The sequence below is a fragment of the Mirounga angustirostris genome, unplaced genomic scaffold, assembly GCF_029215605.1.
Source record: "Mirounga angustirostris isolate CCGP_5_RB_7025 unplaced genomic scaffold, mMirAng1.0.hap1 SCAF_4, whole genome shotgun sequence".
Taxonomy (NCBI): Eukaryota; Metazoa; Chordata; class Mammalia; order Carnivora; family Phocidae; genus Mirounga; species Mirounga angustirostris.
The window spans coordinates 89,899,674-90,188,031 of record NW_026991712.1 but is presented as its reverse complement, the minus strand read 5'-3'; the positions used below and the strand labels follow the sequence as shown (position 1 = coordinate 90,188,031).

Here is a 288,358-nt window from a genome sequence, read left to right as displayed (position 1 = left end):
GTGTGAAGTGTAGATTTTTATTCTATGTGGGTATATTCTTCCCAAACTTATGTAGATTTACTGACCACATAAGCCAGCATTATTTCTACTTAATGTTCAAAGTTATGAAAAATATAACTTTGTGTTTTACCAAATTAATTTATTATTCTGATAAAATGTGATTTCAACAACAATTATGTTTTGTAGTATGTCAACTTGAAGATAATTTCCAAGATGTTAGGTAACTTAGATAATTTCCTCAGACTGACATTAAGTTGAATTAATTAATGGCTACACATTGAATACCTACCATTTCTAAGTAAGATGAATTCTGAAACTTTAATTACTAAGCATAATTTTAACTTATATGATTTTGCTTTTTATATGCTACATGGAGACTATATATTCTTGAGTCTATTAATCAATGTGTTCATTTTTATTATTTTGAGAAGCTGTAGAACGTATGGCTATAGAAAGTTGTGTTGTATTGATGCACTCTGCAGGACTGCAATGAAGCTGGTGTGTAAGCCCAGTTGCCCACCCCCTAGTTTTCTCTGTGAATTTGAAGTTACCTTGGTCAAAAGTTAGAATGAATATATGTGATAAGATTCTATTTAGGAGCAATAGTTTCAGAGAAATACAACTGTGTACATACTTCTATTTGTCAAGGAAAGGACGAGAATTGTCCTAAAGGACTATTTGGTTTACCTCCGTTCTGCACTCTTGAAGCTTCTTGAGGGTCCCAAGGAGCTTTACTTATGGATTATAATTATTAGTATTTGCCATATTGAGGGGTGTCTGGGTGGCGCAGTCGGTTAAGTGACCAACTCTTGATTTCGGCTCAGGTCATAATCTCAGGATTTTGAGATCAAGCCCCAAGTTGGGCTCCTTGCTGGGTGCGGAGCTTGCTTAAGATTCTCTCTCTCCCTCTCCCTCTGTCCCTCCCCCTTTTGCACGCTTTCTCTCTCTCAAAAAAAAAAAAAAAACAATTTACCATAGTGAAAATTTAAACAGAAATTTTAAAATGCTTGCTTATCGATTCATTTAAAGATAGTGACAATGAGTAATATCTTAGCAATGTTATAAACTTAATTTTAACCTCATGAACCCCCTGCAATGATCCTAAAGTAAAGTATTAGTTTGTTCCCAAATATGAAAGAGCATATTGAAAGACAACATTTTAAATAAATATTATTTGTCTTGGTTTATAATACTTTAGTTTGGAAAGTAGGTAATATTTAACTTCTTAGAAAGTATGCTTAACTTCATTGTGCTTTGTTTCCTGCTTACTGTTAATTGGCTTAAGCTACAATATGTAAGGTTGCTCTTTTTTCTGTGTAATCTACCTAGAACAACAAAGATTCTATGTCTACCAGAATAATGTCCTTGATTTCTCACTTAGGAAAGAGATGAGGTTCTTTTTTTTTTTTCAATTTTTTTAAATTAACATATAATGTATTATTTGTTTCAGGAGTACTGGTCTGTGATTCATCAGTCTTACACAATTCACAGTGCTCACCATAACACATACCCTCCCCCATGTCCATCATCCAGCCACCCTGTCCCTCCCACCCCCCTCCACTCCAGCAACCCTCAGTTTGTTTCCTGAGATTAAGAGTCTCTTATGGTTTGTCTCCCTCTCTGGTTTTGTCTTATCTCATTTTTCCCTCCCTTCCCCTATGATCCTCTGTCTTGTTTCTCAAATTCCTCATATCAGTGAGATCATATGATACTTGTCTTTCTCTGATTGACTTATTTTGCTTAGCATAATACCCTCGAGTTCCATCCACGTCATTGCAAATGGCGGAATTTCAATTTTTTGATAGCTGCATAATATTCCTTTGTATATATATACCACATCTTCTTTATTCATTCATCTGTTGATGGACCTCTAGGTTCTTTACAATCATGTTATCTTATCTCTCTCTTTTAATGTTTTATTAGCACTTTGAAATGAGTAGCCAAGTATTGTTTCTATTGTAAATGTTCAAATCTCCTGATAACCTGATTCCTGGCCTTCCTAAAATCAAATTTTAAATTCAAAATAAAATTTTAAAATAATCTTTTCTGGATATCTTTTGTATCTAAAACTACCTTGGAGTTTTCCTAGAAATGCCCTAGAAAAGCACAAAGTTTGTCTTTTGACTTTATAAAAAAGAGAACTGTTAGAAATAATTGGATTTATTTGATATATTGTTATTGATGAGTTGCACTGGTCTAGAGTTGTCAAATCAGAAGAGATGCTTAGCCTTCCCTATACTACATTTGTACAAGTTAAATGTTATTAGTGTAAATATTTCTGTGAATAGTTGTTAGAAATTTGTCAGTGCACTTACTGTCTATGATATGTTGCTGTTGATCAGTCCTGGTGCTGCTTTGCCTGGTATCAGACAATGGCATGGTGTTCTTAGCTGTAATTTCAATTATTGGAGGTTGACATCAATTACTTATGGAGCCTAATAATATACCTGCTTAGGGCCTACTCTGGACTTGCTGAATCTTTTACCTAACAGTGATCTATTCTGTTTTTTTTGTTGTTGTTGCTTTAAAAAATTTTTTTATAGTACTTAGAATATGAAAGTGTGGGTAGAATTGGTTTGAAGATTTTAAATATAGACAGTGTTCAATTTTTGACACCTGCCAATTTCCATATTCATTACATGGGCAGATGCTAATATTGCACTGAATAGTTTTTCGTTCTCAAAATAGTATCTAACTTTAAGATGAAAAACCATGTATCTGAAACATAGTTATGAAAATACCATTTGTTTTTTAGTATCTTGCAAAAAGCCTATTCCTTTTAGGTATTGGGATAGTCTTGGTATATTCCTACTCTAGGCTTGCCGGATTCGTGTGCTCTTATGTCAATAACACTATGGGTTATACCTGAAGCTTTTTCTCCGTAAGGCTTATGTTCACCCACTTTTAAACCAGAATTATTTTTTGTTCTTTTTTGATATCTTGGGTGGGTCAAAACAAGAAGTAGCATAAACTACTCTTATCTAACTCTTCGAGGAGCCTGGAGGGTTGAGGACAGGTGGGGAAGAACTGAACTGGCCTGAGACACCAGCAGGGTTTTAGGCTGCCCTGTCTGAGCATCAGCCTCTCAAGGGCATCATCCCCGGTCTGCACAGACTCGGGCTCCATGTTCTGCCTCCTACGTCACTCTGACTTCCGCTTATTGCAAATAACTCAACCGGACATGCCCACGTATGATGTCTTGATCCCTGAATGTGCCTGCATCACAGGAAGTGATGCTGAGAGGCTGACCACCCCTGTCCCTCCTGTCCCTCCTCTCTGTCACCACATAGCAGATTTACTTGAGCATCGCCTAGAGTAGATCCCTGCCACCCTGAGCAAATGATGCTGCTCTGCTTCCCTCTGCTCGGTGGACCTGACTGTGGACTCTGTTGCTGAGACTGGGTCAGAGGAAGAAGCAGTGGGTGTGTTTCATGGGCAGCATAGTGTTCGAAAGCATGGCCTTCAGAGTTAGACATCGCTGTGCTTGAATCCTGGCTCTGCCAACTTATTATCAAGGGCAGATCGCTCACCGTCTCAGAGACTGTATCTGTAAGGTGGTATGTTTTTGAGGATTAAATGAGATATATGTAAATCAGCACTATGTTTGGCATTTGGTAAGTATCCAGTGAATGGTGGTTTTTATATAGGAAATCACCTACATTACCTTCTCTCGGGAGGAGGCAAAGCCTAGGTTTTGCTCAGCTATCTTTTCTAATAAATTCTCATAGAGAAACTTCATGGTTTTAATTACATTCTCAATAATTTCTTTTTGGGGGGCAACAATACTGTAGTTTTAAAGTAGATGTGATCAGTCAGGTATTTACTACTTATTAAGTATATACTATGGCATGATATTATATTCTAGAAACTTAAGAAGGCTTAAATTCTGGGTAAGACTACAGAGTCCAAGCTGCCCCCTGCAGATTCCTTTTTGCCCCAACTTTGTCCCTGAAGCTGCCTCTTCAGCGGCCTTCACGGGGGCCATCAGGCTGCAGGGCAGCCCTTGATGTTGTTCATAAACTTACTTCTACTTTTACGACTTGTTTCTATGTCTGGGCTGTTTCTTGGTTGCAGCATAGCCTGGAATGACAGTCCTCAAGTAGGACACATACTTGTTCCTTCATCATGGTGCATCTTCTTATATTTTATGTCCATTGTTAACTTTTGTAAGTTCCCAGTGATACTAGAGACTGACCCCTGACTCAGGGAGCTACATGATCCAGACAGAAACAGAAAAAGAGAATGTTGGAGGGGTGCTTGGGTGGCTCAGTCAGTTAGGTGTCTGACTCCTGGTTTTGGCTCAGGTCATGATCTCAGGGTCCTGGGATTGAGCCCCCCTCTGTAGTTGCACTCCACGCTCAGCAAGGAGTCTGCTTGAGGATTCTCTCTCTCTCCCTCTGCTCCTCCCCCACTCGCACACGCCCTCTCTTACCTTCTAAAATAAATAAATAAATCTAAAAAAAAAAAAAGAGAGAGAGAGAGAGAATGTTGGAGTTGGAAGGGATGGTTCATTCCAGGGTTGCCATCTGGCCTCCATGGGCAAAGGTCAGTGGGCCTGCTCTGTTCGGCTCATGCACAGCTTGAAAGAAATTCATGTGACTGCTAGTTTTCCAGTTCAAATTGCTTTATTCCAGGCCACTTCACTTACTCATATCTAACCAGATCCTGTAAGCATTTGAGTTTAACCGAGGACCCTCATTTTATAGATAAACTGAGGCTTGAAAGAGACATGTGCCCCAGGTCACAAAGACTTAAAATGGCAATGAAACTGAGAGACGGGCCATGTGCTCTCATAGTTGGAGGAAAAAGACTTCTTAAACAGTCTTAGCAAAACCAGGGGAGACTCCTGAAGCGGGGGGACACTTGGTTGGAAGTACGTGCAGACATCTGTTAGCAGATAAAGGGGTTCTAGGGTATTCCTGACAGAGGACCTGATATTTTTGAAGGGAGGGAGAATGGTTAATTCCCTGATCTCTCACTTTATTGGGGCCTTTGAAGTGTTAACAGATAATGGGGTGAAGCGGCTTGGTATTGGATTAAGAAGGTTGTTGGAACGATAAAGAGAATGAGTGATGGAGTGAGGCAGAGAGAAGGGAAATCAATAATTCTGATAGGGATGAGGTTGGGAGAGGAGACTGAGGTGAAGAACATGAAAGTGAGGGGGGTTTTGTAAATAAATGGGTTTAGATTTAGGGTTTTTCAAAGGTGACATGCTGTGGGACTAACTCAGTTCTATTGTTCTGCAGAAGCAGAGAAGTCACTGAACAGGCTTTCGGGCTGAATTTTGTCCATCCCTTTTGGGAAAGTTTTTCCATAACTTTAAGTCAGTTTTATTGAGGTATAATTTATATATTTTAAATTCACCCCTTTTAGGTGCACAGTATGATGGGGTGACAACTGTATACAGTTGTGTGACCACCACAACAACCGTGATCTAGAACATTTCCCTCACCCAAAGCATTCCCCTGTGGTCTTTTGCAGCCAACCCCCTTCCCCATGTGCAGCTGCTGGCCAGCCCTGCTCTGCCTTCTGTCACTATAGTTTTGCCTTTTCTAGAGTTTCAGATAAGTGGATTGTACCTTACAGCATGTAGTCCTTTGTGTCTGGCTTCTTTTACGTAGCATAATGATAATTTTTGAGATCTGTCCACGTTATGTGGATCCATAGTTGGTTTCCCTTTACCACCGAGCAATATTCCATTGTATGGATATGCCTCAATTTGTTTATCTATTCCCCAGTAGATGAGTCAATACCTTTGGGTTCTTCCCAGTTTTGTGCCATTATGAATTAAACTATCACAAAATAAAATGTAGTTAACAATTGCATATAGGTCTTCCTGTGGACATGTGTTCTCCTTACTCTTAGGTAAATAGCCAGGAAAGGACTGTTGGGTCATATGGTGAGTAGGTTTAACTTGATAAGCAACTGCCAAACTGTCTTCCAAAGTGACAGCACCCTTGTGCATTCCCACAGGTATACATATTTGAGGACTCTGGCCACTGTGCCTCCATAATACCAGCACTTGGTATTATGAGTCTTTTTCATTTCAGCCATTCTAGAGGATGTATTGTGGTATTACATTTGGTTTTGTTGCGTTGTTTTGGATTAAATTTTGAAGTTCAGTTTCTCAGTTTTTTTCTTTTAATGGTTTTTGCTTAGTGTCCTAAGATGTCTAACCCAAGATCACAAAAACTGCTGCCTATATTTGCCCTTAAAATAAATGGTTTCAGGCTTACTCTTCATGTCGTCCGATTACTCTCCTCTGCCTTTGAACACAAACACTTCCCATATTATAGTAAGTCTGACGGAAATGTGTATTAAGTTTTTAAATTCATGCTTGGTGTGTACCTCCTTCACTATCCTGGGTCTGCGTTGCCTCCTATGTGCCTGTTTGTGCAAAGCCAGGCAGACACACACACGGAATTTTCTGGAATCCAAGGTCTGTCCTCTGTAGTTGTCCTCCCATGCTGCAGCAGAGGGCCTTACTTTGTGTCTCGCAGTCAAGCCGCTCATTATGACAGCTCACATGGCTTCCACAGAGAACAATAGGCCAGGCCCCACTGCAAACCCTTTTACGTATTTTAACTAACTTAATCCTCAAATCCCTGAGGAAGAAAATGAAGGCTCAGAGACTTCAGGCTCCCTATAATACAGCCAGTTAGTGGCAGGGTCAGTGAGATCCGGAGTGGCTTAATTCCAAGCACTTTGTTTTCCCCACTGTCATAAACCCCACAGGCTGTGGCTGGAGTCTTCCATGATTGAGCACATCTTGGGACCCAAAGCCACCTGATTGTTGTCTTTCTCTAATCAGATGCGTCTCCAGTCTCAGTTCAGACACCTGATTCTAAAGTCCTCCAGTGGGGCCCCTGGACAGAGGGTCCCCAAGGATGGCCCTTAGCCCGCAGGCGGAGACCCGCACGTGGCAGCAGGGCCCCAGAGGAAGGCAGTGTGGTTTGTGCTCTGCACAAAGTGCACAGCGAAGGGGACAAGTAGGGGCTGAAGTCATCCAGCCTGCTTTTGTCCTGTGGGCCCACGGGGCTGTGTCTCCCCAGAGGAGGTTTTTTGGTTCCTACAAATGCAGTGTATCTGCTAGTAATGGCCCTGTCCTCTAGGTGAAGCCGGCTAACCCCTGCGCTAGTGACCGCAAGTGCCGTCACGTGCTGAGTTAGTCACACATCCCACCCTCCTGGCCCTCACGACTGGCCGAGGACTGAGCGCATAACCCATGTCAGGAGATTCTTGGCCAATGAGGCTTAGTCTGGAGGCTCCTGTTTGAGGGCTGTGGGTCTCCTTCTTCTCAAGGTGAGGACTGGAGCTGTGGCAGCCAGTCCTGCAACTAGATGGGGCTTGATAATGAGGTTCATTCCCACCAAAAAGGGTCTAAAAATGCACAGAGAAAACCCTATTCTGCTGACTTTGTTGAGCCCTTGGTCAAGTTATGCCTGAAGCCCACATCTCCTCATGGACCCTGGAGTAATATATACCAATAAATTCTCTGTTTTGCTTAGACAGTCTGGCTCTCAGTTGTGACCAAGAACCCACCGACTAGTCCACACATAGCGCACCCAGGCCCACCCCCCCGGACCCCTTCCTGGCTCTGTCTCCATCACAGCACCTGTCACCCTCTCATAAGACATTATTTACTTATTTAATTAATTGAGTTTCTCCCTCCACTCACCCCTGTTGAAGTGTATGCTCTATAACGGCAAGAGATTTTTCGGGTTTGTCTCTGGAATGGGTTCTTAGCACACAGCATGCATTCAATAAAATTCTGTTGAATGATATACCTACTCGCTGAATAATTAAAGATTGCTAAAATTCCATATGCACAACTTTAGGAGACCAGGGCAGTCCTAAAGTTAACCAAGGACCAGCCTTCTAATAAGACATGTGGCTGCCTGCCCTCGTTTGGGAATGTCGCAAAGCGCACACTGCGCTCACGCATGTGCAACTTGTTGGCATTCCGGCAATTTCAGGGAGGCTGCTTACTTAGTGCTAGTCACCACGAGTGTTTTAGGTTAGTGATGCTGTTCGGATGGAACTGTTTTCATATTTTAAATATTTTTAATGTATTTACAGAATGACTGTTAGATTTCACTTTGTTTTGTGTTATTTGTCACTGTTATTTGTCACTTTTTGGATGTTTATTTTGTTTCTCTTTACTTTGCTATCATGAGCTCCTTTTCCTCAGGAGAGGATGAAACAATTAGGGGATGTGGGTGGGCCATGGTGTCTTTTATCTCTCATATGTGCCAGAGTCAAGAGACATTGAGAACCTCTACCTTTTTGGGATATCGTGATCCATGTTTTCTTTACATTCTGTTAATTTTTACAGGAAATACCACAGAACCTGGCACTTAATCCAACGAGGTTCTTACATGGCTCCTATCAGTCTGGCATTCCAGATTTATCTTCCATCTCTGTTACAGAATCTGATACTTTTGTTTGTTTCTCTGATGGTGGCTTGCCCAGAACACTCGTAGGAATTGGTGGGTTGCTTTTTGCTGAAGCTATCAACTTTGAAAGAATGACCCTTTTCCATCTGCCTGTCATCTTGTCTGAGCTCCCACCATTAAGATATTTATCCTTTGGGTTAATAAGCTTTTTCATGCTTAGAAGGAGCAACACAGGGGCACCTGGGTGGCTCAGTCGGTTAAGTACCTGCCTTCAGCTCAGGTCATGATCCCAGGGTCCTGGGATCGAGCCCCACGTCCAGCTCCCTGCCCAGTGGGGAGTTTGCTTCTCCCTCTCCCTCTGCTCCTCCCCCTGCTCGTGTTCTCTCTCTCTCTCACAACTAAATAAATAAAATCTTAGAGAAGAAGCAGCAGCAACACATTATTTCTGATGTCTTCCTCTTTGGTTACCAAAAGGGTGACAAGGGTGTGGAGGAAGGGAGGAAGAAGTGGAAGAGTGGCATGACTTCCCTTCTCCTCATTGCACTCTTCTCTGAGCCAGCGTGGGACAGCTGATCTCAGCCTGCTGAGGTCACAGGGGAGCAGGGGAGCGTCCTCAGGTTCAGGTATAGGACTCTGTGTTGACCAGCTGGCAGAGCAACATGGGCGAAGCCAATGGCCATCCACCCAGCCTGAAGCACATGGCCTGGCCACACGTCCTCTCCTCTCTGGGGCTTCTAAGAAATGCAAATGTGATCACACCAAAGCCACATTTTCTGTAATTGTCAAGCCAATATTATTTCTTCTTACGTGGCCAAGTAGATTCCTGACCTAGGGAGTCACGAATCTGTACGAGGGAAAAAGTACCTCCTGAGTATTGGAGAAACCGCCTCATAAGGGATCTCAAACCTCACTAGGCAAAGAGACTTGAGCAAGGTGACAGGGCTGCTAGTGGCCAGGGAGAGAGAAACATCGGGCCCAAGGCCGCTCCAGGGCATTGGCCGTGACTCTTGTCACAGCGTGCATACACTTCAACAACCCCCACCCACTCACCCCCACACTGAGGTTGGCCTGGCACATCGCCTCCCTCTCTAGTCAGACCAGGGCTGCAGCTGAGGGGGAGCTAGTCTGAGGAAAGGCAGGGACAAGGAGGAAGGAGATGAAGAGGCACGTGGGTATGTTCTCTGAGTCTTATTTCGCTGTTTTATTCCCATCACTATCAAACTGGAACAGAGCAGTCTTCTATGCAGACAGCTATTTATTGAGAGATGGCCCTGGAATCTATGGCTCATGTCAGCCTAATAGGGACCCTACTGGTAAACATTCCCCGTGGTGAAAGGAAAACTAAGCAGGTGTCTGAGCAGGAGGATCTGGGCACTAGAGAAAGGGCAGGGGGGTGCAGAAGCTGAAGGGGGCTGGGGGCTCACTCCTGACGTTCCTCCTCCTGTCTCCAAACCTTTGATGAGACATTTCCATTTGGCTATTCACCAGTCCCCTCCCTCCTCCGAGACAGCCAGAAGTGAGGAAGAGGAAAGCAGAGGACCATGGAGACAGATCCCGGGGTGACCTTTAGAGCTAGAAGCCACTGCCCTACCAGTGTTGAGGACTTGGCTTCTAACAAACCTAAAAAAGTGAGTCCAATAAGGGCCTCATCAGCCTCAGTTGCTATGTTTACTCGAAGATGATGATCAGAGGCAGCCAGCGCGCACAGAGGGAAGGGGACAGGGGCCCGCGCGGTATGGGCTCAGCCTGGATGCTCGCTCTATGGCTGGTATTTGCACAGGAAGTGCTGGTGCTTGCTGCAGTCATTGCTCTTCCAGGTCAAAAAATCTGCAAGAAAATAAAGAGATGCTCAAATCTATCTGGTTCTGTACTGCACTTACCCGCACGACCTGGGTGTTTTGCTTGCAACCCTCGGGAAGGTACCACCATGGTTCATTTCACGGGTCACCTGGGCCAGGATGTGTGCCCTGGTGTTGGGTCAAATGCCGGTCTACATGTTGCTGTGAGGGATTATTATTATTATTTTTTAGCTGTGATAAGTATCTAAATTAGTCGACTCTGAGTAAAGCAGATTACCCTCCATAATGTGGGTTATCATCCAATCAGTGAAAAGATGGAGTTTGCCCAAGGAACAAGGAATTCTGCCTCCAAAATGCCCCCAACTCAGGACTGCGATATCAGAGTCACTGGCCCGCCCTGTGCACATCAGCTTTGCCAGCCCGACAATCGCATGAGCCAATTCCTTAAAAGAAATCTATCTCTCAAGACAAGTATCATATGATCTCACTGATATGAGGAATTCTTAATCTCAGGAAACAAACTGAGGATTGCTGGAGTGGTGGGGGGTGGGAGGGATGGGGTGGCTGGGTGATAGACATTGGGGAGGGTATGTGCTATGATGAGTGCTGTGAATTGTGTAAGACTGATGAATCACAAACCTGTACCTCTGAAACAAATAATACATTATATGTTAAAAAAAAAAAAGAAGGAAGATAGTAGGAAGGGAAAAATGAAGGGGGGGGAAATCAGAGGGGGAGACAAACCATGAGAGACGATGGACTCTGAGAAACAAACTGAGGGTTCTGGGGGGTGGTGGGAGGATGGGTTAGCCTGGTGATGGGTATTAAGGAGGGCACGTTCTGCATGGAGCACTGGGTGTTATACGCAAACAATGAACCATGGAACACTACATCAAAAACTAATGATGTAATGTATGGTGATTAACATAACATAATAAAATAAAATTTAAAAAAAAGAAATTTATCTCTCTACATACGCATCCTATAACTTCTGTCTCTCTGAAGAACCAGACACTAACACTGGTCCTAACTTTGTTACCAGAAAGAAAAATAATTTAAATGTTACACACAATCGCAGAAGCCCATGCCCACATCCCTTCTGAGTCCCTCAGAGCTTGATATGAATCCACAGAAAGTGGGGGTCCTTTGTGTTGGAAACAGGATGCTGTGAGGGTGATTTCTCCAAAGTTCACAGCTGAGGCACTAAGCAGAGCCTGTTTGAAGGTCAAAGAATTGGAAGCCGCCGAGCCAGTCATGGCCCACAGGCCATCCTTTTATAAGGAAGGACCCAGAGCAAGGAGGAGGTGGGTCTTGAAACTGAAATGTTTTTGAGGAGAGGTCCAACTATGGCCACACACAGAGTCACTTGTCACGGTGGGTGTGTGCAGCAGAGCACCGAGTCTGGATGTCTGCCTGGCTCTGACCCGTCCTGGTGCCTCCTCCCTTCCTCAACACCAGGGAGGTGTGTGGAGGGGACCACAGCCCTCCCCTCCAGGCTGCGAGAACCCTGAGCCCAACCCGCACTGGGATAAGCATTTCACCTGTACGTATCCACAGGATTCGTACTCTTGGTTTGCCCCTTTTTATGGAGGGGCAACTGAGGCACAGAGAAGTAGGAAATCTGCTCAAGGTCACACAGCTACATGGAGGGATGGAATCCTACCCCAGGCATTCAGAATGCAGAGCCCAGGGTCTTGTCCCCCAACTGCACTGAATATGAAATTTCTCTTTAAATTGTAGCACCCTAGTTATCATTATTGAATGTGTCAGAGTGGACCAGTAGAAATGTCAGAAAACTCTGGCAAGTGCGATTTGCCAGAGAGTCCCGAGAGAGTTCCACTGTGGTGCAGAAAGGGAGTCAGAAAGGGTGAGAGAAGAACCAACCGGACAGAACGTCCTGGGAAGGTCCTTCTAAATGGACATAGCAGAGGAACAAGTCCAGTCACACACAGGATGTGGGCATGTGGCTGTGTTTTGGTCCATTAATACTATACCTTTGGAGTCTTCAAGAAACAATTCAGTCCCCGAGTTGGTGGGGCTAAATCTGTTACACAAATATAAAATGACACTGATGGGGCCAAGGGAAGGCTCTGTAAAATTCTCACTAGTCCTTGTTTCCTTCCTTGTGCTTTTCTGGCTTGAGCACCTGTATTCTGGTAGCTCAGAGCTGGGCTGAGTGACCCCGAGGAAAGGAAGAGATTCTGAAAGACCCAGTATTCTCAGGAGGACGTCAGGTTTCCCGGTCCCACGCAAGTGGCTTTGTTCCAGGCACTTGCCCCTGTGAACGTGGACCGACGGGAAAGACTTGTGTCTGAGAACTTGGTCCAGTTGAAATCTCAGAATCAGGGGAAGGACTCCGGAGGATATCTGGTCCATAGCTTCCTCAAAGGTATTCTGGCCTCCATCCCTAGAGCTTCGGATGTTGTAGGTCCAAAATGAGGCCTGGAATTTGTATTTTAAAAGTGTTCCTCAGTCGATTCTCCATGTGCCTTGGAGCTTCTCTTCTAACACTTTTAGCAGCTCTAGTGTCCACTTTTGCTTGGTTAACTTTAGTGATAGGGTTCTCACTACTTCCTGGGGGTAGCCCATTAGATTTTTGGGTAGTGTTAATTGCTCAAAAATTTTTTCCTTCATTTAGGCAGAAATCCACACTTTGTTAGCTTCTACCTATTGGTCTCAGTTGTGTTCCTTCCATCTGGGCTGTTTTGAGCCTTTCCCAGCAGCGGTTATGATCTCTGCAAGTCTGCGAGAAGTCCTTCCTTCATCTGTGAGGAGACCCTCTTACTGTGAAGGGTCTAGACCATTCATACTTTGCTGCTGGTAAGTTTTCCTCCTCTTTTTTGTGCATATAAACTTTATTCCTCAGACGACAGCCACCCTGCCTCATGTCCCTGAGTCCTTAGTCCAGGCCTTTCCCAGACCCACTTCCTGCCTGGAAGGGTGTTCTGGTGACACCTTGGGGCCTTTTAAACCCACTGGTGTGGTCTTTGGCATCGAGTAGCCTCTTTATCTTTGATATTCTGTTTTCTTGTTTTACAACGGAAATCTTCCACATCACTTACCCACTGTGGTTCTCAAATTCAAGCGATTATGCCTCCTAAGGGATATTTAGCAACATCTGCAAACATTTTGGTGGAAACAACTTGTGGGGGGGGGGAGCGGTGGTTCTACTGACATCTAACGATTAGAGATCAAGGTATCCTAAACCTACGAAGAACAGGGCAACCCCCACAACGAAGAATTATCCAGCTCCAACTGTCTTTGGTACAAAGGTCGAAAACTCTACCTTATTACATAAAAAGCAAGGAATGAAAGAAGACAAGAGAAACAAGGAGACTCACATGATTGTGTGCAGCCTGCCGCTAAGGGTCTGGGCCCTGCACTTTGGGGACAAAACTCAGGGAAACAAACAAAAGGGAAGAATGCAGGCCAAGAGGAGGTCCCCAGGGTTCCCAGGGAACCCTAACTATCAAGAAGTCAGCAGGGGGTCCCACATATTTGCACCTGGTAGTCTGGGTTTCCCAAAATGTGGCATCTTTCCCCCTCATTGTATGAATATAATAGGATTTAAAAATAAGCATATTTAAGGGGAAAAGTGAGTGGATTTAAAGAACATACTAAGTAAATAACTGAACAGCTGGGTCATAGGTGTGGCCAAGATTGTAACATGGTCACAGCCGACTGAAGGTTGCTACACCAGGTCTGTGGCAAGGGCCTGTCCTGTAGGAAACGGAGTCACTGGTGCGGATGGGGCGACGGGGAGCGGACGTTCCATTTTTTGCTCTTACAGGGAAAGGGCAGGAGCTCTGATTTGGGAAGAGGCGAGGGGCGGTGCGTGAGAACTTACTGTCCTTGAAGCTCATCTCCACACAGTACTCGTCCCTACGCCTGGACGCGCCAGACCAGCTTCTGTAGCCAGAGAAGGCCCCATCGATCCACTGCCATTGTTGCCTCTGCAAGTAACCAGAGATGGAAGACGGTCCGCCTGCAGGCCTCACAGCCCCTTAGAAACTTGTAAAAATCGGGGCACCTGGGTGGCTCGGTTGGTTAAGCGACTGCCTTCGGCTCAGGTCATGATCCTGGAGTCCCGGGATCGAGTCCCACATCGGGCTCCCAGCTCAGCGGGGAGTCTGCTTCTCCCTCTGACCGTCCCCCGTCTCATGCTCTCTCTCTCTGTCTCATTCTCTCTCTCAAATAAATAAATAAAATCTTAAAAAAAAAAAAAGAAACTTGTAAAAATGTGCCATTGCAAAAACTGGGGAAGCCCAGAAACATGCACGGAATGAAACATAGAAAACTCACCCCATTTATTCACCGAGAGGAAAACATCACTAACAATTTGGCATATTTCCTTCTGCTGTAAACATTTTTCTCTACCACCATATTTTTATGTGCTAACATATGTGGTGATCTTTAAAATACTTCTTCAGCTACGCACCTTGCTTTCTAAACATTTTTAAATGGTAATGATGTACTAGAATATACCTTAATTCTGTTGATGATATTTACATTGTTTCCAACTTACTCTTATTATAAAGAATACTGCCATGAACAACTTTGTTCCTAGAGCTGTTTCTGCACTTAAACTTATTTTCTTAGGATAGAAACCCGGTAGTAGAATGAATGGGTCAAAGGGCATCAATATGTTGAGGATACTGATATGCATGGCCAAACTACCTCCCAAACACTTCAGTTGTAGGAATTTAAGTCCCCATCTACTGGACAACTTTTCTATATCCTTAAAAATGTTACGCATTAAGACAAAGCGAAAGCTTGATGATCTGATAAGTCAAATTATATTGCTATTTTAATTCGCATTTCTTCGATAACTAGAGACATTGAACAATTTTTGAAAGGATTTTATGAGCTATTAACTTTCTTCAGTTATGAATGTAGAAAATTAAATCACCAAAACAAATCTGGTATAAATAGATGTAAATATTTGTCTGGACTCTGACGGAGAGAATTCTGATTGATAGCAATGTGAATAGATAAAAATGTATAATTAATTGTATAAAATGCTGGCGACATCTATGGCAAAATTTTGTCAAGAAACAAAGGCTGGGGGTTCTCTTCTTGTGTTTCTTATGTCTGTTTGGGTTAATGATAGAAGACCCACAAAGAATCTGTAAACTGCAGGTCCCACATAGAGACCTCCACCACCAGCTCAAAGACCTCACGTGCCATTCTTTACAGTGAGGTGTTTGATGGAGACTGAAATGAGGGACTAGTGAAAAAAATTATGGATGAAATAAAAAGCACAATAGCATCTAGGAAAAGGCTTGGCTGAAAGTTCTCAACTTGAACTCAAGATCTAATGGGAATTTAATTAAGCCAGATCCCATAGCAGGTGTGTGTGTTTATATACACGTATATATATGTATGTTTATATATATATGTATGTATATACCTGTATATACTTACACAACTTTTTTTAAGGCTCTGAAAAGCCGGTCATTTGGTGTTCTAAGATTTGGGAGGACTTTACTTAGAAGTTCTATAAAATGATGCCATTGAAAGGCGCCTGGGTGGCTCAGTCGTTAAGCGTCCGCCTTCGGCTCAGGTCATGATCCCAGGGTCCTGGGATCGAGCCCCGCATTGGGCTCCCTGCCAGAGGGAAGCCTGCTTCTCCCTCTCCCACTCCCCCTGCTTGTGTTCCCTCTCTCGCTGTCTCTCTCTCTGTCAAATAAATAAATAAAATCTTTAAAAAAAATAAAAAACATGTCAAACTCTTTCTGGTGTATTCTGGGCAGTAGGGATAGAGAGGGCATTTCAGTATAAGAATTGGCAATGGGTGCACCTGGGTGGCTCGGTCGGTTGGGCATCTGCTTTTGGCTCAGGTCATGATCCCAGGACCCTCGGCTGGAGCCCCATGTCGGGTTCCCTGCTCAGTGGGAAGCCTGCTTCTCCCTCTCCCACTCCCCCTGCTTGTGTTCCCTCTCTCGCTGTCTCTCTCTCTGTCAAATAAATAAATAAAAATCTTAAAAAAAAAAATGATGCCATTGAAATAATTTCCTCCACTGAGAGCCAGAACTGAGACCCAGAGCTTGAGGCTTTGGCCTCTATGGATTGGAGGCAGTGACTGAAGGAGATCCACAGCCTGTGTCCCTGTCAGTAGGCCTGGAGGCCGTTTCCCAGACTAGGGGCTATCTATCCAGCTTTGCCCAGGGGGCATCGGTGGGCCACGTCGGAGGTTACCTTTTGTGGGTCATGCAGGCCGATCCACACGGGCTGGTTTCTTTGGTAGCCAGTTATGTGTTTTGCTATGATGGCGGCTTCTTTTACATTCTGGAGAGACGCTAGGTGGGCTCCGTTTCCGTAGGACTGGCACTCGAGCTGTGGGCAAGACGTCTTGCTAATCATCTCTTGAGTTTTATTTTTTTTAAATTTTTTTTAAAAAGATTTTATTTATTTATTTGCGAGAGAGAGAATGAGAGACAGAGAGCACGAGAGGGAGGAGGGTCAGAGGGAGAAGCAGACTCCCCGCCGAGCAGGGAGCCCGATGTGGGACTCGATCCAGGGACTCCAGGATCATGACCTGAGCCGAAGGCAGTCGCTTAACCGACTGAGCCACCCAGGCTTCCCTCATCTCTTGAGTTTTAAAAGCATAATCCTCACCCCAGAACCCTAGGGCTCCAAGCAACGTGGAGCGCACAGCCCCACCTCTCCCAGAAGTTGAGATCTACACCCTGTGACACTGCCTGTCTCCAGAGGAGAAAACGCAACTGCCCCAAGTGTGGGGTCTCGGAGGAAGAGGCGGCTCGAGGCAAGGTTGTGAGCTTTAGGGTCAGTGGACGTGCCTGCGGTCCTCCTGGTCTTGCCCCGAGTTACTGTATGTGACCTTGACAAGTCACATGACCTCTCGGAGGCTCACACTCCTTACCTGTAAAGTCGAAGAAATAATTACTCTGCTACACAAGGCTCACTACATCACTACATGATGCCATTGAAAGGCGCCTGGGTGGCTCAGTCGTTAAGCGTCTGCCTTTATATTATAAATGGCTATAATTATAATATATAAAAAATTATAATGGCTATAATTAAATATTCTAATTCTGCATTTCAACAAATCTAAGAAATCACTGATTATAAAACGTGCCCTTTGTCTCATGTCCCACTAGAAAGGAAAGAGAGAAAAAAAAATCAGTGCCACTTTATCTAAGGGAACACACGTGAACAGGATGAGTCTAGAGCAGATAGAATAAGGTGGGCTCTTCACGCAGCACCTCCAAAATGATGAGCACCTCACACACAGTATCCCGCTCAATCCTCACGCCAGTCTCAGGAAGTAGGACCCACCTTTAGTTTATGGTGGAGAAATGCACGATCGGAAAAGGGCGTTAGACTTAGTTGCCCAAGAATAGAGCCCAGGTCTGTGTAACTCCCAAGTTTGATGTCGGTTTTATTGTAAATTATTCTGGCCCTATACTGCACAAGAATAATATACTGTAAATTGTAAACGGTGCTCTGTACCTTATCTTTATTTGGTACCAAATAGGAACAGTGTGGACTGTCTACAAATCTGTGATGCTTCCTCCAAGGAGAGGGGAGACTCCTCAGATGCTGGTCGAGAATTGAAGATCCCGTGTTCGCGACCTTCTGATTCTAGATGAATGTGCCTGTCTGTTTGCTTTTCCTCAGCAGTGGCCATAAGATTTAATCTAGTTGGAGTTTTGAGTGTTTTCATCCCAGTTAAACTAGACCAGGGGCTGGGGTGCAAGCATGTATCTATCTACTGGTGCAACTTTCCAGACCCAAGTTTGTTTTACTCCTGTATGGTTTTTTTTCATCCCAAATTCTTGTTCTTCAAAGATGCTACTTTCATTCCTATGCAAGAGAATGCAGGTGGGATTTTTCTTATCGATTACTGAATGATAATCACATTTTGTTTCAGGTATCGGATGGAAGATGCGGCATAACCATTCCCTAACCAGAAATTTACTGTCCAATTAAACGAGACAACCTTTTATATACACACGTCTTAGAGCTAGATAGAGATATATATACTTATTTTATGCTCTTTGGGGGTTGTGTTACAGGATCTGCCTACATGATAAAACCTAGTTTAACACAACTTAGTTGAATAAAAACATGGCTTTGGCTGGGGTTGCTATTTTAGTGCTTCCCTCTGGCATCCTGCTCATGATGAGATGTGGTTAGAGTTGAATATTCATACAGGCCTCCCACTTGTCAACCACTTCACAACACCAGAATGCTTCCAGACCCCTAATTTCATTTGACTTTCAAACTTGTGAGGCATGGAAGCCAGATTACCAGTCAACATTTGGTGAGAGTACCAGTCACAAAGGACTCCTGGGACAGAAGAGGAAACAGGCTCCAAGTGGTTCCGTGAGATTTTCCTCCAAGTTCCCACGCCTGGTAGTGAGGGAACCGGGCCTGGAACCCAGACCTCTCTGCCTCTCGTGTGCGAGATCAGATCTACCCATCATCTTCATGGCCCCCTCCATACCAGGGCTCTCGAGAACTAAGACTGGCCCTCAACTCTGGCAACTAGTCAAGCAGTAGCAGGGGCCACGGTAAAGGTTTGCCGGGTCCTTTTCCAGCACCTTCTCTGCATTCGGTTCAGGAGTAACCGGTCAACTCTGCTAAGACTCTGGATCCATCCTCTGGACTGTTTTTGCCTTGAGAACCTCAACTGAGCACCCAGCCTCTGCCGTAGGCTCTTTGCAAGTTATTTTAATGAATCCTTCTGAGAAGCCTGTAGGGTAAAGTGCCATCCCCATTTTAAAGCAAGAAAACCAATCAAGTGAGGTATGACTTAACTCTGTAAGGCAGGGTCATGATTTAAACTCAGGTCTGTATGACTCCCAAGTCCCCCAGGTATCTTCCTCTTTGTGTTGGCAGAATTCAGGTTGGAATCTCTGGAGACAGGCAGTACAGGTGACCTTTCAAGATTTCTTCAAGTTTGCTTCTCAAGAATTGAGGAGACGTTCATTGCTCTCCACCAGCTTTCTTTCTTTCAGCAAACAGTGTCTGGGAAACCCCTTCTTCATTTAGTGTTTTCTCTCTCTCTCTTTCTTCCTCTCTCTCTCTCTCTCTGTAACCATCATCCACATCAGCCCAGGAAGCACTGCATTAGGGCTGATTTCCCTGGGTTTGTTCCACTAGTTACTCTGGGTATAATCTTGGGAGAGTCACTCATGCTCACACTGCATCGAAATCTTCTGTTTAAGTGTCACAATCTTGCACTAATCCTGCACTTTTTAAGGCCAGAGAAGACTTTATAGCTTCAATAGCTGTCACTTGATCACTGAGTTATTTATAAACAGAATTCTGAGGCCATTCTGGGCCCAAATCACACCACATTTCCCCATAAGGTGCCCCCAACCAGTCACGCCCATTAAAGAACCACAACCCAGAGAAACAGCTGCATGGGCTCCCCACACTCCTCGGAGGTGAAGTGGCTACTTGGGTGTCTTCTAGACAAAGCCTCAGTGAAACAAAACCAGCGCCTTTGTTGGGGGCTGTGGGCAGTGAGGCCTTCCATTTGTTTAGACTGCTTCACTTTCTGTCAGGCGGTTCTGAAGACCGTGCCCCAGGCCTGGCTGCACACTGCTCTTTCTGGCAAATGAATGAGTGCGACACACAACCGCCTTCTCCCCATTTCAGCAGCCAGGTGCCTCCTCAGAATGCCAAGGCAGGACCCTTACTTCTGAGTCACATGAGACCTGCAGCACCTGGTGGCCCCTGGCTTTAGAGACACCCGTCCAAGCATGGGGCCTGGTTTCTTACCTCAGCTTCAGACCAGCTCCTCAGCTTCCGGAAGTATCCGTAGCAACTGGACAGGTGGTAAAACCATCCAGGAGCACAGCTGGGTCTCACGAGGACGTCTGCACAGACACCAGAGGCAAGCACAAGTTAGGAGGGCAAAAACAATCACTTCCCACGTGGTCGGTTTCCAGAATGACCCGGAGACGGGGTGCCCTGAGGAAAGATCCTGCTAAGCTGCCAAGACTTTATACCGTTCATCTTTCTCCCAGCCTTCTCCAAAGGGAACTACGGCCTTTATAAGGGTAACTGTGCATTGGAGAAAAGGATACAATCAGAGCTTTTGAGGATCACTGGTGGGCGCTGGTTCTGAACTGACACGAATTCCATGAGACTCAAAAACGTCACTGTGGTCCATCTGAGGAGGGGCTTATGGAGCTCAGGTGACCACAGAGGTTTAGCTAGGAGGTTCACGGCAGGCCCGGTGGGACCCGCAGCCCACCCTGTGATTGTTTCCCCGGTTATCGAATGCACGATTGGAACAGACATACTGAGCAACCGACACAATCCCCACTTTGGTCGTGAGGTCGAACAGCCAGAATTGAAGGCAGCACAAGGTTTTAGGCATTACAAGGAAGGAGTGGTGGTTTCGGCCAGGGGGACACAGGACAGGTTAGCACTGAAGTTTGCCTTAAGGAGAGGGGATCGTTCGGGCGCAGTTGGTTAAGCGACTGCCTTCGGCTCAGGTCATGATCCTGGAGTCCCTGGATCGAGTCCCGCATCGGGCTCCCTGCTCGGCAGGGGGTCTGCTTCTCCCTCTGACCCTCTCCCCCTCATGCTCTCTCTCTCTCAAATAAATAAATAAAATCTTTAAAAAAATAAAAATAAAAATAAATTTTAAAAAAAAGGAGAGGGGATCTTTCAGGCAAGTGTGGTGGAAAGGAGAAGGAGAACCAAGGCCTGGAAGCCAAGGAAACTGTGACAGAGAGAGGCATGGGCTCTTCCTGCTAGTTGAGTAGTGAGGGGGCCGCATCTGAAGGTTCAAGAAGCAAGGAGCTGGCTGGAGATGCAGATGGCCTAGATGAAGGGAAGGCCAGGCTGGTACGTTTGGGCTTCGTGACCCCGTGGCCACGATCCAGTGCTAGATGGGAGTGCAGAGCTCCTCCTGCTCCTGGAGGATGTCCACAGACTGTGTCACATCGCGAGTGTTTCCTCTCTCGCTACTCAAATGACACCACTGTCCCTTGTCTGCCCCATTCTCCTGTTCTATTTCATCCCATGCCTGAAAATCTCTAGGGACTTCCTATGCTTTCAGATAAGCTCCCAACTCTGGCTAGCATGGAAGGGCTTCCGTGACCTGGCTCCACAGCCCTCTCCAGCTGGGTTTTCCTGCGCAGCAACCCCAGAAAGTCTCTACAGCTGGGAGGATGATCTGTGGAGGAGCAATGGAATGACCGGTGGGAGTGTCCTGGCTCTACTTCCTTCCGGGGGATAGAAACCAGAGAGCTTTGGTGAAGTCCCAGAGTAGGGTGACTGGTTTCTCACTCCCTGGGTTTAGCTGGGATGAATTTCAAGCCCCTGCAGGGAAGCCAGACCCAGAACAACAGGGAGCTAACTCTCTGGTTAGTTGGCTCCACAGGAGGGCTTGGGGGCTGCCTCCCATAGTCTTTCATACTCTAGCATGGGTCAGAGAAAGTGGCTGAATCCCCCAGGTCCCGACCAGCCTAAGGATTGAGAAAACTGGTGGCTGGCAGTCGGCATGGGGGGAGGGCGGAAAGCCTTTGAGTACAAGGACATATCAAAGGTAGGCTAAGGCGAGGACCACAGACTTGAGCCCAGGACACCAACATGATGCCCAAAGAACACTGCTTCTGTTCCTTTGCCCTCCCAATGCATCTCCCCTTGGCCAAAGTATTCCCCAGTGGGAGGAATGCCAGGTTATATACATGTTCAGGCATGGTTTCCCTCACGGGGCTCATGGGACTATGAGAGGCACCGTGGACTAGGAGCCCGAACATCACATAATCTTGCTATGTGATCTTGGGCAAGTCTAGACTTCCTTCGGGCCTCATCTTCCTTGTAAACAGAACAAAGGCATTACACCAAATGTGCCCACATTCCATTTCTTTCCATTTCAGATATTCTATGATACACATCCTTAGCTCATGCATACCGCTTTCTTCCTGGCTTTTTCCACTGGAAGATCTTAGGGTATCGATTCTCACTCTGTTGACATGTTACTTTGTACCCGATGCTGGGACTACACGGGTGTAGGAGCCATCTCTCCAACGAGGCTCTAAGTTCCTTGCAAACCAAAATTCCCAGTATGTTCGAGTGGGAAAACGATGCATGAACATTGGGTAGCTCTGTACTTGCTGACTGCTAGGTGTCATATGCTTCAAATACATTACCTCCACCCGTCACAAGGAACTTGTAAAACAATTGCCATAACCGACATTTAGTTGATCATTTAACTATGGTTCACAACCACACAAGGCGGAATGTGTTTGAGTCTACAGTCCTCGCGCTTTTTGCCACATAACATTGTCTTCTGTTTCTGTCTTTGACATCTGTTTTTTTTTTTCTTTTTAAAGATTTTATTTATTTGACAGAGAGAGACACAGCGAGAGAGGGAACACAAGCGGGGGGAGTGGGAGAGGGAGAAGCAGGCTCGCCGAGCAGGGAGCCCGATGTGGGGCCTGGGGTCACGACCTGAGCCGAAGGCAGATGCTTAACCCCTGAGCCACCCAGGCGCCCCTGTCTTTGACATCTATTGCCTGCAGCAGCTAAACATGGTGTGGGGCGAGTGGAAGGCTGGGGGTGTGCTGCGTGAACACTGGCTGTGGGCTCAGATCCAGCTGAGTGACTGATACTCACTACCCAGGACTTCAGTGCTGGCTACACAGCTCAGCACCAGGAGCAGCCGCAGGCTGTGGGGGGCCATCTTCCTCTTCCCCGGGGCTGCAGGAGTGCTTCGGAAACCTCTCCTATAAGGGTCTCAGAGACCTTGTGAGTTTTCCCTCAAAGTTCCTGGATTCGCCTGGGTCTGCAATCTGAGCACAGTGGGTGAGACAGACCCAGGAATTTAGATGCCAAATCACATATGGAGGGGAAAAAAAAAATGTTTTTCTTGCTAAACCCAGATTATACAACAAAGGCAATCTCAAGCTAACTGTAGAGATTAGGAATATTTAATTTATGTCACCTGCAAGGCCTCTGGTCCAGTGCCAGAGACCTAACCGGACTGGGCTTAAAGTCTGGAGGAAAGGCATTTGGTATATTGTGAAGAGCCTGCTCCTGCTATTCTCAAGAGGACCAGCAGAGGGAGCCTAAGGCAAACTTTCTCAGAGACGGGGCAGGAACCGTCAACTCCATTAAATCAAGTCAGTCCCAAGAGTGAACTTGTCTGTGTTAGAATCAAAAGTGCACATATGGTCCAATACCCATATTTTACAGGTGAGAGGACCTGAGGTCTATGGGTATGAAGTGGTTTATTCCTTGTCACACAGCTACAACTAGATACCCTCACTTTAGGGCAACCCTCTTTCCTTCACACTTAGGTGATAACCACATTTTTTTTTTTAAAGAAAATTATCTTTCCCCATCACGAGACAGTACATGAATTATTAAAATATCCGTGAAAAACTGGAAAATAGGAAATAAATTCTATCTCCTAGCTTTTAGTGAATAGCATATAGACATCTTTCTAGGTACATCTACGTGTCGGTTTGTGTATCATTTTTATATAAATCGAGTCATGTTACCTGGTTTCATTTCTCAGAAACTGATTGATTGTAATGAACCTTCTTCCCCTAGCATAACTATTATGCAGTTTCGATCCCCTCTTTAGTATAAATGCACATACTCAGGGCTGTGACTTCACAGAACACGCACGTTGTCACACTGATACCCTTGGCTCAAATGCCCTCTGCACGGGCTGTTCTGTACGTCCCAGAACACAGACAGCAATGCTGGTTCCCCCAAACTTCAAGGAACACCCAATCTGTCCATTTTTTTCTTGCTAATTTTGGCACAATAAAGAAAAGTCTCACTGGTTAGTATTTTTTTAATATTCATAATTAAATTACTTAAATTGGTAATTTTTAAAATTTTTCAAAATATATAAAAAGAAGTTGAACATCTTTTTATATAATGATTGATTGGGCTTTTTAATTTCTTTGGTACATTTTTAGTTTACAGCTTTGCACATTTTTTCTGTTTGATTGCCATCTTTTTTCTCAGGAATCTGTAGGGCCTTTCTTTGTGCATTTATTGCCTTTCATATATTACTAAACATAGTTCCCATTTTGTATTTCTTCTTGTTTATCTTTTGCCACACTGAAAACTTCAAAAATTGTCATATTTACCTTCTTTTTTATAACATTCAGAATTTATATCAGAAAAATGGGCCATTACCATCCACGTAAGATTAAAATATCTACCCATATTCTCTTTTATTTTCATCCATCTGGCATTTATTTTAGTGTAAGCATGCAACTGGGTCCAAGATTTTCTTCCAAACAATTATTAGGATGAGTAATTCATCGAATCCTCCCTTGAGCATACTTTATGATCCAAAAATCAGAATACATATTCTAACTATAAAATAATAGATCGCTTAAGTGGAATGATGGAACATAATATTCAACTTTCCTGGACAATCTGAAGGTTCGATCCATAAACAGGTCCATGTGAGCACTCTGACACAGTGTGAATAAAGAAGGAAACCAAATGGTGAAGATTGTGATGGATCCCCCCCAACCTTTTACATCATTGCATTAACCCTGCACTTCTCTGAGGCACCTCCCTTCCGAAGGTGACTGAGGTATGTTCAATGTCCTGCAACCCCCTTAAAACACAAACAGCAAGGACTTCTCTGTCCAACCAAATGTCTGGGGGAAGGGAGGTACAGCATCTTTTGGAATAATCTGTAAGTGGATCTTAACAAACTGACATTCACTGGATGCTCCCATGTCACCTAATCTAATCATAACTAGGCTTCCTTGTAGGTATCATTAACTTATTTTACACACAAAGACACAAACTTCATTGAGATTAAGGAACTTTCCCAAAGTTTCACGGCTGCTAGATTTCACAGCCATGATTTAACCCGATGCTGACACCAAAGGCAATGCTCTTTATAATAAGGGAAGAAAGAAATGCATAGTTCAAGTTAAAAAACACAGCAGCAAAAACCATGACTAACATCATTAGACCTAGAGCATGTCGTTTCTGGCCCAGTGAAAAGCTGGTAAAGGAAAACAGATATTCAAAGAAAGCCTTCTGCCTTCAACCGGATGATTACCTGGTTGGCCCTCAAGGCTTTGAGGACCCCTGCCTTCTTCGGTGTCCTGAGAGATCCCAGGCAGTTTCTTGAGTTCTTATATCTTCTTGCTTCCAGAATTATATGACCTTTGTTTTAATCATAACACAATAGTATTGCTTGAAGTAATAATCCATCCATAAAAGTCTTATCTGTAGTCAAAGTGAATATGTGAGAGAAGGCTTGAGAATAAATCAAATAGCCAGAAGAACCCCTCCCTGTTGGTAAATAGTCTTTCCTTTCCATCCCACCTTATCAAACCTGACAACGCCCTGTGATCTGTTAGAAGCCCATCTTCTCTCCCTGTATTTACTTTTTCTTCTGTCACTCTTTTTTTTAAGATTTTTTAAATTTATTTGACAGAGAGAGACACAGTGAGAGAGGGAACACAAGCAGGGGGAGTGGGAAAGGGAGAAGCAGGCTTCCTGCTGAGCAGAGAGCCCCATGCGGGGCTCGATCCCAGGACCCTGGGATCATGACCTGAGCCGAAGGCAAACACTTAATGACTGAGCCACGCAGGCGCCCCTAGTTAAGAGTTTCTTTCTTTATTTTTTAATTTAATTTAATTTATTTATTTGACAGAGAGAGACAAAGAGAGAGAGGGAACACAAGCAGGGGGAGTGGGAGAGGGAAAAGCAGGCTTCCCGCTGAGCAGGGAGCCCAATGTAGGGCTCAATCCCAGGACCCTGGGATCATGACCTGAGCCAAAGGCAGACACTTAACGAATGAGCCACCCAGGTGCCCCTTCTGTCAATCATTTTTTCTCTTTCTACTGTCAATTTCCTTTATTTCTCCTTCCTTTGTATAAAGATGCCCCACTTCAACTCTGGAGAATCAGGATGTGTCTATCTTTGCAGAAAGGATTTGCCACCAGGTCTGGACATAAGTTATGCACCCCCATGGTGTGCTTGAGGGGTCCATACAGACTTTCCTCTTTAAGGCACCAACCCCATTCCCTTCATCATGCACCCCATTCCTCAAATACCTGTTTCAGCTCCTTCTCCTGTTCTTCAGAAACAAGGCGCTGAAATCTTGTCCTAATGGGGGGCAATTATGTCAAAATAGTGTACACTGATACAATATTTTACCATGCAGTGTTCTCACTTGAGTCATTACATGAGCTCCTACCAGAATCCCTGGGAGTGATGTAGGACATATATCCCCATTTCACACTGAAGAAACCGGATGTTAACAGAGAGTAGAAAGCCTGCTCAGTCTGGATCATAATGCTGGTCAGTGGTGGAGCTGGACATTGACCTCAGGCCTTCTCTGTTTCCTGAATCACACATTCTAATTAAGAAAAGAATCTATTTCGAAAAGGCAACACGATTTCCTTCTCTGGTGTAGATAGCAAAATATTAAACTATGTTGAAGGTGTCAGAGATCATTCAACCTCAACAGACTAGAACATTAAGGCCGGGAAGGATAACATTATTTCTCAGGTCCTGTGCTTTTGCTCTACCGCTGAGGAACCTGGGGCCCAGAGAAGCACCAGGACTAATTCAGTACACAGCTAGTTCAGAGTGAAGCTGGTATCAGAAGCTAGACTTTCTTCCTCTCAGCTCAAGGTTCTTTTTTTTTTTTTTTTAAAGATTTAATTTATTTATTTGACAGAGAGAGACACAGCGAGAGAGAGCACAAGCAGGGGGAGTGGGAGAGGGAGAAGCAGGCTTCCCGCTGAGCAGGGAGCCCGATGCGGGGCTCAATCCCAGGACCCTGGGATCATGACCTGAGCCGAAGGCAGACGCTTAACAACTGAGCCACCCAGGTGCCCCTCAAGGTTCTTTTTACAAAGCTACTCGGGCTTTGTCATCCGCTTTTTTCTAGCCTGTATATACATCCATGGAGGACAAGAGAAAGTCATGTTTCCATGTTGTACAAAGTGTATTTTAGAGAACCTCTGCCATTCTGATGATGCTTTGGGGAAAGAACACAAGACCTGGCTTCTGGTGGATGTGGGTTCAGGTCCTAATTCTGTTACCTACTCGCTGTGTAACATTGGGTGTGCTCCTGAACCTCACTGTGCCTCAGTTTCCTAACTGTATGTGGCAGGATATTACCAGATGAATTTTGTTTTTTTACACTACCTGTTAAACACAGCTTTTTCCCCTTTAGGCGGCTGAATGGGAATCATCATTGTTTACTGACACAACAAAGAACAAAGTTATTAATTCCAAGCCTTTTGCGTTCAAAAGCTCTGGTCCAGATGTAAGAGAGAAAGTTTTGACAAAATATATGTCTAGGGAGATTTCCCAACCCGCAACCTTTACCCTGCTAGCTTCATGTCACTATATAAAGATTTTAAGGTCTTGAGATACAAGAGGGAAGAGAAGGAGATGAGACAAGAGGATTAGAAACTCATAGGACTTTAAGTGGTCTTACATGGAATCCTCCCATTAGTTAGCTCCAAACCAGGGCATTGATGGAACCCACATAAAACTTTGGAATATAAGAACACAGAGAACTCAAGTAATATCTGAACTGAAAAGCACCACTGAATACTGAGTAGAATTATTTGAAATTTTTCTACATGTAGACACATCATACATGAAAGTTAGAGAGAACCCAAAAACTGCAAATCAGCAATTACCTCCAAAGCTAGGTCAGAATAGTATCATACCAGAGTAATAAAAATGGAAGGAAAATTAAAATAAATAAATAAATAAATAAATAAATAAATAAATAAATAAATAAATAAAAATAAAGAAATAAAATAAAAATAAATAAAATGTGTGAAGGGAAACAACTTTCAACCTGGAATTCTATACCCAGCCAACCAGTCATTGAAGGGGGGGCATGCAATTAAGACAAGTGAAAATTGTAAAAACTTAGAAAGGTTACTGTCCGTAGTCTGTTCCTGAGATTACTGCTCAAGCATGTCTTTTGGAAAAAAAATAAAATAATCCCTGAAGAAGAGAATGTGGTACAATAAGGAGATAGGTGTTGATGTTAAATAAGAATTCTAATGTTTAGAATAAGATTCATAGTGACTTTTAGTTTTTCTTTTTAATACAAGCTGGGTCTAAAATACCAACAACAACAAGAGGAATTAAAGTTTGGAATGAAGTTAAAATTTCATTTCTAAGGTCTGATGCTAATTAAATTTACTTTATTAGAAAATTTTCATTTGAGGGGTGCCTGGGTGGTATAGTCAGTTAAGCTTCCAGCTCTTGGTTTCGGCTCAGGTCATGATCTCAGGGTCCTGAGATTGAGCCCTGTGTCCAGGCTACATGCTCAGTGCAGAAGTCTGCTTGAGATTCTCTCTCCCTCTCTCTCTCTGCCCGCCCCCCTCAAATAAATAAGTAAATCTTTAAAGAAAAAAAAAGAGAAAATTTTCATTTGAGTCTGTGTATTTCCAGAATACTATTTGTATAATGCAAACTTGATGTTGTTACATTTATGAGGAAATACTAAAATTGAGCCCCACCTCCATCCAAACTTTTAGGACAGCAGGAAAAATCTTCCCGTCTTAGCCCCTTCCGTGACTCTAGCCTCTCGCACTGGGCTCCATCCACTTATGTCTTAACTCCATCAACACCCCCTGTCAGTGCTTCCTGGAAACCATACAAGGTCATGTCTCCATGCCTTTTTCTGTGTCATTCCCCTTTTTTGCAATACTCTTCTCTTTATTTGTTTGGTCATGTTTATTTGTCTTTTAATTAATTAATTCAGTAAGTGTTGAATGTTATTAAGTACAAGGATGGGGGCGGAATCGGTGCAGTGGAGAAGACATCAAGAGGTAAGAAAAAGAACATTGATCTGGTCCCCTGCTCAGACCCCAGCTTGGTCTGGAAGCTTCTTGGTTTGAAGCTTCTCTTACTCTACTCTGGACAGCAGAGTTGCCTCTCTTGTGCTCACATACCTCACGCTTGTATTTAACTTGTGTTTTCTGCCTAAGCTACTTTGGGTCTGAGATCACACCAACTCATCTTCACAACCTTATGCTCAGGAAGTTTTAGTGCTAAACTGACCAGCAACCTAAGAAAGAGTAGCTGCTTCTAAACCTGCCCCTTTTCCTCTTAGGTGTTTCCTTCTAGAGGACAAGCAGGCTCACTCATGCCTTTCTTTTTCCCATAAATAAAAGCTTTTCTTTTCTTTCTTTTTTTTTTTTTTTGGAAGACATTCACCTCTTTCTCAGAAGGAAATGTTTTCTTTCCTCTTTTGGAAGAATTCATACTCCAAACCTGCTTGAAGCATTTTGCCTTCATCTATCTAGTGATTCTACTTTACTGCCTAAAAGACTCCTCTAAGGGGAAACATTCGTTGATATATCTCCATAGATAGATGGTACATTTCCGAAAAAGATGAAGATGGTTAAAAATGCTTAGATCGAACTGAATTTTCTGATGGAAAATAAAAATATGACCTCTTGACATGTGTTCACAAATATTCAGTAAGTTCTCATCAATTCATGGCCCACTAGTACAACTGCCCCGAAGATGGGACATGTTCTAATCTGTGCTATTAATGTGGCGGCCACTAACCACATATGGCCATCAAGCACTTGGATGGCTAGTGGGAATGAGGAGTTGAATTTTAAATTTTATATAATTTTTATCAACTACATTTAAATGTGAACACCTACATGCATTTAGTGGCTACCGTATTGGTTAAGTGAAACCAAGATGATGGGAGCGGATTTCTTATAGAAACAGATCGATGTGAAACAAAAGAGAAATTGTTCCTATTTTTGAGGAAGCTTAGAGACAGAGGGAAACTTTGTAGAAATAAGTCCCGAGAACTTGAAGGAATTGTGGGGAGTTTGTGGGAAAAACTGTACAGCTTAGATTTGAGTCAAATTCAATTTGATCTCCAAGCTGACACCTAGGTTATACTTCAGTAAAAAATCTTTGTCATATCTACCATTTTCTGACTCCAGTTTCCCTGATTGAAGTTTGGATGACAGTGATCCCTTTGCCTTCCTCTTCAAATGACCAGTGAACACCATTTTGAGTCAAAGAGTAGAGCTTCTCACTGCTTCTTCATCTGAAGTCAAGAATAAATCGTCTCCAGCTTTGGTATGACAGCAACTCACTTTGTACCCATTTTAACTAATGAATGGTTTCTATTTTACTGTTGAAGCCTATTGGGAGTTTTTTGAAAGGGTCAATTATTTTTTGACATCTAAACATCTCAATACGATTAGATTGGCATGAGAAAAGAATCTCAGCCAGGCAGGGGTAGTGGGGTGGGGAGCACCTAATGGAATGGTCAGCGTGAGAAAGAGAGCAAAGAAAAATGCTTTAGGAGAATGTGAAAAATGAAGTCTGGTAGAGGGATTTGGGAAAAACATGAAGTGATGCTATAACAAGAAGGTGAGTCTTGAAATTTTTTCCAATTCTAAATCTTAAGAAAACAGCATAAATTACTTATTATTTAAAAAAAAAAAAAAAAACTATGGACGAGTTCCTCCGTGCCCCCTTAGGGTGCAAATTTTTAGTCTTGGACTTAATCCTTTTATATTTGACAAAGATATTGACCATGAGCACTGCTGCAGGCAGGCCCTGCAACATCCCATGATAGTGGACCAGTCCTATCAACAGGAGAGAGGAAATGAGTCACTTGAGGAGGTGTTCATTAACTTTTATAGCTAGTCTGGAGAAACTCTTCCTTTAAGGATAGGTGAGTTAATGTCCACTCAGTCAGCCCTGACCTGGGGGACTGGCGGCATAGAGTAATCTCCCCATCTCCACATTTCCTAGGAAATCTATCTATGGAAAGCTCTACCAGCTAGAAAGCATCAGCTGATTTGCTCAAGAGGCACAATGGAAGTTATGCTGCAGAGATGTAAATTGAAAAATTGTATACACGACTAGCTCTCTTCTTCATCCTTCAGTGCTTTCAACCCAGGCTTCCTCTCCTCCAGGAACTCTGCTCTAAACCTGCCCCTTCTCTGTATTAACATTCCCCTTGTTATGTAGAAATTGTTTGTTTATGGGGCTGTTGCTCTCAATAGAGTGCCACTTCTCAAGCACAGGGATGTGACTTTCCATTTCTATCTGCATATCTGGCACTTAGAAGGTGCTCCAAATGTGTTTGCTGGACCAAATTCAGTATAACAGAATGCCCAGGACAGTGCTTGACACAAAGAAGACACGTAATGTATGTTATCTTCCATCTCCTATACTTTCTCCTAAAGATTTCCACTGACTTGATTGGGCTTATTATCTGAAAACATACATATTTTACAGATGCATATGTGGAGGTGTGAAAAGATTGTTATACCAGGCCCTACAATTCATTTGGGAGGTGTTGTCTTCAAAGACATTCCCTTGATGAGCAAATTGGGGTGGAAAGTAAGACCCTAAAAATATTGATTAGCAGGAAGGAAGCATAAGACATCTATCTAAATAGTTCTGCTTTTGAACAATAAATATGAAATTTGGTGGCAGGAGGCAAAAAAGAGAGGGGAGGGGAGGGCGAAAGAAGAGAGGGGTAGTGAGGCATTGTGGTATGCCCAAAAGACTTAAAAACAGGTTTGTTTAATATTAAACTGATCTTTAAAACTACTATATAAACTATTCTACATTTCATCAGAGATTTATAAATTCTGTCATATTCACAAAGACCTTATTAGACTAGGGGTTTGGTTTGCTTTTATTTTATTTTTTATCAGGATTTCACCATATAATATTAGTAGAAAATTACAGTATTATACATACACTGTAACCCCATTTTTGTAAAAGAACTAAGCTATCTAGGTATTTATGTGTGTATGTATTTATGTGCCTAGAAAAAGCAGGCAAACCGCATTTCTCTGTGATTACCCTGGAGAAGGAGTTGGGATGGGAAAAGGGAAGAGGGTGCACTTTTTATGTAATTCTGCATTGTTTCAAATGGTCAATAGCATGTGATTTGGGGTCATTCTCCTTTATCTTTTCATTTTGTTTTGGAATCCTGGCGGCTTCAAAACTTCCTCTTCCCTCCTTGTTTCCTTCCTTCCCCTTCTTCAAGTCATTTTATTTCCACTTTAATATCCACTTGTTTCTCATCTCATGGGTCTTGCCATATCACATCTTTAAGATGACTAGGTGAAAATGTGTTCCCCTTATTGCCAAATTCCTTGTTTAATTGTGTTTTTTTTTTGCATTCTAAGAAGATTTTTTTAATGATGACATTATTTTATTAGGTTTAATGCATACATCTTACATATTAAGCTTGAAGGATTTTGACAAATCTATACAGCTGTGTCACAATAACCCAAATCAGGATATAGAACATTTCCATCACCAGAAAATTCCCTCCTGCCCCTCCCACAGAGGTGACTTCCATCACCACAGATTAGTCTTGCCTTTTCCTTTTTTAACTTTATTCTGTTATGTCCGGATTGTTTCACTTGACATAGTGTTTTTGTGATTCTTCCACATTGTTGCCTGTGTTAATAATTTGCTCTTTCTAATGCCCAGTAGTATTCCATTGCATAAATATAGCGCAGGTCATTTTTTTTTTTTTTTAATGTGAACAAAGAAAGCTGCTTATTTTATTAGGAGAAAATGGAGACAAGGTTTACATCAGTGGGTCACTGAAGAAATGCAAAACAGTACTTAAAAGAAATTTTTAAGAAATCATTATGTAGGGGTGCCTGGGTGACTCAGTCTGTTAAGCATCTGCCTTCAGCTCTGGGCGCAGGTCATTTTTATTATGATTCCTCATTCTTGGTTGATGGACATCTTAGCTATTTTCAGCTTCTGACTAAAGCTGCTATGAACATTGTTAGCCTCTTGATGGATATATGTTTTCATTCCAGGAGTAGGAGTGGGATTGCTGGCTCATGCGATGGGTGTGTATTTAAGTTTGTTAGAAAGTGACAAACTTTGGGTAGATACGTAGGCTCAAGAATACTCTATTTTCTTACTAATAAAATCAAATATGAATTGTACATCTAGTATAAGAAAGTTTTGAATATTAAATGAGATACTGAATGCAAGGAGTTCTGCATAGTACACAGAGAAGACTTAATAAATATCAGATTATAAAAACATGGATTCTTTCGGGATGCCTGGATGGCTTAGTCTTTAAGTGTCTGCCTTTAGCTCAAGATCCCAGGATCCTGGGATTGAGTGCTTCTCCCTCTGCCTGCCGCTCCCGCTGCTTGTGCTCTCTCTATCTCTGGCAAATAAATAAATAATAAAATCTTTTAAAAAAAATTAAGAAAACATGGACACTTTCTGTGGGCATGCTGACAACACTGACTCCATCTCTGGCCCTCCATCTTGTTCTCCCCCTTGGTGCACAGAGGGCGCCTCTTCAGATAACTCCCCTGTGACCTTACCACCATGCCCCTTGCTTGATACAAGTTGTGGCTTGAGATCCAAATGGGGCACAGAGTGGGGGCAGAGAATGGCCTCATACTGCTTAGATTGCCTGCCCACCGGCTACTCCCTGTCAGTAAGTTACCCCAAATAAAACTGTATGAATAATATGGAGTGGCTTGCTTCATTTTTCTGCCTTAAAGTGACTTCTCAGTCTGGAGGATGCTTAACTGGCCCTCCTCTGCCTTTTAACACTTTCTAAGGTATATTCTTCGGGAGAAGGTGGTGTTCTAATGAACATGATCAAGGCTTAGTGTAGCTGACGTGACATGGATGGCACTTTTCTCCTTGTGGGATCTCCAAAGACTTGAAGTATATAATCCCCTCCAGTTCCTCCATGTTGATGCGAATGGTGGGTATTCATCCTTTCTAATGGCTGAGTAATATTCCATTGTATATATGGACCACATCTTCTTTATCCATCTATCTGTTGAAGGGCATCTCAGCTCCTTCCACAGTTTGGCTATTATGGACATTGCTGCTATGAACATTGGGGTGCATGTGGCTCTTCTTTTCACTACATCTGTATCTTTGGGGTAAATACCTAGCAGTGACTCCAGGAAACAGACTGAGGGTTTTAGAGGGGAGGTGTGGGGGGATGGGGTAGCCAGGTGATGGGTATTAAGAAGGGCACACGTTGTGATGAGCACTGGGTGTTATACGCAACTAATGAATACTACATCAAAAAATAATGATGTACTATATGGTGACTAAATGAATATTTAAAAAAAAGACTTGAAGTACAGTACTTCATTATCACAAAAATTTTCAAACATAAAGTTGAAAGACTCTTACAAAAGTAGTATACTTTTACCTGTATACTCATCACTTAGAATCTACCATTAGCATTTTACTATCCTTCCTTTATCACATATTTATATATTTACCCAAATCCTAGTGTACCCATCAATCTGTGTTGAGTTTTTTTTTATGCATTTCAAAGTAGATTGCAGACATCAGTATACTTTCCTCTAAATATTTCAGCATACTTATCATTTACTATGTTAAATATTTATTTACAGATTTTATTTTGAGGTAAAATTTACACACAAGGATATGCACAAATCTCTAGTATAGATTTTCAGTTTTGACAAGTGTTCACAAATGTGTAAACCAAACCCCTATGAAGATATAAAACATTTCCATCACCCTAGAAAGTTCCTGTGCCTCTTCCCAATCAATAGCTACCCCATCCACAGGCAAGTACTGTTCTGATTTTTTTCATCATAGATTAATTTTAAATTTCAGAACTTCTAACAGTGAAATTAAAGAGCATACACTCTTTTGTGCATCGCTACTTTTACTCAATAAAATGTTTTTGAGAGTCACCCATGTTGTGTTGTTTTAAGGATTTTATTTATTTATTTGGGAGAAAGAGAGAGCACACATGTGTGAGTGGGGAGGGGCAGAGGGGGAGGGAGAGGAAGAAAGAATCTGAAGCAGACTCCCCACTGAGTGTAGAGCCTTACTTGGGGCTCAATCCCACAACACTGAGATCATGACATGAGCCAAACCAAGAGTTGGACGCTTAACCGACTGAGCCACCCAGGCACCCCCATCTATGTTGTTTTGTGTGTCAGTGATTTGTTCCTATTTATTGTTCTTGTTAATATTCCATAGAATGAATATATTACAGTTTATCCATCCTATTGATAGGTACCTGAAAGTTTCCAGTCTTTGCTCTTATAATATCAAAGCTGCTGTAAACATTCTTGTATATTAAGTCATTTGTGGACATGTTTTATATTCTCTTGGGTAAATACCTTGGAATTCCTGCATCATAGAATAAGTAGTTGTTTAGTTTTATAAGAAATTGCCAGACTTTGGGGCACCTGGGTGGCTCAGTCAGTTAAGCGTCTGCCTTCGGCTCAGGTCATGATTCCAGGGTCCTAGGATCAGGACCCGTGTTGGGCTCCCTGCTCCATGGGAAGCCTGCTTCTCCCTCTCCCTCTGCTTGCCACTCCCCCTCCTTGTGCATTCTCTTTCTCTGTCAAATAAATAAACTCTTTTTTAAAAATTTGCCAGACTTTCCTCAAAGTGGTTAAATCATTTTACATTCTCATCAATTATGTATGAGAAGGGAGAAAGCTTTTGCTACTTCCAAAGGGTTTTTTCCTAACTGGAGACATGGCTGGTGACTTCAGGAGCATGAGTATGGGTTACAGGAACACCGCCACCACCATCACACTAAGCTGCAGGTAGTAGGTTAATTGTGTAAGGAATCCTAAGCATGAGTTCCTGTCAGACAACACCTAGTACTCAACTGATTAGGGCTTAGGAGGGCCCTGGGATTACTGGTAAGGAAGTGTCCCATGGTGAGCCATTACGCCTGTGCCCACCTGGCAAGTAAATACATTCTTTGTCCCTTCTTGGCAACCCCTAAAGATAAGGATGGTCAAACAAAATAATATCATATCTGGAGAAACCCAGATCTTAATAAAATTTAAAAGAGACAAATGCAGGGTCAATGCCAAGATGCAGCCAGTAGGCATCAAATGTGAATCTGTGGGTCAAGGTAAGGAAGGAGTCAAATACATAGTTATTTTTCCTGAGTAGAGATGGGCTCTTTGTTTGCATTTCTACCTGAGGTAGCCCATATGCTTCTTCATATCTCGTTGAATGACAATGTCCCTTATTCAACAATTCCCTAAACATTCTTTAGATAAGGATTTTATGAGCATCCTTCAAAGGGTTCAGCCTTAAAATTAACAAATTTTATGGTTTTATTGCAAAGTCTTGCCTTTGTTTCCTTTTTAAGATGATGTAATTTATAATATGCATGTTTGCTGTCTCCTCCCTTTATGTACGCATCAAATGAGCAAATAGCTGGCCATGACACAGATGGTCATAGAGTTGGTTCAATGTTTGTGAGGACAGTTACATAAAAGCCTCTTATCTGAAATAGCCCTAGGAATGCTTGGACACAGGAGACAGAAGGTGTTCAGCTGGAAACTTTAGGATATGTGCTTCCAAAAACAAAGTCATTGAAAAGGAACCAGAATTCAGAATGTCAGAGCCAGAGGAGAACATGGAGGTCGTTGATACCTCCTCCTCATCTTACAAGGGAGATAGTGGAATGAAACAGGAATAAGCCTGACTTCTGTGCTCACAGTTCATTGGAAATTGTTACAATTAAGATTTTGTGTATGATGGAGAAATACACTCCAGTCAGCTCAAATTCAAGTGGGTTTATTGAGAGGATAAAGAAGCATCTTGCAGAAACAAAGCATGCATAGGCCTTGTAGGCTCTGGCTGGGAAAATAAGAAACCCTTAATTAGTGGTCGACGCAGCCACAGACTCTGGGATCACGTGGTCTGTGGTTCCCTTTGGGCATCTATTCTACTCTCTTCCTTCTTCTCTCAGCCTGGCTTTCTTTGTGTATTCATCAGCACAAAACTGAACATCACTGCCTCAGCCCCAATGCTACCTGACCTTTTAGGTCAAATTTTAAAAGCACTATATGTTCTATGTTATAAAGAACATGTCGGTTGAAATCCCAATATTTTGACTCTCAGTTTAGTGATGATTTATGCTGAACTTTCTCTTCTGAGCATGACCACAGACAGTGAAAGAGCTTAGCCTCAGTGTTCTCATCGCCAAGACAGGAATAATAATGGTTTTACCCTGCAGAGTTTCTGTGGTGATTAAATCCAGTTAATACATGTAAAATGCCTAGAATATATGATACGGTGATACCTAATGTTATTAGCTGGTATTTTCCTTCTGCTTTCCCCCCCTTAACACCTCTACTACTGGCCATGCATCTCTGTCCTGCTTTGTCTTCTTCAGGATGCACACCCTGGGCTTTCTTGTTGACACGCTCCCAGTTATGTTTGGTCAATGGGAGGCACCAGAAGGAACCTGGAAGGTGAGAGGAGAGTGAGGTCAGCATTTCCCTCCCCACCCTCCCTACACTGATATGGGAATCGGGTAGTACTTGCATCCTTCCATTATTTCTGTGGCCCCTCTTCCACAGTCCTAATTCTCAGGAGCTCCATGTAGCTGTATTTCTCTCCTTGTTTCTTTGCCTCCCACAAAAAAAGGTCCAGAAGACATCTCTTCATCAAGACTTTAAGAACGTTGTGGTGTGTCCTCTGCAGGCTGCTGCTAATGTTGGGAGATGCTGCCATGGATTTGGCTTCCTGATGTTGGTGGGAATCATAGGATCTTGGAGAAGTAAAGGACAGGCAGTGGCACTTAACCATCTAGAGACATGATGGGAGTAATTACCTTGGGGGCAGGGACATGTGGTGGTGATTTATATCCTGGGGTCCCTGGGAGTGAAATAGGTGGGAAACCTACTATGAAATTGTTTGACTTACATAATAATTAAAGAAACTCTAGTTTAGGGCAACAGAGACCTGACTGAGTCACCATAGTGGGAATGTGTGATCTCTCATCCAGTCTTTAAGACCTGGAGCTCCTTAACTGAGAAAAGACTGAGTCTTTGAGGAAGAATGAACCCTGCAAAGCAGCCACAAGTGGATGCTATAAATCTTCCCCACGCCTTCCCTAGAGAAACTACAGCTATTTCCTGGGGTGATGGGGAGAGGGAAATACCCAGACCTCCTGGGCTTATTAGAACTTGGCTCCATGTAATGCTAGCCTATGGGGACCTGCAATGGCCATGAAAATAACCACTCCCATCTCCAGCTGCAGGAAGCATAACTGGTCAATAGCCCCAGCTAGTGTGTGCTGAGTCCAGGGCTCTCTGACCTCTCCCCACCCCACATTCTGTACCAGTCCGTGAAGAAGAAAACCTCACACCAGGCCCTCCAACAGGACGCTTATGATGAATCGTGAGGAGGTCGATGGTTTTCCTGTCCTGACTCTGACTTTTCTTTCTCCAGTCTGGTTTGTTTCTGCATATTAACTTGTTTATGTGAAAGAAGAAAAGAAATCCTTAGACTCACCTGTTTCCTTTATTGAATCCTTTAATGTCATCAAATATATCATTTTCTTTTTCTTGCTATCTCCTGGGTTTGCAGGATTAGTTGAAAAATTTCTCCCCAATACCAAAATTAGACATATACTTTAAAAAATTGAAATTTTTAATTTATAAATTAAAGCTTTCTGTTTAAGGTTTAAATCCATTTAGTAATTACATTTTTGAGTATGGAGAGGCAGAGGTCCAACATTATTTCCTTCCAAATGGACAGACACCTAATTTTGCCAGCATCAATTCTTTTTAAAAAAATCATCATTTTCCTACTGATTTGATATATCATTACCATATATTAATTTTTATAGACTGCAATCTATTTCTAAGTTCTCTATACTCTTCCACTTATCTCTCTATCATCAATCTATCTATATGTCAACACCACACTTAATCAACCTCATAACATATAGTTTAAGCATAAAAATGTACCTTTTAAGTGTGTAGTTTAATGTATTTTGACAAATGTATACACTGGTGTAACCACAATCTCAGTTGAGATCTAGATATTTCCATCATCCTGAAAGTTCTCTCATGCCTGTTAGCAGACAATTCTTCACTCAAGCAAACAGTGATCTGGTTTCTGTCATTGAAGATTAGTTTAATCTACTCTAACTTCATAGAAATGGACTCATATGCTGTACACTTTTTGTTATCTGTTCTTTTTCACTCAGCTGAAGAGTTTTGAGATTCTTCATTGTTATTGTTAGTATCAGTAGTTTCTTCCTTTTATTCCTCAGTAGTATTCCATTGCATGAATATATGACAATTTGTTTATCTGTTCACAGATACTGGACACTTTTGTGGAGGTGTAATAGATATAGAACATCCTATTAGTTTCAGGTACCACAGAATTATTCAATAATTGTATACACTGTGAAAGGATAGTAGCCAATATCATTCTTTTGCATGTGGCTGTCCAGGTTTCACCAACACCATTAATTGAAGAGACAGTCCATTCCCCACTGTGTATTCTTGGCTCTCTTGTCATAAATTAATTGACTGTATATGCATGGATTTATTTCTGGGCTCTCTATTCTGTTCTATTGATCTATGTGTTTGTTTTTATGCCAATACTGTACTGTTTTGATTATGATAGCTTTGTAATATGGTTTGAAGTCAGGGAGCATGATGTCTCAACCTTTGTTCTTTTTTTTTAAATTTTATTTTATTATGTTATGTTAGTCACCATACAGTACATCATTAGTTTGTGATGTAGTGTTCCATGATTCATTGTTTGCATATAACACCCAGTGCTCCATTCAATATGTGCCCTCTTTAATAACCATCACCAGCTTTCTGTTTAAGGTTTAAATCCATTTAGTAATTACATCCCCCCGCCCAGAACCCTCAGTTTGTTTCTCAGAGTCCATAGTCTCTCATGGTTCATCTCCCCCTCTGATTCCACCCCCCTTTATTTTTCCCTTCCTACTATCTTCTGTTTTTGTTTTTGATTGCTTCCATTTGGAGCTACTGTGAGTAAAGCAACTCACAACATTTTGTACACATCCTTTTGTTTGGTTTGTTTTTTTAAAAAAGATTTTTATTTGAGAGAGAGAGCATAAAAATGGGAGGGAGAGGGACAAGTAGACTCTGCACTGAGCGCAGAGATTGACACAGGGCTCAATCTCAGGACCCCGAGCTGAAATCAAGAGTTGGACAGTTAACTGACCAAGCCATCCAAGTGCCCCTACAGGTCCTTTTATAGATTCATGTCATTTTATGTCTTGAATAGCACCGATGGGTCACATGGTGAGCATATATCTACCCTTATAAGCAACTACCAAACTGCTTTCTAAATGGGTCTTCACATTTTGCACTCTCATCAACAATGACAGGAGCTCCAGTTTCTGCACATCCTCTCCAACACTTGGTGTTGTCAGTTGTTTTGATGGTAGCCACTTTAACTGATGCGAAGTGGTGTCTCACTGTGGTTTTCACTCTCATTTTCCTGATGACCAATGGTTTCCAGCATCTTTTTTTTTATTATGTTCAGTTAGCCAACATATAGTACATCATTAGTTTTCGATGTAGTGTTCAACAATTCATTAGTTGCTTATAACACCCAGTGCTCATCACCACACGTGCCCTCTTCAAGACCCATCACCCAGTTACCCCATCTCCCCACCCCCCTCCCTTCTGTAATCCTCAAGTTGTTTCCTGGAGTCCAGAGTCTCTCACGGTTTGTCTCCCTCTCTGATTTCTTCCCGGTTCAGTTTTCCCTTCCTTCCCCTATGGTCCTCCACGCTATTCCTTATGTTCCACATATGAGAGAAACTATATAATTGTCTTTCTCTGCTTGAATTATTTCACTTAGCATAATCCCCTCCAGTTCCATCCATGTTGATGTAAATGGTAGGTATTCATCTTTTCTGATGGCTGAGTAATATTCTATTGTATATATGAACCACATCTTCTTTTTTTTTTTAAAGATTTTATTTATTTATTTGACAGAGAGAGACACAGCGAGAGAGGGAACACAAGCAAGGGGAGTGGGGGAGGGAGAAGCAGGCCTCCCGCCGAGCAGGGAGCCCGATGTGGGACTCGATCCCAGGATCCTGGGATCATGACCTGAGCCAAAGGCAGACGCTTAATGACTGAGCCATCCAGATGCCCAAACCATATCTTCTTTATCCATTCATCTGTTGAAGGGCATCTTGGCTCCTTCCACAGTTTTCCAGCATCTTTTCATGTAATCACTGTGTTTATACATCTTCCTCCATATGGTATTTGTTGAAATAGTTGACCCATCTTTAATTGAGTCGTTTGTCTTCTTTATTGCTGAATTATTAGGGGATTTTATATGACTATGATACAACTTCTTTTTCAGACAAACATACTGTGAATATTATCTAAGGCTTGCCTTTTCATTTTCTTGATGCACTCTTTCAAACATCAGAAGTTAAAACTTCTGATGATGTTCAATTTACCAATTTTTTTTTAAATTTCAATGGCTTATTCCTTTTGTTTCCAATATAAGATATCATTGCTTAATTCAATCATAAAGATTTTCTCCTTAGTTTCCCTTTAGAAGTTTATAGTTTTAGCTTTCATAATTAATGAAGGGAAGAGGAGGTCACTTAAAAATTGGTATGGTTAGTATCCTCAGAGAGACTTGAGAAGCAATCACACCAATCCAACAGTGCCTGGCATGTGTTCATTCACTTATGCTTCACCACAAACTTTAGAGAATGGTGCTATTCATCTTTATCTCACAAGTGACAAAATGAGGCATGGAAGCCTTAAATAACTTCCCTACATCATACAACTAGCAAGTAGCAAGAACTGAATGGCATAACTGACACGACTGAACAATAAATGAGTGAGCTCAGGGGTCAAGCTGAGATCTTTGTCTAAGCAAAGGACAGATAACAGCTCCTGTTCTGAGGAGAAAAGAAATATAGAAGGAAGTCCCAGGAATTAAATAAGCAGTAATATGAGTTCTAAAGGAAAGAATGAAAACACTGGAGGAATACGGACAACATAACATAACAAATTACATAAACGTAGGAAAATTTCCCTGGCTTGTCTTCAGATACAAAGGATCTATCAAAACCTTCATGGAAAACTTGAAACACCCACACACAGGGATGCCAGGGTGGATAGTCAGTTCTGGTCGTTGAGCTCAAGCCCCTTGTCTGGCTCCACACTGAGTGTGGAGTCTGCTTAAGATACTCTCAAGAGGAGGCAAGATGGTGGAAGAGTAGGGACCTCATTTCATCTGGTTCCTTGAATTTAGCTAGATAACTATCAGATCATTCTGAACACTCATGAATTCAACCTGAGAGGTAAGCAAAGAATATCTGGAACTCTACAAGTAGAAAAGCAACCACTTTTTGCAAGGTAGGAGGTGCGAAGAAGTGAATCTGAGGGGATATATCAGAAGATAAATGGCAGGGGGAGGGAGCCTTTGGGAGCTGGCTACCAGAAAGTGATATAGCCCCTGAGGGCAAAATCTGAACCCTTAGAAATCTGCTCCAATGAGAGACATCCTTGCCTGAAAGGTGCTCACGTGGTGAAACAGGACAGAATTCTAAGTGGGACAGTGTGGTCTCAGGTTCTCCAGAGTCACAGAAATAACGGGGGTGCCTGAGTTGGTAGAGTTCCTAAGCATTGGAACAGGGAAACTGGTTACAGTCAACAAGCCTGGGAGGGGGCTCTCAGCTCAATTCACCATAAACCGTGAGCCAGGGTTGATCGGGGACCGCTCTCCACCTGAGGACCATGAAAGGGACTAGAACACGGGGACCCTCCACCTTCACCCAGGAGCAGCAGGATGGGTGTGCACACAATCGGGTGACTTCTCTCTGTGCCAGGGCCCTACAAAGTGCAGTAGCACTGGACCCTCCACTTTCCCCTGGGAGGATTGGTGTGGGCGTGCACAGCAGGGGTCTGCAGAGTTTGGCACACACAAAAGTGAAGACTGTTTATCCCTGAGGGCTTACTGAGGAGAGGGGACTGCAATCTTTCAGCTTTGGAGCTGGAGATAGGGGTGCGGCCATTTTTATTTTGACCCTCTAAAGAGGCCAGAAAGCCTTCAGGGAACAAAAGCCACTCAGAGCAACCAAAAACAGCTTACACTGAACCCAGCCCCCTGGCAAGGGGTGTTGAAACTCCACCCAGGCAAAGACACCTGAGAATCAGCAGGGCAGGCCCCTCTTGCAGAAGACCAGCTGGAAGAACAGGTGAACAGCAAGTTTACAGACCTCACAGCACTAGGAGAAAATAATATATAGAATTCAAGGTTTCTTCTCATGATTTATCTATCTTTTAGTTTAAATTTTTCCATTTCTTTTTTTCTTTTTTCCCTTTTCAACTAGTCTCTTATTTTATCTACTCTTTGATTTTGAGTATTTTTTTAACCTCCATTTTTTACATTTACATTTTATAGATATATTCTTCATTTTTGGCTTCCTTTCACTCTATTCAATTTTTTTGTGTATATATATATATATATATACATACATATATACACATACATATATATATATACACATACATATATATATACATACATATATACATACATATATACATACATATACATACATATATATATATATATACATACATATATATACACATACATATATATAAGTTTTCCATATATATATATATATTGCTTTCTTTACAATTTTGGGATTTAGTGTTTTCTAACACACAGACCAAAATACACTCAGGACTGGGGCGCCTGGGTGGCTCAGTCGGTTAAGCGACTGCCTTCGGCTTAGGTCATGATCCTGGAGTCCCGGGATCGAGTCCCGCATAGGGCTCCCTGCTTGGCAGGGAGTCTGCTTCTCCCTCTGACCCTTCCCCCGTCATGTACTCTCTCTCTCTCTCTCATTCTCACTCTCTCAAATAAATAAATCTTAAAAAAAAAAAATACACTCAGGACCAAGTGGATCACCCTGTTTTATTCACCCTGTGAGATTATATTCTTTCCTGCCCCCCCCTTTTTTTTCTTTTCTCTTTCCCTTTTTCTTTTATTTTTGGTTTCTGACCTCTTCAGATTTGTCTACTGTGTATTTTGCTGGGATCTTGGTTCATATTTTTTATTTTGTTCACTCATTCATCTATTCTTCTCTGGGCAAAATGACTAGAAGGAGGAATTCACAACAAAAGAAAGAACCAGAGGTAATACTCTCTGCCACAGATCTAATTGATATGAATATAAGTAAAATGTCAGAGATGGAATTCAGGATAACAAATATAAAGTTACTAGCTGGACTTGGGGTAAAAGGCATAAAAGACACTAGAGAATCTTTTAGTGCAGAAATAAGATCTAATCAGGCTGAAATTAAAAATGTTCTGAGATATAGTCTAAATTGGATGATCTAACAGCTAGGGTAAATGAGACAGAAGGGAGAGTAAGTGACATTGAAGACAAGTTGATGGAAAGGAAGGAAGCTGAGGAAAAGAGAAAAAGACAACTAATGGAACAGGAGGGGAGGCTTCAAGAAATCAGCAATGCTATAAAACAGAACAATGTCAGAATTATTGGAATGCCTGAGGGAGAAGAAAGAGAGAGGTCCAAAAGGTATATTTGAGCAAATGATAGCTGAGAATTTCCTTAACCTAGGGAAGGAAACAGGCATTTGTGTCCAAGAGGTAGAGAGGACCCCTCCCAAATTAAGAAAAATAGATCAACACCCTGACATATAATAGTGAAACTTGCAAATTTCAGAGATAAAGAGAAAAATCTTGAAAGCTGCTTGAGACAAGAAGTTCTTAACCTACAAGGGTAGGAACATTAGACTGACATCAGACCTATCTGCAGAGACCTGGCAAGCCAGAAAGGGCTGGCATGATATATTCAAGGTAGTAAATGAGAAAAATATGCAGCCAAGAATACTTTATCCAGCAAGGCTGCCACTCAGAATGGAAAGAGAGATAAAGCACATCCAGGACTGACAAAAACTGGAAGAACATGTGACCACCAAGCCAGTCCTGCAAGACATATTAAGGGGGATCTTGTAAGTGAAGAGAGAGCCCAAGAGTATCAGATTAGATAAAACAGCAAGACCCATCCATGTGCTGTCTATAAGAGACTCACTTTAGACCTAAAGTGACATCTCCAGACTGAAAGTGAGCAGATGGAGAACCATTTATCATGCTAATGGACCTCAAAAGAAAGCTGGGGTAGCAATCCTCATATCAGATAAATTAGATTCTAACTTTTAAAAAATTTTTTAATTTATTCCTTTGAGATACAGAGACACAGAGAGAGAGAACATAAGCAAGGGGAGAGGCAAAGGGAGAGGGAGAAGCAGGCTCCCACTAAGCCAGGAGCCCAATGTGGGGCTCGATCCTAGGACCCTGGGATCATGACCTGAGCTGAAGTCAGACACTTAACCATCTGAGCCACCCAGGTGCCCCCAGATAAATTAGATTCTAAACCAAAGACTGTAGTAAGAGATGAAGAGGGATACTATATCATACTTAAAGTGTCTACCCAACAAGAAAATCTAACAATTATAAATATTTGTGCCCCTAATTTGGGAGCAGCCAGTTATATCAACCAATTAATAACCAAATTAAAGGGCGCCTGGGTGGCTCAGTTGGTTAGGCAACTGCCTTCGGCTCAGGTCATGATCCTGGAGTCCCGGGATCGAGTCCCACATCGGGCTCCCTGCTCGGCGGGGAGTCTGCTTCTCCCTCTGACCCTCCCCACTCTCATGCTCTCTCTATCTCATTCTCTCTCTCAAATAAATGAATAAAATCTTTAAAAAAAATAACCAAATTAAAGAAACACATTGATGATAATAATACAATAATTGTAGGAGACTTCAACACCCCACTCACAGTAGTGGACAGATCACCTAAGCAGAAGATCAACAAGGAAATAAGGGCTTTGAATGACCCTGGACCAGATGGACTTTACAGATAAATACAGGGCATTCCATCCTAAAGCAACAGAGTACACCTTCTTCTTGGGTGAACATGGAACATTCTCCAGAATAGATCACATACTGAGTCACAAATCAGATCTCAACTGATACCAAAAGATTGGGATTATTCCCTGCATATTTTCAGACCACAGTGCTTTGGAACTTGAACTCAATCACAAGAGGAAGTTTGGAAGGAACTCAAACACTTGAAGGTTAAAGAGCATCCTACTAAAGAATGAATGGGTCAACCAGGAAATTAAAGAGGAATTTAAAAAATTTATGGAAACTAATGAAAATGAAAACACAACTGTTCAAAACCTTTGGGATACAGCAAAGGCAGTCCCTAAGAGGGAAGTACACTGCAATACAAGCCTCTATCAAAAAATTAGAAAAATCTCAAATACACAAGTTAACCTTACACCTAAAAGAGCTGGAGAAAGAATATCAAATAAAGCCTAAACAAAGCAGGAGAAGAGAAATAATAAAGATTAGAGCAGAACTCAATGAAATAGAAACCAGAAGAACAGTAAAACAGATCAACAAAACTAGAAGCTGGTTCCTTGAAAGAATTAATAAGATCATTAAACCCCTAGCCAGACTTATCAAAAAGAAAAGAGAAAGGACCCAAATACATAAAATCATGAATGAAAGAGGAGAAATTATGACCAAGGAAATACAAATAATTTTAAGAACATATTATGAACAACTATATGCCAACAAACTAGACAATCTGGAAGAAATGGATGCATTCGTGGAAACTTAAAAACTACCAAAACTGAAACAGGAAGAAATAGAAAATCTGAACAGACCCATAACCAGCAAGGAAATTGAAGCAGTAATCAAAAACCTCCCAAAAAATGAGTCCAGGATGAGATGGCTTCCCAGGGGAATTCTACTGAACATTTAAAGAAGAAATAATACCTATTCTACTGAAGCTGTTTCAAAAAACAGAAATGGAAGGAAAACTTCCAAACTCATTCTATGAGGCCAGCATTACCTTGATCCCAAAACCAGACAAAGACCCCATCAAAAAGGAGAATTAGAGACCAATATCCCTGATGAACATGGATGTCAAAATACTCAGCAAGATACTAGCCAATAGGTTCCAACAGTACATTAAAAGGATTATTCACCACAACCAAGTGGGATTTACTCCTGGGCTGCAAGGGTGATTCAACATTCGAAAATCAGTCAACATGATACATCACATTAATAAAAGAAAAGACAAGAACAATATGATCCTCTCAACTGATGCAGAAAAAGCATTTGACAAAGTACAACATCCTTTCTTGATTAAAACTCTCCACAGTGTAGGGATAGAGGGAACATAGTTCAGTATCATAAAAGCCATCTATGAAAAACCCACAGCAAATATCATTCTCAATGGGGAAAAACTGAGAGCTTTCCCCCTAAGGTCAGAAACACGGCAGGGATGTCCACTATCACCACTGCTATTCAACAGAGTATTAGAAGTCCTAGCCACAGCAATCAGGCAACAAAAAGAAATAAAAGGCGTCCGAATTGGCAAAGAAGAAGTCAAACTCTCACTCTTTGCAGATGATATGATACTTTATGTGGAAAACCCAAGACTCCACCCCAAAACTGCTAGAACTCATACAGGAATTCAGTCGAGTGGCAGGATATAAAATCAATGCACAGAAATCAGTGGCATTCCTATACACCAACAACAAGACAGAAGAAAGAGAAATTAAGGAGTCGATCCCATTTACAATTGCACCCAAAACCATAAGATACCTAGGAATAAATCTAACCAAAGAGGCAAAGAATACGTACTCAGAAAACTATGAAATACTCATGAAAGAAGGAAGGCACAAAGAAATGGAAAAACGTTCCATGCTCATGGATTGGAAGAACAAATATTGTGAAGATGTCAATGCTACCTAGAGCAATCTACATATTTAATGCAATCCCTATCAAAATACCATCCACTTTTTTCAAAGAAATGGAACAAATAATCCTAAAATTTGTATGGAACCAGAAAAGACCCCGCATAGCCAGAGGAATGTTGAAAAAGAAAAGCAAAGCCGGCAGCATCACAATTCCGGACTTCCAGCTCTGTTACAAAGCTGTCATCATCAAGACAGTATGGTACTGGCACAAAAACAGACACATAGATCAATGGAACAGAATAGAGAGCCCAGAAATGGACCCTCAACTCTGTGGTCAACTAATCTTCAACAAAGCAGGAAAGAATGTCCAATGGGAAAAAGACAGTCTCTTCAACAAATGGTATTGGGAAAATTGGGTACCCACATGCAGAAGAATGAAACTGGACCATTTCCTTACATCACACACAAAAATAGACTCAAAATGGTTGAAAGACCTCAGTGTGAGACAGGAGTCCATCAACATCCTAAAGGAGAACACAGGCAGCAACCTCTTCGACCTCAGCCGCAGCAACTTCTTCCTAGAAACATCACCAAAGGCAAGGGAAGCAAGGGCAAAAATGAACTATTGGGACTTCATCAAGATAAAAAGCTTTTGCAAAGCAAAGGAAACAGTCAACAAAACCAAAAGACAACCGACAGAATGGGAGAAGATATCGGCAAATGACATATCAGATAAAGGGCTAGTATCCAAAATCTATAAAGAACTTATCAAACTCAACACCCAAAGAACAAATGATCCATCAAGACATGGGCAGAAGACATGAACAGACATTTTTCCAAAGAAGACATCCAAATGGCCAACAGACACATGAAAAAGTCCTCAACGTCGCTCAGCATCAGGGAAATCCAAATCAAAACCGCAATGAGATACCACCTCACACCAGTCAGAATGGCTAAAATTAAGAAGTCAGGAAATGACAGATGTTGGCGGGGATACAGAGAAAGGGGAACTCTCCTACACTGTTGGTGGGAATGCAAGCTGGTGCAGCCACTCTGTAAAACAGTATGGAGATTCCTCAAAAAGTTGAACATAGAGCTACAATTGCACTACTGGGTATTTACCCCAAAGATACAAATGTAGTGATCCAAAGGGGTACGTGCACCCCGATGTTTATAGCAGCAATGTCCACAATAGCCAAACTATGGAAAGAGCCAAGATGTCCATCGACAGATGAATGGATAAAGAAGATGTGGTGTATATATATACAATGGAATATTATGCAGCCATCAAAAGGAATAAAATCTTGCTTTTTGCAACAACGTGGATGGAACTGGAGGGTGTTATGCTGAGCGAAATAAGTCAATCAGAGAAAGACAAATATCATATGATCTCACTGATATGAGGAATTCTTAATCTCAGGAAACAAACTGAGGGTTGCTGGAGTGGTGGGGGGTGGGAGGGATGGGGTGGCTGAGTGATAGACATTGGGGAAAGTATGTGCTATGGTGAGCACTGTGAATTGTGTAAGACTGTTGAATCACAGCTCTGTACCTCTGAAACAATATATTATATGTTCAAAAAAAAGAAGAAGATAGTAGGAAGGGAAAAATGAAGGGGGGGAAATCAGAGGGGGAGACAAACCATGAGAAACTATGGACTCTGAGAAACAAACTGAGGGTTCTAGAGGGGAGGGGGGTGGGGGGATGGGTTAGCCTGGTGATGGGTATTAAAGAGGGCACGTACTGCATGGAGCACTGGGTGTTATATGCAAACAATGAATCATGGAACACTACAAAAAAGAAAGGAAAAGAAAAGCTTTGGTGTTAAGCATTTTCCTACTCAGGGATTCTCTAGGAAAAGTATGTCAAGTAATAGTACAAACTATATAGCACTCAAAATATCTGTATGGTCATATGTGGACTAAAAGAAATTTCCATCTTTGTTTACAAAAAAAAAAGAATATGCAATCCTTTTATAAATCTGACAAAATGTATATTCATGATTCATAAATAACTCATAAATATTAAAAATTTAGTTGGTCAAAAAAAAAGAATTAGCAGAGAAGGGCATCAAAACTGTTATTATAACTATATTCTATAAGTTCAAAAAGTTAAATAGACAAGTGGAATGTATAAAAAAGACCCAAATCCAACTTTTAGGAATGAATACTATAGTGTCTGAGATTGAAAAAAACCGAGCTAAGCTTAATAGCCAATTAGAGAATTCAGAAGAAAAAAATTAGCGACTATGAGGCCTAGCAAAAGATATCCAAAAGGAAGTGAGGAAGAAACACTGAGAGAAAGAAAGAATGGGGGAAAAAGCATCAGTGAGCTGTGAGATAATTTCAGCTGGGCTTATGGATAATGAGAGTCCCCAAAGGAGAGGGAGGAACAAAACTACCTAAAGAAATAATAGCCAAAAACTTTCCAAGCATAATAAAAACTATAAATACACAGAACCAAGAATCTGAACATATTCAATTATTAGAAACAGGAAAAAAATTACACAAAGGACCATCATCATCAGACCACTAAAAATAATGATGAAGAGCAAATCTTAAAAGTAGGAGGAAAAAAAAGACATACTACCTATCAAGAAAAAAAACGGTGAAGATTACACAAGATTTCTTGCTAGAAACAATGCAAGCAATAAGACAATTGATTGATACCTTTAAATACTCAAAGACCCCCCAAAAAAGTGTCAAGCTAGAAATCCATACCCAGGACAACTATCTTTTTTAAAAAGGTGAAAGAAAGATGTATTCACACATACAAAAGCTAGAATAATTCATTACCAGCAGATGTGCACTATGAGAATTTAAGGACAATCTTTGAACAAAAGGACAATAATACCAGATGGATATCTGGATCCACACAAAAGAAGAAAGAGCACCAGAAACGGTAACTAAATGGGCACATATATATTATTTTTATTATTTAAATCTCATTAAAAGATGATTGAACATTTAAAGAAGAATAATAAGAATAATAATAATTTATTGTGGGGGTTCATGGCATTAGTAAAAATAAAATCCATGCAACAATAACATAAAGGCTAGGAGGGGAACTATGGAAGTATATTTTAATTTAAGATTCTTGTAGTGTGTATGAAGTGGTATAACATCATTAGAAGATAGATTGTGATAAAATAAGGATATATACTACACATCTTAACATGACCTTTCAAATAATGAAGAGCTATAGCTAGTAACCAGAAGAGATGAAATGGAATTATAAAAAATATATATATATATTAGCTTAATTCAAAAGAAGGGAAAAAGGGACAAACCAAAAAATAATAGCAAGTGAATAGACTCAAACCTAGCTCTTTCAATATTCACATTAAATGTTAATGGTCAAAACATTAATTAAAAGGCAGAAATTGTCAGACTTGATTTTAAAAACTACTCAACTATATGTTGCCTACTAGAAACTCACTGTAAATATGGAGATACTAATATATTCAAATAAAAGAACGGAAAAAGGTGTGTAAGTTATATGAGCCGTAGTCAAAAGGAAGTTGGAGTAACTGTATTAACATCAGCTATAATAGACTTCAGAGCAAGATCTATTACCAGAATCAGATAGTCATTTCATATTAATAAAGAGGTCAGTTCGGGACGCCTGGGTGACTCAGTTGTTAAGCGTCTGCCTTTGGCTCAGGTCATGATCCCAGGGTCCTGGGATCGAGCCCCGCATCAGGCTCCTTGCTCAGCGGAAAGCCTGCTTCTCCCTCTCACACTCCCTCTGCTTGTGTTCCCTCTCTCGTTGTGTCTCTCTCTGTCAAATAAATAAAATCTTAAAAAATAATAATTAAAAAAAAGAGGTCAGTTCATCAAGAAGACATAAGATTCCCACAAGTTTCTGCACCTGACAGCAGCTCCAAAACACATGATGCAAACTCATAGAACTGCAAGGAGAAATCGACAAATTCACTTGAAGAACGAGTCATAGTTCTTGCTTGAATGCAGCAAGGATAGAGGAGACTTCGACAACACTATCAACCAACATCACCTGATTAACATTGACAGAGTACTCCACCAAGCAATAGCATGGTCTTTTCAAGAGCCCCCATATATAACGCTTCTTGTAACAATACCATTACTTATTAGTTATGTCATCCTCAGCAGACTATTTCACCTCATCGTGCTTTAATATCTCTATTGGAGAGGGGAAAATAATAACACACCCCACTCTTTTCGGGAGTGAAAATACATAAACACACGTGAGGCACTGAGAACACTGCCTGGCACGGAGTGCGCTCTCCATAAAGGGTAGCCGTCATTATCAATATTCCAGCTACAGCTAAATGTCCTTGCTTTCTCAGGATGTTTTCCGGTGATGGCCAAGCCTGAAAAATGTTAGAATTACGATCGTCACAAAGTCAGGGTTTTCTTGTTCTCCCCTCACTAAAAAACAGTCCCCAAACAGTCCAAGGAGACCACTCTTAACCGTGAGCCTCCTGCAACTTCTTCAATTAGAAGAACAATGTGGCTGAGAAAAGAGGAGATGGGGGTGAGGATAGTGAGCCTGCAGTGGTGCTTGGGGAGGGGGAGCACGGGGGCACGAGGAGACAACAGCAGGAAGGCTTGGCCTAGAGCAAGACTGCGAACCCTTGGGCTGATACAGGTCTGGGAAGGATGTGCTCCTCCCTGGGCATGAGAGGTGAGCACCAGCTCCTCCAGAGCCGCCACTTAGTCCTCCCCTCCTCCCATGCTCAGCACCGGGCAAAGGGGCGAGAATATTTGGAGGCAGACATGCGGGTCCAGGGTGGAAGGCATTCCTCACCCTCCTCTGCTCTACTTAGGGGTGTGGCAAACCTAGGGCCACGTGTCCCCTCAGCACACATTCACAACAGACCGGCTTCTGCCTGCAAAAGCCCGAAGCACAGAACTTTGTTCAAAGTCTTGTCCCCAGGCCGCTGCCAGGGTTTGTCATCATTTATAGACTGTGATGAAATGCAAGAGTTATGGTAGATTCGCGTCCTTCACCCAACTGGACTTGCCCCAAACCACACAGCTACAGAGCTGGAATCACCCAAAAAATGACCATAACAGGGAAAAAGAATTACCTGAGTGACACCCCTTATTCAAGTACGGCTTTCTATTTATAAAAGTGGTAGTCCACATCTATCAGTCAGTAGGGGCCCTGGCACCAACTTCTCACTGATCACTTGAGGGGGGCAGAGAGAAGGGCAGACAGTCACTCTGTGTGCTGGGATTCCAAGCCTCAGGACTCTGCTGTGAAAACCAATGCCATTCTGTGAAACAGTATTCAGAGCTTTAGCGTTCAGAAAAGCCGCTGGGCCGTTCTTTTCAGGCTATCCCAAACTCGAGCACAAATGAAGGAGCAAGTGAATACTAAAAAAGCAAATGCACTGATTAGCTTCCCAAACAAGAATATCATTTATTTGCCGACCCAAGCTTGGAGGAAAATTACAGTAAAAAAAAAAGAACCGGAAAAAGAACACAGTGCCATTGGGCTAAAGGATAAGCTTGTTCAAGATATGGCTCTGTGTTATTAAATGACTGTGGATCGCCTGCTCACTTGTTTGGGTTCTTGACATTTTTAGCCATGGTTTATTTATTTGAAATGTTAATTGGTGGTGTTTCTCTCGGTGTGGGGTTTATAAACTGTTCTATCAAGCTCCTGAAAAACACAGCGATCACTGAGATGATTAGGAAAATAAGGCGCATTAACATAATGGACAGCACCTGCACTGGGGCGGGCACCTCCTCTTTCAGCTCTTTCGCGGGCCCACTGTCAATGCTACCTCCATACCCTTGCTCCTCGCAGAACGGAGGGGCCCAGCCATAGCCACAGTGACAGTTTTTCTTATTGTTGCAAATGCCTCGGTTGTTGCACTTCTTAGGAAAACAGTCAGGTTTCAAGACTGAGGTATGCACACAAGTTCTGTTAATACACAGCTGTTCAAAACCACAGGGGGTACCATCATATATTTCACCCACGTCAGGTATTCCCGAGGGTGTCAGGGATGTGTGGTAACCTATCCCCCAGCACATGAGATTCTCCTCTCGCAGATGAGTAGAGATGAGGATCGAATGCTCTGGCATGTCAGGGATGCTCTTGACATTTATACACTGTATCCTGCCACACTTTACATTTTCCCTGGCACAAGCTACGTAGGTTTTGCCTCCTATAATACCACAGTTCCCATATTGATCACCCGCTAAATTCACTATGCGATAGCACTGATCAGGAGCCTCCCTGGCATCAGGTCCAAAAATGTTTTGGCACTGCGTATATCTGGAATGGCACCTCTTTTTGAAACACATGGAGTTACCCTTGCAAAGGGTTCCGTCATGCTTAAAAGTGTCATCTGGGCAGAAATTTGAGATTCCATTGCAGTACTCTGCAAGGTCACATTCATTGTCTTCCTTTCGACATATGTACCCAAGTGGACGAAAGCGACATTTATGACAGCAAAGCCCAGTGCTACAATTGGCCGTTCGCGCGAGTTTACAATCCGGTTCGCAACAACGGTCTTTTTTACAGTCCTCTCTTGAACCACAATCACATTCTTCATTGCCTTCCACAATTTTGTTTCCACATCTCTCCACCACATAACCCAGTCCTGGGATATTATTTAGACATTCTCCGCCTGAATTTATGTGACTAAGATATTCACTATAACTACAATTACTAAACCCACTACTCCCAGTGCCCATGATACAAGTTCGCTTACCCCTGCATTGACAATATTCTGTATCATGTTTCATTCCCACACCGTGGCCCAGTTCATGAGCAGACAGTCTACTGGCTTCAAGGATATTCAGATTTGGAAAACTGCTTACTGATCCACTATATTTGGCCTTACATATACCTCCAATATACGCCCATCCAAGAGCATGAGTGAAAGCACCTGTAATATACAAATGTGCCCAATCTGCAGAAACCCGACCAGAAAGGGTTGTTGTACTATATTTTAAAAATGAGTTTAGAAGTTCTTGTGAGGTCATGTGGTGAATATTCAATTTGTCGTTATTTGTCCATATTTCAACACCTTGTAGCTGTAGCCTCATACTGATATCTTTAAAGAAGGTGTCCATAACCCCAGTCAAAAGAATGGCATCCTGTATGACTCGAGTAATATTGGAATCCGAAAACAAAAATCGACTGTAATCAAAGACCAGGGCTAGTTCCATGTACTTCTGATGCTTATAGGATCCATGATAGTCCCTAAGCCTCGCCATAATGTCACTCTGAGCCATCTGCTTTTCTAGCTCATCATTAATTAAGCCACAGGTCTGATTCTGAAATCTGTCCTCTTTCTTCAGGAGATACATGACATGTTCAAAGCTGGAAGAGGCCTTGAGGGGCTCGATTTGATAATGTTCCTCGTCAATTTTCAATATGCCTCGGAGACTCCCGGTGCATGTACTTAAAGTAGCTTCTGAATCCTGAGTTCCTTCAACCAAGCCTATGTAGTTGCAGTCCCTGGGTATGTAAGGGTGATCCTCCAGGAGTTTCTCCTGTTCTGTGAAGGAGAAAACCTTTAGATTTCGGGGCAATAGAAACCTCTTGGGCCAGAGGTGGAGGATATACTTCTTGCCTTTGACCTGCAGGAGGTAGGACACTTGCTGGACGGCACCCTGCTGCCCTCCCCGGAAGCTCAGCTTCTTGGGAATGATGATTTCATACGACTCAAATCCCCACTCAGGGTGAAAAATTAAATCCTCGCCAAGAGCATGAACCAGGAGCGCCAGCAGGACGAGCACGGGGAGCGAACGGCCTTTGGGGAGTAAGGTCCTTACTGACCTCATGGCCCAGATCGGTGGCCCTAGCGAGTCAATCCCAGCAACCGGCCCGGCGAGTCAGGTTCCAGGGGCGGCCGCTAGAGGCGCGGGAGCGCCCGGTGCGGAGCTCCCAAAGCAGGGTGTGCAGGAACCCCGCCCCCGCCTCCCAAGGCTCCGTCTAGTTGACATTCCCAGAACGAATCCAGTTCGTTTTCTGGGCTGTGCCGTTGGGCGCACGAGGGAGAACCGAGGGAAAGGTGCTCGAGAATAAAACAGGAAAGAGGGGCTTTTGGCACGAGGGACGGAGAAGGGCAGAGAGCAGGCTGGAGAAAGGAGAAGGAACAGAGAAAAAGGAGGAACAAAAGAGGTCTTGTTCGAGGGTCGCTGCATCCCGTGCTGTTTCTTCTGTGTCTGTACTCCCTAGGACACACCTGATGTTTTCCATCCGTGAGAATCATGTTTTCTAGGCACAGCGCGCGCCGCGCCGTCACACCGTTCCCAGCTCTCCGCCGGACTCACGTACCCCCAAGCGGAGCAGCGGAGCCAGAGAATATCAGTGAAGGTCTAATCCCCAACCCCTGCCCGGGGCAGCTCCTGGCTTCCGGCCGGAGAAAGTTTCCAGCTCATTTTGTCAGGTGGCTCTTTGTGCTGTTTGTCCTTGGGTGCCAGGGACTAGCGGGATTTGGGGCGTGTGTGCAGCGGGGGGAGAATCTAGGAATAGGAAAGAACTTGTGAGAGCAGAACCCCCAGGAGTTCTCCGAGAAAGGCAAATTGGTGGTTATGTTTGTAGGTTGAGTGGTGGGTGAGGGAGGAGACCGTAAAGGACCACGGATTAAAATGATTTTTAAAACAACTGACAATAGCATATTTTGATGAGGGTGTAGAATGATAACAACTCTTACAGCTTTCTGGAGGTAATTTAGTAGGCCAAACAGCGTTAGAAAGCTGTTTAGCAGTAGCTCATATAGCTGAAAATAGGCAGACCATATGATCCAGCAGTTCCATTCCTAGATATATACCCTACAGAAATGTGTGCATAAATTTACCAGGATACATGGAAGCAGCAATGTTCTCCAAATTGGAAACAATTCAAATTTCCATCAACAGTGACTGCAGCAATGAGATGACACATAGGAGTTATTTATATGCACGACATGGATGAATATTACAAAGAAAAACAAATAAACGTAAAGATCAAAATCAGACAAAATTAAACTTTACTTTTAGGGATACATGGACTGTTGGTAAAATAAGTCAAGGAAATAATTACCCGAGTGGTGAGGATGAGTTGTCACCCTACTTCTAGGGTGAGCAGAAGGGGCTGTAATCAGGAGTGGATGAGGGAGGGGCAGGGTATGGTTCATGTAGCTTCTAGAGTTCTAGGGGTGTTGCTAGTGTATGTCTTGACCACTGGGGTTTGCTGTGCATATTTGTTAAACCATTCCTAAAAATTTATGCTCATTTCTGTGTATGTTATATTCACAGTGAAAAAAAAATATTTTAATAACCTAAAAATTTGTGTCTATTTTCTGAGATGAGACAAATATGCTTTCATTAATCTTTAGGTTGACAGATTAGCTTGGAGACATAACGATATTGTTGAAGGGATAGTGCCAGTAGATTAAATATGACTATTTTTTTAACTTCAACCAACATCGTAAAATTTGTCCCTTCCAACTTTTTTTTTTTTAAAAGAATAGCTCCAAGTTTTTGAGAGGGCCATCATTCATTCATTATGTCCCTTTTGGAAAAGAATTATTAAAAGAAAATTTTATAGATGAAAAGCTTTTGACTTGTTGATATTAAGATAAAACTAAGCACAACACACAGCAATGTTTATTTCTCTGCCAAAGTTACCTTCTGTATCAGTCTGGGTTCAGTCAGGAGAAAGAATCCCTATCATAGTGGAAGAGGGAAAGGTAATATAGAGAATTATTAATTTGAACATGTAATTGGAGGAATAAGAGATTTGCTGGTAAACTGTAAAGATAACTCTAAAGAATACTGGAATTGTGGATAGAATACTTAATACAGCAAATATGCAATGATATAATAAGATATGGTATAATATAATATAAAAGAAAATACAATATATTATATAGTATAGTAGACCTATCAACCTGAGGGGTGAAACTGGCCATCCAGGAAGAGCTAGCCTCCTCCTAGGGCTGAGATCAGACCTTGTGAGGTGCCACAGCCTTGAATACTGAATGGCAGAGAAGTCAGTGAGGTAGCGCTCTGGTGGATCTTGCCATAAATCCAACCTCTAAGGTACTGGGGAGGCTGTTCACAGGAAGGTGTCTCACTGAGGCACTCTAGGGCACTGGGGAAAGTTGTTCAGAACAGCATCTCACCGGGGCCCTCGAATACATTCTGCTACAGCCCCCACCCCCCAGGCATAGGGACTGCCTGCCATTGTTGCGGCCGCTGACTGCCACACACTGCAGATGCTGGGTGCTGCAGAAGCTGCCTGCCCTTGGGAACCTGGCATGGGAAGCTACAGTATACATCAGTGTAAACTGCAGGGGGAGCCTGACCAGGAGTCCCTGGAACCAGGAAGGAAAGCCTCTTACTCCTACAAGATCTCTCCAGCACCCTCTACTGATTAAGCTTAACATAGTGCCGTCCGGCAAAGCAAACATATTTAAAGGTCCCATATCCACTGTTACAGAGCAGGTAGAAGGGATGATTTCGGAGGTAAGAGGCAATGAACTGATCATCCACACGGTCTGCTCTGAGGAATTCGATCCGCCAGTCAAGAGAGGCACGACTACCGAATTCTAGTTAGCGCTCTCTTGGCTCTCACACAGATATTTGAGGCTGGGATAAGGAATAAGGACTATGTGCCCTCAGGATGATTCTTCCTGAGGCACAGAAGGAATTGCTGAACGCATCTTTTCTTTCCAGTGTTCTCCATTAGGTCAACAGAGGCCCCTAAATCCATAGCTTCCCAACATCGCAGTTATTCTTGGCTGACATGGATTGGTGGAATCCTGTATCCAACATCCAGAATGCATGTGATTTCTTTCACCATTTGGTTGGAGTCAATAATCACTAACAGGAAAGATTCTGTTCAAAACCAAACCAAACCAAACAACTCTCTCTGGTCCTCTTTAATGGCAACAGCTTCTAATAGTTTATATTTCCTCTTGGACTTTTAAAAAAAATTGTATTGTGTTATGTTAGTCACGATATAATACATCATCAGTTTTTGATGTGGTGATCCACGATCCATTGTTTTCGTATAACACCCAGTGCTCCATGCACTACGTGCCCTCCTTAATACCCATCACCGGACTAACCAATCCCCCCTCCCCTCTCCCCTCTAAAACCCTGTTTGTTTCTCAGAGTCCATAGTCTCTCATGGTTCATCTCTCCCTCCAATCCCCCCCCCCTTATTTTTCCCTTCCTTCTAATGTCCTCCATGCTATTCCTTATGTTCCACAAGTAAGTGAAACCATATGATAATTGACTTTCTCTGCTTGACTTATTTCACTTAGCATATTCTCCTCCAGTCCCATCCATGTTGATGTAAAAATTGGGTATTCATCCTTTCTGATGGCTGAGTAATATTCCATTGTATATATGGACCACATCTTCTTTATCCATTCATCTGTTGAAGGGCATCTCAGCTCTTTCCACAGTTTGGCTATTGCGGACATTGCTGCTATGAATATTGGGGTGCATCTGGCCCTTCTTTTCACTCCATCTGTGTCTTTGGGGTAAATACCCAGGAGTGCAATTGCTGGGTCATAGGGTAGCTCTATTTTTAAATTTTTGAGGAACCTCCACACTGTTTTACAAAGTGGCTATACCAACTTGCATTCCCACCAATAGCGTAAGAGGGTTCCCCCTTTCTCCACAACCTCTCCAACATTTGTTGTTTCTTTCCCTGTCCATTTTGGCCATTCTAACTGGTATGAGGTGGTATCTCAATGTGGTTTTGATTTGGATTTCCCTGACGGCTAATGATGATGAACATTTTTTCATGTGTCTGTTAGCCGTTTGTATGTCTTCTTCAGAGAAGTGTCTTTTCATATCTTCTGCCCACTTTTTGACTTGATTACTTGTTTTTTGAGTGTTGAGTTTGAGACGTTCTTTATAGATCTTGGATACCAGCCCTTTATCTGTGGTGTCATTTGCAAATATCTTCTCCCATTCTGTGGGTTGCCTCTTTGTTTTGTTGACTGTTTCCTTTCCTGTGCAGAAGCTTTTTATCTTGATGAAGTCCCAAAAGTTCATTTTTGCTTTTGTTTCACTAGCTTTTGGAGATGTATCTTGAAAGAAGTTGCTGTGGGCGATGTCAAAGAGGTTACTGCCTATGTTCTCCTCTAGGATTTTGATGGATTCCTGTCTCACATTGAGGTCTTTCATCCACTTTGAGTTTATCTTTGTGAATGGTGTTAGAAAATGGTCGAGTTTCATTCTTCTGCATGTGGCTGTCCAGTTTTCCCAGCACCATTTATTGAAGAGACTGTCTTTTTTCCATTGCATGTGTTTTCCTGCTTTGTCAAAGATTATTTGACCATAGAGTTGAGGGTCCATTTCTGGGTTCTCTATTCTGTTCCATTGGCTTATATGTCTGTTTTTGTGCCAGTACCATGCTGTCTTGGTGATCACAGCTTTGTAATATAGCTTGAAATCGGGCAACATGATGCCCCCAGCTTTGTTTTTCTTTTTCAACATTTCCTTGGCGATTCGGGGTCTTTTCTGATTCCATACAAATTTTAGGATTGTCTGTTCCAGCACTTTGAAAAATGTCATTGGAATTTTGATCGGGATGGCATTGAAGGTATAGATTGCTCTGGGTAGCATAGACATTTTAACAATGTTTATTCTTCCACTCCATGAGCATGGAATATTTTTTCATCTTTTTGTGTCTTCAATTTCTTTCATGAGTGTTTTGTAGTTCCTAGAGTATAGATCCTTTACCTCTTTGGTTAGGTTTATTCCGAGGTATCTTATGGTTTTTGGTGCTATTGTAAACGGAATCGTTTCTCTAATTTCTCTTTCTACAGTTGCTTTGTTAGTGTATAAGAAAGCAACTGATTTCTGTGCATTGATTTTGTATCCTGCCACATTACTGAATTGCTGGATGAGTTCTAGTAATTTGGGGGTGGAGTCTTTTGGGTTTTCCACCTAAAGTATCATGTCATCTGTGAAAAGAGAGAGTTTGACTTCTTCTTTGCCAATTTGAATACCTTTTATTTCTTTTTGTTGTCTGATCGCTGTTGCTAGGACTTCTAGTACTATGTTGAACAATTGTGGCGAGAGTGGGCATCCTTGACGTGTTCCTGATCTTAAGGGAAAGGCTCTCAGCTTTTCCACATTGAGGATGATATTCGCTGTGGGTTTTTCATAGATGGATTTTATGAACTTGAGGAATGTTCCCTCTATCCCTATACTCTGAAGAGTTTTAATCAGGAAAGGATGTTGTACTTTGTTAAATGCTTTTTCTGCATCAATTGAGAGGACCATATGGTTCTTCTCCCTCCTATTAATGTGTTCTATCACACTGATTGATTTGCGAATGTTGAACCACTTCTTGCATCCCTGGGATAAATCCCACTTGGTCGTGGTGGATGATCCTTTTAATGTATTGTGGATCCTATTAGCTAGGATTTTGTTGAGGATTTTGGAATCCATATTCATCATGGATATCGGTCTGAAATTCTCCTTTTTGATGGGGTCTTTGCCTGGTTTGGGGATTAAGGTAATGCTGGCCTCCTAGAATGAGTTTGGAAGTTTTCCTTCTGTTTCTAGTTTTTGAAACAGCTTCAGTAGAATAGGTATTATTTCTTCTTTGAATGTTTGGTAGAATTCCCCAGGGAATCCATCAGGCCCTGGACTCTGTTTTTTGGGAGGTTTTTGATCACTGCTTCAATCTCGTTACTGGTTATTGGCCTATTCAGGTTGTCAATTTCTTCCTGTTTCACTCTTGGCAGCTTATAGGTTTCCAGGAAGGCCTCCATTTCATCCAGGTTGCTCAGTTTCTTGGCATAGAGTTGTTGATAATAATTTCGAATAATTGTTTCTATTTCCTTGGTGTTAGTCATGATCTCTCCCCTTTCATTCATAATTTTATTAATTTGGGTCCTTTCTCTTTTCTTTTGGATAAGTCTGGCCAGTGGTTTATCGATCTTATTAATTCTTTCAAAGAACCACTTCTAGTTTTGTTGATCTGATCTACTGTGTTTCTGGTTTCTAATTCATTGATTTCTGCTCTAATTTTAATTATTTCTCTTCTAATGCGTGGCTTAGGCATCGTTTGTTGCTTTTTCTCTAGTTCTTTAAGGTGTAGAGTTAGTTGGTGAATTCGGGAACTTTCTATTTTTTTGAGTGAGGCTTGGATGGCTATGTATTTCCCCCTTAGGACCGCCTTTGCAGTATCCCATAGGTTTTGGACCGATGTGTTTTCATTCTCATTGATTTCCATGAATTATTTAAGTTCTTCTTTGATTTCCTGGTTGACCCAAACATTTTTGAGCAGAGTGGTCTTTAGCTTCCAAGTGTCCGAATTTCTGCCAAATTTTTTCTTGTGATTGAGTTCCAGTTTTAAAGCATTGTGGTCTGAGAATATGCAGGGAATAATCTCAGTCTTTTGTTATCAGTTGAGACCTGATTTGTGGCCCAGTATGTGGTCTATTCTGGAGAAAGTTCCATATGCACTCAAGAAGAATGAGTATTCTGTTGTTTTAGGGTGGAATGTTCTGTAAATATCTATGAGGTCCATCTGGTCCAGTGTATCATTCAAAGCTCTTGTTTCCTTGTTGATATTCTGCTTAGATGATCTGTCCATTACTGAGAGTGGAGTGTTGAGGTCTCCTACAATTAACGTATTGTTATCAATATGACTCTTTATTTTGGTTAACAGTTGGCTTATGTAGATGGCTGCTCCCATGTTGGGGGCATAGATATTTACAATTGTTAGATCTTCTTGTTGGATAGACCCTTTAAGAATGATATAGTGCCCTTCTGTGTCTCTAATTACAGACTTTAGTTTAAAATCTAATTTGTCTGATATAAGAATTGCTACTCCAGCTTTCTTTTGAGGTCTGCTGGCATGGAGGATGAATCTCCATCCCTTCACTTTCAGTCTGGATGTATCTTTAGGTTCAAAATGAGTCTCTTGTAGGCAGCATATGGATGGGTCCTGTCTTTTTATCCAATCTGCAACCCTGTGCCATTTTATGGGAGTGTTTAGGCCACTCACGTTGAGAGTGATTATTGAAAGATATGAATTGTCATCATGTTGCCCGTGAAAACGTTGTTTTTATAGATTGTCCCTGTAAATTTCTGTTGTATATCACTCTTGGGGTCTTTCTCCTTTTATAGAACCCCCCTTAATATTTCTTGCAGGGCCAGCTTAGTGGTCACATATTCTTTCAGTTTCTGCCGGTCGTGGAAGCTCTGCATCTCTCCATCCATTCTAAATGAAAGCCTTGCCAGATAAAGTATTCTTGGCTGCATGTTCTTCTCATTTAGTACCCTGAATATGTCTTGCCAGGCCTTTCTGGCTTGCCAGGCCTCTGTGGATAGGTCTGATGTTATTCTGATGTTCCTCCCTCTGTACGTAAGGAATCTCTTCCCCCTAACTGCCCTTGAGATGATTTCCTTGGTTCTAAGATTTGCAAGTTTTACTATTACATGCCGGGGTGTTGGCCTGTTTTCCTTGATCTTGGGAGGGGTCCTCTCTGCCTCTAGGATGCGAATGTTTGTTTCATTCCCCAGATTAGGGAAGTTCTCAGCTATGATATGCTCAAATACATCTTCTAGTCCTCTCTCTCCACTCCCTCCGGGGTTCCAATTATTCTGACATTGGAACGCTTCATGGTGTCACTTATTTCTCTGATTCTATTTTCATGGATTCTGAGTTGTTTATCCCTGGCCTCTTCTTTTCCCTTTTTATCTATTATATTGTCTTCCAGGTCGCTTATTCACTCTTCTGCCTCAGTTACACTGGCTGTTAGATTATCTAGATTGGATTGGATCTCACTGATAGCATTTTTAAGTTCTGCCAATTCAGCTTTCATTTCTGCCCTTAGAGACTCTATGTTGCCATTAATTGATTTCTCCATTCTAGCCATTGTCTTCACAATTGCTAGCCTAAATTCCATCTCTGACATCTTGGTTATATCTGCATCCATTTGTAAATCTGCAGCATAAGTCATAATCTCTCAGTCTTTTCTGTTTTGGGGGCTCCTCCTCCTAGTCATTCTGTTGATGGGTGTTTAAGGGAATGTATAGAGTCCAAATTACTGACCAGAACCCAATCAAGATGCACCTGTTGCTGGCCTCTCATTTTCCCAGCCTGTCTTCTGTGGGAGGGGCCTGCCGCACTGTTACTCAGGCAACCCGGTTCGGTAGGAGTTGCCCTGTGCCCCTGTGGCGGGGGATGGACTCAGCAGGAATCAGTCTTTGGGGGCTTTTGTTCTCTGGTGGCTTTCCCTGGCTTTCCGCGTCTCTTCCGCGAGTCAGAGCAGAAGAGACTGTTTCCAGCCCTCTGCCTCAGAGCAGAGAGACCACAGTCTGTTCTTCAGTGAGCTCTCCAGGCCACACCATCTCCGTTTCTGTCCGTGCTGCTATAAACTGCAGCGTCCTGGGTTGTGCGCCCCTCCGCAGTGCCCCCAGTCCTGCCTCCAGGTCGGGGCACGTCTCTGCCCTTTGTGCTTCTAAAACCACCAGCCGCTCCCAGTTCGCAGGTGCGATCCTGCCGCTCGGGTTTCCACCCCGGGGGCTGCCCTAAAGTCCTTTCCCCGCCACTACTGGTCTGCGAGTCTGTGCCCATCCGCAGCACACAAGGCTGTCGCTCACCAGAGGTGTAGGATCCCCATGGCCAGGCGCCCTCCCGCTGCCGTTTATCCTCCGATATCTGCCTGCGGAATCACGACTCCCTGCTTCGTACCTCGAAACCAACTGCCTGCGATATTCTGTTTGTAGAGATCCAGGTCTTCTTACATCTCAGGCTGGTTTCGTGGGTGCTCAGAGTGGTCTGGTAGATATCCAGCTCAATTCCGGGGACCAGTTGGAATAGGGTCCCCTACTCCTCCGCCATCTTTCCCTCCTCTTCCTCTTGGATTTTTTATAAAATGGTCTATAAGCAACAACTTCCCATTTGTCCTGGCCAGAACGAGGACTTCCAGACCAAGTTGGATAGAATATGTGAGAGCTGACATCTGCAGTATACTTAACTTCAAAGGAAGCAAATTTGTAAGTTCATCATTAAAACTTGAATTGCTTTCCATAAGTTTTAACAATCAGCATTTCAAAAGTAGTGGTACTGGGGCATCTGGGGGACTCCGTCGGTTAAGCATCTACCTTCGGCTCAGGTCATGATCCCAGGGTCCTGGGATCAAGTCCCCGGGGTCGGGCTCCCTGCTCAGCGGGAAGCCTGCTTCTCCCTCTCCCACTCCCACTCCCCTGCTCGTGCTCTCTCTTACTATGTCTCTTTCTTTCAAATAAATAAAATCTTAAACAAAAAAATGACAAAATTTTTAAAAAAGTAGTGGTACTATTTGATAAGTATTTTATGCTGTTTCTAAATATCTTCTAACTTATATTTGTATTGATAACTGATTTATAAGCTTTAAAATTCTTCATACACATAGGGCTGTTGGTTACATTTTTATTCTGTTTCTAATTTGATACTGCTATGTTCAGAGATACCTGGCTATATAATACCGATTCTTTGAAACTCTTGAGATTTTAGCATGGATTCATCTATGTGCAATTTTTGTGAATGTTCCAGGTATTCTTAAAATAAATTCAGGAGCGCTCACTGGCACAGTCAGTGCTCTGTGTGTAACAGGGTGTGAAAATGGGATTCTTCCTGGCCTGGAGTGTCAGCACAGACCTCAGTTGATGTCTGTCCATCAAAGGCCAACAGTAGCACCCCTGCTAGTCAAACAAAGATGGAGTTATTGCTGCTCTTTGCTGCAGGGAAAACTGCACATGGTGCGGAGATGTAGGAATGTGGAAGTAGGTGTTAGGCTGGGCTTTTTATAGGATTGCACTTGTGTCAGATGATATTGAGATGGGTTCAAAGACTTGAGTATTTTAGTGAATTTTATCCAGGCGACAGGTGTGATCAGATAGGTTTATGATTTTTATCTAGCAGGTGGGAAGAAGAGAACAGAGCTAAAGCTGTACCTGTTATGGAGGCAGTGGCCACTCAAGTTGTCAGGAGTGGGTATATTTGGTAGTATTTGCAGTAATTTTTAAAGGTTATTGGTGTGTGTGTTTGCTATTATAAATGTGATCTGCTCTTCAAATACATCCCCCAATTGGCTTTTGTTTATAACAGAGGTTTCTGTATGAATTAATTTTACATCATTTGATTCACTGAATTCCTAATGGTTAAGTATTTCAGTAAGTTTTCCTGGGTTGTCTTATTAACCTCCGATGTAGATCGCTTCTCTTCCTCCTTTCCAATTCTTATATGCAAAGCCCTGTAAAACCACAGTAACACAGATTCTGATATAACATGATTGGTGATTGGTGTCCATCCTCTGCCAGGTCCATGTTCTTAAAACTTTTCTAGGAGTGCAGAGAAAGTGGACATGGAGGGGAGAAAGTGGAGAGAAATAGAGAAACATGAGACAATTCCATGACAGAGAAAGAGGAGCTGGGTCCCTACAGCCCATATTTGGCTGACCCAGAGTTTCTGTAATAGGCATACGAAGCAGGGGATAATTTGAAGCAAGGTTCTTGCAAATCCCAGCCAGATTACAGAACCTAGAATCAACCCCAAACATATTTGTCCTGAGGCAGACAAGTGCCACTGTGTAGTACCAAATAGCAGCCAGGACTCAGACAGAGATGGATTATCCAGCTGGCCTCCTGAACTCCTACTCAGCTAGCCAACAGCGGGCTCACCTCACTCACATAATTAAGTTTGCAATTATGCAATCCCACATTTTATACAATTGCACAGAGAATATATTTCTTTCATGGATTAGCTATTGCACATAACAATGTTTTTAAGAATAAAATAATCCCCACAAACCAAATTTATGAAATCAAGTAACTGGGAATGGAAAGAGGGAGGAAGAGAGGGAGGGGAATGGAATGAGAGGGAAATACAGGAGTCTTCACTATATGTATATCATCATTAAACATCTGAACTAAATATGATAACAATTAACATTTTATGATATAAAATATATATAATTATATATTATAACTTTTATATTAGGTGTTTATACATTTCTGTCAGTTTACTATATATATGTTTTATTGAAGTCCAATTTACCTAAGTGAAATGCACAAATCCTAAGCGTATTTTATACAAAACTGTACATATGTATACATTTATGCAATCACCACCCAGGTCAAGATATTTTCAGACTCCAGAAGGATTTTTCTTGCCCTTTTCTCAGTCAAGACCCTTCTCCCGGAAGAACATCCAGTATTCCGATCCCTATTTGCCACTGGTTCATTTTTCTTGAACGTGTATCATGGAATCACACAGAATGTATTCTTTTGTGTCTGGCTTAATTTGCTCAACATTACATCAATGACAATTCTTCATATGGCTGCATGTTTTCTTTTTCATTTCTGTGTAGTATTCCATTGAGAGGAGGTACCATAATCTGTCCCTCCTACTGCTAATGATTGTCTTCATTTCGAGTGCTCAAAGCCAAGGTGGTGAAGAAACACACTAGGAGATCAGGAAAAGAAGTTGAGTCGGGATTATCAATACATAATTCCTCTTACTTTGTGTTTCCTGCCTTGACACATCAATGGCAGGCCGCCGGTAGAACTTTCTTAGAAATGTGCTAGCTGTAGGGAGAATGTTTTGGATAAGGATAGGTTTGCACCTGCAGGTCCACTCTCTTCCTTTCTCTACCAAGCTCTTCACCCCAGGAAGCTGACACTTATCGATGGATCAAATTCCACAGGCTCCTGTATTTCCAGACTTCCATTTGGCTTCAGCAGATAGGAAGTCTGGGTGGGAGTGGGGTGGGGAATGAGAGCAGAATGAGATCGTTCCCTGGCTTCCTCCTTGTGAAGGGACCTGGGGCTCGCTGAGCTCCCTGACAGACGTCACAGCTCTTCTTGAGGTCACTTGCTCTACAGGTCTCCTTCCGGGTTCCAGTAACCTCTCCCGGCCTCATCCCTTCGGACCCAGCAGTCATAGCTCCGCTGTGCTAGCCGGCACTCTCTGCACTGCCTCCTAGCGTTCCCTTACACCTCACCCATGCACACTTCCTAAGTAGTCCTTCCGTAAGTAAGCCTTTCTTCAATTATCCCGACTGGAGTTTGCCCACACTTGGCAGGCAGGACTTGACTGCTGTAAATGTTTTTGATGTGTTTTGCTAAGCTAGAAGTCAAAAGAAAAGTTGTATTTTCTGTTTCATAAACACACACACCTACACCTCCTCACCTACTCACACACTTCACATGCACCCTCTCTCTCTTCAGGGCTCTTGCAAGCCCTGGATTCTCATTTCGTTTTAAAAACACTGTCAGGCAGATGAGGAGATGGAGCTGGACACACGCACAGCTGACCCAGAGCAGGGTTTATGGGGAGAGCTGGCAGAAGCAGGGCAGGGCAGGGCACAAGCTCGGTCCCCCCACTGCCCATCGCATCTTGGACTGTGTGCAGGCATTAAGGGCGGTTGCTGTATTCGTCGCGTTCTGAAAGAGGAACTCGGCCCCCTCTCCTTGGGCTGTGAGGCTTTTGAGCTGCATGACTGAGGGAAGCACCAGTCCCTCCCCTGGCATGACTGTGGCCTGGTGTCCAAGTCTACTGTGTGATGTGGCAGCCCGTGGCCTCTAGCCCTGCTCTCCCTCCTTGGATTTCATGGTTGGGAGAGGCCTGCATCCTTCCGCCACCATCAAGGGCTAGGTTTCTGGGCTTGCAATTGCAGGGGTAGGATGTGGTGAGCGAGCTAGTAGCCTGCAGCTCAGATCCATGGAAGCAGGTTTCCAGCCAAGTCTCAGCTCCTAAATTGTCTGAGGAGGCAAGTCATCTCTGAGATCCCAGCCTCCAGAGGACCAGGCTTGGGCAAATCATTCCTTAGCTCTCAAATTCATTTTCCTTTTATACCATTACAAAACCTAACATGAAGACTTAAATGTGTTTTGTATGAAATTACAGTGCTCTCAGGATAACCAATATGCGCTATCAGTTGTGTTAAAACATATTTGTGCGGATCTTGAATAATGCTTCTTCAACTATTTAAGTGAAGCATATCGTAAGATTTCCAGTCATTTCAACAAATACTTCTGCCATTTAGAATTACATATGTGTGATTCAGAAGTTTCTGCAAAGCTAACAGAATATGGAAATAAACTCAATGCTAAAGTTGATACAAGACCGCTAATGCCATAAATACCACCCGTGTCAAATATTTGTGTTCCAATGTCTCCCTGCTTGACTTTTACAAGTAAATGTATAAAGGAACTTGGTAACATATTTATAGGCAAAATACTATTTCGGAATTGTAGATATGAAATTCTATATAAAATTTACTTTGAGGAACAATACTGCAAGTTAACGGTTTAGGTAAAAGCACCATCAGTATTATTAGTTAGACCCCACTTTTCAGTTCTGGCTTTAGCAAACACTCTCCATCTCTACTGGAAGGCCCTCTGTCCTGGGCAAGTGTCTATGTGTCACCAACTAGTGCACAAAAAAGTGACTCTGTCTTGTGATGCTTCCTGTTTGACGTAAGTTTTTTCCTCAAAAGCATTGCTTTGCAATCTGACTGGAGAAAGAAAAAAAGAAACCTAGTGCTGGGCTTTGGGGGACTCAGAACGAAAAAAAAATTATTTCTCTCTCAGCAAATTCTGACATCATCGGGTATATCATCGCAAGACCAGGGACACAGGAATGGAAAATAAAAACTGCAATGCCACAGAACTTGACATGTAATCTTTTTTATTTTGTGATAAAAATGCTTTCATATAAATTTCATCTTAACTACTTTAGAATGAAACTTTGAAAAGTAAAAACATTGTGCATTTTCCTTACTATGTCATAGTTAGGAACATGCAGTCATTTTTCTTAGTTACTGGGTTTCTCATACAAACAGATATAATATCACTTTTAAGAGAAATGTACACAAGGAAGGAGCCATAGTACCAAACAGTTACAAGTGGAAGCGTCAGGTCATATAATTGTGTCGTCTCAAATAGTCATCATACATTCAATGTGTTGGTTAAAACCAAAATCTCCAAACTGCCTGCCAACAAAACATTATACCTTTGGTTCTTTTCTATGCAAGAATTGTGTACCAGCAAACGTAATAATAAGATGGTGTAATGGGCTTGAGCATCATGGCTGACTGCTTACATCAGTCTTTCACTCTCTCTTTCCCTTACACCTTTCCCTCCCTCACCATCATGTAAGTCAGAAAATGATGCTTAACACAAAACAGAAGAAACGAACAGAAAAATCTATCCCCAAAGGCAGACAGAAGAGGAGTCAGAGGAAGAATTTATAAAAATAAAAATAAACCAAAAATGGGGGGGTGACCTATACATGGCATAAAAGATATGGCCTATAAAAACTTAGTCTCTAATTCAGAACCCCACTGAGAAAGTGATTCTCCATCTCACCTTCTCTTTTATTAGGCACTATACAACTCAAGGGTTCTTAAAATCTAAGGGATTGATAAATGCTTGAAAGGCAGTGTCTTCCCCTTCATCACTGAAGCCTGTTGTCTGTAATGGCAGTTTTCCCAGTCCCTTCCCCCAAACCCAAAGGATCCCAAGAAAGAGAAACAAGCAAGTTAGGCTGACACTGTGGTTGGAGAGGGAGGAAGCTATAGAGGAGCCAAGCTGTTGGGTCAGAGGCTGATACTTTCAGGAAGTGGTGATGAGACAGGATGAAGAAAGGGCAGATGTGGTGGGGTCCATAGTGGTCCATGCAGAGAGGTTCTCCCCATTGTGAATCAACAATGGGTCCAAGGTAGACAGTCACCATTCAGAAGATAAAATGTTACACGCTATGAAAGGGCTGGTAGAGTTGCCATGTGAGAGAATAAAATACAGAATGAACAGTCTGCTCATATTGGGGCAGAACAAATTATTTTTGTTGGTTCAATGAACTTGGGCAGGACTGAAAAAAAAAAAAAAACCAAAACCAACCCAGAACATTTGTAGACTGCCAGGTTAACAGACACATAGGGGTTCCATATGGGGCCACAGACAGATAAATCAGGTTAAGCAGGATGCTCTGATGGGCACTCCTAGCCAAGGCAGGAACGAAGATTATCATTCAAACCAAAACAGAGTAGGAAATTCACCTGTCAATATCTACAAAATGCCCCAGCAGAACTAATTTCCCAGGTGTCATGACATCATAGCACCAGGTAGAGACGACAGCGTGGTCACAGGACCAACTATTAGCTGACTCAGGGAGAAGAGGAAGAAAACTGTTTTCCTCCTATTTCTAGTATTGACTAGAATGCTTCTGCCCTCGACAGAGGGTCACGGAAGGTGCCAAGACCACAAATACAGAGAGCAGACTCAAGTATAATATAATCACAATCTGAGCATGAGCATGACAAAGACAGTAAGTCTTTCATTGTCCATCATCATCTAGAAGGTGACTCTGGGAAAGGAAAATGTCCTGGTAAGTTTCTATGTTAGTGGCCTAAAAGGGAATGTCATGACCTGCCATGATGGAAAAGGAATGGTAGCAAAAACATAGCAAAGGCTGCCGCATGGTTCCAGCTTTCTTATAGGGCTGGCTTGGGCCCTACAAAACCAGGCCAGCTTTCTGTTTCTGGAGCTTGAACATAGCAAGTCCGTGTGTTTGGCAAGAACCTACTTGGGTGCGTGGGTAACTCCAAGCACACGGTGTGGAAGGAAGACTGGTGAGCAGGCGTGCGGTCAGAAACAGACTCAGGAGGTGGAGACTACAATCCCCCCCACAAAAGGAATACAGCTGTCATGGGGTCCCTTGAGCCGAGCAGAGTTCAGTTCTCCGTGGTGAGGGAGCATCCTTTGAGGCATCTTCTTCTATGGAGATATCTGGAAGGAAAGGCTCAACAGCTAAGGCTAGCTTCCCCTGCTGGATGAATGAGTGAAGCGGGCCGGGGCTTCTGAGATCTGGGAACAAATGTGTTTCACACGGGCCATCAGTGGAATGCTGGGCAGGAAGGAAAGGGACTTGATAGTGGGTAACCACTTCTCACATGAGTTGGCTTATCTCTTGGTAATTCCAACATTCCAAATCTTTTTTTTTTTTTAAGGGGGGGGTCACAGTACCTGCACTGCCAATGATAAAACTTCACACTGACTAGGCCCACAAATGGAAAAACAGGCCAATTCTCATCCTTCTTCCTGGTAAGGTTCAGGTAAAACCCTGCATGCAGTCTCTTGAAAGGGTCTTCTGTCCCCAGAATGGGTTCAAAGAAAACTATCTTGCTCCCCTTCCTCTTGTAGGAATGATATTATGTAGGAAACTGCAAGAGATTCGTTTTCTAAATAAACATACTTGAAAGGTGTATGCTGAGAACCATAACCAAAGCAAACCCTGTGATACTCCTGGGGACACTGGGAAAAGAAGAGAAAGGAGGCTGAAGTTGCTTTCCAGAGCAGGAATGACTAAAAGCACAAAGGTCTTGCACTCTAACATGCTGGGGGCATGGGTGCACAATCACAGAGAGGTGCAAAAATTAAAGCACCAAATGAAGTCAAAAGAATTTCCAAGGAAGATAAAATGAGACAGGTCAACGTAGGCAGAATTCCAGGGTACAGTTTCCAAAAGGACCATACTGTAGAATCTTCTCATGGATATGGCAGAAGCCCCCAGGGCTTAAAATGCAGTCCAAGCTGCAAGAATGTCTGGGCTATGACAGGCATCCATTCTTTTCTCCAAATAGAAAAGAGTAAACATGGTCCCAAGTCTTATATTCATTTTGCATTTCCACAAACTTGGCTTGTTGGGTAAGAGATTAAAAGGAGCCATGTTCCCCCAACCCCAAATCCTTCAGATACCCAGTGAAGCTGACAAAATTGCTTCCCTTGCATTATCTAAAAGATAAAAGCATCTTCTTTCTCCTGCCTCCAGAAGCTGGTTCCAGAGATTTCTTCACTTCTCTCCCGGATGACCTTCATTTGTTCCTCAGCAGCATTTACAATAGGCAGTTCTGTTCCTACACTGGAGGCAGACTCTTTCATGCATAAACCTGCATGTTGCTGCGTGGTGGCTCAGACATGTGTGTTCCAGGTCCCCGCTGACCTCCTCCAGCACCCCCAGGGGTAGGGCTGGTGGTCACATCTGACCAGTCAGAAGCAGAGTGGGGTGATGAACTTGACCACTGGTCAGGAGACTCTGGGGATGGTGTCAGGTAAGGATGCTCACCCTGCAGGTGACCACTGTGGCTGGGTGTTCGCTCAGCAGCATTTGAGGAAGCATAACTATGCTGTGAAGGTGGTGTGGGATACTTGCCCACAGAGGCTGGAAAAGGATGATAGGCTGGGAGAATGGTCTGAGCAACCTGCCCATCCTGCTGGGGCATCATGGCAGTGGGGAAAGCCATATTGGGCAAACGAGCCATTTCTGGAATCTGGTACATGGTGGGTACGGGGCCTGCAACAGGAGGAGGGCAGTTGGACTGAGGCTGGGGAGTACCTGCCGGTTGGGCAATACTGCCTTTGGGGATTAGCTGGAAAGTCACAATGGGGGGCAAAGGCTCCCGAGGGGTAGTTATATGCTTCCCTTCAGGAGGCCTGCTCTGGGGAGCTATGCCAGGATGCGTGCCCTCAGCTGGAGCCAGAACCATACCAAACATCTCATTGTACTGGGTCTCATTCATTTCCATGCGGTTCATCCAATCTGCCGGAACAGTGACAGGATGGAGCCTACTCAAGCTCCCCGCACTGCTATTGCCCGAGGGAACAATGTGGTGGTGGGATAGCAGCTGGCTCACAGAGGGAAGCACGGTGCTGGCCCCATGAGCCAAAGGCTGCATTTCATGCAGGTTAGAGAAAGACAGTGCATGCTGTGCATGGACTGGGGCAGGGGGGGCAGCAGTGGCCAACAGAGGGTTGGGCGAGGCCTGTAAGATTCCAGGGGATGTAATCATTGGAGAGGATGTGGTGTCAGAAACATATGTGTGAGGAGACTCTAAGGAATCAACAGGGGATAAAGTCACTGAGCTCTCAGACAGCTGACCCTTGTCACTCAGAGACTTCTTCCTCCTACTACCCTTGGCATCCTTGGCCTCCTTGGCAAGGTTAGGGAGGCTAGTGGGCATGGTACTCTTGGTACTGGGCCGCCTAGGCTTCTTGCCCATTGGGGTGTGCTTTAGGCTGAGGAAAGATCTGTTGGGCCCACAGATCACAGGTGAGAGGGCAGAAGTCAGCACAGTGCCTGGAGGGCTCGGCGTCACATTGTACTCATCCAGGAGGCGCACAATGTCATGGTGCATGCGGTCCCGAGCCACATCCCGGGGAAGACGATCCATGTGGTCTGTGATGTCCCGATTGGCAAAATGGTCTAACAGGATCTTGGCTGCTTCATAGCTTCCCTCCCGGGCAGCAAGAAACAGAGGTGTCTCTTCCTACAGAAAAGGCCCACATAGCACAGTAAAATTAGCAACACTCTTGAGAATATGCCAGTGTTTCTCAAACTTTGTTATTATCAACCCCATAGACATTTTTTTTCTAACTGCCTCCTTGTAGGAAATTTTAATACCACAGATAAAATGTCTATTTGCCTGTGTACTGACTGGATATCTGTGGCTTTATACATAAAAAGAGTACAATTATTTCACCCTTCCCCAAGAATCAGTTTTGCCCCATTGCAGGCGATGTCTTCTTAGTTAGGAATATGTGAAATAAAGCATGCCCTTGAGCCAGAGATTTGCTTAAAAGAGCACTGAGCTTATCAAAATAGGGTTCTAAGAGGAAAGGAAGTTAGAAATAAGAAAGGTAGGAGGGGAAAAACCTAAAGCGGAAAAATAAGGGGAAGCAAAAGCAAAAGGAAACAAAACATGTTCAAGAAAGAATTAAAATAAGGGAAAAGAGGAAATACACAAGATAAGGTGAGCAAGAGAGGGGAAACATGACCTAAGACTCAGAGGAAGAAAAGCAAACAGGAAAACACCCATGGTGTCCAAGAACAGAAAACAAGAGCCACAGCAAAGAAAATGAAAATGAACAAGAGAAAATGAAGTGAGCATAAGCAGAACAGAGAAGAGGAGAAAGAGCAATGTCTTTAACTTCCAAGTGTTTGAATTTCTTCCAGATTTCTTCTATGATTAAGTTCCAGTTTCAAAGCATTGTGGTCTGAGAACATGCAGGGAATAATCTCAATCTTTTGGTATCGGTTGAGACCTGATTTGTGACCCAGTATGTGGTCTATTCTGGAGAAAGTTCCGTGTGCACTCGAGAAGAATGAGTATTATGTTGTTTTAGGGTGGAATGTTCTGTATATATCTATGAGGTCCATCTGGTCCAGTGTGTCATTCAAAGCTCTTGTTTCTTTGTTGATTTTCTGCTTAGATGATCTGGCTATTGCTGAGAGTGGAGTGTTGAGGTCTCCTACAATTAACGTATTATTATCAATATGACTCTTTATTTTTTTTTTTTTTTTCATCTTTATTTTCTTTATTTAACAGTGGATTTACGTAGTTGGCTGCTCCCATGTTGGGGCATAGATATTTACAATTGTTAGATCCTCTTGTTGGATAGGTCCATATATACAATGGAATATTACTCAGCCATCAGAAAGGATGAATACCCAACGTTTGCATCAACATGGATGGAACTGGAGGAGATTATGCTAAGTGAAATAAGTCAAGCAGCGCAAGTCAATTATCATATGGTTTCACTTATTTGTGAACATAAGGAATAGCACAGAGGACACTGGGAGTAGGAAGAGAGAAATGAAGGGGGGGAATCAGAGGAGAAGACGAACCATGAGAGACTATGGACTCCGGGAAACAAACTGAGGGTTTTAGAGTGGGGGGGGGGGGGGCGGTGGGGGGATGGGTTAGCCCAGTGATGGGTATCAAGGAGGGCATGTATTGCATGGAGCTCTGGGTGTTATACGCAAACAATGAATCATGGAACACTACATCAAAAACTAATGATGTACTGTATGGTGACTAACATAATAAAAAAAAATTTTTAAAAAAAAGAGCAATGTCAAAGAAAAGGAAGGCAGAGAAGGCTACACTGACATTATTTATAAGACAGCCTGCTTTAGACTGAGTACTGCGGAGGCAGAAGGTTCACTCCTGACACTTCCCTGGGTAAGCCCAATACTCTCCCCTCGAGTTCTTCGGAGCCAGTTCCTGTCCAACCTGCATTCCTCTTTGTCTAAACTTATCACCAGAGGAACTATAGGAGAAAAGGGAAGGCACTGCTAAGTCTGCCCTCCAGCTCAGAGCCCAGACTGTACCTTGTTGTCTTGCATGTCTCGGTTGGCCCCATTTTTCAACAGCAAAAGGGTTGCCTCCACGTTATTGACAGCAGCTGCCCAGTGAAGAGCGGATTTCCCTGCAGGGAAAAACATTTTTATAAGCAGACAGAGTAGAGGGACATGTCCCTACAGTATAAAGAAGCATCATGACTTATACAGGGAAACTTCAAACTTCCCAGAGAACAGCAAGCCAGTTGTCTGTGGGGGCCCATGGGGAAAAAACAAAGTATTATCTTACTTTTCTTCTGTTCTAGAAATACTTTAATACAGGTTGCCTAGCCTTCAGAAGACATATAGGATCATTTGTCTATGGTACCCACGTCCTCCACCTGATAGAATCCCACACTGAGGACAAGAATCTATCTATCACACACCAGAATGTCTATTTAAGATATTGCCCACAACCCTCTAGTGAAGTCAGTTCACAAGTCCTCATATCGAGCGTGGTATGCCTGGGAACCTATAGAGGCAAGCCTTTCACAGACTGCATTTGAGATCCAAGAACCCTCACTAAAAATCCCTTCCCATCTTTGTCTGTGGACTACCCACCGGCTTAGTTCTCTGAACTCAAAATGTTGAAAGGAAGAACAAATGAATGAAAGAATCTACAGTGGATTCAAATCTGGGACAGTTCTTCAAGGATCGTGTAATGATTTTCCCCTCAACGGCGTGCTTTGCAGGCAAAGAGTCCGACTCCCTGCCTCTCGGCCCTACCATGGTCATCCACTGCGTTCACATCTGCTTGGCAGTTGATCAGTTCTGCCACCATTCCCTCCACAGCTAGGCGGGCAGCCAGGATCAGCGGTGTAGTGCCATCGTTCATCCTGGCATCCAGATCAGTCACTCGGTTGCGGATCAAAATCTAGAAGATGAGAAAGTACAGAAAAGAGAGTCACCTGGATAAAAGAAGATAATGAAGCTAAGAGAAGAAACAAGAGCAACAAAGCTGATGCTACACTAAATTTCTGGAGGGCAGGGAATGCTTGTTATCTTTGTGTCCAAGATTCTATCATCCTCAATCAATAAATACTGAATGAATGAACGAACAAATGGGTGCTCAAGAGACAATGGCTCATAGAAAGTGATGTCTTCTACTTTCTAAAGAAAGGAAGGATGTGGGAAAATACCACAACCTCAATTATGGTATATAGTTTAAGATGAATCAGAATGCTTCCAGTTTCCTCACAAGGCTAAAATAAAAGGGCAACAAGGAATACACTGCAAATCCAGTCAAGAAAACCACCAAGGAGCAGCTGGAAGCCCAAATAGTCAGATACATCTACAGGAAGAAGCGGACACTAGTCAGAAGCTTAGTAACAGGGACCACTCCCCTCTGACCTATTCACCTAGGAGGCATTTTGGCACATCAAAAAGGGTGGTAATTCAGAATCAGAAACCCCGGTGTGATCTGCTGTTGGCTCTATCGCCATCTGGCTGCTAGAGTTAGGTCAGTTTGCTGCCATTCTTTTCCTGCTCTCCCATCCAGCAAGCATGACTCCACCACCCACCCTATTCTCTCAAAGAATTTTTGAATGAATGTAATTGGATATTAAGCACCTTAGCAAAGAGGAAACATGATAGATCCACGGGGAATCAGCCCTACTCCTGTTCTTTACCTGGAAGACCCCCTGGGCATCAGCTGCCACTGCAGCATGGAGAGGGCAGCGGCCCATGTTGTCCTGCGCGTTGGCGTCCGCACCTGCATCCAGGAGACGCTTGGCAGCATCAGCCCTCGAGTAGCGGGCTGCAAGGTGCAGCGCCATCTCACCGGTCCGGTCTGTCTGGGCCTGCAGGCTGGCACCCTGGTAGACCAAGTCTGTGATGATGTTGGCAGAAGAGTCCTCTCCATCTTCATCTTCATCGCTCATATCTGAGCTGCCTCCTCGGAGAGAAGCCAGCATCAATGGGGTGCACCCATCTATAAGAAAGGAATTTTCCAAAAAGTATTCAAGGAGGAGAAGGACATTAATGTTCCATTAGCCCAACTATTGGAATAGTTCCGTTTGAATAAAGTTATTCTTATGGGGGAAAATAAAAATCCCTGGGCTTCTTGTGGTAATTGGCAATTAGTTTTACATCTGCCACCGATTTTTCCTCTGATAATGTCCTTCTGTGAAGAGTAATGGGAAAGTAAGAGTCTTTTTAAGCTGGGGCTCTCCTCTAAGTTAAACAAGGCTTCCTGTTTAAGTTCCTAAGTGCAATGTTATTTTAAATTGGGCCACATTTTAAAATGTCCAGTATTAATAGAATGATATGCACTAAGGTATCAACTAAACTAATTTTCTATCCCTCTGCTTTGGGATATTCTTTTTCTTTTTTTTTTTTTTTTTTAAAGATTTTATTTATTTATCTGACAGAGAGAGACACAGTGAGAGAGGGAACACAAGCAGGGGGAGCGGGAGAGGGAGAAGCAGGCTTCCCGCTGAGCAGGGAGCCTGATGTGGGGCTCGATCCCAGGACCCCGGGATCATGACCCAAGCCGAAGGCAGACGCTTAACGACTGAGCCACCCAGGCACCCCTGGGATATTGTTTTTCTATCCTACTAAAATCTTTCCCATATAATCAGCCTATCTATTCCCAAGCATGCTGTACGTGAGGCAATGTGAAATCCTTCCCTTCTTCTCACATAGGTTTCTAATTTCTGCATGCCTGTATTCCCTAAGCATTCATTTCCTCAGGCTGATTTAGTCTGTGCAATTGGCAGGGGGCATATCACCAAGTGGGGCCAACACAGGCACAACCCAGAACCAAGGGCAGGCATGGTAGATGGAAAGGGGAAGGCTTGTGGGTGCTGACCTGGGCCACGGACATTCACGTCCAGCACATCCACCTCCTGCTCCGCTTGTGGAGGAGTGAGCGCCAGCGATGGTGTCCTGCGGATATCTGCAGCCTCAAGGTGCTGCTGTGTCCATGGACGTCGATCAATGGCATCATCTTCCTCTGAGAGCAAAGCCTCATCTTCAGCCTGACAGGGGAAAACAGTACTCCCTGTTGACCTGGCCCCCTCTATTAGGAACTGAGGACAAGGAGCTAGTCCGGAGTTTTCTACCCACTTCTCTCTCCTTCTACTCCACCCTCCAGGGCATCATCCACACCAGCTGAAAGTGGTTCCTGTCACCCTCTCCTGTACAACTCTCCCAACCTCCCCATCCCAAACTCCAGGCTTCAGCCTTAACATGCTATCTATTTTGCCTACCAAATATGCTATCTACAGATCCCCAAAGCACCACTTCCTTGCTTCTGGACTTTTGCCTGGCTTGTCCCCTCTGTCTGCCATATCCTCTCCCAAGTCTTTGTCTAACTCCTACCTAGCCTTCAAATAGAATTGGACTTTAATTCCTCTGGTGGGTCCCAAAAAGCGCCCTCTGCTTACCTCTACTTAACTATGTGTTAAGTGCTTACAAGGCACTCCCTACCACTAGACAGTAAGTTCCATGAGAACAGGAAACATGCCTTATTCAATACCACTTCCCAGTACTTAACACAGGGCCCAGAGCACAGCAAGCACCCAGGGAAATATTTGTCGGGCAATAATTACTATCGTAACTTAAAAAGCAGCTACCTTTTATTGAATATTTACTGTGATAGAAAATGGGTAGGATGCTTCACACATATTGCCATATTTCATCTTCACAAGAATTCCCTATTTTACAGATAATGACAATTAGGTACAAAGAGGTTAAGTAATTTTCTAGCTACCAAGTAGTAGAGTTTTGGATCTGAATTCAGTTCTGATTGTAACTAAAGCAATGTACTTAACCATCATCTGGTATTGCATCCCTGTATTTCTCAAGCATGCCTATCTTCAAGCTGCTTTAGAATATCATGGATATATGCATATCCCAGTCATGTATAGCTATCGATGGATTGTCTCCTTTTCCACATCAGCTTCAGCCTGATCTACCTCTTATGTCTATATGGTTTTAATTTCCTGGGCTCAAGATGCAGAACCTTCAAACTCAATGGTCACTGCCTTTCTTCCACTGTGTAATTGCACCTTCCTTTCCAGAAGGAGCATCCAAAGAGGATAAGGGAGAGATCTAGCCACAAAGGAAATCGCTTTTTATACACATCAGTTCTTATCTGGCTATCATCAGCATGATTCTTAAGGAAGGAAGCATGTTTGTTTTATTATTTTTATTTTTATTTATTTATTTTTTTAAAAGATTTTATTTATTTATTCATGAGAGACAGAGAGAGAGAGAGGCAGAGGGAGAAGCAGGCTCCCAAGGAGCAGGGAGCCCGATGTGGGACTCGATCCCAAGACCCTGGGATCATGACCTGAGCTGAAGGCAGACGCTTAACCATCTGAGCCACCCAGGTGCCCTGTTTTATTATTTTTAAAGAGGTCTTATTGAAACACATATGGAGGAAACCTAAGGCCATTGAGGACCTAACGATTTCTGCCTTTCATGAGAGCCAGGGGTAGCCTAGCCATTGCCTGGGTAGCATATAAAGATTACCACCCTTTTCTCCCATTCACTCTGGATACCAAAGGACAGAAATCTGAAATGTGACTAGATAGTGACTGACAATGGTGGTTCTACCATGGCCAGCTTACCTTGGCTTTCTTTGGTTGGGGCCCTTCATCATCAACCCAATGTTCACTTGTTCCAGAGCCAATTAGGTTAGCCTCTGAGACCTGCACTGAGAGATTTCTGATAGGACAAGATTAAGAAGGGGAAAAACAACAGCAGAGGTTATATCATAAACTAATATAGTGGTTTTTAATACTTCTTCCATGGCCATCCTCAAAGACTTTCAGGGGCCATGGCCCAGAAAGGATGGGCAGTATTTTATGTCCCATTGCCTCAGTAAACATCCTTTCCTTTCCCATGGATCAAGAGGTTACAACAAAAGTGCACCTCAACAAAGCTGAGCACCATCACTTGAGTATGTACTAAACAGAAGCATCCAGACTCTATTAATTTCATAGTCATTCAGCAGGAATTCAGAATCATGGTCAAGTGTGGTAATGTGGTGTGGCCAGAGCTTGAAATTTAAAATCATAATTCAACAAGATCTCCTTTCTGATTTATCCCTGCTTATTACTACTGTGAATAGTAGTTTGTTGGCAAACCATCTTACTTCAGCCCCACGGCATCCTGTCCCACTGGCTCACGACGCTTGTGATTGCTGGAGTCTCGGCGAAGGGTGAAACCTTCAGGCAGCCAGAGGGAGCCATGCTTACGCTTTCGTTTCGCCATGATAACTCCCAGCAGGATAATAAACAGGATAATGACAACAGCCACAGCAAGTAGATAGAGAAGCTGAGTGCGTTTTGGAGTCAGAGATTCACCTGGAAGTGCAGAGGGACAGGGAAAGTGCTGAATAAATCTCGCAGCATTAGCACCAAATTCATTTAGAAGACATGGACTGAGTGACCTCACCAGCCCTAAAAAACAGAGCTGCACATTGAAAAGTGTGCCCTTTTCTCACTGCCCCCAAGTAACACCTCCCCTGCCCCAAACTTTCCCCTTAACACCAGTGCTACTCACTGACGACAGACACCAGAGGGTAGGACAGGGTCCCCTGGATGGCATGAGAAGCCAGAAGAGCTGCTGCTGCATCTGTGTTCTTGAAACACTGGTCTGAATCTTGAACACACTGGCGGTTGTCAATTTCCAGAAATACCTTAGAGCTGTGGGATGCCAAGAAAAAGAGGAAAAAGGGAAATGGTGAGTAAAACAGAAGGGGGTCAGTTAAGCAAGTGAAGTTAAAAAAGGATTACCTGAGCCTTCCCTCCTCACCTTCAGCACTGGGCTCTCCAGCTCTGTGAGGGTGCCTCCGAAAGATCTCAGAAATTAAGATCCTGTCCCTAGATCCTAACCACTAATTCCCACTTGGACTATGTCTCACCTTCCTTGGCCTGGCTGAGTCTGCACCTTCTGACTGAGGCAACACAAGACGAAGTGAGGAAAGTGGGTAAAGCTGGTCCTTATTCTTCGTTGTCTCTGCATCTGGATCCTAGCTAGCTATAGAGTTGAAAGTTGTGGGATACACCAACAAATAGTGGGGTGCAATGACAGAACGATTCAAGATTACTAAAGAGACTTCTATGATAAATGCAGGGCCTTGAACAAAAGGCAATGATTACTATAAAAGAGTCAGTTCTAAACGGATCTGAGGCAACCGAGGCAAAGGGTTATGGATTCTGGCATCTGAGGAGACCTCCCTGACATCCTGCCTTCTGCTTGCTCCGACGCACCTCTCAGGATACCAAGACCAAGGTAAGCCTTTATCCTTAAACACACGTACCGGCAAACGGGTTTGTTGTACTTGGTGGGCTGTTCTACTTGTCTGAGCCCTACATTTTTATAGGTTCAGTTACGACTTCTTCTGTGTATCAAAGTATTTAGCTTTACAAGCTTTAAGAAGTTAAGAATTAAGCTTCAAGAGATCTAGAAACCAAAAACCTACCCAGCCACCTCCTGTTCTTGATCACCAGGAAGGGACCTGCGAGTCATCCTCTGCTTCTTCATGGCAGCTGACTTCTCACCATAATAGGGGTAGACCATGAGTGCCCCTTGCGAGTCCCGTTTAATGTGCAGGTTGGTATGGAGCAGGGTGCCCAGTGCCCGCAAGAAGCTGCGGGCGTCCTGGAGCAGCTGCTCTGGGGGCATGAGCACCACTATAACCAGGGTCCCCTCTGCCAGGTTCTCTGGCCGGTCGGCAGCACAGTCCAGCCCGTCCCAGCCACACTCCTCACTGTTGCATCCCTGGTCACAATGGTTGTCTTTGAAGTGGTCTGCACAGTATTTGTCATACCTAGGCAGGGGGAATCAGAAGAGGGAGAGAACAAGGAAACTGTTCAGAATAGACTGCGGCGCTATTTGGTTTTCTACTTGGAACTACTGTAGCTTTTCCCACCTATCTTCTGTGGTCCAAATCAGGTCCTTTTGTCAAATCTCCTATCCCCGACAGCATAGACTGCGTATCATCTACACCACTCAATATCAGTGAGTGCTCCTCAAAGGAGAAACAACACTGTGCCCCCTATGCTGCATGGGCTTACAGCCCCCCAGACAGGCAGCTTGTAATCAACAATTGTTAAGTCAGATTTGTAAGCAAAGCTGCATACCTGAAACAAAAATCAACCAGGTACACACTTCCTCTCTTTTTTTATCCAGTATCCCTAGTGAGTTAACAATGAGCTTTTGGAAGTAAAAGTTGCCTCCAGGAACTGAACCATCAGGGCTCTGCAGAGGACCATGTCAATATGGCCCATTTCCTTCCCAAACAAGACTGAATCTTAGCTCTGGAAGGTAGGTTGGGAGAGGTGTGTCCCATACAGGAGACCAGATTTAAATTTGTGCCAGAGCACACAGAGCCGCTTTCAAATACTGGGAAAAGGAAATTGAGTCCCCAAACCTAAACGATGCACAAACCATTTCATCTCCACTCTCCTCCCCACTCCCACCCCTTGATAGTTATGCCATTGGTACAACTTGCCACACTGGCTCAATGAAGAGCTTGGGAGTCAGCAATAGCTGTATGTGCTCTGGCAAGTTCTCTAACCTCCCAGATCTCAGTTCCCTCACCTGGGAAAGACCATTAACAGTACCTATGCCTCATAAGGTTGTTGAGAGCTCACTGAGGTTAAATTAAATGGGACAGCTAAAAGGAAAGTTGCTCTTTAACCATAAAGCACCTTGTAACTGCCACAGTAACGACCAGGAGGGTTAAGTGGCCTGATCTGGCTTCTGCTTCCTGATAAATCTAGATGGGGAAACCCTGTCTAAAAGAAAGGAATGGGGTGAACAGAGAGAGGTACAGACCTTTCCATTCATCCTGCAGGCAGGTGTGAGAGGCTGCCTGGGAATGGGTAACACCACTTCCAAAAGTTATTTCCCCTAGGAGGTCGTGAGAGCAGCAGATAAGAATGCAGAGAGAGGCAGAGAGAGGGTGGCCGTGCACGAGCATTCCTGGACCTCTGTCAGCAAGGGAGAGCACAGGGCAGCGTGCGACGGGGCAAGGCTGACACCAGGAAGAGGGCCTCAGGGCACCAGTCTGAAAAGCAGAGGCAGCTTGGGCTGAAGCCCTGGAGTGGTTAGGAGCAAGAACGCGGAACTGAGGTGTGTTAGTGATAGTCTCCCTCAGCTTCTGGGGACCCTGGACTCTTACTTGCATGTCTTGCTGTTCCCCTGGCATTCAAAATTGTCAAAAAGGCACTCGGCTGTGTTGCACAGCTCATCACACTGGTTGTTGATGTAATCCCAGCAGGGAAGTGGGGAAGAGCAGTTGGCCCAGGGGTTCTCCATGGTCAGGGAACAGTCACCGCCATCCCACTGGCAGGCATGGCTGTTGCAGGCCTCATCGCAGACGCCGTCCCGAGCTTTGTCGGCACAGTACTGGCTCAGGCAGATGGCAGGAGGAGTGCTGGTGGGGGCCGTGTAAAGTTCACAGCGGCTGCCCCAGAACGGTGGAGCACACTGGCAAGAGTAGTAAGGAGGCTGGCGCTGAGGATAGCAGCTACCCCCATGCTGGCAGGGGCTACTGGAACAGCCTGATTCGCAGTCCTGGGGGTTGGGGCAGAAGCAGCGGGGTCCTGAGGCCGTGTGCACACACTGCTCCCCTCTCCTGCACTTCACTTGTCCACAGCTGCTCTGGCATCTTGCCCCGGAGAATCCCTGTGGAAATCAGTGAACGAATGAGGACAGTGGGCCTCGTTTCTCCTCCCAATCCCTTCTCTGCCACACCTCCAGAAAGAGAAAGATTAGACACATGGCTAAGATCCTTCCACGTGGCCTCCTGCACCACGTTCTAGGAAGAAGCCCCTTCAAGTCAACCTAAGGTCAGGGATGAAGCTTCCATGGGATGAATGCAGAATTCTCTCAGGTTAAGAGCTCACTTCCGGAAATTAAATCCACAGGTCATAGGTGGGTAAGACTCAGATGACACTGTTATCTATAAGTACCTTCCCTAGCTGTCCTTAGACCACTCATATAATGGCTTTGGGGCAGGGGAGGGGGACGTTATTTCAGGAGTCTGGCGCATCTAAAAAGCTTTCCATGTCATTTTATCCTTCTACTTCCTGCTCAGCCAGACCAAGGTGACTGCCCAGGTTTCCTTTTGGTATGTCCTCACACATAGGGATCTCTATTTTAGGGAGGTTTTAGCCTCTGGCAGAGGCCAAAGAGTTTGCACAGCAAATGGCTAAAAATAGGCTTCCTTCTAGTGTAACAAGCAGCTTGCTCCCCAATAGTCCCTGCTAAGGAATGTAAGCAGAGCAGCATTTCCGACCAACACTGCCCCAGTCTGGGAGGCAAGACTACCCTCCGGCACACCCAGAAGCCAGAGACCCTAGTCTTGTTTTCAAGGGAACATTCCACCAATTCCCGTGGATTTCTCTTAGTGCTTCTAAAGACTGAGAATCACAGATTTAGGGAGCTCACTGTTTCTGGGCGTATCTTAACAGCTTTAAATGGGAGGAAACTCCAGCACTTTTTTGTGAAGGAGCCAAAATTAATAAATCTCCCCACCAAGAAAGTTCCAGACAGAGTGTGGAAAAACCAGGTTTAATCTCAGCTTTGTCCAGACTGTATGAAAAAGAGCATGCCCCTTAAATAGACAACATGGCACTTACCGGGGGACAACGACAAATGAAACCATCAGGCATGTTGCTGGCCACAGCACAAGTCCCCCCATTCAGGCAAGGCATCTGGGGACACACATCGACGAAAGTTTCACAGTGACGACCTCAAAGCAGAAAATGGAAAGGAGTTTTAAAAGGCAGAAGTAGTAACTGCACATTACTGAACAGAGTGCTGCTGGGACAGGAGCTAGCCAAGTGGTGAGGGATGGGGCAAGAGGTGTGAGCTGGGTCCTAAGCCCAAGGGAACATGAGAAGATGAGGAAAACACTCACTGGACCGCCACTGGCTCAGGCCAATACCCCCATCTGCCTTGCCCACACAATAAGTACACGGGGCACACATCCCCAACAGACTCATAAAACAGGATGGAAAGGGACGTGAAAAATCATTCTAATCCAACCAAAAGAAAGAAAAAAGAGAAGAGAAGAAAAAGAAAAGGACACCTCAGCTTTTTTATTTTTTTGAAGATACTTTTAGCTTTCATAAGCCAAAAGAAACATTTACCAAAACTGTTCAGTGCATTTTGTTAAAGCTGTCAACTTCATAGGAGAGGCTACACCGGGCCAACACATCCAAGTGGTGACTGGTAGCTTACAGAGAATTTTCATCCATAAACTCTCTTTTCAGTCATTTTCTAGCCATTCTGTAATCTGATCAGCACTGCTTTAAAATATAGCTTAATTTTTCCAGAGTTAATTTCCTCTAGAGGCAGTTCTAAAACAGAGGGCATCCCGGGGCCACCGCTGCAGGATAAAGTGAAGTAAGCAACTGGGGCCGAGGGGGAGACCCGGAGACACACCTGGGCGCCCCCCCCGGCAAACAGCAGGAGATGGGCCCACCCGGAACGCAGCCGCTGCCCAAGGGAAGAGGAGGGGCTTTCAAAAGGAAATTAAAACAGGCATAGTTTTGGCCAGAGTTAAGAGGCAAGGGTTACAGTTGCCTGACTCTTCAAATCACATCGGCAGCCACAGCCCAAGAGCAGCCGTCACATGGGCATGGGGCTCCGGGACAGACGGCCCCCTGGCGTTCATCTCAGCAACCGCATCCCGCAATAATTACAACCAAGGAGCTCGAGGCATTCTTTTCCATCACAAGTGTGGACAACGCATCACCACTACTTCCCTCCCGGTGGTGGGACCCTAATTTAAGGTGGTCTTCAGTCCTTCCTTCCTGTTTCCCCCTTTCTTTGTAAGTGCTTGTCAGGGTTTCCTGGTAAAGGAAGCCTCCAAGGCAATAGCAGTCAGTTTTGCTTCTCTGGCTTCCCAAGCACCTCATGGCTAATATGAGGCTGCAGGACAGACTGTTCACACTCTTTGTGTCCAGCATTGCCTCAGTAGCTATGACGTTCATAATGCACTGTTCCTCTTTTGCTATCGCATCCAGGTATCTTCCATAGTGCAAACTCCCTCCCATTCTTCATAAATTACCAAAGTTCTTAAAGGTAACATATCTTTAAAATTGGAAGGAAGTCTAGAGATGGGCTCACAATATAGCAGAGTCCAACTTGCCAAATTATTACTAAGGAGACTACTGTAGCCTATTATCTGACTCCCAAGAAATACTACTACAGCATAGTCTGGAAGGACTCCAGAAATGCCAGGCAGACGTCTGAGTATCTGAGGACACCGCCACTGTTAGATACTACTATAGTCCCCCGAAGTCACCAAGCTGCCCATCTTCAGAAACAACTAATAAGTGCCTATGACAAGCCCCTATTCTGAGGCAGGACTTGGTCATCCTTATGATCTGTGATGAAAAAGAGGAAGCTTGAGAAGAGACTGGACGCATGGCCAACTCCTGGCTGTGCTGAGAGGTCACACCTCTGTAGCTTTCTAGTACATACTCTCATGAACTGGTCTTTGCTTAAACACACCCAAGTCAGACCTCCTCCCCTTAGGTGACCTAGAAGATCCTAATCCTCTCTGGGTCCCAGAGATGGAAAGAAGGTCACCGTGGCAGTGACCACCCAGTAACTCAGGTCATTACGTGCCAAAGGAGACAGGTGGTGAAACCAGAACAGATGCATGGTTTCTGAACACAAGACATTATTTTCCTCAGATGAAAGAGTTCTGTGGATGGATTTGGTGTTGGCAGCCCAGCAATGTGTACACTTAAAAGTGGTTAAGATGGTACACTTTATGTTATGTGTATTTTGCCCCAATTAAAAACTGTTATTTTGCTCAACCACTCCCAACATTCTACTTCTTTTTTCGTATTTCTGCTACAGTATGATATCATCAGTGTATAACAAAAGAGAAAGTATCCCAGGAAAAACAAAAAAGACAGAGATGGACTATAACATCCATAAAGCACAGACCTAAGGAAAAACTGGGCTCTGAATTAAGCTGGTCTAGTTTTTCCTATGTAAGAAAAAAGGTTCACTTGGGTCTGGGACGTGACATATGGGGCCCAATTTCCTCTCTCAAGGTCCCTCCGAGGCAGAGTGCTGAGGGTGTTGGCGAGGCTCTCACCAGTGAAGGCATTGCGGCAGACACACAGGTAGTCGTTGGTCAGCTGGATGCAGTCCAGGCTGCCCTCAGAGCTACAGGGGCTCGAGAGGCACTCGTTGATGTCCCCCTCACACCGCTCTCCGGCAAAGCCAGGCAAGCAGCGACAACTGTAGCCCCCGATCCTGTCCACACACTGACCACCATTAAGGCAGTGGGGACCCCCAGCACAGTCATCAATGTTCTCTTCACAAAGCAGGCCTGGAGAAAAGAGAGAAGAGACAGAGAATGGATGGCATTCTTTGGAACGCTGCTTTCCAGCCAAAGAGAGACAGCCTTGTTGGCACTTTGCACTTATTCAGGTTACATGTCTCAATCTGCGACGGGACCTCTTAGGTCAGGCAGGGCGAAGCTGCCACCCTCCCGGTGACCAGTAAGAGCCAAGGAAAGAATATGCTCAGGGCTTCACAGGTACTCTCCCACACAACCCACCAAAGCAGTCCCCTGGGCAGGAGCCAGCATTATCTGCCCCATCTGGGAGACCCAGCAACTTTTCATTAATTTATTCCTTTTACTCAAACTATAAAAACAGTTCAAAAGAGACTATCACAATCAACACATAGATTTTAAGTATGTAAAAATATTGGTAAGAACTGGAACTAAATTTTGAGTGATATATTTAAGTTTTAGACCATTGACTTTTTTTCCTGTAAAATAATGTGTACTAGTTTCTTATTTTTAAAAACTGTAGGGAAAATATCCTGTTGAGAGCTCAAAGGTTATTCCATTTAAAATAAAATCATTTAATGTACTATAGATGTAAATGAGCCATCTAGTATGAACATCTGTAAATATTTTTTAGAGTACAAAAGAAATCAATGACAATTCTAGAGATGATTCTATGAATGATTCAAAAAATTACAAAAGATTGGGGCGCCTGGGTGGTTCAGTTGTTAAGCGTCTGCCTTCGGCTCAGGTCATGATCCCAGGGTCCTGGGATCGAGCCCCGCATCGGGCTCCCTGCTCAGCTGGGAGCCTGCTTCTCCCGCTCCCCCCACTCGTGTTCCCTCTCTAGCTGTCTCTCTCTCTGTGTCAAATAAATCAATAAAATCTTTTAAAAAAAAAATTACAAAAGAAAGGTAAACAGTTCTGTATTCTTGCCACTTAAATTTGTAGCATACACTAATATAAGCAAGACTATTAAAAAGGAAAAAGAGGGCTCCTGGGTGGCTCAGTCGGTTAAGTGTCTGACTTTGGCTCAGGTCATGATCCAGGGTCCTGGGACAGAGCCCTACCTCGGGCTCTGTGCTCAGCAGGGAGCCTACTTGTCCCTCTCTCTCTCTCTCTTCCCCTCACCCCTGCTCATGCTCTCTTTCAAATAAATAAATAAAATCTTAAAAAAAAAAAAGGAAGGAAAGACCTCATTTTCAATAGCAATAGCAGGAGACAAATATAGGAATAATCTTAAAAAGAAATGTACTATACCTATATGAAAACTTTAAAATAGCCCTGAAAGGCACAAAAGGAGATATGAATAAATGAAAAGATGTTACGATTTGGTTAGGAAGACTCCTCATTGTAAAGATGTCAGCTTTCCTTACACAGATTCATAAATTTAATGTGACCCCCATAAAAAATGCCACCAGGATTTTTTAATAGACAATCTGATTCTAAAGTTATATGAAAAAATAAACTATAACCACAGTCTGGAAAATTAAATTAATTAATTAAAACAGAGTGGTATTGATAAATTAACAGAACAATAAAGAAAAAAAAAGTTCAGAATAACACCCAAATACACAAGGGAATTTAGAATTTGATAAAGCTGCCATCTCAAATTATTGTATAGATCAAATATTCAGTAAATTGTGTTGGGGAAAATTAGTAGCCATATGGAAAAAGTGCTCCAGTATTCTAGTACTTGAAGAAAATATGGGAGAATTCCTTTATAATCTTAGAGTGTAGAAGGTGTTGCTCACTAGGATTCAAAATCCAGAAGCCATTAAAAAAAGGCTGGTAAATCCAATCTGATTAAAAAGAAAAAGCTCCAGGGGCACCTGGGTGGCTCAGTCGTTAGGCGTCTGCCTTCAGCTCAGGTCATAATCCCAGGATCCTGGGATCGAGCCCCGTGTCGGGTTCCCCGCTCAGCGGGAAGCCTGCTTCTCCCTCTCCCACTCCCCCTGCTTGTGTTCCCTCTCTTGCTGTCTCTCTGTCAAATAAATAAATAAAATCTTTAAAAAAAAAAAAAAAAAAGAAAAAGCTCCAGGGGTGCCTGGGTGGTTCAGTCAGTTGAGCATCCGACTCCTGGTTTCAGCTCAAGTCATGATCTTGGGGTCCTAAGATCGAGCCCCACTTGGGCTCTACGTTCAGCATAGAGTCTGCTTCTAGATTTACTCTCTCCCTCTCCCTCCACCCCTCTCCCTGCTCTCTCTCTCTCTCTAAAATAAATAAATTTTAAAAAAGAATAAAAATAAAAAGCTCTGCATGAAAAAAATCATAAGGAAAATCAAAGACAAAAAATATTTGAGAATATTTTGTATCATAATTAATCTCTGTAAAATATTAAGATGAACAATGTAATAGGGAAAAAAGGATAGAGATACAGAGAAACCACTGAAAGAGGAAAACCAAATGACTCATAGATGAGACTACATTCATCCTCACTGAGAAGAAGCCAGTATAGTCAAATGCTATGAATCAGCAATATCAATCAAAATTATAAATGTACATAATTCTCTAATCCAGCAATTCCATTTCTGAAAATTTATCTACAAATATACACATGCAAGAAACCCAAAGTTTTATCACTAGGACACTGGTTGAATATACTATGCTCAAAATTCTACAGGATGAAAAAGATTAAGGAGGTTCTATAAACTGATATGGAAACATCTCCAATTAAGTAAAAAAAAAAAAAAAAATCAAGCGCAAGAGTTTATTTAATACCCTATCTTCAGAGTAAGAAGTGGGGTAAATAAAAATACCTTTGTATATGACTTCTATATACATAAAGAAATTCTGAAGGACACATAAAAAAAAACCTAGAAGATACACAAGAAAGTAAAATGAAGTAGAGGTAACTTGTTTGTGGGAGAGGGAGAACTAGGTATAGGGAAGGGGAATGGAAAGAGAATTTTCACTTTATGCTTTTGCTACATGTGTATGTATTTAAGTGTGTGTGTGTGTCTATGTATAAAATTTGGGACATGTGCATATATTACCTATTTACAAACTAAATCAAAAACAAGACAGTAAAAAACAAACCCAGTTTGTGATCCCACTTACACAGAATATTTGGTATTTAGGGGCTGCTAGTAAAATGAATACAGATGAATCCCATCAGAATGGAACCAGCAGTAATAGATAGACCTATTGGGTGAGAATGAGCTCAACCTCAGCCTGAAGCTAAGTAGTAAGGATATGCAGAACAATTAGCCCTTGACCTCGAACCGGAGGTGCCCCCAAGCCAAGATCCAAAGCTCAGGAGTACTGACATAAAAACAATCATTGTGATAACTCTCACAATGAATCTATGGGATTTGACAGTCTCCTGAAGGTTCACCAATGGCCAGAGAAGTCAAGCCAGGAGAAATAAATACCACTTTACATACCTAACCAAGCACACATAGTATGATAACTCAATGAATTCTAAGCATGATAAACTCAAAGAGATCCATACCTACACATATCATAACCATAAGGTCAAAAGACAAAGACAAAGAGAGCATTTTGAAAGCATCAAGGGAGAAGCAACTTATCACACAAAAGGGATCCTCAATAAGATTAACAGCTGATTTCTCATTAAAAGACAAAAACAAAAACCTGGAGGTCAAAAAGCAGTAGGATGATATATTCAAAGTATTGAAAAAGACTGTCAATACTAATAGCAAAACTATTGTTTAAGCCATCCTTAACCAACAGAAGAGAGAACTTTTGTTGCCTTATGAAATGGTCCATTCTAGGACTGACAACTGTAATTCATAAAACATTTAGGGTACCGCAGAAATCTTAGCGTACAATGAATATCCATGGGCTCTCCCATATTCCCAGTCGCCCCTGGAGTCAGAGTGAGACCATTTTACTAATTCTGGCCAATGTACTATGAGCAATAATGATGGGTGTCACGTCCAGCCTGAGGCAGGGAGAGCCTGCATGACCCTACAAGTCTGCATGACCCTACAAGTCTGTCCCTCCTCCTCTGCTTGGAGGCCAAGTGCTTGCAACTTCATATCTAAAATACAGAGAGAGACACTCAGACTTTGAGTGACAAAAATACCATCGTTGTGTTAAGCCACTGAGATCTGAGGTTTAATCTGCTACCACCAGAATTGGAGCTTGTCCTAAACAGTAAAATTATTAAAAGGAGCAAACTAATAATGAATCAAAATCACTTCTACTTCTCTTTCAACTATTGATTTCTAGAGCAGAGAACAACTCCCCTTTTCACAGGATAAATCTTCAAATATTTAAAGGCTGTTTCTCTTGAGTTTTCTCTTCCTCTTTAACTTCATTGCTTGATAACTATCCTATTAATGGGGTACTCTCCTATTTTAATTTAGCCAAACCGCGAACTCAAGGAAGGTAAATTATCAAAGTTCACTGGCACAGGGGCGCCTGGGTGGCTCAGTTGGTTAAGCGACTGCCTTCGGCTCAGGTCATGATCCTGGAGTCCCGGGATCGAGTCCCGCATCGGGCTCCCTGCTCAGCGGGGAGTCTGCTTCTCCCTCTGACTCTCCCCCCGTCATGTACTCTCTCTCTCATTCTCGCTCTCTCAAATAAATAAATCTTTAAAAAAAAAAAAAAAAGTCAAAGTTCACTGGCACAAAGGTCTAAGAGACTGTAAACACTTCCCTGACATTCTATTCTCTTTGACACTGAGATGAATTTCTCACCATTGTGGGTGGCCTCAGCTTTTTTCTTTTTACAGGCTGCTCAGAACGGTTATAACTACATCTCTTCTAACAAACAATACTCCAAGCTCTCTCCAGAAAACTGTTTGGAGGCAGGGGCAATGCCCACAGTAGACTGATGCCCCATCATTCAGTCTAGGGTTGGACTCCATAGGCTTTACTGCAATTCTTAGTTACAGCCTTAGGCCATCAGCTTCCTCCCCTGGGCTTATGAAAATAGGCAAATATTTTCATTTCATTCATTCCCCCACCTTATGGAGGCAATACTTGGCAAGTTTAAAAAAATACACAAGCTAGTAAATGTGAATTATTTATTCAAGAGACCATTAGTTATTTTCCCTTGAGGCACCAAGAAATCTTGCTAACCAGGCCAATTTTGTTGCAACACAGCATCATTTCCACATTCTGTGTTTCATGGAACATAAGATGAGAAACAAGGCAGAGGATCAGAAGGCAAGGGAGGGAAAAATAAAACAAGAAGAAACCAGAGAGAGAGACAAACCATAAGAGACTCTTAATCTCGGGAAACAAACTGAGGGTTGCTGGAGTGGAGGGGGGTGGGAGGGACAGGGTGGCTGGATGATGGACATGGGGGAGGGTATGTGCTATGGTGAGGGCTGTGAATTGTGTAAGACTGATGAATCACAGACCTGTACCCCTGAAACAAATAATACATTATATGTTCATAAAAAAAAATGTCAACAACAACCAGACAGAACTGAGAACATGAAATGGCCTGAGTTACCAGAATCCAGAACTAAATGGTTAATTTTTTAAAACCTCCTCCGCACTAAAAATGGATTTATAACTTAAGAAAATGCCCTAGATGGAGATGGGCGGGGCTGACTTCATACCTCGAGTGCCTGGTGGACAGGAGCACTTGAAGTGGTTCACAAGGTCGACACAGGTGCCTCCGTTCTGGCATGGCTGGTTCTGGCACTCGTCCACTTCATACTCGCAATTGACACCCTGATACCCTGGGACACACTGATAGGAACAAGCAAAAGGGAAGAAACATTGGACCATTGTTGGAAATAGACCACCACAGCAAATGAGACCTGGAAGGTTGGTGTATACCTCTGCCCACCCCCTGCCCCTACCCAGCACCATCACACGCTCTACCAATCATCCTGTGCAGGGCCAACTTGCAGCATACTGACATTTACATCTTCCAGCTGAAAAGCCACTTTATAACCCAAAGGCAAGGACTCAACATTCTGAGGGATATTTCAGAACTGACGCCTGTGCAAAACTTTCATCGCTCCTCAACGTAGGTATTCCCATCTTTAAAATATGCATTCCTTGGTATGCGATGAGGACCCTATGACTCAGTCCAACGGTACGTGTGGACAGTAGTAAACACACTGCATTAATTGATCTCTAGATTCAGGAAACCGCACATGTGTATGAGAAGCTGGTTGAGATGGCGGAGGGGCCGTGTTAGCTAACGTCGTAGATGTGGAGGGTTGAGGAATTTCAGGGCTGATCAAGGAAAAAGACCCTGACCATGAAGTGGCTTTACTGGGCAATGCTTTGACAGGTTTGCATGTGAGGGCATCCCTCACAGCATGAGGCTGTCCAGAGTGGAGAGGTGGGTAAGGAGAGGATGGCAAGTGAATTCCAAGGGAAGGGGTAACAGAGAGGGGGCTTACATGTTTGGTACAGCCAGGCCACCGTCTCTGGGTCAGAGGGCTCTGAAGGGCAGCACTGGCTTGGGGTCTTTATGTCCTGGGGCTTACCTATGGCTTGCAGATATTGGGTGCTGTTTTGCAGAATATGCAAAGCAGAAAGGCTCTACAAGGCTAAAAATCTGCTTTATAAGGGCTATTTTTAGAAAAACTGGCTGTGTAAAAATTTGAGTTTGGCACTGGTGGCTTTTGAACTAACAGGTCCCAGCCCACTGTGAAGGAGTAACTGCGGAGCCAATATAAAGAGGCCATCTTTAGCTCATTTATGAGAAGTAAAGCTTTTCTCAGTGTTCCTGGGTAGCCTGAATTGGTGTCAAATTCAAGACTCTGGTGTTTTGTTAACATCTTGCTCTACCCATTATCAGCCCAGCTATCAGGAAGACAGTGACATGTTCCTTAACAGACACACACTTCCTCAAATATATACATGTCATACTTAGCGTGATGCTACACGGAACAGGCTAAGCAACTTCGGGACACACCTCAAAGTGGCTTCTCCTATCTCAGCTGCTATTCAGCGAAGTCCCAGGGGCCACGGAGCGGCTGGCCTGTGAAATGCACTCTGGCAGTGAATGCTGGCTCTGAACCCGGAGGCAACTCTATGCGACTGAGATGGTCCCAGATCTCTATAAAAATACCTTACTGGAGCCATGTGAACTTATTACCAAGGGGGCTGAAACCAATGGTGGTTCGTAGACAATATAATGGTGATTGCTTAAAAAAAAAGTCTATCAATTGTAAAAATAAGTCATAAGCAGCGAACTTCAGTATGCTAGTGCTCACAATAGTTGTGCCATCTTCGGGAGGCCCCTGACCTCTGCCTGCTCATCCTACCTCACATCTGTACCCGCCGATGAAGTCCCTGCAGGTGGCTCCGTGCTGGCAGGGGTTGGACGAGCACTCATCAAGCTGCTCCTCACAGTAGCTCCCGGTGTAGCCCAGGGGGCACTGGCAGTGATGCGAATTGCCAGCATTGATGCAGATGCCAGAGTGCTGGCACAGGTGGTCAGTGGACACCCCTAGGAAACCCAGAACAGGAAGAAACATCACAGAAGAGCACACGACCTGTCAGGTTCAGACCAACTAACTGTGTTCTTACCTAGTTCATGGCCCTCAGCACCAGATTTATATTGAAAATAAGCCAGCCCTGGGGTGCCTGGGTAGCTCCGTTAGGCGTCCAACTCTTGACTTCGGGAGGGGTAGTGATCTCAGGGTTGTGGGATGGAGCCCATGCTGAGCATGGAGTCCGCCTGAGGTTCTCTCTCTCCCTCTCCACCCTCCCCTCCCCGACCCCCGCTCTCTCTAAAATAAATAAATAAATCTTAAAAAAAAAAAAAGAAACAAAGAAAAGAAAAGAAGTAAGTCCTAAAAGTAGAATATGCCTTCATTTCATTTTACATACATTTCTTTTTGGAATCTCTAAGCGTGTGCCTCTGCCTTTTCACCTCTCATCTCAGACCCTTTCATAGAGCCTTGCCCACCCACTGCCGTCTGTTCTTCCCAAGGTAATAATACCTGTCCTAAAACGCTGCCAGTTGGCCACTACTGAGTGACCCTGGAGCCTGAGGAGGCGGAGCTCACCTCTGTGGAAGGCCGCCACCTCACAGGACACATTGGGCACATCACAGTAAGCACCAGCCCATCCAGATGGGCACAGGCACCGGGACTCTGCTTTTTCCTGAATGCAAGTACCTTTGTTTTTACATGGAGACCGACTACAGAGGTTCACCAGGGTCTGAAACAGAAGGATACATCAACATCCAAATATCAGAAAAGAAGAAAATAAGTCACACTGCATTTTAAGAATCAAAGGAAAGCACACTAATTAAAAAAAGGAACCCTCAGCCAAGTCTTAAAATAGTCCAATGTTCTCAGGTAATCCAATCATTTTATAGAGTCTAATTCTTCTTAGCTCTGCTATTTAATAAGTTCTTACCACAGAAGTTTGAGAATTTGAGGGAGCCTAATAGGTTAAATTATTTCCTATGTTATGATTATGTCCAGACCTGTAACAGCCAGAAAGAAAGAAATTACAGCTGTCAGAAGGTTCATAACACCTGTGCTAATCCTGTGGGAGAAATCTACGTGGGTCTCAATCAAATCTGTCCACGGTGGTTACGAGCAAAAGGACTTAAAGCCCGGTAATAAACCTAAAAGCTGTCATAGAGCTTACTTACAGGGAAGAAAATCAGGCTTATGAAAAACATAAGGCAGAGTATGAGCAGACTAGTCCCTTTCTCTGTAACTCACATGTGGTGACCCCTGGGGAGAGCAAGGTCACACTCATGGAGTGTTTGTGAAAGAAGGGGCCAGTGGGTATGGGTGGAGCACTCCCTGGTACATGTAACCTCATACTGTGAGAATGAGCAAGAGCCCAAGGAAGAATGTACTTCTGATCCACAGAATCAGCATCAAGCTGTTTAATTTAATACGCAGAGGTAGTTATTTGCACGTCCAATATAGCCAAAGCCTAACTGAAGTGCACCCTGTAAGGCTAGTTAAATTTGGCCACTTAGTCCTAAATTCTTTGGAGTTCTGTTATTCTATCATTCTAGCATTGTTTAAGAGGTAAATATAGCATAAAATAAAATACAATGTGGGGCGCCTGGATGGCTCAGTCAGCATCTGACTTCAGCTCAGGTCATGATCTCAGGGTCCTGGGATCAATCCCCGCATCGGGCTCCATGTTCGCATCGGGCTCCATGTCTGGCTCTGCGCTCAGTGGGGAATCTGCTTATCCCTCTGACCCTCCCCCCAATCGTTCGTTCTCTCTCTCTCAAATAATTAAAAAATAAAAATAAATAAATACAATGCTGTTTGGTATGCAGCCTTGGAAAGGTTACTTTGCCCCCTTTGGGACTCAAGTTTCTTCTTTCATGAAATGAAAGGCTGCCCTAGTTGGCTCTGAGGGTCTATAAAAATCCATATTTACATATTTGAATTTAAAAGACATGTGACTAGTGTTACAACACTGCAAGACATAATAATTATTATTATTATCCCTTCAGATACTGTATCTGACCTTTAAAGACTTTACTTAGACTATTCTTTATTTCCCTTTTTGCATTTCCAACATAAATATTATCTATGCACTTATTTCCCACATGTATTTCTCTGCAGTTCTTGGTTAGCCTATTACAACCATCTCATGCTTGTTAATCTGTATAATCTTGCCAGTGTCACCATTTTGGAATCTACCAGCTACTAAGAAGTTAGGCAGATTTATCTCAGAGACAACCCCCCTGAGAGCCAGAACTTCCTTGTTTAGGAGGGGTTTATTCTGCTTAGATGAAAAATAGTGTAATATTCAGCTACTCTGAGGGAGCTGAGTGGGCTGAAATTTAATTACCTGACAGTTTTTCCCTGTGTAGCCCAAGGGGCAGGTGCAGCGGTAGGTACCCAGGCCGTCAACACATATTCCTTCATTTAGGCATGGATGAGAGTTGCATTCATTGATCTCATGGAGGCAGAAGGGGCCAGTGAAGCCCATAGGGCACAAGCAAGAAAAGGAGTTAATCCCGTCGACACAGGTGCCACCATTGAAACAGGAGCTGAGAAGCAGAGAGAGCAATGCCAGCTGTGTAATCTGGTTCCTCTGACCTGCTATTTTAAAAAGTCGGGTTCCTAGAATCTAACACATTACAGAGGCAAATACTCCTGAGCATCTTAAACTCCTAGATCTAGTAAATTTTCTTTTTCCAAATTAGACTGGGTGTCAATCAGCCTGAGTCCCAGCTTCATGTCTACAACCAAAAAGGTTACAGGAGTATATAAAAGGCTGAGTTTATTAGAGATTCCCAGAGAAAGTGAAGGTTTCCAGGTTTTACCGAGTCCTGTGGTTTTCCATGTATCACATTTCATTTTATCCCTAAGTCAATTTAATTTATAAGAAAAGTGCTAAATAAGTAGCTCTTGACTCTAGATTTCTTTCTGAAAGAGAAACAGAATAAACTTACTGAAAAAAAAAAACCACACCTAGAAATTACCAAAGAGTGATGACAAATGTGCAAAAAATAGGAATTTTTTAAAATGTCAACTGAAATGAACAAGGGACCAAGAGGAGAATGGAACAGAATTATAACTCTTCCTGTTCCCTAAGCATCAGAAATAAATGATGGTCCATCCCACTAAGCCTTTCAACCTCTGACCTTTGACCTGCTAACTACACATCTACAGGGAATCAGGAAGTAGGCAATAGAAGACGATGGAATGGGACCCAGGTGCATACCTTACCCTGCCCTGCAACCACAGCAATGTGCTCTGTAGTTTTCCCTCCTTTCTCCCTTTTCCCCATAAGACACTGGTGGCTGAGTGTATGGATTGCTCACCTCTCAGTGCACTCGTCGATGTTGTTCTCACAGTGGACGCCATCAAATCCCGACTGGCACTTGCAAGTGTAACTGTTGACATAGTCAGAGCAGGTCCCTCCATTCTTACAGGGTTCACTCAGACACTCATTCATGTCTGTCTGACACTTATCCCCAATAAAGCCAGGATGGCACAGGCAGGAGAAAGTATTCACTCCATCTACACAGGAACCTCCATTCTGGCAAGGATCTAAGTCATTACACACAAGAATTAGAGCTCTGAACTATAGCATCAATTTAATCTTAGACCTATAAAGGTGAGTGACCTGAACTGAGTCATACTAAGAACAGTAACAATTCTGACTTTTCTCTATTTGTACTTTTCTTTACATCTATTTTGCCTTGACTCCCCCATTTACAAAAATGAATGCAATAACACTTGCCTGAGATTCTTAACCTGTTTGATAATTGGAATGAACTATGCATACACCACTAGGAGTTTTGCAAAATTAAGAGTCCTAAAACTTACAACGGTCCCCCACATTTGCTAATCAAATATGTGCTCCCAATACACAGAATCTCAAAAATAACAGTAACAATTTTCAAAAGGTGTATGTGGTGATGGGAGTGGGTGACATAGGACAGGATATATACTAAGCAGCCCCCTGTGCTGATCTGTCTTTCCTATCTTTTCCCTCCCTTCATCTTTCATTTCCATTCCTTCCCTCTTCTCTTTCCTGTTTGTTTTTGTTTTCTTGATTTAGGCAGAATGAGGAAACATTTAAAAAAATTTTATATATCACACAGCTTAATCTTAGAACACTTTAGGCTCACAGCAATTAATCAACAAATTTTGAGCTACTCTATGGCACAGTCCTCTGAAATATAGATGACATATTAGAACAAGAAAAATGAGTTAGCTCCTGCTCTTAAGGACCTTAAAGTATAATTGCAAAGACAGGTCATCTACATAAAAAGAGAACTAAACATCAGGTGGGTAATGTAACCCCGATTTGATAAGAGGCTTATTTAAAACCTTATCCATCTACTAGGCTAATTCCACTCTAAGGCTCATCTGCAATCTTGACTGGAAAAATTGTAAAAATCATATTATCCCTTCTTATCCACAGTGCATAGCACACTGTAATTTCCATAGCATCTTTCAGGAAACTCACCATAACTATTTTAAATTAATTATAAATATTGCTAGCTTTACTTCCAATAGGAAAGATTTTAAATACTGAAAATTTTGACTGATAAAATAATTAACATGGAAAAGAAATCCAAATAATTTGATCCCACTCCCCTAAATTTCTCCACCAACTGCTGTGGACATATTTTTCTTCACTATTTGCTACACAATGTTCAATTTGTCTGCATAGTTTTCTTTGCCAATAGACTATGAGTTTCATGAATGTAAACACTGGGTTTTATCTACCATGGCACTGCCAGGACCTAGTTTGGTGCCATCCATATGGTGATCTGAAATTACATATGCTGTGAATTAGGAGCCATTATTCTTAACCCATTGTGATAACCTTGTTTGAAGTTTAATGATTTAATCACCACAGAAGTAACTGAGTACTGATAAGTGGTTAGTACTGATAAGTAACTGAGTATATCACATGCATGTGATGACACTATCAAAGCCGAGGAAAGAACCACCAGAAAGACATAAGCAGAATAATCCCAAGAGTTTACACTAGGCTGAGAATAGCTAATGTTCATGACAGTCAAAATGAAAAGACCTCCTAACTAAGCACTAAGTAGGATCCTCAGAAAGTACTATCTCAGTAGTGAGCCATTTTAGTCCTAGACTAAAGGCTGTTCTGGACCTAACAAACCCTGAAGAAAAGACCAAAAAGATCAAACTGTTTCCAAATGATCCTTAAACAAAGCTTGAAAATATTCTAAAGATTTTTTTTAAAAAGTCTAGCATCCAATAAAAAATCACCAGGTAGGCAAAGAAGCAAGAAATATAACTTATGATGAAGATAAAAGTCAACAATAGAAACAGACCTAGGAATTTTCCATATGGTAGAATTAATGTGAGGACAATAAAACAACTATGATAAATATACTCTGTATGTTCAAGAAAGAGAATTGAAAGTACGAACATGACAAGGAAAGAGATAAAGGCATAAGAAAGATTCAAATCAAACTTCTAGAGATAAAAATACAATGAAGAGAAAAAATATATACTGGATGGGATTAACAGCAAACAAAATACTACAGAGGAAATGACTAGTGAACTTGAAGATATATCAAAATATCTTCATATAATAAAATTACCTAAATTGAAGCACTGAGGGAAAAAAAAACTCTAAAAAAATAAATAAAATAGAGTATTGATGAAAGAGAGACAACTTCAAGCCACCTAAAAGATGTATGATGAAATTTGTAAAGGGGAGCAAAAAGGTTTTGAAAAAACAGTGCTTGAATATTTTCCAAATTTGGACCCATATATCCAAAAAGGTCAATGAACCCCCCAAAAAATAAACATGACGAACAATAAGGGGCATTAGAGTCAAACTGCTAAAAATCAGTGGAAAGAAAATACCTTAAAAACAGCCAAAGGAGAGAAAATAACATATAAAGAAACAAATACAAGAATTATTGCAGATTGCTCCTCAGAAATAATGTAAGGTAGAAAACAACGGAAGGATGACTTGAAAGTGCTGAGGGAAAAGTCAACTTAGAATTCTACTCCCTATGAAAATATCTTTGAAAACTAAGGCAAAATAAAAACGTTTTCAGACACAGAAAAGCAGAAAGATTTAATCACTAGGAGATAAGCACTACAAGAATTATTAAATGAATTTCTTCAGGCTGAAGGAAAATGATACTTGACAAAATGCAGATCCACATGAAAGAATGAAAAACACCAGAAACTATAAATATGTTGTTAAATATAAATACTGTTAATTTATTTTTACATCTCTTAAAAAATTAATTGACCATTTGAAGCAAAAATAATATTTTTGGGCATTTATTATAATATATATGACAATAATAGAACAGAGGGCAGGAGTGAAAATATAAGTATACTATTGTAAGGTTTTTATGTGCTATACAAAGCGGTATAGTTGATGGTAATGAGTTAAAGTTGCATACTGCAAACCCAAAACCACCACCACCAAAAGAAAAAAAAAACAAAGAATATAATTAATATGCCAGTGAAGAAATAAAATGTAATCATAAAAATGCTCCATTATCCCAAAAGAAGGCAAAAAAAGAGGGGGAAATGGAAAGAGAAGGAAAAAGATAAAATACAAGATGGCAAATATTGAACTCAGTCATATCACCATCAACCATTAAATTTAAATGGCATGAATACCTCAATTAGAAGTTAGACATCATCATATCGGAGAGAAAAAGCAAGACTCAATATATGGTCTCTATAAGAAACATACTTTAAAGACACAGATGGGCCAAAAGTAAAAGGATGGAAAAAATACTTAACAATAATCAAAAGAAAGGGAAGGTAGTTACATTAATATCAAACAAAGAAGAGTTCTGAACAAGGAATATTACAAGGGTTAAATAAGGTCATTTCATGACGAAGGACTCAATTCTTCAAGAGAACATAACAATCTTAAATGTTTATGTACTTAAAATCAAAGTTTCAAAATACATTAAGCAAAAACTGAAAGAATTTCCAGAAGAAATAGACAAATACACAATAATAGAGATTTCAATATCACTGTCAATAATTTATAGAATAAGCAGAAAGAAAATCAGGGAAGACTAAAAATACTATTAACCAATCTGAATTAATAACATTTATAGAACACACCAAAAACAGCAAAACAGACATTCTTTTCGAGTGCACACAGAACACTTACCAAAATGGACCATAGACAAGACCATAAGACAGGATTTAATACATTTAAAATAATCCAAATGATGCAAAGTATGTTCTCTAATTACAATGGAATTAAACTAGATATCAATAACAAAAACTATCTGGAAGGAATCAGCAACAAAAGATATTTGGAATTAGCAACAACAAAGATGGAGCTAGTGAGTATAATGCTAAGCAAAATAAGTTAGAGAAAGACAAATACCATATGATTTCACTAATATGTATAATTTAAGAAAATAAATGAATGAGCAAAGGGAAAAGAGAAAGAGAGAGCGAGAGAGAGAGAGAAAGAAACCAAGAAACAGACTCTTAACTATAGAGAACAAACTGATGGTTACCAGAGGGGAGGTGGGTGGGGGATGGGTGAAATAGGTGATGGGGATTAAAGAGTACACTTATCATGATGAGCACTGAGTAATGCGTAGAATTCTTGAATCATCATATTGTACAACTGAAACTAATAGGACACTATGTTTACTATGCTGGAATTACGATTAAAAACTTAGTAAAAAAAGATACCTGGAATTAAAGAACACACTTCTAAATAATCTATGAGTCAAAGAACAAATCAAAATGGAAATTAGAAAGTATTCTGAGCTGAAAAAAATATGATATATCAAAATTTGTGAAGTACAGCTAAATCAGTGTTTTGAGAAAAAAAAACATGGCACTAAATGTTTATTATGTTAGAAAAGTAGAAAGAAATAAAATTAATGGTGTAAGCTTCCATCTTAAACTAGAAAAAAAGGGCAAGCCAGTTCCAAAATAGGAAGAAGAGCAGAAATCAATGAAATAGAAAACAGTAAAACAACTGAGAAAAATCATGAATCTAAAAATGGGTTCACTAAAAAGATTACTAAAATCAATAACCTGGGGCGCCTGGGTGGCTCAATCGGTTAAGCAGCTGCCTTCGGCTCAGGTCATGATCCTAGGGTCCTAGGATCGAGCCCTGCATCTGGCTCCCTGCTCTGCAGGAAGCCTGCTTCTCCCTCTCCCTCTGCCTGCCACTCTGCCTACTTTGCTCTCTCTATCTCTCTGTCAAATAAATAATCTTTAAAAATAAATAAATAAATAATAAAATAAAATCAATAACCTTCTACCAAGAGCAATCGCAAAGAAAAGAGAGAAGATGTAAATTACCAATATCTGAAATCAGTGAAGGGAAATCACCACAGATCTTACAGACATTAAAAGTACAATAAGGGAATATTATGAATGCCAATAATTCTGATAACTTAGAAAAAGTAAAACTCATTCCTTGAAAGATACAAATTACCAAAGCTCAATAAAAAAGAAATAGATACCCTGAATAAATATATCTATTAAAGACATTAAATTCACAGTTAAAACCTTCTAAGAAAGAAAGTTCCAGACCTAGATGTTTGGTAGATGTAATACCAACTGTACACAGACTCTTTCAATAAATAGAAAGGAAACAATTCCCAATTGGTTCTGAGGCCAGCATTGCCCTCTTACCAAAACCATACCAATATAGCAAAAGAAATTTGGGGAACAATATCCCTCATGAACATAGATACAAAAATTCATAACAAAACTTTGAAATCATATCCAATAAATATGAGAGAGATAATACATCAAGACCAAGTAGAATTTATTCCAGGAATTTAAGGTTAGTTTAACATTTGAAAATCAATTAACATAATTCACCTACATAAAAAAAAATACATTACTACCTCAACAGATAAAGAAAAATCATTGGAAAAAATCAACATTCATTCATTATAAAAAGAAAAAAGAAACTCTCAGCAAACGAGGAGTATACGGTAAATTACTCAATTTGATAGAAGACCAAAAAAAAAAAACCCCCACAAAACAAAAAAAACCCAAACCTACAAGTAACATCATACTTAGTGGCAAAAGACTACATACATACTTCCCCCCGAGAATCAAGAACAAAGAAAGATTTGCTTCTCTTACCATTTCTGTTCTGCATTTACTAAAAGTCTTAGCCAGTATAATAATGCAAGAAAAATAAAATGTGTGTAGATTGAAAAAGAAATAAAATGTATATGGCTGTACTTATTTAGAGATAACATGATTATAAAAAAAAAATCCTGAAAACGTAAACTAAACTAGAAGCTAAACTAATCTAGAATTAATAAGTGAGGTTAGCAATATTACCACACAAAATTACTCTTTTTTTAAAGAGTTTCAACTCTTTTAAAGAGTTTTAAAACTCACACTACATGTAAAAATTAACTCAGATTGTGGACTTAAAGGTCAGTGCTAAAAGTATAAAACTTTTAGAAGAAATCAAAGGAGATAAACCTCAGTGACCTTGGGTTAGGCAAAGGTTTGTTAAACAACATACAAGAAAAATGAACTCTGAATGAAGATTATATTGAACTTCATCAAAATTAAACTCTTTCTCTTCAAAAGACAGTCAAAACAGAAGCTATAATTGGGAGAAGATAATTGTAAGGCAAATATCTGACAAAGAAATTGTATCTAAAATATAAAGAACTCTTTCAATTCAATAATAAGACAAACAATCCAATTTTTCAAGTGAACAGAAGTTTTGAATAGTCAGTATAGCAAGTAATATAGATGGCTGACCAATAAGCACATGAAAAGATCCTCATAATCATTAGTAAGTAGGGAAATTCAAGTTAAAACCATGGTGAAATACCATATACAGCCACTAGAAAGGCTAAAATTAAGGGCAATCACATCTAAGTGTTCTTGAGGATGTGGTTCAACTGGAACTCTCAAACAGTGCTTGTGGGAATGAAAATGGTATACCCATCTTGGAAAGCATTTTGGCAATTCTGTGAAACATATACCTACCACATAATTCATCTATTCCACTCCTAGATATGTACTCAAGAGAAATAAAATCACAAGTCTACACAGACTCACTCATAGCAGCTTTATTTATGATATCCCAAAACTTAAAAAAAGCTAAATGTCCCATTAGTGAATTATAGTATATCCAAATAATGGAATACTACTTAGCAATAAAACAGAATGAATTATTATTATTATTATTTTTAAAGATTTTATTTATTTATTTGACAGAGAGAGACACAGCGAGAGAGGGAACACAAGCAGGGGGAGTGGGAGAGGGAGAAGCAGGCTCCCCGCGGAGCAGGGAGCCCGATGCGGGACTCGATCCCAGGACCCCGGGACCATGACCTGAGCCGAAGGCAGTCGCTCAACCAACTGAGCCACCCAGGCGCCCCAGAATGAATTATTAATACATGTAACACAGATGAGTCTCAAATAATATGCTAAATGACAGAAGTCATATTCCCTCTCCCAAAAAAAGAATTTGCATGAAATGATTCCATTTATATAAAATTATAAAAAATGCAAATAAATCTGTAGTGACAGAGGTAGATCCCTGGTTGCCTGGGACAGGGAAAGGGAAAGGAGGTGAAATTACAAAAGAAAATATTTTTAAGGGGGTGGGTATGTTCATGATCTTTAGAGATGGTTTCAGTTGTCAAATGTCAAAACTTATTGAATTATACATTTAAAATATTGGTAGTATACTTTATATTAATTATACCTCAACAGATCTGCTTTAAAAGAAACTATCATAGCATTGTCCCCACTTTGTCAGTATATAAAAAATCAGTAAGGGAATGCTTAAAGAGATTCTACTGCCTCAACTCCTAAAGCCACTAGCTTTGAAAGAAAATTTAAAAACTCTAAAGTTGGGGCGCCTGGGTGGCTCAGTCGTTAAGCGTCTGCCTTCGGCTCAGGTCATGATCCCGGGGTCCTGGGATCAAGCCCCGCATGAGGCTCCCTGCTCAGCGGGAAGCCTGCTTCTCCCTCTCCCACTCCCCTTGCTTGTGTTCCCTCTTTCACTGTGTCTCTCTCTGTCAAGAAAATAAATAAAAATCTAAAATAAATAAATAAATAAAATAAAAATAAAAACTCTCATGTTAAAGACACGTGATAAACTCTTGGGATGGCCAGTCTCAGCACTGAGAGGCCACTGCCCCGATGGGGCTCTGCTCTGCTTCCTGTGTGCCTCAGGGGGCCTACAAGCTGGCTGGCATACTCACTGGCATGATTTTTACCAACATACTCACTGGCAAGGCAGTCATCCATGTCCTCCTCACAGTCCATACCACTGAAGCCTGGAGGACACTCGCACATGTAGCTGCCCTGGGTGTTATGGCAGAGACCGTGGTTCATGCAGGGCTTGGAGACACACTCATCAATGTCAATTGTACACCGTTGACCTAGAAATACAGGTGCAATGAATGCCCCTGTCTTTGGAAGGTGAGTCCCACAGAAATGTATGGGGGATCTGAGCTGCAGCTGCAGTAGATGGGGATATTCTGGTTGGTGTCCTGCTTTGGGAAGTCCTGTAAGGCTTTGTGTCCCTCGCACAAAATTATTTTGGGCAAGTTTTGCCCAGGTGGTAAAACTCCTTTAGAAAGAACATCATGGTTTTAGACTCAGGCTGGACTCTTCCAGCCACTAGGGGGCCCCAAAGATATGAAAATGAAAAAGGCTTTCTTAGTCATGCCAGTTAGCAGGTCCTATACAAGGCCGGTGTTCTTGATGATGGGCAGGCCTCAGAAGACCTGGGCCTTCCATGTTAATCGGATGATCTGACTACTTCGTTTAAAACTCCTGGTTTCTCTAACTCCTATGTTGTTACCTTGCCAGCCAGGGGCACACAGGCAGGTGTAACTCTCAAAATTTGGTGCCTCTTTGCAAACAGCAGCATTCTCACATGGGTTTGGGGAACAGGGAGCCAACACCGTCTGACAATTCTTGCCTGTAAAGCAAATGACAGAATTTAGAGAAACAGCCAAGGAGACAAATTTTTCAAATTTTACACCAACGGATGCTCTCTGAATTCAAGTCTAAAGCAGCAGTTAAAAACTTTGGAATCTGAGAGACCTAGGTCCTTTGAGGCTTATCTACCTTGATTACTAACTATGTGACCTCAAGTTATTTATCTGCTCTGAGCCTTCCACATAAGCAAAATGAGAACTAGGATGGTACATAACCCATAGAGGCCTTTTGAGGACTAAATGAAAAAATGTTAACAAAGTCTTTATTAGTATAGAGCATGGCACATAGAGTGAGTGCTCAACAACCGTTGGGCTGCTCTTGTCTTTATTATTATGGGTAGTTACTATCATGGATTTGGACACCTGCATCAGTCCAGTGCGATAGTTTCTGCATCTCCACAGCTAAGAGTCAGCCACTCAGAAGCTCAGCCACACAGATCCTCCTCCATGTGAGCCAGGAAGAAGCAACAACACAGCCTCCTACTCCTCACAACCTCTGCTAGCCTGTCCCAGAAGGCAATGGAGTTGATCAGAAGGCCACGGGAAGCAGGAAACAGTGAGGTAATTCTGATTGCCTGGTAACATGTCTCCTTATACCAACATCAGCAACATGACATTAATATTTGCATACCAGTATTTCCTCCCTTAGCATACTGAATATAAGCTTACAGCACAGAAAAAAAAAAAAAAAACAAAAAGGAATACTTTTATTAAAAGGAAAAGAGTTTTTTTAAAGTCAAGTTACAACTAACTCAACTTAAAATACTATCCTAAAATTTCATATTCAGAAAGAAAAAAAATTACCACAAATTTTTACCAACATACCCAACCAGTTTTTAAAGTATCTGGTCAGAACAGTGGCTCGCAAGAGAAGGCAATGTTGTTTAGTTCCCTTCGTGCTGGCAAAGCCCAATGACAGAACCCTTATCTATACTCAGCACTGAAATTTTAATCTACATAGGCTTTCAGTCTAATATAATTTCCCAAAGTTCATATACAGTAAATTCCTTATTGGGATCTTAATCTGAAGAAAAACCAATAACCAACATAGAGCCAAATATTCTTACAGTATCTGACTAGCAAGAAGACAAAAATAAATATTTTCACACCTACATCACACTCAGGTAAGCCTATGATATAACTGAGCATAGTGACACCTGCTTGTATTTCCCTGCAGCCATCAAGTCTCTGTCGTTCTGGCTATGAGATGCTCTTCTTACTATCAACAAATGTGATCAGCACTGTCATTATGAAATGTATTTTTTAGGCTTCCTTTGTCTGGGGATAGCTAGGGATCTCCAATAACTTCAATTTTATCTACGAGGCTGGCTAAATGCAGTTTGCCTCCACGAACATTTCTTCCAAAGAGGGGCAAAGGTAACAATGTAGCAGCACCAAGTCTTTCAGGTAACAGAGTTACAGTTTTGGCCACTCTGCCACTCTCAACAGCTAGAGTCACTAGTAACAGCTACTAATAACAGCCTAACAGGGGAGGAGGAACTCAGCCATGCTCCTGCCTGCATGCTGCATACCGGAGAAACATGCAAAGCCATCATCCATATTTCTGTTTTGTTCTCCACAGATGAAGAAAATGGATGATGAGGAGGTAAACAAGCCATACAAATACAACCACACAAAACAATCACAAGACAGCAGTAATGAGGCAGGAAAATGCAAAGAAGAAATAAATGTCCAAGCACACTCCTAAAATACCACCTGAAGCAAAGAACACTTGGTACGAACTGAAGTCACACCCACGTCTTCTGTGTGTGTAATCGCCATCCAATGGGCAATACCTCTCTGAATGAGACGTAGTGGTACTGAATGTAAGGAGAAGAAGGGCTGTTAAGAGGAAGAGCTTTGGACTGAGAGGGTCTTGGGGGCAAATCTACCACTCACCTATGTGACCTTCAGCAGGTAACTTCTCTCTGCCTCAGCATAAAATGGTCATAGGAACTTCTACTTTACAGAATTATTGTGAGTACTAGATTAGGAATCCAAAGTATACAAAGTGTCTGGCACATGGTAAATTACCAGTAAGTGGTGGCTGTTGTATTATTGAACTAAGACTAAGAACACAGGCCATGACAACACTGGGTCCCCTCAAATAATGAATGAAACCAGCAGCCATACATCCTTTTACAAACATTTTAAGCCCCAAAGTACAAAGAAGGCAGATGAGTTCCCCTGCCAGTTGCATCTAGAGAGGCCACCATGTTTTCTCAGGGCTCAAGATCTAATCAGTGAGGGCAGGATGGGTGACCAGGGAGTGGTTCCTCAGAGCAGCATCACTGACCCACAGAACCTGTCTCTGAGACTCCGGGGTTCAGAACTACAAGGCAAGAACACACATCCCCTCTGGTCCTTTCACCTGCAGAACCCACCTGAGTACGGCAGCACACAGTGGCAAGAATAGCCACTTACGCCGTCGAAGCAGGTTCCTTGGTTCAGACACGGATTTGAAGCACATTCATCAATATTCACCCGACAGTTAGAGCCTGCAGACAGAAAGGGGAGCCCACAACAGTGAAACTGTCTGTTCGCTTCCTCATCTAAACTGCTAAGCAAACCTCTTCATGGTAAATACGTATTTTAAGATTTTATTTATTTATTTGACAGAGAGAGAGCACAAGCAAGGGAGCTGCAGAGGCAGAGGGAGAAGCAGGCTCCCCACCGAGCAGGGAGCCCGAAGCGGGGCTCCATCCCAGGACCCCTCCTGGGAAATATTAACTGCTCTAGAAATTGAATTTCTTTAGGCCACTGGAACACCTGTTCTTTCATTTCAGTGGCAAGTCCCTGACATACATACAGTCAGTAAAACGCAGTCAAAAAGATGAATGGAAGAAGTATATTCTAGGGCGCCTGGGTGGCTCAGTCATTAAGCGTCTTCGGCTCAGGTCATGATCCCAGGGTCCTGGGATCGAGCCCCACATCGGGCTCCCTGCTCGGCGGGAAGCCTGCTTCTCCCTCTCCCACTCTCCCTGCTTCTGTTCCCTCTCTCGCCGTGTCTCTCTCTGGCAAATAAATAAAATCTTTAAAAAAAAAAAAAAAGAAAAGAAGTATATTCTAATAGTCTAAAGGTTGAATGCACCTCCAAATACAAGTAATTCCTCAACAATGGACCAAGAAGCTCACGTAGGTTAAAACTCTGCTGCTGTATCTAAATATCACCTCTTTCTATACAAAGTAGTTGGTGAGGGCCTAAAAAGGGGTATAATTTATCAAGGGATAATATTTTTTTTTAAGATTTATTCATTTATTTGAGAGAGAGAGAGGGAGAGAGAGCATGAGCAGGGGGAGGGGCAGAGGTAGAGAATCTCAAGCAGACTTCCTGCTGAGTGTGAAGCCCCAATGCAGGGCTCAATCCCAGGACCCTGAGATCATGACCTGAGCTGAAATCAACAGTCGGCTGCTCATTCGACTGAGCCATCCAAGTGCCTCAAGGGACAATATTTTTTTAATACATTAATCAAAGCCTCTGGTTTATGCCTACTCTTTCATATGCACAGTCTCTACCATTGATGTAGTAGTACTTCCTGAAGTCATAAAACTGTTTTCCCCTGATCCAAGACATGGAATCTATTCCCTCTATGAAAAAGAGGAAAGTAAGGAAGCATTAATGGGATAGGACAGTACCCAAATATTACACACCTCTGCATCTTCAACAGGGCTGACACAGAGCCTCAACATAGAGGAACTGCATGCACTGTAAATAAAAAATGGTGGTCTGGGAGTACAGAGGTCTGGGTTCAAACTGTACTCTGCTACTCACCAGTCATGCACTTTTGGATTTTACATTTTGATTTTTATTTTGTTCGTTGATCAGCAAGTCTCAATGAGACAAAGAAATAAAAGCACTTTTAAATTTCTTTGCAAATGTAATATATCAGAAAATTAATGACTAAAGTATAGTCTCAGAAAATTTTCAAATAATCAAATAAATTGACCCTGAAACATACTGATGTATCATGGTAGCCTGGCACAATTTTTGAGTGGGGAAATCAATCACTAAGTGGATGGAGGAGTGCAAAATAAATGATTTACCCACAGATTTCACTCTTGAGTTTCTTTTTTTTTTTTTTTTTAAAGATTTTATTTATTATTTGACAGAGAGAGAATGAGAGAGAGAGAGCACATGAGAGGGGGGAGGGTCAGAGGGAGAAGCAGACTCCCTGCTGAGCAGGGAGCCCAATGCGGGACTCGATCCAGGGACTCCAGGATCATGACCTGAGCCGAAGGCAGTCGCTTAACTGACTGAGCCACCCAGGCGCCCAACTCTTGAGTTTCTAAGAGAAAACTTGGATGGTGGAAATACAACAATGGCAACTAAAAAATGATTTACACAACACCCACTATAATACATTTTTCCAGAAGGCCATAGGTAGACTATATATTTAGGTTATCTCAATGTGTAAGATAATTTGTTGGAAGGGTTTGGAACACATGGATTCTTCCATGGCATGATTGCTATCATAATTACAGTGAGACAATATTCTCATTCTACTCCCCAAATCTCTTTTGAATTACCATAGAATCAAACCGGCACCAGGGAGCTTACAATTAGAACACCTGCCCAGAGTTGTGTAAGTGGTTTGCCTGTTTTTAAATTGGATTATCTGCTTCTTTGCTATTGACTTGTATGAGCTCTTTATACCATTTTGGATATTATTAACCCCTTTTCAAACACATTGTTTACAAATATTTTCTCCCATCCTATAGCATCCTAGGTGCTCACCTTAAATAGTTCCAGAGCTCACCTCTCTGCTAATAGAATCTATATCTCTTTATGTTTTTATTCCCCAAGTGTAAAAATATTAAGTTCTTATAAATACTAAGTTCTCAAATTATGTTTGCTATAAGAGTGTATAGGAACAAAGGAAGGGAAAGGAAGAAGTCAAAGAACATGCAATAAGAAAAAGGCATAAAGGGAGATAGAAATATGCACTTTTGTTTTCACCTTTAAAGCCCTTCTTGCAAGTACACCTGTATCCATTCACCAGATTGTCACAAGTTCCTCCATTCTGGCATGGGTTAGAGAGACATTCATCTCTGTCCACTTCACAGTTGAGGCCCACCCAGCCTGCATCACAGAGGCACTTGTATCTGAAAGGATAGAGCATTCTTTACTGTGGGGGGATGAGTGTACAATTGAGTCTTAGGTGAAATATACGACTTGGTGAAGAAATGAGGGACAGAGGAGCTCATGGGTAAGCTAATCACATTTCTACTCTTCTAGGAATCTATACTTGGATCACTGTGGACACAATGTGAATTGTGTGGGTCCTTTCTGGAGTACTTAGTAAACCGATTTTTCTGGTGCTTCCCAGCTCACCAAGATGCTAGAGAACTTAATTAATGATAGTGAGCTTTCATATGTAACCAGTGGTTGGTAAACATATTGGGCCAATCTGAAAGGCACATTAAATCTGCCTTTTATTATACATAAAACTAAAGTGAAGCAAACCTTAGGATCATTTTGCTTCTGATGCAAAACAGACACCCAAGAAATATGTTCGTATCAGAGACTCTAAGCCACTCTAAGAACTCCTGGGATGTCTGATTTATGAGACATACTTTGTTCTCTCCTAAAACCCTGCCCCAGAAAGCATGTAGAGTAAACTGAGCAGGAAAAGGAACAAGAATGAAGGTGTCTGAAATACATGTACACTGTTCACAGTTTGAACATCATTAACACTTAGAGTATGGTATCAGGAAATAAAAGCTCTCTTGTCTGGAGATCCTTAGGAAAAAGGTAGATGGGTTGGGATGCTTTGCAGGCTGCCATACTCTAAAACAGGAATACCGAGGTAATTCATTTGGAAAACTTACTTGATTTCTCCCTAAATACACTCTTCATTCTTTCACTTGTTGTAAGTATGGCAAATGGCAATGCCTACAGCCCTACCTTCTGGCAAGCACAGCAAGAGTACAGGACTATTTTGTGTGACCTAACATCACACTCTGAGTTTCCAGAAAAGTACTATCAACATATCACACAATTCTCAGGGCTTACAAACCATGAATGTTTTATCAGGGCCATGTCTAAAGTTAGCTGAGACCAACTCCACTTCAGTGGCACACAATGGTACCATGATAGAACAGAACTGAGCTCTTTTTAAGCAGGGGGAAAGATCAAATAGAACCTTCGTCGAAACTCAATCTTGCAATAATTTCTAAAAGCACAATTGCCAAAGACTCACAAAATAATCCTGGACTTCTCCCATGAGCTGCTACCCCCCTATTTTCTACCTATTCAGTCATGGAAGGTAGAGCAGAAGTGGTGGTTTGGAAGACTAAAGGAGACTACCAAAATCTATAACCCAGACTCAGCTCAAGCCCCTGAATGACTTCCACAGGGCATGGCCTGTACTGAAACCCAACTGGCTTGCTACAAGTCAAGAAGGAACTATTCATACATGGCAGCTACTCACCCACTGAGGCCCCCGGTACAGTTTCCGTGGATGCAGGGACTGCTCAGGCACTCGTTCACCTGTGAGTAGCAGCTGGGGTGATGGGGACCCTCGGGGCACAGACAGCGGAAACCATTCACATCGTTGATGCACGTTGCACCCTTGCGACAGGGATTGGAGGCACACTCATCAATGTCAATGTTACATCTCTGCCCTGTAGAGAAGGGAAAGTTTTTGTCAAATCCAAAATGCTTAGGAAAGAGACACAGAACTATGAGAGATACTGTGTTGACACTTTCCATCTTATAAGATACTTTGGGCACCAAATGCAGGATTTAAATAATAAACACCTAAGAGCACTTAGCACCATGCGAGGAAGCAGCAAACAGCACAGTCTTTCGGTAATGCAGCCAAGTTAACAAAATGCTGGAATAGCACCGCAGTGTTTCAATATATATTTCTTCTTTACTCCATGTTAGAAATAGGGAAACTTCAAAAATGTTACCAAAGTTGGCTGTCCCTCTTGCTGCTGTTGTGAGTACTCTCAAAGAAGCTTTTATCACTGTTTTCAGCTGGTTCACCGCAAACTAATTTTTTAGGTTAGTCAACATTTTACATTTCTACATATGGTACATCTCAATTACCCAGAATACTTAGTGAATAAACTATTAATTTAATGATTATATTGGTTAAAAAGAAAGCCATTTTGCTTTCATTCTTAGAGTTGTATTAATCCATTTTCTGCCTCAGAAAGAAGGGTATTCTAAACATAATTTTATTGTCTTCTGATAACTGAGAAAATAATACAAGGTCTCTTAATCTAGACCAGTGGTTCTCAAACTTCAATGTGCAAAAAGACTCACTTAAAATACTTGTTTTAAATGAAGATTCTTAAGCCCTATCACCATAGATTGTGATGGGTAGAGTCCAGCAAACCATATTTTAAATAATGCAGATGGTTCAAATGTTACATTTTGGAAAACTTTGATGTAGACAATTATTAAGAATATATGAAATTAAGTGAATATATTCTTCCTCTAAAACCTACACAAGGCTGTACTTTGAAAAGATGTCAGCTCTAACCTCGACATTTGTTGCTTTAAGCTGAATAAAGTGTGCCACTTATATGAGTTTTGCTTTGTTAAATCTGAAAATTGAAATTTAACTATATACTCCAAAATGATATAAAATTTTAAAATAACCCATAATTCTGTAAATGAGTGGCAACAAGCAACTGCTGTGAAGGAATTTATAAGTTTCAAAGAATACAATTTTCTGATTCAGATAAAAACATGCATTTTTATTTAAGAAAGAGTAACCCTGCATTTAGAACAGGAAATTCCAAATAAAATAGATCCACACCCCTTTAAAGTATGGGTATTAACATTTTTTCACTCTCCGTTGCTCTCTAAACCATTATTGGTGGTTCTTGTGGTAAAGACCCATAATCTGGTAGTGGTTGCTGTTTTCCTCTTAAGCGTTTTATTAATAACTTATTTTAAAATACTATTTTCTTAGCCTCAACCTCAGATTTTTTTTTAGATGTTTGCCACTGGCACCAAGATAGGAGCCCAAACTCTTCAACTGCACAGCTATCCTTGGCCTGCTATCCAGTGGAGAATGAGGAAAAAGCCTTCTTTTTCTGTCCTTTTTAGGAAGCATTTTCTCAGAAGTCTCTCCTCCCAGGTTTTCCTCATTTGCTTTAAAAACTCTTCCCAGAATCAATTTTCAAGTCATCTTTAATTGAGAGGGTTAAATGCCTCCTTATGCAGTCTACCAGGTGGACTGACAGCAGCTTCACTATCAAGGTCCCACCCTTAAGGAGTTTCCACCCAGCATCAGAAATGCCCAGCACAAGGCTATGCATCTTACTGGGCTCAGGAACTACCGAGTGAGAAGTTAACCAATGTTTCTCACCTTGTAGGTACTCAACAAATTAGTATTTTTTTTTTTAAAGATTTTATTTATTTATTCATGAGAGACAGAGAGAGAGAGAGAGGCAGAGGGAGAAGCAGGCTCCCAAGGAGCAGGGAGCCCGATGCGGGACTCGATCCCAGGACGCTGGGATCATGACCTGAGCTGAAGGCAGACGCTTAACCATCTGAGCCACCCAGGCGCCCCAACAAATTAATATTTAATAAACAAAAGCATGGTATAGTCCTCTTGAGAGACTGGATTGGATGTCAGAAGTCCCATATGTGAGTTGTAGTCATTCACTCAGCAATATTTACTGTTTCTCCATGCTAGACACTGTTTTAGACACTGGTTAAAAAGATGATTAGGGAGGTTTCTGCCTTCTGGGAACTCACAGTCCTAGCTGTGTGACTCAGTACATACAAAATATATTTGTATACATTGCATGGACACATCAAGCTCTTATCTCTCAGTTGTCTTACTTGTTAAATGAGAATAGTAATTACCTACTTTTTGTGTTTTGTCTTGTTAATATTTTGAGACCTAATTGACGTATAACACCATATAAGTTTAAGGTATAAGGCATACTGGGGCGCCTGGGTGGCTCAGTCAGTTAAATGTCTGCCTTAGGCTCAGGTCATGATCCCAGAGTCCTGGGATCGAGCCCCACATCGGGCCCCCTGCTCAGCAGGGAGTCTGCTTCTCTGTCTCCCTCTGCCCCTCCCCCTGGCTCGTGCTCTCTCTCAAATAAGTAAAATCTTAAAAAAAAAAAAAAAAGGTATACGGCATACTGATTTGATACATTTATATATTGCAATAGATTATCACTTTAAGCTAACACCTCTATTACGTCACATATTTATCATTTCTTTTTTGTGATGAGACCAATTAAGACTTACTCTCTTAGCAACTCTGAAGTTTATTACACAGTATTGCTGACTATAATCACTGTGCTGTGATAGGTCTCCAGACCTTATTTATCTACTAGTTTCAAGTCTGTACCCTTAAATACATCTCCCCAATTAGCCTAGCCCCTGCTAGCCACTATTCTACTCTATTTTTATGCGTTTGGCATTTTTGTATTCTGCATACAAGTGATATCATACAGTATTTGTCTTTCTCTGACTTATCTCGCTTAGCATAAAGACCTAAAGGTCCATCCATGTTGTCTCAAATAGCAAGATTTTATTCTTTCTTTCTTTTTTTTTTTAAAGACTATTTATTTGAGAGAGAGAGAAAGAGAAACAGCATGAGAGGGGAGAGGGTCAGAGGGAGAAGCAGGCTCCCCGCTGAGCCGGGAGCCCGATGTGGGACTCGATCCCAGGACTCCGGGATCATGACCTGAGCCGAAGGCAGTTGCTTAACCAACTGAGCCACCCAGGTGCCCCGATTTTATTCTTTCTTATGGCTGAGTAATATGAATTGATTTCAGTATTATTGCAAGATTTCTTAGCAGTATGCCTGTTCGGGATATGCTATTATTAGGTTAACTAAGGGCCAAAGAACCAAAAAGCAATTGTATGTTAAATATTTATAAATTATAAATTTATATATTTATATATATAAATTATACACTCTACTACTGATTAGAAACTACTATAAGAGATTTAGAGAAGAGATTATAAAATTCATACATATGTTTTTTTATTGTACTTTGGTGATTTTATATAGTTTAATAATGACATTATAATGAGGATTAGCTACCTTGGTAGATCTGTTACTCATGATTAGCCTTTCAAATGCTTTTTGAAAACTACTAGGGTTTGGTAGATAGTGAAGCTTTCAAAACTTCACCTGTTTCAGATCACACTGGGTTTCTAAGTACAAATAATGATTTACAGCTTAAAAATACAATCAGTCTGTGGTTAAATCATGTAGCTCTGAAAATTACAGTGGATACTTCTAGTATCCTCTATCTGGAAATTATTAGGAATTTTCCAAAAATAATTTCTAAAATTTTGTTTAGCTACTTCTGCCTAATGTGTTTTTTAAAAATTGAGCTATAATTGACATATAACATATTAGTTATGGTGTGCAACAGAATGATTTGATATTTGTCCATACTGCAAAATGATCACCATAATAAGTCTAGTTAACATCCATCACCATACATAGAAAAAAAAAATTTTTTTTTCTTGCTTTTTGCCTGTTTCTAAATTGGATTATTTGCTTCTTTGCTATTGACTTGTATGAGCTCTTTATACCATTTTGGATATTATTAACCCCTTTTCAGACACATTATTTACAAATATTTTCTCCCAACCTATAGGCTGCCTTTCAACTTATTGTTCCTTGCTGTGCAGAAGCACGTTAGTTTAAGTAGTCCCACTTGTTTATTTTAGTTTTTGTTGCCTATGCTTTTGGTTTCTTATTCAACCTATCTGCTTTTATGGACTGTTATGAGAAGTCAGCAAAATAATAGATATGAAGGCGAAACTGAAAAAGGAGTTTGTAAAACTGAAAACTAGCTTGTAGAAGTGTCATTTGACTCCTTACATTTCCCAATCAGTAAGTATAAAGAGGTCTGAGGAGAATACAGAATTTAGTCTTAAAAAGAAAAATTCATTTATATCTGTCAAAGCTGTCATGAGAATTGTAAAAAAAAAAAGAAGAAGAAACAGGTAGTAGTGTTAAAATAAAACAAAGGAAAGGATAAAACACCTCAGGTTCACAGCTCATGTATATATAATACCAGAGTTATCTGTGGTATTTTCGGCAGCTGATTAAAAAAAAAACAACAACGAAAAAAATAGACATAGAAAATCATTCCAAGAACAGAGTACCACCCAGTAACCAAAACATTCCAGTTCTTAGTTATGTAATTTCATGTTATACCTTAGGTTTATTTTAGAATATTTTTAGCCTATGTCCTCCCTCCTTGACCTCCTTGGTTTGCTGAAATGTTAAAAAGAGAGAGAATATGATTTACTGGCATTTAAAAAAAAAAAAAAAAAAGGTCCAGTGTAAGGGTTACATATCTAAAAAGAAGCTGGAACAGGCACCCAGTTAGGCTGTCTGGTGAGGTGAGAATGGGCATGGGCTCTAGAGTAGGACCACTTGGACTGGAATCCTGGCCACAGTGCACCTGTAATTTAACCTCTCTAAACTCTGGGTTTCTCATCAATACCATAGGAATGATAATGGCTGTAATAATTAAACGAGATTAGGCCACCTACTCCCTAGCTCAAAATAAGCTCTTAATAAATGGTAGCTATTCTCTTGTTACCTATTTAACAAAAATGCACCTATTATCCTATCTAGCAGGAATTTTTGTGTATTTAATTGGCTGTCACTTAATCTTGGGAGTAACAAGTTTCAGGACCCAGAAGTACAGCTGGCTACTATCAGCAGTGCTGGGCACTAGATATGACAGCTTTCATCATGCCCGTCTTCTGAGTGATCTTCCCCTGAGCAGAGATCTCAGTGACCTGTGTGGGCCACAAACATTACTCCCTAGCATCCACAATCACGCCAAGCAGGAGAAAGGATTGTGAAATATACAGGAAAGTAACTTCCCGGCAAGCGAGAGGCAGACATTCACTTCACTTGGCCCTGAATGCCTTTTGATATCATGGTTTAAAAAGCTCTGAGGGAAATTTCTCACATTGGTTGCAAATGACCACATGGTATTTATTAAATGGTAACATTATTACGTAAGTGCCTGCTTGCATGTGGCACTGTCTAGAAAGAATAGGAGAGGCATCACATATGTCCTCTGATGGTGCCATTAACAAACAGATGTGTCTGTAAGATGCCTCAGATTTCTCAGTAGCCCTTACCACTTTTTGATCAGGAGGGTAAAAGATAAAGGCAATCTTATCAACAACAAAAGAGAGAGAAGATTTATGTTTGTGTGTGTTCATATAAGCATGGGTGTGTAAATGTTCTAACTACTTATAATAATTATAACCAATTTTATTTTAGCCATTTAACTTTCTTCCTTCTAGTGAGAAAAGATCTCCCTTGCGATAGCCAAATTAGCTTGGTTCTCCCAACTTCTGGCTTCATCCACAATCTCCCACAAGAGGAAGTACTCAGAAAAAAGCATTTAGTGTTTTCATAGAATTTTATCTTGGCTATACTTTTATGAAGGCATTCATTCCTAAGTGTAGCAAATTAAAGGTGGCATTAAACGCTATATAACTCAAGCACAGTGACAAACTCATGGTATAACTAGAAATGCTTTTCAGGTAGCCACAACACATGGTCTAAAAACCCTAACTAATGAAAAGCTTCATGTTACAGTTCAGGGAAGGCCTGTAAGTAGAAAACTGGACCAGAGAAGTACAGAAAGAAACTTCTAACCTTCCAAGAGATAAAGAAATAGGAAACATTTGAAAAGTGATTTTTCTTTAGATGCCCCTTTCCCAAAGTGACAGGGCTGGGACCTCCCAACAAAAAGGGTATTACCTGTGAATCCCGGTGAGCAGACACAACTGTAACGGTTAATGCCATCCATACAGACTCCGTGGACACAAGGGTTACTTGCACAGTCATCAAAATTGATTTCACAATTAACACCTGCAAAGATAAAAGCAAAAAGAAACCAGCATTATCACAAAAATAGCATGTGATACTAGGTGTTGAGAAATCTCAAGAGTATCCAGCCAACCCTGGATAGAGTAAAGCATCAGATCTCCAAAGGGTAGTCCTCCAGACTCTGTCAGGGAGATCATGGGGTCAAAACTATTTTGTGAACCATACTAAGCCACTACCTGCCTGTTTCAGTGTGTTGGCATCTGCACTCATGGTGCAAAGGCCATGGGGGTGGGGCTGTTGCATGTTAGCAGGAACCAAGGTAGTGGTGCCAAATTGTACTAGTTAGTGATCATTATATTCTTAACTTCCATGCACTCACAATTTAAGCCAAACAAAAAGACAGCCTCACTTAATAATGACTTGGTGAAGAAGTCAAAGTTACCTTTATATTTTTATTGTATCTTGACCTTTGAATATGTATCTGCTGTTCTGTGTAATGAAATGGGAAATCAAGCATTCTGTGGCATACCAAAGTACACAGTTGCTTCCGGGAAAAGCAGCTGTTTGACTGCTTGAGTTCTGAACCGAACATGCTTTTTTCATGGAATCCCATTTTTTTTAAAGATTTTTAATTTATTTATCTGAGACAGAGAGAATGAGAGAGAGCACATGAGAGGGGTTAGGGTCAGAGGGAGAAAAAGACTCCCTGCCGAGCAGGGAGCCCAATGTGGGACTCGATCCAGGGACTCCAGGATCATGACCTGAGCCGAAGGCAGTCGCTTAACCGACTGAGCCACCCAGGCGCCCCATGGAATCCCATTTTAAATGAGAGAACAACTGACAGAGGAACCAGGGCTATTCAGACCTAAGTATTTAGCAAACATTAAGTGAAAGAAGGAAACCTGTCATTTCAAGGAAAACAACTGGCAGTCCAAAAATAAAATTTAAGCCTTTGCATGAAAGCTAGAATTTTGGAACTTGTATCCACTGCCAGAAGCTTGAAACTGTCACTATTATGGACATAAGTTCAGGATAAATCTTACAGGGTCTGGCATCTTCCCCTGGGGCTGTGCTGCCTCCGTTCTGGCCCATTCCCCTGAAGAATGGGAGAGTTTGGCTACATTATGAAAGGCGTAATTCTAGATATGGGTAACTAAACAGTAGGGATATACAAATCATAATTTCTACCATCATTTTATAAAAATACTCATGATATTTTGTCATTTACTTAATATGAATTTAGTGATGCTTTATTTCCCATTCATAGAAAAATGCCTTGGTAGTTTAAAAAAATCCAAAAATAAAGCCTGGTAAAAACGATATAAACTAACAAAATTTCCATGAAAAAATGCGAAAACTTTGGTTCATTCATACTTTGTATTAATATTTAATAATAATAATTACATTAAAAATATCCTGAGTCATTATTATGTGCAAGTACTTTGCCTCCCACTTTAACAACTTTTCTTTAGTCTTCTCACTCAACTGGCACATCAAGTTGCGTTACATCCACTCTATCATGGACTTGCACAATTATGGCAGCACAGCCAGGATGTGACCCAGGCACTTTGGATTCTACGCTCTTTGCCACACCATACTGGTCACTGTTATTAATGAGGTCAGGCTGCCTCACTCGCCACAGATGAGGCAAGAGTTTCCATATTCCTCGTATACAAGTGCATACTTTTAGGAGAATTATCTAGCCATTGGCTGATAACCCCCATTTACCCAAAATTGACCATGGTAGGCCACAGGAGGCTATATTTTATTCGAGCAGGAACAGATACCCTGCCCTAGACGGGACAAGGAGATTTTCTCACTGGAACAATGGAGTAAGACCTGGGGGACCCAGGGTCTACAGATTGCTCTGCTTCCTGCTAATTTTTGCAAAGCCTTATTGATCAATTCTCACTTGGAATCTGTAAGATACTTCTATGTGCTTTCACTAAATTCCTTGTCTATTTTGTAGCTATTGTTTGCTTGTTTGCTAAAGAGTCTTTAAACTAGTCAAGTTGGTTCCTGTGACTTAAAACCTAAAAAAAACTTACTTAGAACAGTTTCCCATCATAAGGCCACGGGTAAAAGAAGCTTACTGGGTACTTTAAGTACCCAGTAAGTGAGAAACCACAATTATAGCCAGCATATTGTAAAGTATCCCTTCTGTCTATACTCATCCAAACCCCAACCTACCAACTCAGGACCATGTTATGAATGGGTCAAGGATTCTTCCTCTAGAACTCAGGAGTCTATTCATAATGACTAATTAAATAGACCCATTCATCCAGGCCCTTAGTACATGTCAGGGCTTTCTCCACCCATTACAGACCAAGACTTTTTCATGATGCCTGCATCTCTTTGCTTTAATTCTCCCAACAGCCACAGGAAGGGACTTGGCAGTTTTCTGAGAGATTCTGGGCCTTCATTCTATGCTGCCTGCACACCACTCGTATTTACTTCTTGCATTTCTCAGTGACAGCTACTTACACCTTGTCTTCTCTGTCCTCCCCAGGGAATACACCTGATACATCCTGGCATAATGATATAATCCCAGAGAAAACAAAGTGCTTGCCAACCCACCACTCACCCAGGTTTCCAGTACATTTGTTATAATGGGGATGATAGCAAAGCCTAAAACAGCTCCACCATTCTAAAGGCATCCTTTCAATTGCTTGTAAATCTCTCAAATTTCTTTTCGTACTGCAATTTCTCATGTCTGGGGACCAGCCCGGAAGCAAATTGCTTTTGGAAGGTTTCACAAAGATCTATTCAGCCCTTTTAGTGAGTTATCTAAATGTGGGGAGGGGGAAGGCATTTTCAACTGTGAAGGCATGGGATGTTTTTCGTATGCTTGAGCAACTCAAAAAGGACTTTGTTTTCAAACTTGGCATGTACGAGGTCCTGGATGAAGACCAGGGCCTTTGACAAGTTTGAAGAAATGGATTTGGAAATAACAAAATAAAATGAGGGCAGTTAACCACCTCCCCCACCTTTGCCCCCTACATAGGCCATTTTCCTTAAATCAAGAATGAGTTCTCAATAAATCACTCCCTTGTATTGGCAGGTTCCCTTCTAGCAAAGGCACACACTAGTTAATCTTCCACTAATACATTTTCTTTGATCTGAGACATAGTACTTCTCTGTCCATTAACCACAGTTGTGACCATAATTATTCCTCGAATAAGTAAAACAGACCCCAGTGAAACCTGTGAAATGCTGCTGCCTGAGAAAATGATTCAACATTCCCCCAGCAAGGAGCAGCATGCCCTCCCACCTAACAAGCAGTCACTCAACCAGAGTAGGGAAACAGCAATGAACTTGGAGAGGGAAGTGGTGGCTCTGCATTCTCATTTACAAGGACTGGGAGGTGCTGCGAAGTCTCCCCTCTCCCTGAGAATCCCCCAAATGCCCGAGGCCCACCAGAGACATTCAAGACACTGGACTCTGAAACAGAGAAAAACACAACTAGAAGGACAGGAGGGAGGGAGAAGGGACAGGGCCAGCTTCATTAATCTGAGCGTGGTGGAGGCTAAAGAAAAAACGATAATCAAATCAAACCATAAAGCCAACAGGGATTCCAATTTTAAATAATAATTTCAATTTTTTGAAGTGGTGTGGCTCCTTTTAATGAAAAACACACACCCAAAATCAACAGTTTTGCAAAGCTATTGCCTCTGATTTCTCCAGTGGCCAGAGATGTCTGCCTCTAAGATGTTTCTGGCTATAGCTTTGGCTGTGCATCTCAGAATCAGGATTCTTTTTCCAAGATCTGAGCATGCGCCAGGACAGCCTGAGACCTGTGTGTAAACTGCTGGGGGAGGTGAAGGCCCAGAGGAGACACAGGCAGAGCGGCTTACCTGACGTGCCGGGCTGACAGTTACACTGGTAGCCATTCACCAGGTCGATGCAGCGGCCGTCATGCAGGCAGGGGCTACTGTAACACTCGTCTATCTGGTCACTGCAGATGGCACCCATGTACCCCGGGTTGCAGATGCAGGTGTAGGAATCAATCCCATCCTGACACCGGCCATGGTGGCAAGGATCAGGGTCACAGTTGTCGATGTTCTCCTCACACAACACGCCAGTGAACCCTGGGGAGGAATTTTACCAAGAAGGCTTGAAACCCAGTCAGACACTCCACACCTGAACATAGGTGTGGCCACATCCACTTATCCTACAGGCCTCATGTCTCAAACAGTTCATGCTGTAGACAATGAGCAGCTGAAGCCAACTATTTGCCTGATGTATAAGGCAAGCCTAGAGTTGTGCTTAAAATAAAGTTTTTCAAATAAAATTTGTAGAATTCAAATGACGATCAATGGTTTCACTACAGAGATACTTTAACTGCATCTTCATTCCACAGTGGGCTTCAATGGGGAACAGCCCTCAATATTTTTCCATTATATATTTACCTCTATATTCCTTTCTTCCCAAAACCAACATGCAGATACTGTATTAATGATTACGTGTACCTTATCTCCCCAATTCTGACCTTAGAGGACAGAGAACTTTTCTTTATCCCTCTCAAACCCTCCCTGAGTACTATGCTTATATACTAAGTTTTTTTTTTTTTTAAGATTTTATTTATTCATTTATTTGAGAGAGTGAAAGAGAGAGAGAGAGAGAGAGCACATGAGAGGGGGGAAGGTCAGAGGGAGAAGCAGACTCCCCGCCGAGCAGGGAGCCCGATGCAGGACTCGATCCCGGGACTCCAGGATCATGACCTGAGCCGAAGGCAGTCGCTTAACCAACTGAGCCACCCAGGCGCCCATATACTAAGTTTTTAATAAATACCTGTTAAATAGAATGAAAATTTATGAGCATTTAAAAGAAAAAGGGGTAAATAAAGCCTCCTTCATTCAATCCATTCTTTTAAAGGATTTTAAAGGAACAGGGGCTCTCTTCCCTTTTAAACATGAATTCAAGGTTTTTAAACTCTCTCCAGTGAAGGTTATTCTCTACGAGGATAATCTGGCCAGAGGACAACAAAACCTGGAACTTCTCCGACCAAGGATAACAGTTCATGAAAAGAGAAAGCAGTTAAGTGGTTCATCTGACAGGACCTAATCTAAGGAGGCCCAGTAAATGGTAATGTTCCAGTACTACCAAAACACTCATTCTCTGTGTTTATTTTTGTGACTTAGTTCCCTTTTCTGTCATCAGAAAGAAATCATGCACATGATGTTTAAAATCCTTTAAGAATCCATCTTCTAAAATAAGAAAAAGGTCTTGAATTATATCCGTAACTTCTTTCTCCCTTAAGTGGTCATATAAAAAATAAATTGGGAAATCATTTTTTTCTAATTATTTCTAGTCTTTCTCTATAATACTGGTCTGTGCAGAAGCAAATGTGTAACAAGGGACGTTTGGCTTATTCAAATACACTCCCAAATGAGAAATGTGGCCACAGATCAGAAATGTAGACTATTTGTAAACAGATTCTTTGTCACTGTAGTAGCAGAAGTCAGGAAAGAGGACTTAAACTTTCCCAGACAGAGCTCTCTCTCCTGTTCAGATACACACCTGACTCTCAGGGCCTGAGCAGTCTTTTATGCAGAAAACCTCTGCACTTTCACACAATGGCCCTTAGATTTCTGGGCCTTTGTTCAAGCACTTGTCCCAAGAAACACAGAGACAGGCCTCCTGCTGAGAAGCCTCAGTGAAAAATAGCTTTCAGCTGGAATTCTTCCCTTTCCCAAAGGAGTAAGTCAAGCCAGCTGGAAACTCACGGCTGCCAAAATCTGTCCCAGAAAGACATGGACACCAAATCGAAATGTCCAAGCCAGGCCACTATTGTGGTAGAGAAGGAGGCAGGTGTTGTAGAAGGAAACAGTGAGAGCAGCAAAAAATATGCTAGAAGCAGCTCTCTCTAAACCCAGAGCAGCCCATTAGTGGACTGGCTTGGTAGGACAGCGAGAAGAGGACAGTCTCCTGTTTTGTGCAAATGGACCTACCAGGGGGATAAAAAGTGAGGGCAGTCTTACCTGTGGCACACTGGCATTCATAGCCATTTGGGTGATCAATACACTTCGCCCCATTCAGACACGGAGTACTGGAACAGTCATCAATATCAATCTGGCAAACTGGCCCAGTGAAACCTTAAAAGGACAGAGTGATGACACAGTCAAAGGACTATCCCATGTCTGTCTATCTAAGGCGTACCTATGATATCCTATGAGAAGGATGCCCACGGAGGGTTGGGTTAAGTTACCAGCAGGGCTTAAACCAATGGCTCAGCAAACATAAAATTCTTCTTCCCAACAGGTAACTAGGATAACTGGGAGAAGCTCAGGGCATCAGAGGCAACTGGGTGTGTCTCCACCTCTGTGTCTTCCCAGTACAGATTTCACTTCTAGTTGAAGTAAGGACTAAACGGTTATACATGGAGCCCTCAAACAAGTGAGTACAGCTTCAGAGGAACTGGAACTTCTCTAAAGAAACAACTTGAGAGGCTATTGTCTGTGGCAGAAAATCTGGCACGTCTTCAAGAAGAGCTTTGGGGAGCAGAAGGAAACACAGAGTGTGCTTTGGAAAAAACTGACTTGTGCTGCTTGTTTCTGGACCCAGGGTGAAATATCTAAAAATAAAAATCGCACAGAGGGGCTTCAAGAATATGACCCAAGGGGGGAAAAAACCCTGAATAGCCTACAACCAAGGCTTCTGTGAGGTATGACCTTTCTGAAATATACACACAGACGGAGAGGTCATGGGCCATTCAGAATAGACTTGGACTTCTGGCCACAAAGGATTTGGAATGATCCACTAGCTGAAACAAACTCCCCATTTCTGCACATACTCCTATGCTGAAGTGCTCACTTTAATGACTTCCTCATGTACAGCCCACACACATTCTCTCCTCCTCCCTTCCCTGTGGTCAGGCAGCTTTGTGCTTTCAAAGAAAACAGGGGCAGGTGGTGGGCACTTACCAGGCGGACACAGACACTGGAAGCGATTGACTTTATCCACACACTGACCATTGTTCACACAAGGGTTGCTCTGACATTCGTTTATCTCCAATTCACAATGCACACCTTTGAAACCTGCACAAATTGGACCACACAAGTGGCTTAGAAAGAGAGAAAGGCATACTCTAGCCAAGAAAGCACAAATTTGCAGAGATGACTATATCCTCTATGAGTATGAACATTTCTGCAGAAGTCAAAGGGGACTCTGCCATGATGGGAAATAGTCACTGCAAGTATCAGTGAGAGAGGAGAATACTGCAAGATATCCATGCCACAGTGAAGAGGGAGAAGTTACCTCCAAAGACACTAGCAAAACACAGCATGCCACAGCAAAGACTGCCTCATGTCTCTGACCAGTCTCTGCTTCACTTTCAGAACAGCACCAGGCCCTAGTTGATGTTCCCAAAGACCAGCTGACTTGGAGATGCTGTTGCTCTCAGGGTACAAGTCAAGGTCAGGAGGGCCTCCCAATGCTACAGCAGCTAGCAGCCTTAATCTGGCAAAGCAGCCACTGTCCTGTGTCATTTTATCCTAGATTTACCTGAGCTCTCTAAGGATTCAAGAAATGGTTTCTGCAGAAGAACTCCAGAATACAACTAATTGTATGCACATCACTATGGACAAATGGCAAGTTCCTATATAATTATGGGTAAAATAACTGCTATAAATGGAACAGTATGGTATTTATAATATATCAAGAGATCAGAAAAGTTTGCTATTTAAAGGATTCTTATTGTAAATCCTTTGTTAAATCAAATAATACTTGCATAAAAACAATCACTTCTGAATTTTTCTCTTACATGTAACTGATGTTGACATATAGACTTGTTTAATTTGGTCTCCATAGCTCTAAGAATTCTAGCACTGCATTACTCCTTAAAGGTCCCCTTGGCTGGGAATTAAATGCTGACAGAGCTCATGGAATTGCCACCCTATACTGAGAAGTGCGGGGCAGTGTGTTTAGTCTAGACCCCACACACTGGGTGGGCCCATGTACCTGGCATGCACAGACACGTGAAGCCTCCAATCTTATCCAGACAGGTCGCATCATTCTGGCAGGGGTCGGAATGGCACTCGTTGATGTCCATCTCACAACGAGGCCCTGCATAGCCCTTTAGACATTCACAGTGGAAGGCACCATCTGTGTTCACACATTTTCCTGCGTGCTCACAAGGATTGCTGTTGGCTGGAAAATAAAGCACCAATTACTGAGATCAAAGTACTTTGATGGAGTTTCCACAAATGTGGATTACAGAAGTAGGTCTGATTGTTATAGCACATGAGAGCCAGGCCTTTAATAATCTGGTTCTCAACTTCCTATTTTCTTCCTTAATAAAAACAAGTAAAGAAACGAAAGGAAAGGAAAGACAGACTAGAGCAATCTCAACTCTTGTGATTCTCTGCTCCTTTTGCCCAAACTGTCTACTAAAGTAGGGCTTCCTATTAAGAATCAGGTACAGGGATGCCTGGGTGGCTCAGTCGTTAAGCGTCTGCCTTCAGCTCAAGTCATGATCCCAGGGTTCTGGGATCGAGCCCCACATCGGGCTCCTTGCTCAGTGGGAAACCTGCTTCTCCCTCTCCCACTCCCCCTGCTTGTGTTCCCTTTCTCGCTGTCTCTCTCTCTGTCAAATAAATAAATAAAATCTTAAAAAAAAAAAAAAGTAAATAAAATAAATAAATAAATAAATAAATAAATAAATAAATAAATAAATAAATAAATAAAAGAATCAGGTACAGACCTTCTATATATTCAATTGTCAGAACAGAATATATCTTTACACTGAAAGGTTGTAAACAGTGGGCAGGTAACAGGAGAGATCTGAGGTTTTGCTTCTGAATGCTTGCTGAGCTCAACAGACAGCATGAGGAATAGGAAAGGTTCCACGTACTCACCCATGGCACACTCATCCACATCTTCTGTACAGTCAGCCCCTTTGTAGCCTTGGGGGCAGGTGCAAATATACTGCCCATTCAGGGGGTTGGTATCACACAGTGCCCCCTTGTGGCAAGGATTGCTGATGCATGCATCATCCAGATGACATAAGAGACCTGTCATAGGGTGGGGCAAGGAGAATAAAGAGAAAATGTCTCTTACTTGAAGAAGAGTTTTCTCTTTCATGGAGGAGGGAAAACCTTACGGTCACCTCACCAAAATCCAATATGGAGATTTAGAGGCAACTTCCCCTTTACCTAATCCTACCTTAGGCACATGCTATAGCTAACAGCAAGCAAAGAGCTGTAGACAACCCTGGTGCTCTGACCCTGAGCCCTCCGCTAGACCTCTCCTCACGGGTAGAGTCATCTACAGGCCATAGAGTGAGATGGTGAGACAATGAAGATATCCTTCTGATAGTGATGCTAGATTTAGCAAATAAAAGTAGAGGATGCCCAGTTCAATTTGAATTTCAAGTAAGTAACAAATCATTTTTTACTATATATTCCAAATATTACATGCACCTTATATTTTATTTAGCAACCTACTTTCCCCAAATTATGCTACCTCATGATCAGGGGCCACCGGTATTTTGCTAGCCGCAGAAGGAAAAACACAGCTGAACATCGTCAGTCTATACCAGGGCAGCCTTTTCAATAGCGTCAACATTCCTGGCTCAAGTGCCCTCAGGACTCTGAAGGTATTACGAGGCCTCATGTTCTGTGTAGTTCACATGGGAACTGGATTTTCCAGTCTGCAATCAGCTTAAGAACAGGTAACCAAGGCTTCTTCTACAAAGCTGGAGGTGGGGCTTTTGGAAAGGCACAGATCTAAGAACACTTCAAAAGTGCTGGGCACAAAGTTCTCTCAGTTAAGCTATCTTCTTCTGTCACGTTCCTCCCTTCACTGCTCTCTACCAGGACTGGGAGCTGTTCGCTTGAGAGGCTAGAGCAATGTTAACTTTGCAGTTAGTAAAAGTCCTCCCTTAGAGGAATATTTCCATAGACACTGAGAGCTGGAATGCATTCAAATGCTTCTCTCCTCCCGACTCCTTCTGAGTACAAGATTTCCTCTCAAAATGAAGTCTCTAAATCCATTTATTATTAATTTTGTCTTAATTTCCGAGAAATTAATCTTAATTTCCGAGGTGCCTAAGATCTTAAGGAGGTCAAGAGATGCTCCCAAGGCAATAGTTACTTTCATTTGGGGGGGGGGGTAATGAAAAACTGAGGTATGCAGACTTGAGATGAGAGTCAAAAGTCCTAAAGAAGACGACTAATTTCATAGTACTTTGGCTAGCAATTATATTTCCAGAACAGTCTTGAGTAACATATTCCTACAGATGCTAATTAAAAGGACACAACTCGGGGAGTGAAAGAGATCCTGAATGCTCTCCGGCCCCTTCCCTGAACTCCAGTTCTGTCCTGCTGGCCTTACCTGCCTTTCCTTCTGGGCACATGCAAGAGAAGGAGGCCACACGGTCAATGCAGGTGGAGCCCGGAGTGCAGGACGCAAAGGCACAGTCATCAATGTTCTCACTGCAGTCATCTCCACTCCAGCCGTTAACACATACACAGCCATAGCCCCCATTGCGGTTGGTACAGGTGCCCCCATTCTGACAAGCATTAGGTTGCAGCAGACACTCATCCACATCCTCTGTGCAGAACTGTCCTTTGGGGGAAAGAAGTGCCTTTGATTAGGGCTCTTAAGTCTCAAAGGATTAGTACCATACCCACTCCCATACATTCTTCACCCTCATGTGACCTGCCTGAAATTAAGGCGAGCAGATCTCCCAGCAGACCAGGTCTTCACATGAATCTTTTTTTTAATTTTTTATTAACATATAATGTATTATTTGTTTCAGGGGTACAGGTCTGTGATTCATCAGTCTTACACAATTCACAGTGCTCACCATAGCATATACCCTCCCCAATGTCCATCACACAGCCACCCCATCCCTCCCACCCCAACCCCCACTCCAGCAACCCTCAGTTTGTTTCCTGAGATTAAGAGTCTCTTATGGTTTGTTTCCCTCTCTGATTTCATCTCGTTTCATTTTTCCCTCCCTTCCCCTATGATCCTGTCTTGTTTCTCAAAGTCCTCATATCAGTGAGATCATATGATACTTATCTTTCTCTGATTGACTTATTTCGCTTAGCATAATACCTTCTAGTTCCATCCATGTCATTGCAAATTGCAAGGTTTCATTTTTTTGATGGCTGCATAATATTCCATTGTATATATATACCACATCTTCTTTATCCATTCATCTGTTGATGGACATCTATGCTCTTTCCATAGTTTGGCTATTGTGGACATTGCTGCTATAAACATTGGGGTGCACGTACCCCTTTGGATCACTACATTTGTATCTTTGAGGTAAATACCCAGTAGTGCAATTGTTGGGTCATAGGGTAGCTCTATTTTCAACTTTTTGAGGAACCTCCATACTGTTTTCCAGAGTGGCTGAACCAGCTTGCATTCCCACCAACAGTGTAGGAGGGTTCCCCCCTTTCTCCGCATCCTCGCCAACATCTGTCATTTCCTGACTTGTTAATTTTAGCCATTCTTACTGGTGTGAGGTGGTATCTCATTGAGGTTTTGATTTGTATTTCCCTGATGCCGAGTGATGCTGAACATTTTTCACATGTCTGTTGGCCATTTGGATGTCTTCTTTGCAGAAATGTCTGTTCATGTCTTCTGCCCATTTCTTGATTGGGTCATTTGTTCTTTGGGTGTTGAGTTTGCTAAGTTCTTTATAGATTTTGGATACTAGCCCTTTATCTGATATGTCATTTGCAAATATCTTCTCCCATTCTGTCAGCTGTCTTTTGGTTTTGTTGACTGTTTCCTTTGCTTCTTCACATGAATCTTAAGGCTACCATGAGCCATCCAAATGATATTTATTCCAGGTAAATAACTTAAAGAAGAATGGAAATTGCTGTCCCTAGAAATTTTTTTTTTTAAAGATTTTATTTATTTATTTGACAAAGAGAGAGTTAGTGAGAGCAGAAACAAGCAGGGGGAGTGGGAGAGGGAGAAGCAGGCTTCCTGCTGAGCAGAGAGCCTGATGTGGGGCTCGATCCCAGGACCCTGGGATCATGACCTGAGCCGAAGGCAGACACTTAACCGACTGAGCCACCCACGTGCCCCCCTAGAAATTCTGACATGAGAATTTAGCCAACCTATCAAAAAGAAGGTTAGGCTTATAGCATCCTTGACTCGGGTAAATCCCTGGACAATGAATATGCAAGTGAGAAGATGGAGGGAAGAAGAGTGTATGAGATGAGTAAGAAACAGAATGAAGAGAAGGAACCTAAGGGTCAAAATGTCAGGGCAGCAGTTGTATATCCTGACTATATCAATGTTAACATCCTGGTTATGATACTGTACAATAGTTTTGCAAGACAATGTTACCATTGGGGGAGACTTGGTATAGGGTATCTCTCTGTATTAATTCTTATAACTGCGTGTGACTCTACAATTATCTCAAGATAAAAAGTCCATTTATTTTTTTAAGATTTTATTTATTTATTTGTCAGAGAGAGAGAAAGAAAGGGAGAGAGAGAGCAGCAGGCAGAGGGAGAAGCAGGCTCCCCACTAAGCAAGGAGCCCGATGTGGGACTCGATCCCAGGACCCCAAGATCATGACCCAAGCCAAACACAGACGCTTAATCAACTGAGCCACCCAGGTGTCCCTCAAAATAAAAAGTTTAATTAAAAAATAAAATAAGGGCAAGCACAGTAGAGAGAAGAGATGAAGGACAATGAAAAGCCTTGGTAAACTGTAGAGGTGAAAGGCAACACCAAGATGATGAAACTGGAGCAAACTGTGCATAGCCTGAGGCGCCCAACCTTCAAAGATGTGGATTTGTGGAGTAAGATGCAGAAAGTTGACCCAATGTAATAGAAGATGGAAGAAGGATCTATTTGATCTGCCTGAAAAAGAGCAAACTGAAGGATGATACACAAGACCATTTATGGATATAATGCAGGTCACTACAATAGCAAAGGATGGGGGGGTATGGCAAAGGCTCTCAGGCCCCATCACAAAGAACAAAAGTATGTCTTCAACTTATAAGCAAGGCATCTGTGATTAACAAGCAGTTTAGTGCCAGACCACCCAAGTTATAAAACAAGTTGATGAATCGTCCTTATTAATACCAGTTTAGAGAGCTACCAAAGGGAACTCATATTCAGATCATCTGAATTCTCTCAAACACAACAGGACAAGTGGCTAAAACTCATAAAACCTCAAGGTGTCCTTTAATTCTCTTTGTTAAAGAACTCAATGAATAATTCAAAAAGGCATTCTGGTGAAGAGGCCTCTTGATGAAAAAGCACATGATGTTTATACTCAGAAAATGCCAAGGCTATCCCTAGTCCCCAGAACACCGAACAATAAATCAAGGAGCTCCAGTTTTTTCAGAAGGGCTTCAATGTACCCAGCTGTGTAGCCATTACTGATAACAGAGGTTAGCTGTGTCTGATCTAATCTAACTGACCATCTATTCTTACCCCTATCTACACATACAACCATTATACAAAACGAGGATCACTCTATTGTACTTATTTGATTACACATCCATCTCCCATCACTTGACTACAAGCAACTTCAGTTCAGGAATATTTTTTTGTGTTCTTAACCTAAGATCCCACTGCCCAGGATGGCAGGATGGGTGTGTGGGCATCTCTGGAACTCTGTGCTCACCACCCTCCTTCTGTGTGCTTCTCCTCACCCCACTTCAACCATATTATTATTTTTTTACACATAATTCTTGATGGAGCCACCATGTCTTTACATGATCATGCCCTCCTACTCTAGCTGACTGACCCAGGATGGGCATCTGATACAAGCTATAGCACTGTGTCCCTTTTCTAAACTTTTGGACTAGGGATTCTTTGACATATGGACCAAAAGGATAAAGTGGCTGGTGACAGAAAAAGTGATAAGGGTGAAATCAGAAATGCACAGAAGAAAAAACCAGAATCATGGTGGCATTCAAGTTATTGCTTCCAGCTGTTCCTGAAGCCCAACTGCTCCTAAGGAGAGATGGCCCTTCCAAGAGGTATCCCTAATTTCAGATGGGGATCTGTCAATTGCAACCCACAGTATTAACTAACACAGACTGACTGAGTGAGTGAGTGAGTACACACATTGGCAATCATTTCCCCCAGGGCAGGTGATGTCATTTATTACAAAAAGCTTTGCTCCCTTACTATACTGGCAGAAATGCTACCTCAGAGTAAAGACAGATGTGTAATTAGGATATAGGTGGGATTTAGAAATGAAAACATAACTAAGAAGTAGGTGTAGAGTGGCTATAACCTGGAAATTACCGAGAGCCTTGTCTTTTATACTTAGGCTAACTCAAATATCTATCTATGCTACCCTCAAACAAAACTTACTTTCTGAATGTGAGGAATATGGATGTTATTTTTCTTTTTGACTGGCTCTTGATTATAAGACACTGTGTGTTTAAAAATATCTTATATATATTTCTTATGCAATATAATATCCAGACACTTAAATATTGTAGTAAGACAGACTAGGTAAATAAACAACGCTTGGAATGGAAATTTGGCACTCCTGGGAAAGGAAACCAAGAGCCATTGCTTGCCTGCTATGAACCAGGCATTGTGATTGAGATGTCACAAAATTTATCTCATTTATAGTTGAGGAAACAGGCTCAGAGAGGTAAAACAACTTGCCTAGCATGAGGCAGGAAGTGCAGGAGAAGTGGGATTTAAACCAGAGCTGCCTGCCTCTAAAACTCTTAATAAAGGGACACTTGGGTGGCTCTGTCAGTTAAGTGTCTGCCTTCGGCTCAGGTCATGATCCCAGGGTCCTGGGATCGAGTCCCGTATCGGACTCCTTGATCAGCAGGGAGCCTGCTTCTCCCTCTGCCTTCTGCTTCCCCTGCTTATGCACACTCTCTCTCTCTCTCTGATAAATAAGTAAATAAAATCTTAAAAAATTAAAAAAATAAAATAAAACTCTTAACAAAGACTTGAGGTGTGAGTTTGATCATAACAAAACCATCTTTGTGTGCCTCAGTATCCGAAATGCATGAAGGCCTAAGGAAGTAGAGAGGATGAAGAAGGGGAGGGTTAAAATCATTACTCACATGATCAGATTACTGGAAAAACTTAGGACTCAAAATTACTATCCAAAAATCAAATGTACTTGTAGGTACAGTTCACTATTTTTTGAATGAAGATTGTTGTTGAAGATTAGAACACCTGACAATTGTGTATCTGTTAGATACTGTTTGTTAGAGAAATCAAATCTAGAGAGCCAAAAGCACACTGGCTCATAAGTTATTTTCTACAAAATGGATCATTTTTCTCTAAGATTCAGGCACATTTCTCCAGAAAAATATTCCTTCCCAGGCTCATTTCTGCCAGAATTTTTTTCCTCTTCATTCCAATTCTATCAACCAGAATGAGGAAAATGGTAACCTGGGTGGCCACTACAAGTGTTCGCTCCAAAATTCCCAGTGGAATGTCTGCTAAGATACTGCACTTGCTTCATGCCACCACTTCCTGGCACAGAAGGAAGTCAATGCAGAAGCCTAAGAATAAGGAGCATATGCAAAGGTAAAGTAGCCCTCCCAAGGTCATAAACTAGTGAGAACAATGTCATTCAAACCCAGATCAGTCTGACTCCAAATCTACTGCCCTTCTCACTGCAGCATTGTTAAGTTTCCAAGCCTTGGTTTTGATCAACAAGATCTGCAGACTAGGTTCCTGCTCCTAGGGTCTGAAAGCACACTGAGAAAGCACTGAAGCATGCAACAATTAAAGAACACCCTTGGTACAAATGAATAAAGGCAGAAGATCACTAAATATTGAAATAGAGTTTATGGTGATCATCTGGAGGGGTTCGATGCATTGTCTGAGATCAATGGGCTGTTCCCACTACTCCACGACAAGAAAGCATAAATCCGGGCTGGAGGGAGAAGGCTCACTGAGGGTGGTAGGGCTAGGTCTTGAAGACATCAAAATGACTGAAGGATATTCTCTGGCTGGGGTTTAAAAGGAGAAGAGGCTGGAGATCATTTAAGGCTTTGAATTCTAGTATGAATTCTGAACGTGATACAACAAGTACAGGGGAGTTATCACAGGCTCACGGATGGGGGAAGACATGATAAAAACTGCATTTGAAGATTAGTCTGCCAGTAGAATATAGGAGGGACTAAAAGCAAATGGTTCTCTGTTGGTAGGCAGAGAAGGGAAAAGGACTAAGTTATGAGCTACCTAGCATATAAACATGTCTGGTAAAAAGGGAGAGCTGTGTTCTATCCATGCCCTACCAAGCTACTAAGTTTTCCACCCAAACAAGTCTTAGCATGGATATCATCTGTGTCAACACACAAACTTTGCTGGTGAACTCCCAAAATATGTTGCACAAAGCTCGGTTAGGCAAGTTTTTAAGGGCATCAATTATCCCTCTTAGTAACTTCCACCTGCCAGAGATTGCAGGCTATGCCATTTAATGTTGAGACTAAGGCAATGGGCTAGTAGGCCCTTCCCACTTCCTATCAGCAAAGGAGAAAAGAAATAACTTGTTTTTAGCAACTACTTTCTCTATTGCCACCATGAGTCTGGGCTAATTTGGTATGAAGTGTCACACTACCAAGTCCTTGGCTGATACCTTAAATACCTGGAGGCACCCACAGCTCCTGATAATTTTCTGGCTGATCACTTTTGCCTCTTAAATACACTTCAATCCATATCTTTCCTTCATATATTTTCCTCCAGACCCAGTGGCTTACTGCTGGTTCCTTAAACATTAAGTTCTTACTTACCTCAGAACCTCTGCATATCCTACTCTCTCTGCCTCAAATATTCTTCCCCTTCTTATTTATATGGCTAATAACTTCTCATCCTTTGACTTCTCTTATAACTTAACTAGATCTTCAAATTCACATCTCCCCAATTTTCTCCCCATTGTATCTATTCCATTCAATCCATCCTGCCAACATCAAAAGTTGTACTTTTATGTTTATTTACTTTTATATTTACTTATTTATTATGTATAGTCCCTGCCCCTATTAGACTATAAGCTCCTTGAGGATAGGAGCCGTGTCTGCCATTGACCTCAGTTTACATATCAGATACTTTACTAGGTAGTTGGCATCAGTGGTGACATAGACTGTAGACCTTAGATTTAATCTAACATGCTCATTTTACAGATGAGGAAACTGTGACCAGAGAGGTGCAGTGACTTGTCCACATTTGCACAGCTAGCTGGAAGAATGTTAGAAATAGACAAAATTAAAAATGGAAATCGTTAAGTGCTGAAAAGGATGTTGGCGGTGTGAGGTCATAGCAGATCAAGTTAGACTTCTAAATAAGGAAGGGGACTCTGACCTGGCTGTTGAGAGACCGAGCAGGTTGAAAAACACAGAGGAAGAGCAAGATGCTCAGTAGTGCTACTAATGAAGACAACACAAATAACCCACCATCAGAAAAATGAGTATGCTGTATTAGTTTTGCAGGAGTAGGTCACTTTCATGCTGATCTTTTCTTACTGCCTCATCCTATGGTCTTAAAAAACCAAAGGGTGAATGCATAAGATTATGGGCATAGCCTCTAGCAGTAAATATAACAGAGTGAACCCAAGAGAACTGTACTGAAATGGAAACCATGACCTAGGCTTCATTAGCAACAAGCTCTAGCCCAGTGAGCCGTGGACCACTAAACAGACATCATTTAGGAGTTGAAAACACACTGGGATACAAACAGCTCATTATGGCTCTCTCAAGGTACCACAAACAAACCATCAATCTGACTTGGAGTTACAAGTAACTGGGAAGTGAGAGGAGGGGGAAAAAAAAGAAAAGAAAAGAAATGATCACTGAGCCTTAGCACTTTAAGATAAAGCCCTTACCCTTCCTAGTCATCTCTCAACTGTGAAGTGTGTGGGAAAAACTTTTATCACATCAATGGCCCTGTTAAGGGTCATCTCTCATTGCAACAACAATCAGCACATAAAGAACATATAAAAAATGAGCCTGGCTGGCCCTTGCCCTGACCCTGCTACCTCCTCTTCTATGGTTAAATCAAGAGAATTCAGGCTCCAATATCTCCTTCCAGCCAGCAATCACCCAAGCTCCTGAGTGTGGAGTTCCATCTTTCCATATTATAGCAGAGCACTGTTATAACCTCTGCCCTACCAAACGTTCTCTATACACAGATGTTCTATTCCACTGCTGAAGTGAAAGAACAGAGCACAAGCTTGACTATCCTACTCCTCCTGGGTCTAGACTGTTTGAAACATTCTGTATAAACACTGGAGTCTACAGGATCTGCCTGATGAGGAAATGTGGGCACTAATGCGCAAGCACACAAATGTGTATAAGAGGCCTGGGGGGGGTATGCAAGTGGCTAAGAGGATGAGGCAGGAGTAGGGGATAAACATGGATAAATGCAAGAATCTCAGTGAATGTCCCCCCTTAATCCTAGACACAACCATCTTTTCTATGACTCTTCAAAAGCCTGGTTTCCCTGTATCCTGACCAATATATTTCCTAAAGAATCACCAGAATGATCTCAATATATACAGTGGATTGTGCCATTTGCCTGATGAAACCTTTTGATGACAAAGGGTTTGATAACTTCATTATACTTAGGATGAAATTCTAAATCCTATCCATGTTTTCTGCCAATCTCTCTAGTCTTTCCTTTGGAAGCACTACTAGTTCTAGCCACTCTGGCTTTTTTTCATTTCTCAAAATGATCATAACCTTTCCCTCCCAACTCAGGGTCTTTGCACATGCTGTTCCTTGTGTTTGGAACACTCTTATTTCCACCCTTCCCTAACTAATTCTTACTCACTAACCACAGCTGAAATGTCACCTTCTCAAAGAGACATTATATCCCTACCCCCAAAACTCAATTAATTCTGCCTGTTAATATGCTGTCCTAATAACCTCTACTTTTCCTGGAGGCATTTATTACAGTTCAAAACTTTACAGATAAGTATATGATGTACGTCTGTATTCCTCACCAGACTGTAAATTCCATGAAGAAATGGGTGGTAGCTAGGGGCACCTGGGTGGCTCAGTTGTTAAGCGTCTACCTTCAGCTCAGGTCATGATCCCAGGATTCTGGGATCGAGTCCGACATCGGGCTCCCTGCTGGGCAGGAGCCTGCTTCTCCCTCTCCCACTCCTCCTGCTTGTGTTCCCTCTCTCACTGTCTCTGTCAAATAAATAAAAATCTTTAAAAAAAAAAAAAGAAATGGGTGGTAGCTATTTATACTTCATCGGTGAATCCCCAGCACTTAACATGGTGCCCAGCTAATAATATTTCTTGAGAAGTATTCAAAAATATTTGTTAAACAAAAGTTTATCTGTACCTGTCTTCTCTTACTTAGGTCATTCTAATTCCAAAATAATAACCATCTTTCAACTCCTCTCCCTCACACCTTTAGGGTGTCTCTATTCTATTCATATTCCCAAAGTTTCCATTTTCCCCTTATTGACATCCACCAGTCAATACCCAAACTTCTCATTCTATCCCCTTCCTTACTTGCTGAACTCCATCCCATTTATGCCACACCCAATTCACCTTGCCTTTTGACCCTAACTATGTCTCAAGGGTAATTCTACATTATGGCGGGAACCTTCCCTCTTTGAATGAAACCTAAGATTTCCCAAAAGACTACACCCTAGTTAGCCCTCTTCAGTAGAGTCCTCTCCTCCTCTTCTGATTGCCTCCATTTGCATGAAGGTAAGTAGGGAAAGACTCAATGTTTTCTTTATTCCCTAATGCTGCTACTAACTTCAAATAGTAAAAATATATTTATTAAGCAATTTCTAGGTACCAGACCCTGTGGTAAGTGCTTATATTGTTGTCAAATGTAATCTTCTCATACAATTAATCCAGTTTCACCGATGTAGTACAGACCTGGTCTACACTGAAGAAAGATACTAAAGTATCTCAGGGAGTAGGGAAAAGAGACCCTGACAGAACCCAGTAACAGCCATGAATTTCAAAGGATGAGGTTGGGCCAGCAACAACTGAAAATTTTAATGTTCTCATTCATTCATTCATTCAACAAATATGTACATACCATGTGCCAGGCACTGACCTATATACACTGAAATTATAATGGTAAAGAAAACAGCTGTGGCTTCTACCCTGTAAATAGGGGTTTTACAACCAAACACATAATTGTAACAGAGAGTGATAAGTGCTCTAATGGATACAGGTTGCCTTGGGAGCATAAAGTAGGAGAGCAGAGAACTATATTCTGCAGGTCCAGTTGGGGATGGTATGTTTCTTTGGCAAGCCACAATTATGAGACCTAATGAGAGCCCATGTCAAGGCACTGTAATTTTTTTTTCATTTTATTTTCCTACAAACTTACCCCTTCAAACCACCTAAGGTTGCATTTATAACAAGAATTTATCATCCAAATATTAACAGTAATGGCAGCATTTGTCTTGGCATTTGAAGATCACAGTGGTCTCCTGCTTTAACTATTTCTAAAGTTCTTTTATCCATTTGTTCACTGCTATGTGATCCAAACCCAGATGACCCCCTAGTGCCAGAGACTTCATAGATCTATAAAACAGAGATAAGTACAACAGAATATCTTGAGAATAAACTCAGAAGTATGCCATGTGATGCTCCCTTAAAGTCAGAATACCTTGTGGTATAGCTGAATAAACTTTAAATTACCATTAACAGAGAGAGAGAGAAAATGACTTTGTATGTTAACTGGGTTGTATAATAGTGTGTATATGCATGGAAACGTGTATAGGAAGAGGGCAGAGTGGGGAGTATTTCAGGCAGAAGTAAGTGTATGTGTATCGGTTTGAATAGAAGAGAAAGCATGCCTCATTTGAGTCAATGAAAAAAAATCAGTGTGGTTCACTTCTAAGGCATGGATCAGGGGAGATATGGCAGGAGAGGGAGTTATATACAGAGCCTTGGAACTCTATCCAAAGACAAGGAGGACCCACTGAAGCATTTTAAGCAAAGAAAGAACACGATCCCATTTGTGTCTCAGAAAGCCCACTCGCTACTGTGAGGAGGATGGGCTGAACTCCACCTCACCCCTCCAGGTCAATAGCAATTTAAAGCCCTGAGGAGTCCCAGGGTGCCTGTGGCCGCTATAGCAACGAGAGAGTCTGCAGTGCATCTGGGGCAAATTCCGGATGCAGCAGCACCAAGGAGCATCCAGGCTCAGCCACTGTATGGAGAGCAATGGATGCTGTGCCAATGCTGGATGTTCAGAAAGCCGACCCCTGGCACAAAGGCTTCTCCACACAAGAAGAAGAAAACAGTGCCAAGCTTCAGTCCCCCTGCTAGGAGGCCCACACTCTGGTTCTCTCGCCGCCTTCTTGGGTTGCTGGGCTGTTAAACCAGTTTATAGAAAGAGCCCCTCACCTCACTGTGGTCCCTCACTTCACTGCAGCACTCCAAAAAGAATCAACCGACTCTGTTTACAGGCAAGCAGTTACTACGAGCAGAATGAGTAAAACGGAAAACAAATAAACTAACAAACATGGGACCTATTAAAACATTCTGCAATATGAAAGATGGAGAAGGTACCCCTTAAGATGTAGATAAAGAGCATACCTGTGAAAAAAGTTCCCTTTCAGAATATAAGGAATTGGCTCTGCATTTCTGTATTCTCAAGAAATGTAGAAAATGTAGGTTTTAAAAAGAAATGAAAAATAATACAAGATGTCAGACTCTGATGAAGGACAGGCTGAGAACAAAGCAGAATTACAGAGGACCTAGATGCAATGAGTAAATATGATAAGAATATAAAAAATGCAATTCAAATAAAAATCATAATCAGAAGCCACAAAGGACAGAACTGACAATGAAGAAAAATAAATCAGTGTTATAAAGGAAAAGCTTAAGAAGCTCTCATAAAATGCAGAGGAAATTAAAATATCAAGAGACAAGATCTTAGCTATGGGAAAGAATGAAGACCTAATTAAGATAATAGATGTTCCTGAAGACACAAAAACAAATGAAAAAAAAATGAAAAGAATAATCTTTTCTGAGATGAAAATAGAGCTAAGCCTGCAGATCCAAAGGGCTCAAAAGTGCTAGGAAAAAAAAAATAGGGATATACCTATACCAATACTGGTTAAAGATTTTACTTTAAAGAAAGATAAGAGAAGGGAGAGGGGAGAGAGCCTGACCTGTCTGATATCGGACTTCCCTATAATGCTCACAAGACACAAAGGAACAATGTCTAGGAGCTTGGTAAGATTGACTGTGACTCAAGAATTCAATATCTAGACAAGATGCCATTTGTGTATGAAGGCAACTAAATCAAAAGATATTTTTCAAATATCTGAGAGCTCTAAAGATATACCAACATGTAACTTTTCTGGGAAAAAAAAATTACTCCAAGATGTACTCATCTGACTGAAAAAATAAATCAAAATAAAGAATCCAGGAATGAAAAAGTTGTGACATAAATGTACTGGTAGTTAACACAAAACAAGTTACATATAGAATAAAGTCCAAAATATTATAAATTGAATTATAAAGCAATGTAAATATCAAAAATATTTTTAAAAGAAAATGCATAAAATTTAAAAATGCAATAGCAATACTATGGTATGAATTTTTAAATCCCAGATCATATAAACAAAATCTGGAGAGTGAAAAGAAGATATAAGAGAACCAAAAGTATGCTTATTCCTCATGTTACAGAAGAAGCAATTAGTATATGCAGTTTCACTTTTGACACTAAAAAATAGAGATGGATTCAAATCCAAATTTTTCTAAACATGTATACCTTTAAAAAAAAAAACACTAAATACTAAATACCATAATTTAAATCATCTCACCTCTGTCTGTTGTCCTCATGGACCAATTTCCACCTCCTTGAAAGACTTAAACACATGACTTAGGATCTTTTCACTCTTTCCTTTCCCATCTCCCATGAAATTAATATCTGGGTTGAGGACTAATAATGTCATCCAAGCCAAGAGTTCTTTACTTTCCTCAACTCAACAGCTTCCACATCCGCTCCATATCACAAGTACACTCACATTTTGGATCTCATTATGAGACACTCATTGTTCCAACCACAAGATCTCAAATTTGGTACTTCAACTCTGACTGTAACTTCCCGTATACCTCTTTCCCCATTCCCAACAAACATTTCACCTAATTATCCCCCATTAACACTTGTAAGAGTCAAGCCCTCCTAAATAACCCAGTTCATTAGCCAACCCTCTTCTAGCTGCCCTAACTCAGTCTAGTTCAGTCACATGAATGAAGTTTCTGTCGCCTATAGCTACTGCCCTGCATTTCTCCCTCTTTCAGCTGTACAAAATCTTGAATAAGTGACCTATACCCACTCCTCCCCTTCCTCCTTCTTCAACACCCACTTTTTTTCTAATTCAACCCTTTGCAATTTGGCATTCTTCTCTCCTTAATATTGAAACTACATTTTAGAAGATTTCCGGGGCGCCTGGGTGGCTCAGTCGTTAAGCGTCTGCCTTTGGCTCAGGTCATGATCTCAGGGTCCTGGGATCGAGCCCCGCATCGGGCTCCCTGCTTGGCAGGAAGCCTGCTTCTCCCTCTCCCACTCCCCCTGCTTGTGTTCCCTCTCTCGCTGTGTCTCTCTGTCAAATAAATAAATAAAATCTTAAAAAAAAAAAATTTCCAATGACCTCAAAAATTTTGATTAACTCTTTGCAGTTATCATTCTTATTTTAGTCTTTTGTTTATCATCCATTCAATAACTACTATTTGTTAAAATTGGTCCCAAGAATGCCAAAATCAGTAACACCATCCCCATCCTCCAGAGGCTGAGAGCCTCCCAGGTCCGAGGTAAGCATATAAACCAGGAACAGTGGTAAAAGAGCACAGATGGGACCAGAGAGACATGCAGAGTTTAGACAAGGGCACAGTCTTAAAATGCAGCCCCTGGCTCAGGATGCTGTCATGGCAGAGGCTCCCAACTCACACACATCCTTTTCTCTCACCTTCCTTCTTTGGATCCCTTTCCTCTTCCATTTTCTGAAGTGTGGACATATCTCACAATTTAGGTCCAAACTCTCGGTTCTTCTCACAATACGCACTTTCCCTTACAGACCTGATACATTCCCAGGGCAACCAAAAACAAGACTCAAAATCTGAGTCTAGAGCCCCTACCTCTAATCTGACCTCCTGGGTCTTACTGTTAAGTGCTTTTCTCTTGGAAAACTCACCTCAAACTCACCAGCATCTCTAGCCCACTTCTCTATCTCTGTCAATAGAACCCATATTCTCTCATTACACAGATTCAAAACAGAAGTAAACTCTGCTCTATTTTCCCCTTCATCCAACCAAGTACTTAGATGGCCCCCAATTTCTAACCATGTCTTCTTTCAAACTCATATTCATTTATAGTTTCTATCTCCTACTGTGGTTATGTGCAGACTTCCTTCTTTTTTCCTAGTGAATTTGACCATCCTTAAAAGATAAGAACAGCAAAGGAAACAGTCAACAAAACAAAGAGGCAACCCACAGAATGGGAGAAGATATTTGCAAATGACACTACAGATAAAGGGCTGGTATCCAAGATCTATAAAGAACTTCTCAAACTCAACATCCAAAAAACAAATAAGTCAAAAAATAGGCAGAAGACATGAACAGTCACTTCTCAAAAGAAGACACACAAATGGCTAACAGACACATGAAAAAATGTTCATCATCATTAGCCATCAGGGAAATTCAAATCAAAACCACAGTGAGATACCACCTTACACCAGTTAGAATGGCAAAAATTGACAAGGCAAGAAACAACAAATCTTGGAGAGGTTATGGAGAAAGGGGAACCCTCTTACACTGTTAATGGGAATACAAGTTGGTACAGCCACTTTGGAAAACAGTGTGGAGGTGCCTCAAAAAATTAAAAATAGAGCTACCCTATGACCCAGCAATTGCACTCCTGGGTATTTACCCCAAAGACACAGATGGAGTGAAAAGAAGGGCCAGATGCACCCCAATGTTCATAGCAGCAATGTCCACAATAGCCAAACTGTGGAAAGAGCCGAGATGCCCTTCAACAGATGAATGGATAAAGAAGATGTGGTCCATATATACAATGGAATATTACTCAGCCATCAGAAAGGATGAATACCCAACTTTTACATCAACATGGATGGGACTGGAGGAGATTATGCTAAGTGAAATAAGTCAAGCAGAGAAAGTCAATTATCATATGGTTTCACTTATTTGTGGAACATAAGGAATAGCATGGAGGACTTTAGAAGAAGGGAAAAATGAAGGGGGGGAAATTGGAGGGAGAGATGAACCATGAGAGACTATGGACTCTGAGAAACAAACTGAGGGTGTTAGAGGGGAAGGGGGAGAGGGGATGGGTTAGCCTGGTGATGGGTATTAAGGAGGGCACATACTGCATGGAACACTGGGTGTTATATGAAAACAATGAATTGTGGATCACTACCTCAAAAACTAATGATGTATTGTATGGTGACTAACAACATAATAAAATAAAATTTAAAAAAAGATAAGAATTGATTTATTTCTTCTTTGTGTCTCTTATAGCATCCAGCATAGTATATTGGATCTAATAGTGAGTTATTCAATAAATATGTCATTGAAGCTACTTTACAACAATTCTGAAGCTATTTTACAACAATTGAAAAGCCATGGAATGAAACTAGATCTTGCCTGGAATGTAGCCAAAGTCAGACATTGAGTCATGGACCACAAGAGCACAAAGATGCCTCAGTCTCACCTCCTATATTTTGTGGGGGGGGGCTATCCTAACCACCCACCCCTGTTCACACCAACATGACCACTCATCAACTCTGAGACCTTTAGGATGAGGGTGTTTTAGGTTAGCACTCTGGCAGCCTGCCCAGCTGATAGCAAACTGAAATTGGGTGAAGCAGAATTCCAGAAAACAGGCTTTGATCAAGTCCTCACAATCAAGTTCACATCAGAGAAACTGAAATGGGAGATGCATTTTCCCATTCCCCCATGCAGAATACAATTGAGAATACTTTTGCAGCCCCAGATATACATAGTTTCCACTCTCAACCAAAAGCCTCCATTCCTATAGTATTTAAAAAACAGAAAAGTGGTTGTAACAAAAGCCTCATCCTAGAGAACAGCTTGTCACCAACTAGAGGCTAGACTGAAATGAGGCATCTAGTTCAAAATCAAAACACTGCCATGAAAAGACTCCATTCCCAGACACAGGAGCTAATGCACCACCTCTGGCAGTATGTACTTGCTGATTCATGCCAAAAAATTTTTACTGAAATTGGAGCAGCTGACAGTAAAGGGAATCTTAACCAACTCTTTGGGCTCATCAGTTATAAAAGGAGAGCTGAGAGAAAATGTGGTTGGTTTTATTTGACTCATGTCCACCTAACTTCCACTGTTCACTTCTGCTTAGCGTCCCAAAGCACTATTCCAAGCCCAAGCTAAAATTACATTTCTGGGTTAATAACAAGCACAGGAAAATAAATCACGTCTGCCCTAGGAGTGAACCCAAACCAAAAGCTGCCAGAGAGGAATTTGTGAGTTGAGTTTAGAGGCAACTTTAATTCTGAAGGAAATGAACCTTTAAAAAGAAAATTCAAATAACAATCTATGTAGACAAAACATTAATCTACACTGCTTTAATTAATTTGGGAGCCTTTTATAACTTTTTTTTTTTCTTAAGTGGCTATCTGCCAGAGCAGAACTTCTCTCAGGGGCCAAAAACAGTAATAGTAAAGACCTTTGTGCTTAGGCTTCATCAGATCCTTAGGTTTATCTCCATTTCCTAAAGGAACATCCAACTACTCAGACGTCTCTATAACAAAATTCCTATAAAAAAGTAAACCATTTGCCCAACTCCCAACACCAATTTCTTGCTTCTACCTAGGCTTTAGTTCATCCAGAAGAGTGGAAGCTTTTGAATACTGTTCTAGATGGCCACGTCAGGTGAAAAGACTAGATCAGAACATAGCTCTGTCCATAACTGATGTGGAAATCACACCAGAACAAGGGCAACATGCTTTCTTCTAGTGAGTCAAACCCAAGGCCCCCTGTACAAACAGCTACACATCTATCCTGCTACCACCCTGGATCAGAGAGGATACTCCTACATAGTAGGAGCAGTGCTAATACCTATAGAATATCTTCATACCTAAGGTAGTGCTGTCCAATAAAAATATCATGAGATATACAGATTTAATTTAAAATTTTCTGGTAGCACTTAAACAAAAGAAAAAGAAACTGATGGAATCAGTTTTAATATCATATTTAACTCAATATATCCAAAACACTATCATTTTAGTATCTAAACCAATATTTAAAACATTATTAGTGAGACACTCTGCTTTTGCTTTTCATACTAAGTCTTCAAAATCAGGTATTTTATAGCTGTGGCACATCTCAGTTCGACCTGTCACACTTCAGATACTCAATAGCAAAATATGGCTAGTGACTACTATATAAAACAGCGTGGATCTGGAATGTTTTACGTGGTAACTGCAATTTACAGTTGAAAGTGTAATTTATAATTAAAATTAAATGTAATTTAATTTACATGATAAATGAAAGGCTCAATAGGTTTTTTACCATTTATTCTCCCAATACCCCAATAAAGTAACTAAGAGATATTAGTTCCATGGATAGTAAATAAAGTCTTCTGAAGAAAAGGAAGCTGACTCATTTATCCCAAATCAAACCATGATTTGAAAACTCAGAGAAAATTTCTGGTCATCTTGAAGCCCAGAATTTGCTACTAAAGACCAAAACTTCTCTGCATATGTATTTATAAAACAACATAGTGCCTATCAGGCTCCTCTCATTAAAAACTTATAAATATTTAATGCTATATGTTAACTATACTGGAATTAAAATAAAAAACTTAATTAAAAAAAAAAACCATAGCAAATTCACAAATCTCCTTTATTTCAAATTGATACCTAGTTTCTTCAGCTATATAATCCCATCCATTCTTTTTCAGATACCTGGCAACTTCACTTCCTCTCCTAGTAGACTAACTCCAACCCTTCTTTTTCTATTGTGTCAAAAGCCAGACCAAACAGTTCATGCTTCAACTCTATAGCTGCAAATTGTAGAGGGAAGTCTGAACAAAGTTGCAATAAGGCTCTTGGGTATAGTGGAAAAATCTCCAAACTGAATATAAAACATTCATTCAATATTGACTTCTAATTTCAAAGTAACCAGGAAAATTTCTAAAATGGAAAGAAAAATAAAGAATAAATCACCACATCCTAGAATAATAAAATTATAAATTGAACATTGTTTATTAAAAAGATTCAAAATTCTTTTATTTTATTTTATGATTATTTATTTATTTATTTATTTATTTATTTATTTATTTATTTGACAGAGAGAGAAAGAGAGAGGGCACAAGCAGAGGGAGTGTTAGGCAGAGGGAGAGGAAGAAGCAGGCTCCCTGCTGAGCAGGGAGCCCAATGTGGGACTCCATCCCAGGACCCCAGGCTCATGATCTGAGCCGAAGGCAGTCGCTTAACCAACTGAGCCACCCAGGCGCCCAAGATTCAAAATTCTTAAAAAATAAAAAATAAAAAAAGACAATCCACAGAGTCAATTTGTATAGAAAAAGACCACAGATTTGAGCACAGACTTGGGGTTCAACAAGGCTAGATTCAAACCCTAACCCAACCACTATGTGCCTTGAGTAAACTTTTTAACCCTTCTGTATATCCATCACCATCTGTAAAAAGGGTATTTAATAAACTCTACCCTTAATACAGTTATCACAAAGATTACACAAAATAAAACATTGTAATTAGCACAGTATTTGGTTACTAACAAACATTAGTTAACTCCCAGCCCCTAGCCCCATTCATTTCTTTAATTTGCATAAAGCAGAAAATACTAATCTGAATTTATAGCTCTGATATCAATAGAAATAGGAACCCTATGACTCCCAATTTTTTCTCTGTTCTTCTCAGAATGAGGTGAGGGCTAGGAGGGTGAACAGTTCGGCTGTATGCTACTGAGAACAAAGGTGCGTAGAGAGCTGTAGTAACTGGTATCACCAGCAACAGTTCAGTCATCCTGTAACTCGTTATTTCCCTCACCTCAACCATATATAATAATGCCAATATTACCATGGCAAGCATTATCACGGGAGGAATGTACAGTGTAGTAAGGGAACCAGAGGAGAATACCTCGCTCAGCCTGGAGAGAGGTCACGGAAAGTTCCCTGAAGGAGGCAGCCACTTGACCTGAGCCAGGCAGGCAAAACTGGTGAGGACAACAGGGAGAGGAGTAGAGAAGGGAAATCTGTGGAAGAGGAATGTTGTGAGTGAAGACACAGGATGCAGTAGATACAGGAGAACTGGAAGCAGTTCTTATTGCTGTTGGATGCATGAGAAGACTGGATAAGTAAACAGGGTTGAGACTAGGAAGGAATTCATATAGCAAAGATCTCAGACATGATCCTGTTACTGATGGGGATGGCAAAAAACAAGGCTGCCACTGGAAATCAAAGAATCGGCATGAGTGAAAAAGAGGAAGGAAACCTGTGGTGGGAAACCAAAGACTGAGAGTCACTTTATTTTTTTTTTAAAGATTTTATTTACTTATTTGACAGAGAGACACAGCGAGAGAGGGAACACAAGCAGGGGGAGTGAGAGAGGGAGAAGCAGGCTTCCTGCTGATCAGGGAGCCCAATACGGGGCTTGATCCCAGGACCCTGGGATCATGACCTGAGCTGTAGGCAGACGTTTAACAACTGAGCCACCCAGGTACCCTTGAGAGTCACTTTAAATGACAGCAGATCAAAAGAAATAAATATTGTCACATTGAACTTATTCAGAAATCTGCCATCCTTTATAGAAAATACAAAAACACATGGAGAAAGAAACATGTTATAAGGACTTTCATAAAAAGAGGTACTTATTAAACATCCTGGGGTAAGAAATTTTGATAAAATATCATTTCCCTGGGAGAGCTTCCCCAAGAATGCACCTTCCTAATTAGTATCAAGGCAGAAAACAGAGTATAGCAGCAAGGAAAACTCAGCAGTGAAATCACAGTATCATTTAATCTTCATTGGCATCAGAACCCTTAGTACCATATACAAAAAAGGAGAGATTAGGATGGGGTCAAGTTCCTAACAAGCACCTCATCCTGTCCAATACTGCTGTAAGGATCATTAAAAAGAGAAAAATTTAAATCTTTCCAGTTATTACTGTCATGTAATGAACTTCACAGTAATTTTTTTGAGTTGAAAAGAAAAATGGCCTCTGAAAAAAATCTACCAGAGAAACAGCAAAAGCTAAAGAGAAGAGATAATATGACAGAAAGTGCAGAGTGTTGGGAGTGAAGTCCTAGGATCAAGACACCAAGAAGAAATTCTAGGGAAGTCCAATTCTAGGGAAACCCAGTGGAAAAGTATAAAAAAGGACAGCTTGGAGATTAAAATAAAAAATGTGTGCCCTTCCAGGAAATCATGTTACTAAAGTTTTAAACCCTTTTAATCTTTTTCTATTCATAGTGTACAGGTCTAAAGAGTACTCTAAATAATTAGCTCCTACAGATAAGGGAAAGTAATTTGGAGATTCTAAAGAATACCAGATAGTAATGGCAGCAATCCAACATCAAGGCTTCTTTGCTGGGCAAAATTCTCACTGGTGCTGAAGTTTCTTCCTTATTTTTTTTTTAAAGATTTTATTTATTTATTTGAGAGCGAGAGTATGCATGCAAGAGCACAAGCAGTGGAGAGGGAGAAGCAGGCTGCCCATTGGGCAGGGAGCCCGATGCGGGGCTCAATCCCAGGACCCTGAGATCATGACCTGAGCCAAGGCAGCCACTTAACTGACTGAGCCACCCAGGCGCCCCTGAAGTTTCTTCCTTATAACATTAACTTATTCTTGGATTTCCACATTAAATCATCAAGTTCTCTCAAAAAAGCTTAGTTCTTAGTCACTTAATCAGTTCTTAATTGTTTCCACTTTCAGTTAGATAAATAGATATAAACAGAAATTAGAACCAAATGTCTGCATAAAATCACTTAACTTTCAAAAATAAGTGGAAAATCTGCCTAAGACAACATCAGACACTTCAAGAGGTTGTAAAATTAAGCAAGACTAATGTCTGAGGCTGAAAAATCTATTGTCCTATGTGCAAAAAGGGATACAAAAAAGGAAAAAAATAGAAACGTAGATGGATGTCATAAAAATAATATCAAGGGTGCCTGCCCAACCCTTTGCATAATTAGAGGACATGGCAATAAGAGGAGATAGATTTCTGTCCATGAATAAGCTCTGAACTCCTGTAGTGTATATAACTTATATTTTTACTTTTTAGTTGGAAGAAGAGTATTTTAATAGCCTTTCATATAATTATGATTATTCTTTGATACTATACCAAGACTTAACAAGTTGCAGTTTCTTTTTTTTTTCTAGCTTTACTGAGATATTTTTGACATATAACATTGTATAAGTTTAAAGTATACAATGTAAAAAAATAAAGTATACAATGTGATGATTTGATATGTTTATAGTGTGTGTAGCAAAATGATTACCACAGTAAGATTAGTGAACACATCAATTATTTCACATAGTACCTATTTTTTTTTAAGTGTGGTGAGAACATTTATATTTTCATGGTTAACTATGTTCTTTTCCTCTCAAATATGTATTAAGTATCTGCTATATCCTAAGGCAATGTGCTGCTTTTCCCAGACCTCAGAGTGTGTCAGTAATGCTTTTCTCTCGTATCTGCCATAGCACCTTAGCATGATGCTGAGGTACTGAGTTCAGAGCAGTGGCCCAATAAATACCTATGAAATATTTTTCTTTAAATGAGCATAGGAGAACATATGGGGTTAGCACTATACCCAATGATGTAGCACAGAGACCCTTGTAAAAGGTGCCCACTTCAGTAACAGCCTTCCTCTGGTTACCAATCCATGTCCCATTCTGACTGATTTACCACAGTGTGCATACCTGTCCACTGAGGGGGGCAGCGGCAGTTGTAAGTGTTAACCCCATCCACACAAACCCCTCCATTCTGACACTTGTGGTTAGGGCAGTCATCAATATTCCGCTCACAGGTGACCCCTTCAAAACCTGGATAGAGAAGAACAGAGAAAATAATGAATTCTCATGCAGAAGTAAGTCATCAGCTCTTCTACAGAACATGGTCATCAGAACAGACCTACTTCATTATTTCATTTCAGGAGCTAGCAGCTGATTAACCCAGGACTCACCATACAAAAAATTGCCCAATCTTCTGTCTTCTCTTGCCTCAAGAGAAGCTAGACAGTTAAAGTGACTCATGATGCGAATGACATGCCTTCGCAGTTACCTCACAAGTATTTCAAAGTGTTTTTATGAAATAAAATCCCAGTGAAGATAAATGTCTACTTAGATAACTATTCACTGGTTCTTAAAAAAGGTGCGGGGGGGGGGGATATTAGATTTTCCCCAGCTCCATGCTAGATTAATGGGAAGAATAGATAAAAGATCACCTAATTAAATTTAAATTCATTTACTTTCTTCTTAGGATGTTTGCTTGGGAAAACTAGGTTGGGGTGGGAAATAAAAGAAAAATATTGAAGATATGGGTCAAGTTCCAACCTCACTACTTATAAGCTATTTAACACAGAATAAATTACAAACTCTGAATTAGCTTCCTCATCTGTAAAATGAGGCGGATTCCACCTGCCCAACCTGCCTTTCTAGTGCCATATCATGAGTAAAGTACATTATAAACATAAAAAGCTATCTGAAAATGGGGTGGCATTATTATTAATTAAACTTACCAACCCTTCAAGTTCTTCATCCTTCTCTCCATATTTATGGCATTACTTCCTTCCTCTTGATTTTCCCTTTTATGAAAAATGAAACCAACACACCAAACTTCACCCTAACTGCCCACAGTGTTTCTCTGTAATTTATATATTGAGCTTTTTCCTTTCTCCTTGGCTACCAAATCCCTTAGCTATTAAAATAAAAGACTACCAGCTTTAAAACTGAATTTTCTTTTTTTTTTTTAAAGATTTTATTTATTTATTTGACAGAGAGAGACACAGCGAGAGCAGGAACACAAGCAGGTGGAGTGGAGAGGGAGAAGCAGGCTTCCCACGGAGCAGGGAGCCCGATGCGGGGCTCGATCCCAGGACCCCGGGATCATGACCTGAGCCGAAGGCAGACGCTTAATGACTAAGCCACCCAGGCGCCCCTAAAACTGAATTTTCAACTGATCATTCTCCTATTTGAAATATAGTATGACTAAGTATTTGGTCTCTTCAAAATGTCCCTAAGGTTCTTCTTCTCTCACTCAAAACACTTACCGGGTCTTATACTAGGCACTGGGGATATAACTGTGAGTAAAAAAGACAGAATGTCCCTGCTTTTGGGATATTTACAGTCTGGTGAGTGGGACAGACAGCAATCACACCTTGCTTTATTCACTCCTACCACAAGCCCCTGTGGTATTCTACAGCTGCTTTGTTACACTGCAACATGGCTGGTTTCTCTGAATAAAGCGGCAGTCATGTAAATGGGTATAAACCAAGTGGCAAAAAAAATTAGTGACACCAAAGGAAATCACTTCACAGAAGACGGGGATAATTGAAAGCTTGCCTAAGGAGAATTCTATTTCTCTGGGCATTTGGTATTCAGTCATTCAAGCAGATGAATCATTAAGTAAGCTTGAGAAAGACTGAGAATTTTTATAGACTCAGATTTTTAAAAATTTACCGTATTACTCATATATCTGTTTAATTGTATGAAAGTCTTACAAATGAACTGACTCAGAAAATTCTGGTTTAAGCCCACCCATAATTAAGATAAAGTAAGGGCAAATCTACAGATCCACTGAGTAGCAGTGTCTGAACAAGAACTGAGGTCTTTGCTCCTACTCCAGTGCTCTTAATGGAAACATTCCTTAGAAGAGTTAAAGATAGAGTTTTAGAGTGTGGGAGGGAAATAGGGCTGCTGGCTCACCACTGCTGGAACCTGTGTGGTCTAGTGGTATTCTGGAACTGGTAACTTGATCTCTCTGGTGACTAAGACTACTATGGTTGACTACAGTGTCAGGGAGGTGATAAAGCCCTGGTAGCCAAACTATTAGGAATTGAAACTGTGACCCTAAATTTATATCAGCCAACGCTACAACTAACTGAATTCACCAACCACAGACAGATTAAGAAAGCAGAAGCATTTCAGCATAACCACAACTATAAGAAATAAAATGTTTTCTTTTTATGACTGACTGACTATTTTCAAGGTAGTTCTTCCCTGTCAAAGGTAAGTAGGTAAGAAGGCAAGTTGCTAAGAGTTAATTCATGATTAAAGCATGGCCTCTGGGACCTAGGTTCAACTTTTAACCTTCCCATGCAATAGGTGAGTGAACAGGGGCAAGATACTGCAACTTTCTGTCCTCTCTGGGGGGAATAAACAGGGTCTACCACAAAGGGTTACTATAAAGAATAAATTAGTTAGATACACAGAGCACTTAATTCAGTAAAGGGTGCTGGGACAATTGAACATCTACAGGCAAAAGAATAAATTGGACCTCTTTCCCATACCATAACAAAAATTAACTTAAAATCTGGGGCTCCTGGGTGGCTCAGTGGGTTGAGCGGCTGCCTTCGGCTCAGGTCATGATCCCAGAGTCCCGGGATCGAGTCCCACGTTGGGCTCCCAGCTCAGCGGGGAGCCTGCTTCTCCCTCTGACCCTCTCCCCTCTCATACTGTTTCTCTCTCTCTCTCTCTCTCAAATAAATAAATAAATAAAATCTTAAAAAAAATAAAATAAAATAACTTAAAATCTAAGAGTTAAAATTATAAGACTCTTGTAAGAAAAGATAGGAGTGAATCTTTGTGACTTGGGCTAGGCAAAGCTTTCATAAATATGAACAAAAGCACAAGCAACAAGAGAAAAATTAGAAAGTTTGGACTTCATCGAAATTAAAAACATTTGGCCTTCAAAAGATACCATCAAGAAAGTGAAAAGACAGCCCACGGGATGAGAGAAAATATTTGTAAATCATTTATCTGATAAGAGACTTGTATGCAGGACATATAAAGAACTCTTACAGCAATAATAAAAATACAGTATAAATAATATAATAATAAAAAGGCAAATAGCCCATTATAGAATGGGTAAAGGACTTGAACAGACATTTCTCCAAAGATGATATACAAATGGCCGTAAGCACATGAAAAGATGCTCAACATCATTAGCTATCACACGGAAATGCCCATCAAAACCACAATGAGATGTCGCCTCACACCAACTAGGATGGCCATAAAAAAAACAGACAATAATAAGTGTTGGTGAGGATGTGGAGAAATCGGAACTCTCCTTTACTGCTGGCTGAAATGTAAAATAGTACAGCCACTTTGGAACAATCTGGCAGTTCCTGAAAAGGTTAAACAGAGTTACTATATCACCCAGAAAGACCCCTCTGAAATATGGACCCAAGAGAAATGAAAATACATGTCCACACAAAAACTTGCATAAGAATGTTCACAGTGGCATTATTCATAATAGCCAGAAAAGCAGAAGCAGCCCAAACGTCAATTAACTGATGAATGGATAAATAAAATGTGGTGAGCACTGAGTAACGTATAGGATTGTTGAATCAATGTTTTACATATGAAACTAATATAACATTATATGTTAATTATACTTCAACTTTTAAAAAGTAGGGGGAAAATGTGGTAAATCTACAATGGAATATTATTCATCCATGAAAGGAAGGAAGCACTGATACCTCCTATAATATGAATGAACTTCAAAAACATTAGGTGAAAGAAGCCAATCACAAATGACCACATATGTTTCCATTTATATGAAATGTCCAGAGCAGGCAAATCTATAGGGACAGAAAGTAGATTAGTAGTTGCCTGATGCTGGGGGAGAATTAGGGACCAAGGCAATGTGACTGCTGATGGTACAGGGTTCCTTCTGGAGTGATAAAAATGTTCTAAAATTGATTGTGGTGATGATTACACGTACCTGTGAATACCATGAAAACCACTGAATTGTACACTTTAAAGAGCAAATGATATGGTATGCAAATTATATCTCAATAAAGCTATTATATTAGGGGGGAATGCACTTAAAACTGTCCCTGATGCATGACAAGTGATCCATACATATTAGCTAATAGTATTATATATGAATAGAATCAAAACAGCCCTTACAGATTATCTACTCTGATCCTTTTATGTTATAGATGAAGAAGTTGAGGGCCATATGGCTGACTTATCCAAGTTTACATGGCTAGCAGGCAGGAGTCAGTACTGAACCAGTTTCAATCAGTATGCTGTCTGGGACCCCAGAGTTCCCTTGCAAAAATCTGAAAAACTAACCTAAGGTTAAAAGTTCCCATGTCTGAGAAAACTCAAGCCAAATCAGTTCTCCTCCAGAGTTAAGACAGGATTTATGCTTTAAAAATAGAGATACAGACCTCTTTTAGGAAATAGCTAGCAAATTCTTGTAAGAAAGTCCACCCAAGGAGGGGAGGTGGTGGTAAGGCTTATATGAATAAGTTACAGTGCAATCACTTCATAAAAATGTATTTTAAGGTTCTAGGGGAAAGGGAAACAGACAAGTCTCCAGACCTGTGGGTGGGATGGATGTAGCAGATTTACAAAGAGGCTCACATGACCGTACTAAAAGGAGTCTACTGCTTAAAGCCAACTCACATCCTTAAAAGGCCAAAAGGAGAGAAATTAAACTTAGAAGGAACATTTTAAGACTGTGCTGTTATAAAACCATGGCCCACGTAACTGATAAATGATGACAGTGAGGGTGGGGAGCAGAAAAGAATCTTTTGAACTTGTCATCCCACACAGAGAAGAGCATCTCTCAAGAAAGCATCCATATCTTTCCATTTTCACATGCTGGGATGTGTGAGGGTGGAAAGGCTTGTGGAGAGATACAAAGAAGAGAGCAGAAAGAGGAAGATGAGATGACATAACTAGGATTCTCTCAAACCAGGCTAAAAGTCCTCCGGAAGAGCTTCAGTCTGCAGGGATGAAAGAGTGAGGAAAAAACCAGGAATATCTGAAACTGGACAAAGGCAAAAAAGAGCTACAAGTCTACTTTCTTCCCCAACCCCCCAAGAAGAAATCTGACACAAAAGCAAACTGGTCCCATATCTGTCCCGCTGGTTTTCTTGGCACACATCTTCCATTCTCCAAATGGGCCCAGATGAGCTCGCTGGCCCTCGTGACTAGCCCATGTAGCCCCAAGCCCCACCACCCACACAGGCTACTGCTCCTACATGCCTCTCTTGATATCTCCCTAATGATCTCCACCCTTCTAAATTCATCACTGAAAAAGTCAAAGAAATGATTAAGGTGAATCAAAAGAAAGAAATTCGGTATATATATTTTTAAGTTATGGAATATAATAATTCTCTTTTCTATCACATTCAATTCATTCATTTGTCAAATATTCACTGGGTCTCAATTCTGTGCCATGCACTAAGTTGGGTACTGGGAGGAAGAGTTAAAATGAGAGTGTCTACTGGGAAAGATGAACAAATAAACCATCAGTGTGATAAGTGCTGTGCTAGAGGTATACAAATTACCAAAAGACCTTAGGGAGGTCTCCAATCCCCATGGGGATTGGGAACATAGAAGGCATTTCAGTGAAATAGGTGCCTTTGACACATGATAAAGAATAAGCTCTAGGGGCACCTGGGTGGCTCAGTCAGTTGAGCATCTAACTCTTGATTTTGGTTCAGGTCATGATCTCAGGGTTGTGGGATGGAGCCCTGTGTTGGGCTCTGTGCTCAGCGTGGAGTCTGCTGGAGATTCTCTTTCTCTCCCTTTGCTCCTCCCCCACTCATGCTCTCTCTCTAAATAAATAAATAAAATCTTTTTTTTTTTTTTTTTTTTAAAGAATAATTTCAGGCACCTGGGTGGCTCAGTTGGTTAAGCGACTGCCTTTGGCTCAGGTCATGATCCCAGGGTCCTGGGATCGAGCCCTGCATCGGACTCTCTGATTGGCAGGAAGCCTGCTTCTCCCTCTCCCACTCCCCCTGCTTGTGTTCCCTCTCTCGCTGTCTCTCTCTCTCTGTCAATTAAATAAATAAAATCTTTAAAAAAAAAATACAAAAGAATAATTTCTACATAAAAAGGCAAGGTGGGCAGGGGAAGGCGATAAAAGCTAAGGAGATAGCATGGTCCAAACTACTGAGCATAAGAGAATAGGAAAGACTTCCAGGAACGTCAACTAAAACTGGAACTAAAATAATGTACTCTGAAAAGTGATATGATCATTTCTTCATCTGTTCCAGAGAAATGTGCCAAAGTGTGATTAGTGTAATACCCAAGAGAAAGTTACATGCCCCTGCATATGAGAATGCAAGAGGGAATTATTTCCAACAGTTTTTAAGCTCAGACACAAAAGCCACAAAATGGGCTTAAACTTTATTTTAATGATATAGGGATATCACATATAATCAGCCTGTAAAGTACAGAGGTGGTTCACAAAGAATAAATCTCCGTTGTTTGGAGAGGACGGATCAGACAGCTTTTTGTGAAATTTTTTAAAAATCATAGAGAAATAGAGAGGTATAGGAGACAGAGAAAAGCAAAGTACATCGAGGACTGGCCAATCCAACTGTGAACTCACAAGGCACAGCCAACATATTCAAACAATCCACTGTTCTCTGATTACCTGTGCTACTTTTTAAAATATCCACAAACACAAAACCAGCCCAACTCATTCTCTCCCCATTAATTGGCCCTAACCCAAAAATATTGGGAATCAATGATCCAATAATTTATTTTCTATGTTGCTCTTATGTTAAAATTATTCTGGCTGAGTGTCCCTCCTCAGGGCTTCTGCTAAAGACTTATTTAATGGTAGCCCACAAAGGATCTGGATCATTAACAGTTGATCATCCAAGGAGAAGATGACATATGGTTCCTTGATTTGATTCTATTAGTTCCCTCTTGAATATATTCCATTCTTCTTCCCTCTGTGGAGAAACACTTCTTTCTCTGTTGTGGAAGAGGAGTCATTTTTGCAGTTGTAATCCCCTCTCCGTGAGACTTACAGTAAAACTCAAATACTAGGCTCACATTACTCAGCCATAAAAAGGAATGAGATATTGCCATCAGTGACAACATGGATGGACCTAGAGGGTATTATATGCTAAGTGAAATCAGTCAGACAGAGAAAGACAAATAAATACCATATCATTTCACTTATATGTGGAATCTCAAAAACAAAACAGACTCTTAAATATAGAGAATAAAGTGGGGGTTGCCAAAAAGGAAGTGGGGGTGGGAGGATGGGCAAAAGAGGTGAAAGGGATAAAGAGGGACAACCTTCCAGTAATAAAATAAATACATCATGGAGGTAAAAAGTACAGCAGAGGGAATAGAGTCTGCAATATCGTAATAGTGTTGTATGGGGACAGTGGTGAGCACTGCGTAACGTACCAAACTGTCGAATCACTGTTGTACACCCGAAACCAATATAACATTGTATGCCAAATATACTTCAATAATAAAAATTTAAAAATCAACTCACAGTAACTATAGTGTCCTTTGCAGGAAAAGAACTATAATTTGACCATTTGAATATAGTCACTAACCTATGTGCGGTTCACTGACTTTCAGAGTTGAAAAGGACTCTGAAATTCTTATCCAGTACCAGAGTACACAAGAACTAAAGGAGAAGCCACATTAAGTCTAGGACGTATGATACCAGGAAGAAAATGAGAAGACCAAAATTACATTCTCAATACTATGATATTATACTAAACTCACCTGGTCCATAAATATTTGTGTGCCTATTACGAACTTGGCACTGTTTGGGGGTGCTTAGGATACATCACTAAACAAAAACAAAGATTCTAACTTTCACTCTGAAGAGGGGAAGAGGCGGCAGAATTTGGACAAGACAGACAATAAACAATAGGCATAATGAAGTAAATTATATAGTGCAAATTATATACTAAGCAGATGATAAGTGTTACAGAAAAAGAAAAGAAAAAGTAGACCAGGGCCAATAATTAAGGGGGGAGGGAGCTGGTTACTATATGAAATAGGGTGATTAGGGTAGGCCTCAATTAAAAGTGTAACGACTTGAAATGTGACAGGGAGCACACATGGGAGTTGCTTAATACCCTAACTAGCCTTTTTCCCTCCTGCTGACTTGGTTTCTCCATTTTTAGAACTGAAACAATGATTCTCTTCAAATAATGGTGTTATTTACATTGAGATAGTGATTATTATTTTAAGTAACATTTTAGTATCTTGAATAGTGCAGAGCACAATGGAAGGAGGGGCAAGGAGAATGGTATTGCATTATGAAAAAGACTTTCTCAGAAAAAAATAATCTCCAGGCACTATTTCCCTATATGGAAATAAAGTTAATACTTTCCAAACTCCACCTGGGACATAAAAACAATGAGCATAGAATCTTACAAACTGTGTAAATACATACAGCATCATCTATTGTTTTGAATTCTTTTTAAATTTCTTTTTATATATTGTCTAAGCTGATGTCATCTGTTTTAGATCATGCGACCCCAAAAGGCAAGAACTAGTCTACTTAACTATCTTAAATGTATGCATGGTGCCATGTATAGGTCAATATGTAACAAAGAGTATTTGATCTTAAGTAGAAGTATCTCCTACTTTTTTTTTAATCCAAACATCTCAAAGCATTTAACAAAAAGTGTCACACTTTTCAAAGCACCTTCAGGGATAGACAAGCAGTGCAGTGTGATGCAGTGAAACGCAGAGGCTTTAGAAATAACCTATCTGGTTTTCCTAACCACATGTTAGCTGTGCAACTTTGGGTGAATCACTTAACATCTCCACACTTGAGCTATTTCACCTGGGAAAACTAGAATAATACTACCTATTCCCAAGGTTTTTGTATAATTGAGCTAATGGATGCAGAAGTACCTGGCACAGCGCCTAACTCATAAAAGGCATTGAATAAATGTTAGTTTTCTCTTTGCCAAATCTTCTCCCCACCCCCTGAATCCCCATCCTGAACCCCAACACACACACACACACACACAACTTCATCAGTGAGTAAACAATGTCTTGCTTTAAATTACAAGCAGAGTGGAAAAGACAGCCAAGATCTCCTTACTCCATCCCACGAGCCCTGGCAGCCTCTCAGCTGTGGAATCCCTGGTTATTTCCTTTCTCAAGAAGGAGATACTATTCTGGTTTGACAGATCCTTTCCTGGACACACTCTCAGAATTCCCTAAGGTTCTTATCGTGGCTAATGGATAACAATGCAGAGACTATGGGAGTGAACAATCACTCTCTCTTAGCTAAAAACTTCCTTTATTGACTTCTCTGACTTCCCGTCAGTATTTCTCTGACAAATCAACCTCTTGTTCTGGGCAACTATTAAAAATAATTTTCTTGAAACTGAAAAAACACATTTAGCTTTCAACAATAAATCATGCTAACCTCAATTATTAGCCACTTAGACTACTAGCTTACTAGAATATCAGAATATGTGTGAAATTAAATTGTTTACATTTCTGTCTCCTTCTTTAACCCTTAGAATATGGCCAACAAATATGGAAGTGAAGAAAGATATCTCTTAGCTATTTCTTCTACAAGATAATGTGGATGACAGTAATACTCTGTCTATAAAATTTATTTAGTGTCTAGAATGATCACCTATTCATCGAAAGAGAAACTGAAAGCAATACAATTAATAGTTTGTTCTTGTGGCCTACAGTTAAATGGTATAAAGTTTTTTATTATGTGGCAGCGTCTTGTATTACTCTTTTCCAAGCACACAGCACATTGCCCAGAAAACAAGTGGCAGTCAATAAATTTTTACTGAATGAAATGAATTAATTACCATTTGGTTTTATACCAAGGACCAACATATGACCTTTAATCCCCTAAAGATAAAACACAAAATCCCATTATATGTGAACCACATCCACAACACCAGAATCTAAGATTCCCATTTTGAAAGAATAGCTAGAACAACTTCTTTTTGAGGCAATTCTGCTTACTTAGCACTTTATTCCCCCCTACAGTTTTCCTTCTTTTGTTTTTGTACTAAGGATATTTGTATAAAAACAGAATCTTTGTTGCTTAGTAATTCATCTGCTCCAGCTGCTTGTGTTCTGTTCCCAATCAAAATTCTCGGTGTTCAGCCTCCTCATCATTTTTACAAGGGGTTAGCAAATTGGCCAGGCTTGCTCCTTTCTCCATCTCTACGGAACCCTGGGCCCCAAGCTCCCATACATTGCTCTTTTCTTGGCTTCTCTCTTGTAGTTATGTCTGGTTGTACATACCTTTTCTATCAGCACACATCAGAAAGTGCCCATTGAGTAACACAGCACTACCCCAATTCCAAAATTCTCTAGCTTCAAGTCAGAGCAAGGTTACCCAAAGTCACAGAGGGTACACGGAGAGGGCCAGGAGCCCAGAATATTACAAAAGGGTAGGCGGGTGCATTTAGGTAGGTAGGAAAGTAATCCAGTATTCCTTCAGAGGTGAAAGCACGTAGGAAAGTTGACCACCTACTTTTATTGTCAATTCAGTTTAAAGAACTTTACTAATCACACATCTTTCGACATCTAATTCTCATTGTCTTCCCTTCCATTCCATAGACCTATCTATCTCTTTCTCAGAGCTGTTTCTCTTATTTCTTGCTGTTCCTCCAAAAAGGACAATAAACAATTTCCTAGCCACTCATCATCATAAACTCTGACATGTTAAATTACCCCCTACTCAGTTTATGGACCCTATTAGTCCATAAAACTCTTCCCTCACTGGCAACCCACCCCACACAAAATTCTTATTTCCCCTTTTCCCCGCTGGGAAGTATGTTTCCTAAAGGAGCAACAGAGCCAAACCCACCACCTTCCTTCTGTGCCGAAGGTGCATCCCCCAACCTCAGGACACTAGGGGCTCTCCTTACCTGGAAGGCAGTTGCATTCAAACGCGAAGTCACCCGTCTGCCGGCAGGTGCCACCATTGACACAGGGGGAGGGTGCACAGGGCACGTAGGGGCTGTCACAGTGCTGGCCTGTGAAGCCCTGGGGGCACTGGCACTGATAGGAACCCGGTAGGTTGAGGCAGGTGCCACCACGCTGGCACCGTCCTGGAAGGTCGCACTCATTGACATCAGTCTCACACTTCTGTCCTGTGAAGCCTGCGAGGCATCTGCAGGAGAACTGGTTGGCCACGGTGGTACAGGTACTTCCGTTGGCACAGGGATGAGACAGGCAAGCATCCCTCCACTGGCACAGCTTACCTAAGGAAGGAGAACAGAGCTCAGTGCTGCCCACTGAAGTGGGAGCCAGCCCCATCGTCAACATCGCCCATCTCCCACCCACCCAACATCAGTTACTGTGTGGAGAATCCCTAAGCTCTCTGAACTTCCCGGGAAGCCCAAACCAGAGCCTCCTCAAGATCACCTGATACAGGCCCCCCCTGGGGCCCTCAGCCAAATACAAAGACTCAGGGGAGCACACGGAGGGGACTGTAGGCTAGTCGCATGAAGCCCCTCCTTGCAGGATGCCATCCTACCTCCCGACTCACACCTTGTCTCTGCATAAGCTGCGCCTCTGTTTGGAATGCCATCTTCCTTTTTGTTTACCTAGTGAACTCCCACTTGGTAACTCTACTCAGAAATTTCCCTATTGCCCTTCTCAGCTCCGTAAATCACTCTCTCTCACACACACATCTGTACATGTACACACACACTCCAAATTTGCTGTTTCCATTTACTGTATCACACACCACACGGGCAGGGGCTGGATCCCGGTAGCAGGCTCTCAAAGCATGTCTTCTGAGTGAATAAAATGCATTGATCTTTTCCACAATATATAGTTACTAAACAGATCTCTTATATGATAGAAACAAGTCAATGCTGGGGCGCCTGGGTGGCTCAGTCGTTAAGCGTCTGCCTTCGGCTCAGGTCATGATCCCAGGGTCCTGGGATCGAGCCCCGCATCGGGCTCCCTGCTCGGCGGGAAGCCTGCTTCTCCCTCTCCCACTCCCCCTGCTTGTGTTCCCTCTCTCGCTGTGTCTCTCTCTGTCAAATAAATAAATAAAACCTTAAAAAAAAAAAAAAGAAAGAAACAAGTCAATGCTACTTCTATTTCCTTTAAATACAACCCACACACATAACCTGGGAAACATTTTATTCATTGTGGTCTTGCTATAAATATTGCTTGATGTGTTTGAAGAGGATGAAGAATCTCTGGCTATTTATCTATGAAAAAAAACTAGAAGCTGTCACGAGAATAAAGGTCTAGAAAGGTAAGTCTTATGGACTCTCAGGTAGGAAAATATAAGAGGAAGCCAGGAGACTCCGACGTGCTGGATCCTATAGCATGTCTTTGAGACAGAAGGACAGAAAAAAAAAAAAAATTCCCATGCTATTAGTAAATCTGGTATTCATATGGATTTTTGTTTTCATCAGCTTAAGCTTTTTGTTTTTAGCTAAAGATTATGAGAACCCCCTGAACTTATTAGTATTCCAATTGGTGGTCTAGGTAAACATCCAAATATTTGACCCCCATAGAAAAACAAATGAAAGCCATGACAGCTTTTCTAAAAGGAAGAAGGAGATGACACATGAGCACACAGAAGTGCTCTCTATCAAGGAATGTCACATCAAAGGGGAAAGGTACAATAAAAATTTGGGCACAGCAGGGGCGGCTGGGTGGCTCAGTCAGTTAAGCATCTGCCTTCAGCTCAGGTCTTGATTCTGGGGTCCTGGGATTGAGCCCCGTGTCCAGCTCCCTGCTCAGTGGGGGGTCTGCTTCTCCCTCTGCCCCTCCCCCCACTTGTGCACCCTCTCTCTCTCAAGTAAATAAAATCTTAAAAAAAAAAAAAAAACGGGCACAGCACATGTGTCTCAGGATGCTAAGCAGAGAGAAAAAGAAGGAACTAAAATTCTTCTTCCTTTTTTTTCTTCATTCCTCTGAGAGGAACTTACCTACACTGGAGAAGAGACAAAAATGGTTCCTTCTGGCTACCGTGTGTGTAGAGTATTTGCCTACGACTGAAACAGAAAGGTCCCTGAACCTATGCTATCTACATGCACTAACTCCCCACCTGTTTCTTCAACTATGAGTGGAGATAAGCTAAGAAGGTCTGACTAGATGGAGTATAAGGGCTACCACAAAACCAAAAGGGTAAACTTAAATATTGTAATCCCTAAAGACAGACAAAAATGGCAGATGTGTGAAAATAATCAGAGCCCTGCAGAACACCAAGAAGAGTTCCTTTTAATGGCAAAGGAAGAAGTTTTAATATGGGGATCATTTCAGAGTAACATTTTAATTATTAAGAAGACATTACTGCCATTTCCACTAGTCAAGTTTAAAATGTTTTAAATGGCTATGCCTTCCCTTTGTTGGTGGGGCAAAACAATTCAAGAATGACAATCAGGGAAAAAAATATTCTTTTAACCACCAAATCTCTTCAATGAATCACAGCAACAATTCTGTCATGGTCATGATGAAAATAATGGATCATTCTAACTATCCTCTACCCCTACCAACACCTTTTAATGAAAAGTCAGTAAAACAAGTATTCCAAACTAACTGATCCAGTCTAGTTTACTGAGTATGTTTTTAGTTTTTGTTTATCAAATTTATAGAATTGCTGGTGTAGCAAGGGACAAAATAGTGAATGGTTCTGCTTTCCTCATCTAACTTAATAAACATCTGTGGTTCATTTTGAATAAAACTCAAGCCCACCTCTGAAGAACTCATAATCTAGTCAGATAAGAGACATATTAAAAAAAATTATTACAATAAAATGTGACACATAGGATAACAGAACATACAGACTAACTGCCTAAAGGAATCACAAAAAAGTCACTAAGACAGAATTTTAAGTAACATTGGGCAATCACCAATTATAGAAAAGGGCATTCCAGGCAAAGGGGTGTGCAACAGCATGGAGGCAACAGGAAGTATGACATTTTCGGAAATGATGAGAATGTTGTTGGTGCGACTAGAGCTAGCTGCTTGTGGGAAGTGAAGCTATAAAAAGACGTAAGGCCGAGACCATGATGGGCTATGGAAGCCATGTAAAAGAGTTTGCAGTTGACTCTGCGGATGATAAAAAGTCATTAGGCATTGTAAGCAGGTGAGTTTGTGAGAGGATTGGCATTTATGATCAAAGATGTGGCAATGGGACAGGTGAACAAGACGGGGAGAAAGTAAAGGCAAGGAAACCAGTTAGGAAGCAACTGCAGGAGCCCAGGTATGGGCTGAGCTGTCACCAACATGGACAAGGCTAGACCTCAACTGCAGAGCAGGAAAGGAAATGGAGAACAGTAGACAGGTGAGAGGTGCTTTGTGGCTAGGTTAGGGGCCTGAGTCTAAGTGGGGTAAGGGAGAAGGGGGGTCTAGTTTGAAATAGGTGGACTATACATCACCACCACTCATTTATATCAACATGTTGAGTGTGAGGTACTTGTCGAGTTTCCAAGGATAATATGCATCAGACAGTTAGAAATACGAGCCTGAATGTCGGGGTAGGGGTGGAGTGAAAAGGGTGACTATAAGCATCACCAGCAACTGAGGAAGATAATGACAGCTGAAGCCATTGGAGATAGTGAGCTGGGGGAGCTGTGATATGGCTCAAAAGAGGGCTCAAAACAGAGTTCCAAGGAACACAAAAATTTAACAGATGAGGACAAGGCAATGCAGAAGCAAAAGGAATAGTCAGAATACAGAAAACCAGAAAAACCAGTGCCCTGAATGTCAAGAAGTAAGTAATCAATAGCACAGACAGCTTTTCTTCTAGTGACGGTGAAGTAAAGTTCCGATCCCCAATCTTGACATATATACTTTAGGCAGTCAAATACTTCTGCCTTTCTCTTTCTCTTTCTCCCCTCTTAGAACTCTCAAAAGGGAGTTAAAGATAGTTGTCTGGAACACTCTAGTTCCTTATCATAATGTTAAATGTACACCAGAGTTAGAGGATCCTTAAGAGCAACATGTCAAGATCTAAGAGATGCTAAAAAAGGTATCTGCTGAGAATAGGAAAATAGGGCCCTGAGTCACATTTGTTACCTGTAAAACCAACTTGGCAGGTGCACTCATAGTCATCCCGGCTACGCACGTGGCAGGTGCCTCCATTCAGGCAGGGGTGAGAAACAAAGCAGGGGTGAGTGGTCGAGTACTGGCAATCATCGCCTGTGAACCCCAGGGCACATCGGCATGTGGCTTTCCCCAGCATGGCCTGGGCCACACACGTCCCACCATTCTGGCAGCGGTTCTTCTCACAGGGGTCTCGATGTTGACAATATTCTCCCAAGAAACCCTCCGGACACCTGTATGGAAAAGATAGGAGCCCATGAAAACACTTGACTTCTTGTAAGTCCGAAAATTTTACAAGATAATGCAGTGCATTCAAGAAAACACTAGACTATGAATTGAGAGACCTAAAGGTATAACCTGTAAAACTGCCTTAGTTCAGAAGTGCTTAGAGAACTTAACCACACACTCTCATGTCCTTTGAGTCTTAGTAGGTGACAGAATACCAGGTGGGTGACCCAGCATGGTCTGCCATGGCCAGTCAGCACAATCCTTATCAAAGGCAAAATGCAACCACAGCTTTTCTCATGTAAGTACAAGCGGGTATGGTGAAACAGCACTTTTTTGTGCAGCATTGTTGATACTTGTCTGTTTAAATTCATTACCTTTCTCATTTTGACTAAGCCATTTGATAGGATTAAGACATTCACATGATAATGCATGGACTGACCCTCTTATCCTCTCCAATTTAGAATATATAAAATATCATGTGCTTTCTCTCAATTAGGCACTGAGAAATAATAAGTTCTTTTCTTGTTTCTATTGAGACATCAACTGGCCTATATCTAGATTTCTGGGTTATGTTCAGGGGTTACATTTCTCTGTGATGGAGAAAGAAAAAGGAGGTACAGGAAAGGGGAAGGGTTCAAAGCGGCTTTTTTAAAAACTTAAATCTGTTAAGATATAAATAGCAGGCAGCTTTTTTAACCAAATAAAAAGCACAAAATATAATGAAAATGACATAAAAATATCTAAGGTACTATACAAATGCCAAAGTGAGTAAGACAAAACAATTCAAGAATAACATTCTGTAACATTCTCCACTTGGCGTGTTGAGGAATCTTTTTATGCGCAACCCATTGATTCATAAGATATGCAACCATCCCAAATTGTGTGTAGTATTTATGACAATCCTACATTCTCTAAACAGCATTTTTAAAATAAGGCATGGATAGTCTCCATTTTCGTAATATAGGGGTTATTTAAATGAGACCTCTAAGAAGCATTCAAAAGTAACACAAAGACTTTGATTCTAACTATAAATTTTACCATTTGGCTGTCACCTCAGACATTTGGTTAAACCTGTTTCTCCATTTTACTTTTTGGAGGATAGCAAACTAAGTCTACAAGGCTGCTCCATCATTACTTCAAAGATGACACACTTAAACCAATAAAACTCCCCCCTCACAACCAGCTCCAATCACAGCTCCCTATGTGCAGATTCTATGTCCTGATTCTCCCTGTCGCCCAGACTTAAAGCACGGGTATTGTGTATTCCTCCTTCCTGTCTTTGTCCAATCACATCCAAGATGTTTCATTGGGCATTGGTTGGCAAGGTGAGGTCTTCAGAGGTCCCAGCTATTGAGAAAAGGAGGAGGACCAGCTACTAAGGAACTAAGACAGAACATGCCCAAAAGAATTGTGCCGTAGTTAACGTGGCTGGAGGAGGAAACAGAGCTGGTAGGTGGCTCCCCTCTTCCTAGATCTGAAGACAGGAAGCACGGCAGAGCCAGGAGCAGCTAGAGCTCTGAGCATCTTCATGAACAGGTGAAGCTAGAGATGGAGAGGCAGTGAGGAGAGGGCAGAGCACTAAAACCAAAGACTGGCTGCAGTTTCTGGGAGGAGTGTCTGCACCTCATACGGTCAGAGGCCTTTTTGGAGTGAGTCCTGGTGCTGTGAACTTAGACGTGTTCTTAACTTCACTGTTAGTTCTTGCACATTTTAAATAGTTAATAAAGCTACCTACATTGTTGTAAGAACTGAACAAAATCAAGTATGTGAAGAGCCTTATGTTAAAAAGTTTTGCAAATGAAACATTTTTTTCTCTCTTTGCACGTACTGAGGAAAATATGATGCTTTATTCAGATCACAGCTTGATTTGATAATAGGTTATTTTCTGATTTTTTTAAAGTAGAAGAACAAAAACTGCCAATGTAGCATAGCTAAAATTATCCCTGAGCTATATTATTAAAAGCATTTGTAACTTATTTAAGAAGTCTGTTATGGATGATGTTAAAAACTGCAACACAATTCTCATTCACAGTGGCAGTCCTATGGGCATTAAGCCTGGCTGACAACTCTTGATTCACCCATACGGAAATTATTCACCTTATAAATAATGACAAACTTTTAAACCTGGGTGGGCTTTTCCCAGCTTTGCTCCTGGATTATTACACCACCACCACCTCCCCAACACTATCATGTGGCATCTGCTCAGAGAATGCAAATTCATTTAAATATTAGTATCATAAACATGTAAAGAAAACATAAGGTTCCCAGGAAAACAAAAATGAAACAATATGAAAATTTCTGGAGCCAAAGAAGAATATTCCTGAATTATGTGTCACTAGGGTTTAATCTGCATTGTTGCTCCCTACCAAGTACATGAAAATAAGTTTCAACTAAGGTATGTTTAAGAAACCAGTAAAAGCAGAGGTGGGCAAATACAGCTTGTAGACCTACTATGGCCCACTGCCTATTTTTGAATGGCCCATGAGCTAAGAATAGATTTTCCATTTTTTTTTTAAAGATTTTATTTACTTATTCATAAGAGACAGAGAGAGGCAGAGGGAGAAGCAGGCTCCCTACTAAGCAGGGAGCCCAATGCAGGACTCGATCCCAGGACCCTGGGATCATGACCTGAGCCAAAGGCAGATGTTTAACCGACTGAGCCACCCAGGCACCCAGTTTTTCCATTTTTGAGTGATTAGAAAAATGTCAAAAAAAAAAAATAATATTTTGTGACATTTGAAAATTATGTAAAATTCAAATATCAGTGTCCATAAATAGTCATATTGGAACACAGCCACACTCATTCATTTATGGATTGTCTATGGCTACTTACGCATTACAATAACTGGGTTAAGTAGTTGTGATGAGACCATTTAGTCTGCAAAAATATTTGCTATCTGGTGCTTTATAGAAAAAGTTTGCTGGGTGCCTGGGTGGCTCAGTCTTTTAAGCATCTGCCTTCGGCTCAGGTCACGATCCCAGAGTCCTGGGATCAAGTCCCACATTGGGCTCCCTGCTTGGCGGGGAGTCTGCTTCTCCCTCTCCCCCTCCCTCCGCTTGTGCACGCTCTCTCTCTCTCAAATAAATAAAGAAAAGGAATAAATAAAAGAAAAAGTTTGAGTAAGAAAATATATGAAGCCCAATTCTATATATAGCATCCAACATGCTTATTAATAATGACGTTAATGATGATGAAGAAGAATGTTCTCACATCAGTTTCTGCAAAGAATATTGCACTCATTCATTCATGCAACAAACATTTAGTAAGTTGCCTATTATGTGCCAGATATTGTTCTAGTGCTAGGAAAGTCCTTGAACTTGTGGAATTTAAATTCTAGTAAGGGAAGATAAAAAACAAGATTAGTAAGTAAAATATATAATCTGTCTGGTAGAGTTAAGTGCTATGAAAAAAATAATAAGACAGGAAAGGGGGGATGGGAAGTGATGGAATTGGGAATAGCAGGGTATAGATAAAATGAAATATTTTGGTTTTAAATAGGAAAATCAGAGAAGGCCTCACTGAGAAGGCACATTTCAGTCAACACCTAAATGAGGTGAGGAACTAGCCATGCAGGTATCGAGGGGAAGTGTATTCAAAGCAAAGGGAACAGCAAATACAATGGACCTAAAATAGGAAACAGTCCTGGCTTGTTTGAGGAATAGCAAGGAGACCTCTGTGGCTCTCTCAAAGGGATTAAAAAAAGAGTAGCAGATAAATGGATGAGAGCTATACTGTTAGGCAGATCATGAGGGTTCTGTAGACCACCATGAAGAAAGCTTGAGGTTTTTACTCTAGGTGAGATAATATAATGTACACCTGACTTAGTCTCCTAAAGTCCATACATAGAACTACATCTTATTTTTATGTGAAACTAGACCTACTGTTAATATAATATTTAATTTCTTATTTAAAATGTTCTAGAGGGCTAGACATCAGTCAGCCTATTTCTTTACCTTAAAACATGTACAGATCTCTTTAACCTAACAAATCTCTTTTAAAATGTCTTAGTGAACATTTTTCCCTAAGCCCTATTTCCCTTTCCAAACTCTTCTTCTATCACAACCAAACTTCTGTAACTGTGGCCTAATTTCACAGATAGTTTCCCTTTCTCTTCCATCTAGTTCTTACTTGTCCCTTTGCAACAAAACTTTCATTCTAATTATCGCCCAGAAATTATGCTCTAAGAGCAATGACTTACCCCTCGTCAAGGTCAGTCTGAAATTTCATCATAAAGAAATTCTCTTTCCTGGAGCGCCTGGGTGGCTCAGTCGGTTAAGCATCCGCCCATTCTTGACTTCAGGTCAGGTCATGATCTCAGGACTGTGAGATAGAGCCCCGCATTGGGCTCCACGCTGGGCGTGAAGGCTGCTTGAGATTCTCTCTCTCTCCTGCCTCTACCCCTCTCCACCCCTCCTTCTCTAAATAAATTAATTAATGAAGAATAAACCTAAAAATATTTATTTAAAGAAATTCTCTTTCCTGTAAGAGGTGTCTCTGACCACGCCTTCTATCATTTTAATCTTTTTACATTTGGTTTCTAGGATGCCCTCTATCTCAAAGCTTGGTAAATTCTTAGTCTAGATTGCTGATTCCTTTTCTTCTTCCCCATCAACTATGGGGGAACTTTAAGTTTGGGATGCACTGCTCTTTCCTTTCATGTGCACTTGTTACTGCTGTTGTTGTTCATTTGGTTTTAAACAACTACCTTCATGTACCCACATAAACAGGTCCAGTTCCATATGTTCAGTTTACTAAAAGTCATCCACTTATCCTAAAATACTCTGCAGTACTTGAAACTGAACATTTGAAAAGTGGGATCATTTTCCTACAAAACTTTAATTCTTCCATTTTTCTAAGGTTTCCATTCACAATCTCAAAAAGTCACTTTTGGTTACTGCTTTTAAGTTATATATAACATTATCATATTCTGACAAGTCTTATTAAGTGAATTCCTACAATACTCACCATTCATATTCACAGTTTCCTTTTTGATATAAATTCTGATCATCTTAAAAGCCTCAGGCCAGATATCATCCTTGGAATAACAGAATCTTGGGATTCAACACACCCTAAGGTAATTTCTACCCAGTGAGATAATTCTTTCTAAGATATCCTTAAAAGATGATTGCCAGTCTCTACTTGAATATAAGTGGTTAAGCATGGTGCCTGAGTAGTAGTGAAAATTTAATAAATGCTTGAAGTTATTATTGTTCTTGCTATTAAGAGTACAGATTCTAGGGCGCCTGGGTGGCTCAGATGGTTAAGCGTCTGCCTTCGGCTCAGGTCATGATCCCAGGATCCTGGGATCGAGTCCCGCATCAGGCTCCCTGCTCCTTGGGAGCCTGCTTCTCCCTCTGCCTCTCTCTCTCTGTCTCTCATGAATAAATAAATAAAATCTTTACAAAAAAAAAAAGAGTACAGATTCTAGAACCAAACCACATGGATTTCAATTACAGCTCCCCATTTACTTGATATATGACCTTGAGCAAGTTATTAAACTTCCTTGTTGTAAAATGGATTTAATAATAGTGCTTACCTCATAGGCTTTTTAAATAATTGAAAAGTACTTAGAATGGTATCTGGCACATAGTAAACACCATGTATTTGTTAAGTAAAATAAAATTAATGGCTCACTGCTTCAACAACAGAACAGTCTTCAGTGTGGGTGGATTGCATTATCAGAAAGCTCTTTCTTGACTTTTTTTTTTAATTTTTTATTGTTATGTTAATCACCATACATTACATCATTAGTTTTTGATGTAGTGTTCCATGATTCATTGTTTGTGTATAACACCCAGTGCTCCATGCAGAACGTGCCCTCTTTAATACCCATCACCAGGCTAACCCATCCTCCCACCTCCCCCCCAGAACCCTCAGTTTGTTTTTCAGAGTCCATCGTCTCTCATGGTTCATCTCCCCCTCCGATTTCCCCCCCTTCATTCTTCCCTTCTTGCTTTCTTCTTCTTCTTTTTTTCTTAACATATATAGCATTATTTGTTTCAGAGGTACAGATCTGTGATTCAACAGTCTTGCATAATTCACAGCGCTCCCCATAGCACATACCCTCCCCAATGTCTATCACCCGGCCACCCCATCCCTCCTACCCCACCTCCCACTCCAGCAACCCTCAGTTTGTTTCCTGAGATTAAGAATTCCTCATATCAGTGAGGTCATATGATACATGTCTTTCTCTGATTGACTTACTTCGCTCAGCATAACACCCTCCAGTTCCATCCACGTCATTGCAAATGGCAAGATTTCATTCCTTTTGATGGCTGCATAATATTCCATTGTATATATATACATCTTCCTTATCCATTCATCTGTCGATGCACATCTTGGCTCTTTCCACAGTTTGGCTATTGTAGACATTGCTGCTATAAATATCGGGGTGCACGTACCCCTTCGGATCCCTACATTTGTATCTTTGGGGTAAATACCCAGTAGTGCAATTGCTGGATGGTATGGTAGCTCTATTTTCAACTTTTTGAGGAACCTCCATACTGTTTTCCAGAGTGGTTGCACCAGCTTGCATTCCCACCAACAGTGTAGGAGGATTCCCCTTTCTCTGCATCCCCACCAACTCTGTCGTTTCCTGACTTGTTAATTTTAGCCATTCTGACTGGTGTGAGGTGGTATCTCATTGAGGTTTTGATTTGGATTTCCCTGATGCCGAGCAATGTTGAGCACTTTTTCATGTGTCTGTTGGCCATTTGGATGACTTCTTTGGAAAAATGTCTGTTCATGTCTTCTGCCCATTTCTTGATTGGATCATTTGTTCTTGGGTGTTGAGTTTGATAAGTTCTTTATAGATTTTGGATACTAGCCCTTTATCTGATATGTCATTTGCAAATATCTTCTCCCATTCTGTTGGCTGTCTTTTGGTTTTGTGGACTGTTTCTTTTGCTGTGCAGAAGCTTTTTATCTTCATGAAGTCCCAATAGTTCATTTTTGCCCTTGCTTCCCTTGCCTTTGGTGATGTTTCTAGGAAGAAGTTGCTGCGGCTGAGGTCGAAGAGGGTGCTGCCTGTGTTCTCCTTTAGGATGCTGACGGACTCTTGTCTCACATTTAGGTCTTTCAATCATTTTGAGTCTATTTTTGTGTGTGGTGTAAGGAAATGGTCCAGTTTCATTCTTCTGCATGTGGCTATCCAATTTTCCCAACACCATTTGTTGAAGAGACTGCCTTTTTTCCATTGGACATTCTTTCCTGCTTTGTCAAAGATCAGTTGACCATAGCATTGAGGGTCCATTTCTGGGCCCTCTATTCTGTTCCATTGATCTATGTGCCTGTTTTTGTGCCAGTACCATACTGTCTTGATGATGACAGCTTTGTAATAGAGCTGGAAGTCCGGAATTGTAATGCCGCCAGCTTTGCTTTTCTTTTTCAACACTCCTCTGGCTATTCGGGGTCTTTTCTGGTTCCACACAAATTTAAGGATTATTTGTTCCATTTCTTTGAAAAAAGTGGATGGTATTTTGATGGGGATTGCATTGAATGTGTAGATTGCTCTAGGTAGCATTGACATCTTCACAATATTTGTTCTTCCCATCCATGAGCATGGAACGTTTTTCCATTTCTTTGTGTCTTCCTCAATTTCTTTCATGAGTATTTTATAGTTTTCTGAGTACAGATCCTTTGCCTCTTTGGTTAGATTTATTCCTAGGTATCTTATGGTTTGGGGTACAATTATAAATGGGATCGACTCCTTAATTTCTCTTTCTTCTGTCTTGTTGGTGTATAGGAATGCCACTGATTTCTGTGCATTGATTTTATATCCTGCCACTTTACTGAATTCCTGTATGAGTTCTAGCAGTTTTGGGGTGGAGTCTTTTGGGTTTTCCACATAAAGTATCGTATCATCTGCAAAGAGTGAGAGTTTGACTTCTTTGCCGATTTGGATGCCTTTTATTTCTTTTTGTTGTCTGATTGCTGTGGCTAGGACTTCCAATACTATGTTGAATAGCAGTGGTGATAGTGGACACCCCTGCCGTGTTCCTGACCTTAGGGGGAAAGCTCTCAGTTTTTCCCCATTGAGAATGATATTCACTGTAGGTTTTTCATAGATGGCTTTTATGATATTGAGGTATGTACCCTCCCTCTATCCCTATACTCTGAAGAGTTTTGATCAAGAAAGGATGCTGTACTTTGTCAAATGCTTTTTCTGCATCTATTGAGAGGATCATATGATTCTTGTTCTTTCTTTTGTTAATGTATTGTATCATGTTGATTGATTTGCAGATGTTGAATCACCCTTGCAGCCCAGGGATAAATCCCACTTGGTCGTGGTGAATAATTCTTTTAATGTACTGTTGGATCCTATTGGCTAGTATTTTGGTGAGAATTTTTGCATCCATGTTCATCAAGGATATTGGTCTGTAATTCTCCTTTTGGATGGGGTCTTTGTCTGGTTTGGGGATCAAGGTAATGGTGGCCTCATAAAATGAGTTTGGAAGTTTTCCTTCCATTTCTATTTTTGGAACAGTTTCAGAAGAACAGGTATTAATTCTTCTTGAAATGTTTGGTAGAATTCCCCTGGGAAGCCATCTGGCCCCCCTGGGAAGCCATCTGGCCCTGGGCTTTTGTTTGTTGGGAGATTTTTGATGACTGCTTCAATTTCCTTAGTGGTTTCTTTCTTGACTCTTAATCACAGGAAACAAACTGAGGGTTGCTAGAGCGGAGGGACCTGAGGGGATGGGGAAACTGGGTGATGGACATGAAGGAGGGCACGTGATGTAATGAGCACTGGGTATTATATAAGACTGATGAATCACTGACCTCTACCTCTGAAATCAATAATATATTATATGTTAATTAACGGAATTTAAATTAAAAAAATAAATAAATGAAAAAGAAAAAAAAAGAAAGCTCTTTCTTTCTGATCTCTTAAATTCTGCCTCCCCTCCTTGGTATATACCCAAGATAGCTAAAAATGTAAGTCCACACAAAAATTTGTAAAGAATATTCATAGTCCTATTATTCATAATAGTAAAAAGTAGAAACAACCCAAATGTCCATAAGCTGATAAATGGATAAATAAATAAAATAAATAAATGGATAAATAGATAAATAAAATGTGGTATATCCATACAATAAAATATTATTTGGCCATGAAAAGGAATGAAGATCTGATACATGCTATGACATGGATGAACCTTGAAAACATCATGCCAACTGAAAGAAGCTAGACACAAAAGGCCACATAGTGTACGATTTCATTTTTATGAAACATCCAGAATAGGCAAATCCGTAGAGATATAAAAGAGATTATTGTTGCCAGGGGCTCGGAGGAGGGGAAAACAGAGAAACCACCAAGCAGTAGAGAGCTTGAGGGTGGGGATAATAAAAATGTTTTGAAGCTAGACTAGATACTGTTGATGGTTATACATATCTGTGAATATACCAAACACCAATGAATTGTACACTTTAAAAGGGTAAATTTAATACCATGTGAATTATATCTCATTTAAAAAAATTTTTGCCTCCCTAAAATTTTTACTTAGTGGCTATCACTGTCTCTAGAATAAAAAATGAGCCTTTGCTTCTCTAACCTGTAGCCCTTCAAGAACTTAAAGATAGTTATGTTGACCCTTTGGTTTCTTTTTTACAGGATTCAGTACTTTGGACTATTCCTTAGTGTAAAATTATTTCCAGGGCGCCTGGGTGGCTCAGTTGGTTAAGCGTCTGCCTTTGGCTCAGGTCATGATCCCGAGTCCTGGGATCGAGTCCCACATCGGGCTCCCTGCTTGGCGGGGAGTCTGCTTTTCCCGTTGCCCTTCACCCTACTTGTGTTCTCGCTCACTCGCGCTCTCTCTCAAATAAATAAATAAAATATTTTTTAAAATAAATTTAAATAAATTTTAAAAAGTAAAATAATTTCCAGACCTCCTCACCATTTCAGTGGCTCTTCTATGCTTAAGATAATAATAGTAATAATAGTGACCAACATTTTTAGAGCACTTATGTATTATGTATTTGCCATGCATTTTACAGCTATCATCTCTTTTATTATTCCCTATAACAGTACTGGTATATTATGATCCACATTCTGCATATGAGGACTTTGAAGCTTAGTAGGATTAAGATTTCACAGCTAGGAGATGGCAGAGGCAGGGTTCGAACCCACATATGACTCCAAAGCCCATGTACCCCAAACACTGGGCCATCCTGCCTCCTCCTACTAGATGATTCTAGTTCATCAAAAACCTCTTTAAAACATAGGGCCCCAGGGGCAGCTAGGTGGCTCAGTCAGTTAAGCATCTGCCTTCGGCTGAGGTCATGATCTCAGGGTCCCCTGCTCAGTGGGGAGCCTGCTTCTCCCTCTCCTTCTGCCCCTCCCCCCGGCTCATGCTCTCTCTCTCTCATAAATAAAATCTTAAACAACAACAACAACAAACAAACACAGGGCCCCCAATGAGGAAAAAATAATAGTAACATACGTGCTCTTACCAGCACAGCATAGAGCTTGGACTATCTGGACACTGTATTTTTACTACTGCAGCATAAAGCTGTGTTCACTTTTTTAGAAGCCACAAAATACTATTATGAGCTACTGAACATACACAGTTAAAATGCCAGATCTTTTTTTTCACATGAACTACTCATGCTGTATTTCTTGCATCGTATACTTGTACAACCGTTTTTGAACACAATAATTGGACCTGTCACCATGCTGACTCTTTACCCCAAGTTTCTTTGACTGAGATAACTTTTACACTTTATTTCTAGAAGCACAGAATTTCAGCACAGCACCATACCTCAGAAATCAACTGGTCTGAAACCCTATCTTACTGATAAGAACACCAAAGCTAACTGACCTGCCCCAAATTTGCTGTCTGTGACTCTAGCAATTTTCCCCAGTTTTGCACCATCTACAACTGTATCTCTATCTTTACCTAGATCTTTTATCAAAGCATAAAACAGTACTTAACTGAACGTATTCTACTAGGTCGTGCCCCAACACTGGCATCTATTCAGTCAGCTCTATCATCTTGGCTGCACCAGCATCCTCTTCACATCTTTCCATAAGGATAACCAGGAAATTCCTTGCTAAAACTAAGCATACTACTTACAGAACAATCCATTTCAAGCACAATTTTGATTGTGTCACTTCTCTGCTCAGAAACCCGCATTAGCATCCAGCCCTTCAAATCCAAGTTTCTTAGAACTACTGTCTGCCCTACTCCTATCATCAACTCCCTTACTCCTTGGTGTAACAGTCCAGATTACTTCCATACTCTTGTCTACTATTCCCTATATAAAAATCTTCTAAAACTTTCCCATCTGTCATGTCCCTAATTTTTGCTCCTTTCTTCCACCCTTGCTTCAAAGATCTGTTCAAAATCTATGTCTTCTGTTAAGCCCGCTCCAAATCACCTCACCCATCTCGGATCCCCCCAACAGCAGATGCAGTGCCATGTTATACACTACATTATTTCTACCAGTATGGCACTACTTTGCTTAAGCCATTGTTATGTTACGTCTTTCCTGAGCTTCTCTTGAACTCCCATTTGATATCTTGTTGTAGGGAAGGGCAGGTCTTGAGACACTTAGTACAGGTACCTTGAATACCATGAGCCCCTATATACCACTAAGCAACTGGTTCGGAAAAAGGTTAAATTTCATGTGATGGATAAAGTCAGTCTCTCGATCCAAATATGTTCCCAAATCCCCTACCAAACCCATAGTGTTCTGCCGGTTGAACATGGGCCAAATCAACCCTAAGAATCATCCTGAGGTACAAGATTATCCCTCATGCCCCAGGAGGCTAAGGAGAATTATGGACATGGGAAGAAAGGGGGTAAATGTGTAAATGAGACAGACAGAAATAAAGGACCCCTATTTCCTAAGGCAGGAGACCTTTCAAATTTGCAAATCCCTGTTCAACTATAATGCAAGTATACCATCTACCCTGTTAGTCTGAGTGGAAATTAAGACTCTCTGCCTGAAAATAAGAACTTCAAAAGCTCCCTTCTTGAGATGGCTCGAGTTTGGTCAGAGGCCGGAAACATGGGCTAATCATCCAAATTCTCTCAGAAATCTGTAGTTCTATTAAGTTATTACCTCAGTATAATTTTTGGAAAATAGCCTGTATCTTGAGCTAGAGGTGTGTGTTAAAAATTTTCTTAAATAAATAAATAAATAAATCTAACAGCTGCCTTTTGTTCCCAAAACTGTCTGAATGCCTCCCTTCTGAAGGGAATTTATCACTTATTTTAGTAGTTCTCTCAAAGACTTCCTTCTGTTCTGCCCTCTTTTCTAGCTTTGGAACTCTGAAAGAATACAGTTAACAGAGGAGGCTGTGAATACAGGAACAGTTTTGGAGGGCTTTTCTCTGTAAAATAATTCCATGAACTAATCTGCATATTTATCAGGCCCATACAGATATATACATGCCTTTCTTCTGAAAAAGTCTGCCATTTCTGACATGAAGAAGTCCACTCTTTCATTGTTACTGCTCAAACACACATGGGGAATGGGGAAAAGGTGGGGGGAGGGAAGGAAGGAAGAAAAGGAAGAAAAACAGGGATTCCTCCTCTTGGAACTAGAAAGCATTCCAACTGGAAGGACGCCCATACCGACCCCCTCAATAAAACAGATGAGAAACAGACCCCAACTCTCACATGTCACCAGCAGCCTGGATGCGTTTACATGTAGCCACTTTACAGATTTCAACGAAGCTGGGATTTGAATAGCAATTCCAATCTGTCTGGCAATGGCTGCAGTTCAGCATCAGGCTCCCTAGTAATACAGGACAGAAAAGTTTGTTCTTTCAAGTTTCCTAAGTGAATAGCCACTCGTCTAGAGAAAGGCTTAAAACACTGTAGCAGCTTGTGTCAGCTCCAAGATGACTGAAGTCCGAGCAGGAAATAAGCCCCCTTCTCCAAATAAAAGCCAGTGTTCGCTCTCCTTGTTTTCTCCACCGAATGTTCTGTATCAGCAGGGTGAGCCCAAATTGCATCCAGGGCTTTGCTGCAGCTCTGCCTTTAGCTTTTTTTAGTGAGGATTTGGTCATTAAGAAAATAAAACAACAAAGCAAAACCCCACCGCATACAAGAAGAAAAAGAGAGGCGTGCTTCACAAAACAGCTATTTCAAAATCATGATTTTTTAAAAAACTATACAGAATGTGGAACGGAGGGGAAAAAAATGTCTCATGTGGGTTGCGTCGGCCCCGCAGCTGCTCCTCATTAAAGCGCCTCTTTACTCCCTCTGGGCTAGTTTCCAGCAGAAAATTCTTTAAACAGAACTCTGCTTTCAACCCACTTTCTTCTTGCTCTGGACCTCTCGGCCCCCCAATCCGCAGTGGCAGCCTGCCCTGGCTGAGCTCTAGAGGGGGAAGCTGTCGTTAAGGTAAATGAGGTAAAGGCAGGAGAAAAAAAATAACAAAACCCAGAAACCAAATTAAGCATTGGTCAGTAACAAAGGTCTGTAGTTTGAAAAGGCCCCAAATCAGTCTGTTCTTTCCTGTGACCATAATGCCAGCTTAGTTTCCTGCTCCCTCCCCCGCTCCTTATGTTAAAGTAGATAAAAATAATTGCTAACAGCCAAGGCTAACTGTAACCAGTGAAAGTTCTTCTATAGCATTTAATTCCCAAGGCTCCAGCTACAAACTTCTAGATGCCCCAGAGCCTACAGAATCAGTTCTACATATACTCTGAGGGTGGCATTCAAGAGGACCATCCCACTAGTCTAACGTCATTGTCCCCCTCTTCCCATGCCTTCTAGTTTGATATCTCATCAGACTGTCAACTTTTTAATTCTGTAACTCTGTGTAAAGATAACTAACTGGGTTATGCTAATTACTGACTTGGTATTAAAAAACAACACATGAAGACTCCTAGTTAACTTCCTGGTAAAGAGGGGAAGAAAAGGGAAGAACCTCTGTCCTGTTGACTTCTTGCCGTTCCTACTCCCACACTCACTCCCCTCCCCCAAAGAAAGAAAGAAAGAAAGAAAGAAAGAAAGAAAGAAAGAAAGAAAGAAAGAAAGAAAGAAAAGGAAACACTACAGCTTACTCAGCAAGAAGAGAAAACAAAAAGAGCTTAAAAAAAAGGGTATTTGTGTATAGTTAGGGCCCGGTACTGGGCTGGTTTGTGGTAAAACACACTTTCTAGGGCTTTGCTGGTTTGATGTAAAGGAAACAGAGAGAAATATACAATCAATATCTCTCTCTCTCTCACACACACACAAACTTTTTACCACAACTAATAAACAAAGACTACCAAATACTGCAGCACAGCCCATTTTTCCACTATGTAAATTCAGCTTCCTGAACAGTACATTTCTGCTTTTCTTGTAGAAGTATTTCAGAAAATGTTAATCTTGGTTCCCACATTAGGCTGAATGCTTCCAAATTAAAAGTTTCCCACAGGAAAAGAATTTTACAGGGAATTGTGAGGCTGGGAATTATCTTCTAAAACTCCACCTCACTTGGTTTCTATGTGTTCAGGTTTTTCACCCCCTTCCCCATTCAAATAAAGCAATAAACACACATGTATTTTAATAAATCCAAACCAAAAAAGAAGCTGCAGTGGTACGAGTTTTAAAGCTGTTAATTCATGGCATCATTCATCCTCATCAGAGACTATGAAATCAGTAACCACTGCAATGGGAAACCATGCTTTATTTACACAAGAATTTGCAAACACCCTTATCTTCCAGTTTACAGTCGGGGCTCATTTATCAGAACTCAAAAGCCGAACGGAGCACCCAGGCTCTTCCATCATCACTTGAAAGCTTGGGCAAGGGCACACAAACAGTGTTGAAAGACTTGCATTGCTGCTACAACAGAAGGTGGTCTTCCCTATGTCTTCTTATTCAGTGCCTTGCCATATTCTACTGCACTGGACCCCGAGAAAATGTCTACTTCTACATGATTACAACATGGCAAACATATTCTAAACATCTGAGTTTACAAAAAGCACCCTCCACAGTAATAGGCAAAAGTGAATGAGTTAAGCCAGTTGTTCCCAAGCTATGTGCCATACAGTCACTGCAAGGAATCTGCAAACACTTACAGAGCGCTCTCTAGACTACTAAAAGAATGTCTTGCGTCCATATTTAAATGGACTGTAGATATTGTTATGATTATTAAAATATAAAAGTATTATATAGTGGCTACTGATTTTTTTAGTGGATTTTGGTATTATGCATTGCATTTCAAACAAGAGATGGAAAAATGGTTTCAAGGTTATCTCCTTTTATGCATTACACTCTTCTTTCAGCTCCCAGAATGTGCTACAGTGCATCACTTCTCACCTCCAGACCTTTGTACATGCTCGTCACTCAGCCCAAAACACTTTTCCTGACCCTCTTCTCAGAACTAAGCCCTAAAATTCCTTCAAACTTCCGTTTAAATGTTTTTCCTCTGAGAAACAGGCTTGATTCCCCCACTGCACACTCCCATAACCCTAATGTATCATATCACTCATTATACTTTATTTTGATTATTTGTCTTCCCAACAGACTAAGAATTGTCCACCACCACACTAACACAGTAACTGGTATATAGAAGGCTTTCAACTATGCAGTACTCACATTCTTAATGGAAGTAAAAAGGAAAATGCAGGTGTCCATGGAATCCTAAAAAGACTCTTTAATTATATTCAAAGTTTGGGAACCATCAGGTTGAACTATTTATCCAAAGGATTATTAAACCTAATTAAGATTCCTAATATGGAGAGGATTTCTTAACCCTCATTCACCCCTAAATCATTAAAAATGGACTAGCCAATCCCATATGGAGATTTTTTAAATCACATTTTCCCCTAAAATATGAAATTAACTAAACACGCATGTATGTGCACATGCATGTGCATGCGCACACACACACACAGAGTCTTTTTTTCTCTTGTACTTTCATTAATCTTTTATTAATCTTTGATAAAACATTGGTTATATGAACCACCAGGAGTCTGGAGTCCTGAGGAACAGAACATCCTACTAAGTAGCCTCAGTAGCATGAACCGCTAGATTCTTAAGAAACTGAGCAGTAAAAATTAAACAAGATTTCAGAGAAGAAAAATGAGTATGGGTGCCTGCTTTCTGTTCCCCAGCATGAATGGATGACTGCCTTCAAAGTTCTAAAGTCCAAAAATTTGTCTGAAAGTGAAACAGTTCCAAAAGCTTATAGTTTGGTCTGAAAAGATTCCTAGTTCAAAAATAATTGTACCCAAGGGCACCTGGGTGGCTCAGTTGGTTGAGCATCCAACTCTGGATTTCAGCTCAGGTCATGATCTCAGGGTTGCAGGTTTGAGCCCCACACTGGACTCCACTCACTGGGCTTAAAATTCTTAAAATTCTGCTTAAAATTCTCTCTCTCCTTCACCCTTCTCTAAAAAAAAAAAATGATAATAATAATAATAATAGTAATAATTGCACCCAAATCCTATCAAACCAAACTATTCGAGAAGGCAGGAGAAAAATCTGCATTTCTTTAAACTTTAAGAGGATAAAAAATATTCTTTTGTAGGTCCAAAATAATCATTCTCCCCAAAAAAGGGAGGAGGGGAGACTCACACTTGCAGGTATGCAAAACTGTTCCATGGATAATTGGAAATTAAATATAATTTCAGAATGCCCTGAAACACTTAAATTTCCTTAATTAGAACCACAGATAATAAAAATAATGGACATCATGAGAAAAGAAATTAACAGTGTCTAACCCTACTTCAAAACAAAGACTTCCCTTAAGATAAGATCATGGTGGGGTGCCTGGGTGGCTCAGTAGTTAAGCGTCTGCCTTTGGCTCAGGTCATGATCCCAGGGTCCTGGGATCAAGCCCTGCATCGGGCCCTGCTCAGCCAGGAGCCTGCTTCTCCCCTCTCCTGCTCCCCCTGCTTGTGTTCCCTCTCTCACTGTGTCTCTCCCTGTGTCAAATGGATAAATAAAATCTTTAAAAAAAAAAAAAGATCATGGCCCAAGGGGTAAATAATTGGTTCTTGGGGGTCATTCCTAGATATTACAACGGTGTATGGCCTTCCAAAGAGCCACAGTAGATAAACAAAGATGCAGTATATCTGTGGTATTAAAACTGCATTGGGGGTATGGGGGAATTAGGAAAAAAAAGTCTAAAACGGCTTCTTTGGGGCAAAGAGTGATAATGATAAAAAGACGGAAGAACACTGAGATAGTATATACAAATAAAGTAATTCTTAGCCTATTATCTGGCACTTCATAATGCTCATTAACGTTGAAAAGAACAGAAAAGTTTCCCACAAATGATGCCTGTATTAGTACACAATTGATCCTTGAACAACATGAGTTTGAACTTGGCAGGTCCATTTACATATAAGCAGATTTCTTTTGATACAGTACAGTACCGTAAATGTATTTTCTCTTACGATTTTCTTAATGACATATTCTCTTCTCCAACTTACTTTACTCTAAGAATACAGTATATAATACATATATCATACAAAATATGTGTTAATCGACTTTTACGTTATCTTAAGTAAGGCTTCTGGTTAATAGTAGGCAATCATAGTTTTGGGGGGAGTCAAAAGTTATGTGGATTTTCAACTGTGCAGGAGTCAGTGCCCCAAAGCCGTGTGTTATTCAAGGGTCAACTATATATTCAAATTCAAGTGTCCTGAAAATAAAGTGTTCCTCGTCTTTGGAAATTCCTTCATCTGTATCTGATCTGCTGTATAAAATCAAAGTCTATGCCTCCATAGGAACAAAGTGAAAATCCTGCAAAACTAAACAGTGGTCTAATGGGAAAGTTTATCTGACATACATCTAGATACCATACAGATTATTTCTTTTACAAGTACAACATTATCGTTATTTTACATATTCTTGCAGTCTTATAACAACAAAAACAACAGCAAAGCCCACAAACCCTCATCATGTGGAAGATACTAGCACCACAAGTGCGTCTTAGCCTACTGATGCCTATACTTGGAAGCATACTCTACTAACTGTACTGCTGGGATTGGGTTTGGTTTATTTATGTTTTCGTCTAGATTATAAGCTTTTGAGAATAATTATTAAAACCATCACCATCACAATAATCATCCCAAAATCTTTCCACACAAAGGATAACTCTCATGAAGTTAATGACATCAGCATTTAACACTTTTACGGCAGTAAGAGAACAGTTATTGCCCCCAAAAATGTAATGTTTTCTTTATTTTTTTAATACCACTCATTAATTTAACAGGATCTTACTTTTGTGTAGACCTCTGGTATAGATCATCTCAACTAGAAATGCAGCATCAACCAAAAACTAACACAGGAGGATTCAGATATAATCCTTTGTTCTAACTTCAGCAACATTTGCTTCAAGAACTTCTTTGACATGCTTAAAAAACAAACAAAAAAAAACCCAACTGACCACAAAAAACGGTTCTTCCAGTTTATACCACACGCGCTTGGAAGATGTGTCAAGTGGCTATTAGGCTCTAAGGTAAAGGTTGGCAAATATTGCCCTGGGTGAAGACCAGCTGCTTTTGGATCTCCACCCCAGGAGCTGGCTTTTACATTTTTTAAATGGTTACATTTTAAAGGGGTATACTGGTACCTATATAATATCCTCAATTTGCCTCTTGGCCAGCAAAGCCTAAAACATTTATTATCTGGAACTTTAAGAAAAAGTTTACTGATCCCTGCTCTAAGGCCATGACAGAATTAAAGTATATGTAGGCGAAAACACTTTCAAAACACACGCTTGAAATTTAGGTAACTTTTTGTTTACTAGAAGTCAGGCCACTTTAGAAGTACTTGTAATGAAGTATGTTTAATTTCAGAAAGGCAACTGAACGGTCAAAAGATCATCATTGTCAACTGCTACATCTCTGCATAATTAGAACCAAAGATAATAAAAATAATGGACATCACAGAAAAAAATTATGGTGTATAACCCTAATATGGTGACTCATGGCAAAAACCACTACTTACCTTAAGAGGACCATGGCCCAGGGGATCAAAAAAAATCTTAGATATTACAATGATTTGTAGCCTTCCAAACCAGAGAAACTGAGTATCAAACAAGCATCCTGAAAGTGTACGCTCAAGTTTACTCAAAGTGAAGATAAATGCATTACCCCAAAAAGATGGAGTAATAAGCAAAACAGACACTATGAAACCTGAAATGGCCCAGGCTGGACCTGTACTTAGGAACCAAGTTGAAGTTCTAAATAAAATCTCCCAAATCTAAACAAAAAAACAGCATTATGGTTAACACCATAATATAAATCACAGCCCAACCATGTTTTCACACTAACTCTGGGGAGGCACTTTACTTACGAAACTGAGTCAAAGCAAAGCCATACCTGATGTGGCTACATTCTCCTGTATCATTCTGCTTTAAAAACCCTTGCCTAGTGGCAGGTGAGATATATTTAGGGCATACATGAACAAATATATATTTTTAATATATGTATTACATATATACATATAAAGTCATGAGTTTTTTTTTTATCTGAATAAGAATAAAAATGTAACTAGTATATTGTTTTACAAATCTCTTACCGTAAGACTTTAGCATGTTCCCAGATCTTTTTGATAGAGTGGCTTCCCACAGACCTCTACACCAGCTCTGGCTCTGCCACTAGATACTAACCTTGTACCAGCCCACTTTACTTCTCTAAGCTTCAGCCTCCTCATGTATTAAGGCATGCTAGGCCAGGGGCGCCTGGGTGGCTCAGTCATTGAGTGTCTGCCTTCGGCTCAGGTCATGATCCCAGGGTCCTCGGATGGAGCCCCTCATCAGGCTCCCTGCTCAGCGGGAAGCCTGCTTCTCCCTCTCCCACTCCCCCTGCTTGTGTTCCCTCTCTCGCTGTGTCTCTCTCTCTAATAAATAAATAAAATCTTAAAAAATAAAAATAAAAATAAAACATGCTAGGCCAAAAAACTCTAATATTCCCTTTAGCTCTACAATTGTATGATTCCATTTTGTATGTTCCATGGCCCCTTGGATATTAATATAGCATAGACCTCCCTTATGAGGAACTCAAAAGAATTTCTACAGTTTTGTTTCATGGAATGTTAAAAATAAAATGTGTAGCTAGAGTTAAAATTCTTGGTCTTTAAAATTGCCTCACAAAAGCACTAAGTTTTTTTTTAATTCTATTTTTATCTCTCTATATATAGTTAGATAGATTCATATATAGTTCTATTTAGAGATAAAGATACATCTACACACATACACATATACATGTTCACCCACATTAATTCCTTGAGGGTTGGTACCAAGAATGAAAGGAAGTAGTGCTGAATCTTTAGATCGCCTGCAGCGGTCTAAGGAACAATTTTTAGTCCCAGTCCACATTCTAGTCAGTTATGTAATCCAGGGGAGGTCACTTGGCCATATTAAGCCCTGGGCTCCTCACATGTAAAACAGTGAGTAAGCAAAGTGCTTGTCAAAGTCCTTTTAACCTCCTAAGTATGATAACTCTACAATTTTGGCTTTGAATTCCCTCAGCAGTACTGCCCAAGGATAACAATGCCTGCTAATGTTAATGCTTGGAGTCAGTGCTTGTGTGTGTCTTGACTATTGACCCACTCCAAGACGGGGCTCCTGGCACAAAATTTGTCTCTTACATCCTCCACACTGCCTACCAATCACCATTCTAAGTGCACAGTTCAGTGCTCACTGGAGTAAATGAACTGCTGCACAACTCACACTTTCAGCTAACCCCTCACAGGAAGCATAAAGAGGCAAAGAACAATATATTTAAACAAGATATGGAGAATAAGTAAGAATCCTGAACCTAAAAGGGAAAGAAAGGCCTTCCCATCTTCTCTAAAACAAGTGGCCAAAACATGAGAGCCTGTGTTCTTCAGACCAGAGTGGTGGTAGATGCCACAAGTCTCTTTATGGAATCTGACCTGCTGATAAATCTCACAAGGCTAAAAATGACTGATGCATGTATAAAACAAAGGTCTGGGAAGGTCTGCTCCAAATTTAAACTTGCAGGGAATAAACCACTTAAATTCATGTAGGACCTTTTTCCAGATACCACTTTTATATGTCCTCTCAACACAGCATAAATACCTACCTTAATCATTTTTTCCACTCTTGATGTTCTCATTAATTCTTATAAAATTTAAGAAAGAATAACTGATGTCCTATAATTAAAGAGACTGCTTCTGTGGAGACTAATTATGAACTCCTGATACTCAGTGTCAGCCTTTGCCTGGAAGGAAATGAGTCAACTTTTCATTAGTAATCAAGTTCTCTCTGTTTTTTAAAAGTGACCCAGAAATGCAAGACCACGAGTTGTAGCAATATGAGGCAGAGAATCAGATACCACAAATATTATATACAAATAGGATTAAGACAGAAAATTAAAGTCAAAGAGGCTCCTGAGGTATTTTTCAGGATGACTGAAGTTTCAGAAGGGGCCCAGTAAAATAATTCATCAGGGAGTTGTGTCTGGCTTACACGAGAATGGGCATTTCAAAATCTTAAAGGGACAGGCAGTTAAATGGCTAAGGCCCTACCATGGTCTAGCCAAGAGAATCATAACCATTGTCAAATGTTTTCCACGCAGAATAGGCAGCCCTAGTGTATTCTGGATAATTGAGGGTTTGGGTATGTACTATATAATCAGAGGAAACAAGCAGTAAAGGACATGAGCTAATTTGGGCTAACCAAAGATTTGGCTAACAGATGCTTGCTTACTCTGGATCCCTGCAATGAACTAGATCAGGCCAATGATATGCTGGACAGAAGAGGATGGGATATCTGAATTCTCAGCTAGGAGAATGAACCATACCATATATGACAACTGATCCTATTCTTCGTGTCTGTTTTTCCATCATTCTCCTATCTTAACCCATTCTTTTTCTTGCCTCAGAGATGTTTGGATTCTGAATTCCTTTGTAAGTGGTGTCCACAAGCTTACCTGGCTGCTTCTGAAAGCAGCATAAAAATCAAGTCAAAACCAAAAAGTTCTAGGAGTAGGAAAGATGATGCTCCCAGCTTCCCCCCTTCCTGTCCCCTGGTCTTCCCCTCCAATCCTCACTCTAGACATTTTATCTTCAAGAATTCAAGCCAACACGTATTAAAGGAATGATTTTTTAAATCAGTTATCTATCACTATGAAACCAGATGAATCCACATACTGGTTTAGTAAAACTTCACACATACTAAAGTAGAGACAGAAGAGAGAAACAAGATGTAGAAAAGTTTTAAAACTTTGTCACTAAAAACAAAATGATGAAGGGGTGCCTGGGTGGGTCAGTCATTAAGCGTCTGCCTTCAGCTCAGGTCATGATCCCAGAGTCCTGGGATCGAGCCCCACGTCAGGCTCCTTGCTTGGCAGGGAGTCTGCTTCTCCCTCTCCTCCCCACTTGTGCTCTCTCTCTCACTCTGTCACTATCCATCTCTCTCTCAAATAAATAAATAAAACCTTAAAAAAAAAAAGAACAAAATGATAAAGACATTGGTAATGATTATTCTGGAAACAACAGCCCCTCTGGTCCCCTCAGTCTCTGTACTTCCATCCTTCTACTACCGATCTCCGTCAATATTCTCAGATTTATAATCTAAGTGATCCACTAAAAATCCTCTGATTTTAATCTTCTGTCCTGTAGTAGTTCCTCCCTTGTCTGAATCTCCATAGTTTTTATCATCTGTGCTGACACACTGGGTAGTTACAGACTATTGTATTTTATACATATATGTATGCCTCATCTCCCTAACGAGATGGCAAGATGTCAGAGGACTGCCACCATGTTTTATGTGAGAGAAACATGACATTCATTAGCAGACACTCCCAAGGTATTTTATACTCATAAATAAGTTAAGTCAGAGAGCACAAGCCTCTTGGGCCTTTTTGTCTATTCACAATACCTAGCACAGTGCTCAGTCAGTGTAGCCAACTCAATAAATACTAGTTCGATGAAAATTAAACTTTTCTTTGAAGAGTGCTATGGACTGAATGTTTGCATCCCCCCAAAATTCATATAGTGAAACTCTAATCCCCAATATGATGATATTTGGAGGTGGGGCCTTTGGGAAGTAATTAGGTAGATAAAATCCTGAGGTAGGTTCCTCATGATAGGATTAGTGCCCATATAACGAGATGAAGGGACCAGAGCTTTCTCTCCCTACTAGTGAAAATATACAAAAAAAAAAAAAAAAAAAAGAAGAAGAAGAAGATAGGAGGGGAAGAATGAAGGGGGGGAAATCGGAGGGGGAGACAAACCATGAGAGACGATGGACTCTGAAAAACAAACTGAGGGTTCTAGAGGGGAGAGGGGTGGGAGGATGGGTTAGCCTGGTGATGGGTATCAAAGAGGGCATGTTCTGCATGGAGCACTGGGTGTTATACACAAACAATGAATCATGGAACACTACATCAAAAACTAATGATGTATGGTGATTAACATAACAATAAAAATTTTTAAAAATATATACATAGTGAGAAGGTGGCCATCTCACCAGGGAGAAGGTCCTCACAGGGAACTGAATCTGCCAGTACCTTGATCTTAGACTTCTCAGCCTCCAGAACTGTGAGAAATAAATGTCTGCTGTTTAAGCCACCCAGTCTGTGGTAGTTTGTTATAGCAGCCTGAGCTGACTAAGACAAAGAGTAAGAATCCTACAGTGCCTCGGTCTATCTGACCTTCAGTGTTCAGGATACAGGATTATAGACAGAGCAAGTACAGGAAAGTGGCCTGAATCTATAGAGATACAGTACCCTAAATGCCACTGTCCCTACATAGGTCCTAATCAGGTTATTTTTTCATTAACACCTACCTTCTCCTCATACTTATGTGAAGAAAAAATATTGGATATGATGTTCCAGTTGGATGGGTTCAATGAGTAATACCACCTATCACTGAAATAATGCCTTTATTAGTCTTTGCTTTCACTTTTCTTTCATAAAAGCCTTTTGATAAAGATTCAAGTAATAGTTTGTTTAGGAGAGGACCATTTTAAACAGAAGGTAATTGCATTAATAAGGGAAGCCTGAAGGCATCAGTATAAAAATCAGTGAGACATTTTTGGACACAGAGCATGAAGTGCTGGCAAAGATTACTGACAATAGGTAAATAGAATACAGAAAACTTTAGGAAGCCCCAGAGAAATTGTAATTTACCATACATTGAAATGTAAAGTAAAACACAACTAAGACAAATACAAAAACAAAAAACTCACACACACACACACACACACACACACACACAGAGAAAAGACTGTAGGGATGGAGGAGACACCAAACTTTATTCCTACCTACAAAATTCCTAGCTACGGGACATTTAGAAGAGCACTTAAAGAAAACCTCCTTCATGCCCACATATTTATGCTAGCTTAACGAAAAAAAAGTATTTGGAAATTTTTAGATAATTATATTTTTATCACATTCTGATAATCCCCACCCCTCTGTATTCAATCTTGCTAGCCTCGATGAAAGATAGACAGCCAAAATTTAAAATGAAGTATTTAATTAAGCTACTCAAGATCCTAGAAGAAAAATATTTCTCATCCTGCTTAGTCACAAGAAAAAAGGGGAGAAAAGAATTCCTAAATGAAATTAATGGTGCTGACATGCCACAATGGAACAATAAGAAAGAAACTTTAGAGAGGATTATGGTTAACTTGGGGACTGTGTTGAAAGAAGTCTAGCTAAACTCACATCTATTCATGCCAGGTTTGCAGGCCAAAATTAGTTGATTTAACTTATTGGCAATGACCCAAGACAGGCAAAAGGATACAGGCAGAGTCTAAGAATCACCTTCTCCTACTTCTTTACCTAACATGAAGTTTATAAAGATTCCAACCTGAAGAAAAAGATTAGTTGAAAAGAGTACGGGAATCCCATTGTTCTATATTATAAGAAACTGATAATCAAGACTTACTTTATAAAAATTTTCTCAGGGACACCTAATGTATTTGTTAAAGGATTTTTCAAACACATAGTGTTAATAAGAAGAATCACTTAGGAATGGTACTGTTACAGTGTCCAGATCTCATGCCCTAAATAAGAAAAGCCTCACAGTACATACATTTGTATATCTATAACTCACTATGCAAATGTAAGGCACTATGTTTAACAACTTGTGACTTCTGAGCTGGCAGCAAAATTTATCAGAAGCTGTTGAATTTGACCTGTCTCAATTTCACAGCTGCATAAAATCTGTCTGGACTTGTTCATTTTCCATTAGGAAAAAGAAGAGAGAAGTTTCAAGTTTTTCAATTTAGTTTTCTCCACCAAAGAGCATTTTAATAGATAGGATCCTCTCTCCCCACCTTCACTGCCTTCTTATATTTCATCTGCAGTAATTGCACTGAGCTTTCAAGTCAAAGGCTACTTCTCAGAAATGCTATAGTATAGACTTATACTCTAAAAACTATAAAAACACTGATGAAAGAAATTGAAGACGACACAAAGAAATGGAAAGCCATTCCATGCTTATGGATTGGAAAAACAAATATTGTTAAAAAGTTTATACTACCCAAAGCAAGCTATACATTTAATGCAATCCCTATCAAAATACCAACAGCGTTTTTTACAGAACTAGAACAAACAATTCTAAAATTTTTATAGAACTACAAAGACCCTGTATAGCCAAAGCAATCTTGAAAAAGAAAAGCACACTGGTGCTTGGGTGGCTCAGTGGGTTAAGCATCTGCCTTCAGCTCAGGTCATGATCTCAGGGTCCTGGGATCGAGCCCATGTCAGGCTCCCTGCTCAGCAGGGAATCTGCTTCTCCCTCTCCCTTTGCCCCTCCCCCTGCTCATGCTCTCTCTCTCTCAAATAAATAAAATAAAATAGAAAAAGAAGAGCAAAACTGGAGGCACCACAATTTCGGACTTCAAGTTATATTACAAAGCTGTAGTAATCAAAACAGTATGGTACTGGCACAAAAACAGACACATAGATCAATGGAACAGAACAGAAAGCCCAGAAATGAACCCACTTAATTAATCAGTTAATTAAGTACAATTTGTCAATTAATCTTTGACAAAGCAGGAAAGAACATCCAATGGGGTAAAGACAGTCTCTTCAACAAATGGTGCTGGGAAAACTGGACAGCAACATGCAAAAGAAAGGAACTGGACCACTTTCTTATACCATACACAAAAGTAAATTTAAAATGAACTAAAAATTTAAATGTGAGACTAGAAACCATAAAAATCCTAGAAGAGAACACAGGTAGTAACCTCTTTGACACTGAACATTGGACAAATGCAACTTTTTTCTAGATACATCTCCCGAGACAAGGGAACAAAAGCAAAAATAAACTACTGGGACTGTATCAAAATAAAAACCTTCTGCACAGGGAAGGATAAAATCAACAAAGCTAAAAGGCAACCTACAAAATGGGAGAAGATGTTTGCAAATCACATATTCCAAAAGGCTTAGTAGCCAAAATATATAAAGAACTTATAAAACTCAACACCCAAAAATCAAATAATCCATTTAAAAATGGGCAGAAGACATGAACAGGCATTTCTCCAAAGAAGACATACAGAGGGCCAACAGATGCATGAAAAGATGCTCATCATCACTTACCATCAGGAAAATGCAAATCAAAACTACAATGAGATATCACCTCACACCTGTCAGAATGACTAAAATCAACACAAGAAACAACAGGTGTTGGCAAGAATGTGGAAAAAAGGGAATCCTCTTGCACTACTGGTGGGAATGCAAACGGATCAAGCCGCTATGGAAAACAATATGGAGGTTCCTCAAAAAGTTAAAAATAGAACTACTTTATGATTCAGCAATCGCACTCCTGGTTATTTACCCAAAGACTACAAAAACACTAATTCAAAGGGATATATGCACCTCTATGTTTATAACAGCATTAATTACAATAGCCAAGATATGGAAGCAGCCCAAGTGTCCCATCAATTGATGAATGGATAAAGATGTGGTATTTGATACAATGGAACATTATTCAGTCATAAGAAAGAAGGAAATTTTGCCACTTGCAATGACTTGAATGAAGCTAAAGAGTATAATGCTAAGTGAAATAAGTCTGTCAGAGAAAGACAAATACCATATGATTTCACTCATAATGTGGAATTTAAGAAACAACAAATGAGCAAAGGAAAAGAGAGAGAGAAATCAAGAAACAGACTTTTTTTTAAGAAAGAGACTCTTAACTGTAGAGAACAAACTGATGGTTACCAGAGGGGAGAGGGAGATGCATTCTATAGATGATGGGGATTAAGAAGTGTACCTGTCATGATGAGTACAGGGTGACATACGGAAGTGTTGAATCACTATATTGTACACCTGAAGCTAATATAACACTGTATGTTAACTTTAAAAAAAAAAAAAAAACTTTAAAAAATTAAAAAAATAGAAGTTATGTGATCTTGGGGAAATTAACTTCTTTGAGTTTCCATATATATTCATCAGTAAAACAGAGATATTAAGACATGTAACTTATATGAGGACTACAATAACACACATAAAAAGGTTAATTAAGCACAGAGCCTGGCATATAATAAGTGCTCAATAAACATTGGCTAGCATAATATTCTTTAACTTGCCAAAGGTCTGATTGCTAACAAGAATTAGGGTTCAAACTCTAGTCCATCTGGCATAAAAACCTATGTCCCCTCTATGTCACCAGGCAGGGCTCTTTCAGATACCTTAATCCACACAAGAGTACCACAAGGAATCATACTGAAGCCTAAGGCAAAAGGAAAAGTCAGTAATACTGATCTCTTTTTTTAAAATTTGGATATTTTTATCACAGTTTTTTTGCATTAATTTTGATATTCTGAACTACTGCATTAAACTATAACTGCCCAGCTAGCTCAGTCAGTAGAACATGAGACTCTTAAAATATTTATCTTGGTAACTGGGTTTTCTGACACCTTCTAAAATTTTACACCTGAGATGAAGGCCTCACTCACCTCACCCTGGTCCCAGCCCTACCAGTCACTAACAGTTTCTGCTCTGACATTACAGTCATTTCACAATTCACTTTGCATTAGTCTAATAAGACTTATTCTGAACCTCTTTAAAAAGTCCAGGTTAATGAATCGATAATTATTTTATGACTTTCCAAAGAGTGTGAAGTAATGTGATAACGCTATCAATTACTTGCAACTATTACCACAGACTTCAGTTATCTATTATACGTAGTATATACATAAAGAGCATACAATAAGTAATTCCTGAATTAATAGCTTCTTAAGTATCACATTATTAAAAAAAAAAAGAAAGATTATTCTGCGAAAGGTATTTAGTGAGCAAAAGACAGTATTCTTCATTTTATGGTAAAGATAAAAGAACTTCGGAAAAGTGGCCACGCTTCTGCTAGCCTCTGCCAGAAGACCTGTATAAATGATGTTCTGCTAAATAGGGCACTCTACTTGAAGGAATCTTCTTGGCAGAACCACTTCTGGTTCTGCACTATTGGTGGGAATGCAAACGGGTCAAGCCACTATGGAAAACAATATGGAGGTTCCTCATATTTTCTTTTTTCCTTCATAGTTTCTTCCTTCATAGTTTCTTCCAGCAGAGAAGAAAGAGAAAGTGATTTAACAGTTGACATTTTCCCCAGTGCATCTCTTTGATCTGATATTGCCCTGAACAGCACTGAATGCACTAACAAGGTGAGTGAAAGGGGAAAATGCTGGTCAGCCTTGACTTTTGAAAATGCCTTTCTAGGAGAGCACCACTATAACACAAATATTGATAGTGCATCCTCTACTCTAAGCCAGGCTCTGGAAGATTCCAAGTGTCTCTATTCTCTCCTGACTATAGAGAAACATATCAAGAGGACAAAGAAGGCAATGGCTCTAGTTTCCTTAATGGCTTTAGGAGGCCTGGACCACCAACATTACTCCTAATCCTGGCAAGGAAAATTGTTAGTTGTTAATGTTTAATGTTTCTTATAGCTAGCAGACAAATTTTAGGTAAATTGTGAAACAAAGTTATACTTTATAACATTTTATATTTATAATGATTTACTCTGTTTACTTCGATAATGTAAAGTAAAAATAATTTACTTGGATAATGATTACTTTAAAATGTAGTTTCTACTTAGGTACTTTGACAAAAAGTAGAGATTCTCAAATGCAATCACCCATCCACAGGTACCTAAGTAACTCACGGTGACTTTCCAGTGTTTAATAAACACTGTGCTAGTTACCTCCGAAGTGGCATGTAGAATTTTTTCAAAGAGTCCTTTCTAATGACCATTTTTACCATTAAAAATAATGGCAGAGTAATTATATCAGATCCACTCTCTTGCTTACAATAATTAGATGCTGTGGACAATATATTAAAGGTAAAAGTAATCAAAAGCAGGCAGAAACTGGGATATGAGCCTCAAAAAAAGAAAACCAAGCCATATGAAACCTACATTTATATAGCTTTTTCCCTAAAGGTATTCCTCAGTCCATGCAGCACATGAGGAACAGAATGCAAGCAGAAAATGGAAATCTTACTGAGCTGAGGAGTCAAAGGTATCTGGAACTGTCAAAGCACCTAGAATTTGGAGGAGGAGAAATCCTGGAAAAGACAGAACCACAGAGCAGGTAGCCCTAAAATATGTATATGACTCCACTCAAATCCTTAAATGATTCCTGGCTGTGCATGAACAAGGTATTTAGGAACCCAAAGAAAGGAAGAGCTGGAAGGCTGAAAGACTGAGAGCAGTTTTGGGGAGTCCCAAGTTTGAATTCAAGTCCTACTAAATTAGAGGGGTTTGGGAAACACCAGGCTTGACAAGCACCTCACACTTCCCATTGAACCCCTTGAGGGGTCATACCTTGGGACTACGAACCACATCCTAGGACTAAGACTTACACTGTCAGACTAAAGGCAAAACAGACCCGCCAAAGCAAGTCCTAAAACCAAGCCTTCATAGGATCAAGGCGATCTTCCAGTGATGTAACTGCCTGTTGGAACAAAACTCACCATTCTTTAAAGGAAGGTAAACACTAAAATGCATCGCTCACAATGTCCAGTAAATAACAAAAACTACCACAAATGAGAAGTAAAGGGAAATTGTACCCAGAGCCAACAGAAGGAGTTGTTGATACAAACATACCCAAAGACAATCCCGATGTTAAGAACTGACAAATAAGGACTTTAAATAACTATGACAAATATGTCCTTAAAAACGTACATTTTGTGCATTTTACAAACCAAAACCTTACCCTCCCCCAACATTCTAGTGAACCTGAGTTACCCATGATTTTCAATCAAATTGGGATTTGGAATGGTTTATCTTTGAAAGCTTGAGACAAACAACTTGAAAGTGATTAATGACAGCCAAACTTAATTATATATTTACACCTCCCAGTAGGACAAGGGAGAGAATAAAATGTCTTATCTCTCTGTAGTGAGAGGGCTTTATTGAGATCTGACAACAACTATTTAGGAGCAATAATTGAGTTTTATGCAAGATTACACAGGTTCTCCTTGTCTGGCATCCCAATCTAATCATAGACTGATAGAATACTTGGGCTCCTAACAGTGAGAAAAAATAGTTGAGCTGTGTACAAAACTAACCTTTAAAAGTACTTATCCTCATCTGTCAATGTGATCTTATCAAGGATTTCTATAATTTCTATAAACAACGATTATATTTTAGCTGAATCAGTAGCATTATGCTCTTTAAACAGATAGTCAGATACCTTCTACTCTAAAACATTTGCCATTAATTCCCACCCTCCCACCCCCTGTAAAAAGAATTTGGCTTTAACTTTCTTTTCTTAATCCACTAAGCAATCTCATGAACAAAAAGATAATCATATGCCCTGCATGTCTGATGTAATTTTTATAGAACTTCTAAGTGCTCTAATATCCATTTACCATTTTGGGAAAATAATATTTACTGAACAAGCTGGATTACCTTCTTTCCCCAAGGAAAAAAGGAAAGGTGGTGAAAATACACTGACAGGTCTGCTAAGTAGATGTTATTTTTGCTTAAAATTTTGCTTAACATCCTGTGGCATTGTAGGGATGACTGAGTTCGCCTCCCTGATATTGTTCTTGCTTTTCCTGTGTCCACTTAAGTCACTGACACAGCCACTCCTGAAGATGCTAATATTGCTTTTACCAACATAGAGAAATACCCTCTTTTTACAAGTTTTGTTGTTCATATTGGTCTCCCAAAAAGACAGTCTCGCCCATTTTTTTCCTTACTCTCCTTTCTCAGGGGGCTTGTTTCCCTCACACAGGGTTGGAGGACATCTGAGGGACTTGCCCAGAACCATATCCATAAGCAACCTATCCCATCAACAATTAACAAGCATCCACGGACAGATTTTGGGCAGCTCCATTTTTGTTCACCACAAAGTGAGTTCCCTGTTCCCTAGCAGTGCTTCTTCTAGAAACCAGGGGCAACTGTGTCTCTCTCACCTTGGTTGGAGAGTTGGAGACTAACAGCCCACAAATCTCTTTTCTCCCAAAAGTGACCCTTAGTGTCCTCTCCTGGTAAGTGCTCAGAGACTAGTCTCTCTTCCCACAGTAAACCACAAATATGTAGGCCAACACTTAGAACCTATTTGAAATTCCCCCTACATAAGTCACCATGTTGAATTGTGTCCAAGTAGAACTAAAGTGCCTCTCAGTATAGTACTACCATACTAGATGCTGTGTGAAGCAAATAAAAAAATTCTCAGAGGCGAGGACAGTACCTTCTTATTTAAGACACAGATTAAAAAAAACATGTGAATGATGAAATCTATTGGGCACCTTCTGGTTCAAGAAACACATTGTTAAGCTCTAGCTACGTATCAGGCATTAACAAGGACCTCGAAATCCAGTAGAAGAAACAAACACATCCACAAATGATCATAATTTAATGTGTTAAGTACCACAAGAGAGCTGAATAATAGAATAAAGTAAGTAACTATGACACCAGGTGCCAAAAAGGGACTGAAGATTCTGGTAGCCAGTTCCAAGGTATTAAGTTCCTCCCCTTTATTATCTCTAGCTGTGTTACCATTCTGAGCGAAGACTACATCACATGTTTTTGTTTTTTGTTTTCCAGCTAGAAAAACTATGTGAGCAGCTCATTACCAGTTACAACAACATTTCATTTCCAGTATTATCTTTATTCCAATTCAAGCAACCTACAGTTAAACTTTACTGTCATCTGGGGCGCCTGGGTGGCTCAGTCGGTTAAGGGGCTGTCTTCAGCTCAGGTCATGATCTCAGGGTCCTGGGATCCCAGGGTCCTGAGCCTCACATTGCGTCCCCCGTGTCCATCGGGTCCCCCACGTCCCCCGCATCCATGCGACCCTGCGTTTGCTTCTCCCTTTCCCTCCGCCCCTCTCCCCCTGCTTGTGCTTTCTCTCTCATTCTCTCTCTCTCAGATAAATAAAATCTTTAATTAAAAAACAACTTTACTGTCATCATAGCTTAAAATATTGTCACTCTGCTCAAGAGCATCTTCCCTGACTTGCAAAAATCCTCACTTATGACATTAAAAAACTTAGATCCTGGGACGCCTGGGTGGCTCAGTTGGTTAAGCGTCTGCCTTCAGCTCAGGTCATGATCTCAGGGTCCTGCTCAGCAGGGATTCTGCTTCTCCCTCTGCTTGCTGCTCCCCCTGCTTGTGCTTGCTCACGCTCTCTCTCTCCCCCTCTCTCTCTGATAAATAAATAAATAAACCTTAAAAAAGAAAAAAAAAGAACTTAGAGCCTGGTGTCAGAATGGATTTGACTGGAACCAATGTCATTATTATATATATAATATATATATTATATTATGTTATCCAATTAAATATCCAGAAAAGAAATAAAACTCGTTTAAAATGCTTATCAAGCAAGTACTGCTACTAAAGCAGAGGACAAGTGTATCCCATGAAAGTGTTAAAGAAAAGTTATATTATCAGTCTTATTTTCCATGATCTAAATACAATGAATACATGTTTCTGTCAAAAATTTTCAAATGAGGGACACCTGGGTGGCTCAGCCAGCTAAGCATCTGCCTTCGGCTCAGGTCATGATCCCAGAGTCCTGGGATCGAGTCCCACATCAGGCTCCTTACTCAGCGGGGAGCCTGTTTCTCCCTCTGCCTACCGCTCACCCTACTTGTGCTCTCTCGCTCTCTCTGACAAATAAATAAATAAAATCTTTAAAAAAAATTTTCAATTGAGCCAGAGCCAGAAGGAAAAAAATATGGTCCATAGGACACAAAGAGGAGCTACTTATGGGATAATCTCACAGGCCTCCTCAAATAAACAAAAAGTATAGCTAAACTAGGTGTTGGAGAAAAAGAAAAACTGCTCTTGGCCTATGCTCCCTAGTCCTGTTCCATACCCTTACTCTTGTAAGCCCATATAATGACATTCTCCACAGTGCCTGTTCTTCATCCCATCCCTACAAGTGCATATGCATCTTTCCCACAGTCTCTCTTTAGGAACTAGACTATTTTACACCAAAAAATAGTTTCATGTTGTAATATTCACTTACACTAGGCAGAATTAAAGTTAATATCTATTGTGGTTTGACTTAAAAACAAGATCATAACTAACACGTTGAGGAGTGATTCTAAGAATGCACTTAATATACATTAACTAGCCACTCACTGAAAAGTCTTTTTCATAATGAAAAAGATAGTGGTAAGATAATAAGAAGTTCTTGTTTTGTTTTGTTTTGTTTTGTTTTGTTTTTTATTCATGAGACACAGAGCAAGAGAGAAAGGCATGGGGAGAAGCAGGCTCCCAAGGAGCAGGGAGCCCGATGCGGGACTCGATCCCAGGACCCTGAGATCATGACCTGAGCCGAAGGCAGACGCTTAACCATCTGAGCCACCCAGGCGCCCAATAAGAAGTTCTTGTTAACCATTTATCTGACATCTACACCCTTCCATCTTCATCCCCCACAAAGACTACATCAGAAAAGTTAGAGAACCAGTAACATTTCACAGAAGTATTGAAAACAGAATTAGTAGAACCAAATCTTGTCCAGGGTTCTACTGGGGAAAAGTAAAATATATAAAAAGGAAAAAACAAACAAACAGAGAAAAACTTACTTGCAGTATCCTGTGCCATTGTGGTAGGTAACACATACTCCTTCATTTACACAGGGCTCATAGCCATCCCGACACTGCAATGCTAAAAGTAAAAACAAACGTACATTAGAAATAAGCCACTAATCAGAACCCTCAGACAGCAAAGAAATATTACCCAATCTAGGTCAATATCCATTCCCATATCCAACCTGATCTGGGTTTCCCTTTAGAGCTTTCATCAGGTTTTTTTGTTTGTTTTGTTTTGTATTTGTCCTTTGGCTTCTGGGGTCATAGAAGCATGGAAGCTCATCCTAGGAGTCTCTTCCTACAATAACTACTTTACAGTCTTGAATGATGCTCTTAATTCCCTGTGCCTCTATCTTCCCAGCTGTTGCATCCCTATCTCGCAAAGAAAATTAAAGCTCTTAACATCCATGACATGCCATGAGCATCTTGAAATTTAAATACTTCAGATAAGTAATGTAAGGATTCATCAATGAAAATTTAGGAAGACCTGGGTAAATACTAGATCACCATGATACTAATGAATTACTTAAGCCTTCAAGTGAGGTTTCAGAACAGGCCACTTTAATAACTAATCAGAAACATCAACAATATTCATTGAACTAACTGTAATTGAGAGCCTAGCATATACTAGGCACACTATTAGGATCCAGAGGAAAAGGGGAAATGGAATACATAAGAAATGAATACAACATAATCTCTAGCCTTAAGGGACTCACACAAAGATGGGAGAGTAGACCATGAATACAGACTGGGGCGGGGGGGGGGTCAAAGTAAAGAAAATAAAAAGTTAATTTATATATGCAAATAAGACAATAACTCTCAAATTCTTAAACTCCAGTCCTTTTACAAGGCAATGAAAAGGCACCTCAGCACCATAATCCCTCCTAAAACAGACTACTCAGAAATATACAGCAATGGTAGAAATTTTCATTGATTCCAACCACAAGAGGAGAAAGGCTCCTAAAGTCTACCACTCACTTGCTGGATAACTTGATTATTTAGCTTTTAGAGTTAGAATTTTCATCACCAAAATCTTTATCAAGAATCCTAATAACAATTGGAAATGCAAGACAGAAAGAAACCTAGTCAAACAACAAAAACCAAAATTGCAGTTAATGAACTTTTTCTGTAAGATTAAGATGTCCATCGGCTAGGATAGTTTGTATACAAATACATGAAAGCAAAATTGAGAAGTTTCCACCTTTGAGTTTTCTCTAGCCATACTACTTTATGAATAAACTGCTCGATATCACAGGCTCTAGGCCTGACGTTCTAGGGCATCAAAATCAGCTTCTTTTCACAGGGGGCCCAGGCTCAAGCTGGATGCTAGAACAACTCCTCCATTAACAATTACTGCATAAGATGGGTGCCTGGGTGGCTCAGTCGGTTAAGCATCTGCCTTCTGCTCAGGCCATGATCCCAGGGTCCTAGGATCGAGTCCTGCATCGGGCTCCCTGCTCAACAGCAAGCTTGCTTCTCCATCTGCCACCGCTCCTTGTGCTCTCTCTCATGTGTGTGCATGCTCTCTCTGTCTCAAATAAATAAATAAAATCTTAAAAAAAATAAAATAAAATGCTTTCCTTAAAAAAAAAAAATTACTGCATAAGAACCCTCTATTTGCCCAGTACCATTACCAAGTGATGGAATCATTTGAGAACATGTTTATAGAAATCTCATCTCTTAAAATAATATTTTTTAAAATAGTAATAACCACAGCAGCTAACACATTGTCCTTACTAAATCCCAGATACTATTTTATGCACTTTACATAGACTAACTAATTCAATGTTCCCTACAATGCTGTGAAGCAGTTAATTTCATTATATGTGTTCCACAAAAAGGCTAAGTGACCGGCTACTGCCACACCAGTGAGTTAAAGAGCCAAATTTGAACCTTAGGGAGTCTGGAACCTGCAAGAGAGTCTGTACTCCTAACTACAGTGATACGCTGCTTCCCACTATCTGACATTTTTCTTTTCAGATGGGCAGGATAGGTCTTGTTATACCCATTTACTAGAAAGTGAAGGCCAAGGAAGTTAGGTGACCTCCTCATGGAACATCACACCACTATCTGTGGCAGTGTCTGAGGTCCAGGTCTCTTCCTGAGTCCAGCCCCATCTCTGACAGCTGCTGGGATCACACAGTCACTAAGCTGCAGCCTGAACAGGCAGATTCAGGAAGAGGGTCATCTTGTTGTCCATATCCCACTTCCCTGTAGGGCTCAAATGCTCCCTCTTCCCACACTGATAAGGCCAATGCAACAACTATAATTAAAACAGTTAATGTCAGGTTATTTCCTCCATACCAAAGTTCTCGAACTGCTTTTTTCATTCTCTTTAGACACTTTTATTAGTTTCAATGAGAACTTCCTGACTTTTTTCTATTTGCTTTTTTTCTTTAAATAAAGAAGAAAACCTGTCAGTAGGAAAGGAATGTCCTGCAGGCACAGAGCAAGCTAAGCTGCAGCTCTGTCCTCCCCCTGCAGGAATCCTGGCTCAGTGGAGTCCAAAAACCTGAAAACCTGCCTCTACCACTAACTAGCTGTACTATTGCAAGTAAAGCACAACCTCATGGGGGCTCAATTTCCCTACTGGTAAACTAAACTGGGGGGAACTAAATGCTCTTGAAGGTCTCCTGTGATCCAACAGTGACACCTCCTCATTAAGGTGGGAGGGATGGGGTGGCTGGGTGATAGACATTGGGAAGGGTATGTGCCATGGTGAGCGCTGTGAATTGTGTAAGACTGATGAATCACAGACCTGTACCTCTGAAACAAATAATACATTATATGTTTAAAAAAAAAAAAAAAAGGAAGATAGTAGAAAGGGAAAAATGAAGGGAGGGGGCAATCGGAGGGGGAGATGAACCATGAGAGACTATGGACTCTGAAAAACAAACTGAGGGTTCTAGAGGGGAGGGGAGTGGGGGGATGGTTAGCCCGGCAATTGGGTATTAAAGAGGGCACGTACAGAATGGAGCACTAGGTGTTATACGCAATGAATCATGGAACACTACATCAAAAACTAATGATGTGGGGCGCCTGGGTGGCTCAGATGGTTAAGCGTCTGCCTTCAGCTCAGGTCATGATCCCAGGGTCCTGGGATCGAGCCCCACATCGGGCTCCTGGCTCGGCCGGGAGTCTGCTTCTCCCTCTCCCTCTGCCTCTCCCACTGCTCATGCTCTCTCTCTCTCTCTGTGTCTCTGTGTCTCAAATGAATAAATAAAATCTTTAAAAAAAAAAAAACTAAACTAATGATGTAGTGTATGGTGATTAACATAATAAAATAAAATTTTAAAAAAGTATGTGAACAGCATGCCTGGTCCCTGGAGAAATCTATGCAGAAGGACATTAAGGGTCTAGCCACCCATGACTCAGAAAGCCATGGTTGCAAAAAAATTACAGTCTGTTCCTATTAAGTGTCCTGGCAAATCATTACAGTGACAGGTTCAGAGAAATACAAACAACCCAAAGTCAATATGTGGCAATCCATCAAGCAAATAACTTTACAGCCTAGCCTTAGTGAACCAATCAAATTCAGGGACCAAAAAGGAGGTGGACTTACAGGGCTAATAATTAATGCCATTTGGCTAATCTGTAGGATCACGCTACCTTGACCCTTTAACATTTACTAAGCCATGGTGTTCAAAGTGTGCACCAGAATCAACTGGAGGGCTTGCCAGACACCACCCCCACAGTTTCTAATTGAGGAGGTCTAGAGGGGGCCTGGGCATTTGCATTCCTAACAAGTTCCCAGGTGATGCTGATGCTACAAGTCTGAGGAACCATACTTTGAGAACAACTAAGGCATGAGTGGCCACATTAAGGAATCCCCTAGGACTATAGACTACACTGGAGGTCTTGAGTAATCTAGACAGTAATATACTGCCTGAATAGACAAAAGAAAAATAAAGTAAAATTTGAGACTCGTGACTTTGCTCAGGGGTATTTCTAAATGAATACTGTAATTATTTGCCATTCAAAGAGAAATTAAAACTTTGATAACAACAACAAAAAAACAAAACAGTGAAACCAGAAAAGATCTCATTTCAAAATTCAATGTGCTCTTTTTCTAATGTAAAACACTTAAATTTAACAGTGAAATTGAAAGCACCTTTATATTTGTGGAGTAAAAAATGAAATAATCAAATCTCATTTAGAGAACAGATGCTTAACTCACAAAAAGAGTGACTTTTTCCCAAATTTTTATCTTAAGCCACAGTGATCACTCAATAAATACTATTGACTGGAATCAATCTCATACACTGTGTGTGTGTGTGTGTGTATCTGTGCATGCCTCCCTCCTCCTCCAAAAAAAGGGCAAAAACAAAGAGAAGCAGGAGATTTCAATTTCATCACTCCATCAACTTGGCAATGTGACACAAAATTTCTAATTTTCACACATTTTCTGTGCAATGTTTTGGGGGCTAGGCTTCTAATATTCAGAACATACTTATAAAGCATCTATTCCATGAGGTGCAGGCCCTAATGTCAGGGATTCCATACTTAACAGAATAAAGTCCCTGTCCCCATGAACCTTCTTTCTATTAGGGAAAGATAGATAATACATGAATAAATAATGTCATTTTAGACAACGGTAAGTGATAAATTCTGTTGGAAACAGAACCCAGATATGGGAGACAGAGTAATCACAAAGGCTGGAGGTATAGGGACCTCCTTTAGACAGGGTGACTAGGAAAGGCCTCTCTCAGAAGGTATCTTTGAGCTAAGATTTAAATGAACAAAAATCATGAAGATGTGGGAAAGAGCAATCCCAAACTGAAGAAAGAGCAAGTGTAGAGGCCTTGAGATGGGAATGAGATTAGTATTCCAAGTTCACGTGGTTGGAGACTATTAAGCAAGGAGGGGGAGTAATAGGAGGAAGGCAGGGGTTAGACCCTGGCTTCTGGCCTAAGTGCTCAGCTTTAAGCAAGGAAAATGACAATCAGATTTGTGTTTGAAAACAGTCACAACTGTAGGGGTGCCTGGGTGGTGCAGTCAATTCAGCGTCTGACTCTTGGTTTCAGCTCAGGTCTGATCTCAGGGTCTTGAGATCGAGCCCCATGTTGGGCTCCACACTCAGCACAGAGTCTGCTCGAGATTCTCTCTCCCTCTCCCTAAAATAAATAAATCTTTGAAAAAGAGGAAAGAAAGAAAGAGAAAGGAAGGAAACAGTCACAATTGTAAAATGTTCCAGTGAGTGCAGGGGCTTTTTTTCTTTTTTATATAAGCTTATTCAAGTCATCCCTTTTTAGACTAAGTTGAAGACATCTATTTTCTCAGCTCCCCAAGAGTGGTAAGGATTATATTCTAATCTCATCCAACCTCCCAGAAGGCCCACTCACAAAGTGTTGGTACAGCACTCTAATCTGTATTGGCTTTCAGTTCTTAATTCTCAGAACTTACTCTCAATTTGGCTTCAGAAGAACCAGCTGAGAGGTCTATGCAGTACCTTCACACAATGGCACGGAGGGCACTTCTTCCAGGGACAAGCCATTTCTTATTTCTTTCAGTCTAAACCTTCAGGCTCACCTTCAAGATTACAGCCCACCTTACCCTCCCGGGATCCTCCCACCATAATAAATGCAGTCTCTTACTGGAATGGATGTCTACCCACATCTCAGCTTCCTCGGCTGTCACTTCCCCTCCACCATCAACACTCTACTCATTCTGCTGAGGCCCCAGCCCGCCCGCCTCACCCTCAGAGCCCCTGACTCCTAAGACATTAGTAACTCACTCACAGTTTAGCACTTAATTCTATGCTGTCTTCTCTATTTTTCCATGTTTAAGTGCCTAGAGGATAGAAAACATTTCTTCTTTTTTGTATATTTGAGGCAATATAGTTTCATGCACAGGTGCTAAAATCAGGATCTGAGTTTGGATTCCAGCTCTGCCATTTACTGTCTATATCTGTATCCTTTTTCTGCTTTAGTTTCTTCACCTGTAAAATCATCTCTCAGAGCCCCAGTAAGAACTAACTGAATTAATACATTTAAACAACCTCGAATGCCTGATACATAGGAAGAGCTCAAAAAAGCCTAGCTCACATAGTAGGTACTTAAATTCTTGGTAAGTGAATGCATGATAAATGGTACCTCTAGGGAAACTTGTTAAAATCAATCAAACCCCAGTTTAAACAAACTGAGAAATCTGGAAAAATAGAAGAGCCCTACACAATTTAAGATGTAATATCAGTAAGTGGAATAAATTCTTCCCAGTTGCCATCACTAACAATCTAATAAAAAAAATACTGAACTATTACTACTACAAAAAAGAAAAAAATCAGAGATAACTGCTTAGAAAAAAAAGGTATAGTACTGCAGGAATAAGTGACACAGTAAAGGTAAAATAAACACTATTTATGAGCAAAAATGTCTTTCAATTTTAATATGGTTCCATTATTTGTTGAAAAACTTACTGTATGGAAATCAAACAGAAGTAAAACAATTCCTATCCTTACAGTCCATACAGTGTAATAGAGGGAAGTTAGGGGCAGGGGCAAAGAGAATATGATTTACCTGAATGACTCTAAGATAAATACAAACAAAATAAAAATTGCTTTTATTAAAAACCTTTAGCAGACCCTCTAAATGTCAATTTCAGGACCACTCCAGAAAAAACCTCTAAGAAATACACCCCAAACTCTCGTGTTTAGCACTGTGTAACTCAGTACAGACAAGGTCCTGGTATTTACTCAAGTTTATTGGCCTCATTTGTCTACAAATACTGCAAACAACAGAATAAGCTATCATTGATTTTAACTAGTTCTAGTGCCTCAGGAATTAGCCCATTTAGGGTCTGGCCCAAGGTATCTTAACAGGATGGAATCTTCCTTAAAATTTCATCGAGGCATTTGCCTAGGTTTTCCAGGGCTTTTCAGTATCATGCCAGCTACATATCATTGGTTTAAAAGCCTCCCTTTGTTTTAGAAATCTCTAACATGAGTAATTAAGTCTGCACCCCAGCTGGCTGTAATCTGAGCAGCCTTCAATGTGTTTCACTTGTTGCATTAACATGTAATCGGTGTAAATTGGCATTACTTGTTGCTTTGTAGCCTCTTCAAATAAGCCTCTGTCTGTTGTCTATCTCACATGATTTTTTTTTCCATATCCTGCTCTGTCGGTCTGCAGTGTGATATCTGTGTTCGTATCCACTGCTCACTCAAAAGACATTTTAATATCCTAAATGGGCGGGGTTCCTAAAATATGTGAAGAGAGGGCATACGGGGCCCTTTTAATTTTCTCTTCAACGTTTATGCAAATTTCTAGTAGCAGCATTTGAGGGAGAAGTCTGAGTTTACGCCCTAGGACCTTGGCTACAGCCCGCTGCTGTTTCTTCAGGCACATGGTGTCTGGAAGAGGCTCAGTAAAATGAACAAAGCAAAGTTTTCCAAAACGACTGCTTGCAATATTACCAAAAGTAAGAGAATTGAGGGCAGAGAGACATCAGGGATTTGCAATAATTCTCATAGCACCCTGTGATTTCAAACAACAAACTTCCACTAAATTTTTTATTCCATTTTTTGGGATCAAGCCATGAAAAAAAAAAAATCCAAACAAACAGAAGTGCAGAAGCTTCAAATCCCAAGTGGTACATTTAAATAAAAACAAAGTAGAGAAACATCTGTCTTCCTCCTTGAAATTCATCTTGATTAAAAGGCAAATAAATGCAACAAGGGAGATACCAATTTTATTTTCCTGACAGTGTTACAAGGATTTCTCTGTCCTTTACAGATATCATCTAAAAGAAAATGTGTTTCCTACTTAAGAGATGCTGATATCAGACCCACAGAGATTAAGGTTTAGGCTGTAGAGTTCCTAGTAAAATATTACTTTTTAAAAACAGGTATACCTTGACTAAAGAAAATATAACCAACAAAAAATGAAGTTATAAATAAAATAAGGGTGTTTTTGACATTACTAGAATTTTTGTTTTATAATGACATTTGTCCTAGTGAGTTGATGACTCTAGAATAATCTTTGATTTAAAAAATTCCAATTTTCGGGGCGCCTAGGTGGCTCAGTCGTTAAGCGTCTGCCTTCAGCTCAGGTCATGGTCCCAGGGTCCTGGGATCGAGTCCCACATCAGGCTCCCTGCTCAGCAGGAAGCCTGCTTCTCCCTCTCCCACTCCCCCTGCTTGTGTTCCTGCTCTTACTCTCTCTCTCTCTGTCAAATAAATAAATAAAATATTTTAAAAAAATAAAAATACAAAAATACAAAATTCCAATTTTCTCTTATTTTATACTACTGGATTTATTTATTGCAAAGAGCAAAATTCATCAATATTTGCTGTACTCTACTGGCATATACTATATACACTGTGTTATTTCCTTCATTTTTCTGTCTTAAAGACTGCAGACAAATTTTGAGTTAAATAAAATGAAAAATTATAAAAACATATTTATAAATCAGATGTGGCAAATTTGTTAATAATCACCTCTACACATATGTACATTCTTTCACTTGGAAAATACTTCCCCTCCCTTTCTTCCTTATCCATCTCGCTTACTCCTACCTACATTTCAAATCATAGATAAAACATTACCTTCCTTAAGAAACCCTCAGACACCCTCCAGTCTGATTTAGATGTTCCTCCTCTGTACTCCATTACATCCTATGCAGATTTAATAAAAGTGCTGGTTCACCTGTCCCTCTTCCCTACCTCCGTGCAAATTCTCTGAAGACCGTGACCATGAATGGCTCATCTTTGTATACACATGACCTAGCACAGTGCCTGGACCATAGCAGGTATAGTCAATACTCATAAGGTATTCAATGAACTATCTTTAACACAAAACCTATTGACAAAGTCAACGACCACTTCGTGTGTTTAGAATTTTCTAAGGCTTCAATTTCCATAAGCATAGTGATACCCAAATGTGACTGTGTCTAATAATTCTGATTTCATTTTGTATAAGCAGTAGAAAAGTAAAATAAGAAGGAAAAAAAATGATGCAAATTTCCTGGCCTTTAACAGGGATGAGAAGTTGAGAAAGTGGAACTATACTTTTCTAATCTTCACAAAACTGAAACATATTTGGAAATTCCTGCCTTAAAATTTGCATAAGATACACACGCCCCCACTCTTCCCCATGAATCTTAAGCCATGTGTATTATGGCTAAGAATTGATTTAAATGGGTTGAACAGAAGCCAAAATAATTTACATCTAAACAGCAAATGCAGAAAACATAGTAATAAAAATTTCAAGTGAATGGTAAGCTAAGATCATATGTTTTCATTATATAGTACCATTTTCCCCATGAGTAGATTCACTGATACACATCCATAGAAAAATAAGCACCAATCTGATCCAAAGTAGCCCCGATGTATTTCTTCACTATTGAGTATCTAACATTTAGTAAAATGACACTGACCAAAATAATTACAGGATTTTTACATCCAAAAGGTTCAAGATCTTGGTATAATAAAACCCAAGAGGGAAGAAGCTATATTGGATCTAGAAGTTAAATTATTCCCTATGAAGAAGTTAAATTATTCTTTATATAATGGCCAAAAAAGGCCAATCTGAGGTGATATCCTATTGTCTGCAACCTTCTATTATCTCCTCCACAATCTATATCTGTTCTGTTATCAGAAACAAATTCTGCCTGTCACCAATTTCCTGTGCTTTTAGTAAATGCTCCCTTTTTAAAGCTTTTTAAAGGCAATTTTGTTAAGTACAGCTTCATTTTTTTAAATGCTCTTAATTTTAAATACATGCTTTTAAGTACCCTTGCTGGAAAAGAATTTTATAAATATATATAATCTTCTTGCTACCCACCCAAAAGAAACAAAGTGTTCTTTTAGCTTAAATTGTTCAGAAAACTTTTTAAATGGAGTAGACAATTTCTATTATTTATCTGGAGGTAGACCCCGAAAAGAAAGAACAAAGGACAAAATTATGTTAAAAAATAAAAATGGAAAAACCTAAGATTGTTACATTATATAAAATCAAGGAATTAAGGAGGGCACATAATGTAATGAGCACTGGGTGTTATGTGCAACTGATGAATCATTGAACTCCACCTCTGAAACTAATGATACACTTTATGTTAATTAATTGAATTTAAATAAAATCAAATTTTAAAAAAATAATAAATAAAAAAATAAAATCCAGGAGACTTCCCAAAACCAAGGGGGAAAAATCCAGAGAACAGCCCCAGATTTCCTCATGAGTATCTTTCCCCACAGCCTTTTTTAAAAAACTCTGGTTGTAGCAATGAAGGCTACTCCCAAGAATCAAGTCACCAGAACACCATGAAGTGTCACTGTATGACAAAAAATCTGAGTCCAGCATAAAGCACCACTCCATTATAGCCAACTGTTCTGAAGCCAGGGCTTGCCGAAACTAAGGTCCTAACCCTTGGGTTATTTCTATATTATTATCTGGGTGACAGAGGTTCTATACCTTCAGCCAAAACCAAACCCTATTCACCTGTGGACAATATTCAATACAAAACACATCACTGAGAACTGTTGTTGTTTTTTTAATTAATTAATTTATTTTTTATTATGTTCCACTGAGAACTGTTTAAACTAAAGAGCTCAAAATGTCCTAAACCCTGGGCTCATACCCAGGCTCGAATATTCTGGATAAGCACAGAAACCAGCATTGTGAGGAAAATGTCTAAATCTGGAGATGGTAAATGCATATTATTCCCATTTCCAGAGAACATGTCTGCGACAACAACCCTGGAATAGATGAGGGTAGACACTAGGAAAATATCAAATCTTTATTAACCACTGAGGGAAGAAAACATATAGTATAGCTCCAAACTTTAATTTTTATTTAGTTTTGTTTTCAATTGCTCCCTTCTTCTCACTTGTTTCTTCAAACACAGATCAATGCCAACTCACACCAACAGAATTTGGGTCCCAGGGTCAACAGAAAAACATAATAATAATGTACACTTAAAGATATTTGATGAAAAGCTGATAATTTCAATGTTTAATCAAGTCCTCTTTAAAATTCCTCTCCTCTGACTCACAAACCATTCACCTACTCATATTCTTTCTTTACTGTGAATGTAGGTAAGAATTCACCTCTAAGACTACTTAGATTTCCATGGAGTTGTAATAGTCATTTTAACAAAAACAGCCCCGCACACTGACAGCCACAACCTAGTTTGCAAATGGGCACAGCCAACTGGATGAGCAAAGAAAGGCAGCAAAGATAGAAAATTTTGTCTGCATTAATAAATGATCATATCAGAACTTGAGATTTCCATGTTGGCACTTTTTAAAACAGGAAGGAAATCTAGGTTTCTCCATTTGCAGCAACACCTGATTTGGCAAACCCAAAATTTATGTTGCCTTTGATGAAGGTTTTCTTAGTTCTAGAGAGGCCAAAAGACTTCTCTTGTTTCAAACAGCTTCAGTCCAGAGTTCTCAGAAAGAGCTATAAAAATAATCTAAACCTCAATATATTAAATTAAAATTTGGGGGGTAAATCCTGTAAAGGGTATTGGCTTTCTGGAGCCCAGTCTTCCCCAACTCCCATAACTGAGTCATAAATTCCTAGAGGGAATTTAAAAAAAAAAAAAGCAGATGCCCTAATCTACCACCCATTTCATCTACCTTGCTGCCACTCCTCCTGCCTGGCAGCCCAAAGGGGTTCCAGCAAAAGACAGACTTTGGACTCAGCAATACCTAGACCATGTCTGTTCTACCTAGATTCAACCCAGCTATGTAATGCTAGGCATATGGTAAATGTTTGGAAAATGTTTTCAAAGCCAAACTGTTGAAGGAGCAGGCCAGTTTTCTATCTCCCTCCAAGAGAACATAAACAAGTCCCTAATTTCCCACAAAAGAAGACAAAAATAAAATCTGCAAAATGATAGTTTATTCTAGCTTTCTAAGGTCACAAAGACCTGGCAGAGGAGATATTTTCATCTCTTTTGTTTATCACTCTTAAAATACTCTCCTCAGTAAAAATTCATTCCACTTTGGAGACATGGGAGTGATATTCATGTAGAACAAGAGGGATTTAGAAAGGGAGTTTTACCAGTTACACCACTCCAGGCCCAGTGGGAATGTCCTTCCCACCATCACCTCATCACATTAACAGGATTAAGTCCTTTGGAAAACCAGTATTAAAGCAAGTAACCCTGAGTTCAAGCAAAGGGACAAAGGATTTAGCTAATGTGTTATTAGTGTAATGCTGGTGATTAAATAACATTTCTCCTCCTCCCCACCAAAGCACACATTACCTCATCGAAAATATGAAAACCAAGGCATTGTAATCACTTTGGCTATAAGCCTAAATAGAAGTTACCATAGAAAGTCTCAAATACTTTAAGTTTTATATTAAAAATGTCAAGTGAATCAAGTGTCCTCCTCCACATGTGACCTGGTTTTTGAGTTAAGTAGAACAAGTTTACAAATTTGCACACAGTGGGCTTCTGTATGTGCTCTTCCAACTCCACTGAAAATAACCCAAATCAGCAACCTTCCTACAATACAGTATCTTACCCTCAAGGAGTAATTCTAATGATGTGAATTCAGAAGGTAGCCAGTCACATCCTACGTTAGTTGGCTGGTCAGCGTCCTTCCAGTAAAATGAGAGTAACAAGCACCTGCTCTACCTAAAGATGGAGTTGGTACTGACTTGGCAACATGTACTTAGGATTAATGTCTCAGCTTCTAGTGGGCAGGGATTTTTAGCTGATTTCCATCTATGTTCCCCCACCCAAACCTTCAAGTATTCTAAGACCAATGTGAACACTGGCCAAACAAATCAGAACGTCAGCTCCCAACTCTCGCTTTCTCACCCCTGAGAAGTTTGACCAAAGGCAATGCTACAATAAAAATACCTTCATAGTTTACAAAACATTTTCATACAAATGATTTCATTTGATCCCCACAACAACCCTGTAAGGCATGCAAATTGGTATTAGCACCATTTACAGAAGAGGAAACTGCAACTCAAAAAATAAGGAACTTGCCCAAAGTCATTCAAGTAAAGATGGCCAAAGCTGCACCAGAACACAAGTCTTTATCTACCAGTCCAGCATCCTTCCACTCATTACATCTGTTGAAATGCAGTCAGAAAAACCTGATGTCCACCCAAACCTGCAAACCTCCATAACAGAATACTCTCATGCAGATAAGCACCCACGTACCAACTATGTACATAAAAAACATTTATGCCAGGGGCACCTGGGTGGCTCAGTCGTTAAGCGTCTGCCTTCGGCTCAGGTCATGATCCCAGGGTCCTGGGATCGAGCCCCGCATCGGGCTCCCTGCTCGGCGGGAAGCCTGCTTCTCCCTCTCCCGCTCCCCCTGCTTGTGTTCCCTCTCTCGCTGTGTCTCTCTCTGTCAAATAAATAAAAATAAAATCTTTAAAAAAAAAAAAAAACATTTATGCCAAAGACCAGCTAATGGCCACAGGCTTGTCAAAAACCAAAACAAGACTAAGTTCCTAGGATAAGAGGGGTCACCAATGCTGTATTTCAGAACCACTCTTCATGCACATGCCCTAGCAAGGACATTCATTAGTATCTCTCCTACCTCCACAACAAAAGTACCCACTTTTGAAAACTTGCCAACTCTAGGATTCAATATACTATGTATTATTTCTCAGGAAAAACACAAAAACAAACTACCCTGTGAGGTAAAAGAATGGGTGGAATTGTACAAAGTTCTTCCTTTGTAAAATTATAATTAGATACCATTTCTTCTCAATACAGAGTAGCATCAATGTTGACCAGATTTTACTCTTAAGAACAGTGACCCTATTAAAAGTAGGCAATCCATCATAATTTGATCAAGCTCCCCATAATTCAACTGATCGGAAATAAATTCCTCCAAAGAACACATCTGCAGTTAAGTTAGTGAAAACCGGACCTCTAAACAGAAAAAGTGCAGTCTGCTAAGCAGAGAAGGCATGTAGTAACTCATGTGGTAAACCAAGAATGCCATAAGAGACAGAATATTTTCTTCATCTGGTCTGCTTCTCTCCCAGTTAAAGGAAATCAACTGAGAGGGGAAAAAAAGACAAAAACTCACCTTCCCAAACCAAGGAATAAACTATCCAGACACAAACCCTTAATCATACTGGATCCCATTTGAGGAAACCTCAAATAGCTCACAACACTATTTTTCCACAAGTCTCAGAACACCAGACTCTTGTCTTCCAAAGTCAAAAGGATAAATTTCATCATTACAGTTTGGTATAATGTTCCATAAAATACCACCTTATTTCATGTCCATGCCACTAAAAAACTTAGAAAAATAATGACATGTTAAAGTAGATTACTTCTCTGTTTCTCTTACGACATTTTCTAAAGGATATCTGACACCATTATACCAACCCTGGTCCATGAATTGGTAGATGAATTTGAAATAAAACTTTACAACACAATTGGTCTATAATAAATAATTTACTTTCCATAAATAAATACTCCATCAAAATTCAGAAAATCTAATGATACAAATCTAAGGAAAAAATGGATTTTTGAAAAGTGTCGGGCAAAAAGAAAACCAGCTATAATTGAGAAAGGAAATGGGCAACTTCTTTTTTTGCACGTAGGCCCTACTTCTGAAACAAGAGCTGTCTTTGCTCAGCTGGAGGAAAACCACAGGACTTGGAATAACTCACTTAATGTACTGTCCCTCCTTATGTTAAAATGACACTGTTGACTCACCCTCAGTAGGACATGTGCTTGTTGGTTCAACTCGTTTTTCCACTAACAGTAATGAGCCAAGCTGCTCTAATACTGTAATGATTTGCATCCTCACAACTGAAAAAATATTTGGAAATATCTATATATATAGAACACATGTCCCTGAGTTTGTCTGGTTCTGCTGTGTCGCCAAAATGATTTTTATTTTTAACCAGTGTTATTCCTTTTTACTTCGTTACAAAAATGGAATTTCTCCTCATTACCAAAATAATCTTCACTGCATTTACTCAGTTTATCTTTGTCTTAGCTAATCCCCACAGTCCTGGGCTTCCAAACTCTGAAATGAAATGAACTAATTTATTTTCTTCTGATTACAAGTCCTGCTCAACTTTGACTGATAATGTAGAAGGCCTACAACAAATCAACAACCATTGCATGGTACCAATATATTCACCAGCAGCTTCATAGCAAAGTGTGGTATACTGTCCATTCTACTGCTCTATCATTTCTAGTTTGCTCTCTAGTTAAGACTGAAGGAATTTTTTTAAAAATCAGCAAATATTTACCAATTCCTAATATGGAGTGTGAGGTTGATCACTATAATGGTGGGGAGGGAAGTATTAATGACATCAAACAAGGGTTTTACCCCTGCATTTCACAAACTAGGACACACATAGCCCTGAGGGTACACAGCATTTGAGGGAAAATGCAAAGAAACTGAAATGCAAAGATAAGCCTGGTACATGTTCCTGGTGCCTCTACCCTGGTGTAGGGTAAGTGACAGTCACTGTTTCCTGTGAGCAGGTGCTTTGGAAGACAACCCTGGTGAACATGTCTTAGAATGAAAGAGGCCACAGAATGATAACCTAGGTACCCTGCATGTTCCCTATCATCTAGCCATCTGACTGAAGGCCAAACACCTCACTCCTCCAGGCCTTTTAGGCTCCTTCTCACTTGACTTTTATGATTCATGAGTTAAGGTTTTCATCCCATCCCTACCTACTTCTACATGTCATTCCTTTTTTTTTTTTTTTTTAAGATTTTATTTCTTTGACAGAGAGAGCGAGAGAGCACAAGCAGGGGGAACAGTAGAGAGAGAGGGAGAAGCAGGCTCCCCACCAACCAGGGAGCCCAATGTGGGACTCGATCCCAGGACCCTGGGATTATGACCTGAGCCGAAGGCAGACGCTTAACCGACTGGGCCACCCAGGTGTCCCTACATGTCATTCTTTTAACAAGAACGTATTAGTCTCTCCTCCCCACCAATCTCCATCCCTACCTCCCTCCTGAGGAGGCCTTGACTTTGCATTTCCTCAGCTTCCATGGACCATTGGTATGACACTAAAGGCACTTGCTGGAAGGGTTTGTAAACATTCTCAAGTTATTTCCAAGTGTCTCCCATTACTCCTGGACAGACTGTAAGCCCCTTTGGTATAAAGTGTTGGGGCAGCATTCTCTAGAAGGACCGACATATATCACTACCTGATCATGTTGACAATCCACAGCCCCGCCCCTGATGCAAATCAGCAATGTACTGATTTAAGGGGAAAAGTATTAGGAAACTAAATTACCCACAGAATGAAGGTATATAGTCTGGGGGGGGGGGGGGAAGAAAGAAAGAAAGAAAGAGAGAGAGAGAGAGAGAGAGAGAGAGAGAGAGAAAGAGAAAGAAAGGAAGAAAGGAAGAAAGGAAGAAAGGAAGAAAAGAAAGAAAGAAAGAAAGAAAGAAAGAAAGAAAGAAAGAAAGAAAGAAAGAAAGAAAGAAAGAAAGAAAGAAAGAAAAAGAAAGAAAGAAAGGAAGAAAAAGAAATGAAGCTGAAACCATGCCTAGGTAAGTAGGTAAGCCAGGCTATGAGGAAAATAGCCCTGAACTCAACAAGAACAAAATGAGGAACTGGGGACAGCATAGAGAAGTGTTAACTCATGCTGGTAGGATGCCCCCTCTCACTCTAAACTGCTGAGTTCACATCCTAGCCAGGGCCACCCTGCCAAAATAATTAGTAATTACACGAGTTAACATATGAAACATGCTTAGAGCCTGGTACTGTTAGCTAATATCATTACCCTCATTCTACCAAGTATACCAGAACTAACAGGAGAAATGTTACATCTTCATCTGCAGGCTTTGGGGGTTTCATGGCAGAATTTTCACCTACCCAGAAGAGATGGACATTCAACTTCCCTTTTCAGGTTTTGTCAACATCTCTAAAGGTTCCATGGCATATTTCCATCACGTGAACAGATAAGACTCAACTCCCAGGCAATATAGTGCACTTTTAAGGAAGCAACAAGATGTGAGAAAGGAAGCAGTGAACCAGGGGCAAAATTCAAACATCTTGTCTTGGTAATGCCACTGATTATTCTGTGCCCTTGAAAAATTACTTATTTTTCTAAGGCTTAAATGTTCTAATCTTTTTTAAAAATGATGACCTATGGTCCAATAGCCAATGAGGCAGTAGTTTGCAAACATTTTTTCCTGTGATCTACAGTAAGAAATATATTTTAAGTCAGAACTCAATATTTACACATACACAGAAAAAATGAAAATTTCAAGAAGCAATCCTTATCCTATGTGATATTTTCTATTCAGTTCTAATTCTGCCCCCAAAGTGCTGTCTGAGACCTACCAAATTGGTTTCATGACCCACTAGTAATCACAATCTGCAGTTTAAAAACCCTGGACTACAGCATGGTAGTAAAGAGTATGGCCTTGCAATCAGATAGACCTAGCTCCACCTAGCTGTATAATCTTGGGTGAGTTACCAACCCTTTCAAAATTCATCTTTTAAATTGAGATGGAAACACCCAGGGTTGTTCTAAAAATTAAATGGGATAATAAACGTAAAGCACTGAACTACACTGTTTCTAACATAGAACAAGCACTCAATAAAAAGTTCTGGTGATGATCAGTAATAATGATGTCATTATTACTAAATTCAAAGATTCCAAAAGAAAGTAAAATAAGTAGAAGGGAGCTAAGAAAAAGAACAGGCTCACCTGCAAGCATCAATAAGCAGCAGGACTGATATCAAGTTAATCTCAGCCTATGCTCATTGAAATTCCACAAACAAAGGGATTTTTGTGTACTTTCTTCACAATACCCCAAACAACTATAACAGTGGCTGGCACATAGCGGACAGTCACATACTTGTTGGATGAATTAATTCATACATCTGGAAGCTCACCTCTGTGCACTGGAAGAGCTGTGAAAAGATCCCAGCCAAGCCTGCATAGCTCTCTTTGCCCCAAAACTCAAACACCTGATGTTGCTCTAAGCCAGTGGTTCTCAAAGTATAATTCCCAGACCAGCAGCAGCAGCATCTGGGAACTTGTCAGAAATGCAAATTATCAGGTCCCACTGAAGGCCTACAGAATCAGAAACTCGAGGGGTGGGCCCTGAGCCCAGGAATCTGTGTTCTAATAAACCTTCCAAATGCCCACTCAAGTTTGAAAATCACTATTCCAAACTGGGATGACTTAGAACCTTAAAGCAATCCCAGAAAGCTACATGTGCAACCAAACGGACTCCTGCAAAGTTCATTAGTCATAGGAACTAGTTACTCATCTAGTTCAACCAGGACTCTTTAGAGCCAGCTACAACCTCCAAGGAAATCCCCAAGAATGGCTTCTCCTCTTTTGCTTCTCCTCAGCTCACCAGAAGGAGCCTAAACTAGACAAACAAAACAAAACAAAACAAAAACCTTTGAAACAACTACTTTAACATTCAGCACAAGGCCTAACTCTTAGAAAGAATACAAAACCTATTCCTTAAGTGTTCTCTTACCTACATACATTCCCTGGGCTTACACTACCCCATACCAAGACTTCTGGACCACAGGCTTGGGGTGATTTCTGAAAAATCTACATTTGTTCTCAAAAGGTAAAGGAGGTCTCACAGCCAGTCTGCACATAGCAACCTTGGCACTGAAGTTGCACGATACTGTTCTGCCAATACTCATCTTGCATTTGGCCACTTGCCGAAATCAATGAGCACTAGTTAAGCATCCATTTTGTGCATAAACACATACTTCAGAAAGAAGGTAACCAAATAATAAAGCTTATAATGTGTTAGTAAATCAAAGAACACATTTATATCTCTAGATTGAGTCTGTTCCTTCAGAAAGTCATGGAAAAGCTCACTAATTTCTATAAAACCTTAATTTTCCAAAAGGTACCTTAGTCAGAGGCCCTGCAGTGCTATCAGACTCTAGCTAGAAACACTAAGATTTAGAGATAACACAATGATTTTTTTATCAAAAGGCTGGAAAATAGAACTATCTTCTTTCCACTCTGGAAAGGATTGCTAACATACCTTCCAAAGGCAAGCGAGTACCTTTTAAAAACCAAAAGATTCCATATTTCTGCCGATAAAATAATGATCCAGTTATACACCGAGGAACAGAAAGAAGACCTGGCTTTGATTCTCCAGCCAACCCTGGTACTTGACAGCATTACTTTCAAATAGGTCCCAGAGGGTCTCTGTCACAGTCTCCAGAAATGAACACATGGTCTTATAAAGGATATAATGCACTTGAAAGTGCTTTGAAAACTATTAGATATTATCTTCCCAACATGCAAATTTATTCCTGTGAACCGATTCCTTCCCTCCCATTCACAGTGACCAAAATGATTTATATTAGAAAGGGCTCATAAGTGGTTTGACAGCAGTTGTAACAAAAATGTAAACTAGAAAAGATACTGAATACCTTTGTACACATAAAGCAGCACGAAGCCAGAGACATGAAGGCTTTCAAATGACAAAGAAATGGATTAGAAAAATGACCCAGATACATTGGCCCTTCACGGTTTTGGCAAAAAGTTGAGCTAGAAAGACATGATATTTAAGAAGGAAAATGAATGACAAACAAGAAATAATGTGAGATATTTCAAAACCTCACAAAAGGATATGTTTAAAGAGAAGTTTGGGAACAAAGGGTTAGGGAGGGCTACGTTTTTGTCAGGTCTGACTTACCCTTTGCTATGGGTACACTGTCTTTTCATGTGGCCCCAAAGAAATAGTTGAGCCATTATTGTTGTTGATAATGACGAGGAGATGCTGATGGGATGATTGCACATCAACAGTTCTCAGACTCAGGTCTTGTGTAATTGGGTGTGTCGATCTATGTCACTCCACAAATGGTTATTAAACTCGTTACAACTTCCCTAAATCTTTTCACTAGACCTGAGCAATATTTGGATAGCTATTCTCTGCCAACTGAGAGTGGGCACTATTATAAAAAAAATTTTTTAACAGTTCCAAGGTCTATTCCTCCTCCCGAAAGACACACACACACACACACACTTAAAGTAGGGATGTTTGTTTAATTCAAATTCCAAATTATCAAATTTGAAATTTAACACTTTACCAAAACCATGAATATTCTCTTACTTCAGTGAATGTTACAAATCTGTTAATTTCAACCTGTCATGAGGAAAAACTGTAATCAATTCCCAGCTTCCTATGAACAAATTATATGCATTTTGAATAAGCTATGTACCTCAGGAGCAACGCTGCTATCAGTGCTATCAAAGCTCTCCTCAGGATGATGGAGAAGGGGATCCCAGGTCTCAGGACATACAACTGCCAAAGATTTCCTAGTGAGAAAGGTGCATGGCCCTGATGTGGCTAGATGACAGTGGCCTTCATCAAGGAAGCTCTCAGCTGACCACAGGGCATGGCCAAATGTCCAGCTGGATTGCTAGAGGGGCCAAATGGTCCACTTGACGTTTTGATGATATTGAGTATCAAACCTTCAACCAGTTGGCCACCGGGTGGAAAGCTTTCCTACACTGTTCCCCTTGGAGGAACACTTGAAGAGATGGCTCCCTTGAATGAAAAGTACAACTTGTGAAATGCATTCTGTGGAAAGACAAGCATACTGTCATATATAATAGGTGTAAACAAGGCAGAGGCTCCTATAAATTATTAACCTTAGAATTAATAAGCTAAACTGAAGTGCAGTATGAGAGCTTGATCATTTTTCTTTCTTTCCCTATGAACATTTGGCACACTTAAAATTTTTAGCCATCATGCATTTTAGTTCCCTGAAATGTATCAGTTACATTTCCCACAGAAGCTAACTACGCATTTCCTCGTGGGTGTATGTGTAAAACTACCATAACAAAACATTCTCTATTTCCTCATTTTGGTTAAAAGGAAAAAAGAAAAGCTAAAGTGCACTTACATAAGTGACAGTGCAATATTGACATGCCTATCTGCATTCACAATTTATATTCTGCTTAAGTTAAGGAGAGAACTGCCAAGGACTATGAGATAAAATTACACTGAGGAGAAGCCCATGCTGCATGCTCTTCAGAGATTTTAGGGCAACTTTAATGAACAGTTAAGTCACTTCAGGCCACTCAGGAAGAACTAAGGCTTGAGACATTAAAAACAGCTAAGAAAAATACTAAGAAACAGACATCAAAGCACATGAAATGCATGTAAATGAACATGACATTACAGACCCACTGGCAGAACACATGGAAGCTGTGATGGGCTGAGCTGAGTCAGTCACACTCTCCTGCCTATTTCACTTTGGATCAACATCCTGTCCAGGTAACAGTAACAAGTGGTGACTGCAGGCACAGAATAGGTTTAGGAAAAGCTAACTGAGCATGTGGGGAAAGAATCCTCAACATCTGCTTCACTGCTGTCATGCTCTGACGCAGCTAATGAAACAGAAAGGAAGAGAATCCTTTCCTATCTTGGGGAACAGAATTTGGATTTAGGTACATTATGCAGGAAACAGTGTGGTATAATGAAGCCCTAGAAATCAGAACCTGAGTTCTAACCCCAGCTTTGCTGTATACTCACCATGTGATCTAGAGGAATTCCTTTGAGCTATTTGAGACTTACTATTCTCATGTGTAAAACTAAAATAATGTCACCAGCCATCCCTCCTTAGAAGACTTTATTTGTGGCTCAAGTGAGATCATGTTTACAAAAGTGACTATACACCAGAAAGCACTATTTAATGTAAAATTCCCAATACAAGGGGCGCCTGGGTGGCTCAGTTGGTTAAGCGACTGCCTTCGGCTCAGGTCATGATCCTGGAGTCCTGGGATCGAGTCCCGCATTGGGCTCCCTGCTCAGTGGGGAGTCTGCTTCTCCCTCTGTCCCTCCCCCGTCTCATGTGCTCCCATTCTCTCTCTCTCAAATAAATAAATAAAATCTTTTAAAAAAATTTTTAAAAAAACTCCCAATGCAAAATTCTGTGAAACAGGAAATCCTCACCATCTAGCCCAGAAATGACAAACTATTACATGATTCAAATTAGCTCATATACACCTATGTCATGAGACCAGCCCAAATGGGAGTGGGATGTATGTTGGACTGCTGTAACCAAGTTCAATGTTTTGTTTTGTTTTGTTTTGTTTTGTTTTAACATCCCTACTGCTCTCCCAGTGTCTGAACAATGCTCAGGAATTATAAGCAAGAGCAATAATCTCCTCAACCTCCCCTAGCCTTCTCTGGCACAGAAATCCAACATAGGCCACTTCACATGCCTGATTAGATAAGCTTTCCCAATGCTGAAAACCAACTGCTTTTAACATTTCAAACCTGATTTCCATTAAGACTCAGGAGTGAAAGATGGAAACAAATAAGCCAGCCAAGTAGATCCTCCTTATTAAAAGAGTTCTTCGACTTTAATTTGAAATACTAAATAATTTTTTTCTATGAACCAACTATTTCTGAGGTGACAGGTGCAAGATGCTGCAAACTTGAGCAGACAAAAGGTTAGAAAGTCTTTTAATTCACACACAGTTAACTTACAAATTTGAAATTACTAGACAATAGTGCTTTAGTCTGCTCTTTAGGTGATCCATAATCTTGCTTTGGCAATGAAATAGAGTCTAAAGGGAATCCTTGAAAGAAACTGAAACAAGAAGGGTCAGAGACAACCATTTTCAGACCATATCTTCCAAAGGGGGGAATTATCATGAGGGTAATGAAGTTTTTAAACTTTGGGCACCCCCCCCACTTGAGTGTCTATTTTGTGCCTATAACCATGCAATTAAATATATTGTTTCTAATATCTGCAAATAATCCTGCAAGTTAGGTATTACTATCATTCCTGCTACATAAATAAGGGAACTGAGACATGGAGAAGTTAAGTGGCTTGCCCAATATTCTTCACTAAGAATGAGAGCCAGGTCTAGCTGGTTCCAAAACTCACCAGCTATGCTAAAGCAAAAATCAAAATGTAGTGGGAAAGGGTACATAAGTAAACTCAAGAGATAATTAAAAACAATCAACCTATACTGTCATTTATCTCTTTCATTTCCTTAATATCCCTGAGCATTCTCCCCTTCACCATTCAAGGGGCATTTAACACAACTAAACCTTAAGGAGAGTCCAGTATGTTTGAAAGGACCCACATGTGTGAGCATGCATGCGTAGAGCTCTGTTTTAAAACAGATGGGATTATCTAGGATTATATGTCGGTGTCAGACACATTCTCTTATCTATTAGTACAGATGACTACTGATTGTCAGTAACAAAGGAGATAATAATAAGGAAAAAGTTCGCAGAAAAGAGTGTGCTTTTTCTATAATGATATGTGTAGAAATGCTGCACTATCCAGGCTAAGATAGGTTAGTACTGAGTAGTTTCAGTAATTGGTTGTGTCCATTGTTCATATGCTGAGGAATTCCAATTGTTTTATGTGGTTCTTATATCCCTTTCAAAATTAAATAATAAGAATTCATGTGCATGTGCACAGTCAAGAAGACGCTATCGGGGGGGGGGGGGGGGAAGCTATCCGTAACTAAAAAGGCTGGCACAAATATGACTCAGGATGGCCATTTTCAATCTTTCAAAATGTTCTTTATTAAGAAAAAAAGCTACCCATTCATTCCTGATCTTAATCTACTAAAGAATTTCTTTTAGGATCAAGATATAAAAGGGAAAGAAATGCTAAACAACTTTCCTTGGATTATGACAAACATAAATCCATTCTTCCCACTTTCAAAAAGATTTAGAAAGGACTGCAAATCCTCAAAATGGAATTTTGAAGTTTAAATAATTCCCATATTATGCAAATGTTCATTCAGAGGTAAGGTGTTAAGAAGGGTAAAACTTAAGTCAGTTTGGTACACAAAATATTATTAAATCCGAAGTCACATTATCTATGACTACAGGATTCCACCGAATTGACAACAAAATTATTTATAGTGGGTAAATGTGTGAGCTCTGGAGTTGGGCAAGAGGGGTTCCAAATGCTGGCCTATACCCGTGATCAGCTGAGTGGCCTAGATGACCATTCCTTAACCTTTCAGTAAATAGGAATCAAAAAACCTACTATAAGGACCAGAGGAAAAAGGTGAAGTACTTTTACCAAGTACAGTCAAGCATCTGTCACATAATAAACCCTCGGTATAGGAAAGCTATTGTTACTGCATATAAGCTCCATAAGAACAGAGATTTTCGTCTGTTTTGTTCACTTTATTAATAAGGAGGCATGCCTCGGTCTGCTTTCATGCATATACTCCCAGTTCCTCCAAAGTGACATTCACTTTTATCTAATATTAATTACATTTAAATGTGCTATCCTTAGTGTACACCTCCTCTCTTTTACCATAAGTGGTTTCAGCTGTTTTTTTGGAAAGATTTAAATTACTGGAAAATATTTTAAGTGCCTTAAGAGTATTTGAGTTACCATATGCACCACTTACATTTTCTGTAAACAGTGTGCTTACACATAATTATAAATACCTCAGACTATAAAAGAAAACCTTTCATAGTATTCCCACAACTGAAAAACAAAGTCTTAGAAATAATTATAGAGGGAGCAGAAGGGAGTGGTAGGTAGAAGACAGTTTACTAAATCAGCAAAATAAAATGTGGAGTTTTGTCTTAAAACAAAACAAAACAAAAACCTGACAACCATTTGCTCAAGGCTGCCAAAACTTGAGAATAAGCAAACTGTCATGGGAAACAAATGTTAAAATACGAAACCCTTTTCTGAGAAAGTAACTCCACCAGTCCTGGCTAATCCATTACTGAATCACTAACAACACCAGCCCCGCTGGCTTGTCTTAACCACTACAGAGAAGTCCAAAGGGACAGGCAGGGGCTCACAGGCAAATATTTTCTCTGCTGTCACTGACATTTTCAATATGGCCCCACACCTTTTCCCTCCCCCACTCTTCCACTCCTTCTCTGTTCCCTTTTCGGATCTCAAATTAAAAAAAAAAAAAAAAAAAAAAAGATGATTGACATACAGACAGATCATTTGAGCAATGAATGCAGAGGAAAGATCACTAGAAAACAAGAGCTTGGATTCGGGCCCCAACCTTGACCTAGCTCTGGGTCCTTTGGCCAGTCACTTATTTGGGCTTTAGTTTCCGCATCTGCAAAACAAGGGTGGACTAGATGGATAATCCCCCACCTGAGATCCCAAAATCTCCAGGAGCCCCTAAAGGTATAATAACAGACCATAGGACATTTTTATTATTTCAAAATGCCTAACAGAGATAGTCCATTAAGTGCTATAAGGCTAATCAAAACATTAAATATTTTGGGTTTAGACTCCGCATGGTGACATAGAATGGCACGTGATGATGTTTGCCATATCATATGAAATTGGGGAACAACTGAGTTGGACCTGATATTATCCTTAAAGATACATCTCAGCAAAATCACCATTTCTGTAGTAAGCATAACAATCAACCACAAATGTTTGATTAATAAATAATGGGGAAATGAGTTAACACCTATCCGTGAAATTTGGGTAATAGACAAAATTTCTCCAAGTTGCAAGTACACCCCATTAAGGGAACAGACTCAAATACAATACCCCTAAATATTTATAGGGTCACTGAAAACCAGTGTACAATCTACATGCTGCAAAGGTGAAGCTCCTATTTCTCACCAAGGGTCCAAATCACTCATCCACTTTTGATTAAAGTGAAAGCAACAAGAAGTCCATACTGCAACATAAAATAACACCACCAACAATAACTACTAGTTACTGCACTCTTACTATGTGCTAGGCATTGTACTATGAGTTATTATTACATTATACACTTATTAATTTATTTAATCCTCATAACAACCCTAATAATTATATGCTGCTATGATCTTCATTTTATTAATAATGAATTTGAGGCTTAGAGTGCTGAAGAAACTTGCCCAAGACACGGGGCTAGTATGTTCAGAGCCAGACTTAAACGTATCCCCACCTCCTCTCCCTATACGGTGACAATTCCCTCTCAAGGAAGTTTCCAGAAACACAGCCAGGAATGTCCCCAGGCAGAGCCCTCAGGAGTCAGGCCATTGCTCCAGAGAGCAGCCCTCTGAAGATCTCATAGCTGTGGCCCATTTTGGCTTAAAGACTCATCCTTAGGGGCGCCCGGGTGGCTCAGTCGTTAGGCGTCTGCCTTCGGCTCAGGTCATGATCCCAGGGTCCTGGGATTGAGCCCCACATCGGGCTCCCTGCTCGGCGGGAGCCTGCTTCTCCCTCTCCCGCTCCCCCTGCTTGTGTTCCCTCTCTCACTGTGTCTCTCCCTGTCAAATAAATAAAATCTAAAAAAAAAAAAAAAAAAAAAAAGACTCATCCTTAATGAGAACTCTCCTCCTCTCAGCCCAAATTCAATCTGCTTGTCCTGGTGATAGAAATCAACTAAAGGAAGTCATGGGCCATCGGTCAATGGATGTCCATCCATTTCTTTTTTATTCAGAAAATACAAAGGATTCCTAATAGCTGATCTCTATATTCAAAGAACTTCCAGTCTAATGAACTAATTCATATCATAAAAACATGTATCTTTAGTATACTGGAATGAGTAAGGACTGCGGAGACAGACAGACATAGCTTTAAATCCCAACTCTGCCACTTAACTAACTGTATTATCCTAGGCATTTTATAAGCCTGATTCCCCACGTAATCTACTCCCACCTCGTAGGGTTGTTGTGAGGTATAACTGTATGAAGGTACATAAAGCGCCATGGTTGACTGCAGAGGCTCTGGAGCCAGATAATCCTGGCTCCATTCTTCATTAACCACATTATTCACCCCAACACCCAAAGCTATGAATCTAAGTTCCAATTTCCTTATCTATGAAACGGTTATATACTGTATACCCTAAAGGACAGCTATGTGAATTAAATGAGGAAATATATGTAAAGCCCTAGCAAAATGATGGACACATAGTAAGAATTCAACAAAATGTTAAAAAAAAAAAAAAAAGCTGAGGTTTAAAGAGTCAAACCATAAGTTTTAGTCCCAGCTCTGTCACTTATTATCTAGAGCTAAACAATGGTATACAAACCAGTAACTCCTCTGAGGTTCAGTTTCCACCACGGTTTTGTGAAGAATAAAGGAGGCAATTATATAAGAGGGTTCTGTAAACGCTACCTTGCTATGTAAATGTTGGGACTGTTTTACTTTATGAAAATAAGTTGTATGTTAGTTATATTGACTGAACCTTCCAAATACTATCTTCATCTCTAAAATGGAAAAACAGGCAGAGAAATTTTAAGCCATAGAGGGATGGCTGATGGTTCCAAAAGAAGGATGGAGAAAGAGGTGCCTGGGTGGCTCAGTTGGTTAAGCGTCTGCCTTCGGCTCAGGTCATGATCCCAGGGTCCTGGGATCGAGCCCTACGTCGGGCTTCCTGCTCAGCGGGGGGCCTGCTTCTCCCCCTCCCTCTGCTTCTCCCTCTGCTCATATTCTCTCTCTCTCTCTCTAAAAAAAAAAGAAGAAGAAGAAGAAGAAGAAGAAGGATGGAGAAAAGGACTGGGCCAAAATAAATTCAGACCATGACAGAGCAGAAAACAAATAAGCCTTCAAGAAGAAAGATGAGAATAAGCACCCATCAACCTGTTTTTAATCAGCAGCTTCACCTGCTGATTAAGCCTCTCAATGCACAGTCTAGGCATAAGAATTCTCTAATTTCCTCCCAGAAAGAGTATTAGACTTCAGGGTAAGAAAGAGCTTCACTATCAAATCTCTCTTCCCACCCACAAATTAACTTTGTGGATGGGGCACAGAAACAAAGACCAGTGACTGGACACAAACCGAATCTCTTAACTGGCATTCTCTTAACCACACCTAAAAAACAAAACAAAAAGAGTCCCAATCCTCTTCAGAAAGGTTTCCTTCTTTGGTTGGTCAGAAATGTCCTTGTTCCCCAGGTCTCTTCATGCTAAATACGGCAATAGCTGGCAAACAACCAGCCCAGTAAATTCCAATGATACTTAAGAAAGCATTCATATTGCCTGAAATTACTCTGAATCAAACACTTAAGACCTGCAGGCTTCCACATACAACAGTTCAGCTGGAGCTCTTAATGTCAAAAGCAGCAGGGTACCTTAAGAACATACAAGCTTGAAAAACAAGCAGTCTACTCTTCTTTATTGCAACATTCTTCAGCAACAACATTGATCCCCTACCCACTGTGCACACAGCACTGCACTAGGCAGAGGGAGAAATGGAAGAAACAGGTGGTGTCCATGGGGTGCCAAAACAACAGGTTGATTCAGCCCATTCTGTCCCACAACTAATCAATTTGGTGAGGAGAGAGTGGAGGGAATCTTAGCCATCCTGTTGTCTGCCCAAACTGACTGGCTAGACCACAGTACAATTATCAATTAGGTCAAAATGTCAGATTTAGTAGTGCACTAGTCCTGCCTTTTAGGGATGTTACATACTTCAAAAATCTCGGCCCTCCAGGAAGATAGCGCATAAGCAGATTACCCTCAACCCACCAAAAATCACATATTTAGCTCCAGAATATACTGTTTTCCTCCAGTATCTTTTCATAAAATGTTAAATGTGCATTTCCTGAGCACATACAACTGACAGCTTGTTGTTTTATGATACAGATTAGAATGTTAAACTAGCTAAAGAAAATACCAGTAACAGATACAAAGAAAACTGACCAAGCTCACTACAAGTCAAAGGATTAAAAAATTGACCTACTGAATAAACAGTTTTTGATATCAATATTGGTAGCAATGGGTATTAAGGAGGGCACTTGTTATGATGAGCACTGGGTGTTATATATGTAAGCAATGAATCACTAAATTCTACTCCTGAAACCAATATTACACTACATGCTAACTAACTAGAATTTAAATAAATATTTGGAAGAAAAATATATATATATTAGTAGCAATCTGAAATGCTGCAGCACATTTAAGACAAAGGACTAATATTCTTAATATAAATCAGTAACAAAAAATGAATACCTTGAGGGGTAAAAGACACAGTTTACCAAAACAAGTAAATAAGCGGCCACTGACCATATGAAAAACCATTTAATATCACTGTGTAGTCAGGGCGGCGAATTAAGGTGAGGTAGCATTTACCACTTGTCAAATTGGTTAAGTTTTAAAAACAAAAACCAGTGCTGAACACAGTTGGCAACACTGACAATTTCATATTCTGCTGATGGAACTATAGTTGGTCAAACTATATGGAAGGGAATTTGGCAGTGTGTATCAAAGTCACAAAAAGGTCCATACTCTTTGGTACAATAACTTGACTTCTGAGAGCTCAGGGTGAACAAAAAAATATTTCTACCAAGATTTATATATAAGAATTTCATTATAGCATTATTTATAATTATGAAAAAATTACAAACTAAGAACTGATTTCAGTTTGTTAGATATATAACTGATCCTTAAGATAGAACAGTATGCAGCCTTTAATATTGTTAAAGAACATTTATATATATAGGAAAATGTTCACAGTATTTTAAGTAGTGCAGAAGCAGATGATAAAACTATACATATGCTAAAATCCCAACTGCAGTAATAGACACAGAAAAAAACTGTCTACAATGTATCAAAATATTAACTGTGGGTTTTGGTTGGAGGTGATGGAATTATTGGAGATTTTAATTTTCTTTTATGTTTTCCTGTTTGTTTTTAAATTCTGTTTCCCAGGGCATCTGGGTAGCTCAGTCATTCAGCGTATCAAGCTCCCTGTGCAGCAGCAAGTCTGCTTCTTCCTCTACCACTCCCCCTGCTTGTGTTTCCTCTCTTGCTGTCTCTCTCTCTCTCTGTTAAATAAATAAATAAATAAACTTAAATAAATAAATAAATAAATTCTGTTCCCCATTTTTTTTAAATCACTCTCTTTGACATAGCAATTTTTCTAGCTTAATGAGGAAAAATCCTAATGAGGAATTTTTTTTCTGTATGAAGATGAATATCATTTATATAGAAAAGAAATGGAACCAACTAAATATGCAATCAAACCAAGGAATGGTCAAAACATAGTAACCCTGGGTGCCTGGGTGGCTCAGTCGGTTAAGCGACTGCCTTCGGCTCAGGTCATGATCCTGGAGTCCCGGGATCGAGTCCCGCATCGGGCTCCCTGCTCGGCGGGGAGCCTGCTTCTCCCTCTGACCCTCTCCCATCTCGTGCTCTCTCTCTCTCTCATTCTCTCTCTCAAATAAATAAATAAAATCTTTAAAAAAAAAAACAACATAGTAACCCTATTAATAAGAATATTGTTGGGGCACCTGGGTGGCATAGTCAGTTAAGCATCCAACTCTTGGTTTCAGCTCACGTCATCATCTCAGGATTGTGAGATCAAGCCCCACATCAGGCTCCACACTCAGTGCAGAGTCTGCTTAAGACTCTCCCTCTCCCTCTCCCTCTGCCCCTCTGCCCCTCTCTAAAATAAATCTTAACAAAAGTCTTAAAAAATAAGAATATTTTAAAAACAATATTATTTAACCAATAAAATTCAATTTATGAAAAGTGCTTAAAAATATGAGAAATATTTATAACCACCAAAGAAACACAGCACAGTAAAGTGTGTATATATTATGAATCAACAACATTTTAAAACTAAAGGTAGAAAAAAAAAGACCAAAAGGTGTATACCAAAATAGTGAGTGGTTTGATTGTGACTATTTTTCTCACACTTTTCTAGATTTTTCAATGTTCTTAACTACTTTTAAAATATAATTACTTTTTAAGTAAACTCCCCCTCCAAAAATATCTTGTAAAGGTGCCAGAGAAAATAAAAAAACTATAAATATAAGTAATTATGTATAAACATGAGGAATAATTATTACTATGTAAACCTACCTTAAAATAATACAATGTTTGTTTTTAGTTACAACCATTTTCCTTATATCTCTTAGGAAGTATATGTCACAGGAGTCATGAAATATTGTCACTTACTTTAAATAGTAACACAGGACCAAGGACTTGAATGATTCATAAGATACGTCTTTCCACTAATAATCCTCATAAAGATTAGAAAGTGCTTTAAATGTTGTAATAAAGTAAATGTCCTTAACATTTCCAATTAAAAAAGATCTAGCAAATAAATAAAGGCATGTTCACAGTAAAGAAAAACATAATAAAAATCATAATCAAAATATACACATCATCAAACTTCAATGAGTCTCAACACTTTCTGGACAGACAAAAAAGCATGTGAAAGCAGAGAATTAAACAACAGTTTCTTGCAGCTTACTACAATTACCATTTAGAGAAGTTAACACATTAACACTGTCTGGTTTCATATTCAGAAACTCAACAGAAGATATTAGTGAGTAAACACTATTCAATTATTCTTATTTGAATGTTGGATAATTGTGCCAGCATAACAACCTGTCCCTCTTAGGGTCTAGTTAAAATACACTATTTAATCTTCAAGGCTTAAAAACTTTCCAGAATCTCCTCACAAGACAAATGAGAGGAAAAAGAGATGAAAAAGAAACAACAATTTTAAAATGCACCTGCCTCTGAACAAGGTAGTCTACTTTAGAATGTAACCACAGCTTCTTGTACAGCACTTTATTCAGCAAGCAAAATTGTATTTTAAAGTGATGCTATTTGTTAAAAGACAACATATTATTAAGGAGACGATATCCGACTCCAATCAAAATATTATCATCATGTTTTCCTTCATAAAATACACACATGCTTTCTTCATATGATTAAACATATATAAGGGTGGGGGAGCTACTCTTAACCCAGAAACAGGTTCTGCAACACCCACAGATCCAACCTGTCTTTGTGAAGCGATGAGTCCATCTTGGCATGATGTTTGGCTGATGTATTCATAGAACCAGAGTCACTGCCCAGGTGCCAATATTCTGAAAGGAACTGACTTGAAGACTAGAAACTGCCTCAGGCAGGCCTCTGGGGAAGGTGCTTCAGTCCAAGGGGAAGAAAGACCAAGGCCCCTCACTGAATGGCCAAAGTCCAAGGGCACCAGAGCTGGACCAAGATAACTGGCCCTCAGTTCAAGAGTGGCAAAGGACAGTAAAATGACCCCCAAGACTTTGTTCAATAATATCTAGTAAAACACAAACTGTGAGGAGCTGGTAGAACAGGGTTTTGCCAAGACAAGCTCAGTGGGTGAGGGAGATGTGAGCATGATTAATCAGTACCACCAGGCAGCAACTCTGGGTGTGTCCATACTGTACCTCAGTCATTGCCTGTCCATGACAAGAAGTTCCTTCAGCTACTGTCACCGAGAACTAGATCTTCCAAAGAAGATGTCTCCGCCTTAACTTGTCCTAGATCAGGCCCCGCATCCAGGACTAAGAACACAGCCCTCTCTCTTGCCACAAACCCACTGATAGACATAATAGATACCACAAGATATGCCAAATTTACATTTAGACCCCCACCAGACAAAGTGGTCTTTATCTTTTCCCCAAGTTAAGTTCTGATACTTCTAAATTACAAAAGAGAGAGGGGAGAATAGCAGACAAGCCTAGCAGGGGTACTCTGGGAGTCCCTATTCTGTAGTAGACCTGCAGCTTACTCCCCTCGACCCTACAGCTCTTAGTCACCCTGACTGCAGGAAACAGCTTTCTGAGACTGTAGATAAGTGACTTAATGGCTTGTATTTCATATTCCTAATTGTGTGCTCATCTGCCTTATCTCCACGATGATGTCAGCTCCTTGGGGGCAGGGCCCTATCTTCTGCTTGGTCAATGATTCCCACACATCTACAAAAGCAGAATACCCTATACTCCCTACCACATGATGCAACACACAAATTAAGGATAACAACACACCACAATCCTCCCTAACACACCACTGGGACAGCAGAGCTACAAAGATAATAAATCTTAGAGCCAATAGCTAGGGCTCCCACCAGAGTTATATGTAGAAGCTTACATATTTATTCATATAAATAAATTAATACAATAATTACCTCACTTTTCTCCCTCCAAGCTCTGGCTTTTATCATCCCTTCTTCTTGGCTTTACTCTTCTTTTTAAGGTCACAATGTATTTTCTGCCACACAACTGGTATTTGCCTCAAAAAGGAGAGGAAGACAGAAAGCACAGATCTGCAACAAACCTTGTACCACTACAAATGAACACTGCAGTTGTCCCATCCAGAGGCCATGAGCCTATCCTTTCAGATCTGAAGCCACTTTCTAGTTCCTATCGAGGACAGCAACATTAAGTGTCTTTGTTAGAGGAGCACTCCTGGGCCCCTTCTTGCAGAATGCTCTGTTCTGCTCAAGAGACCCTTGATTCCTTCTTTATTCTCCCTTCCTTATTCCGTTTGCTGCAGCAGCCCAGACAGCCCTAAGGCAGGACTGCCTGAAATGAGTGATCTTGATATCTTTTTGCACTAACACATCTGAGGGAAATCCCTGACACCAGATATGTGTTCACGGGTGAACAAAGCAGACATCCTCAAAGGCAGTGTCATCGCAAGGACTAGGACGGAATTCCTCAGTGGACACCAAAAAAACCATGGAACACCTATGTATTCTGGCATCTCAGGTAACATTCTGATGAAGGGATAAGGAGGCTTCCACCATATACAACATATACAACATTTACAACACATACACAGCAGCCCTAAGACTCTGAATAGTTGGCAGACTATTTTTTTAAGACAAAACAAACGACTAGCCTTATGGGGATACCAGAGCAACTTCACCAGCAAGCTAGGCATTTAGCAAGAAGCAAGCACTTTCAAGGGTAAAAAATGACCACAAGACCCAGGCAAAGCAACTATCTCTAGTACTATCAAAGAACAAACAAACAAACAAAAACTAAACCAAAAAATCCTTTGCTTCCCCAGATTCACTCTGCAGTGATTCCAAACTTCCCTAATATATAAATTAACTGGCTATTTCTTAAATATACAAATTCCCAAATACTATTTCAGACCCACTGAATCAGAATCTCCAGGAAAACACCCCAGACAGAATCATCTTTGTGCTCCTCACTAACTCCTTTTATGGAGGGGTAGGTATCAATTCAGTAAAGAGCACCCCTTTGGGTCCTTGTTACTCATGCAGGGCTCAGGACTCTATAAGGCAAATTCTTGAGAAAATGCCAAGGGGCACAAGTCATACGGAGACAGATTACAACTAAATATAAGAAAATCTTTCTAAAATCAGAGTTGTCCAGAGATGAACTAAGCTGGCTCCAAAGGCAGGAAGCTACTACCACAAGAGTTGGTGAAGCACAAAGAAGGTAGGCTACCTCTTGACCAGGATGCTGTAAGAGGAGCAGACCCAGCATGGAAAGGATAGAAGGACTAGATGAATTTTAAAGTTTCTGCCAACACATAAGTCAACAAAGAGGAAAATTTCAGCTACCCATTAAATAATAAAAATAGTATAAAAGTCTGTAGGTGGGGTCAGCTTTCAACTGATCTTTTCTCTTCAAAGGAGAAAGGAGCATAAAGACACACCCCTGACTCACCATCAGCCTCTCCTCCAGAATGTCTCAAAGGTGGGGAGGACAGAGCAGGAGTCACAGGTGCTGTGACAGAGCCGACCTGCTGCTTGGATGACTCTGCATGTTGGGCATAAGCCAAACAAGTTTCATGGACCAGAGAAGGGGTGTGTGTGACACGGTGCCTACCCTCAAGGAGAAAATCTTGTTGTAGAGATAGCTCAGGCACTATATGGTTCTCTCAAAGTTTTATTTATCACATCTCATCTTTAGAGTTGTTTGTGATAGTGGTTTTTAGGGAACTCTCCTGGTAGGAAAAAAACTTTACTAAATGTATATATCCTCTTAGTCTAACACTAGTTTGCAATATCCAGCTCATAATGAAAAAAACTCAAAAAACTCATCAAAACAAACATAAACTTAGTTAATTCTAATTTGGAAAAAAAACATTCCAATAATCCCCCAAATGACCAAATTACAATAGAGTGTGGCAACTCTGAACAAAATAACAGAAATTGCTGGTCTAGTAATATAGTAATACAGGAAACAGTAGAAACAGCTCAAGTGAGAGGCAGGGGGTGGCCAGGGCCTTTGAGGTTAAATTCCAAAGTCAAAGTGACCTTTATGATTTGCAGAAGTGATCAGAAAAAAAATAAAAAAGAGAGAGAACCACACACACACTGAAATTCAAAATGGCAAGTTTAAATAAAACATCTGGGGAAGGGAAAAATTTGGTTTTTCCCCAAATGTAAGGTAAGCAATGACTCTTGCAAATACTATCAAAAAACAAAAAACAAAAACGGTCTTGGATTACCACAGTAGTCTAGAATAAGAAAATAATAAAAGTAATTGTTCAGGGCGCCTGGGTGGCTCAGTTGGTTGGGCGACTGCCTTCGGCTCAGGTCATGATCCTGGAGTCCCGGGATCGAGTCCCGCATCGGGCTCCCTGCTCGGCGGGGAGTCTGCTTCTCCCTCTGACCCTCCTCCCTCTCATGCTCTCTGTCTCTCATTCTCTCTGTCTCAAATAAATAAATAAAATCTTTAAAAAAAAAAAAAGTAATTGTTCAATTGAACAAATATTTATTGAGTGTCTATTAGATGCCAAGGCACTGTGCCAGGTACAGGGTAAGGGTATTAGGAAAAAAAAAAAAAAAACGCATAAATGAAAAAACAATTCTCTTCCTCAAGAAGTATACATGAATAATAAGCACTTGAGGATGTTCTAAGTGTTTTCGGGTACATGAGCTCATTTGTACAAAAGATAGAAGTGGTGTGGAGAGTGGAGGAGGCACTGGACTGAGGACCAAACGAGAGAAATTCTAGTCTTGATTCTAATTGGCTCAGTGACTATGGACAACATACCTGAGCAAATGGAGGACCAAAATCCCTCCCACAAGATTACAATACTAATTAAATACAGACCTGGAGGAGAATGCTGGTCTTCTGGCTCCTAGTCCAGTGATCTTTCCAAAATATTATACATATGGTAGACCAATAAAAAGAGCAGAATAGAAGAAAATAAAACCTTTTGGTTTCAAGTCATTTGCAAAGAAGGGGAAGAAGAGAGGAGAAGGAGAATCAAGAAAAAGTAGGAGGAAAATGAAAGGTTCAAGTTGTGGCATCCAGATAAAGATGTGAAGAAAGAAAGCACTTAAATAATAAGTAGAAACACAATATAAGGATAATGTAAAATCTCTTATTATATTTTCATTCAAATAATGGCTTAGGATTTTTTACTCTAAAGCTACTAAGGACGAATAAAGGGAGTCCAAAATTATATATATGAATGAAGCTTAAGGAAAAAAAGACAACAGAGAAGAAAAGGATCAGGGAGAGGAATTATAATATATCATTCGAATATATGAAGCCCTTCTAAAGAGAAAATGGGAACCTATTGTGTCCAGATGAACAAGAAGAAATGGCATTATACTCAACAGCTTTTATGTTAGCAATTTTAAAAATCTGATAATCAGAGGGCTAAACACTGGAATAGCTGACTAAGGTTAGATTAATTCTGGAAATTATTAAAATTAAGAAGGAAAGATGTTCTTCAGATGTTCTTCAGATGCTAAACTACTGCATTTACACACTATACACACTTCAAGGCAGAATAATGAACTATCAGTGGGTTCCAACAGGTTACTATAAACCTTGAAAAATACAGATTCTCAGACCTCCTGTATCAGAATCCCTGGGTGTTGAGTCCGATTTTTGATTATCAGCTGATTTTGATGTAGCCAGGACATGAAGCTTCATTCTATTACAGGGGACGGGGTAAGGAGAGGAAGCACTAGGAATGGCATCAGAGTGGGAACTAGATCAATGCAAATTTTGTGGGCAAAATAGAATTTCTGCGGGTGTGATATTTTTAAAATGTATTGTAAGGCTGCTCTGAAGCATCCAAGCATATCCCACTGAATTTAAACATTTTCTAAAGGTCCTGAAGTCAGCAAATACAATTCAGGTAAACCAAAAGTTACTCCTCTATACCAGAGGAAGCCTGTGGAAGAGACAGTAGAGTGGGAATAGGGCAGAAGGATGCGAAGGAGATGTGGGTAAATATTTTTAAAAATCAAAACATCAGGAAAAAGGGGCACCTGGGTGGCTCCGTCGTTAAGCGTCTGCCTTCGGCTCAGGTCATGATCCCAGGGTCCTGGGATCGAGCCCCACATCGGGCTCCCTGCTCGGCAGGAAGCTTGCTTCTCCCTCTCCCACTCCCCCTGCTTGTGTTCCCTCTCTCGCTGTGTCTCTCTCTGTCAAATAAATAAATAAAATCTTAAAAAAAAAAATCAGGAAAAAGAAGAGAGAGACAAGAGATAATCACTCTCCGTCCTCCTCCCTCCATCCCTCCACCCCTGCAAAAGAATAATTATATAGAAAGAACAAGAATAAAGAAAGAGAAAAGGAAAATAGTTTTAGGATAAACTTCATCTTCATCTGAAAGAAAAAAAGAATTGTCTTTGTGATTTTTTTTTTAAAGCAAGAGAAGAATTCAGCTGAGAAATTATCTAGCAGGCTTCAAAACCAGGGAATCACTTCCCATTACAAAGCAAAAGAAAACAAGGAACAAGAGGTGGTCTTGGATAGCTGTTTAGACAATCAGACAGATGGACTGACTGCTTCTTGCCTTAGGAACTCAGTGACCTTTAAATTAACAACTGGCCACAATCCCAAATACAGGAACACTCAAAAATTTGCAAGTGTGTGTACCTTGACAAAAACACAGGAACAGATTAAGAAGATTCAAGAAGCCTTCACTGCTAGACTCTGAAAAGATTTAAGATTTATACCCAAAAACAGGTTTTTAAATCTCTTTTATTGCAGTAGTTTAGCATCTGAAGAACACCTGTCTAAAAATCAAAATAACCATATCTAGTCCTTTGAAGTAACTGACTAACACTCAACTTGTCCACCTAAAAGCTAGCTGGTAATAGCAATACCTCATCAGTACATTAGTATAAAAGAGGATATCATTCTATGTACTGAGGTCCTAGAATGAGAGAAGCCCTATGTGTCAAAGTATCCAACTTCTGACATTGAAATTGTCAGTGTTACTAACAATGTTACTAAATAGCTTACTATTTAACACTTAATTTTGCAAATCACTTTGCAATCCTATTTATTATTCCCTCCAACTCTCTAAAGGAGATTATTTCTTTAGTTTTTTTCATAGGTGAGGAGAATACCTATCATGAAGATTAAGTTATTTACTACAGCAAGTTAATGGTAGAAACCAAGGATTGTAATCCTCAGACTAGCCCATTGTTTATAATCCTTATCATAAACCTACACTTACAGTCAAGCTTTCACTCAAAAGAAAAAGGAAAGGCAAAAATGCCATGGTGTTTCGTTAAATGCTTCTGAAACAATGATTTCTGGTTCATCATCACAGTCTCCTGGCCCACTTCTGAAATTCTTAGGGTCATAGAGGTGTATGGAATCTGAGCTTTCCAAGAAGGATCTGGTTGATGCTGAACAACTCAGCACTGTGATAAAAAGATTAAAAAAAAAAAAAAAAAAAAAAAAAACTTGTTCTCTTGGCATGCCAACTATCTGTTAACAATGAACAAAGAGCAGATTTTTCTGAAGCTCATCATCTTCTTAACCTTTTCTTTGCAAAAAGACATAGCTCATGTACTAGTTTTTTTGGTAAAGGTAAAATCTTCCCTCAGATTAGGCTAGGAAAAGAAATCCCTATCAGTTTAACAAACATGCACAAGCAGAGTTCATAAAAAATAAAACACAGCCCTGCCCTGAAACGACTTTCTGAATACCTTTTGACTGCCATGGGTTTTAATATACATTCTCTTAATTAATCCTATTAGCTGGGTAATTTCATTCCCATTTGATTGGTGAGTACAGCGGAGCTGGATTTGAACCCAGGATTACAGAGGGTTCCAAAACCCAAGCTCTTTTCTACTAAACAGTCTGAAGAAATTCGGAATCTAAGACTGTGGGTGGGATGGATAAGACGTGATTCGATTTCCCCTTCCTTGGTCCAACCGTGTTCGGAAAGACTGTGGCTGATATCCAACCATAAAGAGGCTTTCCAAGAAGCACTTTGAATTAACGTATCCACTTTTCCTCACCCGCCCCTGCCCCACCCCCAACCTTGCCAAAAGCGCAGCAAATGCCGCTGCCAGGTTGGAGGAGTTGGTGATCGTCACACCACATTCCTGGGGCTGGACACAGACTCCGAAACAGCGCCCGAGCTCAGCGCCTCGGAAAGAATAACAGCAGTTGAGATTTTTAAATCATGTGGCTCAGCACGCAGCCACACCAGTTTCCCTACTACTCCCGCCTGCACCTTTCAAAGACTCGAGCAAAACACACCGGATTCATCGGGGCCAGGGATTCGGAGCGTCAGGGCTCAGGCGCGCCACGAACCCTGTCCCCATCCACACCAAACCCACCCACCGGACTGTGCGCCTCCCTCGGGCAAAGCGAAGTCTGGCAGTGGCGGTATGAGCCGTTGAGCGGCTCGGAGGCCCTGCCCCCGCTGCCTCCACGCCAGAATCTGGCATTCCTTCGCTCGGCCCGTCCGCGGTCCCCGGCCGGCGAGGGTTCGTCTCGGGCAGCCGGCGCTCGGCTCTCGCTCGACCCCAGGAAACGCGGAACCAAGGGGCAAAACAGCCCCACTCCCGAACTCAAGCGCCCGGGAAAGCGAGTTTCTGAGGCTCGCGGCCCGGCCCCCCTTCAGCCGAGGAGGCGTGCGGGGGGCCACCCGCCGAGGGGCGTAGGAGGCGGCGGGGAGTGCGGGGGCGGGGTGGGAGGCCCTGACGGTGCCCAAACTTTGGGGAACCGAGGGGCCTCACTCGGAGCCCGGCCTTCTCGCAGAGAGGAGGACGGGGGGGGCGGGGGGGATGATCGCCCCAGGTGGCCGGCCGGGCCGGGGCGGCAGTGCGCGGGCCCCGGCGCAGGGGACAGCACCCCTCGACCGGATACTCACCACGCGCGGGGGCCGTGCAGCACAGCCAGAGCGCCAGCAGCGTCCACAGCGGAGCGGGGCGCAGGGCGGGCATCTTCTCGGTCTCCTCCTCCGCCGCCGCCGCCTGCGCAGATCCACATGAGGAGGGGGTCCCCACAGAGGGTCCCCCACTCTCTCCTCTCCTCCTGCTTCTGCGGCTCACGGCCTCGCGCTGTGCCCCGAAGCTCAGGCGTAAATGCCCCCACTCGCCGCACCCCAAGTCTGCCGCTCCCGGGCCGCCGCCTCAGCCGCCGCCCGAAGTTTGGCTGAAACTTTCTCGGCTGTGCAGCGAAGCAGCCTCGTGTGTCCTTCCGCCTCGGCCGCCTCCTCCCACCGCAAACCCCGCCCCCCTGTCGCCGCGGCCCGGCCCCGCCGCCTTCGGCACCCAGGGGTTTCCCGCAGGAAGAAGCGCCGGCCCGAGCTGCGCGCGGAGGGATCTACTACGAGTGCCCCGACTGCCCCTCCAGCCTTCTCCAACCCGCGTCGGGTCTCGACGCGCCTTAACTCGGTCGCCGCTGGACTGCCTCGCTGGGCTGGGCCTCTGCTGAAGGCTGGGTGATAGGACCCTGAACTTCAGACGCTAGGGTTGCCGAGATCGTGAACTTGCCGGGAGAGACAGACCTCTTCCAGTGAGATAGGTATCACCCCCACACACCCACACTTAGACACACTCCGGGGCCAGCTGGAGGAACGCGGTAGAGAAGGACCAGCGCTGTCAAAGAAGGAAATGGGGGCTCAGGCACCAAAGCCCATTGAAAAGGAACATGGCCATCAGCTGGGCTGAGCTACACCATTCATTCATTCATTCATTCATTCATTCATTCATTCATTCATTCCTTTAGCAGATATTTCTTTAACTGCCTTTGCGTATCAGTGTGCTCGGCACATGGGATGATACTAAAGACGCAGGATGCACAAGCTACTTTTGAGGAGAATCCTGCAGGATTCAGGGAAGGTTTTGCTAAAGATATTCATTGTAACATTGTAAAAGCCAACAACTGACATATATGACACCGCGAATCCCTGTAAAAGCCAACAATTGGAAACAACCTAAATCCCACCCATGAATAATGGATGGTATATTTATAAAATGAAATGAAATACAGCAATTAAAGAGACTACATTCATATATTCAATAGGGATAACTCAAGAATAAAATGACAGTGAAAAACTCAGGGCAAAAGGAAATATAAAGTGTATCATTTACGTATGTTTAAATTTTTCAAAACAATACTATGTATTATTTATGGATGCATACCGTACAATATATAGTAATAGAATATAACCAGAATAGTGGTTACTTCCAGGGAGGAGAGTGGGGGATATGATCAAGCATGGGTACATGTGGGCTTACTCTTTGTAAAAGAAAACAGCCGAAAACAGAACAAGCAAAAAGTTTTGTGTGGTTGTAACATTCCAAGGGACAGCCACTATAAAAGCAAAGGTACAGATAAGGGAATAAGTAGATGAGTTCTGGCACTGTTTGCAGGGACAGGAGTCAAGGAGGGAAGGGGGGGTGGGACTAGATTGGTAAGATCTTGAAGGACAAGCAGAGAAGGGGGAGAGTAGTTATCTCTCAGATCATAGAAAACCACTGAAGGCTTTTGAACCGAAGTGAGACTCGATGAAAAGGAAAGTTGCTCTGATAATCCTGTGTAAAATTGATTGTCAGGAGCAAAAGGTGAACTGGAACCCAAGGACCAGTCAGGAGTTTGTGAAATACTCCAGGCATGGGGAGATGAAGGCCTGAACTAATGAGGTAAATGTCAGAATGGAAAGGAAGAGATGGATCTGAGACAATCTTGGGCAGGGGAGGGGGCGTGCAAACCTATGTGACTAATTGGATGTGAGAGTTTACAATCCTACTGGGAAGGAAAATCCTACCCACAGAACCTCTCCCTGCCTCTTACAGGATAAAGTCCGAACTTTTAAAAGCAGTAAACACAAGGCCTTTACTTCATTGGGCCCCATCTCTCATCCTCTCCACCCCCATTGTGATCTTTACACAATAACAGTATTGAATGACTTGAGATTCCCCCAAACATATCTTCTTGTTTCAGTCTCTGTACCTTCTGTTCCCTTAGTTTGGAAGGACTCTTGTCATCCCCTTCCCTCCTCCTCTTAGTGAACTTTCTAATCATCATTAGTCCTTCAGTCCTGAGAAGGCTTTGCTGATGCTGTAAAAAATTCCTCCCCATCACAGACAGTCTTTCCACTGTCCTGCTTCCTTATCTTATTAAAATATCTCTTTTTTACACAGGACTGTTGGTAATTCTGTCTTCTCAACTAATTAGTAGGTCCTAATGGGCAAAGACCATGGCCTTATTGATTCCCAGTGTCTACCACATAATAGATGTTGAACTAGAATATAAAACAACACTACACAAGTACAAGTCGGTATGATTATAAGCTTATGAAGTTCCAAACTGGATTTGAATAAGCATTTTACAATAAATAAGCAAGTACTATTATGGAAAGCAGTCACCTTGGGATGCTAGAAACTCTTTTCAAAAATAACATGATTAGTCAAAATAGCTTTGGAATTTCCCTTGTGCAAATATGTTCAGAGAAAGATAATAACATTACTTTTTAGTTGTTGACCCATAGAGTTACCAGTTAGAGCATTCTCTTAACTCACTAAATATAGTTCACGGTAACTTGGCTCTATACAAATTTTAAATATCACCTGCAAAGACTAGATTTGTCACTATTAAAATATATTCAGAAAAATGTGAAGGTACTCATCCCCAAAGATTGGCTCCAGAAATGACTGGGGCTATGACTAATTAAAACAGGTGTGCAGTTTCCCAAGGTGACTGTTTTAAGAAAAACAATTATTATGTTCACATATAACTTTTGCTGGATTTGTTGTAGTTTTAAACTGACTGTATACATTCCCACAAGGACAAAAGGATAAAGATTAGATGTTATGAATTAAAGTAGGAGAAGTTTATGACCAAAGAGGTGTTTTTAAAGACATGTTTTGAAGGAAGCTATGCATATAAAGTAGTCAAAACAAAACAAAATAGGAGCTGAAAATCAAGGGAAAAACTGAAGTTGGCAAGGACTGAGAGAGGTGAGCAAGTCAGTCTGACCCATCACGTAGCATTTTGGTGAATATTACCATGGGCCAAATCCTATGTGAGTAGCTGAGGAATAAAGACAGACCAGTAACCAACCATGAAAATCCAGTATGACAGGTAGAATGTTGTGGGTTCACAGCTTATGGACTATGAGTCCTGTCCCAGCCTAGGAGTGGTCAGGGAAGGCTTCCGGGAAGACCTCAACAGCTGGACTAAGAATTGAAGAACCAAAAGATTAATCAGGTAAAGAAGAGATTTCTCATGTTTAGAGGTCTAAGGCTTTTTCAGACATAGGGAACAAGTATAGAGGCAGGCAAATAATAAAGACCTGAGCCTGTCCCCTAAAGTGGCAAGATAGGAGCTTGGGCAGGAGCTGCAGGGATGCAGAAAAGATGGACATTGGCTCCTAAGGCTAGAAATTGCTTAGATGAGAGAGGAAATGTAGGTCAAGGAATCAGCAATGACTGCAGTATCTTGGAGCATCATGGGCTATTCTCAGATATAGGAAATACAAGAGAAGGTAAAGGAGGTTTGGTAGAGTAGATAAAACTAGCAAGAGATCAATGTAGCTGAAAAGAGGAGAGCTACGTTCAGGTAGAGCAGCCCCACAGCTGTTGATTACTTTAGGACCCTGACTGATTAGCAGGATGGAATTGCACTGAAATATACTTTCTCCTGTTGAGCTCTCCCCAAAGCTAAGCCGAAATTCTACTGTGTGCAGTTAGGTGACTAGTTCCCTAATCCCTGTCAGGAGCCAGGGGGTCATGTGGTAGTGTCTCAAAACTTGAGTAGCAGCCAAGGACATGAAATGCCAGAATCTGCCTGAAGATGTCAGCCCCAAATGTACTCTGCAGTCAATTACTCAACTGGACTGGGGAACGGTCTTCCCCAGGACAGTGCCTCTAATCAAAGCAAATCCTACTTTATATGAAAAATTAGCAGAAAAATATCCAGGTGATCCCATAACTAATTAGCTATTGCTATTTCTTAAAGTTTCATAACTTCACTGAATCAAAGAAAAATGGGATCCCACAAGCTTTCATCTGAAATAAATGAACAAAAGAACCTTAGTCTCTGGGGCCCAATTAAAATCAAAAGACCATTAGCAGTAGAAGAACATGAATAAGGGCTAGCACTAGTTTTCATTTTAGTCAAAACTAAAAATATACAGAGATGTCTTTACTAATTAAAACTCAGGTAAAATTGTCTCCCAAAACAAATGTAGAATTAGGCACTTATTTGTCCTCAAGTCTATTCTCTCAGATCCCATAGGCTACCAAACCCCTCAAAGACAGAGATCCTATGTTGTCCATTTTGCCCCAGCTCCTCACACAGTAGTACACATAAGTGCTCATAATATATGTTTTGATAAATGCTGAATGAGGGGCATATATATCTGTATGAATTGGAGAGAGATGCATAATTGTCTAGGTCTTTTGGAGAATCCTAGGCTGAATCAGTTAAATGCTATAGATGCTGAAGAAGAGATTCTGGTGTATTACCAAGCTTAGGTTGAGCTACTCCACACATCTCACCACATAACCCAGGAACCTGGAGGTGTGTGATAATGTGTTTGTGGAAGCAAGAATTAAAAGGAAGATTTCTTTGCAAAATAATATACTTGTGCAGTGCTTTAGGCTTTTCAGAACACTTTTAAGTATATTATCTCATTTGATACACAAAGCAGTCATGGGAAACAGCCAAACCAGTCATTATTATCCCCCATTTCACAGATGAAGAAACTAAGATAGAGTTTAAGTGCCTTGCCCAAGGTCAAGTAAGTAATTAATGAGAGCTGAGACAAAACTCCTGCTGTTTCTGACTTCTTATTCTACTGTCTCTTCCTGCAACAGTAATGAAGCACATCCAAGACAATCTTTAGTGTGGGCACCTCTGGACAGTGGTCCAAGAGCTTCACCATATTGGTGAAGTCCACCATATTGGTACAAAATGAGCTGACTCATTGTAATTAGGAAGCCCAAGTAAGTGAATACATTCTTTGATTTAAACACATTTTTGGAGAGCCTACCCTCTGCAAAGCGCATCCTTGACTCTGTGGTGATAAGACGTGTATCAGACCTAGCCCCTGTTCTCTGGAGATTACAGTGCATTCAGGAAGGCCGACATACGAATAACATAGCTACAACAGAGATAAAGCATGGGTCTGTGGGAAAGTAGAGAGCATTGTGATTAATTCTAAGGCTGCTTTCATTTCATCCTCTCCCCAGGCTACAAGATATGAATGAACTGAGATGGCCTATACAAACTGGACTGTAAACAGTGTGAACACAGGAATTGTCTCTCATTCATGTTTGTAAACCCCACAGTAGCTGGTTGTTTGTCTTGCATAGAGCATGGAGTAAGTGCACAATAAAGACCCACATTCTGAGAGGTCCACCAGGTTCAGTCAAACAGAGGACAAGTTCCAGAAGGCAGGAGCTCGTCTTAAGATTCAAACTAGTTCTGAGAATTAGGAGTCAATCAGACTTCTTTAATTGTCTCTGCTCTGATTAAAGGTATAAATAATATAAGAAATTATAATTTGGGCTTCTTGACATATTGTTGTCCTTTTAGGAATGTGACTATTTCAATTTAATTGATGTCAAGGAGAGGAAAATTTAAGATTGTCCTTGTATAATGAACTGTTCCTCATGTGCATGTACTACACAATGAATAGTATCTTAACTAGGAATCCAAAATCCTCTGCCATCTGTGAGGTAAGCAGGAAAGCTAGTACAGGAATGCTCACTTTAGCACTACCTAACTTAAAAATTTCTAAGTATTTTATGCTGCGAGGTGTTACAATTCAATTACTAAATGGATGTATACATTTTATATATAATGACACAAAAAAGGATTGGCTTGTATGCACCAGGACATCTCGCCAGTTCAAAAGCAGCATAAATCCACAACTGTGTAATTATCAAACCACAATATTACTGGATGACTTGCAGTGCTCTAGTCACTAAAATGGTTATGCAACTGTAAATATTTATGCAATGTTAAGGTGTTTTGTTCTCAGAGACTATTCAGGTGTTTCTACCCAACATTCTTATATTCTTCCCTCACAATTAGCCAAGAAATTCTTGAGCAGTGAGGTCCAGGCATACAGAAAGTTTCCACCTTAAAGTATGAAAAAAAATCTTCATACTATCTGAGGACAGATCACATCTAAGTCCCCTGAAGCAGAAGAAAAGGGAACATTTTCTTATTATGTGGAATTCAAAGTGGTTAACTAAGTATGAAGTGAAGGGCATCACAAGTTAGGAAAAGAAATCTCACTTTTAAAAGTAAGCATTAAAAAATCTTCTAAAATAATTCATCAGAGATAATTAATGGCTGGCAACAGGTATTTATAATAGAAGCATACATGGCCTTAACGATAGGGTTTGCTTCTGAAAACATTCTAATTAAAAAGGGAAAGAGTAATTTTATAGGAAAGTACAAATCAGTGGTGTGTATGTGTGCTAATGTGTGCAGAGACAGAGGTGGTAATTGCTGGGCTCAGAGCAGGTATCTGTTGCTGAAGGTAATGACCTTGTAAAATATACAAATAGGGTTTTCAACAAAGCTGAAAGTACATCATTATTATGAATGTGGGAAGAAATGTAAAATTGGAATTCAGACGGTAAGTGGTGGTTGTGCCTGATCTGGATACTAACTTGTTTTTGTTTTTAATCATTCTGATTTTTGTTAAGAATAATGTAATATGGGGGTGCCTGGGTGGCTCAGTCGTTAAGCGTCTGCCTTCGGCTCGGGCCATGATCCCAGGGTCCTGGGATCGAGCCCCGCATCGGGCTCCCTGCTCCGCGGGAAGCCTGCTTCTCCCTCTCCCACTCCCCCTGCTTGTGCTACCTCTGTCGCTGTGCCTCTCTCTGTCAAATAAATAAAATCTTTATTAAAAAAAAAAGAATAATGTAATATGACTGCTCTGCTCTCTTGCTCAGACCACAGGTCTAAACATTTTTCTTGCAAAACTTCGACTTTTTCCCTTTTATCCCACTTATTAAACGTCTAAGCAAAAAAAGAACAGATGCTAGCAAGACAGAGAATGGTTCCCACATTAAGATCTACATCTGAGTCCAGGAAAATACACCTCATTGCCTAGAAGGGCCCTGTGGACAGTTCACACCTCTGTTGGTTTCTTTTGCAAGATATAGTTACCTCAAAAGAGCTTCCTTACTTGAACTTTTATGGTCTGGAAGACTTGCCTGTCTACAGATGACTATCATTTGAAAGTATTTACTAAAGGCAGTGGTTGGGGGCACAGATCCTTTCTAAGGGGAGGAACGAATAGCAGGAACACAGACTGACTTACGTAAACTCCAACTGCTGCAACTAGCAGAGAGCCTTCAAGTTTCAAAAAGCAAACTCAGAACATGCAAAAAGTAGTGTAGTTCCTTACTCATCCGCTGCTTGGGGTTTTAAGGAGAAAAGGGAAGTAGGAAGAGTTGAAAAGAAGAAAAACAGAACAGAAGAGTGGGAGAGGAAGGTGAAAGCACACTCTGGAGTATTACGCACCTGTTTAGAAGAGGGGAAGTAGCACAAATACAAGCAAAAGAAGAACCAACATGGAGTTCCTCCTTGCACATTTCCCTCTTCCCTCCTGAAGGCCTGGAGTGAACCCATAGCATTGCTCTACAGGTGAGAGAGAAGCACCCTGAGGACACCTCCCTGAATTCCATCTGAAGAATTAAAAGTGCCCCCAGTGCAAATCAGTTCCCTCTATCATAAATATATACGGATAATAATAACATTCATCACGTTAATAATTATAATGGCAGGAAACACTAACGGAGCGCTGTCTGTTAGGCACTAAATTAAGCACTTTGCCTACTTTACTGTTTGTAATGCTCCAACCAGCTTATCAACAGGTATGAGATTCCCACGTCACAGGCAGAAAGTGAAGCCTGAGAAGTTGCCCAAGAGCTCACAGCTGTTAAGCAGTGGCACAGCCCAAGTCCATCTGATCACCTCCAGTGGCACACAAGTGACTTCTGCAAAGTGTGTATGCCTGCCCACAGGTCTCTGTCTCAGAGAGTCGATCCCACCCATTGTTTGGACTACTTGCCTGAGCACACGGGATAAGTTGTCCACTAATCAGTTATTGTAAGCCTGGTTTCCCAAGTTTATTGAAACAAGGGCTTGATCACACACCTCCTTTGTGCCCCCCTACAGTATGATGCCCAATCTCTTGCTTGCCAGCCTCAGGCCCTGAACAACTCAAGAATTTCATGTCCCTGCCTCTGCCACTCAGATGAGAGAAGCTCAAACAATTCTATAGGTTGGGTCCACACTACAACTTTTTATTTTGAAATACTCTCTTCGAAACATACCTAATAAAAGGCAAAGGCAGTAGGGAAATAACCAGTTCTATTTACTTCCATATTTCATTTAAATATATATATAATAAATAAAAGAAACATATATTTATATATATAAATATAATATAAAAATATATACACTTAAAAATTAAAGGAAAATGCCCTATGATACCATTGCTAATAACATTTTGGTATATCTTATTCAGGTGTTCCTTCATATGCACCTTTCAAAGAGTTGTAATCATGACATACATATAGTTTGTATCCTGCTTTCTCAGCTAATTCATATATCATAAATCTTTTCCTTACTTTTTTCCTTATCTTTCCCATAGTTGTCCTATGTAATATTGTTATTGTTTGCATTATATTCCAGCATTGACGATAGGTAGAGCTAGAATGCTTTCTGTGTTGGTATTGGGATCTGTATCCAGAGTCATCGACTGTATTGCAGAGACAGCGTCTGAAGACAGTCCACCCATACTGCTTCCATTGCCAAAGACAGTGGAGTGAACGGTGGGCCCTGCAGCAGCTAAAATGGATCAGCACCAAAGAATACCTCCCACCCCGACTGCTGCTCTCTTACCTCACTACCCCACCCCCTACCTCTAAGGCATGTGCAGGCCTTTACCACTCTCCTTGGGCCTCTTTCCCTCTTTCTGTTCCCTGTTCCCTCCCCAGCAAAAGGCCTCACTTCCCACTTCAATAAAGACATCTCCTAGCTCAAATATCCCCTCCCCTGTAAAACTGTCCCTAGCCTTCCCCGTTTCTGTACTGGCAGACCAACAAAGAGCTCCCCAACCTCTCTCCTTTAACCTCACAACTTAACTCTTATGTTCCCACCTTTCCTTCCTGCCCTTATATCTCAGAGAAAAGTCTTTCCATTAATTCCAATGCTAATCCTTCTGCATTGGCCATTGATTTCATCCCCTTCTGCCTTTTCCAAGGCCATCTTTTTTTTTTTTTAAGATTTTATTTATTATTTGACAGAGAGAGAATGAGAGAGAGCAAGCACATGAGACGGGGGAGGGTCAGAGGGAGAAGCAGACTCCCTGCCGAGCAGGGAGTCTGATGCGGGACTCGATCCCGGGACTCCAGGATCATGACCTGAGCCGAAGGCAGTCGCTTAACCGACTGAGCCACCCAGGCGCCCCTCCAAGGCCATCTTGCTATTCATTATCCACCTGCCCCCACTCTCACAGTCATTCATTTCTTCCCCTCTATAAGCTTAATCTTCTCAGCCAACAATTTTTTCCAGCCTTAATTCACACATGTGTGCACACACACAAGACTTTCTATTGTAGGCTCAAACAAATTTCTCTTTCCTTTCACTCATAAACCTCTTAAAAGAGTAGTTTCTGCCTTGCTGCTCTTACTTCCTCAACCCATTACAGCTTTCTGTTTCTACATTTATTGAGCATCTACTATGCGAAAACAATGGGGAAACAGAGATGAACAAAGCAGTCCCTGCTCCTGAGGAGCTTCTAGCTAGTGGGGAAGACAGTAAACCAAACAACACAACACAATAAAATAAATGCCATAATAGGAATATGTGCAAAAATATCCTGGAGGATATTTGGGAAGGGCTGCCTGGAGGAAATTAGAAAGACTTCCTGGGGAGGTGGCCTTTGAGTTAGGCCTTGAACAATGAGTTCAATATTGCCAGGTAGAGACTATATATGTAAACATACAGAGAGAGAGTTGGAAGAGCATACAACTGACAGAGGGGACAACTTACTCAGAGAGCTGGGAGACCATGATATTGATGAGTGTTTAGGGCATCAGCTCAGTTTTGGAAGAACTGGTTCCTGATAAGGACTGCTTAAAGAAGAGATGGAGAAAGACTTGTTCAGGCCAGTAGTTCTCAAACTTTGGCATGCATCAGAATCATCCAGGGGATACTCCACTCCCAGAGTTTTGTGGTGGGGTATGGGATGAGGCTGGGCTGGGTAGTTTGCATTTCTAGCAAGTTCCCAGGTGATGCTGATGCCTTTGGTCTGGAGACAATAGTTTGAGAACCGCTGGCTTAGCAATTTAGTTTCTGCTTAAATTATTCTAGTGAAATTACTTTTAGGTGTCACCAAAGACCTTCAACTGCTGAATGCAATGAACTCCTTCTCAGTCTTCATCTTCTTTGACCATTTTCGGCATTTGATGCAATTATGATTTTCTCAACTGACCTCCCAGCTTTCAGTCTCACCTTCCTTTGTACATTCACTATCCTGCAGCCCACAGGACTAACCAAAATATAAATATAATCCTATCATTCTGTACTTAAAACCCACCAGTGGCTCCCATTCCCTGTAGTTAGCACCAAACTCCATAGGCTGACACAGAAAAGTCCTGGCATTCTGGCCACATTTACCTCCTCTCCCTGCCCCAGTGTTGCACAGTCTATGTTCCAAGAACATCAGACTATAGTCCAGTCCCCAGACATGCTGTGGGCTCATGTGCTCTTCAGCACTACACATGCACTTTCCTTTGCCTGGCATGCCCTTCCTCCCTTCTCTCCTCCACCCCGCCTTCCCCTTGATCTGTGGAATCCTAGCTCAAATGTCATCTCCTCTGTGAAGCCTTCTTCAGATTTGTTATGCCTTTCCCTGAGTCCCTCTACCATTGGTTTCTACATATTATACACACCATTTAACAATTAGTTGAACATATGATTGTGATATTGGGACCTTCTTGAGTGTGTGGTCTATTTATTATTTTTGTTATGCTCATACAAGACATTCAATATAGATGTGTTGAATGAAGGTTGAGTACATAGGACACACTCAATAAATAAGCAGTAATTTAGGTAAGCACCCACTGCCTACCCAATGGAACCTAGCAATGGGGTAGGCAGGCAAAGAGGAGGAGGACATAAAGACAAACTTTGGTAATGAGCAAGAGTCAAACGTGCTACCTCACAGCCATCTGACTCTCTGACTGAGAGGTTGAACCACAGGCTTTTATTTCGCATGACTCTCTTTCTTTGATGACACACCAGTTTGTCAGCTCCATGGACTGGGCAGTTATGCAGCTGCCTTTCTTGCTTTCGGCAAAATACTCTCCAAGGGACTTAATCCAGAGCTAAGGATCAACATCTGTGGAGACTGAGCAGGAAACACTTTGGTTGCTTGGCTTGGTGAACATACCACCAGCAGGCAACTATTTAACTTTTATTCCTGTCCTACTGCTAAAGGAATGCTGGAGATTCTCTGCCTTTGGGAAGAACAGATCCTTTCCATGCTTCTCTTGCTCTTGCTCTCCCTCTCCCTTCCTCCCTATCTCTCTCTCTTTCTCCCTCTCTTTCTGCCTTACTGCTGTACATTCTGATTGCTGTGGTGACCAGAAATAAAACAGGCCTGGATTTCTATGTGAGCAGCTTGCATTCTCCTCATTCTCTAATGATACCATCATGGCGCTAGATTCATGCTAGCTGCATCTAGCAGCTAATGAGCTCAGAACCCTCAGGATTTCTGTCACCTAGCCTTTTCCCATATCTGAGTGCAGATATCCCTATGACAGTAGCCATTTTTCGGTGATTTGTATGTGCTAGGTGTTTTGCATACATGATCCCATTAGATCCTCACAACCTTCCTTCAAGGTAGATGCTTTATCTCCACTTAACAAATAAAGATGTAACATAGTGTGTCAACTACACTCAAAAAAATTTTCTCTTAAACTATGCAAATAAAGATACTAAGGCTCAAAGAAGTTAAACAATTTATCCAAGGTCGACAAGCTAATAAGTGGTAGGGGTAGGATGAATAAGTGGCAGAAGCAGATGAATCCATATTGTAATAATTCCAAAGTCTCTATGTTTTCCATTATTTATGCCATCTTGGATAAATGAAAAAACTGCAAGTTATAGAGTCTGCCAATGTCACAGCAGGGATTAAGTTCGGGGTGTCCTGATTTCCAAGGCAGCCTACAAATATCTACTACATTGAAGGAATTGTTCAAATGGTTATGTTTGATGTTCTAAGAATTTATAAAACTTAAAAAATATATTGAGGCTATGATGTGAAAATGACCCAGATCTGGAAAACCTGTCTAATTACCCACCAGTGTTCCTTGTCTCAATTCTCCCTGTAGTCAATGGTCCCTTTCAGTTGCGAGCACCTAAGCAGACCCGCTTCCCTATCCCCTAAAGTCACATTTACCTGCGGTTCAGACTCCCACTCGAAGCAGTGTTTTAAAAATCTTCCCTTCTTATTTTCTTGCTGGAGCACAAAGTATGACCAAAAGGGAGGAATAAGACCTACAGGCACAACTAGTTTGACAAAATATAAATGATTGTTTATTTATAAAACAATGCCAAATTCAATAAAACAATGATGTTTCTTTTTTTCTGTTCAACTTGACACTTAAAGAGTAGGTTTTCCTGAATATTTCCCTGTTCAACTGGTGCTCTTGGCATTGTGAATAAACAGAGCTGATGATAACATCCATCAGAGAGCTAAGCACACAAAGTGGGTGATAAAGTCAACAAGAAGCTGAAAACAAGATTTACCACGGATAAGCTGCCAAGAGTTGGCGCTAGATTCTAAGTGGACACTGCGGCTCATCCATCTTCCCCCGTCAGTTTTCCACCCCGACAGTGTCATCTCTGCTTCAGCATTCATGACAAGAGAAGGAAAGCAGGAGAGGAGAGCTTAGGAGACAAGCGCAGGAGATGAATACATAGCATAGACGATCTGACTAAGATAAAATGCAAAGACTTGGTGATAAATTCTTAATGAATGCTATAAGAGAACAAAGAAGAGTATTTTAAAAGTCAAAACAATCAACCAAATAAAGGTCATACTCTAGGAGAGCAAGTAGACACAAATGATTGCTGGGCTTCCTTTGAGCAACATTTTGTTTTATGTCCTAGCCTACCTCAAGCCCAGCTAAGGACGTTTTAGAGTGTGTCTATTGTTCAAAGACTTGAAATTGTTTTCCTTGGATTATTCCCAATCCTGTATTTTCCTTGCCTCTCTTTTCAAAAGTAGGTTAAGGATGTTCAGATTTCCCTCAAGCATCTTAATGAGTTAGTCATGATTACAATTGCATCTTTTAAATTGCCCAACCTGTTGAAAGGCTGCCATGAAAGGAGCTTCTACAAACACAAGCTGGACTGTGTTTTTCATTTTCTTATGTTGCAAAATGTGAATGAGGAGTTACCTCCAAGTGTGTGATTAGCATAAAAGGTGCTGAAGCAGAGAGGAGGTAGGTGGGCTACTGTCTCAATGGAAAATGTTGCTGTTGTTCCTACAAGAAACAGGTACACTGAGACTCAAATAAGGAGAAGCTTTCGGCTAACAAGTGTGAAAGGGTTTCACATAGCTCAGGGCACATAATAAGTGTTCAAAATTTGTTTGCTAGGTTGGAATCGTCCCCAAAATCTACTCAGTCAGGTAATCAACCTTGACTGTCTCTCTTTCCTCACTATCCACACTGCTTGTTCTTCTTGTAGCTGGAATTTCAAGTTCATTATCTGACATGGTGTTTCTGAACCTTTTTTTTTTTCATGACTGCCCTCCTAAGGAGATTTTTCAGACATTTTTTAATTGCTCTGCCACATGACACTCTAATACCACAGACATATTGTTTTATCAGTTGATGTTCTGTGTTTATATCTGTACTTTATACATTAAAAAGTTAAGTTGTTTTTCATCCCCTAAAAACCATACTTACTCCTGTTGAGAATGCACGACCTGTCAGACCAGAGTAGTTTGCTTTAGGATACAACAGAAGCAGATCACAGAACTAAATGCTAGATGAAATCAATTTGGGAAGAAAACCCAGGAAGATGGCAGGCATAAGAGTGTGTCTAGATTAAGCTGAGCACGGGTCAGGACAGACAGCTGGCCATAAAGTTTAGCCAAATAGGACACTGGTTGGAAAAGGCAGTTTTGGTGGAAAACAGGAGAACATGGTTCAAGGCAGGCAGAAGCAGGAGAATATTGATTGGTCCACTGGGTCAGAGAATGCCTCATACAGAGAAATCCCAATATCCAGAAAAGTTCCATGGAAGGGAAATTCCTCTCAGTCTGTAGCCAGACTAGACATTTGCCTTTAATTCTAAAGTGTCCTTAGACTGCCAAGCTGAATGTGCCCCATTGATGAAAATCTCTGGTTATCGTAGGGGAACATGTCAAGTTGGTCCCCGTATTCCTTGAGAACCACCCACATCTCCCAGTACTTTGATCCCTCTGTATCAGATGAAAGAACCAAGCCTTTCAACCTGACCTGGAACTGTGCTATGGGGTTTATGTCCTCAGGCATTCATCAGGGTGATCGGATAAAAAGTCTGATTTTCCTTTTCCTTAAATCATCTATCTTCTGGAAAGCCTTCCTCTCCTGACCTAAAAGCAGGAGCAGATCCAGGGCCCTGACTGAGCACTCTCAAAGCTGTGCTTCCTAAAGCCCTTAGGATCTCTTAAAGGTCAAGTCCAACAACCTTTCTCATTGATTTCCCAGGTCGGCATCTTGGTGGCATTTGGTACTGTTGCTCACACTCTCCTCTTTAATTAGAGGTCAGTCATTCTGACTCTGGTCTTCATCACACTCTGCTTCCTTGAGTCTTCTGAACATGCTTTACAAGTGTCTTCTCAGTCTCCTCCTCCCTCCTTTCCTTTACTCAAGGGCATCCTTTATCTTTGGTTCGTTTCTATTGTCTTCTATGCCCATCCCCTCCATGCTCATTTGTTCACATGTTCAATTTAAGTTAATAAACATTTGAGCCCTTGTTATGTGCCTAGCACTAGTATAAACAAGATATGGTCCTTGCATACTCTTGTGGAGAACAGATGTGTGTGTGTGTGTATATATATATCTATATATCTCTCTAAGCGAAACACAATGTGAGATATGAAATACAGATATTTACAAAATATTTAAGCAGCCCAATGAGGAGGTGATTAATTCTGTCTTGAAGAGATCACAAAGAGCATCACAGAGGAAATTTTTTTTTTTAATTTGTGCCTTGAAGAATGAATAAGGATTCATAAAACAGAAAAGTTGAAAGAAGAGCATTGCAGATAGATGAGGATGGGAAAGGAATGGCATGATCAAGAGGGTTAGGAAGTCCATGCAACTTGAGGGGAATTAGGGGCAGGTCATCACAATGCCTAGCACATTCGTTTTTTAAAAAAGCACAGAGAGAGAGAGAACACAAGCAGGCAGAGCAGCATGCAGAGGGAGAAGCAGGTTCCCTGTGGAGCAGGGAGCCCAACTCAGGGCTCAATCCCAGAACCCTGGGATCATGACCTGAGCTGAAAGCAGACGCTTAACGACTGAGCCACGCAGGCGCCCCTGCACATTCTTTTTTTTTTTTTTTTTAAATAATCATAGCTCATATTTACTATATGTCATGCACTGTGCTAGGTGCTGGCGATACAAAGATAAATAAGCTGCTCCCTCACGAACTCAAAGTATAGTAGAGAGATAGACATGTTCAAAAAAATTAATATATGCAATACAAGCCAATCCATGCAGTGATTGCAGCATGTATAGGACACAAAATAGATAGCGACTGGCTCTGAGTGGAAGGATTAGCAGAGGATGCTTCAGGAAAAAAAAGTGATATCTGAGCTGAGCTTTAAGAGATGAACTAGAGGTTTATGGTATGGTAGGCAGAATAATGGCTCTCCAAAGATGCCTGCATCCTAAACCTATTACTATATTACCTTACTTAGTGACAGGGACTTTGCAGATGTGATTAAATTCAGGGAAGATGAGGGGCGCCTGGGTGGCTCAGTCAGTCAAGCGTCTGCCTTTGGCTCAGGTCTTGACCCTGGGGTCCTGGGATCCAGCCCCGCATTGGGCTCCCTGCTCAGTGGGCAGTCTGCTTCTCCCTCTCCTTCTGCCCCTCCCCTCTGCTTGTACTCTCTCTTTCATGCTCTCTCTCAAATAAATAAATAAAATATTTTTAAAATTTTCAGGGAAGATGGAAAGATTACAGGTTATCCAGGTAAAATCGAAGTAATTATAAGCGTCTTTATATAAAAGAGAAACAGGAGTGTCTGAGGCAGAGGAGATGTGACAACGGGAGCAGGGGTTGGACTGCCATGACCATCAGCCAAAAAATATGGGAAACCTTGAGAAGCTAGAGAAAGCAAAGAACAGATTCTTTCCCAGAACCCCCAGAAGGTATACAGCTCTGCCAACACCTTGGTTTTAGCCTCAGAATACTCATTTCAGACTTCTGATGTCCAAAAGAGTAAAATAATAAGTTTGTGTCATTTTTGTGTTTTTTTGTTTTTTTGTTTTTTTTTAAGATTTTATTTATTTAAGAGAGAGAGAGCATGAGAAGGGGGAGGGTCAGAGGGAGAAGCAGACTCCCTGCCGAGCAGGGAGCCCGATGCGGGACTCGATCCCGGGTCTCCAGGATCATGACCTGAGCCGAAGACAGTCGCTCAACCGACTGAGCCACCCAGGCGCCCAGTTTGTGTCATTTTTAAGCCACTAAATTTGTGGTAATTTGTTACAACAGTAAAAGGAAACTGTCACAGATGGGGCAGCAGGCAGGGTGTAGGGGCGGAGAGCATCCCAGGCAAAAGGAATGGCAGAAGCAAACACACAGAGGCACCAACTAGCATGGCACACCCTTGGGGCAGGAGTTACAAGTAGTTTAGTGTTGCTCAGGTTCAAGGAGCAGAAGAAAAGGCTGCAGCTTGACACACGTGCCAGACGATATAGGGCCTTGTAAGGTGCTACTCTACCATGGAGCTGAAGCGTTGCTTGTGCTTAGAAGGTAAATCAGGAGACATTCGAGGGTATTAAACCAAAACGTAAAAACACCAGATTTTCCATTTTGAAAGAAAGGGTGAATGGGGAAGAGCCTGGGGCAGGGTGACTATTTAGAAAGCTATTGCAAACATCTTGGGAAAAGTGCCACAATTTGGACTAAAGCAGTGTGAATAAGAGAAGTCAGAATAAAGAGATATTTAAGACTCAGAGAGTGACAGAATACTGGGGACAAAGACCAAGGGAAGAGTCAAAGATAACCCTAGATTTTTGAATTGGGCCTAGGGGATAGCCAGGCTGCCTACTGAGATGGGAAAAACTGGAGTATCCTCTCAATATTTCTTAGATTCATGTTTTCTTTATTCCTGTGTCCAGTAGGCTGATTAGTCCCATCAACCTATATTTAGACTGTCTTTAAATCCTCCTAGTCACATTTCCAATGCTAGTCTTTCTTTTCATCAATTTATTCTGTACACTGTAGTAAGAACAACTAATTCAATACTCAACAGACACTTATTTAGTGCCCATGATGTGCCAGGGACTGTTACAGACCTTGGGGATATTATAATGAACAAAGCAATTTAAAAATAAACTAGCCTACATTCAATCTAGAAGGTCTTTAGAAGGTAACTTTGGACTTTTCTAGCACTAATTCACGTCTTCTACAATGACTTCTAATTTCCTCTGACTTTATATCTAAATTTTTTGGTGTGTGCTCAAGAAGTCAACTGGCTTGTCCCAAGCTAAGTATAAGAAGTCTTACAAATGGGTCGTGACCTAAAGCAGTGCTTCTCATCCTATCTGTGGGTTGTGGGGAGGTGGGGGGGGTGTTTTGTTTTGGGGGGTGTTTCTTAAACATTTCCCAACTATTGTGGTCTGATACCTGGTCTTCCTGCACATGACTAGTGCACAGGTCATGCATGCCCCATGTGATTCCCTGTGTGAATTCCACCCAAACTCATCTAAACCCTGCTTGGTGACATGAGTCCACTGATGATGTGCTTGTATGTCACAGCATTCTTTCTTTGCTCTGAAAATGTCTAAGCACTTCCTTTTGATTTCTGTACTCTCAATTTCAACACTACCTGCAGACAACCCTTCAAGTCCCCACACATACTAAATCCCTTAGTAAAACAGTTTTGAGGAATTTGGAACAAATTATATGGTGACTGCATTACTTGCTAGCCCACTGAAACCTATATTGGCCATGCTAGCTTACAGTTTTCCTATAAATAGACCCTAGAGTATGTGGAGGTAGGTGAATGAAGAGCTCTGGGACTACTGTTTGGCACATACTTATTTCCTCTTCTTTTTCATGTTTTCTTTTTATTTCTTTCATCAGCTACCTCCTTAATCTACCCCCAACTCATACATATGAAGAAGAAAATGTGAAAGCTCTTCAATTCTTTATCAAGTTCTTGGTGAAGATGGCTCAACCACCTCAATTCCACTAACCCAAAATAGATGAAGCTATTTAGCATAAATTCTATGTTAAGTCAACTTCAGGCTTATGAACTGGATGAGACTAGGAAATAGAAGGAGCCTTTTGTCTCTGATTCACTGGCCCAATTTTGATGCGGCTTATGCTGGACTTCCTCTAGCCACCAACGAGTATGTGTACAGCCTTATATTACAGCTCTTCAAGGACTCTTTTTCAATCCTCAGTATCCTCATCCTTTCTTTGGTTTTGACACCATTAATTCTTTATTCCTTTTGAATAAACTCTCTTTGCCTACGGCTTCCATGACTCCACATTGGATTTGTTCCTACTTCTTGGTCTATTCCAGCTTAGTCCTTAAAATCTCCTTCTCCCTCTCCTCCTTTCCTAAGGACCTCATCCTAGACCTTCCTCCCTCTCATGATCTCCAGATGATCTCATCCTCTCCTTTGGACTCAGTTATCAACTAGATATACTCATGACTTCCTGAGTATAAGACTCATAATTCCAACTGCTTTCTCAACATCTTCATGCAAGTATCTCACATATGTCATGAACTCAACTTAATGTTATTTTCCAAAAACGTCTTCTCCCTGCATTCCATATCAGAACACTGCCATCCATTTAAACATTCAAGATAAGTGCTTGAAAGCATCCTTGACTCTCCCCTTTCCCTCATTCTTCATCTTCAACCAGTCACCACTCACTCTTCCAACACTGCTGTGCTTGCCCAATCATTCTCTTTGTCTCCACCTTGACTGCCTTGCTTCAGGCCCTCTCACTTCTCACCAGGACCATTCTCAGTTCTCCAAACCCCCAGATTAACAATGTCGTACCTGGACTCAAAGATGCCAGTCCCACCCTTTCTAGAGCAACCTCTACTCAGCTGCTGCATTGCCCTTTCTCTTGACAAGCAAATCCAATCATTCATACTCTGGAATATTGACGTTCAGGGATCTTCCTTCTCTAGCTCCTTGTAATACAATAAAAATTCCTTTGTTTAAATGGATTACCAGGACTTTCACACACAGGCCTTGACTGACTTTGTAGACTATTATAGTTTTTTTTTTTTAAAGATTTTATTTATTTATTTGACAGAGAGAGACCAGCGAGAGAGGGAACACAGGGGGAGAGTGGGGGAGAGGGAGAAGCAGGCTCCCCGCAGAGCAGGGAGCCCGATGTGGGGCTCGATCCCAGGACCCTGGGATCATGACCTGAGCCGAAGGCAGACGCTTAACGACTGAGCCACCCAGGCGCCCCTAGACTATTATAGTTTAACAGTGAACAAATCACCATGTATCAGATGTGCCACCTTTTCCACCATTTCTCAGGTCTCTGTACCTTTGTGCGTTCTATTCTTGCCACCATGTATGAACCAACCCCTGCCCTCTGCCTTGATGGGGTACTGGATCATCTAAGACTTGGCACCTGTGCTTTCTCTCCTGGGACAACTCCTCCAAGCACGGGCTGCTGCACCTTCCATTGCATCGCCATAGTACGTTGCAAGGCCCTCTATGGCCGGTTCCTTCAGTGGAGTTTTTATGAGCCAGATGCTGGGCTATGTTATAAAGGCACAAAGAAAATGGTCAGACCATCAAAGAGCTTGCCTTCAACTAGTAGAGAAAGACGTAAGCGTAAATAGCAAATACATTATTTATTTTTAAGAAGTCAATGTTACAAATAGTGCAGGTGCTATAGGAGAAGTATAGGCAGCACACAGTGGACAATAACCAAAGACAGGATTGGCAATTCTAATTGTGAGATTAGAGATTGGAGGAGAGTAGCCTAAGGAAATATGCTATAGAGGAGACAACCCGGCCAACCGTCTCAGGTCCCCTCCCTTTTTGGGAGCTTTGTACTATCGCTCAATAAACTTTGCTTTGCTGCCCACGATAATAATAATAATTAGTAATAAATAAAGGAGACAACCCTCCTAGAGGATGATGAGCAAAGGCCTGGCAGGACAAAACAGCACGTGCTGTTTAGGGAAAAGCAATTGGTCCTCTATGGCTGATCTTGGGCATCAGCATAGATTCACTTAGACAGGAGACTGGAGAACAAGGAAGAGGATTTTCCTTATAGGCAAAGAGGAGCAACTGCAGGGACAGACAAAAGGTTCCAATTCGTATTTTTAGAAAGATCAGTCCAGCAACAGAGTGCAATATTGTATAGAGCGCAACATAATGCTTTTCTTTTCCTATTAGATTTGAGCTCCTTGATGTCAAGTACTAAGTCTCTTTCATTTTTATCTTCCCAGTGCCAAACGCACTCACTCGCCAAGCAATGCAAGAGAAGCCACATGGTGTTGGTGGTGCAGCGCAGGTCTGAGAGTCAAGGGACCTGAGCTCTGGGTCAGGCTCAATGAGACATCAGCAAGTCACTGTGTGCTTCAGTTTCCTCATCCATAAAATGGTGGCTTACTCAAGATCATCTTTCAGTTCTCTTTTGCTCTAATATTCTGTAATGCTATAAGGGAGGTTCCTTTTTTTTAAGTTTGCAGTCAATATTTGGCAATACAAATAACAAATCTGTCTCCAGTTTATAAAGGTGAGTGTCGAGAACTTAGCGCACCATGAAGCACAAGTTGAGCCAAAGGTTATATAAACCACTCTGAACAGTGGGCAATGATTCCGGTTAAATTGTTCACACGGTAAAAGTGTAGGTTCTTCCTGTTGTAGAGGGACAAAATTGTGTCCTCAAATGTATATTCCTTTTTTAAGGAAAAGAATCAGGACTTAAATTATTATTACTGTAAGCCTTTAAGTGATAAGATAAACATATTTTGAAAACATTAAAAGCTTGAGGGTAACCCAGTGGTTTTATCTACCTTAAATTAGTTAGTTCTTTATTTATCAGCCCAGCAGAATACACAGAGCTCTATCAGACTCTCCATGTCCCTTTCATAATTTTTGTATCTCTTTGACTTAGTAGAATATGCTCTGCCTTTTCTGATTCATCAGTGTAATACTGATTTCCATAATTTAAAATTCAGGATCCTAGCAACAGAGTCAATTTCTATTGATGAAAAAACAACAACAACAAAGCACAAAGGCTTCTTTTAGTCTTCATATTCTTTGATCTTTATCTTGATGAGACTATAGCCTTCAACTCTCTTATAAAATATTTTTTCTTTGCTGATATAATTTTACTATCATTTACCCAGAAGGTTTTTTTTTTTTTTTAATTAAAAAACAAATTTCCTTGGGTGCCTGGATGGCTCAGATGGTTAAGTGTCTGCCTTCGGCTCAGGTCATGATCCCAGGGTCTGGGATCGAGTCCTGCACTGGGCTCCCTGCTCAGCGGGGAGCCTGCCTCTCTCTCTCTCTCTCTCTGTCTCTTATGAATAAATAAATAAAATCTTTAAAAAATCCCAAAAAAACAAAAAAAACAAATTTCCTTAATGTATTCCCCTACCTTGAACTTTGGAATTCTCCACCTTTGATATTGGAATATAATTATTTAAATTTAATTTATTAGAGATTTTGTTTTTTAATTTTAAAGTTTAATGTCTTACTAGCTTATTCCTAAGAAATAATGTACTATCTAGTATTAGGCTCAAATACATAAATTATCCAATTTCCTAATACACTATCTATTCATAAACAGAAAAAAAAAACTCTCACTTTGACCATATTCTCATAATAAGCAATGTCCCTGAGTTTCTTTCTACTGTAAAACATAGCTGATAAATCTATGCCTGGGCATTATTTTATAGAGCGGCTTGTAAACCAGCCGCAGTAATGTGAAGCCACAGATGCTTCAGCTGAGGTGCACCTCCTTTATAACAAGCCTTTAGAAGAGGAAAAGAGGCGTGTTTATGAGTTTGGTGGACACAAAGTGGTGGCACCACCCTTCCCTTCTTCTCTCACAGACACTCTCATGCTCAGGTGGGCGGGTGAAGCCTGTGACGCCAGTAACCCCGGGGGCTTTGACTTAGCTAAGCATGGACTCTGTTTTCAGTTGCTTGGCTTGTTCTTAGAGAATAAGCTAACAAGGTGGATTGGGGTCTCAGGATCTCATCTAAACAAACAAGATGTGTAGTGTAGCAATTCCACCTCTTGACTCAGCCTTCTGAAGCGCTCCTTTCTGCCCCCCCTCAGCCCACCCGTCCCTAACTGGTCCATCTCTCTGAAGCTGTCATTTAAAAAGGGGCTTATTCCATCAGGGAAATTCAAATCAAAACCACATTGAGATACCACCTTACACCAGTTAGAATGGCAAAAATTAACAAGTCAGGAAACGACAGATGTTGGCGAGGATGCGGAGAGAGGGGAACCCTCCTACACTGTTGGTGGGAATGCAAGCTGGTGCAGCCACTCTGGAAAACAGTATAGAGGTTCCTCAAAAAGTTAAAAGTAGAACTACCCTATGACCCAGCAATTGCACTCCTGGGTATTTACCCCAAAGACACAGATGTAGTGAAAAGAAGGGCCACATGCACCCCAATGTTCATAGCAGCAATGTCCGTAATTGCCAAATGTGAAAAGAGCCAAGATGCCCGGCAACAGATGAATGGATAAAGAAGATGTGGTCCATATATACAATGGAATATTACTCAGCCATCAGAAAGGATGAATACCCACCATTTGCATCGACATGGTTGGAACTAGAGGGGATTATGCTAAGTGAAATAAGTCAATCAGACAAATACAATTATCATATGGTTTCACTCATATGTGGAACATAAGGAATAGCATGGGGGACATTATGGGAAGGAAGGGAAAACTGAAGGGGGGGAAATCAGAGGGTGAGACAAAACATGAGAGACTCTGGGAAACAATCTGAGGGCTTCAGAGGAGAGGGGGGTGGGGGGGATAGGGTTAGCCCAGTGATGGGTATTAAGGAGGGCACATGTAATGAGCACTGGCTGTTACATGCAAATAATGAATCATGGATCACTACATCAAAAACTAATGATGTGCTATATGGACTAACATAACATAATAAAAATAAATAGATAAATAAATAAATATAAATTAAAAGGGGCTTATTCTCATTGGCTCATTTACCCCTAAACCCATTAAGAGCATCTAATTTTCATTTGTTGAGCTGCATATGAAATATATTTGGGGACATAAAATTAATAATCTTTAAGAATCAAAAAGTCTTCTGGCCAGGTCACTGTGACCCAACAGAAAGTTCTAAAATTCATAGCAAATTTCGAACCAAAATATACTACCTAAAATTTAAACAGAGTATAATTTATGTCATGAAGAAAGTCAAAATAACATTCTTTAGGAAAATTCCCAATATACAGGCTGAACTTGCTGTCCCTTTCCTTACCTCCAGGGCGAGATGAATACAAAAAAAAAAAATGTTTAGTACCCTATGCAAGAAATAATAACGAGAAGAAGAAACGTCTCTGGAAATGAGTTTCTCCTCCTGATCATAGACCCAGAAGCTGGAGAAAAGAGCATGATAAGAGTTACTGCAATGATAAAATAGCATAAATTATTAAATAATGCCTGAATGCTTTCCCATCCACTTCTTTTTCCCAGTTTTTCCTAAGGGTATCAAATGTGTAAAGGCTAGTGTTACATCAAACTTGGAAGACATGAGAGGGAATTATGTACTGATGAGAAAAATGGCAGATAAGGAAAATGAAAGAGGGGCGCCTGCGTGGCTCAGTCAGTTAAGCAGCTGCCTTCGGCTCAGGTCATGATCTCAGGGTCCTGGGATTGAGGCTCAGGTCATGATCCCAGGGTCCTGGGATTGAGCCCCGCATCGGGCTCCCTGCTCAGCGGGGAGCCTGCTTCTCCCTCTCCCTCTGCAGCTCCCCCTGCTTGTGCTCTCTCCCTCTCTCTTTCTCTGTCAAATAAATAAATTAAATCTTTTTTAAACATCTTTAAAAAAAAAAGAAAAAAGGAAGAAAAATGAAAGATACCATTTGTCATATAAGAAGATTTTAGTGCACAGAAATAAATTTTATCTTTTTTTCATTGGTGTATAGGTTGCCTTCTCATCTGGCAACTGATACGTGTTGAGAACAAGGTAGTGCAAGGCTGGCCCAGCTTATGTGAAAATGGTCCTGCACCATTTGTCCTCACAAAAGTAACTCTACACTTATATTGTTTCTGAAAAGGTTACTACCCAAGTGACCATGTCTTGTGGGAAAGAGGGCAGAAAAAGATTTTTCCAACTAAGCTTGTCATTTTTAGAAACAAAGTTAACAACTTTCAGTGAATAATAGGTAATCGTCCACAACAAGGGTACCAAACCTTTAACCATCTAAGAGTTGTTTTAACAAACCAGTCACTTGGAGATGCGTAGCAGTGGGATGACTAACTCTGCAGAGCCAACGTAGCCTGGTGGCTACAAGAAGAGCCTCCAGAGTCAGACTGTCCGGGCACGAATTCTGTGCAGGAACTAGCTGTGAGTCTCGGACACGCTACTTACGCTCTGCCTCGATTCCTCATCTGTAAAATGGAAATAACAATGACATCTACCTCTTAGAGTTTTAAGAGGTATATATTGAATGGGTTAGGACGTGTAAAATGATTAGAAAAGTGCCTGGCATAAAGTAAGCAAATAATAAACGTTAAGATTGAATTACACTGATGGGTTCTGCTTTAAAATTCTTTATAGCAATGACTGACCTACATTTTGAATGGGAGATAGGATTGAGGCTGAATTAATACAGACCACAGATCTAGAAACTTTTAAAAGCGACTCCTAAGATCTTCTGTCTCCTGGAATCCTCATTGCTGACATCAAAGCAGAGACTGATATCTTTTCAGCTAGAACCCACACCTATAATCATAGAGCCAAAATTAAAACCAGTTTAAAAGTGAACTTTCATTTGGGCCCCTCCTCTTGTTTATTCTCCTACTCTTGTCCCCTTTTTCTACTGGTGTTAACATTTTCTTCAATTAATATAATTTGAGTTCCACTTATAGTAAAGATGCTGGCCTAGGTGCTACATGGAAGTCAACTATACACTCTGAATACCGAGTAGTATTCAGTCTCTCTAACTCTGAATACATCAGAGTTAGAGAGAGTATTACAGAAATCTTCTAATTGTGCCCAACATTGTTACTAGGGAAAACACATTCCACAAAGGCAAAAAATTTGAGTATTCAGGTCCATTCTATTAAATAAGTAAAGGGCCTAGGATTGTTGATGACACCACTTCTGTTTCTTCATTTCTGTTCCAGTAACTGAAAGGAATACTCTTACCTGGGAAAACAGGGCTGATGTGGTAGGCCTACTTGCAGGCTGAGTGAAATGGGGCCTGCACCCCAACTTGGGAAGTTTATTGCCAGCTTGCCCTTAGGAGTTAAGTGGTTACCAAGTGTTGTGTCTTAAAGGGTTATGGGTGAGATCATCTCTCCAGACATCTGCACACTGACCTCTACTCTTGCAGTGATTTAAAATCCTTACATTATACTGTGGCTTCCCGGCTGTGATTCATAGTTTAGCCTTATAATACAGGAGAGATGGATCATGCCCTCTCCCGCCCTTTGCTGCTTCTACTGATGATTTGAAATGCCCTTGTTTTAGGTGATTGTCAAGGCCAGCAATTTAGGCACACTGTTGCTTTTAGGACTGGAAATCAAAAGCCCTCTCCTGCACCCAATGCCATAACTGTATATCTAGAAATTACTTATAAGAAAACATAAAGTAGTTGATTTGCTTATCAAATATAAGTAAACAGCACCAAGACAAGCATAGAAAATGAACACAAAGTCCTAGTACAATATAAGTATCATATCGGCCAGGCCATGCTGTCCCCAATCTGACCCCTCTGCCCAAGCAGATGTCTGCCTCTTGCAGATGCAGCCCTGCCCAATCCTTGTGCCAGTGAGAACCAGATGTTATTCCAGTTCTTTCTCCAAAAGAGAGGGGAGAAATCAGGAAATAGTTTATTGATACCTCAATTCCCAGCACCTAGTCCATTGCCTGGCACAGTGCCCTGCACATAAAGAACACTCAGTAAATACTGCTTGAATGAACAAATAGGCTGCCACCCCCATAACCAGTATCTAGTGACTTGGGATGGACCTATCCTCCTGAGGCTTCTTGTATTCATTAATCTTCAGGTTCCTTACCCGCCTCTCACCATGTGTGACTGACCATCCTGGCTGGCCCTTCTGATCCAGTCATCTGACCCTGGTTCCCCTCCCAAAGTCCCTGGGAGGATCACAGCATAGCTTGCAACACCAGCTGATGGGCCAGGGGTGAGAGGGATGGTGGAGGTGGCCAGACCTTCTTTACCTGTGTCCTACAACTCCTTCTCCCTAAACCAAAGCCTGTTTCTAGGGTCTCTTATATTGCCCAGGAACCTCCTGATTAACAACCCTGAGTCCTAACATTGAATATCTCCTCTCCCCAAGGCTTTGCACTGCTTCCTGACTCATTCCTTGGACAAAATGGCCACAGTCTTCTCCGTGTCATGACTCAACTTTGACCCTTTTTCCATAAGTCATCTTACTCTCATCTGTTTTGCAGTTAAAATCCAAATAGGAAATCCGCATTAAGATAATTTTGTGGTGGTGCCTGGGTGGCTCAGATGATTAGGCGTCTGCCTTCAGCTCCGGTTGTGATGCCGGGGTCCTGGGATTGAGTCCCGCATCGGTCTCAGCAGGGAGCCTGCTTCTCCCTCTCCCTCTGCCTCTCCCCCTGATCATGCTCTCTCTCTCTCTGTATCTCTCGGTCTCAAGTGAATAAATAAAATCTTAAAAAAAAAAAAGATAATTTTGTCATGGATTTGCTCAAAACTGCAAGGACTTGACTTTACCTGGTCTGTTTCTTTCTTGTTTTTCAACTAGACAATCTTCTCTTTCTGAAAGAAATTGAAGTTACTTCCCTCTTCAAAGAATTTTCCCGTCCTCATCTGATTTTTATGGGCTCCTTCCAGTAGGGTATTAAATACTCTCTCCCATGCTTCTTACCAATCTGCACAGTTTCTTTCCTTTCCATCCTTTGTTTTCCAATCCTTTTTCTACCATATCGATTAAGGCTTTTGTTAACTCTTGCTTCAGCTATAGGAGGACCTCCTGTATGGTCTTCTTACTTGCTATCCCAGTTAATAATAGGCCCTTGCCCTCATTATCTATGGGGTCTGGGCAAGTTGCTTTTGCTCTAATTTGTTCTTCATCTGTAAAATAGGCTTATTATAGTATACACATTACAAGGTTACTATAAATGTAAGCAAATATCCCAAGTTCTCCCAGGCTATAAATCCAGATGCTAATTAAAAATCTTAAAATAGTTCTCATCCTCCCCCAAATATTTTTGGGAAACCCACATAATGGACCAGCTCAATGCATATTTTATTAAATATTCTGTGCCAGTCACTGATCTAGGCTCTGGGGGACACAGTAATAAACACATGGATACTACTTTCATGGAGTTTACATCCTAAAGTAGGAAAGGGGACAATTTCTTTTAAAAGGAGAAGAGGGAGGGGCGCCTGGGTGGCTCAGTTGGTTAAGCACCAACTCTTGATTTCAGCTCAGAGCATGATTTCAGGGTCCTGAGATTGAGGCGCTCATAGGGTTCTGTGCTTAGCGCAGAGTCTGCTTGAGATTCTCGCTCTCCTCTGCCCCTCCCCCATGCTCACTCTCTCAAAAAAAAGGAGAAGAAGACGGAAGAAGAAGAAGAAGAAGAAGAAGAAGAAGAGGAAGAGGAAGAGGAAGAGGAAGAGGAAGAGGAAGAAGAAGAAGAAGAAGAAGAAAAAGAAAAAGGAGGAGGAGGAGGAGAAGAAGAAATAAGAAAAATTATGGTATGTGAAATGGTGATGAGTGCTATGGAGAGAAGATCGGGGTGGGTGGTTCTAGGGGGTGGGACAGCAGGAGTAGGGGGTGTTCAGTTTTATACAGAGTGGTCTCATTGAGAAGGTGTTGTTTGTGCAAAGACATTGAGTGAGTCATTAGTGTGCAGATGTTACCTGTGTTCTCGAATCATTTATTGTCACAGCTAGCTTAGCCAGACGCCATGATGCTGGCTCTGGCAGCCACGGTGAGCTAGAAGCCCACAGCAGTGCCTCATTCAGAGCCCTGCATTGTTCCCCTAGTCAATGATGCTTTGAAAAACAGGAAGTAAGAGAGTCCATTTTTTCAGCATAATTAACGTTCAACGTAAAGTGTTCCTGAGCTAACAGAGGTCAGGTACTGTTACCTTACTGACAAAAACTTTTCTGCCACCACGATTGGCCCCATGATGCTAGTTTTGTGGGAAACTTAGGGCTGGATAGCCCCTGTGATGCCTGTCAACATCTTCTTTCAAAGTGAGAAAGGAAAAGCTCTCTTCCTGGAGATGCTACACCCAGTTACCCACAGGGTGATAGGCCCTGGGGCATTACGGAGCTTCACTAAATAACTCTTTCTATTACACAGAGGCCCTTCTTTGTTTTATTCTGGGAAGACACATACAGGGAAGCTGAATTAGGCCCTACCCCATGACAGCCAGACTGGCCATGACCTTCCAGGACTAAGCCCAGCCTTATCATTGCAGACTCCTGCCTCAACAGGCCGTGCTCTCCCTGGGGGCCCCACTATACCTGCCAGTAATCTGCCTACCTCTGGAACTCCCCCTGGTCATGTCCATGCATGACTAAAACTCTACTGAAGGATTTGAGTTTTTCCCTCAGCAAACTTCTCAGCCCTCTCATAAATCAATGGATACCAATCATTGCTTGAGGGGAAAGGATATTGTCTTACTTGGCATCACAGACATATTTGTCTTAATTCTGGCCCAGCTGGGACTTTGTATTACACAGTAAATAGAAACACTATTCCCAAAGTGACTAACAGAATTCCTCAATTTAGTAGGTGCTCAAAAATGAATAACTATCATAATTGTGTAGGTAGTTAAATTATGGGGGATTATAAATTTATTCTTTATAATTTTAATTTTTCATTTTACAAAATCATGTATTATATAATCAGAAGCAAATTCTTAAAATAATAATAATAAAAAAAACCCTCTTGACACCTGTTCTCTTCCCCTCCTTATCATCTAAACTTCTCAGAAGAGTAGTCATATACTCACTATTTCCACTTCCTCAACTTGCTGTGTCTGATTTCTGCCCCAACCATTCCTCTAAAATCGCTCTCACTGAAGCCACCAACTATTTCTTAATGTCATTCCCTCAGGAATATGTGGGTGGGCTGGGAAGGGAAGGCACCCTCAGGTAAATGACAACTTCGAGTACAGTGGGCTTGGGTAGAAGGAAGGGGGCAAGGGAAGAAGAAGCGAGGCAATTCACATCCAAGCTAAAAGCATGATCCAGAACCAAAGTTGAATCTAAACACTCACCATATCCAAGAGTCAAGCAGTCTAGTTGGAAGCCAACTCACCTAAGTAGAAGAAAGAGTCCAGAAACAAGCCAACTCCAAACAGGTAATAAGCTGACAAACCAAGGTAGTTCCAGAAGGAAGAGTGCAAGGAGGTAGCAGGACAAGAACTCCAAACTCAGCAAGTCACCAGCTGCATTTAGCTGGGCTTTCCTGGGAGTGTCTGATGAAAAGTCCTAACTTACAAAGTCACTTTTCAGAGATGAGAGATGGGCTCCCAGGAGCACTCCTATACTGGATATGTCAACAAAGTGCCTGCCACACCCAACTTCCTCTTCAAGATGAAACTGCCCCACCCACAGCCCCCTGCTCTGAGAAGCAGAGCTAGGTTGTTCTTTACCCAGGGATGGCTCCTGATTGGACCAGGGATTGGCCCCTGACATTAGGGCTGCCCCTCCAAAAATCAGGGCTCACATGGAAAAGATGAACTGGGTGTATTAGATTCTCTTCTTCTAGGATTTGAATTGGGAAACATGGAAATAATGAGGGCAGTTAGCCATGGAAACTGAAGTTGAAAGGATGTCATACAATGGAGTAAGGGCAATGGAGGGTCATACAAACCAAATCTATGAGGAAGGAGAACAGTATGATAAGAAAGCAGAATTTATGAATAAGCAGCAATTATGCAGTAGAAAAAAAATACATGAACAGTAAACAGAATTTGTTCGTTGGAATAGAAAAGAAGAAAGCAAACCTGCAGAGTAGCTCAGAAATGGTGCACCAATGTTATAAAAATCCTGTCATCTGGCTCACCTAAAAGCCACTTTTCTGCCACCTAGATTTACTAAGGCTCCTGTGTTCTTCATCAGGCAACCCCAACTTCCTGGATTCCCTTGCTAAAGCTTGTTGGGCACCTACTATTAGCTAGGCATGGTTCTAGGTGTTTGGGATCCAACAGCGAACAAAACAGGAAAGTAGTTATAACAAACACCTTATTACTTCAGATAGGGTCTCTGTTTCCAAGGACCAAATTAAAACAATTCCTCATGCCCTCACTTCTTCCCATGGTCCAGCTGGTGAGCTCAGTCATGGTATCATAATGAGTCTACTCCCTCTTGGGAATACAATTCATCTTTATCCCCCCTTGTCATTGGGGTAGTGGCTGGAGAATTAGGAGAGAAAAGAATTGAAGAAGCTGGGAGACTGGGCATGGGGGAAGTCAGCTGATGCTGACATATGACAATGACAGCAGAGCGGCTGAATGCCCAGGCTTTCAGTTAACTGGGATTGGAAATTTGGCTCTACCACTTACCCATTTGGTAAGGCCAATGGTCTCAGCTATAGATTGGAGGTAAAACATTATCCTCCTTATTGCATTATTGTGAGGATTAAGTCAGAAAATATATGCAAAGCATTTAGCACAGTACGTGGCCCAGAGTGAGTGCTCAGTAACTGATAGTGTTGTTGCTGGCGTTCTTACTATTAGCAGTCCTCTAGCTTTCACATTCGGTAGATAGGATGAATATGCTAGGGGAAAACTAGCATATTTGCCTATAGCATGTCCTATAGGCAAACCTTCTCTTGAAGTCTGCTGCCGGCCAGAACTTCGTATGCTCATTGAGGTTCCTTCAAGTCGGTACACCCCTTCCCGGGTTCTCACTAGTGTGAGGGAAAAAGGGCACAAGAAAAGGATAAGGATGAAAACTATTGTTGCACAGAAATGCAGTTCTGGAAGGAGGGAAACGGGAAATTCTGAAAGCAAAGTCTGCAGCAGTGACAACAACAGCTGCTCTTTGGGAAGCCCAGCTTCTCTCCAGGTGTCATCATGGTAGCGTACCAGAACACACATCGGACAGGGCCACAGGTTGTGTTTTAGTAGCAGAACGGATAAATGGCCAAGCTAATACTGTATTCAGGCCTTCCCGTGGGATGTGCACCACCTTAGTCTTACAGAGGCCTCCCTAGTATCTTACACCTCTGTGAGTTGCTCCCAAGAGGCCCTGGATGTGGATTAGGACCATATGTGGATGTCTGAAAGACAGTTTGGACTGGCTGACTGAAATACTCAAGCCAGAATCTTCCAAGGTTGAGTCCCTCTGCTGCTCCCTTGTACCCAGGCTTACAACACAGACCATCTGCTCTGTGGTTCTGTTGCTGTATGTGTTGCTTGAGGGAGCCCCCAAGGCTCCTAAGATAAGGCAAGCCACCCTGCATAGCATGAGCTGAGTTTCTAGGTTTGTACTGGCTGTTCCAGGATACTGTGGACTGAGTTCTATGTGGACTATCATGCATTAGGCCCTCGAGGCCTTGAAGACATCTTAACAGCAAGCCATTCTCCTTCCCAAATGAGGGTAACAGAGGACAGGCTACGGTTCCTCCTCAGCAGGATGGCCCCCTCCACCGTGTTGGCAGCACTGGTCCCAACAGGGTAAGGTTGAACTCGAGTTGGCTGGCTAGAGTTGCCACACGGGTTAGGAGGACAGACTCTGGATCTATATTGCCCACATTCAAACCTTGGCTTCTACTTCTGAGCCACATTTTTATCTGTGTGACCTTAGAGGAATTACTCTCTCTCTGTCTCAGTTTCCTCAACTCTAAAACAGCAAAAAATAACAGCACATGCCTCTGTAGGGTTATTATTTAATTTGTTTATTTGTGCATTAAATTTGTGCATTGTATTTGTTAATACAAGTAAAGTCCTTAGACGAATATCTGGCACATAGTAAGTGCCTGCTGGTGCTGTAATGCAGCAGAGGTAAAGGGTGTCTTGAGTTGTCCAAAAAATAGTGTCAAGCTCAGCACATCAGGCCAACTTCCTTCTCTCTCTTTAGGAGGTCATTACTAGGTCAGTTGCACAGAAAAGAACAAAATGCTATCAAGAATGTTTTGGAATGTCTAGATGTCCTCAAGTAACCAGGGGATTTCTTACTCCAGAATCACAGACACCTGGCTACATCAAACTGGAATAGTCTGGAGACTGTTTTGGAGGTGCTGATGCTTTAGGTAACGCAGTATTGCTGGACTACAGGATTATATGAGGCACGGTTGGGCAGGGTTTGTGTGGAGGTGTTTGAGGATATATTAGGACTTGTCCAGGAAGTGCAAAAACCTCCCCCAGAAAGTCATGCAGGATACTGATCATTTGGTGCTGCCATAGGTCAAGGAGCATCATGATCTCTCCAAACTGTCTGGACGCTTCTAGAAAGCCATCTTCCAAATGTAGCTGATAAAAGTCAAACAAGGTTATAGGCACTCAGAATGTCTAATTTCATGGACCCTAGAGCTGGCCCAGGAGCATGAGGGGACCAGACAGTTTCAGGACCCCAGTAGTCCTAGCAGAGACCTATTTCTTGTTTTTCTTTTTTCACAAAGTGCCCCAGTGCCCTCTTGAGAGAAGTGGAGGTCCATTGGATCCCAAGCCTATGAATTCCTATTGCATCTCAGGTTATGGATGTTGTGGTGCCCATGGGGTTGCCAGGTAAAATACAGGACACCTAGTTAAATTTGAATTTCCAATAAACAATGAATCATTTCTTAGTATAAGTATGCCCCAAATGTTGTGTGGTTATACTTATACTAAAAATGTATTTGTTGTTTATCTGAAATTCAAATTTAACTGGGTATCCCGTATTTTTGTTTAATAAATCTGATAACACTTGCTGGGGGGGTGTGGTCACAGATGGGTGATGGACATGTGCAACCTCCAACTGACCACAAAGAGCAAAGATGCTAGAGGATTCTGGTGCCCTCACCTCAGAGCAGTTCATTCAGTTCAAGTCTCTGAGAATGAGGCAGTTTTGGAAACTTACCCACTCTAATGTTGTAGTTGGCTTACTCCATGAACATCAAGGGCAAGAGCCACTCTATGGACACCACTGGGACTTTCTCACAGCCACAGTTGGACAGTTGTCCAGCATCCTGCTTTCCAAGCAGAAATGAGAAATCTCATTTAATAAGTGTCCTCTTGTGGCCACATATAAATCTTATATCTCCATAAACAGCTGGGGCTGGATTAAAAACATGGCAGCTGGGAGACTCACCTGAAGACAGAAAGTCTGCTCTGAGAGGCAACCCTGTCAGGTCCCCTCCCTCTTTGGGAGCTTTGAACTATCACTCAATAAACTTTGCTTTGCTGCCCACCAAAAAAAAAAAAAAAAAAAAATCTGCTCTGACAACAGGCATTGCAAGGTTTGGCAAAGTCTGACCAGCAACCTATGATCTCAAAGCCGGCAGCCCCATTGTCAGTAATCTGCCACATCTACAGAGCAGATACATGGACACCATCTGAGACCACAAGTCCTCCTTTCCTCTCTGGAAGCCGCATTTCAGAAAATTAGTAGGAGACACAGACTTATGAATTGAGGGACAGTGTTCAACCTCACTCCGTCAAGATGGGAGTAGATAGTAACCAAGATTAGGGAAGTGGTGTAAGGTTGGGTTTTCTAAGCTGAGAGAATAGTCCAGAACCTCAGACAAGTACACAAAAGTACAGAGTGTAAAATTCAGGTCACCAAGACCCAGAAACAAAGAACTACCCAAACAGGTCAAAAAGTCAAGGCAGTCTCTGGCGGCTGAGTTCAAAAAGAGTGAGCCAGCAACAGGTTGGTGTTTCCAAAGTCAGCATGTGACTAGCCAACAGTGGTTCATTTTTCATTCCTGGCATTCCAAGTGGGGAATACAGCTGGTAAAAGATACTTCCGTGAGGTTAGACATATTGTCAGGGACTAGGCCTAATTGTCAACATCAGTGGACCTTTCCCAGTCCAGCTCTTCAAGTATTCAGCTGTCCCTGGCTGTTAGAAACTCTGTTTGGTGTCACTCTACACATTTGGTTTCTGAGGCCTTGTAATCTTCTGATCTCCTCCTACCTGCTCCTTCTCTGCCTTCTTCAAGGGCTCCTCTTCTTTCTGATCCTTAAATATTCATATTCCTCAGGGTCCTGGCCTTGACCCACTGCCCTTCTCTTCCTTTTCTTTCATAGTGCCTGGATGTTCTCCTTTGCCATCATTGTTCCAGCTAAGCATAACTGGTTGAAATGTAGGTTGTGAAGACAAAGCACCTGGGTCCTTTTTTCCTAGCTGTGAGACTTGAGTGAAGTTTTGGGGGTTTTTTAAGCTTCTTTAGATTTAATATCCTTACCTACGTAATGAGGATAAATAACACCAAATAGCTTGTAGGACTGTTATGAGAATTAAATAAGAAAACGTATGTAAGTTGCTTTGCATGGTGCCTGACGTAGTGTAGTAAGTGCTCAATAAACATAATCATAATAGCTATTATTTATTAATATGTATATACTGCTCAATCTTAGATCTTTGTTGGTAGCTCAGTACTCTCTCAGGAACCATTTCCATATATTCATCTGTCTACTATAGATTTCTCCATGGTTGTTCCAAAGACACCTCATGTTCATTGGGTCAAAACCAAAACTGGGCTTTTCTCCTTCTAAACCTTCTCTCCAGGGGCACCTGTGTGGCTCAGTTGGTTAAGCATCTGCCTTCGGCTCAGGTCATGATCCCAGGATCCTGGGATCAAGCCCCGCATCGGGCTCCCTGCTCAGTGGGGAGCCTGCTTCTCCCTCTCCCTCTGCTGCTCCCCTTGCTTGTGCTCTCTTGCTCTCTATCAAATAAATACATAAAATCTTTAAAAAAATAAACCAGGTGATGGGTAATAAGGAGGGCACGTGTTGTGATGAGCACTGGGTGTTATAAGCAACTAATGAATCGTTGAACACTACATCAAAAACTAATGATGTATTATATGATCTCACTGATATGAGGAATTCTTAATCTCAAGAAACAAACAGGGTTGCTGGAGTGGTGGGGGGTGGGAGGGATGGGGTGGCTGGGTGATGGACATTGGGAGGGTATGTGCTATGGTGAGTGCTATGAATTGTGTAAAACTGTTGAATCACAGACCTGTACCTCTGAAACAAATAATACATTATATGTTAAAAAAAAAAAAAAAAGAAGAAGAAGATAGCAGGAAGGGGAAAATGAAGGGGGGGAAATTGGAGGGGGAGACGAACCATGAGAGACTATGGACTCTGAGAAACAAACTGAGGGTTGTAGAAGGGACGGGCATGGGGGGATGGGTTAGTCTGGTGATGGGTATTAAAGAGGGCACATACTGAATGGAGCATTGGGTGTTATACGCAAACAATGAATCATGGAACACTACATTAAAAACTAATGATGTAATGTACGGTGATTAACATAATAAAATTAAATTAAAAAAACTTTAAAAACTAATGATGAACTATATGTTGGCTAACTGAACATAATAATAAAATTTAAAAAATAAATTAACCTTCTCTATTCTCAATTGTTGGCACTATTACTCATCAGTCACCCAAGCTGGAATCCTAGAAGTCATTTTTGACTACTATCTTTCCTTAAGATTTACCATCTACCTCTGATCCTCATCAAATCAGTCATTATAATCTGGTATTTTACCTCAACTCTTTTGCTGTATATTCTTCCCCCACTTATTGAATAAAAACGTCTTGAAAAGGTAGTGATTCAAGGCCAAGACCTTGAAGACCTCTGAAGAAGTTCATAACTTTGGTGGCAAAGACAGACTCCTGTGGTAGATGATATTATTGTTGAGAATATTCGCTGCCCCTGCCTATGAAGCCTATGGGAGGAAAATACATTTCTGCCCCTTTGACATCTGGCTTGGCAGCTGACTTGCGCTGGCCAGTAGAATGTAAAAATATATGACATATGCCGGTTCTGAGTAGTTGTAAGCAATTGTGAGTGGAAGCTGTAAAAGTCATCATATGGTTCCACCATTACTTTTTCCCCCTGCTGTGACACCACCATGTCCCAAATAGGGCCTGCTCCTTTAGCCTAAATCATGAATGAAAAAGATGAAACAGGGCAGCAGTCAATTTATGATGTATAGGCAATATGAACAAGAAATAAATCTTTTTTGTTGTTAGGATATTGGGATCATTTGTTACTGCATCATAACCTAGCGTAAACTAACTGAAATAACCCCTTCCAGGATTATTCATTGAATCTTTGAAGCTAATGTACGAAGATATGGAAAGGAGCGAGTCATAATGATGTGAGGCACAGTGTTCTCCAGCAAAGTAAGAGAGCTAGATGTGCTGCCAAGCATCACAGATACTTCATACATGCATAAGGTACCGAGAATCTTCTTTTGGTCAAAGTTCTGATTGGTAAAGTAAATTGTTACCATTTTGAAGATGTCAGTAGCTAAAGGAGTTTCCAAAAAAGTTTTCCAAAAGTTCCAAAGTTTTAAAAAAAATCTTACATAATGGGGGCGGGGGGGGGGGCAAGACAAGAGCTGACTGAACCAAGAGATAGCAAGAATTAATAGAGTTGCATGCCGAAAGGAAATGGTATTGTTGTGAGCTTATTTATGACCTACTTCAACATATTGGAAGAAATGTCAGCATTTGGGGGTTGGTGACATCGCTTGACAGAAAAAAAACTTCAATTTTCTAACTCTACCACAAGGCCCAAACCAGCCTATTTCTAGGGCACATCTGCTTTGCTTGGCAACAACAACAGTAACGATAACAAGCGGTAATAACAAATGACTGCATATTCTGGACTCTGTTAATGTATTAATAGATGTTAAACAGAGCATTATTTTGCTATTCTATGTGACAAATGCGTGTATTAACAGGGTCCTTCAAGACTACTTTAGTCGATAATAAAGCAGTTTCTAAAGCTCAGCATATTGACATTTTGGAACAGACCATTCTTTGTTGTAGGGACCGTCCTGTGCATTGTAGGATGTTCAGCCGCATCCCTCGCCTTACCCATGAGATGCCAGCAGCAGTCCCACAGTTATGACAACCAAAAATGTCTCCCAACATCGCCAAAACGTCCCTGAGGTGTCTTTCTGCCATAAAGGGAGACTCTAGTGGTGGGACTAGACTGAAGACTGGTGGGACTTTAGTGGCAGACTAAACTGAAGATATTTTTAAGTGGACAGGCCTTTTGATTTACCTAATTCGTTCAGGTAGTTAGCACTACGCTCTGCTTACAAATCAAGCCAATCCTGCCCTAATTCCTAGTAACAGCTATTGATTGTGTACCTACCGTAGATGGTAAATACAATTGGCATGGTCAGTATAACATGGAGATTAAGCACTTTGCTCTGGCTCGGGACAGCCTGGGTTGGAATCCTGGCTCCGCTATTTGTTTGCTGTGTGACCCAGAGTAGGTTTCTTTACTTCTCTGCCATTGAGTCCTTATCTATAAAATGAAATAACATACCATATATGAAATAACATAGGGTCGTTTGAGAATTCAGTAAGCCAATGCACACAAGGTGTTTAGAACTGAGCCTAGGGTATAGAAAACAGTTGGTGTTTACTGTTATTCTCAGCTCTGCAACTTAAGACGACTTCATCACCATTTTATGCGTGTGCAAGCGAGGATTCAGGGAAATCAAGTTCAAAATCACACAGCTCCTAAGGCACGTGGCTGGCAAGGAAGAGGAATCAAGGTTCAGAACTCCCAAGACCAAAGCGTTTCTCACTGCACCCCAGCCTGAGCGGAAGACGGATTAAAGCCAGGTGAAACCTGGGAGGAAGAGCTCTCTTCCAGGGATGAAAACTGGAACTTGTCCGCCTGGCTGCTCGTGTTTGCGTGGAGCAACAGAAAGACGGCTGAACAGGAGGTGGCAAAACGGCCTTTACCACTGACTAGCTGTGAGAACTTGGGCAAGTCTGTCGAACATCCTGAGGCTGTTTACTCATCTGCAAAATGGACACAAAAACACCTGCTCCGCGTTCTTCACGGGTGGTGGTCAGAGCGACGTGAGAGAACAGACGCAGCCGCAGAGCCCCGTGAAGCTAGGCAGCGCTCGACGAACGGCAGGGGGGCGACGAGCAAACAGCTCGGGGCGGTGTGGAGGCACGTCCGAGCCCTCTTCGCTCCTCGGTCGTGTCGGGCGGGCGGGGCCTGGGTGCTCCCCCGCAGCAGCCGGCCCCGCAGGCCCCGGGCGGGCGGCGCGCAGGGCTCTCCTCCCGCCTGGCTCCGGGGCGGGCGGCCGGGCGCGGTGACCCCAACACAGAGGCGGCAGCTGCTGCCTATCTGCAGTCCGTCAGCGACCCAGACAGATGAGGTGTCCGCAGCGACCTTCCTGCCTCCCTGAGTGTGGGAACTCGGGGCTTCCCAGGGCTGCGGGTGGGAACGTAAACAACACGGCCCTTGCTGAAGCTGGGCCCCGCGCGCTCCCTCCCGCGCTGCCCTCGCCCCGAGGAGGCGCGGGAGCTCGTCCGAACGCGGCGGCTGAGAGCGCGCAGGACCCCGGGCGGCCGGGCGGGCTCTACCTCCGGCGGATTCGGACGCCCCCAGGGCGGGACACTTCCTGCCGAAAGTCCCGCCGCCGCCGCTTTTCGCTGTCGACACGACGGAAATGTATCCACCGGTGCGAGCGCTCCTTCCCTCCCTGTTGCCCGCGGCAGGTCTATCACTGCCCTCCCTGGCCTGCTCCCCGGGGAGGCGTCGGTGAAGAGCGGGCATTCCTGAGCTCTCTCTAGAGGCAGGATCGGAGGCGGTTTGGGAGAAGCGGCCCCGTGTCAGCCCCCTGTCCCCGGTCGCGGGAAGGCTCGGCCTAGCAATGGGCTCTACGGCACGAACACCTGCGTGGGTTACTCTTCACAGTGATCTGCGGCCTCACGCCTTTCTTGTGTGTTGGAGTCTGTCTTCTTTTTTTTTTTGTTTTTTTTTTTTAATTTTTTTATTCTTATGTTAATCCCCTTACATTACAACATTAGTTTTAGATGAAGTGTTCCATGATTCATTGTTTGTGCACAACACCCAGTGCTCCATGCAGAATGTGCCCTCCTCAATACCCACCACCAGGCTAACCCATCCTCCCACCCCCCTCCCCTCCAGAACCCTGTTTGTTTTTCAGAGTCCATCGTCTCTCATGGTTCGTCTACCCCTCCGATTTCCCCCGCTTCATTCTTCCCCTCCCGCTACCTTCTTCTTCTTCTTCTTCTTTTTTTTTTTTCTTAACATATATTGCATTATTTGTTTCAGAGGTACAGATCTGAGGTTCAACAGTCTTGCACAATTCACAGCGCTTACCAGAGCACATACACTCCCCAGTGTGGAGTCTGTCTTCTTAATTCCCTCCAGTTGGCTGCTCTGCATTTCCTGGCTCCACCCAAGAACACCCCTCAGCGTGATTCTGTGGCAAGGATGGAGAAGCATTTTAAGCTCGTGTTCATGTCTTCCCACTTTTTTCTTAGTCGTCTTCTGCATCTTAATGCTGGCCAGCATCTGGTCTGCATTTAACAAACGGGCTGGACACCATAAAGATGCTGAGGATACATCAGAAGATAAAGCTGATGACTTCTCGTTGCTTACATTCTAGATATTAGACAAGTATTCCTAAAAGTCGGGGGTGTTGGGGGGCTGTGGGGGCCTGTATCAGTAGGTACAAACCCAGACGAGGCTCAAGAAAGCCTCCTTGAGGGCGCCTGGGTGGCTCAGTTGGTTAAGCGACTGCCTTCGGCTCAGGTCATGATCCTGGAGTCCCGGGATCGAGTCCCGCATCGGGCTCCCTGCTCGGCAGGGAGTCTGCTTCTCCCTCTGACCCTCCCCCCTCTCATGTGCTCTCTCTCATTCTCTCTCTCACAAATAAATAAATAAAATCTTAAAAAAAAAAGAAAGCCTCCTTGAAAAGATGTTTGGGTTGAGCTTGGACACGTGAGCATTGTTCAGGTGAAGGGTTGAGAAGAGGGGAAGGAGAACCATGCATGTGAGGGCCCTGAGACAAGACAGCATTTGTGGAAGCAAAAATGAATTGTACAGCTGCTTGTGGTCTGTGACTTGGGCCTCCCCCTCCCCCTTAAGCAGTGTTTTGTCCCTAAACACTTCTGCCTACTCACCAACCATAAAACCTGTCATGTAAGCTCTTTGAGGCTCTGCTTTCTTCCTTGCATGATTGCAATCTCAACCGATAATTTCCTAAAATGGCCTTAGAGCTTGGAGATTTCGATTTTTAACTGAATTCTACCATTTAACTCTACCTACTTAACCTGAGCAACCGACTTAGCTTTCCTGAGCTGTGGTTCCTCATCAGTAATATGGGCCAGTAATACTTAACCGGGTCTGTAGGGATGCTAATAGTAACATTTAATAATGTTTACTCTGTGCCAGCCCCCGGTGCTAAGTGCTTTTTGCAGCCGGTTGCATTTAACCCTCACAAACATCATGAGGTAGGTAATATTTTTATCCCAAAGGATTCTTGGGAAGTCTGAGTGTGATCCAGATTGTGAATGTGCTCTGTAACCATGAAGGGTTAATGCAAAAATGAAATAGTATCACCGCGGTGTTCAATAAGTGCATATGTAATAAATAAATAAATTCATTTGTACCTGTCTCCTGAGCAAACCAAACAAAAAGCAGTGGCCAGAATGAAGCCTTGTCATCATGAAATTGCTAAGTGCGTGTAATGCCAAACCTCTGAAGGGAGAATTCCATAGAAGTGACCCTGAGCCTCCCAAGTTTACAGTCTGATGACCACCACTGCCTGGAGCACAATACACAGCTATCTGAGTGAAAGCTCACAATCAGTTTGTGTAAGAGACACTGACATCGTGTCAAACTTACCGCCCACCAAGAGTAAGGGTCTTCCAGGGGCCTGAATGTGCCGGGAGAAATTCATAAGCTTATTGCAGAATCCAGGGTTGGCACTGAAGCCAATGGGTCTGAGTCCCTGGAGATTCTCCTTAGTACATGTGTCTCCACTTTCTATCACTTTATCCCGGCATTTTCTCACTCCAAACCTCAACTCTGGGAAATTATTTATTCCTGGTGTATGCACTGACCGTAATGAGGGATTCTTAAACTGTCCGTTTCTGAAACCCACGATAACACAATAACATGTGGATAACACCCTAACATGACTCTGTACGTGTGCGCGCCTGTGTGTGTGTTTATGTGTGTGGGTCTTTGTGTACATGCTTGTGAGAGTGTGAGGGTGGCTTCCGACACTTACACTCCCCCACTTGGCAAGAAGGGGTGCTGGCTTCCTCCTCAGTGCAGCCAGTGTGGAAGGAGACCTGACACCAAAACAAATGAGGTGAAAGAGGATAAGTGTGGTTTGATGCTCTCAGATCAGATGAGAAGCAATGAATAAGAAAGTCAATGAGCTGAAAATGACTTGAATACAGGCACCGCCCCCGGGATTATGTCCCCTGTAATGATTGTAATAAACATTTGTTTCAACTGCATGAAAGTGCCATGAGCTTTTAGTATCCATTTCCCCTCCCCCATATGGGCAGTCTGTCTTGGAGGTTAAAAGCACGTTCTGGGTTCAATATCCAACTCCATCGGATTCTGCCTCTCACTAGCTGAATGATAACTGGGCAAATCGCAATACCTCTACGGCTCTCTTTGTTCACCTCTGATATGGAGAGAGTACTAGCTACCTCGCGGCGTTCTTGTAAGGACAAAGGAAAATGAAATGTGGTCATTGTTTTGCTTTCAGTACTTGATGGCATTTTACAGGTGACAGTGCGGATGCCCAGAGAAGTTAGCTTCCTCCTCTGGGTCCCCCTAGCTAGTTAGTGGTAGTGCCAGGGGACCCGGGCATCCCATCCCTGGCCCAAGGCTCTTTCTGTTCAAGCACGTGGAGCGCCAATCCCGCACTGACATAATTTGCAGGTTACAAATGATTTTTCATGCATAACTACTTTAATTTGCACTTCTTGCCAAATCCACACATTAGCAAGCTCAGAACTCTGAAGAAAAGGTTTACATAGGACCTTCTGAAAACTAGTCCAGATCTAAGGTGGCCTGAAGGAGACGCAAAGCATTATGTGGGTGAGGGAAAAAAAGACACTCTCTCACACACACCCTTCCTTCGTGGACATGTGGATTATTTACTTTGTGGATTAATGTAACACAATCTTTAACCCCACGTTGGTTATGCTCTGCCACTTCCCTTCACCATGTGGGGTGTGTGCTCAAGCAATGTAAACTCAGCGAAGTAAATCTGCTTTTTACACCTCTCACCCCGCCTTCTTTGTAAAAATTTCATCCCCCTCCAGCTTTAGAAAACCAGAGATAAATGTGTTTTCAATTATCTTTGCTCAACTCCCACTATGAAAACAATCGAAAGACAGCTACTCGAGAAGTCAGGAAACCAGGGGCTTTCGTCCAGGTATGGCACTTGTTAATCGTGGGCCCTCAGGCAACTTAGGTCAGTGCTTCAGCCTTTGGTTTTTAATCTGTAAAATGAAAAGAAGAAAGGAGCATTTACAGAGTGTCCACTCTGTGCCAAGGGCCTTCGATTATTCGATTATGTCACTTTGTTTAGTCCTTTAAAAAAAAAAAAAACTCTACTCAATAGGAATTTTTATCTGTGTTATGAAAATGAGAAAATAAAGTGACAGGGAAGCTAAAAGCTATATAAATTGCCGTAGGCTCAGGTGGCAAAGAGAAACCTGAGCTGAAATTTGAACACCTAGGACCATCTGATTCCAAACTTTACACTTGTAATCCAATACAGTCTATCATGCTCCTTTTTATTCTAATATTATACTCTTCTGTAAGCACAGTTAATCAATAGTTGGCTGAGTTCGTTACAGTGAGTCATTTCTTGGGGTCTCATTCTGAGGAGTCAGAGGCCCTGAGGAGATTCACTACATCCCTTATTTGGTCACCATTACATTAGCTAGCCCTCCTAACATTCTAAGAAGTAGTTTTATTGCCATCAGGAGAAATCTGATACTTGCCTTCATCTTACACGCCTGTTCCAATAAGAAAAACATTTCCTTGGAGGCCCTCCACTTATCCTTCCTTGGAAACTTAATGTTTACATAATTGACTTTACCTTCAATTACTGAAGACTGTTCATCAACAAAGCAAAGATATTTCACTTTGCATATTTGAAAGATTCTAACCCATATAGAGTCAGGAAGTAGTATGAGAGGTACTTGCTTGCTGAGAAGAGAGATGATGACAATATTGGAGAGAAAGGAGCAGAGGGCATGGGGTACCCAGCTACTCGTTATTGTAGTGGAGATTGGTCCTTCTCCCTCCTGTTCCCCTGAGGTGCCCCTGGAGTCTGACTCAAATAAGAATCTAACATGCCTCAACTGTAAGTTCACTGTATAATGGCTGGGAGAGGGATTACGGTGGCGTGCACCCCAATCTATGGTAGGAGAGACAGGAACATGAAGTTTTACCTATTCCTTTTGTAGTCAGACACGTATATCATTGAGCCTCTGGTCCGTTTACATTGTAGTCATGCTCTCAAAGATGAGAGTGATGTTTGTTTTATTTATTGTTGCATCCTAAGACTAGCCCGGTGCCTAGGGCATAGTCAGTGCTCGATAAATATGTGTTAAATTAATGAACACGGGGCACCTGGGTGGCTCAGTCCGTTAAGCGTCTGCCTTCGGCTCAGGTCATGATCCCAGGGTCCTGGGATCGAACCCCGCATCAGGCTCCCTGCTCCGTGGGGAACCTGCTTCTCCCTCCCCCACCCCCTTGCTTCTGTTCCCTCTCTTGCTGTGTCTCTCTCAGTCAAATAAATAAATAAAAATCTTTAAATAAATAAATAAATAAATAAATAAATAAATAAATAAATAAATAAATGAACGGGACAAGGCAGGCCAATATGGAAGATAATTAGGGGAACCCAGGCCATCACTGGATTAAATGTTAGTTAGCAAAGCCACCCAAATCATGTAATATCAGCTCCTTGAGAGCAGTAACTGTGTTTTACTCATCTTTGTGTTCCCTAGGATTTAGGCTTATGGAGAAGGGGCTCAAACATTTCTCTGGAATCGAATCAGCTTTAGGGACCTTTATGATCATGTAGTAAAAACATCCTAGAGAACGATATTGTGGAGGGATGAAAAAGAGGCTGATTTGAAGTTGCGAGTGATAAGAACAATAACAGGGATCACATAATCAAACTTGGTAGTGATGGGAGGCAAGGAGACTCATGGGAAGGAATGACACTAGAGCTGGTGACAAAGTTGTCCAGGGAGGGGCCGTGGTGGCTGGGTCCATGCGGGCCAAAGTAGAGTCCATTCGCTTTGGCACTTTAGCAAAAGTGACTCCCCCACACAACACTCGGCTCTGCAGTGCCCCATCAGCTTCCAATGGCCCAAAATATCAGAACCCTCGCTAATCAGGTTATGTGTTCTTTTTCCCATATGCAGCCACTTCCCGACTACATGAGCACTAGGAGGAATTCCAGTGTCTGCCTCTTGGACCCAGTACCATGTCCCTCCTCCTCTCCAGGGACAACTTCTCACCAAAGGGATGGGGCGGGGGGGGGGGCGGGGGGGTTCACTATGCCCATGACTCCTGAAGACGGCCATGCTCAGTGATTCCAAGGTGATTCCCTGTTCTACACTATGACTGCCATGGCTGACAACTTCATCTGCTTTTTAATCCAGCATGCTTTTTAATCTTTAGTGGGGCCCCTCCCCTGTTAAGAGAGCATCTGGTTATGTAAGAAGCCCAAGAGGGGGAGAACAGAGGACTTAGTGATGCTTCATAGGTTTCTGGCTGGGGGGTCAACTTAGAGATTGACTCAAAGTTGGCAGGAATAGGAATAAATTAACGGCGTTTGTGGGGGGTGAGTAAGGCTGGTTTAAAGCCCAGTGGGAGCAGTGAACTACGTAGATGAACAAGAGACACAGGAAAAATTCTTGAATGGAGCAACAACGTGGGAAACATTTGGATGAGAAAACTGAGACAAAATGAAGGAATGCAGAGAGCTTTTAGGTCCATACTGAAGGTTTGCGGCCATAATAAGAGCAAACATGAACCACCAGACCTAAAGAGCTATGGGTGAGGGAAAAAATGTATATCCTGTCACACCCCCTCCAATTATTCAGTCTGTGAATTGATGTGACACAATCTTTAATCCCGTGTTGTTGTTTTTTTTACACGTATCCTTCCCACAAAATATTTGTATCTACACACTCTAAGTGTGTGTATATGGTGTGGTATTTATGCACTCCTATGTAATTTACCATCAGTCTTCAAGATCGTGCCTCATTCTTACCTCTAGTTTTTAGCATGGTTTCCATTCGCTATTCCTGAGAGGAAATGAGCCACTCCTTCCAGTTTGCAGACGGTGAAAGTGGTTTGGAGGAAGTCCTTGGCTTGAGCAAGGTCACAGGTCAAGTTAGCGGCATTTGCCTTAAATCAGGATCAATGCCCTCTGTCTCTGCAGCCTGATCCTGAGAGGGTCTGCCCGTCCTGGGACCTGGGCCACATTCCAAATTGGGCAATCCGGCGCATGCAGCCTGTCTGAAATTCCCCTTGTGGTTTTGCTCACATCTGGTGTTTTTCACTTCTCTTTCCAAACACGTGCTTTGATCCTGTTGCTGCTGCAGCAGGAAGATGTCCATGGTTCCAAGGAGCATAGTTAATCTAGTGAGAGGTGAAAGATACTCCTCTCAACAGGACTTCTAAAAATAAACAGTATCAGAGCCTCACTATGTCATGCTTGAAGCGCTTCCCGGAAACCCCCACGTTTTGTAAAGTCTACAGTCTCCCTACAGCTCCCAAACCTCTAATGTGCCTGGACTCCTAGCCCCTCCCCCAGGCCTCCTCAAAGGCCCAACAGGTTTGAAATCTCATGCTGTTCTTCCTTCCGGTCATTCTCGGCGTAGACAAGGGTGACGTGGCTAAATGTCTTCCATGAGCGTTCTGTGGCCATATTTCTCCATCAGTTAACAACACATGTTGGGCTAAGAGCTATGTATATTTACTTCCAGGAAATCTTATCTACAACTAGATTACTTGTTTTATTTATTGTATCAAACTTTGTTACTCATTCTGCCTCTTACCTTATTTTAGTAAGTCTCTTTCTCAATTATAAAAGTATTTTTCCATTTCATGAAAATGTTTAGGGAAATAAAGAATATGAAAAAAAATCCAAAATCCTGGTACTTGTAATATAACCATTATTAATTTATTAATTATTTGGGGTTTTTTTTTCTTCCATGCTATTTTTTTTGTGTTTTGGGTATTTTCTGTTTATTTGTTTTTACATAGCCAGAATCATAATTTACATGCAATTCTTGTGTTCTCTTCTTTTCACTATCTAATATTATATTAAATGTTGCTACATAACTAGCAAGTATAAAATGAAAGGAAACATGTAGATTTTGGCAAGGGGAGAGAGCCAAAAGCCATCCGTGACCTCCCATAAAGGAATGATTGTGAATATTGTTTGTGGGGACAGAATTCTTCCCCAAGTTGCTGAGATTTAAAGTGGGAATAGAGAACGCATAGCCAACCACAAAGAAGCAAAACAGCCCAGAATTTTTGGAGATGAAGGATTAATTTGAAGTCACAATGGCCAGATTCAAGATTCAAGACAACCCTTCTGCTGAGATAAGTCAGAGGCAAGGCTAAATGTTTTGGGAACACCTGCCTGGACAGTCTCCAGAAAAGAACACCTCATCACAGATATGGCCAGAAAGAGGGATGTTTGGGGAA

General features: G+C 41.3%; 3 protein-coding genes and 1 pseudogene across 3 annotated transcripts; 1 reads left to right on the top strand and 3 right to left on the bottom strand.

Annotated features, from left to right (window-relative positions):
- Positions 1-9,944: 9,944 nt before the first annotated feature.
- Positions 9,945-22,868, bottom strand: REG4 (regenerating family member 4). Its single transcript, XM_064587476.1, has 5 exons — positions 22,802-22,868; positions 19,949-20,046; positions 16,394-16,531; positions 14,043-14,148; positions 9,945-10,223 (listed from the first exon to the last, which is right to left on the bottom strand). Exons 1-5 carry the CDS (start codon positions 22,866-22,868, stop codon positions 10,156-10,158), a joined length of 477 nt encoding a protein of 158 aa, XP_064443546.1. The 3' UTR covers positions 9,945-10,155.
- A 30,387-nt stretch (positions 22,869-53,255) lies between these two features.
- Positions 53,256-55,521, bottom strand: ADAM30 (ADAM metallopeptidase domain 30). The gene has a single exon (XM_045871178.2). It carries the CDS (start codon positions 55,519-55,521, stop codon positions 53,317-53,319), a length of 2,205 nt encoding a protein of 734 aa, XP_045727134.1. The 3' UTR covers positions 53,256-53,316.
- A 14,187-nt stretch (positions 55,522-69,708) lies between these two features.
- NOTCH2 (notch receptor 2) lies at positions 69,709-241,379 on the bottom strand. The gene is made up of 34 exons (XM_045896837.3): positions 241,068-241,379; positions 201,359-201,440; positions 167,184-167,443; positions 163,064-163,399; positions 152,118-152,240; positions 130,607-130,840; positions 129,130-129,285; positions 128,234-128,422; positions 127,198-127,311; positions 126,256-126,369; positions 124,129-124,362; positions 120,206-120,316; positions 113,903-114,095; positions 112,429-112,574; positions 109,856-109,969; positions 107,333-107,452; positions 106,755-106,907; positions 98,850-99,078; positions 97,871-98,072; positions 96,103-96,256; positions 95,356-95,540; positions 93,688-93,820; positions 87,948-88,184; positions 85,468-85,580; positions 84,006-84,511; positions 82,302-82,649; positions 81,380-81,522; positions 80,970-81,180; positions 80,443-80,539; positions 78,678-78,846; positions 77,497-77,798; positions 76,595-76,742; positions 75,860-75,957; positions 69,709-74,015 (listed from the first exon to the last, which is right to left on the bottom strand). The coding sequence occupies exons 1-34, from the start codon at positions 241,138-241,140 to the stop codon at positions 72,627-72,629; spliced, it is 7,416 nt and encodes a 2,471-aa protein (XP_045752793.1). The 5' UTR covers positions 241,141-241,379; the 3' UTR covers positions 69,709-72,626.
- Positions 140,455-140,808, top strand: LOC123840810 (ubiquitin-conjugating enzyme E2 D3-like; annotated as a pseudogene).
- Positions 241,380-288,358: the final 46,979 nt, after the last annotated feature.

Excerpts from the sequence above, each read along its gene's own strand:
- NOTCH2 (XM_045896837.3), bottom strand. The coding sequence starts at position 241,140 with ATGCCCGCCCTGCGCCCCGCTCCGCTGTGGACGCTGCTGGCGCTCTGG. Across the intron at positions 129,286-130,606 it reads GTGCCCAGAAGGAAAGGCAG|GTCTCTTATGTCATCTGGAT; the intron begins GTAAGGCCAGCA and ends ACCCTATGACAG. Across the intron at positions 126,370-127,197 it reads CCAGTGTCTGTGTCCGCCTG|GTTTCACTGGGCCAGTTTGC; the intron begins GTAAGTGCCCAC and ends TGTCCTTTTAAG.
- REG4 (XM_064587476.1), bottom strand. The coding sequence starts at position 22,868 with ATGGCCCCCCACAGCCTGCGGCTGCTCCTGGTGCTGAGCTGTGTAGCC. Across the intron at positions 20,047-22,801 it reads CAGCACTGAAGTCCTGGGTA|ACGTCCTCGTGAGACCCAGC; the intron begins GTGAGTATCAGT and ends GTGTCTGTGCAG. Across the intron at positions 14,149-16,393 it reads GCCTGCATGACCCACAAAAG|AGGCAACAATGGCAGTGGAT; the intron begins GTAACCTCCGAC and ends GGTTACTTGCAG.
- ADAM30 (XM_045871178.2), bottom strand. The coding sequence starts at position 55,521 with ATGAGGTCAGTAAGGACCTTACTCCCCAAAGGCCGTTCGCTCCCCGTG.